The sequence below is a fragment of the Osmerus eperlanus genome, chromosome 3 (genome assembly GCF_963692335.1).
Source record: "Osmerus eperlanus chromosome 3, fOsmEpe2.1, whole genome shotgun sequence".
Classification (NCBI taxonomy): Eukaryota; Metazoa; Chordata; class Actinopteri; order Osmeriformes; family Osmeridae; genus Osmerus; species Osmerus eperlanus.
This window is the reverse complement of record NC_085020.1, coordinates 5,437,002-5,704,051: the sequence shown is the minus strand read 5'-3', so window position 1 is coordinate 5,704,051 and position 267,050 is coordinate 5,437,002. Positions and strand designations below refer to the sequence as shown.

The 267,050-nt window shown below is 45.4% G+C and overlaps 8 protein-coding genes across 11 annotated transcripts in view; 5 read left to right on the top strand and 3 right to left on the bottom strand.

Annotated features, from left to right (window-relative positions):
• The window catches only part of pard3bb (par-3 family cell polarity regulator beta b), a 59,397-nt gene extending 50,771 nt beyond the window's left edge, over positions 1–8,626 (bottom strand). Inside the window, exons 1-2 of the mRNA XM_062456228.1 lie at positions 8,538–8,626; positions 8,281–8,306 (exon numbers count right to left, since the gene is read on the bottom strand). Coding sequence (XP_062312212.1) covers positions 8,281–8,306; positions 8,538–8,626 — 115 coding nt within the window. The remainder of the gene's footprint in view (positions 1–8,280; positions 8,307–8,537) is intronic.
• A 5,957-nt stretch (positions 8,627–14,583) lies between these two features.
• Positions 14,584–20,209, bottom strand: LOC134017286 (carboxypeptidase O-like). The gene is made up of 9 exons (XM_062456753.1): positions 19,025–20,209; positions 18,483–18,546; positions 18,187–18,288; positions 17,516–17,626; positions 17,280–17,396; positions 16,907–17,000; positions 16,526–16,728; positions 16,346–16,430; positions 14,584–15,994 (listed from the first exon to the last, which is right to left on the bottom strand). The coding sequence occupies exons 1-9, from the start codon at positions 19,090–19,092 to the stop codon at positions 15,693–15,695; spliced, it is 1,146 nt and encodes a 381-aa protein (XP_062312737.1). The 5' UTR covers positions 19,093–20,209; the 3' UTR covers positions 14,584–15,692.
• Positions 19,458–22,326, top strand: LOC134017287 (melanoregulin-like). Its single transcript, XM_062456755.1, has 5 exons — positions 19,458–19,740; positions 19,940–20,120; positions 21,152–21,242; positions 21,523–21,683; positions 21,970–22,326. The coding sequence occupies exons 1-5, from the start codon at positions 19,664–19,666 to the stop codon at positions 22,045–22,047; spliced, it is 588 nt and encodes a 195-aa protein (XP_062312739.1). The 5' UTR covers positions 19,458–19,663; the 3' UTR covers positions 22,048–22,326.
• A 17,398-nt stretch (positions 22,327–39,724) lies between these two features.
• On the top strand, positions 39,725–62,886 carry fn1a (fibronectin 1a). Its single transcript, XM_062456752.1, has 46 exons — positions 39,725–40,013; positions 40,255–40,380; positions 40,669–40,806; positions 40,961–41,092; positions 41,216–41,353; positions 42,092–42,250; positions 42,496–42,693; positions 42,869–43,048; positions 43,430–43,606; positions 45,005–45,160; positions 45,412–45,540; positions 45,640–45,783; positions 47,631–47,921; positions 48,060–48,236; positions 48,355–48,483; positions 48,571–48,660; positions 48,831–49,025; positions 50,095–50,373; positions 50,825–51,088; positions 51,456–51,550; positions 51,903–52,071; positions 52,206–52,292; positions 52,446–52,637; positions 53,116–53,388; positions 53,787–53,978; positions 54,095–54,184; positions 54,306–54,572; positions 54,735–54,851; positions 55,030–55,194; positions 55,326–55,481; positions 55,624–55,737; positions 55,853–56,122; positions 56,301–56,488; positions 57,503–57,590; positions 57,767–57,946; positions 58,048–58,137; positions 58,270–58,461; positions 58,549–58,638; positions 59,000–59,096; positions 59,187–59,559; positions 59,838–59,976; positions 60,163–60,324; positions 60,970–61,095; positions 61,250–61,356; positions 61,457–61,576; positions 61,663–62,886. Exons 1-46 carry the CDS (start codon positions 39,881–39,883, stop codon positions 61,729–61,731), a joined length of 7,443 nt encoding a protein of 2,480 aa, XP_062312736.1. The 5' UTR covers positions 39,725–39,880; the 3' UTR covers positions 61,732–62,886.
• cfap65 (cilia and flagella associated protein 65) lies at positions 62,427–73,604 on the bottom strand. The gene is made up of 33 exons (XM_062456227.1): positions 73,584–73,604; positions 73,317–73,498; positions 73,060–73,162; positions 72,714–72,880; positions 72,347–72,546; positions 72,022–72,146; positions 71,267–71,489; positions 70,923–71,191; positions 70,562–70,759; positions 70,227–70,468; positions 69,978–70,134; positions 69,704–69,841; positions 69,344–69,583; positions 69,021–69,245; positions 68,795–68,941; positions 68,556–68,721; positions 68,275–68,403; positions 67,918–68,131; positions 67,465–67,593; positions 67,201–67,377; positions 67,051–67,117; positions 66,850–66,960; positions 66,563–66,754; positions 66,167–66,325; positions 65,861–65,995; positions 65,467–65,583; positions 65,058–65,201; positions 64,919–64,969; positions 64,543–64,769; positions 64,164–64,289; positions 63,707–63,982; positions 63,461–63,595; positions 62,427–63,331 (listed from the first exon to the last, which is right to left on the bottom strand). Exons 1-33 carry the CDS (start codon positions 73,602–73,604, stop codon positions 63,142–63,144), a joined length of 5,382 nt encoding a protein of 1,793 aa, XP_062312211.1. The 3' UTR covers positions 62,427–63,141.
• A 1,211-nt stretch (positions 73,605–74,815) lies between these two features.
• sestd1 (SEC14 and spectrin domains 1) lies at positions 74,816–88,025 on the top strand. 2 transcript variants are annotated; one of them, XM_062456751.1, is made up of 18 exons: positions 74,816–75,101; positions 76,072–76,149; positions 77,041–77,149; positions 77,364–77,454; positions 77,942–78,055; positions 80,508–80,621; positions 80,735–80,829; positions 80,943–80,998; positions 81,889–82,103; positions 83,542–83,664; positions 84,222–84,416; positions 84,583–84,697; positions 84,838–85,000; positions 85,109–85,190; positions 85,320–85,442; positions 85,621–85,812; positions 85,949–86,085; positions 86,197–88,025. In XM_062456751.1, the coding sequence occupies exons 2-18, from the start codon at positions 76,095–76,097 to the stop codon at positions 86,408–86,410; spliced, it is 2,193 nt and encodes a 730-aa protein (XP_062312735.1). In that variant the 5' UTR covers positions 74,816–75,101; positions 76,072–76,094; the 3' UTR covers positions 86,411–88,025. The 2 variants fall into 2 exon arrangements, with proteins under 2 accessions (XP_062312735.1, XP_062312734.1); XM_062456750.1 differs by having other exon boundaries at positions 81,889–82,112.
• A 3,204-nt stretch (positions 88,026–91,229) lies between these two features.
• ccdc141 (coiled-coil domain containing 141) lies at positions 91,230–111,937 on the top strand. Of its 3 annotated transcripts, none has more exons than XM_062456747.1 (26): positions 91,230–91,842; positions 93,543–93,665; positions 94,933–95,127; positions 95,804–95,912; positions 96,920–97,179; positions 97,720–97,839; positions 99,584–99,796; positions 100,000–100,172; positions 100,381–100,522; positions 100,640–100,759; positions 100,845–101,036; positions 101,141–101,326; positions 101,433–101,612; positions 101,717–101,842; positions 102,013–102,201; positions 102,423–102,584; positions 102,733–102,882; positions 105,921–106,061; positions 106,258–106,455; positions 106,577–106,760; positions 106,936–107,048; positions 107,301–107,417; positions 107,538–108,083; positions 108,227–109,131; positions 109,698–109,863; positions 111,629–111,937. In XM_062456747.1, exons 1-26 carry the CDS (start codon positions 91,741–91,743, stop codon positions 111,740–111,742), a joined length of 5,226 nt encoding a protein of 1,741 aa, XP_062312731.1. In that variant the 5' UTR covers positions 91,230–91,740; the 3' UTR covers positions 111,743–111,937. The 3 variants fall into 3 exon arrangements, with proteins under 3 accessions (XP_062312731.1, XP_062312732.1, XP_062312733.1); XM_062456749.1 differs by having other exon boundaries at positions 91,231–91,842; positions 109,698–109,870; XM_062456748.1 differs by lacking the exon at positions 111,629–111,937 and having other exon boundaries at positions 109,698–110,862.
• A 752-nt stretch (positions 111,938–112,689) lies between these two features.
• On the top strand, positions 112,690–266,844 carry LOC134016980 (titin-like). The gene is made up of 214 exons (XM_062456226.1): positions 112,690–112,848; positions 114,618–114,721; positions 115,180–115,383; positions 115,515–115,802; positions 116,369–116,454; positions 116,538–116,758; positions 116,863–117,112; positions 119,789–119,854; positions 119,970–120,228; positions 120,333–120,399; positions 120,510–120,728; positions 120,838–120,980; positions 121,071–121,240; positions 121,364–121,594; positions 121,750–121,991; positions 122,075–122,295; positions 122,384–122,548; positions 122,792–122,960; positions 123,054–124,753; positions 124,871–125,152; positions 125,250–125,516; positions 125,664–125,936; positions 126,041–126,304; positions 126,421–126,681; positions 126,782–127,042; positions 127,135–127,398; positions 128,134–128,394; positions 128,468–128,728; positions 128,816–129,076; positions 129,168–129,309; positions 129,414–129,582; positions 129,666–129,897; positions 130,004–130,288; positions 130,388–130,513; positions 130,629–130,817; positions 131,951–131,995; positions 146,187–146,465; positions 146,648–147,211; positions 147,481–147,762; positions 147,855–148,133; positions 148,229–148,510; positions 148,617–148,895; positions 148,993–149,280; positions 149,383–149,661; positions 149,758–150,039; positions 150,151–150,429; positions 150,515–150,793; positions 150,892–151,170; positions 151,259–151,546; positions 151,684–151,962; positions 152,052–152,333; positions 152,443–152,721; positions 152,830–153,108; positions 153,218–153,496; positions 153,595–153,882; positions 153,976–154,254; positions 154,516–154,797; positions 154,958–155,236; positions 155,353–155,634; positions 155,720–155,998; positions 156,088–156,375; positions 156,483–156,761; positions 156,868–157,149; positions 157,258–157,536; positions 157,658–157,945; positions 158,067–158,354; positions 158,496–158,786; positions 159,014–159,301; positions 159,385–159,501; positions 159,589–159,874; positions 159,968–160,151; positions 160,349–160,432; positions 160,566–160,833; positions 160,952–160,987; positions 163,596–163,667; positions 164,021–164,095; positions 164,276–164,347; positions 176,218–176,262; positions 178,589–178,642; positions 179,108–179,500; positions 179,621–179,890; positions 180,003–180,278; positions 180,390–180,529; positions 180,679–180,805; positions 180,993–181,259; positions 181,396–181,662; positions 181,854–182,117; positions 182,594–182,733; positions 182,833–182,959; positions 183,049–183,315; positions 183,441–183,707; positions 183,835–184,101; positions 184,187–184,326; positions 184,431–184,557; positions 185,552–185,694; positions 187,033–187,156; positions 187,454–187,720; positions 187,827–187,924; positions 188,031–188,199; positions 188,284–188,550; positions 188,732–188,998; positions 189,123–189,401; positions 189,544–189,952; positions 190,050–190,174; positions 190,268–190,534; positions 190,731–191,000; positions 191,129–191,428; positions 191,521–191,823; positions 191,945–192,132; positions 192,227–192,341; positions 192,453–192,737; positions 192,823–192,974; positions 193,086–193,233; positions 193,367–193,544; positions 193,680–193,801; positions 193,897–194,184; positions 194,298–194,594; positions 194,715–194,901; positions 195,048–195,163; positions 195,272–195,571; positions 195,733–196,032; positions 196,142–196,247; positions 196,354–196,550; positions 196,681–196,986; positions 197,099–197,377; positions 197,486–197,785; positions 197,910–198,212; positions 198,410–198,943; positions 199,097–199,399; positions 199,528–199,827; positions 199,967–200,263; positions 200,375–200,659; positions 200,744–201,037; positions 201,144–201,443; positions 201,622–201,930; positions 202,098–202,300; positions 202,411–202,840; positions 202,956–203,264; positions 203,461–203,642; positions 203,748–203,877; positions 203,984–204,283; positions 204,393–204,710; positions 204,795–205,091; positions 205,253–205,552; positions 205,648–205,962; positions 206,168–206,382; positions 206,529–206,679; positions 206,836–207,117; positions 207,338–207,640; positions 207,736–208,038; positions 208,180–208,461; positions 208,599–208,898; positions 209,009–209,314; positions 209,403–209,711; positions 209,829–210,110; positions 210,223–210,522; positions 210,637–210,930; positions 211,065–214,022; positions 214,115–214,441; positions 214,561–214,845; positions 215,047–215,346; positions 215,503–215,805; positions 215,914–216,189; positions 216,352–216,651; positions 216,762–217,064; positions 217,166–217,465; positions 217,634–217,921; positions 218,052–218,354; positions 218,495–218,797; positions 218,920–219,225; positions 219,374–219,661; positions 219,757–220,047; positions 220,163–220,450; positions 220,623–221,210; positions 221,331–221,435; positions 221,545–221,742; positions 221,835–222,131; positions 222,644–223,231; positions 223,392–223,694; positions 223,822–240,933; positions 241,065–241,361; positions 241,466–242,053; positions 242,148–242,450; positions 242,756–243,049; positions 243,159–243,446; positions 243,611–243,910; positions 244,003–244,305; positions 244,417–244,722; positions 244,835–246,601; positions 246,720–247,013; positions 247,126–247,407; positions 247,522–247,821; positions 247,974–250,040; positions 250,132–250,434; positions 250,556–250,867; positions 250,964–251,254; positions 251,484–251,783; positions 251,882–252,187; positions 252,280–252,582; positions 252,975–253,256; positions 253,362–253,955; positions 254,098–254,388; positions 254,500–254,799; positions 254,936–255,238; positions 255,350–255,652; positions 255,757–256,341; positions 256,430–256,735; positions 256,857–257,156; positions 257,269–257,844; positions 257,927–258,232; positions 258,339–258,932; positions 259,037–264,946; positions 265,042–265,404; positions 265,511–266,844. The coding sequence occupies exons 2-214, from the start codon at positions 114,631–114,633 to the stop codon at positions 265,807–265,809; spliced, it is 85,890 nt and encodes a 28,629-aa protein (XP_062312210.1). The 5' UTR covers positions 112,690–112,848; positions 114,618–114,630; the 3' UTR covers positions 265,810–266,844.
• Positions 266,845–267,050: the final 206 nt, after the last annotated feature.

The window sequence follows — 267,050 nt, the reverse complement described above, 5'->3', positions numbered from 1 at the left end:
TGCTGAACCAGAGGCCTGGGAGGAGGAGAGCTATTCACGACCCCTATTACTCATCCTCCCCAGGAGCCAGATAAGAGGACAGTGGAGGACGGGCTCAACCTGCAGCTACTCTCACATCATCAAGACCCATCGGAGCATTGTGGAGAGCGTTGAGAGGTTGGGGATTGGTGGAGGATGGAAAAGCCAAACCCCAGACAATGCTAGGGTTTGGTTCTACACAAAGTGTACACAACACACACACAATACACTTGATGTTCTACGTACTTTACAGAATGCAGATCTAGATGATGTGTCTGATACGGGTCTTTGATTACAATGGAATAGTTTACTCTCAAAAGAAAACAAAGATGTCCCAGAATACGTAGTGTTTATTGTTTCTGTCTTTTTGCAGAGCAGGTTGGTACCTTGTAAAGAAGTGGGCGGCCCACAGGGAGTCCATCCAGACTTTCTCCTTCCGTTTGCCTGCAATCACACACCTGCCTGTCTCAGTCTGGGCAGCCGGCATACAGTCAGTCCCAGCCCACTGGGTCTTGCAGCTGTGTAAGTGTGTGTGTGTGTATATGTGAGCGTGTGTGTTTGTGTGTGTGTGTGTATCTGTGCGTGTGTGTCTACTGCAGAGCAGTACAAAATGAACCTAGCTGTCCAACAGCGCTGGACATCTGAGCACGCTCAGACAACCGTGGGACGCTGTGCACACGCCTACGTCGCCGCGGGAACAATGGACCCGGCCCTGCCTCTGACAGGCCCAGTGGGAAGGGGATTGCTCTGCTCCTGATTGGATGATTAGGGGCAGCGGGAGATCCAATCAGAGGCTTTCAGGAAGAGTGGTTTGTTTAAGTGGATTGGCAGCTGCTGCAGGGGGCGTCGGTCTGGACGACCCAGCAGGCAAACCCACATCTGGTCTCTATGTAACAGGCAAAGAGAGAGGTGCAGGGGGAGAAAGGGAGGAGGAGAGGGAGGGACAACAAATGGGGAAGGAGAGGCTAACAGGAGAGAGTGAAAGGAGGGGAGGGTGAAGGGGGGCGGGGTGGGGGGAGGGAATGGAATGGAACAGGCGACTTCTTTCCATCTGCCAAGAAAACGGAATAACCATGGCAACGGGAGAAAAGAAAAGCAGTGGTGTTTGTCTTGTTTCTGACAAATCCTCTGTTTTCTCACTTTACTTTTCTCTAAGTCAACATCTGTCGCTCCCCCTGTGGAGAGGAAGTGTGCTGCACTGTTTCCATCTTTAATGAGGAGTTTGACAGACAGACCCCCCCTCTCCTGAAGGAGGGGGGAGGGTTGTTCAGTGACTTGTGCACCACTGCACCATCCCAACAACCATACTGAACAAATGATCCCCATGTTTACTAACCAGTCAGCCCACCATGGGGGCCAAATGAATACCACTTTTCCTGTTGAGTGTTTTTTCATGAGAACAAACTACCGTGTAGGAGAGAAACGTGAGTACTTCTGCTGTTCATGTTTTGTGATGGCTGTACATCAACGTCTGTTGTTGATCATGTCTGTTACATGAACCTGGTCCTGTGTCTGTGTGTGTGTGTGTGTGTCAGCGGGGTATTGCGGTCCATAGCTAAAACAGCCAATACCAGAACTTTAATAACACATGACTGTGACTTTCTCCCCATGAATAACCATTCTCTGTAGACTTGAAACCACAGAACCCTGACCATTATCCAACACACTTCAGTACAACACATGACTTCAGAGAGACACACATACACAAATACACACACACACTTGTATAGTGTTACGAGACTTGGCAAGATTAAACACCTTTCAATGTGGTAGACGATTTAGCATTTATGTAGAAAAACAACAACTTGCTGAGCATTATAAAGACTTGGTGGAAAACTAACAAAAATTCGATGATAAAATCTAATTTATCATCTATGAAGTAGTTGGTTTTGAACTGAACATAATATTACAAGTGAAAGTATGTGTTTAAGATATATAAAGCTACAGTCTTCCTCTGAGAAATATTAACTCTGGTAATTGCTGATATGAAATTCATAGTGTGATCTCAGCCTCCTTCCTTCCTACCCAATCTAGCCTGCTACAAGTAAACAAAGCATGCCATGCATCTGGTATGGGGAATTGTTGCACGGTAAATATGTATTAGCCTTTAATGGTTTATTCATTGTTCTCATCAGACCAGATATTCACACCTCAAAGAGTAAGCATTGTAATTAAGGTGAGACAGTGTCCCCCCCCCACACACACACACACACTTACACTGATACACAAAACACACAAACTAACATACACACACACACGCACAAGTACACAACGTGCACAAACACACTGAAACCAACACAAACATATCTAAAGGTTGTCTTTTGCAATTCAAATGACACCACACAAACAGATACATTTCAGGCTCTAATTGAATGGTAAACATTGTTGTGCTTGAGATATGCTGTTGTTGCCATTGTTACACTGTCCCATCATCAGAATTATGTAATTTTGTAGTTAAGATGATGTTGTTGTTGCACTGTGTCTGGTAAAAATACAAACTATTCCTTGGCACTAACCTCTAAGACACTCTAATTGTGCACTTACGGTCCTTAATCATCTGCTCTATTTGCTATGTGCACTTTGTGTAGCTCTCTTTGGATAAACGTGTTTGCTCAGTGAACAAAATGTTCAACAACTCTCCATGTGTGTTCTGTCTGATAGGAGTCAGGTGAGTTGTCTTCTTCTGCACACCCCGTCAGGCAGGGCTGCGGTCAGGGGCTGAGCAGGAGAGATGACGCTGTACAGAGGGGCTGCCTGTGCAACAGTGCCACCAAGTGGTCGGGAAAGTATATGTCACACACGGCAGCGTGCACCCTTCTCATCCACCTTTTAAACTCTGTCAACACTTCTCTATTCAGTGGTGTGGAACCTCTCGTTGTGTACCAATCGTTGTACACAGGTCAGATATACACAGGTACCCCCCCCCCCCCCTGCCCAGGGTGACTCGAAACACCAAAGAGCCCAGAGAGAGATCAGAGAGCCCAGGATGAATTGAAAGACCAGAGAGACCAGGAACACTACAGAGAGAGAGACCAGGGAGAGCCGTTTCACCAGCCCGTCTGTGTCTCCCTGCTCTTATTGCATTTGCTGAAAGGCAGTCTGGGGTGCTGCCTCCTCCATCCATCAGAGCTGATTATGTAATTTTAGGGTAATTGCACTCCCTCTTCCACTCACCCCTCCTCTCCCAATCTTCTTGTGCGTTTCAATGTGCCTGTGTGTGTGTGTGTGTGTGCGTGTGTTTGTTTGTATTTGTGTTTGCCTCTGTGCATGTTGTTGGTTGAGCTGACTATATGTGTGCTGATATGAGTGTGTGTGTGTGTGTGTGTGCGCATGTGTGTGTCATCTCTACTCTGCACTAACCGGCAATAATAACTCTGTTTATCAGTGACAGAGAGCCGTATGCATATCCGCCCCTGTTCCTCAGCCAATCAAATTAGTGGCCCACCACAATAAATCACTGACAAACTGTTTATTAAACAAAAAGGCACAGATTGAATTATTAATGACAGAGATTAATTTGGGCCTGGGCGTGTGCTAGGGAGTACACCCCGGAGGCGCAGGGGGTTGTGGGTAATTTGACATATGACTTTTCTACGTGGCGTTGATGCAGCTCAGGGGCGGAGGTGATATAAAATAAACACCATCACTAACAAGCTCTTGTCAGCAAAGTTTCTTTATGTTCCTCTGGATTAGCATGAGGAAGTTCTCACAGCCATACACAGCCGGCCAATTAAGACCCTCCCCATTCCTCGTCAGACACTGGCGGTGCTCTCCTCCCTATTCTTCTCCGAGATGCCTCCTAGTCTCTGCATCTATCCATCCTTTCATCTATCTCTCCATCTCCCTTTTTTCGTTTGCTGCTGTTAAACCCATCCATCCTGGAGACAGTCAACCACCCGGTGGAGGAGGAAGCTGGGAGGTGCTGATGGGACAGCAGGAGTCCCTCCCCAACTACAATTCAACATCAGTGGAGGACAAAAAGAACAAGCGGACCCTGGAAAACCAGCTCCCAGTGTCTTGATGAGGAAGTAAGATGAATGTGTGTGGTGTTGCAGGTCTCCGGGGCTTTCTGAGGGGTAATGTGGGCGAGGACACCATCAGAACAACATAGATGTAGTAAAGTACTGCTGTGAGAGCTCTTCAACCACCTGGTCCTCCCGAGCAAGCCTGCTCCTCTTGCCCTACCATCTGGTCTCACTCACTCTTCTACACTGCTCCGTGTGTGTGTATGTGTGTGTGTGTGTGTGTGTGTGTGTGTGTGTGTGTGTGTGTGCGTGTGCCTGTGTGTTTCACAGCAGAAAAAAAGCCATTCTGACTGTGTGTGGACCATTCATCTTTTTGAGTGTTCTCTGCTAGGCTAAAACCCCTCCACCTCTGATCAGCAGGTTATTGTATTCGTTATGATTAACTTCACACATCTAACACTGTTGTTTTGCGCAGTGACACAACCATCTCTCTCCTGGGGTCTGAATGTTCCTACAGAAGGTTGGAGACTTTAAGGAGATGTTCTCAGGGTAAAAAGGAAGCAGTCTTAAAATAGATTTTCATCAACAAAGGCTGTAAACCCTAAAATGATAAAGCGTTACATATCAGAGAAAGTGTGTGTGTGTGTGTGTGTGAGAGAGAGAGAGAGATTGAGAGAGAGAGAGAGAGAGAGAGAGAGAGAGAGAGAGAGAGGCACAGTTCATGTACTCTCCAACTGTAGACTAAAGATCTGGCTCGTAACAGTTCCTCAAACTGTCTGGTATTCCTGATACACACACACACACACAATACACACACACACACACACAGAGACAAACACATTAAAGTACATAAACAGCCACATTCCATACACACTGTAAATCACGTACACTCTTGTGGAACTGGGCATGGGTGTAAAAAGGGTCAGTGGAAAGCACCAGAAAAGCCTCACATACTGTACTCACTTCCTCTTATCCTTTCTACCTCTCTTCCTTTCTCTCTCCCCCTCTCTCTCTTTCCACATCCTGTTTTCATATAAATCTAGTTCACACCCTCTGAATAGACCTCCAGTGTTTGTGTAAGGGTTTGTGGTCCATTAGAGCCTCCCACCACCCCTGCGTTCTTCTCCCATCGAGCGGCCCCAGTGAGGGGGCACGCCTGTGAAGAGGTCGGGGTCTGCTCACTGCTGGATGGAGGTGCCGTGACCACAGCACTCAGGAAGGGCTTGACACTGCACAGTGTACCCGTCCTGTGGACAACCACCACACACACACACACACACACACACAGAGCCACTCACTGTGTGTGAGTGCATGTGTGCATGTGTGCTTATATATGTGCGTATGTGTGTGTGCATCTGTGTATGAGCGTGTGTATGTGTGTTTGTGAGTCTTCCAATGTGGTCTGTAGCAACATATAAATCCCAGCCCTGGCAATGCTAAAGATGATGTGTCTCTGTGACCAGTCCAGTGCTCCACATTAGTGCCCATTACAAGTAATGAAGATTTCCAGTAATTTCTTTGGCCTGTTTGCTCTCACCGCTCTCAGTTTTATTTTTCATTATGAGAGATGAGAAACTTATTAAAAAGTTGACGTCTCTTCGACTTCGAAGATGAGAGCCAACCATGAGGATGTGGAGCTCTGCATTAATCTGGTTAGCTTGTTAGTTAGGAGAGGGATGAAGCTGTCTTCATGGGGATTATCAACTATAAACCTTCACTTCAAAGAAACAACTGTCCCCAGACACCAATCGCAGGTCTAGAGCGGGCACCCTGAAGACCAATCAAATGCCAGATTTGAGGATTAGACGAACGAAGAAGAGCACGGACAAGGGACTGGAAAATAGTCTCAGTTAAGACTTGTCCTAATTACCTGCTCACGGCCCTCATACTCCCCTTCCAACATCCACACCCACAAGGCTGGTGTCTTCTGACAACCCCCCAGAAACATTTGCAATCTACAAATCATCATGTCAGACCTTCTCCTCCCTTCTCAGCAGTATGGATCTGTCCAGATATGGGCGGCAGTTATTGCCCCACTCTGAACCAGTGCCTAATGAAGTCTCGTCAATATCCCTGAAGTCACACGGGCCTGACATGGGCTTTTACGTAATACAGCAGTAGTCAGCAGGAGAGGGGAGGAGAGGAGCATGTCTTGTCCAAGGGATGTACTATAAGCATGCTTGAAATTCAAGGGGACCTGCTTCAAACTTTAAGAAAAAGCTGCCATCTTCTCAAAAACTAATTTCACACTGCTTAACAACCTCCTTCTGGATACCTAGTGTGATCTAGCTGTTTTCTGCTGAGCACAGAAGTGGTGGAGTGAGAGAGGGAGAGAGAGAAAGAGAGAAGGTTGGGGCTGATGTCTTGATGCTAGTTTAATATACCACTGCACCACAGAAAGACAGGTATCTACAGCTGTTCTTCATCCTTTCTCCTTTGGAAGACAGAAAAAACATAGGCCTCCTTTTTATTCCCTCCCTCCATCCCTCTCCTCGCACTTCTCCAGACCCTCTTCTCACCCCTCCTCACTGAACAGTCCATTACTCTACCCACACAGAATGAATATGCAACATTCCTTCAAGTTGTTTACAGTACACGTACTGGTAAACACATAACTGTTAATAATGGAACACAAAACTCGTAGAAAAGTAAACAAATCATAAATAATCCAGAATATACTGGCACTGGCCCTTAAACACAAAGAGGGTATAGTTCAGCTGGGATTAGTTGATCTGTGAGAATGGACTGTTGCAAATCCATGAGCAATGGGAAGCCAGTACACACACACACACACACACAAAGAATGAGTTAAAGAAAGAGAGAGAGAGGGAGAGAAAGAGAGAGAGGGAAAAAGAAAAAAAAAGTTTCTCAATGACAGAACCTGGTGTTGAACATAGTAGACGGAATGTCACACAACTTTTCCATTTTGTTTACAATCCAGAGGCCTTGAAATGACAGATGAAAGAGGGTCTGCATCCAATCCAGAGCACACACACACGCTCACACACACTCACACACACACCCTCTGATGCCTCCGGGGCTGTCAGTAGTACAGACAGGAGGGGCTGCAGACTGCAGAAACACATGAACCCTCAGCACTTGTCAGTCAACAGGCAGGAACACGGAGATGCTGTCTGTGACCTGCAGCACCCCAAGGAGGTGTGTGTGAGTGTGTGTGTGTGTGTGGTGTGACAGCTCTGAGCATCACTTCAGAGCAAGCGGTGGCAGTCACGGAAAAGTCATTATTGAGCTGCTCAGGGTCTTAGAGGTGAGGGGCAAGCTGGGCGCCTTGGTCTACTGAGAGGACCTCTCACTTCCAGACACACACACACACTCGCGCCGACACACACACGTGGACCGACATGCAAACACAGAACACACGCGCACAGACAGACACAGGCGCAGGCACGTATCCATACATGCAGTGTCACTCATGGGGAGTCAGAAACCTCAAACCCCAGGTGTCTGTTCTGTTCTGTGCTGGATTACATTACATTTACATTTAGTCATTTAGCAGACGCTCTTATCCAGAGCGACTTACAGTAAGTACAGGGACATTCCCCCGAGGCAAGTAGGGTGAAGTGCCTTGCCCAAGGACACAACGTCATTTGGCACAGCCGGGAATCGAACCAGCGACCTTCGGATTACTAGCCCGATTCCCTAACCGCTCAGGCACCTGACTCCCCTATTTGACGGATTGACGGATAGAGAATGGAACCGGGAACCGGGAGAGTTCCTTTGGTGGCCGTGGTGTGAACTCTCTGTAGTAGAGGTGTAGTGTGTGTAGATGTCGCTGTGTGAATATCAATGGTTGTGAGCTGCAGCTGAAAACCTGGATGCTTCGACTTTTCATCCTTCATCCAAGGAATAGAAGAGCATGTTCTGATTTAAAGTGTGTGTGTGCTGGATGTGACCTATGCAGCTCTGAGAGGTTCATGAGTGTGTGTGTGAGAGACCAGTATCCCTCCTGGGGTCTTCACTGAGCCTGCCACTCGACACTTAATAAACACGATACCACACACAGACAAACACTGTAAAAACATGCAAGTACACATGCATATAAAAACAGCCCCACGTGCACACACGCACACACAAATAAACAGATGTAATATACAACAAAGGTAAAACAACTGTGGCTGTGCCCGCAGACTGGAAACAACTCTTTTTACAGGATGATGAAACACCTTCCTTTCTCCTTCATGTCATGTTTCCTTTTTTATTGCTTTCTAATTCCAGATTGTCGGGTGTGTGTGCCTCTCCGCTGGGTGGTGCTTCTCTCCCTGCTGCCTCTCATTACCGTCCTCTTTCTTCTTGGGCTCTGCGCTGGGATGAAGCACATGAGAAGAATTAAAACACAGTCATGAGCTGTTATCAAACCTGCATCTCTCTACTGTGATGGTGGGAGGGAGGGTGGATGGGAGTGTGTGTGTGTGTGTGTGCTTGCATTTGTGTGTGTGTGGACCTGTGCGTGTGCGTGTGTGTGGACGGTAGGTACTTGTGGGTGTAAAACACACTTTTTATGTAAGGTCAGTGAAGCCATCATCATCATCCTACCCACCCCCTCCGTCTGTGGCAGCAGGGGCAGCATGGTGGGTGTACTCGTGGAGGCAGCAGAGATGCAGGTCTCCGGTCTCTCTGGTCATTAGTTAGCGCTGCTACACCTCCATGCATACAGAGGGCCTGTTTAGACAGACCTTCCTTCTCTCTAGTATCTGACTGGCGGCTCATCTGTAAAGACCTGCGATGCTACTGTCAAGAACCAAGTATGGGGGCATGGATGGATGGGTGAGGGGTGGAGGGGGGAGGGGGAGGAGGGGTGAGGGGTGGAGGGGGGAGGGGGAGGAGGGGTGAGGGGTGGAGGGGGTCCTGGAAGTAGATGGATGACAATGATGGGACATGTTTGGTGACTGATGGCACCATGGGCTGGAGTTCAATTTGTTCCCAGTATTAAACCACACATGCACATACATACATACATACATGCATGCACACGCACGCACAAAAAAGTACAAACGCACACACACACACACACACAATCCGTCAAGCGAGCTCCCTCATTCAGAAGGAAACCCACACAGGAACCAAACAGCCATTTAGATGCACATCAACGGTCAACAACGCGCACACACACAGTCTCTCTCTCTCTCTCTCTCTCTCTCTCTCTCTCTCTCTCTCTCTCTCTCTCTCTCTCTCTCTCTCTCTCTCTCTCTCTCTCTCTCTCTCTCTCTCTCTCTCTCTCTCTCTCTCTCTCTCTCTCTCTCTCTCTCTCTCTCTCTCTCACTCCAACCATCATCTGTTTGTAGTTCTCTTGAATGCATATGCATGTCCACGCCGAGGTACGCCGCTGATGATGTCTGCTAATCACTGCCCAGAGACACAGAGGAGGGCTGGAGCAGAGCTGGATCATTAGAGAGGTGATGGACGTGAGGTGGTGGGCTGCGCCGTGTGGAACGTGGGGGTGGGTTTAGGCTTCGCTTCGTTGCCGCGGGAGCCACGCTGAAGCCTGTTTGTAATTCATGCAATAAAAACCTCACCAGTGATCTCGATACGGAACGTACACCTGTATCGCACTGCTCAGTGATATTTAAAGGTCTAATTAAGCCCTCCATCTCTCTTTTTTATTAACTCCTAATCGTATCACACTTGATAAAGTACGGATGCTGGCTGTAATCCAGACGAGAGCTAATTGTGAGAGCTAATAGACTGTAGTAGTGACGCGGGAACGAATAGAAATTTGACACGGGAAAATCAGGCTTTGGTTTCTGAAGGAGCCCCGTGACACCAGTGGATGTGTTTCTGTTGTATGGAGTTGGTGCCTCAACAGAATCTGTGGTGTGGCTCCAAATGGAGAGATCAGACAGTGTCTCTGTAGACACAAGCACACTGTGAGATCTGCATGGCCGTACTGGGGGTGGGGGTGGGGGCGGGAGGTGTCGGGGGAACGACATGAATATGGTAAGACCCCAGTCTGGGGTGCAATCTGCTGGGAGGATGCTACTCAGAGCAGCCAGGCTGGGGAGGGGAGAGGAGCTAGAGGGGAAGAGGGGAGGCATTGTGGTGTGTGTGTGTGTGTTCTTGTTTGTGTGTGTATGTGGTTGTGTGTCAGTGTGATGAGTTAGTGGGACGATAGATAGTCACTAATGCTGCAAGTGTGATGGCAGTCTCAAAGAATGAGAGTGTCTGTGAGAGAGAATGTGTGTCTATCTTTCTGTGAGAAACAGTGTGTGTGTGTGTGTGTGTGTGTGTGTGTGTGTGTGTGTGTGTGTGAGAGAGAGAGAGAGAGTTTCTGTAAGAAACTGTGTGTGTGAGAGATAAAGTGTGTGTGTGTGTTGGGTGGGGGGGGGGGGGGGGGCAGGAGTGTGAAGCTGCACTAATCAGCTGCCTCTCTATACACTCATAACTGCCTTCATTAGTAGAGCTGAGCTGTGGTTAACACATTCTCACTGACACACAGCTGTGCAGGGGGGGATAATGGGACTTTATATAGACTGTGTGTGTGGTGTGTGTACCCAAAGTATGTGGTGTGTGTATTCAGCGCATTTTCACATGTACTGTATGGTGTTATGTGAATACTATTTGTGTGTGTGTTAAAGTTCACCATGATACTGTACACTGTATTAGCCATCTTTTGCTGATGTGTCTCATTCATATGCAGTGTGAGTGGGTGGTCTGTACATATGGCAACCCTGCCTCAGGCGAAACCAGTCACATCATAAAATAAAACTCTCCCTCCCTCTTTCTCTCTCTCTGTCTCTCTCTCTCTCTCTCTATCCCTCTCTCTCTCTCACACACAATAATATCAGTAAGCCGCAGTCTCTCCTGACAAACAAGGTCAGGGGGGGGCCACTGAGAGAGAGGGTCTGACTGGCCTGTTGACTTCAGGGTGAGCTGTAACTCTTGAAAGAAAGTAAAATATTTCCTCTTGTGTCTCTGAAGACTGGTGCTGGATGCACTGCAAATATAAAAGCAAACAGTAAACTGAGAACCTGGCTTTTCCTCTCTCAAAATGCTACGACCGCTTTCACCACTAATCTTCTGGGTCAACATCACCATCTAGTGGCATCGAGTTTCAGATAGTTGTGAAAGAGAACCAGACTAGAGGAACATTGTAGTAGTAACATTGTAGAGTTTAAAGGTTATTACATTATTGCAGTAAGCTAACTAATAAAAATTAATAGTCTATGATATTTTCCTACACTCCTTCATTATAAATGCCTGAAATGTATTTCCAGAAACAGTAGTTTACCTTGTCCTCAGCACAGTGTACCAGACTGTGTACTGAACGTGATCAGGAAGTGACAACACATGTACCAGGAAATGTCTACATATCCCAATTGTAGTCTCTAAAAGAGGCTTGCTCAGTGCTGATCCACAAACACACCCCACTAGACACGGTCGACATCTCCCACCAGAGAATCTAGATCTATCTCCTCCAGCCCCTGGATGATCAAGGCTATCTGTTCTCCCACTGACAGATGAGCCAGTCAGGTGGTTGTCCTCCCTTCCTGCTGCTGAGCCAAGGGTAATATTTGGAGGGAGATATTTCATGGCGGCCCTGACAGTCAGCAGAGGGAGGGAGCGAGGCGGGGGCTGAGCGAGGCAGCTCTGATTGATTTACTGATGTTCTCCTGAGGTAAAGCTCAGGCCACGGGGAACTGCCTCGACGCACAGCGTTTCAGGTAACCGATGGAAGGCCGGCGTGGAAGTATCCGGCAACAGAGTGATCATCCGTCAGAGGGAGGGGTGGCGAGGGAAGGAGAGAGGTGAGGAGGGAAGAAGGAGGCAGGGAAGGAGACAGGACAGAGGCAGGGGCAATGAGGAGAAGACGGAGGGGGTAGATGGATGGAGACGAGCGAGGAGGTGGGAAAGAAGCGGGGTAGAAGGAGAAAGGCAGGGAGGGGCAGAGGGGAAAGGTGGGGAGGGGCAGAGGGGAAAGGCAGGGAGGGGCAGAGGGGAAAGGTGGGGAGGGGTGAGGACAGACTATGTAGGGAAGGAGGTAGAGGGCAGGGCATTCGCAGACTCTGAATTCTGCGGTGCCATGTCAACATGTTCTTGACAAAAATACAATTTACTGACAAAGTAATACATTTCAAACAGCTGTCCTCTCTACCTCTCTTGTTGCCCTCTGTGTACATCTTCCTTTTTCTCCCTCACTCTATGACTATTTCAACAACTCTTTCTCTCTTTAACCAGGCCTTGGGGAGTTCAAGGTCATGATTGTAATTGAAGAAACGAACAAGGAAAAACAACAAGGAGAGGAAGACACTAACGGGCTGAGTGGTTATCAGCGAACCAGACCATGGACTGCCAGCTTTAATCAGCTCAGCTCAGTCCTAAGAGAGTTCAGGTAATTCCTCTGTGCCCGCGCCAGGTCACCTTGTGAATGTCTGGATCATCATGCAGAGCCAGGCTGGGAGATAGGGTGGGTCTCCCAGAATTTGGACGGGGACAGACAGGCAGAGAGACAGGCAGAGAGACAGACAGACAGGCAGAGAGACAGGCAGGCAGAGAGACAGGCAGGCAGAGAGACAGACAGGCAGAGAGACAGGCAGGCAGAGAGACAGGCAGAGAGACAGACAGGCAGACAGACAGGCAGAGAGACAGACAGGCAGAGAGACAGGCAGGCAGAGAGACAGGCAGAGAGACAGACAGGCAGAGAGACAGGCAGGCAGAGAGACAGGCAGAGAGACAGACAGGCAGACAGACAGACAGACAGGCAGAGAGACAGGCAGGCAGAGAGACAGGCAGAGAGACAGACAGGCAGAGAGACAGGCAGGCAGAGAGACAGGCAGAGAGACAGACAGGCAGGCAGACAGACAGGCAGACAGACAGGCAGAGAGACAGACGGGCAGGCAGAGAGACAGGCAGAGAGACAGACAGGCAGAGAGACAGGCAGGCAGAGAGACAGGCAGAGAGACAGACATGCAGACAGACAGACAGGCAGAGAGACAGGCAGGCAGAGAGACAGGCAGGCAGAGAGACAGGCAGGCAGAGAGACAGACGGGCAGGCAGAGAGACAGGCAGGCAGAGAGACAGGCAGAGAGACAGACAGGCAGAGAGACAGGCAGGCAGAGAGACAGGCAGAGAGACAGACAGGCAGACAGACAGACAGGCAGAGAGACAGGCAGGCAGAGAGACAGGCAGAGAGACAGACAGGCAGACAGACAGGCAGGCAGAGAGACAGGCAGAGAGACAGACAGGCAGACAGACAGGCAGAGAGATAGACAGGCAGGCAGAGAGACAGGCAGAGAGACAGGCAGAGAGACAGGCAGACAGAGAGACAGGCAGAGAGACAGACAGGCAGACAGACAGACAGGCAGAGAGACAGGCAGGCAGAGAGACAGGCAGGCAGAGAGACAGGCAGAGAGACAGACAGGCAGAGAGACAGGCAGGCAGAGAGACAGACAGAGAGACAGACAGGCAGAGAGACAGACAGGCAGGCAGAGAGACAGGCAGGCAGGCAGAGAGACAGGCAGAGAGACAGACAGGCAGACAGACAGGCAGAGAGACAGACAGACAGGCAGAGAGAGAGACAGACAGGCAGAGAGACAGACAGAGAGACAGGCAGAGAGACAGACAGACAGGCAGGCAGGAAGGATGACAAGTAGACAGACACCGACAGATAGTCAGGAAGACAGACAGACAGATAGTCAGGAAGTCAGACAGTCAAGAAGATACATAGACAGACAGAAAAAGGTTATTTAACTGAATACCTCTTTAGCCACTGTCCGTGGCTTGAACAGAAGTAGCCTGTGTGAGTATGTGAGTGATGCATGGTACACAGCCTGGCTGCTTTGGTTTATGGATCCTGTTGATTTACGAGCCTGCGGGTCGGAGTAATGAATCTGGCAACCGGATCGCTCCGCTCCTCAACTTATGACTCCATAGCTTCTCGTTAGGAGCGAGTGCTGGGGTAATGATCTTAATCAATAGATGCTCAGAGCCTAGTGCGGTACGGGATGCAATCGATAAACACACACAAAGACACACACACACACGTGAGGATGAATATGTAAGTAGTGCTGAGATGAAGCATGGTGGTTTGTGACTTGCTCTAGCTGTCTTAAGATCCAAACCACCTCTGTTACAGTAGCATTGAACAGAATTGAAGACTTACGCAACATTCTCACCGAATCAAAAAGCTCCCCCCTAACATCCATATTGTAATACCACTGGGCTGCATTAGAAATCACTGTAAAGCCCTATGGAATGTTGGCATTGGGTCAACTACCAGGCTGGGCTCTCCTACCTGAACAAACACTGGCTCCAGCCTTTCCCCTTAGCTGACCACCAGGAACCGGTCAGCGCACAGCTGGATGTTTTAAAGGATTTGGAGGATGTGTGGAGTCATTATGGTCGTCTCGGCCATCCCAGCGGTTCCATACCTAGCTCAGTAGAAGCTGTGTTTACACAGCCAACGTTCGTGACACTGCATGGAGCCTGAAGACCATACCCTCCTGTTCCACATCACACACTATGAAAGAATCACATTACAATGCCCATGGAGATATTATTATATCTCTATACACGCTGTCAGCCATGTCACAGAGGAATTTCCATGAAACCAACTCATCATCTGAAAGGACTCAGAGACATTCCGTTCTGTTTGTCACGTTTAATTCAAGATCTTTCAAAATCTTGCCTTTTAGCGCCTCCACTGACTTCAGAAATACAGTTGCTGATAGTGTAGGCAAAGAAACAGTTAACATGTTGAGACAATCATAGTTCAAACGTTTCTAAATTTCCTTTTTCACTTTAATCAATTAACTGCAGAATATTACTCATCAAACTCTTTTAATCAGTTTTTGTAATTGGTGTGCTGTTCTGAGATTGAACAGTTTTACAGTCCAATATCTCTTTTACTTTATTCCAGCACTTAACAATCCAATCAAACAGCATACATTATTTCATCATCCAATAACCTGCGCTGTACTGACTTTAAACGGCACTACGCCCACTCCCATGTGAAAAACTCACATCTGATTGGAGCACTCACTCATCAACAAATTAAGCCATCACTGATAGGACCAGGGGGAGGGAAACAAGCCAGAAGAAAATAGGTCCAATTAATCACTGTGCCTTGGTATTGATTTCCCCCTCTCCAGAGTCTCACACCAGCTACAGCCAGGAGATACTTCAGCACAGACATGCAACTGTGTAATTATCAACCTCCATCTTAATGGAGAAGAATGTAATCTGCTGTTGGAGCTAAAGAGAGTCACATGAGTCTGAAAGATCTGGAGTGTTTGTCTTGGTGATTGAGGAGAGCTGAACCCAAGCCAAGCCCAGCAGCTCTGACATCTCCATCCAGCAGAACTTGACCAGAGTGGGCTGGAAGCTGGGGCGAAGCCAGATATGAGCCTGACCTTGGTCAGGAATAGTATTCGAAAGCCTTTGAATTACCTCGCATTTGTTTGATCAAGTTTGTCAAGAAAGGCTTGCCACATTAATCTAACAGAACTTCTGAATGTACTATATCTTTTTTTGTGCTTAAATCAGTATGATTGCTTCATTTCCTCCTTAAACAAGTATCTGCAAACTGTGTAAATTGAGGCTAAGGTGCTGTTGAACGATGAACAGATTACAATATTGGAATATTTACATCCTCTGCATCCTGACACAGAGATCCTGTGTGAGCTGCAGTCCATGGAGCACTGCTGCCCCCTGCTGGAAAACTAAGGCACGATTTGTCTGTGTTCGCTCTTCTTCCTAAACTAACACCCCAGTGGTGAAAGCCACCACTGCCAAACTGCTCCATAAGGTCATAGCGGTAACCATGGAGATGGGAGCTAGCCCGGCCGCAGTGTTAGGGAGGGTGGAGTTGCTGAAGGTTTTGTCATGGACGTAGGTGATCATGGAGCGTGCTCCTGCGAAGGCCTCTTCACACGCTGGCTGGATCTGGTCCTCAGGGAGTTTGTGGCCAAACTGACCCTTGTCCCTCAGCTCAAACGTGTAGGAGAAGGGGATGCCTACCAGGCTGGCCCAGTCCCTGGAGGAACCTGAGTTAGGGTCTGGAGAGAGAGGGGGTGGAAGAGAAAAAGATACAGTTCTGGGGACTGTAAGGGAGTCAGATGGTTGAGTGGTTAGGGAATCAGGCTATTAATCAGAAGGTTGCCGGTTTGATTCCCGGCCGTGCTAAATGATGTTGTGTCCTTGGGCAAGGCACTTCACCCTACTTGCCTCGGGGGGAATGTCCCTGTACTTACTGTAAGTCGCTCTGGATAAGAGCGTCTGCTAAATGACTAAAATGTATGTTTAATATGCACTGGTATGGCGAGAATAAAAGAGCAAGAGGCCAGTCCTAGTTGATATACACAGACAGGTAATGTTTGGTCGTGTATGACAGGTGTGACTCGTCTTACAGAGGACTTGAGGGGAGGTGCCCACTGTGTACTCCAAGCCATGGAGAGCCTTCATAGCCATCGCAGCATCTTCACCCACTTTGACCTGCAGAAATAACATATTACTGAGCCCTCAGCTACTGTCACCTACTGACAGAAAGGATCGGAATGAACTCCCTCAGCATTCCCCCTCCCCCTCACCAGTTCATCGTGGTTGGGGGCAGCTATCTGAGGGTGTCCATAGGGCAGTAGTAGCAGTTGTCCATGAGAGTGGATGGTGAGGAAGAGGAGGATCTGGTCAGTCCTGTTCCCTACGAAATCTGTCACAGCCTTGGCCTCCTTCTCTGAGACAGCTGCCTTGCCACAGTATGTCTGCTTGCAGCAGTCAAATGACACTCCTACCACTGGGGGGCAGAAGACAACATCAACATCAACAAAACTTATTTTTTTTTACTTTATTCTGGTACTTTGAGACATTACTGCACCATCAACTCTGAATGAAAATGGCCCGGGTCTGATCCAAGATGGAGGAGCTGAAGAAACAGTATGGCTGTTCTAAAGCCTCAGTCGACCTCAACTCACTTCCCCAGTTGGCGTAGAAGTTCCTGTTGAGGTCGACCCCGTAGCAGCTGCAGCCCTCTGGAGGGAGGGTCCTGGACTTCCTCCACAGGCGAGTCTGTGAGACAGAACCATCAGAACCATGTCTCAGATCAGTGTCTCTCACAGAGATCACACTGTCACACACTGATAGCACTTTGAGATTTTACCTAAATATAAAGTGCATCACAAATAAAATTATTATTATTATTATTATTTACGGACAAATGTATCAGTGTAGTGATGAAAAAATTGTGCTCTGATATTATTACGAGCTCGTGATTGAACCAGTGTTTCTGCTTTGATCAACCTACTTCCCTTTCATGACAAAGATACCTGGCATGAACACATGACTCACACTCTCATTGGTCCATGAATACATGTAGCCATCCACGTTCAGGACAGGAGTGACATAGATATCCAGGTTCAGGAGCATGTGACGAATCTTGTCCTCTGTTTTGTACCCCTGCAGAATCTGTTCAAAAGATTTATCAATGTTGTTGTTACAGAATATGTAAGGCTACTGTGTCTCAATTGTGTGTGTCTTTGAGTGACGTAATCTGTGTGTGTGTGTATACTTTGCATCCATCCAACCTCTTTGACGAACCACTGGCAGAAGGCAGGAGCAATCCATTCCCGAGCATGGATGCCACAGTCCATCCATATAGCCTTCTTCTCTCTGACCTCTGGGTTCCTCACTCCTATCTGGTACCACAGACAACACAGGCTAGGTAACCATGTAGCCTACATAACTATTACCTTCAACAGACAAATACAAACATGTTGTGGTGTACAACATAGGAGAAGGGAATTGCTAAATTACCTTACCAACCTCCATAATCTCTACCGTGGACATCATTTCTAATAATTAGTGTTCCTCCGGTAGGAGAGGTTTATGGTCAGGTTTATGAACAATATTTTTTCCTTTAATCTAGGCTACCTCCATCTGTCCATTCTCTGTGGGTGTGGTCTGACAAGGATGCCCTGTCTTTGCTACCCCGTCCCTCCCTGCCCTCTAACGTGATTTCTGGTTTCATTTAACTTTATGGCATTTCAATTAACCGGTGGACCAGGGAAGCACCAGGACTGGTGGGAAGCACCAGGGAAGCACCAGGACTGGTGGGAAGCACCAGGGAAGCACCAGGACTGGTGGGAAGCACCAGGACTGGTGGGAAGCACCAGGACTGGTGGGAAGCACCAGGGAAGCACCAGGACTGGTGGGAAGCACCAGGGAAGCCCTGAGAAGCACCAAAGCTAATGATCACCTTGAGGAGTGTGATGTTCCTTCCCTCGAAGGTGTGTCCGTAGACAGAGGAGGAGATGAGATCTGGGTTCTCCTTCACCATCTGGTCCATCCAAGAGGAGATCTGAGGAACACAAAGACATCTGACTGGATCCAACTGTACAGTTGTACATGATGAAGTATCATCATGAATCAACTAATAACTATGTTTATGACTCAAGTGGGACTATATGGGCTGAGTTGTCAAAACATTCCCAGCATTCATGTGCCAGTTTAACCATGAATAACTTGTACAGTTGATGTTTTGAATTTTCTTACCTCTGATATGGGATGGTACTTGGTGTAATTGTAATTCCATGGAGTATCTTGGTGCTCAACAACTCTATCAAATAGAGTAGATATATATGTATAAACATATTATTAAAGACAAGCAAAGGTAAGACTACATCATATTGTCAAATATCCATACAGCCAACCAGGTTAATTGTAAAAACAAAAAACAAAGAAAAGGGCAAAGAGCAAGGGACAAAGTGCACGATCATAAAAAAATGTCCTCTTTGGCATGTTGTTATCTATTTATTTTGCATAGTAAAAACATGAAACAGATACACATTACGTTTCATTCAGTTTTTGGAGATTGGCTCTTGACTGATTTCTGAAGAAGCCTCGAGCGACAAACTAATCGTTATATCCTCAGAATGGCCCGGCTAATGTCTACAAAGTTGGCCTGGAAGGAACAGTTTTGACTGGGTGCAAAGACTGTCCGTGGACGTTCATTTGATCCACAATTGTACCTGTAAATAAATACATACTCTACAAACGTAATACATTCTAGTAGGTAGGTCTACAGGTAAACTCACCTGTCTGAGGTGCCATACGGCATCAACTGTACGAACAGAGCGATGAGAAGTTTCCTGGAGTTCAACATTATTATGTCCTCTCTTTATATATCCCAACAATGACTGCTTGCTTTAGACTGGTATCAGATACAATTAAACGGGAAAAAACATCACCTGACCCACACATCCTTTTCTAATTGCTGACAGAGCAAAAGACAGTCGGACACAGTTCCTCATCTTCGCACAGACGCAGAGCGGGGTCGTAGTCCAACACGGACACGCCCTCTCTTAGCCCCCTTCCCACCAACTGTGTAGGTCCATAAACGGTCTCCAATTACGCACGAACCTTCGAGCACAATTAGCGGGTCGAGAAGGCCAAGCGCTGCATACTGCCCGCATGAATAAATGGTGTCATTCATTCACTGTCCATGTATCTCCTGTCTAACTGAGTCACGTGTTTCCTAATTCAACACCGCAGCCTTCTTCGGACAGATAAGGCGCAAATTGACAAAAGTAGTGACTGAGGCGGGCAGTTGACAATCTTAGTCTGAGTTTGATGGAAGGAATGAATGCAATCTTCGTAAAAATGCAACCACTGTCTGATCTTACTCTGGGATGATACAGCCAGGTAGTTAATGATTTTTTTTTAGGTAGGGCTAAATGGGAGCGTTGTACACTGTCTGTTGCTGTAGGCAGTATTTTCAACATGACGGAGACGAGAAGAATGCTATTTTACGGTAAGAACTCCACCAAGTTGTAGTTTTAGTTGCTGTTCCTCTGAATCCAGCCATTATATTATAGGACATGTAGTTGTTGGCCAATACTTGCGCTGCTACAGTGAACTCAGTAATTGAGTAAATAAAAAAATAAAACCCTACAACGTAATAATAAAATAACAAATCAGATTCTAAACTAAAAGCAGCATTGTATTTTCAGGGTGCAGGGTGGCAGGGCCAGTGAGTCCAGCGGGAGTGAGCCAAGCCCGGATTGTGTCTCTGGGGAACAGCAGGACTGGAACCCCTGGAAGAGCCCCCAGATGTCCACTGGACCAGTTGCTTCAGACAGGGAGCTGCAGGTGTTCCTCTCCATGAGGAACCAGGCAGATAAGGATACTGAGGTGAGTTGATGCAGGATGTATGCAGGACTTAAACAGGGACTGTTTGGTCGGTGTCCACTGCAACCAAAGAAACCCTCACATCGACTGAATTTATCTTCCCAAACACCAAAATGTAATTTTTGTAATCTATTTCTGGCAGTTTGAATGCTTACACAATAACAAAGTTATCAATCTCAAATAATGACAGAAATACATTTCTCTTCGCATGTCCCAAAATGACTAAATGTCCCAGTCAACAAACTGGTCAGAATCTCCTGAAAACACCAGTTCAGACTGGCTTTTGATTAGGTTTACATTAACATAACCCCATTCTCATGAGCATAAACTAGGATGCACGTATACACTCAATAACACACAAACACATACACCCAGACCACATGCTTCTTTATTAACTTATTCTCTGGTTTAAGCCAATCTAAGGTAACCTAATAGTGTTTGGTCACCTGACAGCTGTTATGAGAGCCATAGACTTTCATTCATTCATTTATTCAACCATAACTACACAACTCAATATATATCTTTATCTACAAAGGTAAAACCCATGTAGTAATCTTGCAAAAAATACTCAAATCGTTGTAAATCATAGCTGCATGTGAAATTATAGAAGATTAAATCATACTTAATTGTGGCACCATCAAGCTCCTCGAGTGCAGAAAGCCATAAGTTCTGGATGACAACAGCACACAACATTCCCAAGCACAAAATGACAGACATTAAATCTCAAATCCCATGGCACATTCACAACAAACACACCCTCAATTACCAAGCACCAGCGCATGACTGCACACATCAGCAGGAGGCAGAGCCAGGATCCTGCCCAGAGTTTCTGCTGAAGGACTCAGCCATCGAGGGAATCTCAGCCTGGGACAGGGACAGTATTGCGCAGAGAGCTGCCTGGGTCGAGATGTAGGTCAAGGTTTCATCTCTCTACCCAGTACCCTATCACCAGGCCTGGCCTCCTTCTAGTGCATCACATCTGTGGTTCTCTAGTTGTCTCTAACTGTCTGTTTGTATGTGTGTGTGTGTGTAAGGAGTGGGAGAAGCTAAACTATGACATCCACACTCTGAGGTGTGCCCGACGAGAGGTCAGCACCAGGTGGAGGAAGATCCTGCAGCAGCTTGGTGAGAGAGCTGTCTCACTTCCTCCCTCTACTGCAAAGCCACTCACACCCAGTCATACACATTACATTACACTTAGCAGACGCTCTTATCCAGAGCGACATACAGTAAGTACAGGGACATTCCCCCCCGAGGCAAGTAGGGTGAAGTGCCTTGCCCAAGGACACAACGTCATTTAGCACAGCCAGATTTGAACCGTCAACCTTCTGAGTAATAGCTCGATTCCCTAACCGCTCAGCCATCTGACTCCCTGTACACTGTCTCTGTGTATGTGTGAGTCCAGGCTACGAGCGGGAGGTGGAGTCGTTGCTGTGTGTGAATAAAACGAGCAGCATGAGTTCGAGGAGCCTGGTCCAGGCCAGAGAACTGCTCCACACCCTTATGGAGGACACCAGCCTGTTCCCACAGGGGGTGTCTCCCCAGGACAGATACCTCTTTGTCATGGTACATACGTACACACACTACTGACGCACCAGGGGTTTAATAGTTTAATAGGTGCATAAAGGAACGATTGTGTTCACCAAAAAGCGTCCTTGGATTATTTTATGAACAGAAGCAGGGATGGAAAAATAGGATAGACGTTACATTTTATAAATAGGTCACTTAGATACGTAATGTCTAAGCTTGATGAATCTCTTAGATCTGGGCTGGAGGGCACAGCAGAGAGGAGAACTTAATGATAGGTTCTTGTCATTTTCTTGACGTTTTGTGTTCTTTTTTTTCTCCTCAGGATAGATTGGTGTCTCTTGATAGTGCTGAAGACTTCATAACACTGGCCAAGCAGAAGTACCCAAAGAGAGAGGTGTGAATGGGGAGAGAGAGAGGGAGGGAGAGAGAGAGAGAGAGAGAGAGGGATAGAGCAAAGGAGAGAGAGATCTTGTGCATGTGAATGAGAGTGAGTGTACGTTTCATTGCTTCACAAAAAGGTTTTTTGTTAAAGTGCTTTTTTTTTTTTTACCTTAGTTGAGTTCTGTAGCACATCCCCAATCAACTTTGTATTTTTTTACTAAAAACTTTTATTTATCAAATAATATGTTTGAATTGCACATGTAACACATTAATTAGGATGAAATATAGTCCAATAAAATATGACATTACAATTTAACATAACGCTCCTCTTACTACTGTTCTTGTAATAATTGCCTTGTAGAGACATTTACAAAATGTCCAGCAGGGGGCAGCAAATACTACAACTCCAGATAGGAAAAAAACTAAACAATCCTGGAAACCTGTAGAGTTGCAATGATGTTAAGATGAGTAGGGCTTTGAGGGTTATGAACAGTCATGCACAGCATTCCTTCTCACCTATTTATGATCAAAGTACTAATAACTTTATTAAGTAGTGAGTTTAACTGTGTGTTACAGGTAGTATATATCTTATTCTAACACTGCTAGTGAGTGTGCTGCTCAGGGTGACCTACATATAGTTCTCTCCCTGGCCCAGTTCAGGGGGGCTGGAAACAGATGTGGAACCAAAAGAGGCGAGGCCAGGGGAGAGGGGGGAGTTTCATCAGGGGGGACCAGCTCCCTGGCAGGGCTTCCATGCATTGTGGAAAGCTGCTTGCTGCACCTTGTTCTCATTACCCCACTGTGTGTGTATATGTGTGTGTGTGTGTGTGTGAGGGGGGTGGTATACACGTGTGTGTGTGTACTTGGATGACATATCGTATGTGCAGGAGTACTGGAAGAGTTCATGACTGAGCGAGGGATCAGGCCCAAGTGTGTGATTGTGTGACCTGATGACGTCAGCTCCTTTCCATGAAACCTTAGCAGCTCCCCAGCACCTCTGCAGACAGCCCTGGCTTTTAGATCGTTTCAGTTTCACTGGGCTGATCTTCAGTCTGACTGCACCTTTCTGCTCTGACCCGGACTGGGGCCCAGTGCTGGGGTTGAGACTGATCTGGGGTCAGGGCACAAGACACGTATAAGACTTGGGCGTAATACAAGTCTTGATAAAATAAGCCTAGATGCACAAACGCTACAGTGTCAACTGAGTGCACCTTTGAGACAACGTCAATTGTGCCCTTTTAGCTACACAGATGTGCAATTCTGCCTTCACAAAGACACACAGGAAATCCAGTCAAAACAGGAATGGTTTATGTTCCATCACAGCCCTCACATTCTGCTTGCAGCATGGAGTATCCAGGCCTGGCCAGGCCAGTCTAGTCTGAGGTAAGCAGTTGATGAAGACACCAGACCAGAGACTTAGAGAGAGGAGAGACAAGTAGGGAAGTCAGGGGCAGAGATGGAGAGAAATACCATTAAACTAGAATAGGTCTTCCAGTTTGGGTCACAAAACCTCTACTTAGCCCTTTTCGGACCAATCAGAAAACTCTGGCCATGCCTACCAGCTTTTGGCAGGGGAACAGGATGAAGGCTGCGAAAAGGACAGCGGTCTGGGGTCACATGGCCTAACCCTTCCAACTGCTTGACTCCCTCTGGTCAAATATTTCACCAGAGAATATGAGGCGTGTTATCCACAGCTGCATGTCTTCTGGGGCTGGATACTCAAACACACTCACCACCCCACAGGCACAGAACTACAGTCAAAGAACTACAGTTGCCAGGTTAGAACGGACTATACTGTCGATTTAAACCGTAACAGATCGTGTGAGCCGTTTACTCAGCAAATGTCTGCGTATTTTCCAGATATTGCAGCCCTCATACGCACACGCTCGCATTCGCACGCACGCACACAGGCAATGGGGACTATGTGTGTATAGAAGATGGTTTTCTCATCATACAGGGGTCTTATGGGGTGTGTTGATGTGTCTGGCAGACTCTTGCCACTCCTGTCTGTAGGCCTCTCTCTACCCTCTGGTTCCTTTTATTCCCTCTCTGTCTCCCTCCCTGTCCTCTCTGTGGCTTCAGGCTAAATACTCTCCCTGCTTTCTCTCATCTCACCCCATTCTTGACCTCTATATCATGCATACAGACTTTCCATTATCTCAATGTTGCATCCTCACTCCCAGTGCTCCATGATTTTCTTCTAGTACCTTCTATGACCCTCCCCTTTTCCTCCCTCCCTCCCCCCCCATCCTCCCTCCCTCCCCTCGTCCTCTCTACAACCAGCAACTTATCTCCCTGCTTCACGTGACTATGCATGTGTGGTTGGAGCTGATCTGTTCCTGGTCAGGGTGTGTGTGTGTGCGGAGACTCTTACAATCCACTCAGCTCCCAGAGCCTTAGGCATGTCTTTAGCGCCGTGGTCAAGCATCGACCCCGAGACTGGCGTAATTCCCAGATGGGTCATGGGCCGTTCCTCCTGGGGTCTGAGCGCCGCCCCTCTGGGGGGGAGAGGTACTTCATCATCTGCTCTCCGTGTCTGTGGGGTGATTAAAGTGTCACTGAGGAGGGATGCATGACACCAGGACATCAGACAGCCTCATCCCTTTGGTATTTAGTGTAAACAGATTGTTGTAACGAGGGAGAGGAAGATCTAGAAGGTTCTGTGGTCTCCGTCTATGCCGTTTTCTTTCAGATGACAGACCTGTCTGAGGAGAATAGGACAAGGAAGCTACCAGAAAACCCTGTCCTCTTCTCCTCCTATTTCTTCTCACAACAATTGGCTGCAGGAGAGAAGCATTGACCGCTGATATAACTCGGTCACTGTTCAAGGTGGTCAATGGAGAGGGTTTCATTAGCATCCATATGGAGTTTGACAGAATCTTCCCCTCAAGTCTCTCAGTGAGATACACCCCAGGGATGGATGGATCCGTGTGTTTATGGTTGCAACACAACACTAGGCATGGAGGGAATGAAACTGGGGTTGTGGTTCCACACCAGGATGCAGGGATGGGGAATGGTGGAGATAAGTTAGCCGGTGGATGACAGTCTGTCATACCATTAAAGATACTTGGCTAGATTCCGAGCTAACTGCCATTAGATTCCTTGCTTTGCTTTCAGCTGTTGGGTTTGTGGATTAGAGGCATGTCTATCTTGCTTAGAAACAGTACAACTTATGGTGTAAACACACCCCTATAGACCTGAAATAGTAATTAACATATTTGAAAAGCTCCAGATGTAAATGTGTATTGGTAAACACATGCATGGCACACTGTCACACAAATGAGATGGTTAAACATCTGGAGTGTGTGACTGTGTGTGTGTGCATGCGCTCTGTGTGTGATTGTTTGATTGCTGGCCTCGTTGGGAAATCTTTAAGTAGTGAGACATGCTTTGAATTTCTTCTCCCTAGTCTATCGCTGTAGGGTGATTAAAGAGTTTCTCGCTACAGAACATCAGAACTAAACATCCCCCATCTCCCTGGCTGGCTAAACTCCCTCTTCTCCAAGCGCCCATAGCAGGGAAGGCCCCTGGTGTGGAGCTGCTGTTTCCAGAGACCCCCATCTCTCTTCTCTTTTCTCTTCTTGTTTCTCTTCTCCTGTGTGTGTGTGAGAGTGAGCACTAAGCACGTTCCTGCACGTCTGCGCGTTGTGTTTTCACAGTTGGCTAGACACAGTCGGAGACAAAGCCATGACAAGAGGGTGGGCTGGGAAAGAGAGAGGGGAGTACGCAGACTTTGTTTTGTTGTTTCGGAGGGGCTCTTCAGGAGAGCGGCAGACAGTGACTCACACCCCTGTATATCACCTGGTGACGTCTGGAGACGCTCACCTGTGTGTGGGCTCTCAATATACCAGCCAAACGAGCCGTCACGTGTGTACAGTTGTACACACCACACACCATCTGCTCCGACTGCTGGTGTTTTCCTGGATACACAGATACACATGGCTCATAAGCCAGGGTATTATTAGTGTAAACTGCTTCCATGTGTAGTAGATGAGGGACCTGAAACACACCGACAGGCTTCGACTCAGGGTTCTGAGTGTAAACATCTCGAGCAGGGGAGATTCAGGGCTGGGTCGATCTCTACAGCCACAGTACCACATGCTGGGGCTGGGATATATATATACACTGTACACCACCATCCCTACAAGAACATGCTGATGGAACAAGGTTCGGCAGTGTGTGTGTGTGTGTTTGTTTGTGTGTCCAGTTAAGTCCAGAGCCAGTGGGGTTTAGGGAGGAGGCGTCAGACACACAGACCATCCCAGGAATAGAACCCCAGGCTTCTGAACCTGTGAGCTCCACCTCTGAACCAGCCCCATGACATCACCTGTCACATGTCTTGTGAACGGAGGACAGCTCTAATTCTAGAAGAATCTGTACCTCATGTGGGCCGGCGGTGGAAAACGGACCAGTTTTCCAGATATGTATCTGCTACACAGTCTAAAAATTGGCTTTGCATTTGTCTCATTTGCTCAATTTGTCACTTATTTTATACATTAACCATGTTTCTTTCATACAATTGTCATTTTACATGTATAAAGTACTCCATTCAAAAGTGTTTACTTTATCACAACTAAAAGGTATGGGTGGCGACAGGGAAGCCCCCTGCAGGCGGCTGCGGTCCAGAGGTTGACATCTGTTGCGGAGGGGGTTTCTGCAGGGCATCAGGACGTGTTTCTGCCTCCGCGTGACTAACCATCCATTAATCCACTCTGGTAGGCCACACTACCATGGCTCTGACATCACCCAGCAACAGCTGCCACGCATACTCCCACATCTGGAGGTGTGTGAACGGAGGTGGCTCTCCCTCCCTCCCTCTGTCTCTTTCTCTCTCACACACACACACTCCATCTCTCTGCCTGTCTCTCTCCGCCCCCCTCCGCCTCTGTGTCATCCTCTGTGGAGGAGGAGATCTTGTGACTCAGTTCATATTTCATTCATCACTCTGCTCCTGGGCCCACCGTTCTATATGCTAGTTTATTATCCTCCACAGACAGCAATCAAGACTCCGTGATCTGATTTCATTATTCATCAAGGAAATTGGCTTTTCCTTTCCTTTCCTTGTGGCCTGCTGGCACCAGTATACTACAACAATATTTATGGGAATGACATCAGCCTGGCCTGCACCTTTTGAGGCACACACACTCTTGAATCGTGTGTGTGAACAACATACGTGTGTGTGGGATATGGCAGCTGTGGGTAACATCTGACACAGCAATCTGAAACCTTATTTCATACTGGCTTGAGGTGGAGACACATGGAGCAGGGGCATGCCCCAGTGTGGTCTGGGGGGTGACAGTGATGTTGGAAATGAGGGGTGGAGAGGATGAGTGTTAGTGGTTGTATGAAGGGAGCGGTGGATGAAGAAGAGGGAAAAGTTGGAGGGCTGAGACCACGCCTAGACCCAGGGAAAGATGAGGAGAGGAGGAGACTTTGGAAGTATATTGTTTTTTGTCATATTTATCCTCCCAGCAAGACCAGACCTAGACTCGAGAGGAATTTGTGGAGAGAAGACTAAGATAATCTGGGTGTGAGAGACTAGCTGCATGCTGTTTTTGGTCTCTCTATCAGGTATCTCTATTGGTCTCCCTGGTCTGAGTGCTAGCTGTGAGTTTGATGCCTCCTCAGCTGTTTCATGGGCATGACAGCTATTTGGCTCGTTTCTCTCACATATTCATACATATTAGTAAGTCGATCCTGCTATGTTCAAAGGAAACAGATCGTCTGCAATAGGCTTCAATCATGATCTCTTCCAATGACAACGTTAACGTCAGAAGTAATCATGTCTGTTCATGTCTGTACGCAAAGGGTAAGTAAGGCGAAGTTTGGCCCAGAAAAGCCTATGCAGATTTTACACAGTAACAGATAAACAGAAGTTTGTTTTTTTTGCGTCCCCCTCTAGAGAGAGCAAGAACAGAGGATAAAGGACAGTGTGCGTCACAGGGGGCCTCGACGGGTCAAACCCGGCCTCACCTCCAGCCCTCTCCCAGCACAGGCTGGATCTGTCTCCATATATGGCGTGTGTGTGTGCGCTTGTGTATGTGTGTGTGTGTGCGTGTGTGTGTGTGTGTGTAGAATGAGGGGGCGATAGAGACGGATGTTAAGCTCCCCCCCCCCCCGTTATCTCTCAGCCCAACGCCTACAAGGGAGAATGGAAAGTCGTGCTCTGTGGAAGAGGGGGTTTGAGGAAAAATCCAAACAAATTCTCAAATCACGAGCATGTCCTCTTGGTCTCATGGTGCTCCTAGGGAGTTGCAGGAGCCACATTTGTCTGGGTGAGGCACAGTATATATTGACCTAAGACATGGTCTGTTCAGACAGTGAGCCAGTCCTGGGAACTGAGGGGGCTAGGATAACATAGAGGGGATGTGGAGTTTGTTGTTACTGTGTATGATTCATATAAGCTAATCATGAACCAACCACAACCAATTGTCAAGGCCCAAACATTCTCAGCCTTGCATAAATGCTCTTGAGAATATATACTGTACGTGGAACACATATCAGAGATATTTACTTTTATAACCAGAAAAGACACAAAATAAGACCGTTAATACCATGCTATGAAACAATGTTTTGTTAAATAATAATGGGAAATTGCATACTGTACTTACTGTCAGAGCTCAATATGAAGTGGCAATGAGAGAGGACTTTGGTTTAGCAGCTAGGATTTGTCCTTCATGGTCCTTCATATCTGGGTTGTAGAGGCTGATGGGGAGATAGGGGAGTCTGTCAGACTTCCTTTGATAGTCTCCAGAGGGAAAGTTCTAAATGGTGGGTAGGGCCAAAAACCAAGAACAACAGTCTAGAAGAAAAGAGGCTTTCAGTTGGGTCTAGCAAGTTCTAGAAATTAGAATTATGTTTGGGATTTTACTCGTAGAACGCGAAATTACAAATGGGGTAATATCATGTGATGATTGTTCATGGATGTTCACACACACGTACACACTCACTGATTGATTCACACACACACACACACACACACACACACATACCTAAACTCGCACGCACACAAGGACACACACGGAAACACACACACACCACACACTCGACCCTAGCTAAGAACTAAAACAGACTTGATGTGTACAGTATATGAACACCATAACGCCCCAGAGCCCAGTGATGAGGTTCCATTTGATATGGCTGCCACAACCTTAAACACAAATGTTATGACTGCTGACAATGCCTGCATTGAGGGAGCCAGACCACATGGGAGTCTCATTGCTGCAGCGCTGACAGGTAAAATGACTATGCGGGAGAGCTGGTGACCTCTTCTGTCACTGCGAGTGACTTGACCTTTGCTCCCTGCTCATCATCACACTGAGTGACGGACACGCAGCGGCTGGATCTCAATAGTCTTTCTTGGACTCCTCTCTCCGTTTGTCTTGAATTCAGTGCATTCCGGCCGCTTAGAGTCTGGCCCTCAGAGAAGGAGAGAGGACACAAGGGTTAGAGGACTGTTGGACCTCAGCCATGGTCTTATACTGCTGTCCTTTCTCTCACACCAGCGAATCCACGAGAGGAAAGGTTTCTATGAAAGAAAGAAGAACAGAGTCCTCCTCCGTGAGCTCTCCATGTTCTTTGCACGTCTGTCTGTGTTATCTCAAGCGGTGACTCAACTCCTGAGTGGAGTGTGATTTGGAGGCAGAGTAATTATGTTCATTAGGGACCGTAGCGGTTCTTGTTGTGGTCCCAGGGGGGAGGGTAGTCCTTTATGTGTGTGTGTGTGTCTCTATGTGTGTGTGTGTGTCTCTATGTGTGTGTGTGTGTCTCTATGTGTGTGTGTGTGTCTCTATGTGTGTGTGTCTCTATGTGTGTGTGTGTGTCTCTATGTGTGTGTGTGTGTCTCTATGTGTGTGTGTCTCTATGTGTGTGTGTGTGTCTCTATGTGTGTGTGTGTGTCTCTATGTGTGTGTGTCTCTATGTGTGTGTGTGTGTCTCTATGTGTGTGTGTGTCTCTATGTGTGTGTGTGTGTCTGTGTGTGTGTGTGTGTGTGTCTCTATGTGTGTGTGTGTGTCTCTATGTGTGTGTGTGTGTCTCTATGTGTGTGTGTGTGTGTGTCTCTATGTGTGTGTGTGTGTCTCTATGTGTGTGTGTGTGTCTCTATGTGTGTGTGTGTGTGTCTCTATGTGTGTGTGTGTGTCTCTATGTGTGTGTGTGTGTCTCTGTGTGTGTGTCTCTATGTGTGTGTGTGTGTCTCTATGTGTGTGTCTCTATGTGTGTGTCTCTATGTGTGTGTCTCTATGTGTGTGTCTCTATGTGTGTGTGTGTGTCTCTATGTGTTTGTCTCTATGTGTGTGTGTGTGTCTCTATGTGTGTGTCTCTATGTGTGTGTCTCTATGTGTGTGTCTCTATGTGTGTGTGTGTGTCTATGTGTGTGTGTGTCTCTATGTGTGTGTGTGTGTCTCTATGTGTGTGTCTCTATGTGTGTGTCTCTATGTGTGTGTCTCTATGTGTGTGTGTGTGTCTATGTGTGTGTGTGTCTCTATGTGTGTGTGTGTGTCTCTATGTGTGTGTCTCTATGTGTGTGTCTCTATGTGTGTGTGTGTGTCTATGTGTGTGTGTGTCTCTATGTGTGTGTGTGTGTCTATGTGTGTGTGTGTCTCTATGTGTGTGTGTGTGTCTATGTGTGTGTGTGTCTCTATGTGTGTGTGTGTGTCTATGTGTGTGTGTGTCTCTATGTGTGTGTGTGTGTCTCTATGTGTGTGTCTCTATGTGTGTGTCTCTATGTGTGTGTCTCTATGTGTGTGTCTCTATGTGTGTGTGTGTGTCTCTATGTGTGTGTCTCTATGTGTGTGTGTGTGTCTCTATGTGTGTGTCTCTATGTGTGTGTCTCTATGTGTGTGTCTCTATGTGTGTGTGTGTGTCTATGTGTGTGTGTGTCTCTATGTGTGTGTGTGTGTCTCTATGTGTGTGTCTCTATGTGTGTGTCTCTATGTGTGTGTCTCTATGTGTGTGTGTGTGTCTATGTGTGTGTGTGTCTCTATGTGTGTGTGTGTGTCTCTATGTGTGTGTCTCTATGTGTGTGTCTCTATGTGTGTGTGTGTGTCTATGTGTGTGTGTGTCTCTATGTGTGTGTGTGTGTCTATGTGTGTGTGTGTCTCTATGTGTGTGTGTGTGTCTATGTGTGTGTGTGTCTCTATGTGTGTGTGTGTGTGTCTATGTGTGTGTGTGTCTCTATGTGTGTGTGTGTGTCTCTATGTGTGTGTGTGTGTGTGTCTCTATGTGTGTGTCTCTATGTGTGTGTGTGTGTCTCTATGTGTGTGTGTGTGTCTCTATGTGTGTGTGTGTGTCTCTATGTGTGTGTGACATATAGTTTCCTGCTGTAGTTACTCTCCAACAACAGCCTCACAGCTGACCGTGCATTGCGAAGTTTCCCTATCTATCTAACTATCTTAGCACCTCATCGTTCATCCCGGGGGATGGCAGACTGGGTATGATGAACAGAGCAGGGAGAGAATTGCATGCTGGGTGGAGGGTATGAAGAGATGTCTTCTCAATGGCAACATTGCTGGGTCTCATTGTAAAAAGACCAATAGGTTCTTCTGGGTTCTAATCCACTAGTGTCCTTAATATATATTCTTCTGTCATGATGAGAAGGTGACATGATGTCAAGTGGTTCTGATAGAGAAAGCCTGTTTTTGTTGGAGAACCCCAGTAATGGAAACATTTGGAAATACTTGGATGTCCTCTTTAGTTTTCAGTGGTATGTTTGAAGCATGGGAAAGACAAAAAGTAAATAAACAAATCCACAGAGTGACATTTTGTCTGGCACCTCAACTATCTGGTCATCAACAACCTTTGTGTCAGACTGAGACTGGCCCAGAGAATGACCCAGAGCTTGGGGCAGCAGAACAGCTGGGATGACCCCTGGATGGAGAGTCAAGTACAGTTGGTGGTCTACGGACTGATGTGTGTCACCAATGCTGTCCTGGTAAAAGAAGCAAACCATCCCAAATTGTTTATTTACAAGAGGAAGGGACCAGAGAGGAGGTCCCAGAGAGAGAGAGAGAGAGAGAGAGACAGAGAGAGAGACAGAGAGACAGAGACAGAGAGAGAGACAGAGAGACAGAGGCAGAGACAGAGACAGACAGAGAGAGAGAGAGAGAGAGAGAGAGAGAGAGAGAGAGAGAGAGAGAGAGAGAGAGAGAGAGAGAGAGAGAGAGAGAGAGAGAGAGAGGGAGAAGAAAGAAAGAAAGAAAGAAAGAAAAAAAGAAAGAGAAAGGGAGAGAGTCAGAGGGACAAATTAGGGCCTGGTTCTGCCTTTGACACTGACCAGGTCTGTTCTTTGCTGCCTAGAAACCATAATGGAGAGGTTTTTTATCTGGATTGCCAAAGAGCTGCCTATTGGAATTATGTTATTTTGAATGATGTTATAAATTATTTGGAGTATTACAGAAAAGTTCTCTCTCCCCTGAGGACCTGTGTTCAGGAGTCCCTCCCTCCTCTTATCCTCCAGTAGGGTGTATTATGTGGGCTTGTCTGGACTGGATAGCTGCCTCCCAGCCCTGCAGGTCTCTTTGCTGCAGTTTATGTGTTGTGAGAGAGAGGGAGTGACTAGAGACAGCGGACGACGGATATGAATTACATTTCCCAGATCAAACCAGGACACTCAAGTGGAGGGGGGTGAGAAGAGAGAGAGAGAGAGAGAGCTAGAAGGAAATTGAAAGAGAGAGGGTGACAGAGAGTAATGTGTTTGAGAAAGTAATGTGCTTTAATGACTAGATGTCAGTGGTGTGTGTATGCTGCACCCCTCCATCCTGGCACCCTGCTGGCACCATAGCCCTGCATTCCCAGGCCTGATAAGCTGTGGGAACCAGTGCAGCCGCTGTCATACACCCATGAAGACTGTCACATCCAACTTAATCACTTTGAAATTGATCCCGGGGCAGCTTTAGTGTTTCATGGCTGTCTGCAAGGTTGTAGTTGTGGAAGGGGATGAGCTCCTCCCAGATATGTTCCTCAGGCAACTGTGCCCTTGGGCCTCATGGCAGATATCATATACTGTACTGTATACACTGAACTCAGATCTGTCACTAGGAGAATTGTTATTCTAATAGGTGTTTTTAGACAAGCGTTAGCAGGGGTGTCTCTCTCTGATGGAGAGCAGGAATGCTCCTCGGAGGGGTACAGAGAAGCAAAACAAACACACCTCAGCATGTCTGATCACATTTCCTTTCGAAAACCATGGGGCTTTCAATATCCTGGGTAACTCAAGTACAGCTTGAGTTACACACTATTTGGTGGAGGAAAGTGAAGAGTAGGTGGAGGGAAGGAGTGAGGGAGGGAGGAGAGGAGGGGAAGGGAAAAGGAGAAGGGGGAAGGAAGGAAGGAGAGAGGCAGGAGAGGAGGGGAAAGAGGGAGAGAAGAGAGGAGGGTAGAGGTGTTCCTAAGTCACCACCCATACTCTGACATCTTCCCTTTACGAGGCCAGGAGGGATGTACCAGGAGGGATGTACCAGGAGGGATGCACCAGGAGGGATGTACCCAGCAGCCCAGTGGGTCGTGTCAGATCAATCACCACAGCTCTTTCATGTAATGTAGCGTGTTTGCCCTCAGACCTGTTCCTGTCTTGTCCTGCCCTGCTCGGATCTCATGTCCTCCGAGACAGAAGAGCCAGTGTCTAAAGACCCTGCAGCAGCTGACTGATCAAGGCTCTGTCTGCTGTGATGACTTTACTTGGTTAGTTGCAAAGACAGACAAAGACAAAGCGCACAGCTGTGGAGGATGAAACACACACATACACATTCAATATGTACACACACACTTACGCACACATACACAAAAACACATACATATACGCACAGAACTGTGCATTGTGAGGACTGATTGAGATCATCATTACTGTTAACCTGAACATGGCTCATCAGTTGACTGTAGAACCCCAGAGACTGTGTGGCTCTGACACATGATTGTGTAGCTAGACGAACATCCAGCTGTCCATGGCAGACCTAAACAGAGCAGAATACCCACAGTTGGATGGCCCATCCTGGGTAGTTAGACAAGCATGTGCCAGCTCTGTGGTGGTTGTTAGGTAACCAAGTCTCCTTGGAGTTCCAAGACAGCCGTGTCACGACACAGATGATGATGATGATGACTTTACCTGCAACTCTTTGGCCTGTCTTTTAGTCCAGTTGTATGGAACCATCTGGAAAATACCCAGACACACTTTTTCGTTCTCTCTCCCTATACCAGAATCCACAAGGTCAAGTTCATCTCATTGTATAATGCATCATGTGCATGTTATGTGAAATGTCGGTATTGTGAAAGGGTCTGTGGCAATGTGTGTTTGTGTGTGTTTGTGAGTGTTTGCATGAGCTTGCACTTGGATGTGTAATGCTTGTGTGTTTATGTGGCTGGGTCAAGTGGTGTGTGTGTGTGGGTGGGGAACTGTGAATTATGTGAATATTTTTGTTTTTGTCACTTCGTTTTATGTCAATTTGTGGGTTTCTGTCGAGATCTCACAGCCAACCTGCTTAAAATGGCAATTTACCTCTTTTTATTGGGGACTAACAAAACCCAAACCTTGGACACAACACAACAGCAGTATTTGTTAGTTCCTCTGAGAAAGCACTAAAATAACATAAACATGTTGTCTTGAGAGAGCAGGAGAAACAGAAGATGAAGAGTGGCCTCCATTAACTCATGTTGCAGAGGTGGATCAAGTATATGCTTTGGTGCTGAGGTGTCTGGAATTTGCAAGCTAAAATGTTACCATGGGAACTCAAATATTTCATCCAGGTATAATGGTAAAATCTTGAAACACTGTTTTATCCACCAATGGTCTGTGCAATGTGTCTTGCTGGTTCTAACCGTTCAAAAAGCCTTAAACTGTCTTAGGTTCCTGGTTTGAGTTTATCTAACCAATCAGACCTCACTGCCCCAGAGACAACATCAGACACAGGAAGTGAATGGAAAACACAAGCCAATGGGTGTAGTCATTCCACTCCTGTCTACAGGGCCTTAGATCAGGAGATTGCTCCATAAATACTGCAGTGATAAGGAAACCCATCATCCCAGTCTAAGACAACTGCCAAAGATTACACATGCCTCTACTGTGCATGTGTCTCTGTGTGTGTTGGTGTGTGTGTGTGTGTGTGTGTGTGTAGATATGATCTCAAGAGATACAATCTCCCAGTTGCCTTTTATCACCAGGGATTAGGGGTCTCCCTATCAGTTCATCAGGGGTTTTGTGGTACTGCCTGTGGAGGTGCCATAAAAACCCTCCTCCATTGCAGATCTCGTCATGCATGAGCATACATACATCTTGTAAATATTTAGTCCAACAGAGCGAAGGTCCTATGTTCTCCAATCAGGGAGGTGAGGAGTTCCTCCTTCCCCAGGTCCCCCAGCTACTCCATCTCCAACCTCGACTGAGGAGGTCTGCTCAGCGCCTCACCAAAGCTGCAGTTGTGCTCGGCTCCTCTCTGTGTGACTCATCCCAGAGAGGAGAGCCACTGTCTGCTCCACAGCAGTCACCACTCTGGAATTCTCCCCTTGTGTTATGGCGTAGCCATGGACACCATCCTCCCCCAATCCCTAAAATGAATTACTGCGTCGTATAGAAACGAGACTTTGATTACCGGCTTCTGAGAATTTGGGGCCTTTTTAAGTCATTGGAAAACCTTAAATCCCAGAAGGGCGCTTCACTGTTGTCATTTTCATTAAAAGACAGAGGAAAGGACATGTTGCTTTTTAAGTTGTGTTTTGCTCTGCAGTAGGTCGTGAAGAAATCTCACCGGTAACATTAATCCTTATTGCATGGCACTTTTATTTAAATGAGGCCGTAAACTGTCTGCAGGTCAAATGAGGGACGGGGAGGCTGCCTTCATCATTGTTGGGTCCATGTCCCTTTTTTGACCATCTCCACAATGGCCACTGTCATGTCTCCATGAATCTTCACAGTCCCCTGCCTCCATCCTGGAGACAGCTCAAATGTTTGGAAAGAGTGTAGCCTTTTCAGTTGCTAACTGCATTCATCAGGGCATCAGTCTTGAAAATGGAGAAAATTCATTGAGAATTCAAACGTTTGTGCTCTAACTGTGTCTGTGTGCTGTCCTACAGTATGCCTCAGAAGTTCAGATGGGCTGTAAGGAGTGATAGTTAACATGCCCAGTCCTTATCTAAGTTAACCCACAGTGAGCATTCCCTGGGTACCTCTGTTATCTGTGTGACCCCCACCCTGTACACTCCACCAACACTCACTTCACTCCCCCCCCCCCCCAACTGCCTTCCTTCCTTCCTTCCACCCCAGGTCCCTGGAGAGTGACGCTCCAGTGCATTATGGTCCGTCAGTGGAGATAAACCACATGTTGCAGTGTTGACATCAACTGTCTGTTTGTTTACAGGGGGATCGAGGGAGGAATCAAATGGATCTGAACATCCTGACTGAACAAATAAGGGTACCCAATAACCGTTCTGTCGGAGGTGGAATCAGAAATGTGTACTCCGCCCGCAGTTTGCTTTCACAAAGCAGCTGTTTAGTCTCCATGCCACTGGCTCAAACACTGTTATTATGTAACCTCTCTGTGTCTATTGAGTGGGAAATTAGAATCAGACTACATAGAGATTAGAATCGAGACACAAAACTACATCACACAGCCTCAAAAACGTAAACTTTATTGTTTGTCTTCATGGCGTTGCTTGCCTTTCTTTGCAGATTCCGTAGTGTGTGTTTAGCTGTTCAAAAGAGCCCCTCTGTCTGGACTAGAGAGGTAGAGATGGTGTGGCTGGAGAGACAGACAAGTTACCAGAAAGGATGACAAATTGGACTCCAGCACACTAGAGATGACTGATAACATGAAGTGTGAAGTTTGTCAACGCGCCGGCAACACAGGTAAGATCAATCTAAACCACTTTGTGATTTGTGACGGACATTCTCTCATCTTGGATGAGTACTGCACACATATTCATGCCGAGTCAGCATTTTCGCCTGTTCAGAAGCCTTCAGAAAGACACGGAAGGTTTTCTGGCAACTCCTCCATCTGGTGTTTACATTTACATTTTACATTTAGTCATTTAGCAGACGCTCTTATCCAGAGCGACTTACAGTAAGTACAGGGACATTCTCCCCCGAGGCAAGTAGGGTGAAGTGCCTTGCCCAAGGACACAACGTCAGTCGGCATGACCGGGAATCGAACTGGCAACCTTCGGATTACTAGCCCGATTCCCTCACCACTTAGCCACCTGACTCCCTGTTACAACACACAGTGTGGATCTGTGGGAGCGCTCCCAGGCTCAAACCCAGGGGCTGATATGGAGATACAGTTTCAGTTTGCGGGAGTTCACTTCACAGCAGTCTGGGGTAACCGGGGAAACCGGGTGGGCGAGGTCATCCAGCTGCAGCCCCTCGACGACTCTGCCTCGCTCTCTCCTGTCCTCGTACGCTTTCTCGTCCTACCGCGCCAAGCCTGCTCTTCTCTCGGATCCTCACCCCTTCCTTCTCGAAACTTTTCTCTCCATAACCCCTCTGTTTTTCCTTCCTTTTTGCCTTGTCCTCACTCCCTCTTCTCTTTCTACTTTCCTCTCTTCAAGGGAAATGAGGAACAAGGTCATGGTCTGGAGAAAGATGGAGAGATTGCTCAGAAATGACTCAGACTTCTTCGTCCAACCACACAATCGTCAAACGGCAGACTCCAGACTGTGGGTATGATCTTGCCATTAAGAAAAAGACAAAGGATGTTAGTTAATAAACCTCCCACACAAACCAACATTGCACCCTAGACCAGGATTTTTTCTCCAGAAGACCCATCCCAGTAGAATAAACCAGCATCTCTCCATTCCCCAGGCTCTCTGACATCACAGCCTCAAGACAACCTGCAGTACAGTAAGACCCTCACAGCCCGTAGCCTCCTCCACATCTCACTTCCAGTAAGCTCTGTGTTGTTGAACCATGTACCCCCTGACTCAGCTCCCAGCACCGGTCCTCGGCTCTGAGGTCTGCCAGCACTGCTCAAGTCTGGAGCTGATCAGTGTGTCATTGCCCACAGAGTCCTCTGATTCACTTTTAATGGAAGAACCTTGTTGGTCTAGGCAATTCAGGAAGCCTCTAGAATGTTGGCAAACTCCAACCAAAAACAAACCACAGAAAATACTTTGTCCACAACCTTGTGTGGGTTCAAACTTGGTGTTCCCCAGGGTTCCTCTGTAAACCTGAGGTATACATTACATTCAGTAAATAACTGACGCGATAACTGACGGTGGAGGTCTATTACATAATGATTGCGAGGGAAAGGTTGACTTAATTCCCCAGTGCTTGGAGTGTCGACTCCTTGACCTAACCACAACAGAACACAGGAAGAGATTTGCACATAATGCAGATTAGCACATAAACGCTCAGGGCAGAGGGGGAGGGGCAGGGGAATGGGGACCTCATGAGTAAAAAACATCCCAGCCACAGAAACTCCTGTCTCACTCTGACCACTGGATGTCTGCAGGATGTGTTGAATCCACGTATGAGTCATTTGACATTTCGTTCTAATTCCATAACATATAATTCACGGTTGTATACATTTGCATTTACCGTAGGTACAGCTTGTTAGCATTGCCACAGAGAAATCACCCAAAGGTCAACAGTTGAAGTCTCTCCTCTATAACATATCTTGGAGAGAGAGCTATCTGTCAGCAGTTTCTCTATCGTACAGAAACATCTGGAGTGTTAGGAAAGGTAGGAAAAAGACCCAACAAGGTTTATAGAATAAAAAGAGGTTGTACTTTTCTGACTGGAGGAGGCAGGTGTAGATCATCTATGGAGACAGGTCAGAGCTACAAAGTCAGTTTTTCTAGAAGCTTCTATCTCAGTCTAGTTGTTCCAGTAGAGCTGAGCTCTGTGCATATCCTTTTTGCAAGGTTGCACTGCTTCATGAAAACCACCCCTGGTCAATGAACCCTATGAAATGCCCATAAATAGTATGTGGGTCAGTGGGACTTGATGTTGAGGAGACTGAAAGGCCCATCGCTACATGATCTGTAGAGGAGTGGAAGTGGAGGAGCTGTTCTTCAGCCATTAGTTTTATCTCAGGACAGACAGATAGAGTTTCTACTCTGAGTTGGCCTAATTGGGAGCATATGTGAGTCCTGACGCCAGCCGAAGCTCCTTGTGTGTGTGTGTGTGTGTGTGTGTGTGTGTGTGTGTGTGTGTGTGTGTGTGTGTGTGTGTATGAGTGTGTTTAAGCAGTAGGAATCCGACCCTTGATTCTCCTTTATCAAGCCCAGAGCTTTTAACCTTAAAAACCAAATGTCTCCAGGCGTCTAAGGCAGTGCAAACTCAGATGTCAAGAGATGATATTTATACCACCTTCAATTATGTAGTTCTGAATCTCCATGATGAAGCATAGTTTATTAGAGACTATAAAGCTTGTGGATTCAAGCTCTCAATCATTTACTGGCTCTATCAATCTTAACTGCAATTAGGCAATAAAAAGATGATAAGTTCGTTTTTAATTGGCTATATATAACCGGTTTGTTTTATGTTGCAAACAAACTTTCGAAAATATCTATTTGACCAATTAATTTGAATGACGATCGATCAAATTTAGCAGATCTGAAGCCTAGTTCGACCTACACTAGTTTTCCTTTGTCTTTTTTTTGGATGTCTTGAATAATGTTGAGCGTGGGTCGCGCTTGTTGAGCCCTCCTCCTGCGGAATGCATGCCCAAATAAAACCGCTCCTGCGCTTTGAGATCTACTCTCATAGCGGCTGGGAGGCAGTCGGGGGCTTGTGACTTGGCTGCTTGGGAGAAGTTTGGAAAAGGGGGAAAACGGGAAGCCGCAGACTTGTGCACTTTCAGATTTTAAGGGAACGTCAACCCACAGTGGATTTTTGTCCTAATTTGTTTACTTCTGATATTTAAAAATGTCCGGTATCCCCTTTACGCGGGTGCTGGTGGTGCTTTGTATCGGCACCGCAGTGAACTGTATGCCGAAGGGGACAGGGAAAACCAGACGGCAGGTTGCCAATATACCTTCTGTATCGTCGGTGTCTCAAGGTGAGTCACCCCTTTCCTTTACAATGACAGAAATAACACTTTATTATTTCACTAACTAGCTCGAAAAAAAAAAGTTTTTCCGTGTCACCAGAAATAGCACAATATCGAATAATATTGAAGCAATTTTGTTGCAACATAGTTGCAAAATATGTTTTGGCATACCGTGGACTGTGAAATATATAGTCACAGAACATATTTGTGCGTGAGGCAATGTCATATCTAGCCTGCTCTCCCTCCCCAGACGGATGCATAGAGAATGGGCAGTTCTATGAGCTTAATGACCAGTGGGAGCGGTCCTATCTGGGCAATATGTTGATTTGCACTTGTCACGGTGTGGCAGGGATCAAGTGTAAATCGAAACCTGAAGGTGAGCTTGTATTTTCGTCTCTGTATTGTCCTGTACATGGTTAATGCAAGTCATTTTTGCTCTCACCACTTCTTACAAATGTTATCATTGTGTAAAGAGATAACAATGAATCAAGAATACATATCACATCGACTTACCAAAACCTCCTCCAGTTGTCCACCAGCATTTCTGCTTCGTTGTTTAAAAGTTTATATTGTAGAAAGTGTGTCTATGAGTGTGTCTTTGTATCTGTGTGTGTGTGTGTAAGCTGTGTTTTCTAATCCCCCACACGGAACTATGAAACCACAGCTGTGGAAACCTGCTATGACAAGATCAATGGCCAGTCATACACGGTGGGTGAGACGTACGAGAGACCCAAGGATGGGATGATCTGGGACTGTACGTGCATCGGCTCTGGCAGAGGGAAAATCAGCTGCACCATTGCTAGTGAGTGGGCCACCCGCAAACAACCACAACCTTTTCCAAACCTCTGTCATGCAGCTGTGGATAGCTTGTGGTCTGGTTGGGCGATGGGGGATTGTGTGTGTGTGTGTCTGTGTGTGTGTGTGTATGTTAATGCCTGTATCTGTCTGCCTGTCAGACCGCTGTCATGAGGGAGGCCAGTCCTATAAGATAGGAGACACCTGGAGGAGGCCTCATGAGACAGGCAACTATATGCTGGAGTGTGTCTGTCTGGGAAACGGCAAGGGGGAGTGGACCTGCAAACCTGTCTGTGAGTTTATCACTTGTCTGGAAACGATGTAGCTGGAAGTTGTCTCCTTACTGAACTGGGCTCATTAAAATCAACCGCTTTCCTCTTCTATCTCCTCTTCCTCTTTTCCTCCCCTTTCTGTAGCGGAACGTTGCTATGACAACACGGCGGGGACCTCCTACGTTGTTGGAGAGACATGGGAGAAGCCGTACCAGGGCTGGATGATGGTGGACTGCACCTGCTTAGGCGAAGGCAGTGGGCGCATCACCTGCACCTCCAGAAGTACGAACTACCTGTGACCTTTCACCCCTGACCTCAGAGCAGGACTCACCCTCTCTGACCCCATTCTGTCTGGCAGCCTTGTAGACAAGACCCGTTTCACAGCTGTTGTGAGAGTGTGGTCACTGTGATTAGCCATACTGTAGACCTAGTAATTTTCCATTTAGATGAGTTATTTTCTCTCTGCATTCTTCTTCTATGCTGCCTGCAAGCTCCAGCTGCCTCCCAGTGTTGTCACTCCCCAGAGAGGGCGGCAGCATAACTCGACTGGCACTAGGACCTTCTCACAGTGGTTATACAGCCCAAACCAAAGGAAAACTGTCGCTGGTGTCTGTTAAGGATTTAACTAGTCTGTGGTGGAAAAACAGACCAGTCATTCCAATCTGGAGTCATTATGCACTTCCTTAATGAAAGCTTATTATGAGACATTTGAGACTGAAAGCTTCCAGATTAAATCACCACTTTCAACCACTGCAGATCACTTTTATACCAGGGGTAGATCTAATCTGGGTTTGAATCTAGATTCAATTATTCAGGTCTTCTCTAAACACACAGGGGAAGAATATCTCATGTTCCTCACTTTGGACTTCAGAACCAAAATCTCCAGAGTAACGGGAAGACTCCAGGAAATCATTTTTAGATCCAGGAAATCATAGCTAGGTCCATGAAACCAGCATGTGTCAAACAGCTTTTAGCTTGTGAATTTGAGTGCTCCCCCCCTTTTTCTGTGCCCCCGCCCAGACCGCTGTAATGACCAGGACATGTTGGCGTCCTACCGTATTGGAGACAGCTGGACTAAAACTGATGACCGGGGGCATATGCTCCAGTGTCTGTGTACCGGGAACGGGCGAGGGGAGTGGAAGTGTGAGAGACACGCCTCGCTCCACACCACGGGTCTGGGTGAGGCACACACACACACACCACACACACACATTACTATCAGCATCACCAGTCTGAAAAGGATGACACATTGAGCGAGGGCCGGTGGTTCCTCTGTGATCTAATTACAAGTATCTGCTGACAGGTTCTATCTTGGGAATCTGTTGAGGGATTTTTTGGGGGACGTTAACCCAAAGTAAAATCAAACCGGTGCCTTTGCGTGTTTTGTTGTGTGAACCATGTTTGTGCAATGGTAAATGTCCTAGGCACAGGCTCGCGTGTGGTCACCAACATCCAACCAGCGGTGTTCCGGCCAGAGGGTCTCCCAGAGCTGGCCCAGGAGGGAGCCTGTCCGACGGACACGGGGGCAGCCTACTCCCTGGGCATGCGCTGGATCAGGAGCCAAGGCAGCAAGCAGATGCTGTGTACTTGCCTGGGCAACGGGGTCAGCTGTGAAGAGTGGGGTGAGGAATGGTTCTGAACACTTCTCTACTGTCTGACCTGTTGGGGCCAAACACTGCCACAACCAGTGTCCCTATATGTTTGAATGTGTTGTAATTTTTTCTGACAATCCTGAATGAGGTCTTACGTGTGTGTGTGTGTGTGTGTGCGTGTGTGTGTGTGTGCGGCTGTTTTCAGAGGGCCCGTCCCCAGTGTACGGAGGGAACTCTGACGGCCACCCCTGCGTGTTCCCCTTCGTGCACAAGGGAAAGACCCACTACTCCTGCGCAACTGACGGGCCTGACGGGCAGCTGTGGTGCTCCACCTCCTCCAACTACGACGCCGACGAGAAGTACTCCTTCTGTACAGAGAAGAGCGGTGGGTGGCTCAGTGTTCCAGAGTGGCTCAGTGTTCCAGTGTTCCAGTGTTCCAGGGTGGCTCAGTGTTCCAGGGTTCCAGGGTGGCTCAGTGTTCCAGGGTTCCAGGGTGTTCCAGGGTGGCTCAGTGTTCCAGGGTGGCTCAGTGTTCCAGGGTGGCTCAGTGTTCCAGGGTGGCTCAGTGTTCCAGGGTGGCTCAGTGTTCCATCCAGTTAACTGACTAAACATCATGTTAAGTAGAGGATCACTGCCAACCTGGCCTTCAGCTTAGCTCATCATCATTTGAAACACTATCGCTACTGGGTGTTGTTTTTTAATAAGAGAGAGTTGAAAGGTTGGTCCAGTGTAAAAACCTCTGTGGCCTCTCTGCATGTGTTCACAGTCATGGTGACAACCAGAGGTGGGAACTCCAACGGTGCCCTGTGCCAGTTCCCCTTCCTGTATAACGGTCACAACTACACAGACTGTACCGCCGACGGACGCCGCGATGGCATGATGTGGTGTGGAACCACCTACAACTATGATGGGGAGCAGCGCTTTGGCTTCTGCCCCATGGCTGGTGAGTAGGAAGAGAAAACCCTCAGAGGCCGACATGTAGAAATCTATTACGAGTTTAATTGCTGGACAGTTAGCCCTGAAATAATATACTGACAAATAACCTGCACTTTAAAACCAGGTGCTTGTCTCCTTCTCTGTATTATCTCATGATTCTAACAAGCTGAGACTTCAATGCTGTAATGGTGGGTCAGATTGGCACCACAGATAACTTCTGGGGGCTTGAGATAGGACCTCACACTCCTTATCAAAGCCTGTATGCGTGAGGATCAGGGTGGTGGGTGTGTGTCGTTTTAACGCCGGAGTGACAATGAGAATGGCATCTCCAGGGGATCCTTTTGTTTTTCATTAGCTGCTTAGAGAGGAAGAATTTAAATTGTAAGGACTGAAAGGAGAGACGGGTGTGAGATGATCTCCCCTTGTCCCTCCTTCTCCTCGGCTAATCAGATTATCATGGCACCTTCTCTTTTTGTCTCTCCATTTGTCTCCATTTGTCAACACTAAGTCTGTCTGGCAGAGGTCACAGGGAAAGCACAGCTGTTCACAATACTGACCAGTTACATGGCCTAAGTACAGTGTTTAACAGTGATTTGGTGAATGAGTAAATTACCATGGGAAAGGCCTCTGATTGGTCATAAAGAGGTAATGGTGATGACTGGTCTCACAGCTGGACTGGCCTGGGCCAGCAGCCAGATCTAATAGAACTGGTCTCAGATGGACAGACCCAGATACTAGACCCCCAGACCCAGATTCAAGTCCTGGACCTATACCTTGATTCTGACCCTATAGGCCCAGATGGTGGGCTCCTAGCCCCGCTTGGATTGGACTCAGTCCTCCAGATCCTGCCTTAACACTGACCCAGGCCCAGACCCATGTCCAGCCCAGAGCCAGAGAAAGCTACAGACAGAGGGTGGCTGCTGGCCAATGTCTGCCTGGCAGAGTAAGGTATGGCTGGGCTCCAGAACAGCTGCAGTCAGCCTCCTCAACTCCTCCACAGACGTGGATACTCCCCTCTTTACAGGCCTATCCTATCAGGACACATGCCTGCAAGCGCACACACTCGCACACACACACACACACACACAAACAAGTAACATGTAAACCTCTCATCTCCTTTTTAATTAATCCACCAATGCTCAGTGGGCCATGAGAATAATGTCTACATATGTCGCTCAGATGTAGGAACAGGAATACACACACACACCACACACACACACACACACAAACACATGTGTTTGTGTCTCTCAACCATGAGCAGTGAGTAGGAATCTCCTCAAATGGTGACTGCTTCACGATACTGGATTTCTCAGTGGTTTAGCAGTTGGGTCGAATGATAAAATGATAATCTGATCATCAAAGGAAATGCTTGTTTACATGTGGCTCCCCTGTTGTATTCTTCCAGCACACGAGGAGGTGTGCACGACCAGCGAAGGGGTGATGTACCGCGTGGGCGACCAGTGGGACAAACGCCATGACATCCTGGGTCACATGATGCGATGCACCTGCGTCGGGAATGGTCGAGGGGAATGGAGCTGCCTGGCCTATTCACAGCTCAAAGGTGAAGGGCCAAACCTGTCTAGACCACACATCTGACATAGCAGGAGGTCACTGAATGGCTCACAATGCTTCTCTGCATTGTACGTGTGTGTGTGTGTGTGTGTGTGTGTGTGCAGAATCAGGATTACAGTGTTTTATTTTGATATCGTTTCAGTCTTTGTTAACTCTCCGAGTTCTGTTAGCAGTGCGGTTGTATGCAATTCGTGTCTGTTTAGTGTTGTACACTGTGCTGATTGTGGCCCTCCCTCCTAGACCAGTGTATTGTAGACAGCTTGACCTACGAGGTGAACCAGACCTTCACCAAGCTCCATGAAGAAGGATACCTGATGAACTGCACCTGCTTTGGACAGGGTCGTGGGCGTTGGAAGTGCGACGCCATTGGTAGGCTCAAAAACGAATAGCTGAATTGGATTAATCACTGTACAACATTGGCTGGCATTAGAGATCCTGTAATGTTGTGATTTTCTTCCTTGAACCCAGATCAGTGCCAGGAGCCGGAGACTAGAACCTTCTACCAGATCGGCCAATCCTGGGACAAGCTTATCCATGGCATCCTCTACAAGTGCTATTGCTACGGCAACGGGATCGGAGAGCTGAGTTGCGAGCCGCAGCAGTCTTACCCAGGTGAGGACATGCCCATCTGCAGTTGGCCCATAAGTCGTGGCCTGATTATTATCCTGACGGGTTTACTTCCTGTCTGGTGATTCTAAGTGATATAAGTGATATGTGTTCCATTCATGGTTTGAAAAGCAATGATTTAGGAGCTGGTTTGGTGCTTGGTGCTCTCAAAGTGTAACTGGCATCCTCAGCTGTCTGCTCAACAAACAAACCCCATGTTTGTCTGTGCTATCTCGGGCCAACTACGGTTTGTGTATGTTTTTGATGGACTACACCAATCAGATGAAGCTACCACGGCTCAGAGCTGTTAAAGCTGCTCCTCCGGTCAGGCTTCCATCTGTTTGAGCTGGGTTCTCAACCTGGCTTTGAAGTGTAGCAGGAAGGGCTGGGTGGCTGGGGGGGGGGGGGAGTATTTCCTCCTCACCTCCTCCCCAGGCCTTTGTTCTCAGCCAGCCTGCAGAGCTTCATCCAGAATGGTTGAGACTTGTAATGCGTGTGGCGTTCCTGCAGCTAGCCTGTGGTGCTGCCTTGAGAGGTGACGACTGACATTCCTCTGCAGTGTTAGAATCCACTCCTACCTGGGCATCTTTAGAACCTCCCAGACTCCATGTCTAACGCTTAGACCAGCTTGCAAGCAAGCATGTTTACCTACTTGTTTCTGTGGCAATTTAAATGACCTGTTTTATAAACTTGTGTTATCGTCAAAGTACTGCAAACTTTGACGGAGGTGACACTTTATTTTCCTCCTTCGATTGCTGACCTCATTTCAAGTTAATTATATCTGGGGCCATTTGTTTTCACCAGCCTCCTTTATTAAGATGACAGCTGTCTGTGCTGTACACAGATGTACCTGTGTTCTCAGATAAACCTGTGAGTTATCAAAGTTAGAAAAAGATCGAAAGAATGGGTGAACAACTGCAGGCTTCCAGGCTTGCTTTGTTTGCAGGTTACGAGTGAAGTTCACATTATGTTTAAGTGGAGGGCACCCCTGTCCCAGTGCAATAACCTGCCTTAATAGCATCCAGCTGTGAACTAGCTGGGGGGGAGAGAAGGCCAGGCTGGGAGAGGAGGGGGTGCTGGGAATCAGAGCTGGAGAAGGCTGAGGGAGAGTAAGGAAAGTTGGAGTTTACAGGGAAACCCGGGTATGGTGGAGGAGGAGGAAGGTAGAGGAGAGTAGAGCAGACTTTCTAGGGACTAAACTCAGTGTAAGCCCCCTCCCAGTCTGGGAGCTCTGCAACTGTAATTGAGAGAAATTGGGACCAGATTTTGCAAAGGGTGTTTCGGGTTAACCGAGCTACAGTTTCAATAGCAGGGATTTTGTCCTGGTCCCTTTGTAATACGACATTGTTTGCATCTTAAAATCGTCGGATTACTCTATTACAGAGTGTTCTGTATTTGGCTGCTGCTTTGTGTAGTTTGCTGTCAGAGTTGACTAGCAGGGAGTTAGAGACTGTGTGGCTTTTCTCGTTGCGTGTTGAAGCTCAGCTAGGAATCTGACATGGATGTGCTAGTTTTCCTACTCAGACCCTGTCTAACAAAACTGCAAGACTCTAACATATGTTCTGTTGAACTGGGTCTGTGACATTGAAGGTAATCACGAAAACAAAAACTTGGATGAATAAATAATCAAAATTGAGTATTTTCTGCTGACATTTTGTAATATGTCACATTTGAATAACTTCGTGCTCTACTTATGAAAACAATCGTGCTCTACTTATGAGGTAATTTCCTCTTTGTATTCAGAAGGCCCTTTTATAGGAAGCTCCTTGTCTACAAAAATACAATGTCAAGATTTCTTGTACAATGCTTTTTTACAAATGAATATTTTGTCACAACCCTGAACTGTCTTCCAGGTGGTAACCGCCCTGTCCAGGTGATCATCACAGAGTCTGGCAACCAGCCCAACTCCCACCCCATCCAGTGGAACGCCCCTCAGTCCGCCCACATCACCCAGTACGTCCTCAAATGGCGACAGAAGGGCACCAGTAGTCCGTGGCGTGAGGTGAACATCCCCGGGCATCTCAACTCCCACACAATCTCTGGCCTGAGGCCTGGCATCACCTACGAGGGTCAGCTGATAAGCGTGCTGCGCTTTGGGCGCCGTGAGGTCACACGCTTCGACTTCACCACCAACTACGGCTCCTGTGAGTACGCAGTCTGCCAGACTGGTGCCTTACTCCCAACTGGACCGCTCGGTTCGGCTTTTTGGGTTCTGAAATGTGAGCTCTGCTAAACCTAATGGGGATGTGTATTTGGATCCAACTCTCCTCCCTTTCTCCCAGTGGCCACGTCAGAAGGAGAGACCACCCAGCCTCCTCCGATGGTGGATACCTCTGAGTCTGTGACAGAGATCACCTCCAGCAGCTTTGTCATTTCCTGGGTGTCGGCATCCGACACCGTGTCTGGCTTCAGGGTGGAGTATGAGCTCAGCGAGGAGGGCGGCCAGCCCACCGTCCTCGGTACGTAAACACCCGCAGCCGCACACCATGTTCCTCCCCTCCCGTCGGATGTCTTCCTGCGCTGTTGTTGTCCGACATGCTCAAGGAGATGTGTGTGTGTGTGTGTGTGTGCTTCCAGACCTGCCCCACACGGCCACGTCTGTCAACATCAACGAGCTGCTGCCGGGGAGGAAGTACACGGTCAACGTTTACGAGGTCACACCTGCCGGAGAGCCCAACCTCATCCTCACTACCTCGCAGACCACTGGTGAGTACCTGCACACACAAAACACACACACACACACTTGTAAACACACAGTACACACAGTACCTGTATGTCTCCCCTCTCTTCCAGCTCCTGATGCCCCTTCTGACCACGAGGTGGAGGATGTGGGAGAGTCCTCCATCATAATCAGCTGGGACAAGCCCCTGGCCCCCATCACTGGTAAGCACTCCCCTCCCAAACCCAGTTTCACCCAATCCCAGACCAACACATAACGCCTAACCTCTGTCTACCATCACTGAGTACCTAGGCCAGTGAGTACCATCACTGAGTACCTATGCCAGTGAACTTTAAGCTAAAGTAAGTGGCTTTACCTGTGTGTGTCTCCCTAGGCTACCGTGTGGTATACACCCCATCAGTAGAGGGCAGCAGTACAGAGCTGACCTTGCCCGACACCGCAACCTCTGTGACCCTGAGTGACCTTCGACCAGGGCTGCTCTACAACATCAGCATCTTTGCTGTAGAGGACAGTCTAGAGAGCGAGCCTATCTTCGTACAGGTCAACACAGCTGGAGACCCACTTCCAGGTAACTACAGCCCAGTCATATAAAGAGTCTCATATCTAACTCTACAGACATTGTAATGTCTAAATCCTTCCGTTTCGTTTGCCTGAATGGAGCTCAGAATCCTCATTCTGGACTCAGTTCTGCAATGGAAAGTAATCTGATGCGTTCACAGCTAAAATGCTCCCATTATGTGTCGACTGGAAAGAGTTATGCTAGGTTTCTCTTTCTGGCCAGTCAGGGCCAACCGAGCAGATGCTGGAAGCTAAAGGCATATGTGTGTTTCGTCTGTGTGTGTGTGTGTGTGTGTGTGTGTGGCCAAATAGGGTGATGATCGATTTGTGTGTAGCTTCTTTGGACAGACGAGTTGGACCCCTGCTGTTTCGGACTGTTAAACGCCCAATGACAAATCATTGAGGGCAAAAAAGAGAACTGCACTCTCTCTCTCTCTCTCTCTCTCTCTCTCTCTCACTCTGTTCTATCGTCTTTTCTCTTCCCCCTACCCTCCGCTCTTCCTTTTTCGCTCTCACCCTGTCTTTGTGTCTCCCTCCCTCCCTCCCCCCCCTCACCCTTTCCCTTCCTGTGGTGGAGGTTGGGAGGATGTTGTCTTGTTCCGGCCTTGCTCTGTCTCTCTCAAGCTGCCCAGGAATGTGATGACTCCATGACCTCAGGTTGTCCACTTGATCCAGGGTGTCGTCTCCTGGGTTTGATGTCTCAGTTTACTCAGATGGTTCTGCCATCGCTCCTCCCTCTGCCTCTGTGATCACTGTTATCTGTTTGAAAGCTGCTCAAACAGCATAGCAGAGGGAAAACACACTGCCGGTCCTTTTCTAGTGTGTTATTCTCCATGGTAGGGTGGTTTGCCAGTCTGTGTTATGAGGGTTCTCCTTGTCTAACTAAACGTTTTATTTTTATTTTATTGCTGTCAGCCATATGAAACTGGGCTTCAGAAAGCATCTAGGAGGAACCTTGGGAAAATAAGAGGGGGGGGGGGGTTGTCTCGAACACACATAAGGTTCAAAAACACAGCTTTCCATAAACCATTCATTTCAAACCGTGTTTGACATCTTCCCTGGTTCTCTTCTATCCTCAGAGGAGGTGAATTCCCCAACAGACCTGCAGTTCTTTGAGGTGACCGACGAGAAGATCACTTTGACCTGGACGGGACCCGCTGCTGAGGTGTCCGGCTACCGCGTCACCGTGGCCCCTGTGGATGAGGATGGGAAACCCCAGAGAGAGATGCAGCTGCCTACCACTCACAACGGCTACGCTGAGGTGACCCACCTGCAGCCTGGGACGGTCTACCGGTTCACCATCTACACCCTGAAGGGTTCGGAGGCCAGCCAGCCACTGGTGGGGGAGCAGGCTACCAGTGAGTACACAGACAACCTCACACACACACACACACATAAACACACACACACACACGTGGGCCTTACAGCAGGAGTGCTGTCTGAGGATCACATCTTTCTCTGACTAACACACACACACACACAGGGCTCTAAATTAACGATTAATTAAATCAATTTTTTTTGGCAGTTACATTACCCATGTGGGTCCCGTTATCGGCCGTTCAACCACTTTCAAAAGAGTAATGTGAAGTCATCTTGACATTCAGACATTGATTTGAGCCCCACGACTGTATGGATTACTATTGTGTTGCAAATAACCTAGACCCATGGTGTCAAAATGCTAAAAACACAACAATTTACATTTTGGGACAGGTCAAGTTGGGATGGTTAATTTTGCACCCCCCCCCCACACACACACACACACACACTGTAGCACAGTCACGAACCAGTGTGTTTCTGGTGTCTCTCCAGAGCCTGACTCCCCTGGCAACGTCCACTTCACTAACGTGACCGAGGACAGTGCTGTGATGGTGTGGTCCGCTCCCAGGGCCAGGGTGACGGGTTACCGTCTCTTCCTGACTGTGGAGGGCTCCAACCCCAAGCAGCTCCGCCTGCCTATCAGGCTGACCCAGTACACCCTGCTCAACCTGCGCCCCGACAGCCTGTACACCGCCACGCTGCACACCGAGCAGGACAACAGCCTCAGCGAGGGCGCCTTCGCCACCTTCTCCACCGGTGAGTATGAATGGGAGCGAGGGGTGGGTCTCGAAAGCTTGCAAGATGTTTCAATAGGTTTATTTTTAGGGTATAAAATAGTTATATATATATTATGAAAGTTTGTATATATTTGCTGTTATTCACTGCTCATTCTCACCACGTCTCCTATCGTTGGACAATCCCATCCCAGACAGGTCTTGGTGCCTCAAGCATGACCCAATGCTGCTCTTCCAGCACATTCTCAACTTAAACATAAACATGGCCATAAATGTCTGCTGGTGATTCATCACGTCTTCTCTTAAGCCCTCGGAGACTCCTGGGCTATTATCTGTTAAGATACCAACCCTGACCTTTGACCCTCCCTGTCTCCACCCCTCCACCCTAGCCCCACCCATGGGCAACGCCCCTCGGTTCAACACGGACGTGACTGACAGCTCCATCATCATCACCTGGAGCCCCGTACCCCGCATTGGATACAAGGTACAAGTCTTCGGAACACTCACACACACAGGAAGTGCAAACTATGATGTGCAACCCATTAACACAGGGATTTGATATCTGATCAGTCCAGAGCTTGGTTTGGAGACATCATCATTTGAGTCATCTCCCCTAGACCATTCCAGGGTTGTCTATTTAGGGATGAAGCTAGATTTAGAGTAGCACCTATAGGTCTAGCCCGACCCAGAACAGTGAATGCAGCCTCTAGTGTCATCTCTAAATTGTTCAGGTATGTCACACAACAGTTGAGATTTTTCTATGGCAAACATGCTGTTTGGAAAGACTTAACCTCTCAACTCTGCCCTCTGTGTGTGTGTGTGTGTCTCAACCCCAGTTGACAGTGAGGCCCAGTCAGGGTGGAGAGGCTCCCAGGGACGTGACCTCCAGCTCGGGCAGTATTTACATCTCTGGCCTGACGCCCGGCGTGGAGTACACCTACAGCGTCCAGCCAATGTTCAACGGCGAGGAGCAGGGCAACCCTGTCACACGTCGAGTCGTCACATGTAAGTGTCAGGCGAAGGGACAAGCCAGGCAGAATGATTTACATGCATTAGACACGGCACCTTTCAATACATAAAGAAACCGCATTGGAGGAAATACAATAATGATTTAACCAATCATCTTGCCTGCCCTCCAGCTTTGTCACCACCCACTGACCTGAACCTGGAGTCCTATCCGGACACAGGAGAGCTCCACGTCCAATGGAACGGAGCGTCAACGCCAGGTACACACCCCTGATCGCTGTTCTACTCTCGGAGCGAATATGGAACCTCAATCCTCATCTGTCATCCTCTAGTTTTAGATCTTTCTTCCAACTGCCGCTCCACTGTCCTCACATTCTCTCCCTCTCTAACGTGCCATCCAATCAACCAACCAGACATCACTGGCTACAGAGTGACATGCAACCCGACCAATGGGCAGCGCGGGAACTCACTGGAGGAGTTTGTGAAGGCGGACCAGAACTCGTGTACCCTGGAGAACCTGAGTCCGGGCGTGGAGTACAACGTCAGCGTGTTCACCGTCAAAGACAGCATGGAGAGTGTCCCAGTCTCCACCACCATCACCCAAGGTAGGCGTGGCCAGGGGCCGGCGCCTGTAACCTCTCACCTCTACGACATCGCTGACACCACAATCAGACCGGGGGGGAGGGGGGTGGGGTGGGTGGAGTTAGGGTTTAAGTCGTTTCCAGGGTAAAGTGGTCTGTAGGTGCTGGTCTGAGATCAGCTTCCCCTCCATTCATTTTTAACCGTAACCTGTGGAAGGGAAGCTGAAAGCTGAACCCCCCAGTCCTCCTGTCGCTTGCATCAGTCTCGTCTGATGTGAACAGTGATGATCCAAAAGCCTGTGATGATGGTGGAGCTGTCCTCTGTCAGTGTCATGGCGATCATGCTACCGCCGGCTCTCTCTGTCACTCAGTGTCTGTCTTTCGGGATGGTCGCTGCGTCAACTAACCGTCTCGATGTTATAGATGTGATACGTGAGAGAGAGTATCACATTTGACGACATCTCCTCTCGTCCTCCTCTCCCTGCTTCTCTAACCTGACTAGACGTGCCTCAGCTAACAGACCTCAGCTTCGTGGACGTGACCGACACCACCATTGGCCTGCGCTGGAGCCCGCTCAACTACACCGCCGTCACCGGTTACCGGATCACCGTGGTGGCGGCGGGCGATAGTGTGCCAATGTTCGAGGACAGGGTGGAGCCCACGTCGGGCTACTACACCATCTACGGCCTAGAGCCCGGCATCGGCTATGACATCAGCGTCATCACCTTGACAGAGAGTGGCGAGAGCGAGCCCACCACCCTCACTCAGCAGACTGGTGAATAAGCGAACCATATGAGCCTATGTGTGTGTGTGTGTGTGTGTGTGTGTGTGTTTGTGTGTGAGTGATGCGTCTGGGCCAGATGGTTGTGGTTAGGGGTGTGTTCTTGGGCCCCAGCTCATCTGTTTCTTCATCTTAGCATCACAAGCTGTGGTTTGTTTGATCTCCCCTTCCAAACCGCGTTTGTTCCCGCACTTTCAAGGTATCGTAAAACTGCGGTCCCACGAGCCAGTGCGCACGCTGTTCCTTTTTACCTTTTAAATCTCCTGAGCTCACACCGTCTTGGTTCTTTAAAAGAATCCCTCTCAGGATATACTGATATAGTCTCCATCCTTCTATTCCTTCCCAAATCCTCTTTCTCCTTCTCCTCTGCCTCTCTCTCTCCCCTCTCACAGCTGTCCCAGCCCCAACAGACCTGCTGTTTGGAGAGGTGGGTCCGAACACCCTGCAGTTTAGCTGGTCCAGGCCCGCTGTCCCTAACCCCGCCCATATCGGTGAGTACCTGGTCAGGTACCACCCCATCGACGAGGACGATGACACCACTGAGACCAGGGTGGAAGACAACACCAACAGCGTGGTCCTGAGGAGTAAGAGATTTCTCTCTCTCTCACACACACACACACACACATACCGTACACACACAAACCTATCCTTGAGGGCGGCTGTCCGGTCCTCTGATCTCTGTTGTGTGTTACCCCCGTAGACCTGATACCCAACACAGAGTACCTGGTGAGCGTGGTGTGTGTGTACGAGCAGCGTGAGAGCTCCCCACTCGTGGGAAATCAGAAAACCGGTAGGTTGCGCCACCTGTCATACAAACGTCATAAGCGCAACATGTCATTTATTGTTGCAGTATTTCATCTGTTGGCGCACAGTGCCGCGGCATGACCTGATGTCTCCCTCTGCTCCGCCAGCTCTGGACTCTCCCTCTGGTCTGCGCTTCTCCGAGATCCTGACCACCTCCTTCACCGTGCACTGGCACCCTCCAGAGGGCGCCATCACGGGCTACCGCCTGCGCTATCAGATGTCCAGCGGGGGCCGGGCCAAGGACGAGAGGCTGCCCCCCTCCAGGAACCACTTCACCCTGACCGGCCTGACCCCCGAGACAGAGTACCAGGTCAGCATCTACGCTGTCAGCGCACGCCTGGAGAGCAAGCCCCTCACCGGAGAGCAGAAAACCAGTAAGAACAGACTTACTTTCTCTCACCCTTGTCGTTATCCCAAACTCCCTTCTTACCATCCTCTCGTGTTTGTGCTGTTGTTGTCATGTGTTTTTGGCAACCGTGATCCAAAGCCTTTTCCATCTGTGTGTGTGTGTGTGTGTGTGTGTGTGTTCTCCCCAGTTTCTGATGCCCCTACAGACCTGGAGGTGGTCTCCTCCTCCCCCACCTCCATCACCATCCGCTGGGACGCCCCCTCAGTCACCGTCCGGTACTACAGGATCACCCATGGAGAGTCTGGTGAGCCGTTACCTTGAATACAACTCTCAGTTCCCACCTAAAGATAGACTTGGAGAGATCTCGCGTGCCTAGCTTGTTATCTATCATCGAGACCCACTGCATCGCAAGTATGTGAAAGTACTCCCAGACGCACAGTGTTAATGTTGCCATCCGCCCCCCCCCCCCCCCCCCCCCCCAGGAGGCAACAGCCCCACCAAGGAGTTCACGATCCCTGGCTCCCAGTCCACCGCGACCATACAGCACCTCCGGCCTGGGACTGAGTACACCGTCACTGTGTACGCCGTCACCGGCAGAGGAGACAGCCCTGCCTCCAGCACCCCCATCTACGTCACACACAAGACAGGTACTGAACACACATACACACAGACACACACTTTAAAACACACCCACTGTAACTATACACGCTGTGACTTCATTACTGGTCATCATGGTCTCTTAACTCTGCTATCTGTCCCACTTGTTTTGTCTCTGCAGACATTGAATCTCCGTCCGAGATGGAGGTGACGGATGTGAAAGACAGCTCCATCACAGTGCGCTGGAGCCCCGCCCAGGGGCCCATCCAGGGCTACAGGGTGACCGGCGTCCCCCGCAACGGACAGGGCCCCTCCTTTACTGAGGTGGTCGCCCCAGGTAAGGGCAACTCTTCGGTCAACAATTATTCATCTTTACTGGTTATATAACGTGCGGCTTGAGAAACTTGAGAAACCTGTTGGTGTTGGGCTGGTCCTTGTAGTTTACAGTTGTAGTTCATGGGTGCTATTCTTTTCTCCAGACCAGACAGAGATGACGTTCTCAGGACTGATGCCCACGGTGGAGTACATCGTGAGTGTGTACGCTCTGGGACAGGACGGAGAGAGCCCACCCCTGGTCGAGACCGTAGTTACCAGTGAGTATTTCATCTTGGAACTGAAAATGGACTCCATGTAGACCATGCTTTCCACTGCATGAAGCTGGAGGGAAATTAAACAGAGGCCCCCCCCCCTCCCCCCTCCCGTTTCCAGTGGTGGACCGTCCCAAGGACCTGACCTTCTCAGATGTTGACTCCACCTCCATGCGCATCGTGTGGGACAGCCCTGACGGCGTGGTGACCTCATACCGCGTCCTGTACTCCAGCTCCGAGGAGGGCGAGAGAGAGCTGCGCCCCGCTCCCCGCGGAGACGCCGAGTCGGCAGAAATACACGGCCTGCGACCTGGAAGCGAATACACGGTGAAGGTCATCGCCCTGCATGACCGCACAGCCAGCCCTGCCTTGGTGGGGACACAGGCCACAGGTAGATGGAAGTTTTCAGCTGGTTAGTCCAGATAGGTTTCCTGTTCCATGGCGTGGCATGTTCTATCATCTCTACATACTGCCTCTATCTCTGGAACCTTTCACCATACTACAGACCCTAGTGAAGATACTGAGGATGCAGCCCACCTCCTCCAACCTTGTGTTCCCTTCCTCTGCAGCGATCCCTGCTCCCACAGACCTGCAGTTCTCCCAGGTTGGCCCCACCTCCTTCAGTATCACCTGGACCACGCCCACCGCCAGTCTGACGGGGTACCGTGTGGTCGTCAACCCCAAGAGCAAGACCGGCCCCACCAAGGAGATCAATGTGGCACCTGACACTGCCCAGGTCCACATCCCCGGACTAATGGTAAACACTGACATAAGTGTGTGTGTGTGAGGGAGTGAAGGTGACCAGTGTTTTTAGAATAGCCTTCATGTCATTCAGAGCTGATGTCAGATTTTGTTTTACAAATGACTATGGCCTGTTTTATGTCCTTGAGGCTGAACCATAGACTTTTACCATTTGCTAAAAGGAAAAGTATTTTGGATGCGAATGCCTTTCCAGCAGCTGTTGCTACAGAGCTGTCTGTTTCCTGGCCGCTGCTTTATGACCCAGGCCGCCCTTAATGAGAGCCCTGCTTTCGCTGCAGCTGTCCAGCTATAGCCTTGGTTTCTGCTGTGGCTGGGCCTTCAACCGAGCAGCTCCCTCTCTATTGTGGTTTCTAACCAGGGCTGTGCTTCATTCCAAAACCAAACGTCCTCTGACTAGGCCTTGTCCACTTCTCTACACAGATGTGTTAGACTTGGTCATGCCAAAGCAGCTCACTGCAGGCTGCCCTGCATGAGGGTATGGTTTACATATGCCCACTCATCTCAGACTGTGCACAACAACAAAAGATGATGAGTGAGTAAGGGTGGACTGGAGAGACCGGGGGTCTGGATTGAAGCGCAGCCCTGTGGGTGTCCTCTGTAGTGGTTTTGAACCCAGTAGTCGACTTGAAGCCACGCGCTGTCTTCCAGCCTAGTCATTTACAGTGAGGGGGAAGATCACAGACTGGACCTGCAGCTGAGGACAGTGCAGAGAAGAAATCACTTCAGCGAAGAAGGAGTCAAGTGGCTGAGCGGTTAGAGAATCGGGCTAGTAATCAGAAGGTCGCTGGTTCGATTCCCGGCTGTGTCAAATGACGTTGTGTCCTTGGGCAAGGCACTTCACCCTACTTGCCTCGGGAGGAATGTCCCTGTACTTACTGGAAGTCGCTCTGGATAAGAGCGTCTGCTAAATGACTAAATGTAAATGTAAGGTGCTTATATGGCTAGCTCGGGTATTTGATTCCTCTCTACTAATCTACCTCTCTCTCTGTCTCTTGTTCTTTCTCTCTAGGTTGCAACTACCTATGAGGTGCAGGTCTATGCTCTGAAGAACTCTCTGACCAGCCGACCTGTCCAAGGGGAAGTCACCACACTGGACAGTGAGTTCCCCTTCCAACTCTCTCTCCCACTGGAGCCAGATCCGCTATTGGCCAAGTTCACCTTTCCATCGTCGAATGAACAATAGCCACGTCAGCCAGTCAGTAGTGATGCTGTGGGAATGTTTTCATCCTCTGCATCCACCTCTCTCCCTCCCATCTTCACCTGCACATGTCAGCCATCAGCCCTCCTCGTCGCGTGCGCATCGCAGACGTGAAGGACTCCTCCATCACCCTAACCTGGCGCTCCAAGACTGAGACCATCTCTGGCTTCCTGGTTGAGGCCACGCCCACCACCGGCAGCATGACCCCCATCCATAGGACCATCGCCCCAGATTCACGATTGTACAGCTTCACAGGTATGAGACTCTCTCTCTCTCTCTCTCTGTCTCTCACTCACACAGCAGGCTGTTCTCATGCTATCCCAGGTATCTATGTAACATATGTGTGTATCCTACAGGTTTGCAGCCTGGCACTACCTACAAGATCAACATCTACACTCTGAATGGCAATGGGCGCAGTTCCCCCTTCACCCTCACTGCCACCACAGGTACCACCTGAGTCTACCATGGCCCAAGCTCCCTTCGCCACCTGTACATAACCTTGCTCTCTGATCCAGTCCTCTGCCTGTAAGCTGTGACTAACTCAGGCTCCCCTTGTCTGTGGGTGTGTGTCCCTCCAGCCAAGCCGGTTGTGGTCCCTCCCACCAACATCCGCTTCACCTCGCTGACGCACAGCAGCGTGTCCTTCACCTGGGAGCCGTCCAGGAGCCCCGCGGTCAGCGGCTACTACGTCACCTACGAGGAGGCCGGGGGCGTTCCCCGGGAGCTCACCCCCCGCCCCCACTCCTCTCGCAGCTACGCCACCATCACGGGTATGCCAGCCACTCGATTGGTCACTTCACAGCCCCTGTAGAACACTCTGTGTGTCCGTCTCATCTTCGGTTGTTCTCCCTTCGTAGGTCTGAAACCAGGAACTGAGTACATCATCAAGATAGTGGCCCTGCAGAATGCCCTGAGGAGCACACCTCTAGTGGGCAAGGCTAGAACTCGTAAGCACAGTCAACAGCCCATACTTGCTATTGACAATAACCCCCAGTTTGGAAAGGACCGTTTGTAGGTCAATCTCAGTGTAACTGTGTGGTGTTGAGTCCTTGTCTGTTGTAACCATGGCTTATGCAGGCTATCTATTAATACCCAGTTGTAAGGTCAGCTCAGCTTCTGTGCTTTTTGTAAGACCTAACCAGCTGAGGGGTTGAGGAGGCGCTAGTTCTCGTGTTTACGGCTTCAACGTAGTTGCACAACTGTATTTGGCTTGATCAGGACTCTGCCGCCCTCTGCTGACTTAGTGCTGCTAATGCAGCTGCCCCCTAACCTGCTGCCTTGCCCCTGACGCCCGCCTTTCTCTGCCAGAGCCTGAATCTCAGCTGCTGATGCCACAGCTGCCCATGCCAAACAAACCCACCTCTGACATCCTGGATGTGCCCGAGGACGGCTTCAACGACAAGAAGTAAGACCCCCCTCGGACCCACATATTGAGCACAACTGCATGACTTTGTTCTTTTTTATAACGCCTGCTCCCTTGCACCTGCTCCGCTAGCAACTTCCGCGACAACAACCACGTGCAGCTGGTCGGTACAGGCGGCCAGGACGGCCTGGGCCAGCAGGGCCAACACATCTACACAGAGTACCAGAATCTGGGCCCCAACGGAGGCAGAGACTCCCAGCGGCCCCACCTCCGTGAGCCCTTGATCTACGTGCCTGTGCCAGGCCCGGACGGCCAGAGAGTGCCCCTGGTCCGCGTCAGCGAGGGACCCCTGCCCGGCCTGCCATTCGGTTTCCCCGACAACGAGACGGGCATGACGCAGGAGGCACAGACCCACACCACCATCGCCTGGCAACCTGTTCCACACAGCACAGAGTACCTGGTGTCGTGTAATCCCATAACCCACCTGGAGGAGAAGAGCATCCAGGTTGGTGCATGCCTTAATCCAAAAACTATCTGAAACTCCTAACCCCAACACATAATGTAATTATAACCCTAACACTAATTCTAATAACCCCCCTAAAAATAACAATTGAACTTGTGAGGACCAAGACAATTTAAAGAAAAAGTGACATTTTTGCAGTTTTTCTATTTTTTTATGGGATTTCTGCTCCATAGAAGAATAGTTAAACACACACACACACACACCCACACACACACATAGAATCCTTACTGGCCGTTTCCCCCCCCCCCCCCCCCCCTCAGATTCATCTGCCCGGCACGTCCACCAGCGCCACCCTGGTGGGTCTGACCTCCGGAGCGTCCTACAACGTGATCGTGGAGGCCGCCAGGGGCTCGCACAAGGAGAAGATCCTGGAAGAGGTGGTCACCGTCGGCAACGCTGGTAAAAAAAAAAAGACATTGACGCAACCCGCATTAGAAAAGGCGTTTTTTATAAACTGATCGCCCAGTTGCTCTCCGGTTTACCATTGTTGCCTTGTTCTCTCAGTCTCAGGGCTTACATAAAGTAACGTTTTTTAATGTGCAGATGATAATTGATCTCTTTCTCTTCCTCCCTCTCTCGGGTCAGTTCCCGGTGATGTGCTCTCCAACAGGGACGTGTGCTACGACACCTTCACCGCCACCTACCACGAGGTGGGCTCCGAGTGGGAGCGCATGTCTGAGACAGGCTTTAAACTCTGGTGCAGGTGTCTGGGGCTGGGCAGCGGCCATTTCAGGTGTGATTCATCCAGTGAGTGACTAAACCCATCCCAGCATGCTTTGCAACACTACATGTAATCAATCCTAGCATGGGCTGACCTGGTGTTAATTCGACTGCTATTAAACCCTTTTATCAGGTCCAATTATATAAAATACATGGTAATCGTTGATACCTTTTTTTGATGTATAGCACCATTAGAGTTAGATATAGCTGAGGTCTGCCCATGCTAGCTCCCATTCTCGGCGCCATATGTGAGAAAGGGTCACATGGCCGTAGAGGGGTTTGGCTCGCTGCCAGCTAAGCTTGAGTCTCAGGTTTGTATTGTCAGTCTGTAACCAGACGATACTAAACTCTGAGACTGCCATCATGAATGACTGCTGAGGTCATAAGTCAACAGCCTCACATGACTTGTGTGTGTGTGTGTGTGTGTGAATGAGTATGTGATGAATTTGGTCCAATCTAAGCCTTCAGTCCCAAGGAGTGGGATACCTGTGGTCTGTTCAAGAGGATGCAACAACACAGAATGTCCAGATAGCAGAAGTGTATATGGTGTTTCAGCGACATTGTGGATTGACCTGCCTGGAAAATACAGTACATCTGATGCCTTCTGACTAGTATTCTCCCAACTCTACCTTGCCCTGGCCACCCCCCCCCCCCCCCCCCCTTCCCGGACAGAATGGTGCCATGACAACGGAAACAACTACCGCATCGGGGAGAAGTGGGACCGCCATGCTGAGAACGGTCACATGATGAGCTGCACCTGCCTGGGCAACGGCAAGGGAGAGTTCAAGTGTGAACCACGTGAGTCTAACAAAGCACACGCACACACACATACATGCTATATCTATCTGTCTTATCTTACTGTATGTGTCTCACCTATCTCATCAGTCATTACGGTACATGTTAATAATGATTTGAGGTGTATAACCCCATGTTCTCCTGTCTGGTGCTGTAGATGAATCAACTTGTTACGACGATGGGAAGATGTACCAGGTGGGCAACCAGTGGCAGAAGGAATACCTGGGAGCCATCTGTACCTGCACCTGCTATGGAGGCCAACAGGTGGGCCAGGAACCTGTGTGTGTGTGTGGGCTGTGTGTGTTTGTACTGTGTGTGAGTGTGCTGGGTGTGTGTTTGTATTCATGTCTCTTACCCCTCTCAGGGCTGGCGCTGTGAGAACTGCCGGAGGCCAGGAGGCCAGACGGAGGTGGACGTAGACCTCCTCCAGCCCGTCCACTCCGACGCCTTCAACCGCTACAGAGAGAACGCCCTGCGCAAACTGGTGGGTTGGCTGGACCAATGACTTGTACGTCTCTCTTTTACCGGAGTGAAAACACCGTCTGATTCCGTTCCCGTTCTCTCCTCCAGAACATCCAGTGCCCTATCGAGTGTCTGAGACCAGAGCTGCTAGCAGATGCCCAGAGCCCCACAGAGTAGAGGGGAGAGGAGACATGGCCAGGAGAGAAGACTCCTCCTGGGGATATGACTTACCGCTTGTCAGCCCCCCCTACCCTGCCACATCCTGTGCATTCACCTATTAGTGCTCCAACTATGGCTGACCCTCCATAGTCTCAGCTAGCCTCCTCTCCATGTCTTCCTTTTTAATCAGTAACAGTGCTGGTGTATAAGACGTTTAATAAGTCTCCACAGTGCTGCTTTAGGCCACCATGTCTCTGCCGAGGGAGGAGGCGAGGAGACGAGGGAAGGAAGCTAGTTGAATGGATTCAAACGCAGCCTTTTCTTTACGACCCTTATCCTGCTGCTTCTTCCCCACCTCCACACCTTCCTGACGCCTCACGAAACGGCCTGGGCCTGCGGTCCCCACACCCACCACAGTCAGCCCCCACCCCCCATATCAATCTCCCTGGTCCTCACAAGCATTCCATGAGTTTGTTTATTTGACTGTTCAGATCGCTGATTTTATGTCATGTTTTTATGAACGCCCCTGGAGACATTCCAGTGAAAGTGCAGGTTAGCATGCCCCAGTGCCTTCCAGTAAGCTGTCCTCACTCTGAGGGTGAGGTGAGTTCTTCCTCTGATCGGAGATGTTACTCTAGAGTCAGGTGAGACTGTAAAAACTCTTGCCAGTTTGGATGGGACTATTCCAGTAAACTTCCCTTTTTAAAACCAAGCACTGTCTGCCATGCAAGCATTTGCATGATATTCCCACAACACCCTGCGGTTTCCTGGCTGCCTCCTCCTGTAAGTGCTGTAGCCAACTCGACCTGTCTGTGAGGCTAAATACAGACATGGCCCCAGGCTCAGCACACCATGTAAGCTGGTGTTGATTCTATGACCTAATTTGTCCTTCTCATTTTCATTTGTTGCTTCTTCTTTAGGGAAGGGCACACAGAAACACTGTAGTTAGTTACGATGGCTCGACAGTGCGATGCATTCATTCATACTATTCAGAGTTGGTGTTTTTTTAATGTTGAAAAAAAACTAGTTTTATTTATCCCTTTTATCCAGGCATTTTGTTTTAATGCTTTTTGGGGTGTACACTTTTTTTTATATATTGTAGGCGCTAAAGTCTTAACTACTGTGGACTAAATTCCTTTTTAATAAACTTTTACAAAAAAACATAAAACCTTCCGTTATCATCTGGCTTTTTGTCTTAATCTATTTGTGAGTTATGAATTGAATCCCATGAACATCCTTTATTGATTTAGTCCAGTAACGGCTGTAAACTATACAGAGATACATGCCGGCTAAGCTTAGAAGTGAATCGGAATGGATACAGTTTAAAGAGAAAGGATGAATTTACTGAATTCTTAGAAACATGTCTATTTTACTACATATCAAATGATTCATGTGAAAAGGTCATCCAGACTGGGGATGCAGTCTGTTTCAGTGGTGTAGCAGGTCAGTCTGTGTGGGGGGACTGTGGGATGGTGGGGGTAACAGGTTGTTCAGCAGGCTCAAGGGGGGGGTCAGGTGGGGCGCAGGACTGATGGCCTGGGGTTTTTTGGGTTCCCTGTTCGGCTCAGCATCAGCCACACCTTGGGAAAAAACCCTCCTGAATCCACAGCCGTTCTTCCTAGAAAACAACAACCATCCATATGTGAAGAAAGGTAATGACTACCGTTCAGCCATAAGGCATCTGCTACCAAGTTTACATGTTTTAAAATCCAGGGCGCCTAAGTCAATACTGGTGTTGAGAGCCCACCTGGCAGAGACCGGTGGCAGGGCGATGATGCGAGGGCATGCGGTGAGCACCAGCTCACCCCGGAAGGCCTCAGTCATCAGGTTCTGGATGGTGTTCAACAGAACCTCCTCCACAAGGTCACTGAACTTGGGAAACCTGGACGGCAGGGAGATGGAGCACAATGAACAAAAGCTTGAACGACGCGCTATCATCTTTCTGGAAACACGTAACACCAGTAAAACCAGGAAGGTTTGAGTCCCAGCTAACCTGCGTATGGCCTTTTGGACATCCAGCTGGTGAGTTGGAGGGGGATCTGGAAGCTCTGGGAGCTGCTCTGCCCCCCCTTGCAACCGCTGAGGAGGAGGAGGGCTGGAGGGAGGGTTTGGGGGGGCAGAGCCCCCAGCAGCAGTGGGATCCAGGGTGGAGGTCATGGAGGGAGAGGCTGTGGGGTTGGAGCTCTTTTTGATCTGGATAAAGTAGGGGACAGGTTCAGACACCGTGTTGACCAGAGACTGGTGGAAGGAGGGGTCTTCTTGTAAACTCCTGGAGAGATGGAGAAAGAGAGATGGAGAACGAGGTGGGGGAGGGTTAGCCAGTACAGGTCGGGTCCCCAGAAAAAAAGATGTGCCATGCATTGCATCCCTAGAAGTCAAGAAACGTCCCCTTAAAGAAGCGGTGATCTAGGTGATGGCTTTAGTTAGGGTGAAGGTGGGGGTCTAATTACCTCAGAATGGCGGGGAGGATAAATGTGAGGATCTCTCTCTCTGGACCGTGGATGAGTGGGGGCAGGTCTACAGAGGGGGCGCTACTGGGACTTGGCACTGAGAGATGGGCGCTGGGCTGGAACGACCTGGAGGAGACCGAATGTCAAAGTTCACCCAACTGTATCCAGGGTTACACCTGACTAGGAGCATGAGACAGTCTCTTCAATTGCTTCTGGTGAACTAAATCAAGCCCACCCATCAAGTATTTGAGGGTTTGACAACATCTTTTTCCACTCATGTCTAATTAGTATAAAGGTAGTTAAGACTTTTACTGAATGTTTAACTATGATTCTCTAAGCTGAGGAACTTAAACAGAGCTGATGGCGTGTTCCACTGTACCTGTACACATAATGAGTGTTGAGCAGCGAGGGGAAGAAGGTCTGGAACTCCAGCAGGGAGTGAGAGCGGGCCGTCACCCCCAGATGAAGCAGGGCCGCCTGGGGGGGCTCCGGCCGCCTCCACGCGCTGGCAGCCTCTCTCTGGGCCCGCCTCTCCGCCCGGGTGGGCCTGGCACAGGGCACTCCTACGAGGTAACTGCTGGTGCTGGCACGGATAGGGGGCAGGGTCTGGATGGGGAGATGGAGAGGAAGCCAGAGGAAGGAGAAACTGAGCGTGCTAATGTTCAGAGTTCAGAGAGTGACTGCTGGGAGAATAGGGTGACCTTATGTGAAACTGAACGCAACAATATCTACTTTGTCTAAATGTTTGACCTTACCTTGTATTTCCTGACTGCTGTGGCAGATCTCAGTGGAGCTTGTTCACCTTCCTGCGCCATGACAAGGCATTGGTGTTAGTAGTAGAAGAAATAAGGATTCATGAGATGATCATCATATAATTGTGAATAAGTGTCTGACCTGAAGTTTGCTGTGTGTGTGTCTCTGGGCTTGATCTTGCAGCTCCTTCTCTGTGAGGGTGAACTCATTCTTCTGCCTCTCTTTCTCCTCCTCCCACTGCTGCAAAGCATGCTGGTACCGGAGCACTTCTTCCTCCAGAGTCACCTGGTGATGATGAGGACGACAAGTTTAGTTTGAACTTGTTCTTGGTCCTCATAAATTCAAGTGCTATATCTATTTTCATGGGTTTTGGGTTTGGGTTTTAAATGTGTGGGAGTGGGGCAGGGGTTAGGGATAGTTTTAGGGTTAAGAGCTGGGGTAAGGTTTAGGGTTCAGGATACGTTTTTGGGTTAAGGTTAGGGAAAACAGGATTTTGAATGAAACAGAAACAGATACCCACACAAACGTGTGTGTGTGTGTGTGTGCTGACCTCACAGTTGAGGTCTATCTGGTAGAATTTGGGGCTGCAGGAGGTCTGCAGAGTAAGGATGCACAGCGCGCTCTCCTCTGGAGCCAGAGTGCCACACTCTGGCTGGATCTGCACCGCCTGCACACACATCCACACAGTCAGTCACCTCGAGAAACACAGCTCACCAAACATTTACATTTAGTCATTTAGCAGACGCTCTTATCCAGAGCGACTTACAGTAAGTACAAGGACATTCCCCCAAGGCAAGTAGGGTGAAGTGCCTTGCCCAAGGACACAACATAAATTGCACGACCAGGAATCGAACCGGCAACCTTCGGATTAATAGCCCGATTCCCTAACCGCTCAGCCATCTGACTCCCAGGGAAGAGACAGACAAAGGCCCAGACAGCTGTACCTGCTGGTCGGCCAGGTTCCAGCTGTAATAGACCGTGTCAGTGCGGGAGACGTTGGTGAGAAAGAGGATCCGGGTGGATCTGGTACACACCGGGACGTCCCCGAGAGACACCCGCTCCTCCGACAGGAACACCACCTGTGTGCACACACACACAGGCACACATCAACACACATACACTCTCATGTGCACGTGTACCCATACACACACACACACCAACCACTTGGTGAATCGTGATGAAAGAACAGACCCATGTGACAACATCAAAATCAAAACACTACATTTCCCAAAAGGCTTTGTGTGACCTACCTGGCCAGGTAAGGGCACTCTCTGAGTACTGGGAACTGACGGGTAGGTTTCGTGGAGTTGTAGAGGAACCGAGTCTCCCAGGAGTTGTTTATCAAACCCACAACCTTCAAACGTCATAAGTACAGAGTCTCCATTCAGGACATGGATAGGGATATCCACCTGAAAACACACACACACACACACACACAGAAGATGCTGCCTGGTTAAGCTGGGTGGACCGCACCTGTATGGACTGTCCAAACCGTATTCTCTATTTCACATCACTGATACTGTACACAGACTATATATTACATCTAGACACCGAATCTCTTCTGCTTCAGCTCTACCAGCCAGGTAGGGGAGGGCGGGAGGGTGAGGAGCGGCTGGATGTGGGCTGGAGGGGAGGTTAGAACTCACGCTGTATGCCTTGGCCTCCAGAGGGGAGAAGACCCACTCTATCTGGGCGGAGCTCCCAGGCAGCACCTCTCCCTGGGGGTTGAGACACTGCAGGACCAGGTGGTCAAAGTTCTCAGCAGTCAGCTTCTCCAGGGCCTTTGTGTCCAGCTGGTACCTGGCGGAGACGGCCCCTCCGTTATACAGCTCATACACCTGGGGGGGGGGGGGGGACACAGGGACCAGGGTGAGAGGATGGACATCCCAAAGGCACGGGTCAAAATACATCCATCCATCCTTGGGTGTCTGACCTGTATGGGGGGGCTAAAGCTTCCGATGGCCACAGGGGAGAAGACGTGTTTGCTGGAGGTGAAGTGGAGATAGTGTCTGTCTCTCTCCACCGTCACTCCCATGAAGTTCAACTACAGCCGATGCACACAAAGAAAAACAACAGCTGTGAACCGTGTCCACTTGACCTGATCATGGGTTGTTCCTAAGGGCTGAGGGCTCACCAGGATCTCCCTGCCGTGGGACAGCTTGAAGAGGACAGGAAGGCGGTCGGTCCCAGCAAAGTCATGCCTGAGGACAGATAGAACATGACTCCCACAACATCTTCTGCACGTTGGCATCTAACGGTCACTCGCTTAAACCCCCAAACTGACCGATAGCTGAACTGCACTGCCTTCTGCTGGCCAGGCAGCAGTCTGCCAGTGCGAGGACTGACACTGAACAGCCTGTTGTCCTGGACCTTCATTTGGTGGAGCTCTGACGGGCTGAAATCCACAGTGTCAGCCCAGTACTCCAGCTCTATCTGCTGGTCCTCTGGGAACAGGAATGACCTGCGGGGGAGAAGAAGAGAGAGTCTTAATAACATTCCATCCAGGTGGGGTTTCCAGTATGAGTGTGAGTTAGGCAGTGGGTCTCACCAGTCTACAGGGACGCTGCCTGTGTTTTCAAACATGAGCAGCATGCACGAGGGTTCAGAGCCCAGCGGTGCCGCGCCAAAGTTAAAATCCAACATGGCCGCCGTGAAGACGGATGGACAGCGTCGCAGACTGCAGGGTCAGAACAACTTCGTCATACATAAAAATACATTTATCGAAGCCCCTCTTTCTCTCCAAGGAACCTGATCGCGATACCGCCCGACGCGTCTAGTTACATTTTACATTTAGCAGACGCTCTTACCCAGAGCGACTTACAGTAAGTACAAGGACATTCCCCCGAGCCAAGTAGGGTGAAGTGCCTTGCTCAAGGACACAACGTCATTTTGCACGGCCAGGAATCAAACCGGCAACCTTCTGATTAATAGCCCGATTCCCTAACCACTCAGCCATTTGACCCCCATACAATTACATGGGTGGAGTGTCGCTGGTCCTGACCTGTGTCGGGTGGGCAGGCGGTAGGTGAGCTCGGAGCGCGCAGGGTCGCGGCTCAGGTGGGCGTTGAGGGCGTCCAGGGAGAAGAGGCTCCACAGCTGCAGCTTGCTGAGCCGCTCCGCACTGCCGCTGCTGCGCATGTCACTCACCTCCAGGATGGGGAACACGGCCTCCCCTCGAACCTCACACACCGCCTGGGGCTCCGCTAGCACACGCTCTGGGGTGAGGGGGGGTGAGGGAGGGTGAGGGGGGAGAGAGGGGAGCGAGGGGAGAGAGGGGAGAGAGGGGGATAGAGATGGTTCGGACCGAGGGGAGAATGTAACCCAGACAGAGAGACACAGGTGATGGGTCAAGCTTCACCTTTGGAGCTGAGGATCTGGGAGCTGATAGTCCAGGAGTACTGGGCCCGCCTGGCAGGCCTCACTGTGGCCCGCACCAGCAGTCTGGACCTGGCTGCTATGGTACCCTTCTCTGAGTCCAGCTCCAGGGCTGGAAAATGATATAAATAAATAAAACCCATCTATCTGGTATGTGGATATGCTGTAGTATTGGAGAGTATTGACATTAGGTCTGACATCTAGTTTAATGACAGTGAAGTAACAGCTGGTATGAAACATGCAGCCTTCTAGCTGTGGTGGTACCGTTGTGTTCAGAAGAAGTGTTGTGGGCTGGACCAGGGTCCAGCTGGTTCTGTTTTACACTCAGAGAGAAGCTGACAGCACAGGTTCCGTTGTTGACCAGGGGAATCTCAAAGGACCTGTAGCCCCCCACCAACACCTCCCCCAGTTCCAGCACTCGATTTTCAACCTGGGCAGAAGAAAAATACAAATTAGAACATACACACGCACCCACACGCACCAAAGCGATAAAAGAGCCTCACCTGAATCGAGCCCTCGGAGGCCGTCCCTACAATCTTAAGAGGGAGGCGGCACTTCCTGCAATCCGGCATCTGGGTTGGCCAGAAGGTGAGGCTGGGCTTGAGGTTGTACCCCATCTCCTCCATGGGAGTGAAGGACCACATCTGCACCTACAAGAGCCAGGCTAGTTCACCTACAGTGTCATCCAAACAGCTAGCAGATCAACCACCACCTGTCTCTGTGTCTCACCGAGCTCTCGTTGGGCTGCAGGACCCCTGAGTCTGGTTTGACAGCGATGACCTGCTGGTCCGATCCGGAGATCATCCACTTGAACTGCAGAGGCAGCCTGCTGAAGTTCCTGATCCGGTAGAGGCGCTGGGAACAGGAGTCCACTGCGGTGGGCTTGAAGAACAGACTCCCGTCTCCCTCCAAACACACACGTGGCTTCTCCACCAGGCTCACCACACTCAGCTCCTACACACACACACACACGCACACTTAACATATATGCATAAATGGATCACTTGTACGATGAATAACAAAAGTGTGTGTGTGTGTGGATGTGTGTGTACCTGAGTGTGTTTGGGGTCTGCATTCAGCCGCAGGGTTAGGGGCAGCTCTGGGGGATTGTCCTCAGAAGGGGTGGTCCTGAGTGCGAGGATGTGGTGCTGTCCAGGGTGGACCAGTCCGCAGGAGGGAAACACACACACAGACGGGCTCTGCTCCGGGTCCAGGATGTAGATCAGGGGAAGGGCACCGGTGTTCTGGAGCAGGACGGTGCGGTAGAACTCCATGCTCAGGCCGGGGAACACCTTGAAAGGGAGGGATGGGTAGAAACACACACACACAGAGAAACACACTGCAATATGTACCCGGGCCGTTGTGGAGTGTGGTGGTGGGTTTTCGGACGTGTGTGTTATGCTTTTCCTGACCACTTGGGGGGGCTGCAGGGAGAGCCGGGGGACAAAGTGCTCTCTGCCAGGCAGGAAGGAGTGACCTATGACCCTGACAGTCAGACACCAGGAGGGGCAGATGGTGCTGTCCTCCACATGGCGATGGTCACTCAACACCTGGCAAGAAAGTAGACTCTGCCTTTAAGGAACACAGAGATGTTTCAAAAGGGATCGATTTTGTCGTAGTGGACTAATCTGTAGCCCTTTAACTTCCCATTATCTGACCATTAGAAACAGGCTCTACAAATCTTACCTTGTACAGAGAAAAACACTCCAGCTGGCCGCCATGGAAGGTGTTGTGTTGCTTGGGTGTGTAGGTGACCCTGAAAGACGTTGACTTCAGGGGCCCCAAGTCACATGATGATGGTGTAACAGAGAAGGGTGAGTCTGCAGCAGGGGTCCACAACACGCTGGAAAACAGAACACAACTTCATTCCTTTTTTGACCTTGGTGTGGTTGTGACTGAGCCTAGCACGTGGGGCACCACGGCAGGGTGTAGTACCTGAGCTTGCCCTTGGTGTGGTTGGTGATGGCGACGGGCAGGGAGGTGGAGCCGGGGTGGAACATCAGTTTAGGAGGCTCTAAGGTCACATGGCTTCCGGGCCCCTCCCCACTTCCTCCTTCATGACGTTTACCCCCTGAGCAGCTTTGGTAGTACTCCTCCATGGGGATTTTCGCTGTGAAAGCCCTGGCTGGCACTGCCACACTGACTGTCTCCGGACCAGCAGGCTCCATGGCTAGGTCCTGCAGAAGAGGCTAAGGGCTAAGTTATTCCTGGCATATGACTTTATGGTTAGGCGTTGGGCAGAATCAAGTTACCCCTCCCCACAAATGTACCTCAGGTAGGACCAGCGCCCCTTGTTGGTCCACATGGAGCTTGCCCTCTGCCAGCATGGCACTGAGCATGTCTGGGGGGTACTGGGTGAGGCCACGGGCCAGGTGATGCTGGTACACAACCAGGTGTTTGGGTTTGAAGATGGCAGGCTTGAGCTGCTCAGAGTGGCAGGTGCCAATCAGGTCCAGAAACAGAGGCTCCTGTCCCGAGAGAGATCCACAGGATGACAGCATCAATGGCCATCCTCAGAACTAGCACAGATGATATCAGAACAGTTCTTATCATGGCTGAAGCAGAATGTGGAGAGGGTGACCCATATGAGCTCCACAGAGAGAGAACGAGGGCGAGAGGGTGAACGCTGACCCTGTGCAGCAGCAGGCAGGCCACCCTCCTGTGGTGGGCGATGGGGTGGGTCGGGCGGTACAGCAGCTTCAGGCTCACACGCTTGTAGGGGGGCAGGGTACCCCCTGCTGGCTGGAGGGAGAACACGCTGTGGCCCTCCCCGTCCAGGTCGAACTGATAGTGTGCTTCGACGGAGGAGGTGTTCACCAGGTCCACTGACCGCAGAGACTCCTCCCCTTGCTCCACGCAGCCAAAGTCCAGTACAGATGAGGACAGACACACCTGTGGGCCTGCAGGAGAGCAAAAAGACAAGGTGAATCAGGGGAGGGGTGCTTATCCATGCTGGAGTGACATACGGTGCCTACCTATGCAGCTGCCAGTGAGTTTGAGGAGGGTCTTGTTGAGACCCCCTGGGCAGGTGAGGGAGAGGTAGTCCACACAGCTGGTGTCCACAGACACGGGGCAGAAGGACACAGGTACTCTGACGGCAGAGCGCGCAGCCACCTCGCCCTTCTCCACCAAACACTGGAACACTGAGTGAGACAGAGGAGGACGCTTGAACCTGGACAGACTGAAGGATGCCCTCATCTGGGAGGAGAGGAAGACAGACACAGACAGAATGGTTGATATGCAGATTTTCTATGTACATGAAGCTTGGGTCTTCGTGAGGTCAAGAGGTCATACAGTGAGGCCCCTCACTGAGCAAAATACAGTCATGGAACACACTCGGGCCAGACTCTGAGGAGACAGTAGGGAGCGAAACATGCACAAATAGGGCTTATGTGAGTTACGACTTGTTCACCTGTTTTTGTCTGTTCTACTGTATCACTTTGCTGATCGGTGAGACCTTTTAAGGAAGCGAGTCTGTGCATTCTATGTTTGAACATGTCCAGCTAATGTATATAAGCACGTCTTGAGAGACAGAGTTTTCACTCATGCTAATCACTCTGTTGTGGACTGATGGTGTGATCAGACGTCGTGCTAATAAACCAAGTCAACCCTTTTCCTTGTCGTGCATCCTTGGCCTGCCTTCTGACAGACTTCTCATCCTTACAATGATCAAAGTGAGAAATAGGTCTATCTGTGTATATATCACAGGCAAGAGAGTGTGTTGGCTCACTGAAGACTTGTTGAGGATCTCGAAGTGCTTCTCCACAGAGGCTTTGACGGCCACACTGCCAAAGTCCAGCACTTTACAGCCCTCCTCCTGGCCAGGGGCACTGATCTCCAGGAATGGGTATTTAGCTGAAGAAAACACAAGCACAAAACACCGTCAAGGCAATGCTTTAACAGATCACCAGTCCATGTAGATCTCTGCTGTCCACTATATAGGCAGCGGATGTCAGAGCGTGTGCGGCATGTAGCATGAGTATATTTTTGGGAAACTTTCCTGTTCCTTATACAGTGAATGATGGACAGAATGACGCCACAAAGCTGCCACTCACATATGCCCTGTAGGAGCACAGTGCAGGTGGTCTCCCCGTCATCCCCGAACGCACAGCTGGCCTCTCTCTGGTACACCAGCGCCTCCTGTGGCCGGAAGACCACAGTCACACGGCACTCCTGTCCAGGCCCCAGTACTCCTCGGTCTGGGGACAGCTGGAAAGGAGTGGTCACCTCCCACTGGAATCCTGTCTGCAGCTTACTGAAAGGGACACACACACACACACACAAACCAGGGACCATGGTAGAGAGGGGCACAGTAAGGCACACATAAAATGTACTTACACATAAACAAGAACCCATATTTTTAACATGATTCGTCTCCTATCTTAGACAGCCCAAGCAGTCACTGGTGGGACTGTCTGTTACCTGGCATTGCGGAACAGGAAGGTTGACTGAGAGGAGTGGTGCACAGCACAGGGAGGCAGCAGGACGGAGTCAGGTATCTCCAGGGTGTGGCGAGGGATGGTGGCACGCAGACACACCTGGAATAACCCATTCTTACTCTGGAACTCAATACTGTCCTGGTACTCACACTGCCACCAATGAGAGGACAAGATCAAGAATGAGCAGAAATGAATGATTTAGTTGATAAATAGTTCCATGGATTTCATTGTCGATTGTAGATTTCACTATGGGGATCTTAGTGACACAAAGTGCTCCCTAAGCATCCCTATGCATTCCCCCACTCTGCCCAGGGGGAGTAGATACGTACCCTGTCGAGCGGGTGGAATGTGACAGGCAGGGAGTAGGACATTCCTGGACTGAGGACGATTAGCTGAGGGAAGAGGGTGGTGAAGAACTGGGACACAGGAGGTCTGAGGAAAACATTAATTTAAGCTTTGTGTTTTAATGGTAGTCAATTGGTACTTCATCCACTTAATGTTGCTGCTGACTTTAACATATAAAGGGTTTGTTTATTAGAACTGTGCACTCTGTCTCATAATTGTTGCCTTCCACCACCAGACTCACCTGAAGTGTAGCTTCTGCAACTTGCTGTGGACGTTCTTCAGGAAAAGGGTTTTGGTGAACTCCCCACCCAGATCCCAGTTCTCCCAGGTGAGCTCTTCCAAGGTCTCCACCCCCAGGAAACAGCTTCTCTGGGAGGATGCCTTCCTCTGCAGCTGTCCTGACCGCTGGAGCACTGGACCCACCTTTGGAACAGACAGAGATCACAGCAATTTATGGCCCTATTTTAACCCTGGTATTATCCTCACCATGTACCAACTAACTAGGTACTATACTGTATCTAGATATCATAACAAATAATGCAACATGGACCAAGAGAACTGCAGATTTACTCAACTTTACAACTGTATCATTGACACATTACCTGAGCATTTTTACCACAAGTGGTTGTCCAGTGAGTACCCGAGTCCAGGGTGTTCCCTGGAACATTAGCTATCATGTCTAGTAGGGACACAGTGGAATGGACCCAGAGAAATGCAGTCGACAGGGGACAGGAAAGAGTCAGACAAGAGAAGAACCCAAAACAATGTCAGGTGAGAAGGATAGAGACTGGATAAAGCCTAACATTTAACATGTCACTCTCGTTGAAGTATTTATCCAGGTAGAATCTAAGTTGTTAGTAGCTACCTAGAAACGAGAAGGCTGCCAGGCTACTACAGTAGCTACAGTAAGGCTACAGTAAATGTAGTCTATAGCTCTAGCTTGCAGTGGGATAAACTTGTACTAGTTTACCTTATCTAAGTAGCTCTAGTTATCTATATCTAAAGGTATGACACATCCTTATGTAATCTTACAAACCACATACTTACCTCATTCAATTGAAATACGCTACAATAACACACACTTTAACATTCATGAAAGTCGAATGCATTCAGTGGTTTTGTTGTATCTAGATAGCCAACTAGATAGCTACGCTAGTCATCCATGCTCCAGTTTTCATAGCAGGATAGAATTGTTTCGGTATCCATAGCAACGACGCCAAACGAATGAAGATCTTCAGGCTACAACTAGGCCTACTATTATACATTATTGCTGATAAAAGAGCGCAGAAAATAATACAATGAAACTGAATGTAATACTAATAGTAATAATACTAATATTTAGTGTACGTGATTAGAATCCGTGATTAGTCTTAGAATCCTGATCACTAGGAGTCACTAAAAGGCATCATAAAGTTGAACTTTTAACACATAGTAGCCTACTAAAAGGCCTACCTAACACTTTTCTACAGTGCGCTATGACTGTATGACACAATGCAGCATTTATGTGTACTATTAATCACTCAATAAAAATTGCGTATTCCCTTTTAATGTCACAACATTAGTCACATATATTCAAAGCATTACTGTATCTCCAAAACACACAGATATCGCATTAAAGCTTATATCACTGTATAATAGGCTTTTATTCATTTGAGTGCCTGGCATACGAGAAACCATAGGCTACTGCAGCTACCCAACCTGGCAACCGGGAGTGGCCTCTCTTACTGTGGTCCAGCCCCCAGAATCAAACCATTTTGATACTACTAAGTAGCCTACTACTGAAGCAAGCTGGTTGATTCAAAAGCGATGTGCTCCTTTGGAAACTTGCTATGATAACATATACGTGATTTCCCGTTTCGCATAGCTGATGGTACAGATGTGATGGACTGCTTTCTACAGGAAATCGGTGAAACTCGGTCAGACTGATAAACAATCGGGATTGCCGCGAGGACAGCTGCGTTTCAACTCCAGTTCTACATCTTTCCCGATCGGATAATGACACAGAAATTGTTCTCTTCTGTCTGAGGTAAGGTTTTAAATTCTACATTTTCGCTGGCTGTCATATATGGTATTTACTCGAGTATACTATCCTAATGAAATAAGGGAGATATGTCATTCAATAACACAAATATAGGTCATTGTGTCTGCTTGCTGCAACAGTGTAGCGGGCTGGAGTCTCCCCCTCCCTCCTTACTGGCTATGTTGCCAGTTTTACAGAAAACCTCATGGTACTCTGCCACACCGTACCTCTCCATTTACATGGGGGATGTTAATAATGTGTGACTTTAGGATTCACTGCTCATATTTGTGATGGGGTATGAAGTATAACATATGAGGTTGTTCAATACGGGTCATTTAAAAGACATCGGCACGCTGCTTTTTCCGGGCCCGATTTGGGTGCTCCTCTGTAGGCTTTTGTCTCGTGTCATATCCGATCGGATGATTCAGACGGATCCACTCAGTATAGTGGTCCAGTTTGGCTCTTGATGAAGGACATAGAGGAAGCCAAAATGTGTGTAATTGTGTGTTGTCCAGAATTCCTCCTTAGCAAACCGTGTGATCCTGGACAACATGTCAATGAAAATGTGTATCAGATTGTTTTAGACCCCAGGAATCACGGGAGTGGACATTATGGACATTAGAGTTGGGACTTGGGATTTATGGCTGCAGCAGTGTAATCAGCTAATGGTTTTGAAATGGTTCCTCCCACTCCTGGCAAGTTACACCATATTTAGCCCCAAGGAACACCTTAGCCTTCAAGCAGGATGGATATTCAGTGGGGTTATGAGGAACCCCAAGTTTCAGTTTGGCAAAACATAGGCTACACTCATCACTGTGCATACCCATTCTAGGAAGTTGATTGGTTAAGTGTGCAGATCTTTTGCATTTACAAAAAGGTAAAACACCATGGTGTTTAATCGACAATGACCATTTGTGTTTTGTGTGTTGAAGAGACTGGCTTGATTTGAGCCCTTATAATGTAATGCTTGTTTCAGTTTGCAGGGTGGAAGGAGCCACCATGGAGGCCACAAACATCCTGCCCATTCTGAAGAAGAGACTGGCCTTTCTGTCAGGTAAGACCTAATACTGCAAGAGCTTTACAGTGTCACATGAGTATTAACTGGTTACTAATGCCTGCTGCTTCAATCCAAAAGCAGAGTAGTAGGCTACAGATTAGCCACACAAGAGTGTAGCCCACTATGAGAGGGGAAGAGCTCAGAACCCTTGTTTAGTGTACTCTGAACTTGCCGTAAAGATAACCCTTCAATAAAGTTACTCCAATACTTGGTTTTGGAGTAGACATTTTCTTCTTTACCCGCATTCCTCTTTAGTGCTCCACCTCAGAGCTGTTTTTGTGGGTGTGTTTTACAAGAGGGGAGAGGGAGAGAAACTAAGAGAGCGAGAGAAACTGAGAGAGGCCATCATTACTGTTGTTTACTAGATCTGGCCGTAGTTTCTCTGTCTGTTAACTAGGGGAAGCTTGGCTGGGTTGGGATAGGAGACAGGGGCCTGGGGAAATAGAGCTGGGGCTGGGGTTAAAGCTGAGCTGTGGCTGAAGCTTTTAGCCTGCCAGTCCAAATCATATAAAGATGGCACTCTCATGCGTAGTCAGCTGCCAATGAAAGATATACAAGTATTAGAGTCATCATAAATGCTAGCCCTCCTGGCACTATTGAGTTTGACTATCCATAGACCTCAGCAACTAGAGGTTTTTGTGATTTTGGCCAGTGAAGAGCCTAGCACGCCAAGTTTCTGATGACTCTCTCTCTCTCTGCCGGGCCAAGCTGACTGGTATTTTCCTCTCTAGTCAGCCCCACACTCGCACGCTTTTCGATATTCTCTGCTGACCTTTTCTCAGCACGTTTAACACAACACAACTTCTTGACACTGAACACAACTGTTTAATTATCGCGTGCGTGTCTTCCTGTTTGTTTGAAGGTTATTTTGTGTGTGCTTGTGTTCAGGGGGCAAGGACAGGAGGAGTGGGCTGATTCTCACCATCCCACTATGTACAGAACAGACCAGCATGGAGGAGCTCAGCTCTACACTGGACTATCTTCTCAGCATCCCCAGGTTAACACACACACAAACTCACTCACACAATACGCCCCCAGACCTTCAAAGTAGACTATTACCATCATCACCCTGAGGTCGGCCTCCGTCAATGACTCCCAACACCCACCTTTACTGTTGCAGGATACATTAGAAGCAGTTACTTTCCCAGCGTGTCAGTCTAATCATCTCCTATGCCCTGTGTCCATCTCCCCCCTCCTCTCCGTCTCCTTAGTGACAAATGCAAGGCCAGAGGCTTCACTGTCATTGTGGATGGACGCAAGTCACAGTGGAATATTGTCAAGACAGTTGTGCTCATGCTGCAGGTATGACCAGAATGACTAACACTTCCAATCTGCTACCCTTTTCCCCAAAGCGTGTGTTGGTCTTCTTCTACCGGGTGGTTCCTCCGCAGGTAGATGAGCCTTATCAGACATGATGCTGTGTCATGTTGATGGAGGCTCGTGAGATGTCGTACCTGTTATTCTGTGCAGTGGCCGTGGCCAGACAGACGATAGACTGAGAGAGACGCAGCCACAAAACCATCTATGTGCTGTGTGGTCTGCCCTCACGTTCTGATTGGCAGAGAGCTGTTAATGTACTGCAGGTGGATTGGTCCCCTGGGGCTACTGGTGTTCAAACATCTGTTCCACCCCTCACTAATTAATCATTATGCTCATGAATATTCAGAGCGATCATTAGAGGGGTGTGTTTGACAGGGGAGATGGGTCATTCCTGTCCTTGTAAGGCATGTGGAAGTTTGAAAGCCTAGTGGGCCCTTGTAAACAACAGCTCCATGTTGCCTTGTTGTAGAACGTGATCCCAGCAGAGGTGTCACTGGTGTGTGTGGTGAAGCCGGATGAATTCTGGGACAAGAAGGTCACCCACTTCTGTTTCTGGAAGGAGAAGGACAGACTGGGCTTCGAGGTGAGTACCTGTGTGTGTGTGTGTGTTTGTGTCTCAATGTCGAAGGCCTTAGCACCATCAGCAGCCTATTCATCAGCCATTGCCTGCCGCTGTGTATAGCCCAGAGGAGCTGCCCGTATAGATCTGACCATTAATGAAGCTGTCTGTCATCTGCAACTAAGGCATACCCTAAAGTTGGCCCCAGGCCAGCGTGGTATTAGTATACCCCTAGTCCTTGTGTGTGGTGGTTTAGGCTGTATCCTGAGGGGCTGATGGATGGTATTGTCTTTGGGATAGATTTAGAGTAGTTATTAAATATTCATAGGTGCTGCTCCATATGGCCTGTGGGTTCCTGCTGGAGGATTTTCTCAGGTTTCTTTCAGCCTTCTCTTCAAATGAGGGATGGAGTGGAGAGAGGAAAAAGGAGAGGAGCAGAGACAGTGAGAGAAGGATGAGATAGGTGAAGGGGACAGAGAGATACAAGTAGGACAGAGAATAAGGATTGGAATGAAAAGTGCAGAGTTTGTTTCTGACCTTGTGTCTGCAACATGTTCTCTTTCGGCATGGACTAATATGGTCATGTTGCTTGGCAACAGCAGTCAGCAGTTCATGTCACTGTAAGGACAGTCTCTTTCAACAGCGTCATCCACAACGGTGTGTGTTTTTGTGTTTATGCATGCTTGGGTGAGTCCTATGTAGTTCAGTAGAGGTCTATACTAGTTGCAGTTCAACAGTATGAGTGTTGATTTGGGCCAAGAGTACCCTCCAGCCTCCCCTGATCTCCAGCACTGAAACAGATGGCTCCACTGAAGAAGAGGAGGAGGAACATAATGAGTTGGAGAAAGGAAGGATGAAGGCAGAGGAGAGAAGACCAATGGAGAAACAGAGGAGAGAGGCAGGTAGAGAAGAGCAGAGTAGGAGAGGAGAGAGCAAAGGTGTAGGAGAGGAGAAGGCAGAGACAAAGGAGGCGTAGGAAACGAGAACAGAGGAGAACAGGAGAACAGAGGAGGGGAGGGGGAGGAGTAGGAGGGCAGGGGGGAGGAGTAGGAGGGGAGGGGGAGGAGTGGAGGGGGAGGAGTAGGAGGGGAGGAGTAGGAGGGGAGGGGGAGGAGTGGAGGGGGAGGAGTAGGAGGGGAGCGGGAGGAGTAGGAGACGGGATGAGAGCAGAGGAGAGAGGCTGAATATCGACTATGGCGATGAACGAGATTAGGAGAGATACTGGCTCATTGTGTTCGACCTACTTTCATGCCTGTGAGGAGCTTCTAGTCATCAGACGGCACCCTTCCGGAGGCATCTTCAGTATCTCTCTACTGATGGCTGAGCTGGGCTGTACCAGCACCAGTTCACCCTCCAGGCTGGCAGGGCATGACTGCTGCAGCATATGGACATGAACGCCTGCCAGATAGGTATAGCCTCTCTGCCTGCCTGGCTGCCAGTCACCTCTGTCTCCAGTCTGATGACACACACACACTCCCAGTGATGGCCTGATCTCGTAGAGGACAAAGAAACTCTTCTAGTAGAGAGAGAGCAGAATCACCGCTGGGATGGTCAACAATGCCTCTGTAGTTCTGACACCGAGGCCGCAGCTCAATACTCGAGAGTAGCTTCTTGCAGTTCACTATATCGACTGAAGGGCTGTGTTTTGATACTCTTGAGTACCTGCTTTTCTCGGCCTCCTCCTGTGACCCTGCCGCCCATACGCTCCAGCGAGGCTGCTGGTTTAGTTTGAGGCTAGCGTCCTACAGCTAACCTTGCAGCGTTCAGAGAACACTTGGCAAGCGTTCAACAGCTATGCTGTCAGCCAGTGATGTGTTGCAGAGAGTCGGGTGTGTTCAGGATTAGTGTGTTTTATGCTGAGCTATAAGAGTATGTCATTATGTGAGCTTGACATTGATTAAAGACAAGATTTCCAGATTAGGTCACTCTGCTGACGGTTGGATTTGGGGACAGAAAAGATTCACTCGTTTTGGCTTAATCTCTCATTTGATCGCTTTATGCTGGCAATCTCACTACAGCTCTCTCTTTAATCTGGGCCCAGAGTGTTTACGGGTGGCCAGCAAATGATCACACACACATATTACACAACTAGATTTGAACACCAGGAAGGCAGAAATCGTCACAGCTTCAGGAAAAGACCTGGCATCGATGAGAGGTGATGCCTCTCTTTCAGCTGACACCCTTTTTCTCCTCGTCCCTGGTCCCTCCCCTGTCTGTCTCTTCGGATGTTTGCGGAATGTGGTGTGTGTGTGTGTGTGTGTGTGTGCATGCACGACCCTAGAACCCAAGTGGCAGCTGTTCTGGGGTGTGTGTGTGTGTGCAGCTGTTGGCTCCATACCCCATGGTGCAGAATGAACAGAACTCCGACTAGGCTGTGCAAGGCCTCAGGAAGGATGAGGCTGAAAAACGAACAGCTTGCATAGGGGACTAGCTGCTCAGGATGACCCCTTTTAACCCTTCCCCCTCTGTGTTCCAGGTGATCCTGGTGTCGGCCAATAAGCTGACACGCTACATTGAGCAGTGTCAGTTGACTGATGAGTTTGGAGGCAGTCTGGTGTACGACCATGTGGACTGGGTCAACAAGAGACTGGTGAGATTCCCCCCTGACCAGAACATATTAATAATGAACGTACATGACAGGCTGACCTCTATCTCCCTCACGTGACCTTCTCAATGACTCACTAGCATGTGTTTCTGTCTCAGGTGTTTGAGAAGTTTACCAAGGAGTCCACCTCACTTCTGGATGAACTTTCTGTCATCAACGAGAGTGAGAAAGCCTGCCAGGTCGACAAAGACAGGTGAGACATATGTTTGAACCTTCTCTACATCCTCCAGACATTTCTATCATAAGAAAAGTTTGGTGTATCAAGATGTTGGACGTTAACATGCTTTACATGTGATTTACTCACAGACCTCCAGATTGTAACTTCCTACCATCATTTGATCCTGAAACAGTTCTGCAGACTGGTAATATATCCTTTATGCTCCTTCCAAATCCAGATGCTTTTTTCTACACAGTTCTGAGCAGTTTGATTACCCAAGATGCACAGTGGTACAATATCAAACATTGCGATTAGCAGTGCCTGCAGTAAAGCCCTGTTTTCAATCTGCTAACCTCTTTAGTAAGAAACGTCTGTGCGGGCTTTAAAAGCTAGCAATATCCTTACTGGCAGGTTAGCAGTTAAGAGACAAGCAGGCTAACTATTGATTGGTGGGGAAACATTGTCGTTTGCTTCAGCCGAGTGAAGATTAAAGAAGAGTGTCACTAGAGCTGTTTTACGACAGTGAAAATATTTAGCCAGTCTCTGGTTAGACAGGCCAGAGCAGCAGGGGCAATAAAAGGACCTTTGTGTCAGAGGCTGCTGGCTCTCTCTCAGTCTCCCCTCTGTAGGAGTCTCTCTCTCTCTTCCTTGCTCTCTTCTCACTCTCCCTCCTTTCCTTTCACCCTCTTTCCTCTTGTGGACTCTGCGCCGTGCATAATGAATACTCACATGGCTTTGTTTTCTAGCTATGTTAGTGTTTGTCTCTTTCACTCTTGAAAAAACTGAGAGTGAGAGGGGGAGGGAGGGAGAGGAAGGGTGTTTGTTGTCTGTTCGCAGGAAGCAGACATGAAGGTTTTTCAAAACCCTGTTTTGTTGTGTAAAGAGCCTGAAGAGATCTAGCAGGTACTAGAAGGAAGAAGTTAAAACCACAGCCCGACTCAGATAACTCAGGATCGTATTCAGGATTCATTTCATGCATTTCATGAGGAACCTTTTCTGACACGCCCAGAGAAGTGCACACTTCCACTCTGGTCTCTGTCCTTTATCCAATGCTACTTAAATCATTTCCTCATTATGATCATTTCCTCCTCCCAGGTCACGAGCTGCTGTCGGAGCTGCAGCAGCGCCGCTTCAACGGGTCGGAGGGCGGCGGAGGAGGCGGTCCGGCCTGGTCTCCCATGGACGAGGAGCTGCTGGCCCAGCCCCAGGTCATGAAGCTGCTGGACTCCCTGAGGGAGCAGTACACCCGCTACCAGGAAGTCTGCCGTCAGCGCAGCAAACGCAACCAGCTCGAGGAGATCCAGACCAAGGTCATGCAGGTATACACACACACACACACACAGTATATCAACACTTTCGATATGTACAGTACCCCACACACACACACACACAGTATATTAACACTTTCAATATATACAGTACCCTACACACACACACCATGGTCATGAAGGTATGCACACACACATTTGAACACACATCATAGGTACACAATAGGTACTGTTCCATACACGCGCACACACACACACACACCAAGGTCATGTTTATACATACATACGCACACACACACACCTCACCACAAACACACACAAATAGCACACTATTATGTACAGTTCTGTTGTCGCACACGCAAACGCCAAGGCCATGCATGTACAAACGCAGCCACCAACACACTGCAAACAGAACACACACACACACACTGAAGATGGGAGAGCGCTGCAGGCTGCGTAGACGGAGGGAGAGGGAGACTAAGATGGTGATCTGACAGAGTTGAGGAGTCCAGATTAGGACAGATAGTCTAGATCTCTCATGATTACTGAGATGTAGCGGGGTGCTAAGGAGCAAGTTACCATGACAACGGAGATGTTGAACGGCAGCCTGAGGGATTAAGTTGTCTTGGCGGTGTGTGTGGTTGGCGGTGTGTGTGGTTGGCGGTGTGTGTGGTTGGCGGTGTGTGTGGTTGGCGGTGTGTGTGGTTGGCGGTGTGTGTGGTTGGCCTAGTTCTCATCTATGGGAGAGGGGGGGGGGGGGGAGACCGGCTCGAGGAAAGGGGTGATTGTTAGCTTGAAGGCTGCAAGCAATGGGGGTTGTATGTGTTGGGGGAGCAGGGGGTGGGGGTGGGGGGGGCTAGTTGAAGGATGATGCTGAGGAAGCGTCTCTGTTGATCAACACAGAGGTTTTTCCTCACCTTGTCAGTCCTCTCAGCCCAGTCCAGGGTTGCTGCTCCCCTCTGTGCTGGTGTGGACGCTGCTCTAGCCGGTGGGGTAGCCAGGCAGCCCCTGCTCTGGTCTGGACGGGGTGGGTGACCGGGGTGGGTGACCCACTCAGCCTTCTCATGTCGCTGGCTGGTTGGAGCTCTTATCGTGTCAGAGGGTCTGTCAGCCTGAGGACCTGACAGTGGGTCACTTTCTCACTCACACACACACACACACACACACACGCGCATTTAGATGTAGCAGTCAACTGCTGCATGTTTAACAATGTATACCAAACACAAAGTACAAAAGGGACTTGTTCCACATTCCAAGAATGTGTTTCAATGACAGTATTTTCTACCCGGTATCCTGTCCAATCAGGGCCCTGTATCCCCAGGAAGTATGCTGCTGGCAGACCACTACCCTCCCATCTCCCCACCAGGTCTCTGATTGGAGTTAGTGGGTCACTGTATTAATTGTGTGCGTGTCTGTGTGTCTGTGAATGTGTGTACACATTTGTGTCTGTGTGTGTGTGTGTGTGTGTGTCCCTCTGCAGGTGGTGAACTGGCTGGAGGGCCCAGGGCTGGAGCAGCTGAGGACTCACTGGGCCATAGGAGACTCCATCAGAGCCTCCCAGGCTCTCCAGCAGAAACACGAGGAGATCGAGAGCCAGCACAGCGTGAGGACACACACACACACTGACACTAATATAGACACACACACACACATATACACTAATATAGACATTTACATTTAGTCATTTAGCAGACGCTCTTATCCAGAGCGACTTACAGTAAGTACAGGGACATTCTCCCCGAGGCAAGTAGGGTGAAGTGCCTTGCCCAAGGACACAACGTCATTGGGCATCGGCATGACCGGGAATCGAACTGGCAACCTTCCGATTACTAGCCCGCTTCCCTCACCGCTCAGCCACCTGACGCCCCAGACACACACATATACACACAGACACTAATATAGACACACACATATACACACACACTAATGTAGACACACACAGACAGACACTAATATAGACACGCATGTTTCCCTTGTCTTTCTACCTCTGTCTGTCGTGTCTGCTGTAGAGTACAGAGCTCTGCAGAGCTTGGTAATGAGGTGAGCGAATGTCAGTCTGATAACAGTGGTGGACCCCCCCCAAAAAAGTATTCACCTGCTGGTGCAGGTCTGAGTATTGCTAGGCGGTTAACGGGCCCTCTCACCCCCCGTGTGTCGCAGGAGTGGTTCGCCGTGTACGTGGAGCTGAACCAGCAGATCGCCGCCCTGCTGAGCGCGGGCGACGAGGAGGACCTGGCGGAGCTGAAGGGCCTGCAGCAGCAGCTGAGTGACGTCTGCTACCGGCAGGCCAGCCAGCTGGAGGCCCGGCAGAACGTCCTGCAGTCGGCCCACGACTTCCACGGCACGGCGCAGGATGTACGGCCCCTCTTATGCGTTACCCGTCCGTCTGTTGTCTCGCGTGTTTGTGTCAGCGGAGCGTTTGGGATTGGATTTTCTGAATAGGGGTTTCTGTTACTATTTAGGAGGGTTCGGTTGTTGTCGGTGTACTGATGTTTGTTTCCTTTCTCCTGTCCCCTGATAGCTGTCCCAGCAGCTGGACGGCCTGCTGGGCATGCTCTGTGCAGACGTAGCGCCGGCTGACGGCGCGGCCATCCAGCAGACGCTCAAACACCTGGAGGAGAAGCTGAAGACCGTCGGTGAGCTGTGCTGCACACACACTTACACAAAGACAGACACACACACACACACACACAGCCGTGACGTCATCACAGTCACACCCACATACCCATACGCTCACTGCTCCATGCTGAGGGCTGTTCTTCCTCCCTTCCCCCAGAGGGCGCCCTGCAGGTGCTGAGAGAGAAGGGCCAGGCGCTGATGGACCAGATGTCTACCCAGACTACCTGGTCGTACGGCAAGGAGGACGTCCCTGTGGAGAACAAGGAGAACATCGACCACATCCAGAGTGTCATGGAGGACATGCAGCTCCGCAAGCAGAGGTGGGAGCCAGGAGATCACTAGTATCTCCAGGAAGGGATGGGTGGATGTGTTAGGAATTCACAAACGGCCTCGGTGTCAGTTTCACCCGTGTGACTCTCGCTCCTCAGGTGTGAGGACATGGTAGATGTCAGGAGACTGAAGATGCTTCAGATGGTCCAGCTGTTCAAGTGTGAGGAGGATGCCTCTCAGGTCAGTACGGAAATTCTCTGTCTCCCTTCCCCCCCCCCCCCCCCTCGCTCTGTCTCTCTACGCTGGTGTGTTCTGTGTGGTCTCGGTTGTTGCGTGAAGCCCGTCTCCTCTCTCTGTCCCATCCCCCAGGCGGTGGAGTGGCTCGGGGAGCTGCTGGACGCCCTCCTGAAGACCCACATCAGGCTGGGGGAGGACGCCCAGGACACCAGGGTCCTGCTGGAGAAACACAAGAAGTTTGTGGACGTGGCTCAGGTAGGTCAGGGGTCAGGAGTCAGGGTTTGACCTCGATACCCAGTTTTCCATTTCACTCTCTCTCTCTCTCTCTCTCTCTCTCTCAACAATCTTTGACGTTTCTCCCTCTGTTTGTGTGTCTGTTTCGCGTGTGCGCGTTTGTGTGTGGACACGCGCGCGTGTGTGTGTGTTTCCCCAGAGTACGTACGACTATGGCCGGCAGCTCCTCCAGGCCACAGTGGTGCTGTGCCAGTCCCTGCGCTGCACCACGCGCTCCTCCGGAGACACGCTGCCACGCCTCAACCGGGTGTGGAAGCAGTTCACCGTCACCTCCGAGGAGAGGCTGCTCCGCCTGGAGATGGCTGCCAACTTCTACACCGCCGCAGAAAAGGCACGCACCACCCAAACTCACACCCGCGCGCAAAAAAACGTGCACGTCTAGTAAAGGTGTGTTATTTTCCTGTTTCAGCGTGTTGTGATTGTGGGTTGGTAATCTGTGTGTGTGTGTTCGTGTGTGTGTGTAACAGGTCCTGAGGGAGGACAGCGAGGAGCAGGTGGAGACAGAGCCACAGGTGGAGGTAGAGCTGGAGGTCTATGAGGAGGTGGAGACCGTGGGGAAAGGTCTTCTGGACAGACTGACCGTACCGGTCATCTTCCCAGACGGGTATGACTGGACACACACACCTACACACATCCATGCACACCCAGTCATACAGTCACTCAGACTAAGTTGATGAGGTGCTGATCACATAGTGTTGTCCCTGTTCTGCTGTAGGAGTGAGCAGTACTTTGGCAGTCCTGGAGACATGGCCTCATCCGCCGACACCATCCGTGACAAGATGAAGCTGGTGGAGGAGAGGAGGCTGCAGCTGCAGCATGGGGAGGAGCTAGACCATGAGGGGGAGGAGCTAGACCATGAGGAGGAGGAGCTGCATGAGAGTGAGCCGTTGCAGGAAGAGGACCTGGAAATACTTCCCCAGTACAGCTAATGGAGCAGCTATATTATCCTCCAGGACAACTAGAAGATCACCTATAACATTCTCCCGGAACAGAAAGTGGAGCAACAACAATATAACATCTACAAGGCAACTGGAAGAGCACCTATAAAATCCCTCCAGGACAGCTAGTAGAGCACCTATAACATCCTTCCCATGATAGCTAGTAGAGCACCTATAACAACCTCTGCTGGATAGCTAAAAGAGCACCCACACCCTCTCCCCGGGACAGCTAGTAGAGCACCTATAACATCCTTCCTAAGACAGCTAGTAGAGCACCTCTATAATCATCCCAGGACAGTTAGTAATCATACATTTAATTGCTTTTGGTCATGCTGGGAAAACCCCTGATGACTCAGATCCAGCCACACACACACATTCAACCACCCCCCCACCCCACACACACACACACACACACCTTACGTGCTCCTGTGTGCCTATCAGTGTGTTTGCTGCTACATTCTTTCCGCCTCAGTGTTCCTCTGCCTTGCCAAGCCAGATAACCTTACAGTTAAAGATAGACCTCCAGCCAACCTCGCCCGCAGTCAGGCTGGACTGGCAGCACCTCTTCCCCTTAAAGCTTTACCTTGGTTCCATCTCAGCCTCTCCTTGTTTCCTTGTACCCTCTCCTCCTTCCCACTCCCAAGATGGAAGTGGGACGAGATGACCCAAAGCACCTTCCTTCAGATGGTCCCCTCTGGTCTACTGAGGATGGGTCGGAGAGAGAACAAGGAATCGTGAAGAGACTTCAGAGCAGCTTTATAACCGTCTTTTTGGGGAGCTACCATCCTGTAGGTTTTCACTGCAAAACCCCACCAGACAGTAGCTCTGCAGGAGGAGGATTGGAGTGCTTTGCTTCAGAGGTTCGACCCTGTCTCTGTCTTGACGGGTGAACCAAGCATCTATGGTGCTACTAACTAAACCTCCAGAATGTACAGCAGATGTCGGCCATCTTTCTTCTGGTATATCTGTATACATGCTCTTGTAGAGTCTTTGGTTGACTATAAGACTTTTGTATCCTGAGTTGCTTTGTTTTTATTTCCAACATCCTAAGTGTCTGGGAAAAAAAGGTTGACTGAAAAGAAGAAGATTAAAAAAAAAAAAAGGTTAACAAAGAAACGCGTGCCAATATGAACCCTTTTTTTTTCTTGCGCTTGGCCCAGTGTCTAACTGACTGTTTCTTGAGGGACTGGGTGTGTGACAGATGCGTCTCCAGTCAACCAACTGTTCCTACCTTCCTAGACTGCTTTTACAGGTGAGGACATCAAGGTCCAATGTACAGACAGAACTGTGTTCAAGCCAGGAGGGCACTAGTGGATTTAGACCTGGTTCCAGATATCCACATGTGAAATGGAAGTACGCTGTTTCTCATTACAAACTCATTTCATAATTGTGATTCTTAGTATCCGCGTTTAAGATACATATGGCTTTTGCGGCTCAAGGCATGCTATTGAAATATTAATTCTATATTTATTTTGTTTTGTATGTTGGTATTCTACATACCAGTGGAGTTTTATCATGCTTCTGCCATATTAAGTTTGCTAATCTGATCGTGTACAGAACGTCATTGACAACTGTGTCATACGAAATAAACAAGCAAACTTTTGAACATTGTCTTGGTGTCTTTGAAGTGGTTGTGTGTAACAGAATGTCATTGCTCAATGGAGCAGTAATGGAGGCTGTTTGTTTTTCAGCATGGTTTGCAATACGCAGAAGCTTGATTCAACCACTAGGGGACGCCAACCCCCATGTAATAATGTGCTTATTTTTCAGAAACTTTTCACTTAAGCAACGTATTAGGATGGGATTTGAACCTGCAACCTCTAAATCTGCAGTCAGGTGATCTTCCACGAAGCTATAGGCCTACCTATACTAGGGCTTCCTTCCCAGCAGATTGTCTTTGGTATGGAGATCATTACTGAATGTGCAAAGTATAATTAATATACATAGTATATACACCCATCATCATTGTGCTGACAATACATTTCACATCTTTACCGAGTTATCCGGTAGCTCATTTGAGGAGAACTTGGTGTCCACATACAATATTTATTGTCATTGAGGTGACCCTTTTAGGCTTGTTAGCTCCATGAGAGGACATTCAGCACTCTGTCTGGCGGAGCTTGGCCAGTTAGATAACCAGTGTGACTGGGATCATTATTGGCAGCTCCTCTGGATGAACAGACTAGAACAGTGTCAGTGCTGTCTGGGAAGGTACACGTTTACTTTAACATTGATTTTGTTTTTAAAGGACATATGCACGTAACAGTTGTGTCTGCTCTGTGTAACTGAATACTCATTCGAAGTTGACTGGATATGATGTGCGTTATTATAATTGGAGACAAATGTTTTGCAAGAATAGAAACCTTTCCGCTGTTTTGTTTACAGATTTCAAAGTTCATTTAGCAGCTCATATTTAGAGATATTCTGTTTACATTGTATGCTGACTGAAGGCAAGTTAGACACCATAGCTGCTGTTGATGTTGATGGTGACAGCAGACTGATGGAGAAGCTAAATATAGCCTTGTTTGATTGGTCGTAAGTGTAAGAGATAAATATAGCTTTCTGTGATTGGGTGGGGGCACGCTGAAAGACAGTTGCTGGTTTATCCATAGAGCAAACAGTGACAATTTTGCATGCCTTTTGTAGTTCCTGTTAATCAGGAACGACCAGCAATTCTCAAATAAATGAAGTCTTGCTTACTGCATATAGTACCTTGGGGTAGGTGAAGCTGAGTGGTAGTGAATTTGACTGCAGATCAAGAGGTGAAAACTCTTGGTTTTGAAGATATATTTTTGGCCTTTTCCCCCACTATATTGGACAGAGAGACCGGCAATGTAGGGGAAAGAGAGAGCTGAAGACATGCAAATATGACCCGAAAATAAAACCAGCCAAAATACAACCCGTGCCACTGCATTACGGCTTCAGCTGTAATGCAGCTGTTCATATGGTACGCGCCCTACCCAGCTAGCCACCAGGGCACCCCAGAACACGTTACATGTGAGATCAACTCAAGTCTGGATGAGTCGGATGTCGTCAGGGTGCCTTAGCCTGTCTCTCTATCAAGAGAGCCCGGCAGATGGCCCAGTGCTGTAAGGGCCTCCCAGGGAATCTCCCAGAGGCACGTTTGCTATACTTCACAGAGCTTTCTACTCTCTCAGCTGTTCAGACAACCTGCAGCTGTCTCGGCCCTCCTCAGACCCGGACTGGGGGTGGAGGGGGAGAGAGAGAGAGAGGAGGTATTTACATGCCTTGTCGTCATGGTACTGTATGATTAGAGAACAGGCAGTGTGTCATGACTGTCGCTATGTCCAGAGGCCAGCGTGGTTTTCATGTTTTTGGTGATGAGGTTTGGCAGACACAAACGTAAAGACATTCAACAGTGTGAACAGTGGTTCTTTTCAACCCTTGGCAAAGCTGTTCCCCCCAGTTCTTCCCTTCCTCTACATTAGCATAGACAGCCCACATTGCTTCAACCTTGGACTGACCTTTAAGAAATTCCACCATAACACAGTCTTTAACACTGAATTCAAGCAAGCAACACATCCTTTATGTAAAGTAACTCACTTATACGACACATTACAGGCATCCACAGAGGTCGTTTGTGAAATATTAAACTTTTGACTAGAAAGAGTAGATACCAAATGTGCAACACTGCAGTACTGTGAGGTCTAAAGCTGTGCTGAGTAGAATTGGGGGACATCCACTCTATACCAGTGTAGGCAGGAACTGACCTAGGTGAACCGGTATGCTGAGACTGAAAACCTAGACACACTCAAGGCACACTGCTGTGGTCTTACATACTCTACCTTCCATTCCTTATACATATAGACATACTCCACTCCTCTGTGTTCAGTGACATAGTCTGATGATTTTCTGGCTTGTGTATTATAGCATAATCTTCCTGAAGCATCACGTGGTGTGTGGTAGAGGAGGCCGGAAGAAGAGGTCTGTGAGCGTTTCCCTGAGTTCTGATGCTTCAGAACATTCCCTATCTCTTCCTTCCATTGTGCTGTGCTCAGGGAATCAGGACTGACATCCACCCCTCAGCGCTCCAGGCTCTGGAGCCCTTTCCTTGATAGATTAGAAAAACCACCACCACCACCACCACCAAGGATAACCACAACTGATCTGTGGAATCACATGTTGCACAAATTAATAGCTACACATGCTGAGTTTTAGTTGCTAAAAATGTATTTATGGATGACTCAACTGTCGGAGTATTGCGTGCATGATAAGTAGATTTTCCAGGCTCAGTATATTGAGTGTTAACAGCCAGCTTGCTAGCCAGTCAACCGGTCAGCCAACCATTTGTCCAGACGGCCGTCAGCCAGCCGGCCGGCCAGAGAGCCAGAGTCTGATCTACACTTCGTATCTAAACAGAAGAGCAGCATACCATGGTGACGGGTGCTTGACGCGAAGGAGGAGAAGAGAGGGGATGGCGGAAGAACAAACGTCTTTGTACGCTGGACCTGGGGACACTGCTGAGCTGAGAGTGTGAAACTTCAGAGCGAAGAGAGGGAGGGAGAGATAACGAGAGGTTTATCTCTGACTGCGAGGAGTCTGCCAGACTGATAGAAATCTATTCATCCCTTTGAAGAGAAACAACTTGGTTTTCTCAATCATTCTCTGGGACAAAAGGGAACCCATGGATGGCTCTGTGGCTGGTTGAGTTTGTGACAAGAGTGGGAGGGAGGAGAACAAGAGGAAAGGAGTGACTCAAACAGAAACACCAGACTGGAAGACAGAAGAACGAACTGGGAAAGAGCAAGAGGGTGGAGGACAGGCAGTGGGATGAAGGGAGGGATTGAGGGAGGGCACTAAGAGAGACCAGAGAGAGCCACCAAACTCGGGGTGTGTCAGATGTCTCTCTTTGCCGACAGTGGGAGCAGCGTGTGATAATCCTGGTGGACGGGTCTATTTTTACCGCTGTGTTCTGCCCTGTCGACTGCTGCTCTGTGTCCTCCAGAGCCCAGGCAAGCTAGAGGACTCGAGAGAGGACACCTCCACACGCACACATACACACACACATACAAACACAGGTGCTGTCTGGATTATAGACTCAACCTGTTGGTCCAGAGAACTGAGGTTCGCTCTGGGACATCTTCAGAGGAATACTGGACAGTTTGGAGCACAAGTAAAAGACTGAGTACCCAGGAACAGAAGAAAAAGAGGGACAACAAAAGGAGAGGAGAGCGGGAAACGAAGAGAGAGAGGGAGAGCTGAGGCAGTGAGGGGAGAGTGCTTCGGAGGCATTAAGGAAGAGAGGAGCAGTTATAACTCTGCGTTAAACTGTATGAGGTGTGGAACTGACAGAGTAGACCATGTCCAGCGAAGGTGACAGTGGAGGTCAGCCTTCCTCGACCACTATCAGCACCATTGCAGTCCAGGCTGGGGATTCCCAGATCATCATCACTCTCCTCAAGGTACAATGCTTGTTCTAACTTTCACAGTAGTTTGAGGTAACATCACTTGGTCTGTGAGTTTACATGCATTGTTGTTAATTCCGGGGCTCCACAACGGTCCAAATGTCCATTTTAGCTTGTTGCCAGTTTTTGAATCGTGTTTTCCATAGAAATAGTTCAGAGAGTGTCTTTTTCCATTCAAGATTAAACAGGCGGCTTGACACAAATCACCATAGCGACAAGGGTCTCCACAACAACAATAAACCACCACAACATGTTTGCATTAGGTGATATCGATCTGTCTGTTTTTGTCTGGCTGTGACCTCTCTGTATCAGATTGATTGCTCCCAAAGTGCTTTGCTCTGTCGAGAGAGAGAGAGAGAGAGAGAGAGAGAGAGAGAGAGAGAGAGAGAGAGAGAGAGAGAGAGAGAGAGAGAGAGAGAGAGAGAGAGAGAGAGAGAGAGAGAGAGAGAGAGAGAGAGAGAGAGAGAGAGAGAGAGAGAGAGAGAGAGAGAGAGAGAGAGAGAGAGAGAGAGAGAGAGAGAGAGAGACCGGTGTGTCCATGATGTCACAGACATGGGAAGCTGCAGTACTCTGCTGTTCAGCTGTGCTGCTGAGATGTCAATGCTGTCCTGTGTTTGTCCAGCAGGCTCTCTTTGACATAACTCCCACGTCCCTCACAAATACAGGCTTATCTCTCACAGCGCGAGATCAGCTCTCACATTCCATCATGATAGCTATATTCTTCGGGACAAAGCACCACTCAAACAGTGGGACGTTGACACACGAGGGCATTATTTATTTATTTATTTAAGCATTTTAATGATATTTATACATTGAGGAAGTATAAAATACACATGAAAAGGTGTTTGCTGAGGTTCTGGGTTATTGATTTACACTCAGAAGGTGGGTTGTTTTGGGGGAAAGGGGATTATGGAACAGTGGTAGAGGAATGGCGGGGATGCAAGTGTGTTGACCAGTTTAGGCTGTGTGGTGGTCAGGGGGCGTTGTGGTAGTGAGGGGGGGAAGTGTGGTGGTCAGGGGGCGTTGTGGTAGTGAGGGGGGGAAGTGTGGTGGTCAGGGGGCGTTGTGGTAGTGAGGGGGGGAAGTGTGGTGGTCAGGGGGCGTTGTGGTAGTGAGGGGGGAAGTGTGGTGGTCAGGGGGCGTTGTGGTAGTGAGGGGGGGAAGTGTGGTGGTCAGGGGGCGTTGTGGTAGTGAGGGGGGGAAGTGTGGTGGTCAGGGGGCGTTGTGGTAGTGAGGGGGGGAAGTGTGGTGGTCAGGGGGCGTTGTGGTAGTGAGGGGGGGAAGTGTGGTGGTCAGGGGGCGGTGCATTCCAAGGCCCTGTAAAGTGAGTGTCAGTGCAGTAATCTGAGGTATGCTGTCATTAAAGGGCACAACGTGCCTGGTGAATCAGCTACACACACACAGGCATGTACACAGCAAGCAGCAGGTCAGAGTATGCTTCATGTATGTGCTTCGCCAGTGTGAGAGCGTGACATTGTCCCCAAGGTGTCTTCCACACAGCCAGCAGACCAACACGGAACAGGAACCCTACGGTACCTAGATGCATGCTCTGTATACACACCGTGAAATACAAACAGCCATGTGGCTGTTCACAGGTATACTGTTACAACCTTCTTAGCTCCGACTCTGTACATAAACATGGCCTTGGCATGTGTGTGTGTGTGCGTGTGTGTGTATGTGTGTGTGTGTGTGTGTAGAGTGGGCCGCTACTGCAGCTTCAGTTAACCGAGGCCCAGCCAGACCTGCTGGAGATGGGCAGCAACCAAGAAGAAACCAAGAAACTCATGGAGGAGCACGACCAGCTCCTGACCAAACTCAAGGTACCGGCTTGGCAACGGACCCACATTCTGACTGACTGGACATCCATGACTACCACTCATACCACTCATGACTCATATCACTCCATGACTACCACTCACTGTCTAAGCACTAATGTTTCAATTAAGGTTTTTTCATAATCTTGACATTGTTCCTCACCCCGAGGTAGAACATAACCTGTCACTAGGACATCATTAGGACTGCTCTGCTCTGAGTTAAGATGGAGGTTGAGTGCTGTTTGTTGGATTTTCACTGGAGCTTTGTCAGCAGCAGCTATCACCTTGATTTATAACATTTCCACTGAACAGACTGTCTTTCCACGGCCCATTTTAGCCCCGGCAGTACAACTAAAATGGGCCGTGGAAAGACAGTCTGTTCACGCTGGAAATGTTATAATCAAGTGATAGCTGTCGCTGACAAAGCTCTCAGTCTGAAATCCAACAACAGCACTGAACCTCCATCTTATCACAGCAGCAGAGCATAGTCCATATGTGAGTCCTAGTGACAGGTCTATGTTTCTGGAGTGAGGGTTGTGGGGTTCTTTTTCCTCTGAAACACAAAGAAAATAAGGATTAGATTATCCAACCAATAGGCGTGGAATCTGTAACCATCATAAGAAAGTCAGATTTAGGCCCTAGAACACTCTAATTACAGAGTTCTACTACTGACGAATCCCAAACAGATTGTGGCACATATGAAAGCCTGCGTAAGTAAACTTGGACATGGCTGAATGTTGTTTAAAGCAATGCAGTAAAAAGCCCCTGCTCAAATGAAATAACCATGTCAGGATGAGTAATGATGTTTTGTAAATCAACACTTCCCCCTGGACAGAGAGTGAAGGAAACTGGAATCATGGCTTCTGTCAGAGATAGAAGTAGAGTGAGGTGATGCTTGTGTCGGTCAGAAATAGAAGGAAAGTAGCTATGCCAAACTAAGAGTGTGTGTGTCCCCATAGAAGCTTAACAGTGTGTCTGTCCCCATATCATCTTAAAAGTGTGTCTTTCTCTCAGAACTTAAGTGTGCTTATCCTGTCAGAAACGTTTGTGTGTGTCTGTCCCGTAAGAAAAACATTGTGTGTCTGTCCCGTAAGAAAAACATTGTGTGTCTGTCCCGTAAGAAAAACATTGTGTGTGTCTGTCCCGTTAGAAAAACATTGTGTGTGTCTGTCCCGTTAGAAAAACATTGTGTGTGTCTGTCCCGTTAGAAAAACATTGTGTGTGTGTCCTGTTAGAAAAAACATTGTGTGTGTGTGTGTGTCTGTCCTGTTAGAAACACGAGGGAGGAGTGTGGGCTCTGCTGGAGGAAGCAGACAAAACCGCGGAGGAGAAGAGGAGGGATGAGGGGGAGGTGTATGAGGCCATGGCCGACACGCTGAGCCAGGCATGGAGCAGCCTCATCTCCCTGCTGGAGAGGCGCAGGACACTCCTGCAGTTGTCCTCCGAGTTTTTTGACCGTGCGCTGGAGGTGAGACGGTCAATGTCTTCTCGACCGGTCTGCTTCACGGTCTGTTTTAGTACCTTGTTTTACCTCAATGTACAGGTAACACCATCCTGACACCATCCCACCAAATGGGTTTTTAGGCTACTGTACAGTATAAAAAATGAGATCAATTCCCACACGGAAAGTGATTTGTCATGGCTGTATTGGTTTTGGGAAGTTTTGATTTCATGAAAGCAGCACTGCACAGTGTTACAGTATCTTCCTGTTTTGAAAGCTACATCTGTTTCCCCTGTAAACCAATTCAAAACAACACAAAACCATTCAAAGGGAACACAGCATGATCCTTCCGTATTGTTAGCAATAGTGTATTCAAGCTGGAAAAACATTTTAATTCCATTTAACAATAAACATGACAGAACAGTAAATACATGCTGTGTATGCTAACAGATAAACAATGGTTCTCTAAATTGTATCCATGGCTGATGCTGGTCTACCTGAGAACTAAAACTGACTATTTCTCTGTGATCCATTGATGATGCCTGCCTATATTTCTTTCTTTCTTTCTTTCTTTCTTTCTTTCTTTCTTTCTTTGGATCCCTTCACAAAGTGTTCGCTAGTAACTCAAAGAACAACCAACAACCATTTCAAATCCCACTTTGTCAATAAAACAAAAAGGCTAAGCAAGCGACTTGTCTCCCAGTTTGCCATCAGGATCGACGAGGCGGAGGAGTTCCAGAGCCGAGGCCAGGAGCTGGAGGACACAGAGAGTCTGAGGGAGCTGCTGCAGACACACAGCGTCATGAAGAGAGGTGAGGAGGACCTCTCAGAGCCCCAAGGCATCCTGGGATAGTGAGGAGGAGTGACGGCATAGTACCAGCTCCAGATGTCTGTCACATGCTCAGTCTGGTCACCTCTGGCCTTCCACCTTCAGAGACTCAGTTTTCTTCTAGGTGATGATCTCAGTCACCCGGCCTAATGTAGATCTCTATCACATCCATGGCTCGAAATTAACAGTTTTTAGTAGAGTCTTCATGAAGTACTTATCAATAATGCAAACGTATTTTGACCAATGTCAAAATGTTAAAATGCAAAAACACAATTGTTTAATTTTACAAAGTTTAGTTTGGGACAGCACTGAGAGAGTGAGGGAAAAAAGTTAGCTGCGAGCCCTGATCAAAGCACTTCATAAATATCAGTCAGAATACAATAGAGCAGTTACTCATCCTCATTCTTTCTCTTTATGACCTTTTTATTATCAAAACAAAGTCACTGTGGCTGTCAGTTTCAGCTGGATTGTGGATTTAATGTCCCCATGGCTTTGAGTTCCACATTACAGCGTGTGTGTGGACAGGATGAGTGTCCCATCATAGGAGTGGGTGGAGAGGGATACGTCAGCTCGACAAAAGCTTTCCTTCATCGGTGGTTTGTGTTGCTCAGGGACATGGGGAGCTTCATGTCTGATGATGTCAAACATTGTATAAACAAACCCTTCCCTTTCCCCGTATCAGGGTTCATAGATATGACTTCATGGTGTGGGAAAGACTGCACCCTATATGTTATAACCTTACAAATGTAACACTCAGAGGATATGCTTTGGATGAGACAAAATCTATCTGGTAATGATATAAATATGTTGCAAGCTCAGCAGCGTTGTACAACATGTTTATCAGACACAACCCCTTCAAATCAAATCAAAATGTATTCGTATAGCCCTGTTTACAAGCAATGTTACAGAGGGCTTCAAAATACGGCCATAGAACTGCCCCTCAACCAACCTAAACCCTCAACCTAAACCCCTTCTTCGTGCCTACGACAGGTTTGTTGGAGAGGTCCCTGCTCGTCATGACCAAACGTGAGGAGCTGATGTCGTGCCTGCGGGAGCTGCAGCAGCTGGAGGAGCTGCGAGGCTGCGGCGCTGGAGGGCTGCAGGGGTGGAGCAGCAGCTGCAGCAGGGTGGAGAGCCTGGTGGAGATTCTGCAGGACAGGCGCAGGCAGGTGGACCTCAGCATGAATCAGCAGCAGCTTCACCTGCAGCTCATCCTGCGCCTCTTCCAGTGGGAACGACAGGAACAGGAAGTGAGTCGCTGGGACAGGAAGTGCTACTCTTATGAGATGGGATCTGGTTTTGCTAGGCTTGATGTTGTGACAACACAAAGGTAAATCATGAAAGGAATGCATTCAGGTCTGTTACTATGGCTACACATGAATGAAGGCTTTTCAAGCTGAGATATGGGCTGGAATATTCTAAAATGGCTCATGTGTACAGGCCTCATGATAAAGATGTCCTGAGGATGTCCTCTTAGATGAATGCCAAACATTTCTTCTATCCAGCTGATCATATGACATCATGTGTTGAAATAAAATACATATGCCTTTGGCTTTGCTCTTTAGACATGCCAAGTGTTTGATACTCTATCCACCGGTTCTGGAGTTGCCTTCTATTTCTGTGCGTGCCTCTAGATGCTGTGTAACGCTGACGTTAAAAGCATGCATCTCAGACAATCACCTCACATCATGTGCCGTGTCCTTTTCTCCCTAGATCTCTTCAAATGTATTATGTTTCTAAATCATCATTGGGTTTGAATGAATCTTGATGTTGATGCTTCCTGGCTCCAGGTGACAGAGTGGTTCAGGAGCCAGGCAGAGGTGTACCTGGAGAGAGATGCACTGGGCTCCAGTCTGTCCGAGAGCCAAGGGCTGCTTCAGGACTACAGAGACTTTGAGGCCAAAGCCAAGGTACCATGGCTCAGATATTGTATGTCATCATGTGTCATGATGGCTCCTCATGAAGGATTCCTTTAACCTGTTTACGCTCCTGTTTCGCCCGCGAGACAAAAATGCTGCCTCCCCCTTCCTCAGTTACGACGCACTAAATTCTAAAAAATATATTTTTTAGACGCTACACATGTTATACATCGTTGGAAAGCTACGATTCTTGTGCTTCCATTGAAATAAACCAATTCAAGATCAAGTCGCAATAGCAAGCAAAGTCAACGTCTTTTTCCGGTGAACATTCCTTCAACAATGCCAAAGAAAAAAGTTGTACTCACCCTAAGTTGTTCAAATAGGTCCAGGTGTGCAAATCATGCCATCAAAACTTGATCTGCGTAAGTCCCAAGGGTTCAAAGTATCTAACCATGTAAAGTAATTCGTCCAAATACAATGTTTTACGTTCATGAATAGCCATTATCCTTTGTTTCATTATGCAAGTTAGCCGACGGAAGAAACAACTTGTTCACATAAAAGTGTTATTTTCTCCGATTTATCAACGGAGTATTTACAAAATGAAGGTCTCAAAATGTCCGTTGAACCCTCCCCTTTTGATTGACACCTTGTTCGACCCAATAGGAGCTTCCATGCCCCGTTGACAGCCCTCTAAAGCCAACTAGGTCTGTGCGTCCTGCCCCCCCCCCGCCCCCCCCCCCCCACACTCGTTCTAAACAAATTTCTCGAACTGGCTTCGACTGGCTCTGAAATTAGCTCGTTAGCCTTGTAGCTGACAGCTAGCTGAAAATGCCAATACCTCATTTGTATGCGTCTGTGGAGCCTTCAAAATAACAGTCGATTGCGCAATATGGTTGACAGAATCAGTGTTCTTTGTGCGCCAATCCTTGGAATCAGATAAAGCACTCCAATGTGTTCATGCTTCAGTTTTTGTGTTTCAGTATTACTAATTAGGGATTTAGCTATTATATATGATATTTCTAAGTACCAGAGATGGGCCAGAGATAACAATTATGAAAAATAATACCTTTTTATTTGACCTTGACCTTGGTTACAAAGGGTCATTTTGGAGTCTCCAAAAGACCCTTTTAGAAAATTCCTGGATGTACTCTTATAAAAACATGTGTCAAATATGAATATATTGTGGTATTATGTTTGACTTTTGATTTGAATTGGGTAAGGCTTCAACCTGTGGTCCAATTTAGTCTTCCAGATAATACCTACCACCTCTAGGCCTCTTCAGGCCTCTGTTTTCAAAACAAAATCTAGGCGGAAATAGAAATTTTCACTTTCCTTGTGTTCAAGCTTCTATTACTCAACACTAGAAGGACTGACAGGGGTCCTGACAACAGGGGACATAACTTCAGAGTGTCAGCTTTCAAAAGAGATCCTTTACATGCATGTACTCCAAATGGTTCAAGAACAGCTTCCAATTTACTTTGGGTATGCTGTTTAGGCGTTTTCAGGCAAATTTAACAGGAACATGAAAAGGTTAATGGAGCAGGAAGTCTCCAGTCCTCTATGCAAGATAACATCATATACGATGTTCAGATCTGTGTCTGTTAACTGTCCCAGTACAATTTATCACCACCCTGAACTTCAATGTCATAGATGTCAACTTAGATTACTATAGAAGTGTGGTGGCATCCCTTGCAACTTCAGTTCAGTGATAAAAATATGTGATTTACTGCCCTGTCCTGCTGGCTCACACATTACTCCCTCCGGTATCTCTGTCCACCTTCCCTCTGCGATGCAGGAGTGGAGCCTCCTGGTGGAGAGGATGCTGGCTCAGGCCTCAGAGCTGCAGACAGAGGAGATGCAGCTGCACCCTGAGGAATGTCCTGAGGCAGGGCAGGTGTGTGAGAGGAGCGGGACTCTGAAGAGCCTCCAAGACAAGCTCTGGAGCCTGATGATGGGCCGTCAGGCTCAGCTACAGGAAAGCAACACCTTCTTTGACAGTGCCAATAAGGTAGAGCCCAACTGGATGCCAGTCAGCACTGCCCTCTGGTGGCTTGAGTTGTCATTCTGCCTGTTTTTAGTTAAAGTTTAACTTTACCTCAGAAAAAGCACACAGCACAATATATTTTAATAATCTTTGCATTTGTTTGATAGATACACACATACTATTTCACCTTGCCAATTCAGCATACTTACCTCCCCATGCCTCCTCAGGCGTTTGAGGTCCTTGGAGGCATTGAGAGTCAGATCAAGAACCTGAAGACCCAGACGATGAGTTTACCAGAGCTGGCGAAGAAGCATGAGGAGCTGCTGAGGACCATAAAGGATTCTTCCATGGAGCCGATCCAGAGAGGACAGCTCATGTTGCAGAAGAGCCACCTACACAGGTCAGTGTGTAGCATTGGTTAGTTAGGTCGGTTTGGATTGTGGTGGTCATTTCCATTTCCTTTCTTTCAAAGCTTTTCACAAGCCATAACTTGCCACATTAAAATGTTTTAATTTATAATATATCTCAAAGTTGCTTCATTCCAGAGGTGGGATATGTACCATTGAGGACCAGACCTCGTTCTAATCCTCCATGCTTCTTCTTCATAGTGACCAGATGGCAGGGGTGCAGAGGATGCTGGGATACGTCCGCGAACGAGTCAAGAGTTTGAGTCGGGAGTGCCATGCCCACAGAGCCCTGGCTGATAAAAGGCAGCAGTTAGTGTCCTCATGTGAGGACCTGATAGACAAGGTACCGTTGACAAGACAGAATGTGTGTGTATGTGTTTGTATGTGTGGTTCGTTGGCTGAGGACCAGTTGCAGCGCTTCACGTGTCAGTAACATGGTGTGTTTTTGTGTCCTGTTCAGATCTCTGTGTGGATAAAGGGCTGCAGCAATGTTCTATCAAGCAACACCGAACCTGGAGAGCAGCTGTCTCAGTCTGAGGACCTCCTCAACAAACACCTGGAGCTCTCGGAGCAGACACGGGTAACTATACATTTACATGGACTGAAGGACGAGTGGCTCATCCAGCTCCACTTCCTGTCCTGCTCAGTGATGTGCTCTCCCTCAGGAGACGGCAGCTGATGCAGAGAACATGTCTGAGCTCCTGCAGGAGCTCAGGGACCTGGAGTGTCCCGAGGCAACCGAGCTCTCCAACAAAGCCAGTCTGCTGGAGGAGGAGCTGAAGACCGTCACAAGGAACATTAGCCAGCGCATCGAGAGCATACGACCATACGTGGGCTTCCTCAGGATTGCCGAGGAGGTCAGTTTGTGTGACAACAAAAGTGTTGTCAAGGCTTTTTTTGAATAATACTCGCATATGTTTTTTTTAATGGGGAAGTAACCTCATTGGTGTTTTGTGTGCAGGTGGAGGAGCAGATGCAAGGCCTGAGAGAATCCTACAACAGGAAGCCAGAAGAAGAAGAGAATGAGGAAGGTGGAGGAGGTGGTGTGGGGGTGAAAGAGCAGGCTGATGCCCGCTGGCAGAGCATGCTACAGAGGTTCCTCACCATGCAAGACCAGGGCAACAACTATATCAACTCTTCCAACATGGTTAGTAACAGAAAATCCAAATACAGCTCATCCAGCTTGGTAAGAGCGATATCAAATACAAAGTGATAGTTTCTCTATTTGCTTTTCTGCTTTTGCCCGGTTTTAGGTGAGCGAGAAGCTGAACCTGAATGTACGAGCGGCCATTGTGGTGGTGGAGAAGACCATGGAGGATCTGAACAAGAGGAAAGGGGACCTGTCAGACCTGTGGACCTCTTGGCAGCTGCATGTCAGTCACATCAAGTCTGTCAAGAAGCAATGGAAGAAGTTTAAAGAACAGTTGAAAAAGGTGCTCTGGAGTTGAATCTCATCTCTCACATTCTCTGTCTCAGTTTGCTTTGTGTCAGGAATATAACTAAATGTGTTCATGTTTTGTGCTGTCATTTATTCCAGACGCTTAATGACCTGAGGTCAGTGGAAGAGGTCCTGGTTCCGACCACCAAGATAGACCTGGGCTCAGACCTACAGACAGTCTCCAAACTACTGGAGAACTTCAATCTGGCCAAGCCTCAGTTTATGGTAAGAAGAGATTGACTCCATCTTGTGGCCAAAGTGACTCCATCCTCCCACTTGACAAAGCAGCATATTAATAGGACTGATCCCTTGTGATGGACTCCTTATACAGTACAAGACATCTGTTGTGGTAGCAACCAAAAATATCTGTTACACACTCTACTTTGCTGCCGTAGCAACTGAACGCTGAGGTAGAGTACATGGTGAAGACGTCGGAGCTTCTGGCCCTCAAGGGAGTTCCTGTCAGGGAGAAGAGTGAGCGAGTCACAGAGCTCCTCCAGCTGCACCACAGGATCAAAGAGAAGATCAGAGAGTACGAGGCGCTCCTCAACATGGCCGTCAAGTTCCACCAGCTCCACAACGAGGTATCAGACCACGGATGTTATCTATCCCCGGCCTGGTGTTTATCCACATCCTACAAAGCCTCCCTTGATTCATGTCTTCCCCCAGGGAGCTTGTTCAACTGTGTTTTTAAGAGATAGAGGATGGAAGCAAGACATTCTCCTGGCCCATGCCAAACTTGGGACCGAGCTAGCGTGATAGACGTTAACGACAGGAAGGGTAATGGTTTGTGTATACGGTCTAGCTGGAGAAGTTGCTGTCGTGTGAGCCGGTGCGAGCCTTCAGTGAGACGAGTCAGGCCCGGACACAGCTGAGCCAGCACCAGGAGAGGCAGAGCCACGTCCGACACCTCCACAAGCTGGCCCTCTCCCTGGGAACGGACATCAGCACCTCCGTACAGCAGTCGGTAAGTTAGTCCCCGCCTGCCTGCCTGCCTGCCTGCCTGCCTTTCAGACGCCATGTCTCTGCCTGTTTCAACGCCATGACTCCGAACAGGCTGTCGATGAAACTGTAGCGTGCGTCGCAGTCACATGACTTCCTCCGGGGTTCCACAGCAGGCCACGGGGTTCTGTGTGCGTCGCCTGGCGGAACGTCTGGAGCGCCTGGAGAGAGGCTGTGCCTCCTGGATCGCCCAGGCCCACCGCTGCGAGGAGAGTCTCACCAGCAATGTCCACTACTGCGTCTTCAAGGAGGAGATCACGGAGGTGAGGTCTTTAGGCTCGGCTGTTGTGACTCGCTATATAAGTTCTCCTTCTGTTGTGTGACCCCAGCAACTAGCAGTTCAACTACCATCCCAACATTATGGTCTCTAATTAAAGATTAATGAAAGGCAGTTCTGTTACAATAACAGTAGGATAACACTATTACAGATCACAAAGGGACATCTGTTTCGACGAACCAGCACTTCAATTATCGCATTAGTAGTGGAATCAACTGTGCCAGTGTGAAAGCTGGGGGTAAGGACAGGGGACTTCCAGAGTTCAAATCTCCTAGGCGGGGTTCTCAATAGTCTCTAAAGTGTGCTACTTTCCTGTTCTGTTTCCTATCAGTGTAGGTGAGGCTAGCGAGAAGAGATAGGAGAAGGAAGCAGGAGATCTCCCTGTCCAACTCCCACCTCACCCCTCAGCATACCATGGCTGTCTCTGGACTATATTAAACTTAGGGACACTGAGCTTTGTCTCCAGAGAAAATCTATTGATAGTAACATTCTCTTCCTCCCTTCCTCCCCCCACTTCCACCATCCTTCTCTCCTTTCCTAACTGCCATGTGGCTAATGTCACTCCAGAGGGGGCAGATTTATCAGCTGTTTTAAGGAAGACCCACATTCCAAACATGTTAGCTATCCACCGGAGGACATGAATTAGTAGGTCCACCTTAAAAACAATACACGCAGTGTTCCTTTCGTAAAGTTGTTGAGCAAAGTCGATACAAATACATTTGATACAAATAATTAACTTTGATACAAATAATTAACTGAACTCAACTTTGATTCTGCATGAGGCACTCTTTATTAATGCATGGGAAATTACTACAGAATTTTAGATCAGAATACTGAATATTACCACCGATCAGTTGTGATCTGCTCTGCCTTCTACTGAATGGTGACAGTTCAGTGTAGTTCATCCACAGTTCACTCTTGACTTGTCACACTTTCCATTGACCTAGGTCAGAATTGTATTTCCTTATAGCTAATCATATATTGGACTAAAGATGGTCTATAAGATACAGTTTATTATTCTAGAAGACGTGTTAGGAAGAGGATGCTGTCCAGTAATGACATTATTTGAGAAGCTTGGGGGGGTTGTTGTACTTCCATATGGCCACTAGAGGGCACTACTATCTCCCACTGCCTCCTTGAGGGAGGGAGTTCCCCTAAACATGTCACGGTGCAAACATCGTCTCGGACACAACCAGGAATGTACATGACTGTATTTGAACTGCTCTTATAAAGCTGATTCAGGTTGACATTGTTTCCATTAAGAAGGACACTACACCACTGAGCCAGACATGCCCCGATACTAACCAGACTGCATTTAATCTCTATTAAAACTTATTGGACAGTCCAGAAGTAAATATACTCATATATTTTACCTAGTACAAAGTTTATGAATAAACCGATAAAATGTGGACTAAATGCTAATGCACCATAATCAGACTATAAGACTATAATCTACTGCATTGCATACTTTAATATGAAGTTTGTTTGTAGTAAGATGCTAAACAATACTTTTCTTAAGAGACATTTTACCACTTTGCTGTGTCACAGCTCCCAACATGTTTGGGATATTGTATCAGTGACCACCACCCTTTCATAAATATGTATGAGTAAACAGGCTGGTATGCTGTGAGCAGGGGCAGCCAGCTGCTGCCGCTCATCAGCAAGTGAGAAAACCATCAGCTCCCCAGTACAGCGTGTGGTTCCTGGTGGTGGATGTTACCTGCAGGATACATCTTTTAGGTCTGTCTTCAGGCAGGACTCTGCTGTTTCTATTTCTTTCAATTGAATACTACTCAAAAAACTGCTTAGTTTAATAATGGCGAACACAACAACTGTATAGATGTAGACTATTGGACTCCGAGGTTCATCACAGCTTGCATAGTGTATTAATCATTATGGTGACACAGTCACCTGTCATCACTATATAAACTGTTGTGCTCTCTTTGACAAACCAATCATAGACCTCTCCACCTGCTGTGAGTTCAAGCTAATTATGTTTACAAAGAATTGACCAAGGGTTTTGGTTGGTGTGAGCTTCTAGAGAGAACTTCTGTAAGTGGTGGAAATGTTCAGGCCTGAAAAAAACCCATCAAACTGTGGCTTGTTCCTTCCTCTGAGACAACTGTAGAGGGTCTGAAATCTGAAGCTCTATAAAGCTTTGGCTTTTCACTCTCTTTCCGCTGCTACTGTAGGCTACTCCCCCTTTCCCCCTTCTCTCTATCGCTCTTTCTCTCCTCTTTCTTTCTCTCTCTCTCTCTCTCTCTCTCTCTCTCTCTCTCTCTCTCTCTCTCTCTCTCTCTCTCTCTCTCTCTCTCTCTCTCTCTCTCTCTCTCTCTCTCTCTCTCTCTCTCTCTCTCTTTCTCTCTCTCTACCTGAGTCAGGAACATAAACAAACTCTCACCATGTACCATGTGACATTACTGACCCAAGGGTCCATGAGCCTGGCCCTAGGCTCTCTATCCAGGGCCACAGGTACCCTGCTCCAGACCTCAGACCTGGAGCTTTGAGATGCAGCTGTCCTTGGCTGACACATGAGCCAGCCATTTGGACATCAGACACCATTGCTGAAGCCTGCCAGGCGGGACGGAAATGGCCCTGCAGTATAAATCACGTCTCCAGCATCAGCCATTAAGCTGAAATAATCCCCTCAGCACCAAGTCAGGGGGAACATAGACCCAGCCTTCCGTTACCCCAGCTACACTTATATCTGTGCTGCTGCACAAGTTATAGATAGGGAAAGTATTTAGTCCAAGCTACAAAATGTATGTATTCCACTTTTGTATGTTCCACTTTATTCAGAAGTAAGAAGGTAGCAAGAAGGGGTGGTTCTTATACAATGGCCGGAGAAGCAGGTGCCACAGGTGCATTATGGTATTTGTAGTCTAATCTCAGGCCACTGGGGTGTGGAGTGTGCTATTTCTAGAGGCCTGGGATTCACCAGAGTGCAGATGCTTCACATTTACACAGACTGAACCAGTCCTCTGAGTTGTCTTAATGTTTACCATTATTTTAACATCCTTTTAGTTAAGAGAATCATTTAAGGACCTGAAGAAGAAGTTAAACAACCTGAAATTCAACTACATGAAGAAAAATGAAAAGGCCAGGAACCTGAAAGCAGTGAAGAACCAAATACAGCAAATTGACGTTTATGTTGAGAAGCTACAGGTGAGATTCATGTAGTGCACTCTAACCCCAAAATTAGCTTCCTTCCAGTTGACTTCGGTGTATTATCTCCAGTAGACCTCCTCTAAAACGCAACTGTGTACCCTCAACCCTCACTCAACTATTTCATACAATTCCCCAACACTAGAGCTGAATGTTTCCTCCTAGCTCAGGTGTATCTCTCTTGTTTCACATGAAGGTGTTGAAGCGTCGTATTCAGGTGTTCACGACAAAGGTGTCGTCCAGCTCAGAGCGCCACCTAGTGGGCAGCAGCCCCAGGGAGGTGGAGGATGCCGTCAACGAGCTCCAGAGGCAGCTGGGAGACTTTGATCGCAGCGTGGAGGAGTACAGACAGAACCTGGAGATGAGTGTGAAGCTGCAGCAAGCCATGGAAGAGGTGAAAGGCACATGGACATGCACACACACACATGAACACACACACTCACACACACACACTGGATGGCTGTGTTGCCACTACGAACGGGTCATTGTCACTATTCTTACTCTATTTGCTGCAGTATCAGTTCTGGTGTGACGAAGCCAGTGCCACCATTGTGCGGGTGGGAAAATACTCTTCCCAGTGCCAAACCAGGGAGGCTGTGGCCACCCTCTACAAACAGTTTGAGAAGTTTGTCTGGCCAACTGTCCCTCAGCAAGAGGAGAGGATCACCCAGATCACTGAACTGGCTATCAAGCTGCACGGTGAGGCACTAGACTGTTGAGATCAAAACAGAACAGACTGTTGGAAACCAGAAAAGATCAAGACTTGGCCAAAATGAGACCAAGTTGTGCTTGAGTATATAACAGCTAGACAGAGTATTGGGATTCGGCCTTAGTCTGAGACCTAGTCAGTACATATCTCTTGTGTTTGTCGTAGGTGCTGAGGAGGGCAAGAGGTACATGGAGAAAACGGTCACCAAACACAATGAGATAGTGGAGTCTATCAAAGAGCTGTGTAACGGACTGATGGACCTGGAGGCCAAACTACAGGTTGGAGCGCCCCCCAATAGACATGCATACACACACACAAACACACACACACACCAGTTACAGTCAGAGTGCGAATTATACAATGACAATCGAGGGGGTCAACTTCGTCTCTAGGGCGTGTATCGACCCCCCCGACCTGTTGTTTTTACCTCTTTTGGGGGAGGTCCAAGTCTTAATTAGGGGGGTCAGACCCCCCCAAACCCCCCCGTAATTCGCACCCTGGTTACAGTATGAGCTGTGTTGTGTTGGCAGACGGAAGCTGTATATCAGCTGACAAAGGACAAGCAGGATGTGACAGAACTGCAGGACAGAACCTCCAACCAGCTAGCAGAGAAAACAGAAAACCAACTCCTTGACTGTCTGGATGTGGTAAGATCTCAACATTATGTACTGTGTTTGAAAGTAAACGTCTCAATAATGGAAACCATGAATCTTTTTATTAATATCCCCTGGATAGTATCCATTTCTAATCTCCTACATTTTGAACAGTCGGAGCAGAAAGAAACTGGACACACTCCTGAACTCACCACAGGGGCTGATGGGAAAGAGATCCCAATCAAGATTCTGACCAGTAAGAATCCTCCTCTGAAGAAGACAGGAAGCCAGGACCTCCCAGACAAGCAGACAGAAGGCGCCAGACACACAGTCCCAGAGAGACAGACCGTGGTGTCAGAGAGCAGCTCGTTCACCCAGGAGGAGTACTCACAGACCAGCCGAGTGGAAACCTTCACCAACAGGTCCACGGTGGAGAGGAAAGAGGAGCGCCACTCCTCCTTCTCCTGCACTCACACCTTCAACCTGTCTTGTTCTCCACACACACTGACGGAGAGAGACAGGAAGGCCCACGCTCTACACCAGTCGGGGCCTGGTGCTCAAGTTAGGGCCACTTCTCCTCCCCTGGCCCCTTCCTCTGGCCACAGCTTCTCCGACATCCAGAAAGAGTTCCAAAAGAAGGAGAGACGGGGACTAGGGCTGAAGAATGCTCAGGAGCTAACCCATAACTTTACCGGCTACCACACATCCTCTGATCCTCAGGTCAGTATTAAGATTGGTTTAACATAGCAATGTCCAGATCAATATACAATCAATCCATGATGGCATCTAACATTCATCCCTCTCCCCCTCTCTTTACCATCTCTTCTTTCTTGCGGTCTCTTCTTTAACCCCCTCACTCCCAGGATGCAGCTGGAGGACTGGCAGAGGCAGAAGCTCTCACAGAAGAGTCACTCTCCAATGACGAGTATGAGTGCACGTCACCTGATGACATTTCCCTGCCCCCTCTATCAGAAACCCCGGAGTCCAATATTGTCCAGTTAGAGAATGACCTGGATGACGGCTGCTGTGTAAGCTCCTCCCATAGCATCCACATCAACCAGTGTAACCAGTACAGCCAGCAGAGCCAGACCCAGCCTGAACCCAGCTGCCAGGCTCAGCCCGGTCCGGCGGAGAGCAATCCCTCCCCCACAGCGGGCCTGGGAAGCAGGTTCAGAGCTGAGTCTTCCTCCTTCATCCAGAGCCCACTGACTGTCCCTGCTCCCAGCTTGGTCTCCACCACCCTCTCTAGCATCCTCAAGACCAAGACCACTCATCCCAGCCCAGGACCCAGCCTACCCCAGGGCACTGCTGACTCCAGCAGTTTCCCCACAGGAAGCTCCAGTCACAACCAGGGTCTCCAACCCAAATGTGGCCTGCCTGGTGCCAGCCTCCCTCCAGACCCAGCCAGCCTACCCTTGGGCACATCCAGGCAGTTTCACCAGACCCTCTACTCGCTGCATGAGAGCGTCACTGAGATCCAGGAGTGTGTGCATGACCCCTGCGTGCCCCGCGGAGCCGCAGCCTCGGTCCGGCCCTGTAACACGCATGCCCCCCCTTCTTCACTAACCACAGAGCAGGACCCAGACGTGTGCCGGCCCATGGCCATCAGAGAGGAGATCAGACTGCCCTCCGCCAGCAGAGCCATGGGCAGCCTGGCAGCACAGGGGCCCTGCCTCACCAGACCCCTGGCTAGTGCCACCGTAGTGGAGGGGTCGCCTGTGACTCTGGAGGTGGAGGTCACTGGATACCCTGAGCCTACACTCACATGGTGGGTAGCCCATAATAAACTACTGCCATAAGCACATAAGTCTGTAGCCCCAAAAATCGATAGGCTTAAAACACAATCTTTACAATAGCTTCAAAAGTGGAATTTACCAGTGTAAGATTTAGAACCGATTTGCACCATTATGAATAATCCTTAATGATTATTGTCTGTTCTGTAAGTCATCTGACAGTGGATGACTTGGGACAGTTCTGTAGATCTAGACCAAATGGATCTGTCGGGTGGGGAGGAGAGGAGTCGTAGACAGATGATAAGACACATTTACAAAATGCATGCAGTGTTCCGAAACCTCTCCATTTCATAACATGTATTCTGTGCCATTTTACTTAATAACTTGCTGTTTTTGGTGTGACTAATAACAATTTTTGAGTTCTTTTTTTACTTATCATCATGTTAACACGTTTTGTCCCATAATCGATAAGAGTATTGAATAGTCCAGTACCCAGAAGTTGTTTTGATGTGGCTTAAACCCAGCCTCTGAACTGAGCTGATTTAGAATAAACTGTATCTCCTGTGATAGTGTGATGTGATGGATGACCCTCTTGCCTCAGGTTGAAGAACGGCGAGAGCCTGGCCAGTGGCGACCACATACAGCTGGCCCACAAGGAGGGCAAGCACACCCTGTTCATTGAGAGGGTGAAGGAGGGGGACGCTGGGGTCTATGAGATCCAGACCTCAAGCTCCAGCGGCTCAGTGTCTTCTAGCGCCGCTCTGCAGGTGACAGGTAACAGTTGCCCCGACCTCTTCACCTCCCTCCAGCTGGACTGGCACACCTGTTTCGGCACGCTGTGCATCCTCCTGTGGCTGCTCTACCTGTTGGTGCTGTGAGGGGGTAACACCACCCATCCCTGCCAGAACACTTATCTCCACCCAACCACACTCAATTCCACCTCTTTCCACTCTGACTCACTCTGATGGACAGCAGTGTTGGCACACAGAACACTGAGTCACTCTGACAACCTCACCTGGGAGATCACCCATGCATTGGAATGAGGCCACTTTCCTGATTAACACCACCTGTGAGGCTGTTAGGCTGTGAGGCTGCTAATTTCCTGTTGGTAAATATAAAGTCCCGGGTCAATGGTAGGTTAAAAACACAGGCCATGGTTGTGAATATAGCACTCAGAGAGAAACACTTTCTATTAAAGTGCTTCATGAAATAACGCCCAAATAAATGCCCAAACCCTATTGGACAGTAAACCGCTTTCTATGATAAACATTTCAGTACTTGATCACAGTCAATTGTTGATGTTTATTTCCTGAACACGGCTCTTTAATAGGAAGTGTCCCCAGTTAAAACCATAGTCTAGATAAATGTAATCTCTGACGCTGTCATAGTACATATGTATTAACCCTCACATTACTCATGTGTCTCAGTTATTTATTATTAAACTATAGACATTATATTTTAAACACAGTTGGTATTTTAGTATATGGAACTTTATTATACATAATTATCGCCATCAAGTCTGCTTCATGCAATATGTGATGGATGGAAAGTGCATTGCATACAAGACAACGTGATCAGCTGTCAACCAAGAGTCAAGGTTATAGGGAGCTGCAGGATACAGTCATGTCGTCTTGTAACTCAGTGCACTGCTTGTTATAGTTCCACTCCTGAAAGTTGTTTAAACTCTGAGATACATAGGCTTGCATTATAATACTGGTCAGGTCTTCTTATCGAATCATGATGTCAAATAAAGTTACATTGATGAGTCTCAGAATGTATGGTTTTCTTGCTTGCTTTCATTGTACAGCCTTTTGTTATCATTTAGTGAACTGTTTACCGAGTTAGGTGTATGTGTTTGCTTTCAAGGCCATTTGAACGCGAATGAGCTAACATCAGTCTGGTGATGATTAGGTAGCGGTGATGTGTTGGGCAATGGGAAGGTTAGGGAGGGGCTGTGTCCGCGATCTCATCTTACACTCTGTTGCTAACCTAACCCCCTGCTGGGCTACGTAAATGGGTGTTCCAATCTAAACCCCCCTCTAGAGTGAGTCAATGGTTCTTCCAAACAGACCCCCCTCTGCAATGATAAAATGGCTTCCTCCAGGGTTGGTCTGAAGGGCCATGACCAGAGAAGTGACAATAGACAGATTGACACAGAGAGATTCTGTATGATAGCATCCAACATTCCTAATGATTAAATATGCCTAGAATTAGCCTAAATCTAGCTCCATCCTGAAGGAAAATCTTAATCAGAAAAGGACTGGAGGACGTGGAAGAAGGCGTTGATGGAGGGATTTTAAATAGCCTCAGTGATGCATGTTCGGTGGTCATATTTATAGCTATTCCCTTACAGCATTGCAAAGCAGTTGAACATAACATTTACATTTTACATCTTTGGTCTCTAGTCACAGTGAACTTGTATATATGAGAACTACACATTAAGTTTTAACCGCCCACAGAAATAGGAGAACAACCATATCTTAACATGCTGTCTGGTACTAATTATAAGCTTCTCTCCTACGCTCAAAACAGCCAAAGACAGTCCTGGAGCTATTGAGGCAGAATCAACACTTGAAGATGGAGATCTACCAGCAGCACACTGAAGTTGGAGATAAATTGCTTTGGATAGAAGCGTCTGCTAAATGAATACCTTATGTATGTGGGCCGAGGCAGCAGAGTTGGTATTACATAGCACAGAGAATGCTTGTGTCTCTAACAGCAATGGGGGATTAGCTAAGGTCTAGGCACATTGCACTGCCCATTTGCTTTTGTTTGCTTATTTTCACATTTTGTCTTTGTAAAATTGTACTAATGATGTACAAATAAATGAATACTTCTGAAGTAAAATCTCCTTGATAGTTTTTATTGTTCCTTGATATTATAAATGTTCAATCACCCTTCTCCTGGCTGTAAAAGATAATTATGCTGTACAAATGGATGATCAAAATCATAAAATTAAATAAAAATACATATCAATATGCAAAGGTCAACGTGAGAACAGGCGCTGGGCCTACAGTAGAGGAATACATTTTGGAAAATACACTGGGAAAAAATGAGACACCACAGTGGTCTTTCAATTCTTTCCAGAGCTGTACGTTAAACATACACAACAACACATCTTCTCCGCCATTCCTCCATTGACATCATCTGTCCCAGACTGGCTGCTGAGGCGATGGGGGGTAGACACAGGCTTGAGTGACAGCAACAGCCTCTTCCTTCCTGGTCTTTCTTGAAATGACTGGCTCATCCAGTATCCAAGACAGATTCTTAAACAGTGGCAGTAAATCAAATGGTTACAACAATAGTTCTTCTTCAGTAAGAATTTCAGGTGAAACTGTTTGCTGTTTGCATCCCACAGCAGCAGCACCCCTGTGTCTGGACAATGTAAAGTGAGTGACAGGTGTGAGCTTGCATAAAATGGCTCCCAACTCCCAGAATGCCTCTGGGGGGGTAGACCAATGAGGGGGGCAGATGACCTGGTGATGCTGGGGTCCAGGGGTATAAAAAGTAACACAACCATATTGTCACTTCTGAGCAGTTGGAGCATTCCCAGCCTTGCCTCGGGTGTAGGGATTGTTTCGGAAAAGCAAAACTACACGTTCAGAGTGTAGTTTTGTTTTTTTGGAGTTACTTTGAGGCTCAACTGTTCTCACATTGGATTTCTGTCAACATTTCAGGATAAGGAATTGTTACTGAAGACATCAAACTTCTGGGCTTAGTCCCATCAATCTTAGGCACCCTTGTGGATACAAGTAAGTCACTCTACTTTATAACACTGTGACCCTTTACCTATGCTGTGTTCCTTTATGGAAATCATCCTTAATTGAAATATTTATTTGATTAGATCTGGATCACAGTTCTTATATAACACACCTAGTGTTTCATACCTAACTGGGAAACATCGTCACATTAATCCTATAAAGAAACATCTAACTGTAAGGCTTTTTTAAGATAAAGTTAATTGAGACCCAGTGTTTTCTATTTTCAAGGTTATTATAGGGTGGCGTGGAGCAGACCATCCAAGAATAGCCCATGATAGCATTAGCTTGGTGTCCCAGCTGGGTCTCTATGTCTTTTTAAGGGAATCAGCAGCAGGGCTATCAGTTGCACCTCCAGCTATGTGCCACATGGTGGCTGTCAGTCAAGTTGGGGGGGGGCAGAGTATTTTTAGAAGCTGCCATTTGAGTTACATAGCAAACAGTTTTATCGGAAGTTTACGGTATGGATATGTTTCATCAATTGTTATGATTTATACGATGTGCAAGTTGAATAGTGGTTGTCACCTGTCAATGTGTTCGCATCAGTCTTGGTCACAGTTACAGTATTAGTTGTTACTGTGTGGAAGGAAGACTAAGTGATTTTTTCCACTGAGGTCAAGTTCTCCAAAGCTGTTGAATAGTCAAAGTTGGCTGTGAAGAGGAGATGATTTTGGTTATGTTTCATCATGTCTTCAAATGATTGCTGTTTGGTCTATCCACTCTATCAATGCATCAGATCCATTTAATGTGCTCAAGGAGGGACCAATCACATTTTCTACCAGTAATGTTGTGTAGTATGTGATGATGATGATCAAGTGGGTTAATGCATCTGGTTGTTGTTGATATTGATGACTGCTTCACCAGAAAGGAGGAGGGCCTACTGTAGCTAGGGTCTTGAACAAAGGCTGATCCATGGAGCTTACGCATGTGTTTATTGATGTTATAACATCCTAGTAATCTGGATATTAGAAATTGGATGAATGATTATTCATCTAATAGACGTTTGATTTTTTAAATTATTATAAATAAATGTATTAGAGTAGCATACATATTGCTTCTTACTAGGGTCCGAGATAATGCTGTTGGTTGCATAATACAGTATGGCTGCCAGGCCTAAATATTAAAGTTTGTTGACAGTTAATTTACAAGAATGTATCATTATTATTACCATTTATTATCAAGTAATAATATATTACGTGATAATACATCGCAAGTTAATTAGATCATGAGTAAGCAGGTTTGTTAGGTGTTACTGCCACAGGGACAGCTGGTGGGTGTGTGAGAGTGTGAATCCTGGCTGATACTACAGCCAGGCAGACCTCATAGGTGGACATCCAGTTGTCTCTGGCCTGTCTGTGAGCTGTCAGTTGGGGCTGAGACCCTGTGCTTGGCCTAACACCCAGACCACATGGAGCCTCCCATAGCTCAAGTAACAGGCTGCTGTAAACCAGGAGCTGCTACAAGAAAAGCTCTGATTAGATCCCCCACTGGCTATAAATAAAGTGGTGAGCTCCATAGAGGATGCTCTCTACGGACTGTTGAAACTAGGAAATTGATGTTCCATAGGGATCTTGTGCTTGTGTTGCTTGGTGAATGATTTAAGAATGTATGCCATAGTAGGATGCTCATGCATAGCCATAGAATAGCATGATGATAAATTAACACATGACAACAGATTGAGGTGAATTAATATTTGTTTGCGATTGGTGAGGTATATGTGTGTTGGTCAGTGTGGTGATTTTGTGTTCTGTTGTGTCTCTTAGGGTGCCTACCAAAATGTCTACACAGGCGCCAACATTTACACAGCCGTTACAAAGCGTTGTGGCACTTGAGGGTAGTGCTGCAACGTTTGAGGCTCAAGTTAGTGGTAAGGAAAACTCACATGTCCTGCATTGCACACTACTGTATAAATATCTAGTATGTTACAAAACCTCATGTAAATCCCTGCATGCGGCCTTTGCAGCCTTTGCGGCCTAATCTAGCTCTTTCCTAACTCTGTAAAATGTGATCTTGCTGTATCTATTAATTGGTGTAATGAAACCAATATAAACATCTCAAAAGTGCAATCTCCCATTACCTTGTGAGCCAAACTAAATCAAATGCACACCTAGAATTACATCTAAAGTTAGATATATGAAGCTACAGTCCATACTTAGCCTGTAGAAGAACATGCACTCATATTGACTAATATGAACAGAAATGATGGAAAAAAAACCTCTTTGGTGTAGAACAGACCACTGTTTTGTTGCTGTATATAATTCTTACTGCCATCATGTTAGATGTACCAGTATGCTGTGCTGATGATGTTGCTGACTCCATCTGTAGGTTCTCCAGTTCCTGAGGTGAGCTGGTTCCGTGATGGCCAGGTTCTTACTGCTGCGGCTCTGCCCGGCGTTCAGATCTCGTTCAGCGATGGCCGCGCTGTTCTGACGATCCCTGCTGTGACAGCCGCACACAGTGGAAGATTTTCTGTGAGAGCTACCAATGGAGCTGGACAAGCCACTAGCACCGCTGAACTCCTTGTTACAGGTAAGAGAATAGTATTAAAACAGTTTTCTCCAGCAGCCCTTTAGACACTGGGCATTATCTTGGAACATCGTGCTATTCATATCTAAGCATTGTCTTTGTAGTGGATTCTAAATGCGATCTCCTTCACACAGCGGAGACTGCGCCACCCAACTTTATTCAGAGACTTCAGAGTATGACCGTGAGACAAGGAAGCCAAGTGAGATTGGATGTTCGTGTGACCGGAATCCCTACACCTGTGATTAAGTTCTACAGAGAAGGAGCTGAGATACAAAGCTCCGCTGACTTTCAGATTGTTCAAGAAGGAGACCGTTACAGTTTATTGATTGCTGAAGCTTTCCCAGAGGATTCTGGAACCTACTCCGTAAATGCTTCAAACAGCAGTGGGCGGGCTACCTCCACTGCTGAACTACTAGTCCAGGGTAAGGGGTTGATACGCCTGTGTTTGTGTGTGTTTGTGTTTAGCCTAAATCAGGCCTTGAAGGGAGTGTATGTGGCCATGCATAGCCTACTGTTAATGTATATGCCAATTCTGAATTAGACAGAGACAGATAGATAGGTATTTTTGTTCACTTGAGTGAATAATTGTTGTTTTACATGTGCTTGGAGACTATATGCCGGTGTGTATTTGTATTTGGGCATATACCGTAGTTGTCTGTTTTGTAACAGAGATGTCTACCAGGATTGGATAGATTAAATTCTGAATCAATTGTTGAATTTCAAATGTAATTAGCTTCAGATAGAATTCAGGCTTGCTTGAGATTGATTAAATTCAAGTAATATTGTGTAGTAAAAAGGTATTTGACTACAAACAAATGTTCCCTGATGGCCCTGGAGCTTTGTGATTGTGGTTCTATAACCCTGTGCACACTGAAGACATTTTCAATGATGTGCACTTCCTCTTCTTCAGATCTTATGCTATTCAGTTCTAAGTGTATAAAAGGAGTCTGATCATTTGATGCTAAGCGAATGTATTTTACCTGCCCAGGTGAAGAAGCCGTACCTGCCAAGAAGACAAAAACAGTTGTGTCATCCACCCAGGTCTCTCAGACTCGCCAGACCAGGGTTGAGAAGGTAAGAGAATACTCCATCTACTTTGAGACAAAACCCTCACATGACACAAAACGTTAATTACGTTTTTCCAACTTTTTCCTTAGAAAACGGAGGCTCGTTTTGCGTCCTCCTCCATGATGTCGATGCAGGTCGAGGGGGGTGTTATGACCCAGCAGTTGGCACACAAGACCCCCCCTCGTGTGCCACCAAAGCCAACTTCAAAGTCCCCACCTCAATCATCCCAGGTGGCCAAGGTCGCAGGAGGTCGTCACCAGTCTCCATCACCTGTCAGACATGTGAAGGGACCCACTCCCACCCCTGTCAGGTAACACATCATAATCATAAATGACCAGTTATGGCATAGATTCTGTAGTCCTTTTATAGACCAAGTCTTCACATGTAACTAAACATCTGTGTGTGTTTCCCCAGGCCCGTATCCCCATCCTCCAGACTGTCTGTCTCCCCCATCAGACCTGTGAAGTCACCATTGACCACACGTAAGCAGATGGCCCTGGGAGCAGATGTCCCGCCCCCCTGGAAGCAGGGAGGCTTCGAGTCCAGCTACACCATGACTGCTGGAGCCACCCGCGTCCAGACCTCTGCCTCCTCTGTTCACATGGAGCAGCACTGGGAGGGCTCATATGGAGTTCAGCAGCAGGTGTCTGGCCAAGTTAGAGAGGTAAGAAAAGTCACACTTGGACTACAATAATCATCTTTGGGGGACAGAGACATCTAGTGGTTGGTCTGTGTACTGTGCATGATGAGTGAACAGGAAGTACCTGCATTGTTGAGAAAAGTTTGCTTGAATTAGAGATCCATCCAAAATGTGGATGGGTTGTTGATTCTAACATGCCTTGTGGGATAGTTTACCGTTAATACAACCACTGTACAGTCAATGAGCAAAGTGACAACCGGACCCATAATCTCACTAATGTATGCCAGGAGGTGCATGTCCAGGATGATAAGAGCATGGCGGTAGCAACAGTGGTTGCAGCCGTGGACCAGGCACGCAGCCGCACACAGCCACCTGGCCCAGAAGAGCCGGCCAGTACAGAGAAACACATCTCGACTGCTACACACACCTCGACAGCCAGCGCTGCTGTCCTCTTACTGCCCACAGGGGAGCAGGTAGAGAAGAAACAATGTCACTTCTTAACCATCTGTTATCCAATGACCCCACATGCCCCCCCTTCATCATCGCAGACCACCGTAGAAGAATAACCGGCGTTATTTCAAAATAACAATTATACTTCCCAGATACAGATTAAGATCAATGTATCTTCATCAGGATTATATCTGTATCCATCCAGTTGACCATTCTGTCTGACTCAGCCACCGTCTTTCACTTCTTAGTTGCCTACGGTTTGTCTTCCTTTCATGTTCACTTGGTGTCTACGTCGCCTAGCTAACCATACATACTCTTGACCCTGGTCCTGTCATATAGATCGAAGCAGGCTTGCCTTGTGAACGAGATGTCAGAGACACACCTGACACGGTGGTGCAACACACAGATGTGGAGGTCTCTACAGTCGTGTGTGTGATGACTGAGGAGCAGGTAGCTGCAGAGGGCAGATCTATATGTTAACTCCAGAATGACCACGATCCCTCTCTCAAACCCACTCTTCCCCTGCACCTGCATCACACTGAAATTCCCTCACAAATCCCGACTTTTTACCTCCTCACCTTAGGCCAAGAATGGTTCTATGTGGGGACTATTATACCATCAGCTGCATGTTCCCTGTTTAAATCAGTGCACCCGGGCACAATTAACATGTCTTTATGGTTTGTTGATTGTGGTTTGATCATCAAAGACCTGTTATTCTTTACATGCTGTCTTGCAGTGTTTCAGTCACCACACAGGTTGTGAATCTTGCCTTGCTGGTGCAGTATCAGTACACTGCCATGGATGGTCTGAGATCTATGTGCTGTCTGACACCCGCTGCTTGTTGTCTCCAGGGTGAGGGGGGGAAAAAGGCTGAGGCAGTGGCTACAGTACTGGCTGCTGTCGACCAAGCACGTGTTCGGAAGCCTGTGCATGCAGAAGGTGGTCATGCTGAAGAGGAAACTATAGAAACAGATTTGAAACAGCAGCAAATGCTGGCCACAGAGCAATATGTGGCCATGAAAAGCCAAGCTGATGTAATGCCCACTGCCTCACAAACCTCTGGGGAACAGAGCATTCATGTCTCTCAGGTTTGAAATCTTTGATCGAATGTTGAGAACTTTTTCTATTGTTTGAATGTGTTGTTCTCATCCAATCTAAACTTTGTTGATTACTTTAGATGCAAAGAAGTGCAGAAACAACTATTACAACTCATATGGATACTGCCCTTGCACCATCACCCATTCCACATTTCACAGTTTCAAAAGTTACTGTTCCTAAACCTGACCATAGCTCTGAGGTAAGAATAGACAAATAGGTAGATGGTTATTTGTTACTGTTCCCCCATCATTCGTCATGCAGTCTTAACACACAACCATCTTAACATACAGTCTGCACTTTGGTAACATATTCGTGACGACGATGAACAAAACATTCCTCTTCATGTCAGACCAATCCATCAACCCTGTCTTTGGGAAATCTCAGTGTCTTTTGCTGTCAGTATAATTCAACGTTATTCTTAATAGACTAATTCTCCCTCTTCATCCGTGACAATGACCATGTACAGCCATCTTGTCACTTATCTCGGAGATCATCCTTGATATTTTTAATGAAAGCAGTGTTTTCATGATACTTTGCACTGGTTTCTGATCATAATGATATTCTCCCATGGTTGGTCAGGTTTCAAAGGCAGGCTCTGCTATTGCCACACTGCAGAAAGAGCTATCTTCTACCTCTGCGCAAAAGATCATCAAGCCAGTCAAGGCTCCATCTCCGTCTCGTAAGACTGTGGAGACAAGGATGACGCCAGCGCCAACCCCGTCTCCGTTTAAAGAAACCCCTGAAAGATACGAGGCGCATTTCGACACTCAGTTACAGAAGCAGATAGGGCCTGCATTTGCAGAGGGCATTGAACAAAAGCATGAGGATTGGGAACAGCAGGTTTGTGGTCTGTCGCGATCTCATCACAACAATAACAGTGTGCAGAGTTTCACGGCGTGCTGTTGGTTAAAACCGTCTCTTCACCATAACTCCACCATCTTCTTTTCCTTCCAGACACCACTTGCCTCATAAAGAAAATCCATCTATCTTTCATCTCTTGCCATTTCTGTCCTCTCGGCCTGTTGAACTGATAATGTTTTTCCTTCTAGAATGCAACTTTCTTTCACCGTCCCCATCTTATAACAATTCGCGATTAGAATATATATGAATCTGTTTGTGATTTTTGTCTTCATCTACGTTGTTTTAATACAGGCTGTTGAGGCCACCATGATCACGTCACCTGCTCGGGAGCCAGTTGTACCACCTACTCTTGTTGCTGTGAGTATTGTGTGGTGGCTTACAGAGTCTCATAACTGTGCTGACTGTGTTTGCAAAGGAAGTCCTTTTCTCATCTTTTGAAACATCAGTAAGTGAATTCTGTTTTAATTTTCAGGCTTTGAAGAATTTGACTGTGACAGAGGGTGAATCTGTGACTCTGGAGTGCCAGATCAGTGGTCACCCTGCCCCTGTCATCATGTGGTTTAGAGAGGACTACAGAATCGAGAGTTCCATTGACTTCCAGATAACCTATGAGGGTGGATTTGCTCGTCTGGTAATCCGTGAGGCCTTTGCTGAGGACAGCGGTCGCTTTACCTGCACTGCCACCAGCGAGGCTGGAACAATCAGCACATCCAGCTACCTACTTGTTAAAGGTGAACACTAACTGTGACTATGGATCTAGAGCCTTGTTTGGTGGTTTGTTGACATCTTCATGAAAAAGGCATCAGTCCTTAACCAGTAATTGTCTTTCTTATAGTGTCAGAAGAAATTGAGAGCAGAGAAGAGACAACAGTCACTGAATTTGGAACTACACAAGAGAAACAGTGAGTTGAAAGATATAATAACTGAATTCATTGATCTGGAATTTTCTGATATGTTGATAGAAAACATGAAGTGATCCATGTGTCCCTTAATATCTCAAATATCTCTTTAGCTTTACGGTTGAAGCAAAGGAGGAGACCATGTCGGAGGTGAGTGGCGTTGCAGAGTCTGTGGAAACTGCAGCTGCTGTTGCTCCCTTCTTCATCAAGAAACCTACTGTACAAAAGTTGGAGGAAGGAGGATGTGTTGTCTTTGAGTGCCAGATTGGAGGTAGTCCAAAGCCCCACATTTTCTGGAAGAAGAGTGGGGTACCTCTTACAACTGGATACAGGTACTTGGTACACATTGTCACATTTTATTTGCAGTGAAAAATGAGTTTTCTACCTATGACCTATGTGGGGATTTTGTCAATCACCATGTACTCTGTATCAATTGATTAGATATAAAGTTGCCTACAAAAAGGAGACTGGAGAGTGCAGGTTGGAGATCTCTATGACATTTGCTGATGATGCGGGAGAGTACGCCATCTTTGTCAAGAACCAGCTTGGAGAAGCCTCAGCCTCAGCCAGTCTGCTTGAGGAAGGTCAGTAAAATTTGAAAAAAGTTGAATGCAGCAACTTCTATCTAAAAGGGGATCAGTAACTTGATGATCATACAAAATGTTTGTTTACAGAGGAATATGAAGCCTACATGAAGACACAGGAAGTGACATACAAGACTGAAGTGACTACAATGGTACAGGAGCCCAAAGTGGGAGATGTGCCCCCCGTTGTTGTGAGCGAATATGGGATGGAGCAGAGGGGCATGCAGACCCAGATGATGCAAACATATGTCTCCGAGCAGGTATTCAGATCAGGAGTAACACCGTGTCACTGTGATGTGAAGTCAGTTATGTTGACTTGTTGTTGGTGGCTATCAAAATACCAAACTGTTCTTATAGTTATATGTTGTAAATGTGTTTTTCAGGAATTACAAATATCTTCCTTTGAGGAGAGGATAATCCATGAGATTGAAATCCGTATCCTGAAGATTACATACCAGGAAATTTTGATTGAGGATGGCGAGCAGATGGTTATGAATGTGTCAGAACAGCAGGCTGTACAGTCATCCTTTGACACTCCAGTCAAAAGCTACAGGATTATGGAAGGAATGGGAGTCACTTTCCACTGCAAAATGGCAGGAAAGCCATTGCCCAAGGTACTTTGTTCCCAGGCATAAAGTGGAGGCAGGAGTTTTGAAACCTCTGTACTCTGATTGGTTTTATGTATCCATATGAACTCAACAACACTGACTTCTGTAGAATATAGTGTATGTTGAACCTCATCATGCCTGTCTGCTTTTTCCCTAAAAAGATTGCATGGTACAAAGATGGAAAGCGTATCCGTCATGGCGGCCGTTACCAGATGGAGGTTCTCCAGGATGGCCGAGCCAGTCTACGTCTCCCTGTGGTGCTGCCTGAAGATGAGGGTGTTTACACAGCATTTGCCAGCAACATGAAGGGCAATTCTGTGAGCTCTGGGAAACTGTATGTGGAGTCCTCTTCAGTAGGGGGACCTCAGAGATATACACCCCAGCCAGCAATGCAGAGAATTAGGTATGACCAAATGGAAAACGTTTTACATTTCACATAAAGAATAATTTAGAACCACCACTGATCTTCATTATTTCCTCTTTTAGGTCCACATCCCCACGGTCTTTGAGCCGCTCTCCTGGTCGCTCTCCTAGTCGCTCTCCTGCTCGCAGGCTTGATGAAACAGATGAGAGTCAGTTGGAAAGGCTGTACAAGCCTGTCTTTGTCCTGAAGCCTTCCTCATTCAAGTGTGCTGAGGGGCAAACTGCAAGATTTGACCTGAAAGTTGTTGGTAGACCAATGCCTGACACATATTGGTTCCACAATGGTAAATGACTTCATTTAACCAATAACATTTGCTATTTGCAAGATATATTATTCATATTCTAATCATTTATCAAACGTTTTGTTTTCAGGACAACAAGTGGTCAATGACTACACCCACAAGATAGTTGTTAAGGAGGATGGAACTCAGTCGTTGATTGTGGTTCCAGCAATGCCCCATGACTCTGGAGAATGGACAGTTGTCGCACAGAACAGAGCTGGAAAGACCACTGTTTCCATGACTCTTACTGTTGAAGGTAATGTGTGTTTAAAATAATAATAGTACATTTAGAATTTAAGGTGTTTTTTTCAGACAGTGAGTTACTGTAAAGTAATACTTCAGTAGCCTGATTTAGGACAGTTAAATGAGTCAGCAGATGAGCACAAAAGACCTGAACATTTACATCCCAATTTCTAATTCCTCTATATGTGCACACAATATAAGAAACTTGGTTTGCTTTGAATGTTTTAATTAATTCCACTGACTTTGCCATTCACAGCGAAAGAAAACTTGATCCGACCCCAGTTTATTGAGAAGCTGAAGAACATCAGTGTAAGACAAGGCACTCTGGTTGAGTTGGCTGTCAAAGCCATCGGAAACCCCCTGCCTGACATTGTTTGGCTGAAAAATAGTGACATAATTTCCCCACAGAAGCACCCACATATCAAGTATGTATTTAATCTATTTCCAGAAATATGTTCCTATCATTGATGTTGTGATTTATTATTTATCAGAAGGATTGACACAAATGTCTGTTTCAGGATTGAAGGGTCAAAAGGAGAAGCCAAATTCCATATCCCTTCAACATCAGGCTCTGATAGTGCCTGGTACACAGCCACAGCCATCAACAAAGCTGGAAGAGATACCACTCGCTGCAGGGTCAATGTTGAGGTGGACTTTGCTGAACCCCAACCAGAGAGAAGGCTTATTATTCCCAAGGGAACCTACAAGGCCAAGGATATTGCTGCTCCAGAGTTGGAACCCTTGCATCTCCGTTATGGTCAAGATCAGTGGGAGGAGGGTGACCTTTATGACAAAGAGAAACAACAGAAGCCCCACTTTAAGAAGAAGCTGACTTCGGTCAGGCTCAAGCGTTTTGGTCCCGTCCATTTTGAATGCAGACTTACCCCTATTGGAGACCCCACAATGGTGGTTGAATGGTTGCATGATGGCAAACCCCTGGCAGCTGCAAACAGGTTGCGCATGGTCAATGAATTTGGCTACTGCAGTCTTGATTATGAAGTTGCTTATGCCAGAGACAGTGGTGTCATCACTTGTAGAGCAACTAACAAGTTTGGAGTTGACCAGACCTCAGCTACCCTGATTGTCAAAGATGAGAAGGGCCTTGATGAGGAAAGTCATCTACCTGAGGGTAGGAAGGGAGGACAAAGAATCGAGGACATGGAACGTATGGCTCATGAAGGAGGTCCTTCTGGAGTTAGTATAGATGAAGGATCAGAGAAGACAAAGCCAGAGATTGTTCTTCTTCCTGAGCCTGCCAGAGTTCTGGAAGGTGACATCGCAAGATTCCGCTGCAGAGTGACTGGTTATCCAATGCCAAAGGTTAACTGGTACCTTAATGGTCAGCTCATTCGCAAGAGCAAGAGAATGAGACTACGCTATGATGGCATTTACTACCTAGAGATTGTAGATATCAAGTCATACGATTCAGGAGAAGTGAGAGTGGTAGCAGAGAACCCCATTGGTACAGCTGAACACACCGTTAAGCTTGAGATCACACAGAAAGAGGACTTCAGATCTGTCCTTCGTCGTGTCCCAGAACATAAAGCTCCAGAGGTCCCCAGCTCTGAACAAGGCAGAGTTTCCTTTGACGTTGTGAAGGTCGACAGACCCAGTGATAGCACACAGTCCAAGGAGGTTGTAAAACTGAGGAAGACAGAGAGAGTGATCCATGAAAAATCCACAGAGGAGACAGATGAGTTGAAATGCAAATTCAAGCGCAGAACAGAGGAGGGTTACTATGAGGCCATCACTGCTGTGGAGCTCAAGTCTCGCAGGAAGGATGAGTCTTACGAGGACATGCTCAGGAAGAGGAAGGAGGAACTTCTTCATCACATGAAAGAGAAGTCTGAGGCTGAGAAAAAGAAGAAGGAGGAAGAGGGGAAACTCACCATCCCCATCATTAAACCAGAGAGGATTCAGCTCTCTCCCAGCATGGAAGCTCCTAAGATCTTGGAGCGCATTGCAAGCCAGACAGTTTCCCTGATGGAGGAGGTTCGTTTCAGAACCAGGGTGGTTGGTAAACCAGAACCCGAGTGCCAGTGGTTCAAGAATGGTATTTTGCTTGAGAAAACTGATCGCATCTACTGGTACTGGCCTGAGGATCATGTATGTGAATTGGTGATACGCAATGTGTCAGCTGACGATTCTGCTAGCATCATGGTCAAAGCCGTCAACATTGCAGGGGAAACTTCAAGCCACGCATTCCTTTTGGTGCAAGGTATTTGAATGATTTCTAAATAGTTAATGTATTGAATGCCCAGGGTCATTAAGTCAAAATAAAAGCATCTTTATTAAACATGATATTTTAGTTGATTACTTCTGCATTTAATTTCAGGCAAGCAAGTTGTTAACTTTACTCAAGAATTGGAAGATGTTAGTGCCAAAGAGAAGGACACCATGGTTACATTTGAATGTGAGACCAATGAGCCTTTTGTCAAAGTCAAATGGATGAAAAACAACGTGGACATTTTCTCTGGAGACAAATACAGGATGCACTCAGACAGAAAGGTTCACTTCCTGTCTGTGCTAATCATCGAAGTGAAGGATGATTCAGAATACAGTTGTGCCGTTGTTGAGGACACCAGCATCAGAACCACGGCCAGACTCTATGTTGAAGGTTTGAAGATTTATCAAACAATAGTATTTGAAAAACATATTTGATTTAATAGGCACCTGTCATTTTTTGAATAATAACCAACTATTTCAATACACAGGGGCCGCTTTGGACATGGTGAAAACATTGGATAACATTGAGGTACCAGAGACCTACTCTGGGGAGTTTGAATGTGAGCTGTCAAGAGAAGATGCTGAAGGTACCTGGTTCTTTGAGAAAAAGGAGATCACTCCCAGCAGCAAATATGTTATCTCCTCTCGTCGTGGAAGACATTCACTATCTGTGAAAGACGTGAAGAAAGAAGATCAAGGCAAATACACATTTGTTGTTGGTGAATTTAAGACAAGTGCTTCCCTGAAGATGAAATGTGAGTACCTTTTTTGATGATCTGCCTGTTTGTTAAATTCCCTACATAATAGTCTTTAGTGAATGAGGAGGAGGGTGGGGGGGGCACTGAAACCAGGACATTAAAATAACTTTTATATTCCCTTCTTCTCATATTTGTCTTTTTTAGTGCGTCCTGTGACACTGATGCAGCCACTTACTGACCTTACCATCTGTGAGGGTGACATTGCGCAGTTAGAAGTGAGGTTCTCTCAAGAAAACGTTGAGGGGACATGGATGAAGAATGGTCAAGCCATTTCTGCCTCAGATCGCATCCATATTGTAATTGACAAGCTGGTCCACAAGCTTCTGGTTGAGAATGTAAGCAGAGACGACACAGGAGTCTACTCATTTGTTGTCCCTGCCCAGGATATCTCCACCTCAGGAAAACTGACTGTTCAAAGTAAACAACATTGTATATTTCACAATATCACTGTAATATTATGAAATTGTCTTATTGTAAATGATATGTTGTTTAACTTTATACCCACTCTCTGTATCTCCCAGCCATTGATATTTTGGTACCACTCAGTGATGTCACATCAGTTGAGGGAACCAAGGCTGTTATGGAGGCTAAGATCTCTGCTGCAGATGTCAGCTCTGTGAAGTGGTACCAAAATGACAAGCTCATTATGCCCAGTGAGAGGATCCAGATGGTTGCAAAGGGAACCAAACAGCGCCTGGTGTTTAACAGGTCTTTCGCTTCAGATGAAGGAAACTACAAGCTGGTTGTGGGCAGAGCTGACACAAGCTGCAAATTCACTGTCCAAAGTAAGATTTTTTTTTAAGTGATTAGTTGCCACTGTTTACCAAAACCTTCTTTAAGTAATTCACTGGCATAGGAATTAACATTTTAGTTTGTGTTCTAATATAACTTATTCCAACAGAAATTCAAATCGTGAAGCACATGGAAGATAGAGTGTGCACCGAGACTCAGAATGTCACCTTTGAGGTTGAAGTTTCTCATCCTGGCATTGATGCCGTCTGGACCTTCAAGAAGCAGCCCCTCAAAGCTGGTGCAAAATACAAGATGGAGGCAAAGGGCAAGCGGTATGCCTTGACTGTCATCAATGTCATGAAGGATGAGGAGGGAGAATACGCTTTTGCAGCTGGTGAAAAGACATCCAGCGCAAAGCTTACCGTGTCAGGTATGTGTCACAATTGCTTCACGCCCTTCATATAGCTTACATATATTGTTTACTTTAATATCTCCATATGATTTAAATCATACTCTTATCCTTTGACTAGGTGGGGCGATTAACAGGCCACTTCAGGATGTGACAGTAGCCGAGTCACAGACAGCTGAGCTGGAGTGTGAGGTGGCCAATGCGAGCACCGAGGGCAAGTGGCTGAAGGATGGACAGCCTGTGGACTTTGGCGACAATATCAGGAGTGAAACACTTGGTGCTGTCAGGCGTCTTGTTATTGTCATAACCAGACCCCAGGATATCGGTGAATACACCTACCAGGTTGCCAATTCAAAGACAACCGCCAACCTCAGAGTTGAAGGTATGTACCATCTGAGGCTGGATCTGAACTTGGTTTGATGTTATTAATCTAAATTGATTTTTGTAAGCTAATGTCAATCATTTATTTAATAGCTGTGAAAATCAAGAAAACCCTGAAGAACCAGACAGTCACTGAAACACAGGAGGCAGTGTTTAGTCTGGAGCTGACCCATGAGAATGTTAAAGGCTCACAGTGGATCAAGAATGGCGTTGAGCTCCGCACCAGTGAGAAATATGAGGTTACTGTTGAAGGCATGGTCCACACCTTAAAAATCAAGAACTGCACAACTCACGACGAGTCGGTTTATGGATTCAAACTTGGAAAGCTGTCTGCTAGTGCCAGATTGAATGTTGAAAGTAAGTACACAAGTGCTATTATTGTATGATGATTCAATCGTGGAAGAAATATATGTGGCAGCCTGCGGAAACCCGTCGGATGTCGCGGCCGCTCATTGTTGGCTATAAGCCATAAAAGATCGAAAATCGTTTTCTGTCAAAATTTAGATTTTTTATGTTTTGTATAGTTAACAACCTAAACTTCATTGTAATGTACAAAAAGTTGATGATTGCTTATGAAAAACAGTTAATTTCAACGGTTTTTGGACATGTCAGCTAGCAAGATTTTCAAGCCATTTCAAATCAAATGCTAAGTTTGCCTGCTCTTTTGAGTGCTGCAGCAGCCCCAAACAACCCCCAAACAACTGATCAATGAAGTCAGGTTGTTAAACTTAAAAATAACTTGCTGAGAAGTTATTAATGTAGCCTAGGCCTATAATTAAACTGATATTTACATTCACAACGTGATTACGAACAAAATAATTTCCTTTCCATATTCGAAACAGAATCACTTTCTGACACGGGTCAACTTTATAATGATGGATGGATTTTCAGTTGTGATAAAGATATCTGAGTGATTTAAACAGATTTGTATTCAGGAGAGTTTGTAGTTTCCAAATATGTATAATACCCCAAAAGTCAAATTTTCACCATGTGAAGGGTTTCCGCAGGCCGCCACACATATGTTCCAACATTCGCAAACCATATCATGTATTTTCATGCATTCTCTGACCTGTTGCTCTCCTAACTACTCAGCCATTAAGATTGTGAAGAAGCCAAAGGATGTTACTTCACTGCTGGATGACACAGCCTCTTTTGAACTGAGCCTGTCCCACGATAACATTCCTGTGAAATGGATGTTCAACAACGTAGAGCTGAAATCAAGTGAAAAGTGCAAGATACTGTCTGAGAGGAAGGCTCACAAGCTGGTCATCCAGAATGTGAACACTCAAAACGCTGGAGAGTACACTGCAGTGTTTGGCCATCTCCAGTGCAGCGCACATCTCCATGTTGAGGGTATGTATGAAAGACAAAATATGATTCTTATTTATATTATTCAGTTTGAATTACACAATGGTGCTTTTTCCAGCTCTGCGTGTCACCAAACCACTGAAGAGTGTTGAAGTCCCAGAGACACACGTTGCCACTTTTGAGTGTGAAGTTTCACATTTCAATGTCCCAGCCACCTGGCTGAAAAACGGAGTTGAAATTGAAATGAGTGATAAATTCAGGATTGTGGTCCAGGGAAAACTTCACCAGCTCAAGATCATGAATACCAGCAGACAAGACTCTGCAGAGTACACCTTTGTATGTGGAAATGACAGGGTCTCTGCAACACTGACTGTTAGTGGTGAGTAAAACATTTGTCATTATTCAATACATTTCAAATTATTTTGTGTACCGGTACATGTACAATAACTTAGTTCTTTGTCCATAGCTATTTTGATCACCTCCATGCTGAAAGACCTCAATGCCCAAGAGAGAGACACCATCACCTTTGAAGTAAATGTAAATTATGAGGACATCACCTACAAGTGGCTCAAGAATGGTATTGAGATTCCGTCAACAGACAAGTGCCAGACCCGTTCAAAACAGCTTACGCACTCCCTCACAATCCGGAATGTTCATTTTGGTGATACCGGAGAGTATAAATTTGTTGCTGGCTCTGCAGCTACATCCGCAAACCTTTATGTTGAAGGTAAATAATGTTTTTAAGAACATGTTTTCCCAGTATCTAGATTATCCTGTGGATTACATAATCGGAAAACATCTTTGCATTTGTATTCCAGCTCGTGTGATTGAATTCACCAAGCATATTAAAGATATCAAGATAACAGAGAAGAAGAAGGCCATCTTTGAATGTGAAGTTTCTGAGCCCAACATCCAAGTGATGTGGATGAAAGACGGACAGGAGCTGGAAGTATCTGAGAGGTGCATACAGTTCATCTAATATATTCTCCATGAATTCATTTAAGAAATACATTTTGTTCAGCAGAACACATTCTTAATGTCTTCTGTGACTTCTATTGTTGCAGATACAAAGTCTCCACTGAGAAGTTTCTGCACCGCTTGATGATCCAGACTGTCCGCCTGTCTGATGCTGGGGAGTATTCTGTGGTCGCTGGTGCAAGTGTGTCAAAAGCTCACCTGACTGTGGAGGGACGGGATGTCAGGATCTCAGAGCCAGCCGAGAAAGAAATCACCGTAAGCAATGATTTCGAAACATTTCTGAATACCTCAAGACATTCCGATTTGGACATATTAAAATATGACTGTTCCTTTTGCAGGTTGTTGAGAAACAACGAACAACGTTTGAGTTTGAAGTCAATGAGGATGACGTAGAAGGCCGTTGGCTTAGGAACGGTGTTGAGATCAAGTTTGAAGTTGAAGAGAGGTTCAGTTACGTTTCCATCAGAAAGGTCCACCGCATGACCATCACTGAAACCTTCCGAACGGATGCAGGGGAGTATACCTTCATCGCTGGGAAGAACAGGAGTGTTGTCACCCTCCATGTAAACAGTAAGTAGAGCATTAGTATTCAATAAAAAACACTATTTATTATGTGAATAGTCTACCTTAAAAAGTTCCTTCTCATTTTAATCAAACCTTCCTTTGTTTAATTTAGTCCCTGAGCCACCAAAGATCATCCGCCACATGCAACCCCTGTCTGTGGGGTCAGGCAAACCTGCTCGCTTTTCTGTAGAGGTGACTGGCATCCCACAGCCTCAAGTTACTTGGTACAAGAACTCCCAGGCTCTCTCCGCTGGGTTCAAGTGCAAGTTCCTGCATGAAGGAAACGAGCACACACTGTTACTGATTGAGGTGTTCCCAGAAGATGCATCTGTCTACAACTGTGAAGTTAAGAATGCTGCTGGCATGGTCACAAGCTCAGCTGCACTTAACGTGGAAGGTAAACTGAGTCAGTTTTGCTCAGTTTTCAGTTTTGATGTGAAATATAGGAATCCTTGCAGAAGTGTCAAGATCCAAAACATGCATTGTTTGTGTACAGTTTCAGAGGTGGTTTCCCCTGACACTGGAGCACCCATGACCCCTCCTGTGGTGGTGTCACCTATCAGCAATGCCTCTACCAAGGAGGGAGAGTCCGCCAGGTTCCAATGCCGTGTCTCTGGAGAAGGTACATGACCTTTGATTAACATATCATGTCAAAAACAAGATGATGTGTTCACAAATTCACAAAGTTATTGCTTTGAACATGTACTAACATGGCACCAATTCTATTCCATTTCCAGATGTGAAGATCAGCTGGTTCTGTGGCGAGAAGGAGGTCAAACAGTCTGACTTCTTTAGGATGTCTCAGTTTGGTGACACCTGCCAACTAGAGATAGCCAAGGTTTATCCAGAGGATGAGGGGCAGTACAGTTGTGTTGCCAGAAACTCGGCAGGGATGGTGTCTTGCTCCGCAACTTTGAAACTTGATGGTGAGTTGTATGTACTTTGTATTTTATGCACACATGTTTTTGATGGAACTATTGTATAATTTCCAGGTTTATTTTCTTCTGTTTTTTTCAATGTGAACACAAGGACATACAATGCTAAAAAGCCAATGAACATGCTTCCTTTCAGGGAAAAGACAAACTGTGGATAGCACATCTGCATCTCAGCAGCATGTCTCAACAAGCCTGACCACTCTTAAGAAACCCCCTATTGGTCAAAAACCTAATTTCATTCATCCAATAGAGAGCTGTTCTGTGCCACATGGGGAAGTGGCTAGGTTTCATGCTTGTGTATCTGGCGTGCCTAAAACAGAGATAAGCTGGTTTCACAACCAGAACCCAATCAGGCCCACAACAAACACTGTCTTTCATTTTGATGAATTGACAAACACTGCCACTCTAATTATAGTTGACACTTTCTCTGAGCATGCCGGACAATACACGTGCAAAGCAACCAATAGTGCTGGAACAGCTGTGTGCACAGCTACCCTTGAAGTAAACAAAGGTAACTTTATATTCAGCTGAAAATAGTTTGTGGTGGAAAATCACTCTGTAAATAATCTATTAATATTCACAAATACCTTCTCTTTCCTCAAGCCAAGTCTTACATGACACCAACATACGTACAGCCTTTTTCTTGAACTAACCTCACAACTTCAGAGAAAAGGAGCACTATTAATCTGATGTCTCTTAAGCTGCTGTTGGGGACTTTCTCCTCTTTCACTCTATTATTCGTGTTACTTGTCCATCAGTTTCTGAACCCACTCTCTGTTCATCCTGGTTGTTCCCCCCACAGGCAACTTTCTGGACTTTCTGCATGCTGTATACTGTCTCCACTCTCCTACTCCTTGTCAACCCCTTTGTTGTGTTTATAATGCATCACTGCTTTTAATGTCATTTTTGTCATATGTGTCATCACAGTCGAAACATCATAGTGTAACTTAAGTTTTTGTTCTAGGTCTGTGTAGTAATTGTTTTGTACAGTAGAAATACTATTTGATGGGAGGGATGTTAGTATTTGTTCGTTTTAATATACCATCAAAAGGCTAAACAATATGGAATGAACATTGTTACCTATCAGCTGACAAATGACATTAAATGTTTTGTCTCCTTATCAGTATCAAGGGAAGCGATTGAAGCCAAGATTGAGGAAGAAGTCAAAGGTAAGATCGCTTCATACTTATTTTTAAATGCCATGTTCTCCCTCCCCTAAGATGAATGTATCCCAGCATATTGTTTGTTAAATGGTTTCAGAATGTCGACACCGCATGTAAATTGATAATATCTTATAGAAAACGTGTCATCGTCGTCATTTTCAGTTATTGACTTTAATGTCCAATATATTGAGGTGCTTACAATAAGCACAGATAAAAAATGCTTGTTGTCAGATGTTTTGGGGAAATGGGGTTTGCATCTATCAATTGTATTTGTCCGCATGAAGATTATCACTGGACTGTCTCCAAGAGAGGTGCAGGATGTATATCTTTTAAAGTTTCCAGCCAACAGGAAATTGATCTTTAAAAGATATGGAAATAGCCACATCTTTTAATTGCTTTTTAAATTTCTTGCATCTGGAACTTTTTCCTCCTGCAAATATTTCTTAGACTGGCTTGCAGATAGTGGTATGTGATTAATGTTGTTTGCTTTCAAAATAACATGATTATACATGTAAACTATATTAGTTCGAATAAACGCCTTCTCATACAATTCTAGAGCCTCTTTTACCACATTTACGTATTTGTATCATTGGAGAGCCATGTTTCTCATCAATGTCTGCATAATTTACCCCAAATAAAAGGATTAGAAAGGGCGTTTATTCATCTGTCTGCAAGTCAGGTAAGAAATATTTTAGCATACATATACAGTAAGTCAAACAAAACCAAAAGGTTAAATCAAAAGCAGATCAGTTTATTTTGGATACCACATTTATGGTCTTTAAGAAACTTATGTTTTGAAGAAGTGTCCACAGAAGAAGGAACAAAACATCCAGCATTTGTCGTGTCAGAATCTTAAAAAAAGAATCAAGTCTTGCGTTTATTCGAACAAATATGGTGAGTGAAATTGTTTTTTATGGCTTAGTGACTTGCTGCATGTATTTAATATTACCATTAATATTCATTTCAAATATTTTATTTTGTTTTAAACAACAGGGCATTTTATTTAAAAAAAGCTATCTCCTTTCTCTTTCAGAGTTATTTTTTAATGAAAAATCTGAATATATGGACAACAAGAGACAGCTGAGGGGAGCCTTCTCCGACACTGAGGACTGCCTGGATCACGGTCTGGTCTCTGCCAACCGCTGCTCCAGTCGAACGTCCTCCATCAGCTCCTGGACTGAAAACATCAAACCTTCTTTTACCAAGAAGCTCAAGTTTCAGTCTGTTCTTGAGGGGGACCCAGCAGCTTTCAAATGCAAACTGGTAGCATGCCCACCCCCAACAATCTTGTGGTTTCATAACAATAGGCAGATCCAGAAAGAGCGCCGTCGTAGAATATGCACTGACAGTAGAATGCACATGCACACAACAAGTTTGATCATTGATGGTATAAATGATAAAGACTCTGGCAGTTACAAAGTAATGGCAATTAACTCGGAGGGGTCCGCTGAATCCACAGCATCCCTTTTGGTTTCACTGAGGGAGGAACAGTCTGCTAATTATTTGAGTTTCGTGCGAAGATCAGCTCAAACTCACGAGAGTATTGACACAATGGTAGAGCAAAGAAGAGATAGAAAATTTAGGGTAGATCTAAGATGTGTTGGTTCTCCATTTGATAAGATGTCTAAAGTCCATCAAGGTAGATCCAAATCTAAAGATTCCCTGGTAAGAACTGTCTACTTCAGGACAGCCTCACCCTCCAAAGCACCAGAGCGTCAAACTCTGGAAACAGCTTCTGAGTGTGCCCGGTCTCCTCCTCCCATGTTTGAGAGGCCGGAGAGATTTAATGACCGACTCAGTGACATATACTGTGACAGGCGCACTGGGGCCAGGTTCAGTGACAAATTTAGTGACAGGTGCAGTGACAGATATAGTGAGAGGTTTAGTGACACAGAGAGTCTGCATGGCGAGGTCAAGGCCAAGCTCAGCATGCTACAAAAAGCTGTCAAAAAAAAGAAGAGGCTCTCTATCTCCACCATGTCATCTTCTGAATTTGATCTGGAGTCTGTGGCCAGCGAATCTGCTTCCAGCTATACTGACTATGCTGATAGACAGAAGGTCAAGTCTACCTTAACTGACCTGCAGCGTATCAGAGCCTTTGAACAGGGAGATAGAAAGAACGATAGAGCAGAATTTCAAGGTCGTTCGAACAGAATGTCTGGATTGGCTGGACAAAGAGGAGAACCTTCAAGGCCTCGTCATGAGAGGCATTCATTTGAACCTCAGTCTAGAGCCAGGGCCATTCAGATATTAAAAGGTGAGGTGACAGAGAAAGAAAAAGGTGAAAGGTTCCCTGAAACACTTGGGGAAGAAGGTACCGTGGCTTACAGGAAAAAACAGAAGGAGGCAGAGTTTAAAAATAGAGACGAGGACTTAGAAAACCTCAATCGGCACCATGGAGATCTGACAACTAAGATGGATGTGTCCTCTGAAACGACATATACTGAAAGTGTGAGCATCACTGCAGAACTGGAGTCGTCATTAGGTGCATCTCCAAGATCCAAGCCAAAGAGGACAGTAAAGGAAAGATTCCTTGGTGAGGCAATTGCACAAAAGGAAGAAGTGAGAGGTGATCAATCAGATGAACAATTAGAACACGATTGCTCAGCAGAGCCTCCTTTTGAGAAAACTTTGGATGAAGAACGGATGGAGGTTGAGGATAAACTCCTGGCGCTGCGCATTAGAAAATGGCAGAAGGGAATGCAGATGGAGCAAGAAGAGGAGTTTCAGCCGGAAGTGGATTTGCCCGAGGTCAAGGATTCACAGTTCATGCAACCTGAGGGTCACACTTATGTCAAAGAGGTAGATAAGAAAACTACACAAGAAACAGAAGCTCCGTCATTCCATAAATCACCCCGATTCAAGGCCAAAGAGAAACATGTTGGTGACAGGAGAACTCGGGAGGAACATGAGCTTCATTTGTCCCGGGAGAATATTTGTGAGCTCAAGACTGAGGGTGAGCAGTTTGCAAGTGAGGAGGAGGCCCTGACTCAACGAATCATGAAATGGCAACAAGACGTCCTGACTGAGCAAGTGGTTAATCCTGAATCTGAGTGGGTGGAGGAAGAATATTCATGCTATCATGGACAGAAAACGATTGATTCAAAGAGTGGTGCAGAAGGGGTTGCCACAGAATCTACTGCACAGCCCGAGTCAGTGAGACAAAGAAAAACATCCCCAGAGAAGACAGCAAAGGAAAAGTTCTTGACTCAGGATGTACCTTCTGAGAGCCTAGAGTGGGACCCTCATCAGCATATACCCACAGAGGGACGTGAAACCAGGCTACAGACTGACAGTGAGTACTTTGTGAGTGAGGAGGAAGCCATGGCTCAGCGTATCTTAAAGTGGCAACAGGATGTTCTCACTGAGCAAGAGGAGGTAGTGGAACTAGAGTCGAATTGGGCTGTGGCTGAAAATTCGGAACAATTACAACAACAGCAACGCAAACCCGCTGATGTCAGCATGTCAAATGATCCCTCCTTTGCCCTTCCCCCTCCTCAGTTCAAGGATGGAAAGTCTTCACCTGGAAGAAAACCTTCACCCACACTTCATTCACCCATTCATCATTCACCTACCGGTCTAACCTCTAGAAACCAGAAAGTTCCCTCCTATGAACTGCCCTCGCCTCAGAGAAGGAGTGCTCATGAATTGTCCAGTGAATCTTCACATGTGAGGAAAAGTTCACCTACCAGTGGACCTTATGGTGTTAGTTTACCCCATGAAGACTCCTCTTATGATCTTCCATCTCCCCGTGAGTCCTCACCTGTCAGAAAACGGTCACCAAGTCATCGTGCCTTCCAGGACCTTACTGAAAGGAACAGGACTTCGGAGGAATATTCTGTGTCAGCAGATCAAAGCAGTAGCAAATGGCAGCAAACTGATATTAGAGAGAGAGGGGCCATTGGAGGACCTGATAGGAGAGTTCCTGGGGATGTGATGGGTGTGAGGGCAGCCGAGGGGGGACATGAACGAACTGTACAGAAGGATGTCAGGGTAAAAGAACCTGAAAAGTCTCTGGGAGGGTCTGCACCTGTTATTGTTAGAGAAATCTCGTCTCTGAGAGTCAAAATAGGTGAGATGTCTGAATTCATATGTCATTTCCAGGGGGACCCACATCCAACAGTCACCTGGTTTAAAGATAACCAACCAATAGCTCATAACCCAGATTATGATATTCTAACTAAATCCAATGAGTCCAAGCTGACCATATACTATCCAACTACAGAACAGGAAGGTAAATTTGACTGCATCATAATAAACAAATTTGGAAAATCGCTATGCACTGCCACACTGGTGATATTAGATGGGGATCAGCTGAGACAATTGCCAGTGGCCTCACAGGAAGTGATAGTCACAGAGGATATGGATATAACTGAGGAACACATGGAGAGGATGATTGATGAGGAGCTAGAATCCTTCATGGATGTTCATACGGATGGGAAGTCAACCTTGCAGGTCCCGCGAGCAGTAGTGCACAAGCCTCAAACCTCAGACTCATCCTTGTACTCCTCACCGGTGGAGATTACAATCACTGCTCCCACACCCATCCCAGAAGCACTGGCTGACACCGGAGAACGATTTGAGCCTATTGACAAAGCCTCAGAGACTTCTACTGATGATGGGAGCTCTCAGGCTGTGAAACACAAATTTACCTTCTCTTATGATACAGTAGGTGAGGTCCCTCAGATGGCCAGTGAGATGAAGAATATCAGCTTCCCAGAGGGCCATTCAGCTGTGCTAGAATGCTCTTTGCGAGGAGAACCTTCCCCACAGATCACTTGGTATCATAATGACTCATGCTTGAACCAGATCACTGGCAAGTACAGATTCGAGGAGCATGACAAAGGTTACAGATTATACATTGACAACTTCTCTTATGCTGATGCTGGAACGTATACATGTACTGCTACTAACCAGATGGGAGAAGTTGAGAGCATTTTGGAAGTGTCCTGCCAGGCTGAGGTGCCTGTGACTAAGTTAACAGATGAAATGGCAGTCGAGGGTGAACATGTCAAACCACCCAGCATACCTGTTGATTTGAAGCAGCCTCTTCTCAGTCATACTGGTGATCTTGCTGATCCCACAGCCTCACAGAACATCCCTAAGGCTGCTGGTCCCACTATTTCCCCAGAGAATGAGTCCAAAGTATCAAGACCAAAGCCAAGATTTTCAAAAGAAGCCCCAATTATAACTGGTTGTGGCCTTCAAGCATCAGCTGCAGTAGTAAAAGTATCTCAGATCAAGCAGGCGTTTGAAGCTTCATCTTCATCAGTCACTGCCTCTCCTGAGGAGTCGAGAAAGACCGAGTCATATTTCCCTGAGGAGGACATTCCTGAGGTAGCAATACACCCTGATCAATATGAAGAGCTAGTGGCTAAAGATTTTGTGGAGGACATTAGACTCTTACCCAATAAAGTAACTATTTCCGTAGAGAGCGGTGACACACAGATTAAGACAAAAGCGAAGTCAGTTTCCCCCAAGGTTCCTCAAGAACCCTTTCAGACTATATGTACACTGGAGAAAGATACTGAAAGGAGTATGTTTTCAGACAAATATGAGGGTGACAGTGCTTTAACCCATGGTGATATGAAACAATTTGTGTCTCTCTCAGAGTTGGGCGAGGGAAAGCAAACCCCACAGTTGGTTAGACCAGAGCCTGTACGGCCTGGTCAATTTAGTCACTCATCTGAAAGTGTGGAAACTGTTTCAGGGGATCAAAGTATTAAAGACAAGACCATAAGGACATTTGACAGAACCAGCAGCTTTATTCCTTTTGAGAGAGTACCTGTGGCTAAGTCTTCAGCCAATGAAGTTGTTAAACCAAAGAGAAATTCAGAATCATTAATAGCTCAAGACAATCAGGATTTAGAAACCATGTCTTCTACTGTCACATGTGATGTGACAGAGATAATTGGTGACATATCCACTTCAGCACCTTCACAGAGCGGGGTTGGAGTAAGTGTGTGTGGGCTGCAGAGTGAAATCACAGAAGTCACAGAGGACATAGAATCACATGCTGAGGGCGATGAGGTGCCTGTGGAGTCAAAGCCAGTTTGTGTCAACCGCACAGTAGAGGGTCCTACGAAGTTTGCTCTTACTGATTCTGTCACAGAGCAAGTTCCCCAAGAGGCAAGTGCAACAGTCAGGCAGGATGTTGGAGTGATGGAAGCAACCATTCAGGATGCTGGAGTGATTGAAGCAGCCATTCTGGATGCTGGAGTGATTGAAGCAACCATTCAGGATGCTGGAGTGATTGAAGCTGCCATTCAGGATGCTGGAGTGATTGAAGCAGCCAGTCAGGATTCTGTGGCAGCTGCAGCCAGTCAGGATGCTGGAGCGACTAAAGTAACCAGTCAGGATTCGGTTGTAGCAGCAGCCAATCAGGATGCCAAGGTCTTGGCAACAGCCAGACAGGGTGTAGAGGTGACAGCAGCAGCCAGTCAGGGTGCTGCCGGTGTGAGCTTACTGGAAGTGGAGGAGGTGACTTTCAGTGCTGTGTACGACTATTACAACCCTCCAGCCGAGTGGGGCAGACCTCTGTCGCCAGAGTCTGAGATGTCCATTGAGATGGGTAGCACGTTCAGTGATGAAATAACAGAGGCTGAGAGGTTCTATACCCCAGCGTCATCCACTGAGATTTCACAGATTCACAAATCTCCAGAATCTTTCCACACACCCAACATGGACAGTCCTGGTGGCTATACGACCCCCGCAGAGTATCCCTTTTATCCTGTAGAACCTAAAAGGCCCTCCATCGATTCCTTAGATTCCAGTGAGATGTTCTTCTCACCGGCTAAATTCCTCGGGTCTCCAGATGATGAGGGAATAGAGACGACCCCGCCTGCGTTTACTTTGGATGAGGGAAGCTTCCTGACAGAAGGCCGTGGCTCTCTCGGCATAGGAACCCTTCAAGAGAAGGTGCAGGGAATCCCCCCTGCTTTTCTGAAACCTCTCGTCAAAAAGAAAGTTTTTGAAAACGACTCCTTATTCTTTTTTGCAGAGGTGTTTGGGTTGCCCTCTCCTGAGGTTAAATGGTTCCGGAATAAAAATCAGCTTGTTGCAGATGAAAGGATTAAAATGGAAAGGGATGGAGACAACATCACACTTGAAATTCTCAGTGTAACCAAGGCTGATCAAGGAGAGTATATCTGTGAAGCTATCAACTATGTTGGAGAGGCTAGAAGCGTTGCACTAGTTGTAGTTATTTCTCAGGAGGCCAGGTATATGCCAGCACCCCCAGCCGTCACCCACCAGCATGTGATAGAGTTTGATGTGGAGGAGGATGATTCTTCAAGGTCTCCATCCCCACAAGAGATCCTGCTAGAGGTGGAGCTTGATGAAAACGAAGTGAAAGAATTTGAAAGGCAGGTGAAAATAATCACCATCCCTGAATACGCAGCTGACAATAAAAGCATGATTATATCTCTGGACGTTCTTCCCAGTATGTATGAGGAGAGCGGCGTTGACTTTGTCACGCAGGAGAGCGATGATTTGAAAATAGATTTTGAGGTGACTGAAATGCCCCCGCGCTTCATAAACCCCATCTGTGACATGGAGACTCCTGAGAGTACCACCGTCATGTTCGAGTGCTCTCTGATGGGGATTCCATCTCCCATAGTCTCATGGTTCAGAGGTAATAAAAAAATACCTCACGATGATAAGAAATACTTCCACTCATCTGATGGGGATAATCATTTCCTGAAGATCTGGAAAGTCACCACTCATGACAGTGGGGTGTACACCTGCAGAGCCATCAACATAGTTGGGGAGACTCTCTGCAGGGCCTCTCTGCTGGTGTTGAACCCTAAAGCCTTCTCAGGGAAGGCCAGAGGCAGGGAGTTGACTGCAGTGTCTTTAGGCAGTGCCAAAGTTCAGCCGCAGAAATTTGACCTTGTTGTCGGGAATTCATTGTTCGATGGTGAGCAGGCTTCAGAGATAGAACTGGAGTTTGAGTTTGAACAGGAGGCTGATGAGTCCCAGAAGGCAGTGAGGCTTGTTGCCATGACAGACAATGAGATGAGTGAGCAAGGAGAAAAGTATGTCAGCATAAACTTTGATGTGTTTGCAGAACCCGCTAAAGACGATAAGATTGAATTTAAAGGCAAATCATCAGACATTTGTAGTTTTCAATTTCAAATTACTGAAACACCTCCAAAATGCATAATCCCCCTAACTAATGTGACCGCAGCATTAGGGACCCCTGTGATTCTCCAGTGTTTGGTCAGTGGGAAACCTCACCCAACAGCTGAATGGTACAAAGATGGTGACCCAGTGAAAGACACAAGGTACATGATTCAAGAGAAGGCATCTGGACATTTCAATCTGATTATAACTAACGTGAACCAGAGTGATGCTGGGGAATATAAGTGCCTTATCCAGAATCTTGCTGGGTGTACTGAAACAACTGCTTTATTGAAAGTGTTCTAAAGGGGAAAAGATCATGAAAGCATGGATGTTTATCCCCCAAAAACTAGGAAAGTAACTTTTTAAAAGATCTGTACTATTTGTGCTAATATTCTTGATAAATGTGAACATTGTGTGATATTTCATGCAGATATATTTACTGGTTTATTTATTGTATGTTGTTAATTCTTCACACACGGAAGGGCCATTGTAGAAATGGGTTTCTTGTTTGATTAGGTAAATGACTGCAGTCTGGTTTCTAGTAAATGTGTACTTTACAGAGAAGTTTAAATGTTATACCATTTGCACTGTAGAATGTACTGACTATAAAAAGCACTGTATAACAACGTCCACAACAGATTATATTAATATATGAATTCTACATATGGTGTACCGTTAAAATAATGTGGCCTGATCCATTTGAAACTGATCACAGAACACTATCCTTAACATAAATTAAATTATATTAATAGCCTTAATCTGACTAACAGATGGGGGTGTAATCTATAACTCTACTATATTAATTGATCTGGCACAGCCATCTTCATATTTCTTAAAACGGTTTACAGATGCTTCAATATCAGTTAACTGTATATGCAAAATTTAGTCTCAGTCCTTCTCACATCTCATTGTACCATGAAGGACATTCACATTGGTTTAGGATTTTGGTCTATCTTTCAAATTGGTACTGCTATAGTGGCTAGGTAGAGGTGTTTAGTTAATACATGTAATGGGAGAGTCACACTAAATTCTATTTGTTGGAATGTTTTAGCATGAACATGTCTTTAAAATAATTAAGTATTACTCAGAAAAAAAAATTATAATTAGCTTATCATGCTTGTCTTTGTTAAAGAGTTTGACATAGTTTATTTATTTTGTTCTGTATTTTTAATAAGGTAACCCAGACAAGAGTATGGTGAATTAAACTTAAAATTAGAATATAAATCAAAAATTCATCTGTGAAATTACCTTTTTGAAAATGCTATATATAAATGATGTGTTGTAAATATATGTGTCACTGTTAGTAGGAAGTTGCATAAAAAATGAATGGAGTAGTTTGATTGTTGTACACAATTGGTCAACACTCCATATTCACAAAACAGATAAGAAAATGCCAATATTGGAATGAGAAAGCAATTCATGATTTATATGTACAGAATTCACTTCAGTTTGTCTCAAACAGTGTTTATATAACTGAATAAAAATTTAAATTAAACTCATGCATACTTTTTATATTTTATAATGTACATGCATTTACATGTTTAATGTCATTTTCTTACAGCGGATTCCGAGAATAATTCAACAGCTCTGATCAACTCAGATAATTTTGTTACTGACATTCTTATGAACTGAATTATTTTTTGTACGCAGAACGTTCTAGCTTGACTGTCACCACCATGGAAGAGGAACAAGAGACTTACCACACTGGCCTCCAGTTACCTGAAAAAACTAAAACACTTGAACTCAAACCAGAATCTAAACGTTACTCTAGTACTTTAGAAAAGAAAAAAGAAAAGCCAGTTTTCATCACCCAACTCTCACCAGCAGCGGTCACTGATGGAGAGACGGCTACATTTACTGTCACAGTATCTGGCTTCCCAAGGCCTAATGTTCAGTGGTTTCACAATGGCCGTGTCATAACTAATTCATCAGTCTACAAAATGATTCAAGAACAAGAGGAGTACACTTTAATAATTACTGAGGTAAAAACTGAGTATGAAGGGGAGTATTCTTGTACAGCCAGTAATAGATTTGGACAGACTACTTGTACCACTTACCTGGAGGTGAAAAAGAGTGATATTAGCACAGCAGAGAAATGGATTGAAAAGATGTTCAAAGTAACAGGACAGCCTCCTGCATTCACTGTTCAGATTCAACCTGTGAGGTGCACTGAAGGAGGTGAGGCTTTGTTTAAGTACAATGTCACAGGGGATCCAATTCCAGATGTGCATTGGTTAAGAGGTGCTTTTCGTATTCAGCCTAGCAAATATTGCATCATGGAGAACAACCGTGATGGGTCAGGCTTCATCAACATGAAGAGCGTTAAACAGGAGGACAGTGGGGTCTATACATGCAAGGCTTCCAACCCATTTGGGGAAGCCTCTTGTAGTGCTGAGTTAGTAGTATTCAAAGAGCCTGTCTCTGTAACTCGACAGGAACAACACATGGTAGTTCAGAAACAAAAAGGTTATAAAGTATCCATGACTGAACAAGCTACAGAATCCCGCTTGTACATGGTCAACCTTCCAGGAGATGCCGGGGCAAGTCTTCAGGCAGGGCATCAGATGGTGTATACCATTGGTACTGAGGACAGACAGGTTGTTTCAAGTGAGCAGGTGGGCACGCTTGGAGAGGTGGACATCTCTGCTGCTTCTCTTCATAGAGAGCAGGTCACCCACCAAGCTGCTGTGCTGCAGTCTCATGAAGTAGAAGAAAGAGTATCTGTAGCTCCCACACATCCACTCCAAGTTGCAGCTGTTCCTATAAAACAACTTAAAATGGCTGCTTTTTCATCTGCAGTTCAAGAGAGACAAGATCTGACAGAGCAACACTGTGATCGTATTAAAAGTCCTGAGGTTGTAGAGCTCCAGTCTGCCAGGGAGAGAAAGTCAAAGGTAATGTCTGCCATAGCAGAGGAGGTGACCACTTTGTCTACGGTTAGCACTGAACCCTTGAGTGACAGGAAGGCAGCTCATGTGCAGCCAATGTCTGAGCCCAAGCATCTAGTCAGTGGTTATCAGGTTGAATCCCAGCTACCAATCTCCAAAGAGGAGTCACAAGACATCCCGAAGCCACAGGAAGAAACCAGTTACAAAGTCAAAGAAGGGATTAAGATACTGTATTCTGCCACATCATCCGAAAAACGTTTAATTCCTGAAGGTCACACAACTGATCTTTCCTCCTCTGACTCAGCTATACAGTCTGCAATAACCAAAGAATTATCCAAACCTGTCATTGCCTCAGTTAGTGAGACTAAACATACACTATCTAAAGAAGATCGATTTTCCATGCAGCGGCCAGATAAAGAGACTGCTCGTCTTTGCAAGGATGTTGTTGTTAAATCTGCTCTTACAGCAGAGGAAAAGCAGGCACTACGTGCTGAGCACACAGAGCAGCTGCAAAGTCTGGACAGTGCAATCTCAATTCCATCTCAGGTGGAGGGTGAGCAGGTGTTACATCTGCAGGTGATCACCGACCAGGATGTACTTCCAACAGAGGAGAGGTTCACTAGTGAGAGACCCGCAGTTGAGCAAGCTGGTGCTAGGAAAAGCCCCACATTCTTACACACAGTGACCCAAGATGAACAGATCTCTGTCATTTGTGAGGATACATCTGAGTTTTCAGCAAAGGAAGACACAATGTCTATTCAGCCTCAAAAAGAGCCCCACACCCCGTTACATCTCCAGTCAGTCGAGCCAGTGACTACATTACCCAAAGAGGGTGTGATTACCATAGAAAAGCCAGACCAGCAGATGGCAGCACAGAGACAGGAAAAGGCCAGAAAACATGCTGCGACATCTGAAGATAGAAGAGCACTTACTGCTGATTATCACAAAGATCTTGACATTTCAGTGACAGGCCTTCAGTCAGAGCTTAAAGCAGAGCCCAAACCTCAGAACATTCTTCAGGTCTCCTCCAAGCCCATGCAACTACCAAAAGAAACACCATTTACCAGTGATATGAAACAGCAGCGTGCACTAGTCCAGAAAGAGGAACGCTGGAATGTCATGCATGTCACTAGTGTGGCAGCTAATCAAGCATTACAGGAGGGACATACTGAGAGTCTAAAGGCTGTGGACAAATGTACATGTCAAACTGGTGTAGAGCCTAAAGTGCCAACAGAACCAGTGCAGGTGGAGGAAAAGGAGATCTCAACTGAGAGTAGTGCCCCTCTGGAGGCTGCAGAGCAGGACTTTGCAGTCCAAATTCAGGAAGGCCAGTCAGTTAGACAGTCAATAGTAATGGATGAGAAACGTATCATGACTGGTGAACTTTCTCAAGAAATAACCAAATCAGAGTCAACCAGTGTCCGTGTGACAAACCAGCCCAAACTGTCTCTAATGGTGTCCGAGTCTGGAGAGAGTAGACCCCTTCCAAAGGAGATGACATTTGTTATTCAGATTCCCAAAGCATCAAGTTTGAACATTAGACGTCAGTTGAAAGATGCACTGCAGTCTGCTGTGGCTCGTGACCAGCCACTGTTACTTGCAGACGTTGTGCAGAGTTTAGAGGCTGTTGAAGTACAAGAAGTGAAAGTTCAGAAAGAACCCAAACGTGCCATGTTCACATACCTCATTGCAACACCAGGTGCTCCCATGGAGATCACTCTGGCTTTTGAAGGTGAATACCCTCAGACTGCTGATCTGAGGACTGAACTCAAGGCAGCTTTCCACTCCATTGTTTATCAGGAGCAGCATGTTCTTACTTCCGAGCAGCCTGGCACCATGCAAATTGATAGGCCCCAGAGAGTTCAGGTCAGTAGCGTTCGCTCCAAAGAGATGATGTCATCTGTGGTTGAGACGGTCAGAGTTGCAGAGAGCGCGGTCGATTTTGCAACTCCCAAGTCTCAGTCTGCCGCACTCAAGACTGAGTCGAAATCCGCAGTTGAAATCCAAACAGCCGAGCAACAAATAATATTACAGGAGTCAAAGGCAGTGCAAATCAAACAAGCTGAGAGTGCTCAAGTGGGGAAGATGTCCACTGAATCCCGTACTGAGTTTCAGCAGTCAGTTCAGGTGGCCAAAAGGGAAGCCAGTTCTGTGATGGTAAAAGGCCGGGAGAGAGATGTAGGTGCTGCAGACATTACCACTGATCTGCCTGTCACATCCATTCCAACCGAACAATATGTAGAAATGCACATGCAGAGAGAACACAGGGAGGAGTTTTACTCAGAGGAAGTCACTGTCTCCAGACAACAACATATTGAAGGCTATCCAATTATTGAAACCACACTTAAGGATATTTGCACAGAGGAGGGCAGTAAGGTTACTTTCAGTGTGACCATAAAGTGTGTTAAAAAGGTGAACTGGCTTTTCAATGGACAATTGGTGAAATCTGGCAAAGAGTTCAAGTGTTCCAAAGACCATGACACGTACACGTTAGTAATCAACAAAGTTATCAAGGAGAAACATCAAGGAGAATATGTCTGTGAGGCTGAGAATGAAGCCGGCAAGACCACCACATCTGGAAGACTCACAGTAGTCTCAAGAGGTTGGATATTGGGAGTACTATACTGTCATTATCCATTACTTCACACAATTAACTAACTTCAATCTAAAATATGAATATTCACCTTATGGAACCAAACTAATAATTCACTTCTCATATTGACCCCCACCCCCCTAAAAAAAAAAGGGGTTCTGGTCACATATTGTCAAAATCATTTTTTTCTCACATTTTCACTTCAAAACACAACTAAATAAATGTCATCTTTCTCAGTATCATCCCTATATCATATTCACATGTATCAGCATTCCAGGGTGTGTCCACCAGTCACTTGCATGTCCATGAAAAATGTTGTCACAAAAGAAATGTCACATTTCACTCTTTGGTCCATTTCGCCCTCAGTGCTGACATCTTTGCATGCTTTCAGGGGCCACTTGTCATGGGCTCATTCTTTCATTCTTTTCTCCTTCGTCTAACTCTCACACCATTTCTTCACAGTCACTCCTGGAATGTTTCCCACAATTGTGCTGAATTCCACTCTCACTGTTCCTGATCCATTGACTCATTCATCCACATTTTACATTACTCTCTGATTGTTCACTGACTTTTTTTAATTTTCTTTCCCCAGTGCCACCTGTTTTCAGGTACAAAATCCTGCCCATGGATATCAATGTTGGCAACAGTGCCAAGTTTGAATGTGAAACTGAAGATGCACCCAACGTGACCTTCAAGTGGTTCAAGTCTGCCACTGAGATCAAGCAGAGTGAGAAGTACAGGATCCTTAGTCGGCATCATTCTTCTTCACTGGAGATCTTGAACCCAACCAAAGCAGACAGTAGTGAATACACCTGCAAGGCATCCAACCAGCATGGCAGTGACAGCTGTTCCACCTCTCTGACAGTAACGGGTAAGTTCCTTTACAGTTTAATGTACAGTACTGTTTTATGAATATGACCTGTGTTCCTATGAGTTGAAAGGCTATTTAGGTTAGAATGGCATGTACGTCTAATTGAATATATGCTGCACATCTTCTGTATAAAGCATTCTTTTCCTATTACATCTTTCTTATGTTTTGCCTACTTTCTATAGAAATGTACCCACCAGTATTTATTAAAAAACCTGATCCAATGACTTTATATGTGGGCAAGCAAGCTGCTTTCCAATGCACAGTCACTGGCTCCACACCTATGGATGTTGTCTGGCACAAAGACAACATTGCCATCACTTCTGGAGCAAACTATAATGTAACAAGTGACAAGAACAAACATTCTCTTCAAATCAAAAGTCTTCAGTTAGAAGACCAGGGGGTTTACCTGTGTAAAGCATCCAACAGTGTTGGCACTGCTACATGCAGCACAGAGCTGATTGTTATCAAGAAGCCCAGCTTTATAAAGACCTTTGAGTCAGTGTCTGCAGCTGTTGGCAATCTATTACGTCTTGAGTGCCAAGTGGATGAGGACACTGGAGTGACCATCACCTGGACAAAGGATGGCAAAAAAATGCATCAAACAATGGAAAGTAAACTTTCTTTTGAAGAAAAGGTCATTGTTCTTGAAATTTCTAAGGCAAAACTGAAAGATTCAGGGAGATATGTCTGTACAGCTTCAAACGATGCTGGGACTTCAGATTGCTCTGCTGTGTTGACAGTGCAAGGTAAGATCTTTGATTATGGTTTCCTTGCGTAACACCATGCCTCTTGCATCATGGAACTCTTAACTGTTTACTGTATTTCAGGGACCAAGGACCTGAGTAGCCAGTGTAATGTGTTATATATTGAATGAACAATATCTTGAATTCAAAAATATTGCATATGCATAATCTGTGTGCAGCAGTACTCTTCTTGTCCTTTCTTCTTGTACTCTTGTCTCCTCTGATGGTTATTTTGAAAATATTACTATCTTATTATGAAATACTCTTTACAGAGCCTCCTACCTTTGTGAAGAAAATGGAGTCTAAGATTACATGGAAGCAGGGCATTGCTGCACGATTACAGTGCACAGTCAAAGGATCCCCTGAACTTCACTCAAGCTGGTTTTTAAATGACAAGGAACTCAGCGATGGAGAGAAATATAAAATCTCTTTCAAGAATGGTCTTGCTATTTTAGAAATAATCAATCTTCTTGTGTCAGACAGTGGAAACTACACCTTTGAGGTGTCTAATGACTCGGGTAGTGAAAGCTGCAGCACGCAAATATCTGTTAAAGGTTTGCCACTCTTAAATTTTGCTTTAACAGTTTATTGTGTGAATATCCAGTGACGGACAAGTATGCAATCTAATTTACACTGTTATTCTCAGAGCCCCCTTCCATCCGTAAAGAACTACAAATGGTCGAGGCAGTGAAGGGTACTGCAGCTCTAATGGAATGTGAAGTTGTTGGAACAGCTCCTTTTGAAATCACCTGGTTCAAAAACAAGAAACAACTAACCACAGATAAAAAGTACAGGGTAGTCTCTCAGGAATCTATGGCCCGTTTGGAAATCTGCTCATTTGAAAGTGCAGATGTTGGGGATTACCAATGTGTTGTATCTAATGATGTTGGTAAAATTTCCTCCAAGGCCCTAGCAAAACTGAAAGGTTAGTATTTTGGTTATAGCACAGGAAAAATCTTAACAGTGTCAGCAAAGATTTTACAGACGACTTTAATTGTTTTGTTGTTATGTTTTGATCAGAACAACCAACATTCTCAAAGAGGATTGACAGTACTACAGCAATTTTGGGCACTGCTGTAAAACTGCAGGGCACCATAAAAGGCTCGACCCCCATCACAGTCAAATGGATGAAGGACTCTGAAATACTGAGAGATGATGATCCTAACTTAAAAATGTTTTTTGAGAACAATGTTGCTAGTTTATCAATAGCAACCGTTGTAATTAGTCATGGTGGCAAATATACCTGCCAAGCAGAGAATGAAGCAGGACTACAGAAATGTGAAGCTACTTTAACCGTTCAAGGTTAGATAATTATTAGGTTTAAGTTTGTGCAGATATACAGAATTATTCATTCCGATTTATTTGTCTCCTCAATCCTGAATCTCTACTTCTTCTTTCTATATCTCAGAACCAGCTAGAATCTTAGAGAAAGCTGAGTCCATTAGTGTGACAGTGGGGGATTCAGCAACCTTGGAGTGCACTATTGCAGGAAGTCCAGACCTCAAAGTCAAATGGTTCAAAGATGGAAAGGAAGTCACAGGTGGTCGAAAATATAAGATGACTCTTAAGGACAATGTTGCTGTTTTAAAGATTCTTGCAGCAGAAAAAGGAGACAGTTCTGAATACAAAATGGAAGTGTCCAATCGAGTTGGAAAAGACGAGTGCTCTTGTTCTATCACTGTTCTAGGTTTGATATTGATCACTTCTGTTTTTTTTTTTGTTGTTTCCAGGAAACTGTCCCAGAATAACTTGCGACTAATGTAACACTTTCCCCTCAACAACAGATCGGATCATGCCTCCGTCTTTCACTAAGTCTCTAAAAAGAGTTGATGGAAGCATTGGTAACAATGTCTCAATGGACTGTAAAGTATCTGGGTCTCAGCCCATGACCATATCTTGGTTCAAAGATGACAAGGAAATTAAGAGCGGACAGAAATATCAACCTGAGTTTAAAGACAGTTCAGCTGTACTGAAAGTCATTCAGCTGGAGAAAGATGATGCTGGAGTGTACAAATGCCTGGCAACAAATGCTGCTGGTTTTAAAGACAGCAGTGGAACTTTATACGTCAAAGGTTCAAATACTATTGCCTTTTAGATCTCTGTCTCTCCTCAATTTACTTTCTTGACAAGTGATAACATGCTCATACAAATCTTTTATTCTTACCAACTTCTAGAACCTCCGGTCTTCACATTGAAACCTAATTCTCAAGATGTCATACCAGGATCTGCTGTCATCTTGAAGGCAGCTTTCTCTGGAACAGCTCCTTTTACTGTTAAATGGTTCAGAGAGGACAAAGAGGTATCATCTGGAGGCTCATGTTTTATCAAGAAAGACGCCTTGTCAAGCATCTTGGAGCTTCACTCAGTAAAACCTACTGACTCTGCTACCTACACTTGCCAAGTAATGAATGATGCTGGGAAGGTGTCATGCACCGCAGTCCTGTTCGTCAAAGGTGCCCTATCTTTTCATATGTAGTGTTGTTTTTTGTACAGCAGCAATGTTTGTTTCATGTGTTGTCTTATAACCATTGTTCAATTCTTTCCTTTAGAGCCACCAGTGTTTGTCATGAAGCTTGAGTCTTCAAAACTTGTAACCAGTGGCAGTGCTGTAGTTATGGAGTGCAAAGCTACTGGCAGCCCTGAAATCACTTTTAAGTGGTTTAAGAACGAAATCGAGATCAGTTCTAATCAGAAATACAAAACGAGTGTAAAGAACTTAGTTGTCTCATTGGAGATAGTCAACTGCACTGTTGAGGATAGTGGAGACTATGTTTGTGTGGCGTCAAGTGATGCTGGTAGTGACCGCTGCAGCAGCACAGTGACAGTCAAAGGTTTGTAATATCTTTTAGCTCCTTGTGTTTTCCTGGAAGTTTTCTTTCTTCATATCATGCACTTGTACTTAGCTTGGTGAACTTTCATGTTGACATAATTTTTTCTTGTAGAACCTCCTGTGTTTTTGAGGACTTTTGAACACAAAGATGTTATCAAAGGGTCAGATGTGATGATGGAAGGACAGGTGTCGGGCTCTGCTCCTTTCAGTGTATCTTTTTACAAAAGTGCCAAGTTGATCAGAAATGATAAAAGGCACAAGATCAGTGTAACAGGTGACATACTTGCCCTCCAAATACTTACAGTTGATGCTTTGGATACTGGAACGTATCAATGCACTGTGGAAAATGAAGTTGGGAAAACTTCTTGTGATTATAGTGTAACCCTAAAAGGTTGGTATTTAAACTTGAGTTAAATGTATTGTACTGTAGGATCTTTATTTAAAATTATTCACACAGTTTTGTGCTTCTCTTCTAGAACCTCCGTCATTTGTGCAAAAGTTAGAGAACACAGTTTCTCAAGTAGGCAGTGAGATTTCTCTTCAGTGTGGGCTGAAGGGATCTGAACCAATGACGGTGTCATGGCATAAGGATGACCACGAGGTCAGAGAGGCTGAACACATGCAGATATCCTATAAAGACAGGACTGCACTGCTGCACATCACAAACGTACAAGCCAAATATGGAGGAAAATATACATGTCAGGCACAGAATCTAGCTGGTTGTCAGAAATGCTCAGCTGTCTTGACAGTCAAAGGTTGGTTGTCATGACAGAGGCAATCTAATCCAATTGTATTTGTTATATGCCTGAACTTGATCAGATATAAACATTTTTGAATGTTTTGTTGATCACAGAACCAGCTACAATCACTGAGGAAGCCAAGTCCATCAGTGTTACATTGGGGGATCCAGCTACTCTAGAATGCAGGTTCTCTGGAACCAAAGTCATCAAAGCCAAATGGCTGAAGGATGGGAAAGAGCTAACATCAGGTCAAAGATACAAAGTCCAAAACACAGATACAAGCTCCATTCTGAAGATTCTAGCCACAGCGAAAAGTGATAGTGGGGACTACATATTTGAGGTTTCAAATGACGTTGGACATAGTTCTTGTGAGGCTACAGTCACAGTTCTCGGTCAGTTTATCAAAAATCTTTCAAATGTTATTATGTTTCACCATGTTGTCTTCAACAATATATTGATTGTTATTTTTATTCATGCTAGATCAAATACTTAAGCCCTCGTTCACAAGAAAACTGAAGAAAACAGAAAGCATCAAAGGATCATTTGCCCACTTGGAATGCCTTGTGTCAGGGTCTTTGCCCATAACTGTACATTGGTTCAAAGATGAGAAAGAGATCAAGATTGATGACAAACACAAATGTACCTTCTTTGAAAATAACGCTTTTCTCGAAATTACTCGTCTCGATAGTGAGGACAGTGGCAGTTATACCTGCATTGCTAAAAACAAAGCAGGAAGTGACCAGTGTTCTGGTGCCTTGATTGTGAAAGGTACTTTCGATATTTCCTATTTAGCAATACACATTATGAGCATAATGTAGTTCTACTGAGGAAATAAAGTTTATCATTACACAGTCTGCAGATTAGTGGAAGTTCAATCATATAGATTTCTTCCCTTTCATCAACAGAACCACCATCTATCTTTGAAAAACCTGAATCAATGGACGTTGTGCCTGGATCAAAGGTCCAGTTTAATGTCCTTGTGTCTGGTACTCCACCCATGACCATAAAATGGTTTAAGGATAAAAAAGAAATTATGTCAAGCTCTGACTGTTCTGTAATTAAGGACCACACCTCAAGTTCACTGGAACTGTTCTTTGCCAAAACATCAGACTCTGGAGACTATGTCTGTGAAATTAAGAATGATGTTGGCTCTGCTGTTTGCCAGGCAACTCTCTTTGTCAAAGGTATTTATTATTCTTTGGCTTTATTTTGGTACTGTTCATACAAATTTGACTGCTGTCCTTCATTGTCATTCCTTTCCTTTATTCTATAGAGCCTCCAAAATTCACTCGCACTCCAGATAGACTGTCTGTGGTGAAGCCAGGGCAGAGTAAGATGTTTGAGTGCCAAGTGACAGGAACACCAGAGATAGACATCTACTGGTTTAGAGATGGGAATGAAATCAACCCTAGTGACAAATACAAGATGTCTTATGTCAACTCCTTGGTAACTCTAGACATATGCAATGCCGATATGAAAGACAGTGGAATGTACTACTGTGAGGCACGCAATGAGGCTGGTAGTGAAAGCTGTAATATGGAATTGAGAGTTAAAGGTTAGTGTGATCAGTATATGTTCTGAATTCAATTGTTGTTTCAAAACACTTTTGAGAACATGGATTTCCTGAATATATTTTGATTAATTCTCTGCTCTTTCCATCTCAGAGCCACCATCCTTTGTAAAAATGTTAGTACCCTCAGATGTTGTAAAGGGCTCAAATGCATTTTTTGAGTGCCAAATCATTGGGACTGCTCCATTAGAAATTACATGGCACAAGGATCTGAAGGAAATCAAATCCAGCACAAAGTACAGTTTTTCACAAGTTGATGACATACTGAGACTTGAGGTGCAAAAATGTGATGTCATAGATGTAGGTGAATACCAGTGCACTGTTGCTAATGAGGTGGGAAGCTGTTCTTGTAAGACTACACTGAACATTAAAGGTTTGTGTTTTTAACCTGCTTACAAAAAGAACATATTTAACCTTAAAAGACTTTTGTTTGCTGTGATAGTTGATAACTGAATTAATTGTTTGATTGATTTGATGATAGAACCACCATCATTTGTGGAGAAGATCCAGAGTGTTGCCACTGTGTTGGGCCAACTAGCTAAATTCCAGTGTATTGTGGCTGGCTCACCAACCTTGTCCGTGCAATGGCAAAAGGATGAGAATTGGATCTTGGAAGATCCTAAGATTGAAAGGATGTTTGAAAATAATGTGGCAACTTTAAAGATTCCTGTTTGCGAAGCCTGTCACAGTGGGAAATATACCTGCCAGGTCCTAAATGAAGCTGGACAAGACAAGTGCTTTGCAAGCCTGACTGTGCAAGGTTTGTCTTAATAGGATGTTGAATAATTCAGGATTCTTAAAGGATGTAGGATTGTGTGAATTGTAAAAGAACATCCTGTTAGATAACGTATCTCATTTGTGCTTTTTAGAGCCCCCACAGATAACGGAGAAACCAGAGATGATAAAGGTGACCATTGGGGATCCAGTCAGTTTAGAGTGTAAAGTGACCGGCTCCCCTGAGCTCAGGGTTAAATGGATGAAAGATGGCAAAGAGCTTCAGTCCAAACCACAACAGAAGCTTAGCTTTGAGAACAATGTCAGTTGCCTTAAAATTCAATCTGCACAGATGGAAAATGGAGGGGATTATGTCTTTGAGGTGGCTAACCACATTGACACCTGCCACTGCAAACTCAAACTGGTTGTACTAGGTTAGTGCACATATTGACCAATCACAATAGTTTTGGTGTTGCAGTGGAGATGAGCTGAATATAATTATGATTATTTATACTATTGTTTTGTTAAACAGAACAAGTGATCCCCCCAAGCTTCATCAAGCCTTTGATGGCCATGCAGGAAATACTGGGTTCGTTTGTTCAAGTTGGATGCAAAATATCAGGATCACTTCCTATATCTGTGGAATGGCAGAAAGATGGGAACATAATTTCTAGTGGTGGACGACACAAGCTTCTTCAGGAGGACAATTCTGTATCTCTGGAGATGGAGCAGCTAGACAGAGCTGATGCAGGCACCTACTCTTGCAAACTAACTAACAAAGCAGGGAGTTGTGAATGCAGTGGAGCCTTAAGGGTCAAAGGTTAGGAGAACTCCCATGTCATTGGTCTCTTAATATTTCTCTAGCGGTCCCAGATGACAGCTCATTAACCTGGTAACCCTGTTGTTTCCTTAGAGCCTCCCAGCTTTGTGCTGTCGCCTGAATCTCAGGCTGCTCTCCCGAACACAAATGTACGCTTTAAGAGCACATTTAAAGGAACACCTCCCTTCACAGTGAAATGGTTCAAGGATGACACTGAACTCATGACTGGACCGTCATGTTTTACTGGACTGGAAGGCCTGTCATGCTTCTTAGATCTTTACTCAGTGGGAGTTTTACAAAGTGGAGTTTACTCTTGTCAAATTAGCAATGATGCTGGCTCGGCAAGATGTAGTGCTGATTTAACAGTGAAAGGTTTGGAAAAAAAAATCTTTTTTTCACTCTTGCCCCATCAACTCCATCTTTTTTCACAGCTTCTTCATTTTCACGGCATTGATATTTACATTGCTCCCTTGTCAAGAATTGCTGATGTGTCTTCCAATTGCTTTCCAACCCACGTCTTGCCTTCCATCTCTAACAGATCATCCATTTATACAGCTCATCACTACCCTGTAATCATTCACTAACTGCTCATGTGCTTCAATCAGTTAACATGCTTATATTTTGACCTTGCAGAACCCCCTGAGTTTGTCCTGAAACTCCCACCCACTAAGTTCGTGAAGCAGTCCGAGCCCCTCCGTCTCGAGTGCAAGGTCACCGGTTCTCCACCCCTCCGAATGACCTGGTTCAAAAACGACAATAAGATAACAGATGGTGGTAACTACAAAACGTCATTTGTCGAGTCAATGGCGGTCCTTCAGCTCCTTACAACACGATTTGATGATAATGGAGTCTACACCTGCGAAGCTCAGAATGATGCTGGAAGTGTTAGTTGCAGCACCACTCTTACTGTCAAAGGTCAGCCACGGAACGACTTCCTGCATCTTAATATTTACCATGTTGTTTTGGACCTGAGTATCTCAAAAAGCGTGTTTTTCCTCAAAAGGAAATAGTTTTTGTACAGTTTGCTGAATGTAACCAACAGTTCAACCTAAGTGATTCTCACATCTTTTTTTAGATCCCCCATCTTTCCTCAAAGTCCCACAACCTATTGAAGGAATGAAGGGCAAGGATGTCAGTATGTCATGTGAAATTAATGGCACTGCACCCTTTGAGATTAACTGGTACAAGGACAAAAAGCCTCTAAAAGAGAGCAGAAAGTACAAGATGGTGAATGAGGATAGCTCTGCTACTCTTCATGTCATTGGATTAGAGGACTCAGATGCTGGTGAATACGAGTGCAAGGCAGCAAACAGTGTAGGAAGTGAAACCTGCCGAACTACAGTTAGACTCAGAGGTCAGTGAGATTGTGGAGATCCTTGGGCAATTTCCTTAATGATCTGAATACCAGCATTATTGACTTTGTTCCAATTATATTTCCTTTACCTCTGTAAATGTTTGTCCTTTCTTCAGAGCCACCTGCATTTGTGAAGAAGTTATCTAACATGACAGTCATATCTGGCAAGGAGGTGACTCTGGTGGCCACTGTCAAAGGCTCTCAGCCAATGACTGTGTCTTGGGTTCAAGACAAGGATCACATACTCAGAGACGGTGACAACCGGAAAATAACCTTTGAGAATAACCAGGCCACTCTTAAAGTTTTCCAAGCAGACTCTACCACAGCTGGGAAATACACCTGCCAACTCAAAAATGATGCTGGCATTGTGGAATGTTTTGCTAACTTGACTGTCCTAGGTTTGTAACATTCAAATTTTTCTTTGCAGTCTTTAGTTTGTCAGTCGCTCAGGTTGTAAGACCGTGCTCATCTCTGTATTTTCAGAGCCTGCAAAGGTAGTGGACAGACCAGAGTCTCTTAGTGTCACCGCAGGTGATATTGCTGCCCTAGAGGTCACAGTATGTGGGACACCAGAGCTAAAACCAAAATGGTTCAAGAACGGTGTTGAGCTCTCATCTGGCAAGAAGTACAAAATCTCCTTCTCCAAGATGATCTCCAGCCTGCAGGTTCTGTCAGCGGAGAGAATTGACACAGGAGAATACACGTTTGAAGTTGAAAACGAGGTTGGCAGAGACCTGAGCAAAATCAACCTCACTGTTCTAGGTTGGTGGCTTCTCTATATATGTGGTATGGTTTAACATAAGTATTTTTTTGTCTAATTCTCTGGTTACTAATCATATTCTTTCAAACAGATAAGACCATACCTCCCACATTCACACGGAAACTGAAGGATTCTAATACAATTGTTGGGAAACCTGGTGAGATGGAATGCAAAGTGTCAGGTTCTCAACCTTTCACCATTACCTGGTACCACGATGGGGAGGAAGTCAGGAGTGGACCAAACTATGAGATTGCATTCACTGACAACAATTGCACACTCAAAGTGCCCACTCTTAAGTTGTCCGACTCTGGAGTGTATAAGTGCAAAGCTGTGAACAAAGCAGGAGCAAATGAGACCTCTGCGTCTTTCATTGTGAAAGGTCAGTAAGAATGCAGTCTGCATGTTCTCACCTGGGCTTTATCATGACCTTTACCTGGTGAACTGTTGATAGTGTGCAACCTTTAAGAAATTTATTTTTATGTTTAGAGCCTCCCTCTTTCGTGGTGCAACCTCAGCCAATGGAAGCAATGCCCGGAACAAATGTTACTTTCTCAGCCATTGTTAAAGGAAGTGCCCCCCTGAAACTCAAATGGTTCAGGGGCAGCAAAGAAATTGTGTCTGGAAGGGACTTTATGATTGCTTTACGGGACAATAAAGCCACTCTGGAGTTGTTCAAAATCGATAAATCCCACGCTGGAGAGTATACATGTCAGATCATTAATGATGCTGGGAAGGAGAGCTGTCCGGTTCACTTGTCTGTTAAAGGTTCGTCAATAGACAGTGTTGTAGAAAACAGTAGATGTTTCCCATTTCCTATTTCCATTAACCAACCAGTATGTGATTTAACTAATTTCTGTGTTGTTTTGCTTAGAATCGGCACGCTTCGTTAAAAAGCTGAAGGACCTCTCTGTTGAGAAAGGGAAACCCCTGGTTCTTGAATGCACTTATACTGGAAGCCCAAAGATTTCAGTTAACTGGTCTAAGGATGGTCAACAGATTTTTGCCTCTTATAAGTTCAACATCACCACTACAGAGAGCTCATGTATCCTGGAATGTTTGAACACGGATGACAAAGAGGCAGGAGGCCGATACTCTTGTGAAGTATCCAATGATGCTGGAAAGGATAACTGCCATGCACAAGTGTCAATTCTGGGTTAGTTTACATTCAAATATGTGGTAAAAGAACTGGGCTGTCCTATGTCTTATGCTGTAACTTTATACAAACCTTGACTGACTCATACGTACATGTCTGTCACTTCAGAACCACCCTATTTTATTGAAAAGTTGGAGCCCATGGAAGTGACTGCAGGTGATGCAGTCTGTTTGAAATGCCAGGTTGGAGGAACACCTGAAATCAAAGTGTCTTGGTTTAAAGCTGATGGAAAAGTGAGATCCACTGCAACCTGCAAAATTGAATATTCCAAAGGCACTGCCTGTTTGAAGCTAAGCAAAGCAACTAAGTCGGATATCGGCGAATACACCTGCAAGGCAGAGAACACAATAGGCTCTGCCTCTTCAAGCTGCAGACTCAATGTTCAAGGTGATGCTCCTCTTTTATGTAGGATTCTTATCTCTGAGCTTATGCCATGACCCATAATATGACAAATGTTTTGCAGCGCACTACCTAAACTATATTGAAATGTTAAACCATCTTATTCCAGAGGCCAAAACACCACCTTCCTTCCCAAAGAAAATCACGAGTCTTCAGCAGACTGAGGGTCAAGCAGTCAGGTTTGAATGCCGTGTGGCTGGGTCTTCTCCCATCGAAGTCTCTTGGCTCAAAGACGGTGAACCTCTGAGAAACCAAAATGAATTCTCCACATCTTACGATGATAACACAGCTGCCCTGCAAATCCACAAGGGAGAGATGAGGCACTCTGGAGAGTACACTTGTGTTGCTACCAACAGTGTTGGAACAGCTTCCTGTAGAGCCAAACTCACTCTTCAAGGTCTGTCTGGGTTTTCAATAAGTGACATTTTGCTTGTAGAGAATGCGCTATATGAATGAGCTAGTTCATGTTATAACTTGAATTTCTGTTCTGTTGCCCTGCTCTTTTTCTGACCTTTTAGAACCAAGATACCCCCCTGTGTTTGACAGAAAGCTCCCACCCCAGGATGTATCAGTAGGGGGCAGTGTTGAGCTTGAATGCCACATGACGGGGTCAATGCCAATAAAAGTCACTTGGTCAAAGGATCATAAAGATATTCGATCTGGGGGAAATTATAAGATGTCCTGCGAGAATAATACCCCCCATCTTACTATTCTGAAGGCTGATAAATCTGACACTGGACGCTACTTTTGCCAGGCCTCTAATGATATTGGCAAGGACTCTTGTTCCGCAGACATTTCTGTGAAAGGTACTAGGCATGTGGCCAGCAGTTTTTCCATCATGGCCATCTCTTTTATTTAAGACAGCAATATGTCTACTTTAGTTTCTTTTGTGATGTACTTTTTCACATATCCTTCTATTTACTAAAATTGTACCTTTACATTTTCAGAGCGTAAAATCCCTCCCACCTTCACCAAATTGCCAGCAGAAAACATTGAAGACACAGAGGGCAAAGTGGTGAAGATAGAGGGTCGTTTATCTGGATCTCAGCCCATGACTATCACCTGGTATAAAGATAACAGTGAAATCCACAGCTCTGATAAGTATGACATTTCCTTCAAGAGCAATGTGGCTGTGCTGTGTATCAAGAACTCCCAGGTCTCTGACAATGGCAGATACAGCTGCAAAGCTACCAATGAAGCTGGAACTGCCTCCTGTCCAGCCTCAGTTGCCATTTCTGGTAGGTTGCTGAAATTATTTATATGAATTTACTGTGAATTGTTCTATGTTCACATATTTAAAAGGTGAGAATCGAGACTGAGTATCTCCTGCCATATCACTGTTGCACCAATATGACATAGTTGCCACAAACACATTTCTACTTACAGAATGCCTTAAATGGGGCTCCTTCATCTTGATGAAAGCTATACTTTATGTATTCTCCATGTGTCATCTCTCCTCATTCAGAGCACAGGAAACCTCCAGTATTTGATGTCCCTCTAAAGCCAGTGACTGTGAATGAGGGAGAGAAGTTGAGCCTTAGATGTCATGTTCGTGGATCTCCTCCCATTAAGATTCAGTGGATGAGGGACAGGAAGGAACTACAGTCCTCCACTAACACTAAAATCACATTCACTGATGGCACTGCCTGTTTGGATATCAATCAAACGTCTAGAACGGATGCAGGGGACTATCTCTGCAAGGCTACCAATGATGCTGGTAGTGAATTCTGCAAGTCTAAAGTGACAGTGAAAGGTAATATGTTCATAAAAGGCCATTCTTTCTTTTTGTGCTTTTTTTTTTTTACCTCTATAGACTTACTGTTTGTGTTATTGCAGAGAGAGCTGGAGGAGCATCTCCACCTTCTGAGACAACCCCTGCAGCTACCACACCTACTAAGAAACTGGACAATCTGTTTTTCATCGAGGAGCCAAGAACTGCCCATGTTTCTGAGAGTAAGTGGGGAAAAAAATGGAGGCCAACTTCAAGTCCATCTTTAATTATCTAGTGATAACTTCATAATTTGTTGTGGTCTTTTCTAGAGGGCACTGCAACGTTTATTGCCAAAGTCGGAGGTGATCCCATTCCAAATGTGAAATGGATGAAGGGCAAGTGGAGGCAGATCACTCATGGAGGTCGCATCACTATTGAGCAGAAGGGCCAGGAGGCCAAGTTTGAAATAAGAGAAGTGACCAAATCTGACTCTGGGCAGTACAGATGTGTTGCCACCAACAAACACGGAGAAATAGAATGCAACACTGACTTGAATGTTGACGAAAGGAAAGACTCTGCTGGTATGGAAGGAGATTTCAGAGCAAAACTGAAGAAGTAAGTGAATGTTATTTATGTTAGGAAGTCATAGATTTATTTTTAATTGCAAATGAAGTGACATTCTCCTATTATCATATGTGTTTTCTTTAGGACTCCTTCCAAACAGAAGAGTCCACAGGAGAGTAAAGACATAGACATTGTGGAGTTGCTCAGAAATGTCGACCCTAAGGAGTACGAGAAATATGCCCGTATGTATGGCATCACTGACTACCGTGGCCTCCTTCAGGCCATTGAGCAACTGAAGAGGGAGAAAGCTGAAGAAAGTGGGAGACCGGTAAATCTGTTAAAGATGGCTTCATAGCATATCAAACCAATGACAAATAACCGTATGACTGTATGAACAGAAAACATCAATAACAACAAATCCTGTTCAAATTGTGGACAACTGCTGTGGAGTAAATGTGTTGTATGCACACATACATATATACATGTACATCAGGTTAAAGAGGTCTGTGATTATGTGTAATTTAGGAAGCAGATCGAGGAGATAGAGATTCTGATGAAGACATGGCCAAACTAGTGGCTGATCTACAGAAAAGAATGGAGCGTACTGAGGTAGGCCTAATAGTAACTATTGTATTACGATCAGACCACACTGATATGTTCTTATGGCACTGTTTTGGAACCCTGCACCAAAATACCTTGTAATTGAATTTCATGTTAAAGCCGACTTTTTCTTTGCCTATAGCCTGTCACTGTGATAAACGACATAGCAGATCAGACCGTGGTCACAAATAAGGAGGCGGTGTTTGAGTGTGAGGTCAAGATCAACTACCCTGAGATTTCCTTGTCCTGGTACAAGGCAACACAGAAGCTTGACAGTAATGACCAATATGACATCAGCATTGTTGGTGACCGCCACATTCTGAAGATCAAGAAGTGTCAGTCCAAGGACCAGGGAAACTACCGTGTGGTTTGTGGCCCACACATCTCCAGTGCCAAGCTGACAGTGATGGGTGGGTATCTATGGACTTATTTGTTTATATATTGGACAAATAATATGTATCAAAAGTATAGATGGATAACATGGATTGTTGTTAAAAGGCATTCACATTTATTCTTTATATCTTTCAGAAGCTGAGGTTGAAAAGCACCTTCAGGAAGCTGCGGGTAAGGAAGGACAAACATGCACACTGACTTGCCAGTTCTCTATCCCCAATGTTAAAACACAATGGTTTAAGAATGGGAAGCTTTTAGAACCAAAGGGCAGGTTCTTGTTTGAAGTGAAAGATAAGATTCAGAGACTGTGCATCAAAGACCTGAGACCAGAGGACCAAGGACGTTATACCTGCAAATATGACAACCTAGAGTCAACAACAGATCTATGGGTGGAAGGTTTGTATATCTTAAATAAGATAGAACTGGTCATTACTAACCTCTTTGAACTTCATCACAAAACCATTTCCTTTAAACAGATCTTTTTTGCTCTCTATATATTTTTCATTCTTCTTATAACCATAATGTTCATGCCTTTACAAAGTGAGGCTTTAACCTCAAACTCTTTTTTTCTTTCATCCATCCTTTGAATTCATCATGAATTGACAAACATATTTGAACTAATCTGGTACATATAATAAACTCATTTAATGTATCATACATTTACATATTATTCTACTTTTATCCAACATTTATATTGTCAAGAACATGACGCTTATCATTCACTTGTTATTTGTTTTAGCTGAACAAATTCATTTCACCAAACGTATTCACAACGTTGAAGTGAATGAACGTCAGTCTGCCACCTTTGAATGTGAGGTGTCCTTCGACAAAGCTATCGTTACGTGGTATAAAGAGACTTGGGAGCTTAAAGAGTGCCCAAAGTATAACTTCAGAAGTGAAGGGCGACGACACTTTATGATCATCCGAAATGTAACCTCTGAGGACGAAGGTGTGTAGCATTGCGTCAAACAAAACTGTTCCAAACTTTAATCATCCCGTAGATCAAAACAAAATGAATGGACATTAAACAATCTTCATTACTAATCCTTTAGGAGTTTACTCAGTGATTGTGAGATTGGAGCCCAGAGGGGAAGCTAAAAGTACAGCTGAGCTTTACCTTTCAGGCAAAGGTCGGTAAAGTTAAAATCAAACTGGCAAGTTTTCTAGCTGTGTGCAACTTAAAAAAAAAAAATTCAGTGCTTAATACTCAGCCTTCCCTTTTCACAGAAATTGAATTAGGAAGGGTACCTTATGGTAAGTACATCATTTAGTATATGATTTAAGACTGAATTTCCTAAACCCAATTAGCAGACACATTTGTAGTAAACTGACATTCACACAACCTACAAATGTGTAGATATTTATATCCCCAATATTTAAAAAAAAATTCAACATTCTTTAGATGTCCCAGATTCATCAGTACAAGGCCCTGAAGTGCCTTCCTCTATTACATATGAAGGTAAGAGTGGGGCAAAAGATAGGCATTGAATTCAATGAACAATACTATGTAGCCCTCCTTCATGAACACTCAATGCTTTAATGTCTCTTTAAAGAATCCTCTGAATATTATCATTATGAAGAGGAGGTGGAGATGAGAGGTAGGCTTTTGTGATATTCTTGCTCTTTTATGATTGCTTTCCATCACCATCACCTCCTGGTAACCCTCATTACAAAACTAACTAATGTCCAACAGCCATTTGCAGATTCACATCATGGTTATACTGTAGCAGGTTTTTTACAATTAAGATTTTATTTGGAAAGTCAATCTGTACATGATAATATAGCAACATCTATATGTAGAGACTCAAGGGAATAAGAACACATTTAATTACAGTAAGGCCTCGTTGGCCTCTTCTCTTTATAGGATACTGCATCTACAAACAGCATCTATAGATAATGTACAAGGGACTATCCAAATAACATTCTACAACAAATTAACAAGCTTCATGTTTGTTTACGACTAAATACTGTTGTTTATGTCTGTATGTGTTTGTACACGTCGTCTAAATTAATTGTTTAAATCTTTGTCTAAAACTTAGTTTTGACATGATTCTTTGTATCATCAATATTGGACATACTCCATTCTGTCTAAACAACTCATTGATGCCTCAGTAGAATTGAATACCTTTGTGTCTGTTTTAAGAATCCTCTGAATACTATTATGAAGAAAAGATGGAAAAAAGAGGTATACTGCATTGCATTTTCAGTCTATTAATCGATCAAGTGTTTCCATCACTATTTTTTCTATGATCATCTTCACAATATAATTTACTAATGGCCATTTTGTGCTGTTACATCAGATTCATATGTGTCACCACGAGCAGCATAACCAACTACACAGTTTAACACCATTTCCACCTGTGTTGCGGTTTGTGTGTTCATATTGTTTTGTGTTTGGTCACACTCTAAAATCTTCAACCTCTTATCATTAAAAAGCAATAGTCTAATGTGTTTCCTTTTGATTCAATGATTAACACAGGAAAATATCTTTAATTAAGTATCTCATGTTTCTTGTCATTGTAACCTTGAATGTCCAGATTTGTTACCACCTGCATTGAAACTATTCTTTGAAAATGTTTACTTATTGACTTGATCTTGAGTGTAAACTCTGAGTTTGTTATTTGTGAGTGTCATTATGTCATACATGCTTTATATCTTCCCTTCATTTCTTCTAACAGTATTTGTTTTCTTTGTTTGATTTCTGATTGTCACTTCTCTCCATAGCAACAGTATTGTCCCTAACTAAGCCTTGTGTCTAATAAAGATGTTCTCTCTGTAGTCCCTAGAGTCCCTGTGGATGAATCTGTCCAGAAAACCACAATAGGGATGAGGCAGCAAGTCCCACCCAAAGGTATCAAACATATTTACCTCTTCTGCCTTATAGCATAGCATTTATTGTGTGAAATCATAATCTTGCTTATCTGCCATTTACTAAACTCTTTCCCCGTTTTGTACAAGTCTAACTTGCTGATTTGCTGTCTGATTTGCTGTAATTGTAATGTCCAAATTCTTTCCATGTGTGTATATAACTTTGATTTGTCTGTCACACATGCTCCTTTATTCTTGGCTCTTACATGTTGTAGTGGCTTTTTGATCTTCCTGTCTCTTAATGACATGTGTTTAACACCTGCTAACAAATTGTGTTGGTTGTAGTCTAAACTTTTATATGGCTATATGAGGTTAACACAATAAGTGTCTTTCAAGATCATGAAGCACCCAAGAAACCAGAGGACAAACATACTAAACCATCTATACAGGATACACCAAAACCAATCACAGGTATCTGAACTCAGCTGATAATAATTGTGTTTTGTCTTGTTGAAACGTATTATTTATGAAGATTAATTATAAGCCTTCTTCTGTCTCCTTGTTATCTCGAGTATTGTTCTTATTTGTGTCTATTTGCCCTTTCTGAATCCATCAATTCACACATTTTACTTATATTTTAACTATTTGAAGCCAAAAAAACAGTAGAGGAGAAGATCTCTACGGTATTGGCTCCTGAGAAAAAGGAACACCCCTCTCCTAAAGGTACAGTTGTACAGCAATGTGCCCATCTAATAACCTTATTGTGTGTGTGGTGTACTGTTTGTCTTTAAAGTGTTTAGTCAGCTTGGGTCTAACTTTGTGTGATTGTTTTGTATTAACCCTGATTTGATCTTGTTATTCTTTTATGGTAGGTCTTTTATGTATTCCTGTATGTACTTCATGAGTGTCAACTTTACAAAAGGTCTCATCTTTGTGTCTTGGTATATGTGATTCCTAAATTCACTTTCAAAACCTTATAAAGAATCAGAGCAAGCTAAGAAACTGGTTCCAAAACCTGGTGCCGTTCCACCTGCCCCAGGAGACAAACTAGAAAAGGTCCCAGTAAAGAAAGGTATATTGTTTTCCACGTCATACTGAAATCCCAGTAATTTCTTACATGTTTTTTGTGTTGTTCCTTAAAACAATTTAACGTTCTGTCTTGAGGATTACAATATCTTAATACACTGACTATATGACCCTTACAGTCTTTTTAGGACTTCTGTGCCTGTCTGTTTAAGTTGTTGTTTGATTTTGTTGTTTCAATTGTCTTTTATTGTTGTCTCAATCTTGCCCATATAGAGGTTCTACTTTCTTAATGGCCCAAATGCTTTCCAGCTATTGTCCTTGCTAACTTCAATGTCTTTATTATCTGAAGATGTTCCTCAACCTGAGCCCAAACCAGAGGCTAAAATGGCACCTGGAATTAAGGCTGAACCTGAACCCATGCATAAACCAGGGATCAAAACTGAGCCTGAAGCCAAGCCTGCTCCTGTAAAGAAACCAGGGTCTCCCTCAGCCAAAGGTATTTTCTGTCTAGTCTGTGCTTTGTGTACAGTGTTTACTACTTAAATTTGCTTTCACTTGACCTCTCTTTGTGTCTGTGTTTATGTTCAGCTTAGCTTCTATTGTGGAAGCGAATCTTTAATGTGCGTTATTTAATGTACTTTACATGTAGTATTATCTTGGTTTGCCAAATATTAAACCAACTTGCATGTTACTTTAAGTCCCTGAGGGGTTCAAAAAACCTGAGACTTCAAAAGCAGAATCAGCGTTCACAAAAACAGAACCAGCCACGATTGAACCAACATTTACAAAGCCAGAACCATCTGTTTCAAAACCAGAACCAGCCATTAAGAAACCAGAGCCAGTCATCTCAAAACCAGAACCAGCCATCAAGAAACCAGAACCAGTCATCAAGAAACCAGAACCAGTCATCAAGAAACCAGAACCAGTCATCTCAGAACCAGAACCAGCAATCAAGAGACCAGAACCAGTCTTCAAGAAACCAGAACCAGTCATCTCAGAACCAGAACCAGCAATCAAGAGACCAGAACCAGCCATCAAGAAACCAGAACCAGCCATCAAGAAACCAGAATCAGTCATCAAAAAACCAGAACCAGTCATCAAGAAACCAGAATCAGCAATTAAGAGACCAGAACCAGCCATCAAGAAACCAGAACCAGAAATCAAGAAACCCGAGATCCCAGTTAGCAAGCCAGTGCAAGAAGTCTCAAAACCAGAATCCAAAGTCTCAAAACCAGAGCCTGAAATTAAGAAACCAGAACCTAAAGTCAAGACACCTGAGCTGGCAGTTAGAAAGCCAGTACCAGAAGTCTTAAAACCTGAAGTAGTAGATTCAAAACCAGCTGAGTCAGCAAAGACCAAGCCTCAACCAGAAATCTCCAAACCAGAGCCAGAAGAAAGAAAAAGAAAGGAGGTTATCTCTCAGAAAGGTACAGTAAAACAGACTCTCACAAGAGAGGCTTCTTCAGGCTTTTAAAATCTTTGTGCAGTGCTTTTTACCACGCTTGATCATCCAAAGTCTTGAGAGTCTTGTGTCTCTTACGCTTGTGTCTTTAACGCTTGTGTCACTAAATGTGCTTGTTGTGTTCAGTGCAGAACACTTGATCAGTCACGTCTCAACCTTGCTTTAGTACCATCTTTAACTTTCTTGATTATCCTATATCTTTTTTAGCATACCCATGCCAATATATGCTAACTTAAGTTTGCTTAACTTTTTACTCATGTTTGTCTGTGAGTTGGATTCTTGCTCTAACAACAAACAGTCTTTTGTTACCAAATCAGCGTATTCGTAAATGAATACATTATTGTTGTAAACATGTCTGTAAAACTGTCTTGTTACTGGATGTGTGGGGATCTATTTAGATTCTTCAATTTTTTCTTTGTGTTTATTCTGTCTGTTTTTGTCCCTATGATACAACACATACACTGATAACATGCATGTTCTTTTAAAGTGCCAGAAGCACCAACAAAGCAGGGGAAACCTGCACTGCCTTCAGATACTATCCAACCCGAAATGCATGAAGAAGATGTAGCACCACAGAAGAAACTTACAGCAGCTAAAGGTACACATGTTTTCTTTAAAGCCATGTTTTGTATAGGATGTCATTGGTACTCTTTAAACTCAGGTAAAAATCACTTCCAAGACTCCCTTTGAAACTTTCAAAATAACTGGTTGTTGTCTGTGTTCACGTTTGATATGTTTGTCAAAGTATTGTTCTTTGTGGCACAGGTTACTCTCTTTGATGTGGTGTCTTGAATGTGTTTGTTGTTGTTGTACTCTCTTGGCACTCGATAGAGTGTGATTTGTATGATGTCTTGGTCTTACATTAACTCACTTGAACATCTTTATATACCTTACCTTTTAATCTTTTAACAAACTCAAATGATCTTTTAAGTAGAAAAAATAACACTGGAGCCAACAAAAGCTGCAAGGAAAACTGAATCAGGAATTGTCACTCCAAAAGAGGCTTCTACACAAAAAGGTACAGTAGTGTATTGGGGATGAGTGATAGTGTTTTCTTCTTGCAGTTTAACTATTAAGTCAGAAAATAGTTTTATATTGTTAGCACAGAGACAGGATACAATGCTCTCTATTCAATTCCTTCGTATCTGCAGTAGGGGCTTATTTGTCATGATAGGAGCTGTCTGAAAGCGCTTGTGGCATTCCGTATTACAATGTCTTATAGTGTCTCTTATACTTACTTAAAGTGATGGAGCATGAATCCAAACATATACCTGCAGAGAAGGTGCCTCAGACCAAGCCTGAGAGGATGCCTGAAACAGCACCTGAGAGGGTGTTTGAGGAAATATCCCAGACAATTGATGTAAGGTTGCCTGAAAAGGTAGCTGAGAGAGTGCCTGAAAGTCTACCAGAAAAGGTAGCTGACAGGGTGCCTGAAAGGTTCTCTGAAAAGGTAGCGGAGAAGGTGCCTGGTAGGTTGCCTGAAAAAGTAGCTGAGAAGGTTCCTGATAGGTTGCCTGAGAAAGGAGCGGAGAAGGTACCTGATAGGTTACCTGAAAAGGTTCCTGAGAAAATACCTGAAAAACTGCCTCGGAGGGAAACAGAGGAAATACGTGAGATGGTCCTGAAAACGGTGACTGAAAAGACACCTGAGAAGATTGCTGAGAAAGTACCCGATAAAGCCGTTCAGAAAGTGACAGATCGGATACACGAAAAGTCATCAGAGAAGACAAAAACGGCACAAAAAAGTGACAAGTCATTGGAGAAGACACATAAAAAAATGGAAGAGAAACTACCTGACGCACAACCAAAGGTGCAGCAGAGGTTAGCTGAGTCTGAACCTAAAAAAGAGATTGAGGAAACTCTTGGCAAAGGTATGCTTGAAGCAAACTCAAGCTCTTTCTTAACTTTTCTTCTAATGCTGTGTGCCAGTTGGGTGTATATGTACAATAACACATACATATCAGTGGTCCAGACGTAACACTCCATCCACAGATGTTACTACACAAGCGTTTGAGTACATTGTAATAGTGCTTTTAGGAGTTTGTCAACTTGTGTTTGTATTTTCAATGTGTATATGTCACTGTTGTATGTCAGAGCTCTTAGTAAAACTAAAATCAGTCTTAGATTATATGTCAATTATTCTTTAAAGAACCAGATGTTTTGAAGACTCCAAAGATAACTCCTGTCCTTCCAACCACCGAAACAGAAGACAAGCTACACAGAGAAAGAAGTCCAAAAGACAGAGGTATCACTGCACATTTCTTAAAAAAATCAATATAACCATTATATTTATACATTGCTAAATCAAAAATCATACTGTAACTATAATTCACAACAAGTGAATTATTTACTCACAAACTACTCTCTTATGTTTTGTCAAAAATCCATGTTTGTCTTTGTTTCGTCATAATTCTTGGCATCGTTGTATGATGCAAACTCTTGAAACCATCTTAAATCTTGAAGTCGCTGCTAGTCTTCACATCGTTGCGGAAATAGTGTCTTCTGACACTCAGAAGATTAAAGAGATGTCATATATTACAGAACAAATAATTCCTTCAGAGAAAGTCTTTCAACAAGAGGACATTGTGAAAGAACATGCACTTGAAAGTGAAGAGGGGTTACTTGACACATACTACCCAACTATGTCCCAACTGGCAAAAAAAACACTTGAGAAAACAAAACATGATCTTACACATGAGATATCTGCTGAAGTTCCCAGAGGGTTTGAACCCACAGTTGATACTGCACAGAAAATGAAAGGACAAGATGAAAAGCAGCTCAATGTAGAAACAGTTTTACCTACAAAACTAGATAGACCTGCTCTGATGGAAACTATGTTGGAAGAACATTCTAGAAAGAATGAAGAATTAACTTTGAAGAAAGATATTTCTCAACATGCAAAAATGAAAATAGAGGAAAAGGGGAAAGTAATCATAACTACGGTGAAACAAGAGACAATGGAAGCAGATCTTATAGACGAATCACAGAGAATAGACATGTCAAAACTAAAAGCTGCAACAAAGGGCTTTGTTTCAAAGAAAGTGCAAACACATAAAGCTAAAGGACAGCAGTCATTGAAAACTGAAGAAACACATGCAAACAAAGAAGCTATTCAAAAAGGAAAAACAAACAAGCAATCACAAAGAGAAGAGAGAAAACAATTGACAAAATCTAATGAAGTTCTGGAACTTGAACCTAAAAAATCTGAATTCAGAATTCAAGAATTGTCTGTAATTCGAGTGATTTCACCTGTAGAGACTGAACAGGCATTAGCTAAAACTGAAGACATAATTCAGACAGTGAAGGGCATTCAGTCCACAAAGGTTGCAGTTAAAGACAAACCTAGCAAAGTACATACTTACAAAGGAAAGAAAGGTGAATCAGAGTCTTCTAAAGAATTAAAAATATCTGATGAAATGGTCAGGGAAGACACAGCAAGACAAGTTGAAACTTGTGAGTCCAAGGAAATTGCGTCAAAGAAAGTAAAATCTTCCATAATGAAAGGACTGGAAATATCCGTACCAGAAGAGCTAAATTATACAGTTACAGATAGTCGATCAAAGAAAGATACTCAAAAGGCAATTCCTTATCATGACAAAACATTAGAAGTGAAACAAGAGCAACGTATTGCAAGAAAGGAGTCAACATATCCACAAATAGATGTTCTGTATGAAGAATCAGTAACAGACAAAGTTAAAGTATCACACATTACCAAAAGATATGAAACATCTGATAAAAGTGCAGAATCTGTAATTACAAAGGAAGTTTCTAATTTTGAAGTAATTTCTCTTGTTGAGAGGGGACAGGCATTGGCTAAAACTGAAGACATGATTCAGACAGTGAAGGGTATTCAGTCCACAACGGTTGCAGTTAAAGACAAACCTAGCAAAGTGCACCCTTCTAAAGGAAAGAAAGGTGAATCACAGTCTTCGAAACAATTACAGATATCTGATAAAATGGTCAAGGAAAAGACAGCAAGTCAAGATGAAACTTGTGTGTCAGAGGGAATTGTGTCAAAGAAAGTAGAATCTCCCAAAATAAAAAGACCTGACATATCCACATCTGAAGAGATAATTGATACCCTTAAAGATAGTCGATCAAAGAAAGATGCTGAGAAGGCAATTTCCTATCACGAGAAAACATTACATGGAAAACAAGAACAGGAGAGTGTTGAAAGACAGAAGTCAACATTGCCACAAATAGATGTCCTGTATAAAGAATCAGTAACCGACAAACATCGAGATAAAGTATCACATGTTCCCAAAAGGTTTGACACATTTGAGGAAAGTGCAGAATCTACATTTCCAGAAGATGTTTCTAAACTTAAAGTAATTTCTCCTGTAGAGAGAGGACAGGCATTAGCTAATACTGAAGACATGATTCAGACAGTGAAGGGCAGTCAGTCCACAATGGTTGCAGTTAAAGACAAACCTAGCAGAGTACGTCCTTCCAAAGGAAAGAAAGGTGAATCCGAGTCTTCTAAACAATTAAAAATATCTGATGAAATGGTCAAGGAAAAGACAGCAAGTCAAGATGAAACGTGTTTGTCAGAGGGAATTGTGTCAAAGAAAGTAGAATCTCCCAAAATGAAAAGACTTGAAATATCCACATCTGAAGAAATAATTGATACAGTTAAAGATAGTCAATCAAAGAAAGATGCTGAGAAGGCAATTGAGAAAACATTACACAGAAAACAAGAACAGGAAAGTGTTACAAGAAAGAAGTCAACCTTGCCTGAAATAGATGTCATGTATCAAGGACCAGTAACAGACAGAGACCTAAATAAAGTAGCCGATGTTCCTAAAACATATACAACATCTGAGAAAAGAGCAGAGTTACCATTTACAGAAGACGTTTCTAAAATTAAAGCAATTTCTCCTGTAGAGAGGGGACAGGCATTGGCTAAAACTGAAGACATGATTCAGACAGTGAAGGGCATTCAGTCCACAACGGTTGCAGTTAAAGAAAAACCGAGCAGAGTATGTCCTTCCAAAGGAAAGAAAGGTGAATCCGAGTCTTCTAAACAATTAAAAATATCTGATGAAATGGTCAAGGAAAAGACAGCAAGTCAAGATGAAACTTGTGTGTCAGAGGGAATTGTGTCAAAGAAAGTAGAATCTCCCAAAATAAAAAGACCTGACATATCCACATCTGAAGAGATAATTGATACCCTTAAAGATAGTCGATCAAAGAAAGATGCTGAGAAGGCAATTTCCTATCACGAGAAAACATTACATGGAAAACAAGAACAGGAGAGTGTTGAAAGACAGAAGTCAACATTGCCACAAATAGATGTCCTGTATAAAGAATCAGTAACCGACACACATCGAGATAAAGTATCACATGTTCCCAAAAGGTATGACACATTTGAGGAAAGTGCAGAATCTACATTTCCAGAAGATGTTTCTAAACTTAAAGTAATTTCTCCTGTAGAGAGAGGACAGGCATTAGCTAATACTGAAGACATGATTCAGACAGTGAAGGGCAGTCAGTCCACAATGGTTGCAGTTAAAGACAAACCTAGCAGAGTACGTCCTTCCAAAGGAAAGAAAGGTGAATCCGAGTCTTCTAAACAATTAAAAATATCTGATGAAATGGTCAAGGAAAAGACAGCAAGTCAAGATGAAACGTGTTTGTCAGAGGGAATTGTGTCAAAGAAAGTAGAATCTCCCAAAATGAAAAGACTTGAAACATCCACATCTGAAGAAATAATTGATACAGTTAAAGATAGTCAATCAAAGAAAGATGCTGAGAAGGCAATTGAGAAAACATTACACAGAAAACAAGAACAGGAAAGTGTTCCTGGAAAGAAGTCAACCTTGCCTGAAATAGATGGCATGTATCAAGGACCAGTAACAGACAAAGACCTAAATAAAGTAGCCGATGTTCCTAAAACATATACAACATCTGAGAAAAGAGCAGAGTTACCATTTAGAGAAGAAGTTTCTAAAATTAAAGCAATTTCTCCTGTAGAGAGGGGACAGGCATTGGCTAAAACTGAAGACATGATTCAGACAGTGAAGGGCATTCAGTCCACAACGGTTGCAGTTAAAGAAAAACCGAGCAGAGTACGTCCTTCCAAAGGAAAGAAAGGTGAATCCGAGTCTTCTAAACAATTACAAATATCTGATGAAATGGTCAAGGAAAAGACAGCAAGTCAAGATGAAACTTGTGTGTCAGAGGGAATTGTGTCAAAGAAAGTAGAATCTCCCGAAATGAAAAGACCTGAAATATCCATATCTGAAGAGATAATTGATACAGTTAAAGATAGTCAATCAAAAAAAGATGCTGAGAAGTCAATTTCTTATCATGAGAAAACATTACATGTAAAACAAGAACAGGAAAGTGTTGAAAGACAGAAGTCAACATTGCCACAAATAGATGTCCTGTATAAAGAATCAGTAACCGACAAACATCTAGATAAAGTATCACACGTTCCCAAAAGCTTTGAAACATTTGAGAAAAGTGCAGAATCTACATTTCCAGAAGACATTTCTAAAATCAAAGTAATTTCTCCTGTAGAGAGAGGACAGGCATTGGCTAAAACTGAAGACATGATTCAGACAGTGAAGGGCATTCAGTCCACAACGGTTGCAGTTAAAGACAAACCTAGCAGAGTACATCCTTCCAAAGGAAAGAAAGGTGAATCTGAGTCTTCTAAACAATTAAAAATATCTGATGAAAGGGTCAAGGAAAAGACAGCAAGTCAAGATGAAACGTGTTTGTCAGAGGGAATTGTGTCAAAGAAAGTAGAATCTCCCAAAATGAAAAGACTTGAAATATCCACATCTGAAGAGTTAATTGATACAGTTAAAGATAGTCAATCAAAGAAAGATGCTGAGAAGGCAATTGAGAAAACATTACACAGAAAACAAGAACAGGAAAGTGTTACAAGAAAGAAGTCAACCTTGCCTGAAATAGATGTAATGTATCAAGGACCAGTAACAGACAAAGACCTAAATAAAGTAGCCGATGTTCCTAAAACATATACAACATCTGAGAAAAGAGCAGAGTTACCATTTACAGAAGAAGTTTCTAAAATTAAAGCAATTTCTCCTGTAGAGAGGGGACAGGCATTGGCTAAAACTGAAGACATGATTCAGACAGTGAAGGGCATTCAGTCCACAACGGTTGCAGTTAAAGACAAACCTAGCAAAGTGCACCCTTCTAAAGGAAAGAAAGGTGAATCACAGTCTTCGAAACAATTAAAGATATCTGATAAAATCGTCAAGGAAAAGACAGCAAGTCAAGATGAAACTGAGATAATTGATACAGTTAAAGATAGTCAATCAAAGAAAGATGCTGAGAAGGCAATTTCCTATTATGAGAAAACATTACATGGAAAACAAGAACAGGAGAGTGTTGAAAGACAGAAGTCAACATTGCCACAAATAGATGTCCTGTATAAAAAATCAGTAACCGACAAACATCTAGATAAAGTATCACATGTTCCCAAAAGATTTGAAACATTTGAGGAAAGTGCAGAATCTACATTTCCAGAAGACGTTTCTAAAATTGAAGTAATTTCTCCTGTAGAGAGGGGACAGGCATTAGCTAAAACTGAAGACATGATTCAGACAGTGAAGGGTATTCAGTCCACAAAGGTTGGAGTCAAATACAAACGTAGCAGGGGGAGTCCTTCCAAAAGGGAACAGCAACAAGAACCTTTAACAAAAGAGGATTCAGTTGCTCCTGGAAGAGTGATCCAACATGAAAAATCATTCATAGACAAAGATGTAGACCAATTGTCAGGCACTAAAAAAGTCTGTCCAACGTCTGAAGAAATCGGGGAAACTTCAACAATGGATGATAACATTTCTCAAAAGAAAGCGAAAACCCCAACAATTACAGCACATAAATCATTTAAATCCCAAAAGATAATTGATACGGTTGAAGAGAAAAAGATGGACTTTGAATCAGACATTCTCAAAATGCAGAACAAACTTGAAGAGCCCACTATAAGGGAATCTTTACTGGTCACTGAAGCATCTCAAAATACCCCTGAAGAAGACTCCTTGGATATGCCTCTACAGAAAGATGATGGTGAAAATAGACAAGAAAAAGTGAGTCTTCAACCGAAACACATTCGATCAACAAAAACACAGCCTTCAAAACTTACAGATGAAAAGAAAGACATGGAACAGCACTCCCTAAAGCCATCTTCCAGAGGTATAAAAACAATCTTGCGTATTTCTTCATATTTTTATTTTAAGAGTGCCTCCATTTCACTTCACGCATTGTTTGGATAAAACATCACTTTTTCTCAACCGGAAGTATCCTCATTGCCCGTTATGTCTGCTTCATTCTATGTTAGTTACATGTTGTTCACAATGTCACGTCTTGCACATGGGAACCGTCCAAACCCATTGTGTATTTCTAATGATCCTTCTTACTATTGTGTGTTTATCACGTTCACTTCACAAGTTATTCACACAATATTCTTATTTCAAAGTTCACAATATTTCTTCTTATAAATTTATTCAATTAAAGAAGATATTATCCCCCAAAAAGGTAGATGAAGGACAAGATCTTCAATCATCAGTCATCCAAATCTTGCGCTTGTCTGTTTTGTCTGTCTACATTATATATGTTATGTTTATATGTTTTCTGTTGATGTATTGTTTACATTGCTCAGGGGTTGCCCCCGTCTGTGGTGTTGTTTGATTTTCACTATGGTGTAATTTTGTTTCAAGTACCTATAAAGGAGCAGGAGTCACCTTCACAGCCCATACAGCCAAAGGCAAAGACAGCTAGTCCACTTGAAGGTATTGTTTTGTACTGTTCATTGTGTGTGTCATATGTTCTTGGTCTTGTCTTGTTAATTCATTGATAAATGTTTCTTGAGAAAATCCTAATCTTGAACTTTGATCTTGAAGCACCATATACTGAACGATATGATACAGAAGAGTACAGGAAAGAAATCCAAGTTCAAGAGTTGGAAGAAACAAAGAAAGGTATTCTTTTGGCAAAATTCAGAGTATTCTGAAAAATTACTTACTAACGTCTTTTAAAAAGGGCCATTCATCAATTCATCCACCATATAACTTTTATGTTATTTGCCATTAGACGTATTTGTTAAACATTATCATGCATTTATCATTCAGTTCTATTTCATCTTTGCAATTAAAGTGAGCAAGCCAGTCTTGAAAGTTCAAGAAGACATTAGGAAGTATGCTGAGCAAGAGCAATCTAGGTCTGAAGAGGAAATGATCGATTCACAAGGAGATACTAAAACAGGTATTGTGTTTTCTATGTTATCTGTCAAAAATCTGAATATAAAAGGACAAACTAACCTCTTGTGAAAATTCTAATTACATATCAAACACTTTTTGCTTTGTTCAAACTCTTTTCTTCGTTTATTTGCTTAATTGTCTTTGTTTATGGTAACCACTGCATTGAAAGCTTAATAAGTGATGTGAGAAAGCCACTGTTTCAGGAAACACAAACAATGCATGAATATCAAGACAATTTAACAATTATAAATGGAACAATCACTCCATAAAGGTTGATAAAACCAGAGATCAGACTGGAGTAAAACCAGTTGTTTCACCTGTAAACTGTTTTGTTTCTCTTAACTAACCTCTTCTTGTCAGTAATCCACATGATACTGTATTCTTTATGCATGTGATACAGTCCAGGTAGGTGTGATCCTTGACCTTCTTCACTTCATTAGCATGCTCTGGTATTGTCTGAGCCTTACTTAAACATCCTTAGAAAATCATAGAGAGTATATCTTCTCTTGAACTTCGTCTTATTCTTAAGAATATTTATTAATACCAGTTTAAAAACCATTGAAAAATAACAATGTTATAGAAAACTGCAGCTTATTACATGTTGGGTACATGTCTTGATGTGATCTTCATATCATAGTGATAAAAATACAGTTAACAGTGGACTAAAGTATTGGGCTTTTCCAAATCTTTTTTTATCGATTTTTATATCTTTGCAATGTGATGCTTGATCAGTACATTTAAACTTTTCTCTATGGATGTGGTGTGGGATAGAGAGGTTTGTAATAGTGAAGTATGTGTCTGGATCTCCTATTCCAATCTGTGAGAGTATGTGAGTGCCTCTACTAAATTGTATACTTTAATTTCTGTAATAGATGAAACCAAGGGACCTGTTACAGCACCTGGAGGAGCCAAGAAAGGTAGGATGAATACTAATATTTTCCTTCAATCTTTATTTATCCAATGTACTTTATGTAAATTGTGTTTGTCTATGTTCTGGATTGTTTTGTTATTTGTTTGTCTTGTTCTTTGATTTAATTTTAAATTGTCATATTAAATAGGTATAGTTAAAAAGGTTTACATTGCACAATCTTTTTACATGTTATGTTAAAATGTTTACATTGCACAATCTTTTTACATGTTATGTTATGAGTAATGTGAAACCTTACTTGCCTGCAACATCAGTTCTCCGACAAAAAGGTAAAATTCCTGTTGAGGAAGAAACATTTGAGATGCCAACGCTGAAGAAAACATCCAGAATGTCAAGAGAGATGGAGGAAGAACAGGACACTGTGTCACTGAAGAAAGTACCTGGTTTCCCCTCTGAAGATTTACCACAAGAAACCAAGCCTCCTCAGAAACTGACCATGACAACTGTTTATGACGTAGAAGAAAGAGTGTATGAAGAAGCTGAGATGTTAACAGCTAGACATTATGAAATTGAACAACCCACTCGGAAAGAGAAAACCATCAAGAAACCTGATGTGGTACCTAGTAAGGACAAAACGGTTGAATTGAAAGATTCTAAACAAGACACATACACTCCTCGAAAGGGCACACCCAAAGATGAGAAAGTAGAAGATAAAATGGCTCTAAAGAAAACTCCTAAAGATAGGAAGGAAGAGGCTGTTCCACAACCTAGCCAAGCTCTAAAGAAAGTGTCAAAATTGCCTTCCGATGAGAAAGAACAAGAAACTGTGAAATTAAAACCATTTAAAACACCTACAAAACCTGGAGTCGCTGAAATGGTAAAGGACAAAAAGGACAAGGAATTTATTGATACTCAGTGGGATAAGACCCCTAGAGAAAGGGAGACTAAAGAACCTGCCGATCATGAGAAAGTTAAAATTGTTCCAACAGATAAAGAGGAACAGTCAATGGCAAATAAGCCTGTGGATAAAGCCAGAAAAAGTCCAGAAAAAGATTTGAGTTCTGACAAACTGCAGCCAAAAGGGAAAAGAATTCCCACCCCTGAAGAGGATAAGGAGAGCATTAAATTGAAGCCGTTTTCAAAGACCTCTAAAGGTGATGACGAGGATGAGAAAACCCCATCAAAGCCAGAGGAGCGGAAGCCAACAATACCTGGCAAGGTGCTCAGTAGAACCCCAAAAGATGAAACTCCAGTAGAGGCAAGTGTTAAGAAATATGACTCTCCGGAAGCACAAGACAAGGAACCTAAGAAGGTGAAAAAGGCTGAACCAACCCCTGATGAGAAACCAAGCCCGACAAAGCCCTTGCCTGTCAAGAAGGTAGACAAAAGTCCTGAAGAGGGAAAACCCATGCAACTGAAAAAGGCCGGAATTCCCAGCATTGCTTCTGAGGAAAAAGAAGGTAAAGCCTTAAAGCCTGTGGAGCACCTCAAAAAAGGCCTGGAGTTGAAAAAGACTCCCTCACCCAAGGTTGAGAAACCAAAAACTAAAGCAGTTGAGTCAATTCCGGCAGAAAAGAGGCCAAGTGGAGATATCAGCAAAAGAATACCCAAACAGGTTTCACCAAAAGACTCATTTGAGGCAGTCACTCTTAAAAAGGTCCCAAAGAAACCATCACCACAAGAGGAGAAAACTGCACCAGTAGAACCAGAGAAGACTGGTAAAGCAAAAATTCCGATGATGAAAGAGCTTTCACCTCAAGCAGTGCAGTTGAGAAAAATATCTACTCAACTGGAGGAGGAGGTGGATGAGGAAGATCCTGAGGTGGAGGAAGAAGAGGAGGATGAAGCATGGGGATGGGAGCTTGTTCCAAGTGAGAGTTATGGTTCAGAAGACTGGGAAGGAGAGGAGTATGAGGAGGGCGCTGTAGAGACCACGGGTATGACCAGAAGAGGTGAGAGGATGGCTGCAGAGATTGACCATTGATGCGTCCGCAACCTCCTTCATCCCTGAATAATCTCCATTCATTTTCATTTTAACGTCTTCATGTTTGGAGTGTTCATGTTACCAGAATTTGTCTTTAATGTCCCTTCCATTCAGTTTTGTGTTTGTAACGTTTGTCGTCTTTTTGTTGATTGTCTTCTTTTGTTTTTCATCTTATTGTCGTCTCTCATTTTGACGTCTTTGTTATCTGTTTGTCAAACCATAAAAAGTGCAACATTTTACTCCATGCTGTAATTCTTCACTAGTCTTTTTTGTGTATGTTCTCCATATCATGTCATGTTCTGAACACCTTCCTTAATATTTTATTATCTTTCAACTCTCAGAACTCTGTCATATGAACATACCAGATACTAATTCACAATGTTTCATTCAGATGGAAAACCCGCTGAAGAAGCAGCAGGGAGGGGTAGAGGTAGAGGTCTAAAAGGTAAGACTGGCATTTTGTTAGGATGCTGGTGGAACTTATCTTTTTCCCAGTCTTTGAAAATATGTTGAAGGAGAGAGATTTTCAAGTTTTATTATAGGTTTTTCTCTTTGCATATCTGTATGACAGACAAGCAATTTCTTGTAAAATCATGTAAACGTGAAACAATGACATGTGTTCCTATTTCTATGGAACTTTCCAAACTTTCAAATTCACTTTTTTAATGAAAGCATGGTTTTAATTTAAAACATGCTTTCAAATAAAGTCCTAAATTCATTCACCACACTAATACTGCGGTATTTTTATATTTTATTAAGAATATTTCAGGTAATATAAGTTTGTTGAAATATCTATAACAGATGACCCTTTATTGTGTCATATTTGTGCTGTAAAGATTTGTCCAAAATATATTACATCTAAAAAACTAACTGAGTGGAGTAAATGTATGCTATTTTATCTGAATATTAGCCAAGCAGACTCCATCCCCTGGTGAAGGAGGCAGGGGAAGAGGAATGAGACCTGGTGGAGACAAACCACCAGAGGAACCCTTTGGAGGATTCAAGCTCAAAGCTGTTCCCCTTAAGTTCATTAAAAAACTCCAGGACATAGTGTTGAAGGAAGCTGAATCTATTGGCTCAGCAGCTGTGTTTGAGTGTGAGGTTTCACCCTCTACTGCAATAACAACATGGATGAAAGATGGAAGCAACCTAAGAGAGAGCCCAAAACACAAATTCACCTCTGATGGCAAAGATCGCAAACTGAACATCATTGATGTCCAACTCTCTGACACTGGCGAATATACTTGTATCGCCAAGAATGCCGGCAAAGAAATTACATGTACAGCCAAACTCATTGTTGAGGGTAAGCATTAAATTACTATATTGACATATGTGGTATATATGTATGAATATCCATGAGAAAATATCATACTTTTGCCTTTGTTAATCTGATAACATCCTTATTGTAAATGCCTTTGGGTAGAGCTGCCTGTGAAGTTCATTAAGACCTTGGAAGAAGAGACTTCAGTCCTTAAGGGACAGCCTCTATACCTGACCTGTGAGTTGAACAAAGAGAGAGATGTTGTATGGAAGAAGAACGGTCAGCCCCTCAAGAAAATCGCAGGGAAGATGGCTATCAATGTCATTGGAATGCAACATGCAATTACACTCCAGGACTCAGGGGAAGAAGATGCTGGTAACTACACATGTGAGTGCGAGGACATCAAGACAGAAACAGAAGTCAAAGTAATTGGTAAGTAGAGGTCTAATATATATACATAAACCTAAATAGGTATTCACATGCTTTATAAACACACCACTTAATTTGTGTTGCACAATATAATGATTCCTGGTTTTGTGTACAGAAATCATCAGAGACTGGTTGGTGAAACCACTGAGAGACCAGCATGTGAAACCTAAGGCCACAGCCACATTCAAGTGTGAACTCTTCAAAGACACACCCAACTGGAAGTGGTTCAAAGGGGATCAAGAGATTTCCAATGATCCCACTGACAAAACAGAGGTCAAGAAAGACGGAAAAGAAGTGACTCTTACCATCAAGAACTCACAGCCTGATGATGTAGGAGAATATGCCATGGAAGTTGAAGGACGTAGATATGCTGCTAAACTAACACTTGGAGGTATGTTGCACTTGAACACATTTCCAGAAGAGCAAAAACTGGCAATTATTTCAGACACAAAAATATTGAAATACATATTTAGGACTATGAGTAATTAAACTACTTTTCCAGAACGTGAGGCTGAGATCTTGAAGCCTCTCTCCAGCATTGAGGTGGTTGAGAAAGAAAACGCATCCTTTGAAACTGAGATTTCTGAAGAGGACGTGGCCGGAGAATGGAAACTTAAAGGGCAAATCCTGACCAGATCACCAGTAAGACATTTAAAATGCAATTTAGCCTTTTTATGTTCCTGTATATTCCTGTATCTTGTTAATAATTTAAAAAAGGAATATAAGGGCAGAATGTTCTTGACATGGACAGAAGTATCACTCTGGTTTAAAACAAATATATCATTTTTCAGACTTGTGACATTAAAGCTGAGGGCATGAAACGTTTCCTCACTCTGAAAAATGTGGAAGTTGATCAGTCCGGTGAAGTATCTTATCAGGCTCTGAATGCTATCACCAGCGCTATGCTCACAGTCAAAGGTAAGTAATTAAGTAGAGATTACCACATAAATATGTTCTGAGCTTCTTTGCTGCAGTGATCTACATACAATACAAACTATATCACATACATTTTTGTTTGGAAACGAAAGGATATTTATGTTTGGTATCATCCTCAAATCAATAAGAAAATGTCTATAGATATTTAATAATTATTCATACCTCCCAGAAATCGAAATGGACTTCACAGTCCCCTTGAAGGACGTGTCTGTACCTGAAAAGAAACAGGCTAAATTTCAGTGTGCCATCACAAGGGATGTGCCAAAGGTCATGTGGCTAAGGGGTTCTGACATCATTTCACAAGATCAAAAATATGAGATAATTGATGATGGGAAAAAACATATGTTGGTCATTAACAACTGTGAATTTGATGATGAGGCACAATATACTATTCAAGTTTTGGGCAAAAGTTCAACAGCTAAGCTCACTGTCGAGGGTAAGTTTGTGTCTTTCAAAATCATCTGATCATCACAAGTAATTAACTGCTTGATTATCTCTCCGACGTGAGATGCCATGGTTGGTTGTTTTTTCTATTTCCTAACTGGAAGTCTACATGCCCTACTAATATATAGGTATGAGGCTTAAATTTGTCTCACCACTAAAGGACCAAACTGTGAAGGAAGGTCAAACTGCTCAGTTTGATGTTGAGCTTTCTCATGAGAATGTACCAGTGACATGGTACAGAAATGAAATAAAACTGCATCCAAGCAGAACAATTGTCACCCAAGTTGATGGAAAGAAACACATATTAATAATGAGGGAGTTGACACTAGATGATACATGCCAGATTAAGGCAGAGGCTAAAGGATTTCCCTCAATGGCAAACTTGACGGTGATAGGTAACAACTACAATTTCTTTTTTTTGTTATGTTCTACAACATTATTCTATATTGGGTTTGAACAGCATATTTGTATGCATTGTTCTTCTGTACATTGCCACATAGGGAGCATCCATACAGTAGTTTAGGTCCTGTATTGTGTGTAAGTGTACTTACATCTAGTCAATCAAAACCAATGTAATATTTTTCAGAGGGTGACGCATACTTCGTAGTGAAGTTGCAAGACTATACCGCTGTGGAGAAAGACGAGGTCACTCTGGACTGTGAACTCAGCAAAGACGTCCCTGTGATGTGGTACCACAAAGAGACAGAGATCAAAGCCTCCAAGATGGTGACCATAAAGGCTGAAGGGAAACGCAGAGTGCTGTCCATTAAGAAAGTGGAGGAAAAAGATAGAGGGCAATATGTATGTGACTGTGGAACTGACAAGACCATGGCAAACATCAATATTGAAGGTACAGTCAACAAGTATTAATATGCATGCACCCCACTCCAACATATTCACCATACCAATCAACACCAATGCAAGCCAATGTTGAGATAGCCTGCCATGCCTGTTGTTGGTAGCCTACAGTAGATGTGTTTTGTAGAAACTTACCCCATTTATGTTGGTAGTCGACGGGTCAGTGTGTCCAGCAAATTGCACACAACAGGTTACTAGCCAGCTACATTCCCAACAGTACGTATTTAGCTCTAGTAAGTGGGTCTGAGCTGGAAACTTCACATTGCTTGCTACTTAAATTCGGAATCGTAGATTATAAACTTGAACATGATGCCATAACAACCTATTACGAATTGATTTGCTTTTTGATAAATTCATTGCTAGCTTTTCGTTCTTTCATTTAAATTCTGCCAATATAAACATATACTTTGGGTGAATTCTATCTGTCTGACCCTGTCTATTTTCAAATATTTCCTATGCAAATTTCAGCTCGTGATATTAAGGTGGTTCGCCCCATGTATGGTGTTGAGCTCTTTGACGGTGAGACGGCTCGTTTTGAAGTGGAGATTTCTGAAGATGATATCCATGGCCAGTGGAAGTTAAATGGAGAACCCCTTACTACCTCTCCTGTACGTTTCGGTTCCATAAATGTCCATTTAACAATTTGTAAATAGAGCGCATGGTTAACAACATTGTTAACCTTAATTGTTTTGTATAACTTTTTACAGGATGTCGAAATGATTGAGGATGGTGCAAAGCATACTTTGACTTTGTACAACTGCAAGGTATCCCAGACAGGTGAAGTGGGATACCAGGGGGCTAATGCTAAGTGTTCTGCTAACCTAAAAGTTAAAGGTGAGTTTCTCCCGCATTTAGTAAAAACATCTACATCATTCTACTTTTGGGCAAGATGTTATGCAAATGTATTTGCTTGTAAATTACAGAGCTTCCGATTACCTTTATTATCCCGCTGAGTGACGTTAACGTGTATGAGAAGGACGAGGCAAGGTTTGAGTGTGAGGTGTCAAGGGAACCCAAGACCTTCCGTTGGCTCAAGGGATCTCAGGAACTACAGTCTGATGACAAGTATGAGATTACAAAAGATGGAAAAAGGTTCACGATGGTGGTGAAATCTGCCGCCTATGACGATGAAGCCAAGTATGTGTTTGAGGCAGAGGACAAGAGAACAACTGGAAAACTAATTATCCAAGGTATCCCACAATTGATATTAATTGTATATATAAATATACTGTATATTCAAACAAGCAATATAAACCTTTTTAAAGGTTGAATATGCCAGTGAATATTGTATTACATGTGAAACTTTTTTTTCTAGGCATCCGCCTTGAGTTTGTCAAGCCCATTAAGGATGTCACAGTGAAGGAGCGTGAGACAGCAGAGTTCAGTATTGAACTTTCACATGACAAGATCCAGGTCACTTGGTACAAGAACGATGTGCGTTTGCATCCCAGCAAAGTGGTGCACATGTCAGATGATGGCAAGTTCCACACCCTGGCCTTCAAGGAAGTGTCCATTGATGATACATCTCTGATCAAAGTGGAGGCCATGGGAAAGACATCAGAGGCCATGCTGACTGTTCTAGGTTGGTGAACAGTTTACTACTGTGGATCCCAAGAAATACAATGGCTGGAATTTTTTGATTATGAAATTACACAAAGCTCATTATGATGTATGTATGTATGTATGTATGTATGTATGTTCTTTAACAGAGGGAGAGGCCTATTTCACAACCAAGTTGCAAGACTACACTGCAGTAGAGAAGGATGAAGTGACACTGGTTTGTGAACTGAGCAAGGCTTCCGCTCAAGTGAGATGGTTCAAAGATGGACAGGAGATTGTTCCCTCCAAAAATGTGTTAATCAAGGCCGATGGAAAGGGGCGTTTTCTTACTGTTAAGAAAGCAGAGAAAGGCAACATTGGAGAATACTCATGTGACTGTGGAACTGACAAAACTACTGCCAGGCTGAACATTGAGGGTAAGATAACTTGACACACACACTTTTAGAATAATAATATAATTTCTTATATTTACACTAACTGTTGATGTTTTTTTCTCTGCAGAGCGTGACATCAAGATAGTCCGTCCCCTGTACAGTGTGGAAGTGACAGAGACTGAGACTGCTCGCTTTGAGACAGAGATCTCTGAGGAGGATGTGCATGGTCACTGGAAGCTCAAAGGAGAAACCCTTCACCAGTCTCCTGTAAGATTATTACAGTGCCAAAAGTTTTAATTAAATGATATTAATATATTTAAAACGTCAAAAGAAACACAAAGCAAAGTTCAATTGTGTGCATCCTTCTCCAGGACTGTGAGAAAAAGGAGGAAGGAACAAAGCATATTCTGATCCTGTACAACGTTCGTAAGGATCAGGCAGGAGGAGTTGATTTTCAGGCAGCCAATGCTAAATCCAGTGCTCAGCTCAGAGTTAAAGGTGAGATTAAATGTAACACACAGTAAGTAAGTAAGTAAGTAAGTAAGACTTTATTTATGTAGCACATTTCATACAAGAATTGTAGCTCAAGGTGCTTTACATAAAATCAATAAAAACAATAATACAAGTGATAAACAATTCAAACAAAAATAAAAATCCCAATAAGATCTCTGTTCAAGAGAGAAAACAACTTTAAAAAGTAGGAAAACCCTTTTGAGATAAAATTACACAGTCACACGTACCATATTTTATGGATGCTGTAAATTGTCAGTGTTGATAAACCACTCTTGGCGATACAGTATATTTATGAGGGGTTATGAGCAGTACATTTGTTAATGTGTGTTTTGATATATGAACTGTTGGCTGATTAATAAATCAGCTAGTTAATCACGACAGTTGCCTCATTTAACAGCCCATAAAAAAATGTGTCAGGGATATCTAAAGATGTGTGTCAAAATTGTTGAGACTTGTTAATCCAGTCACACTTTCTGTGTTCCAACAACTGTATGTGAAACAAAAACATCGCTGCTGTTACGACATGCAACCAGCTGCAATGATATAAGCATTTTTTTTGTTGGGTAACATGCAGCTCGACATTCTCCTTTTCCTGGACAATTCCATGGTGTTGATTGACAGGGACAGATTGCTCAGCCTGGTTGGTTTGGCAGGGGTGGGCTCATGGCCAATCAGGTGTTGTGGCTATTTTAGAAGGCACATACCTTATCTAGAGTGAACGGCTAGTGATTGGCAGAGCTACAACATACCTCCCCCCAAAGGTTTTCTGCAGACCATATACATCTCAAGGAAACTTGGTATGCAAATTAGTTATCCCCCCCAACAGCAAGTCCCAGAGCTCTAGTCCACAGTTGTCCTGAGGGCTCATAGGCTTCAGTGGCCTACCGTCAGCTCAACCAAAAATGAGGATTAGCCATTGAGGATTTACCTTCCATTGGGATTTGGGGGTGACTAATCATGTCTTCTCCTCAATCTAAAGCACGGGTGATCGGCCTATTGAGGCCTCTCAAGGATGTTACTGTTACTGCTGGGGAGACTGCAACATTCGACTGTGAACTGTCATATGAAGGCATTGCCGTGGAATGGTTCCTAGGGGGTACAAAGTTGGAACCAAGTGACAGAGTAAGTTTAAAACACCACCTTGGTTATTTACATCACATCACTGATGCTCCCTGATGACAAGTGCTTCATGCCAACTTCCCAATATTATTCAAATGAATTATAATGCAACTGTCAACAAAGCTGATCAAATATTTTACTTCCTGGATTTCAAGGCATATACCCGTACCTGAAATTCAAACTTTAACATAGTTCTATATTTTATTTATAATTTATTTATACTGGAGTATAACTTTAATTCTAATGCCATAATGCCATAATTTAATTCTGGCCATAATGCATTATGGCCAGACTGTCATTGCTTATTAATATTTGGTATCGTGAATGTTGTGCATATTGACGCTTTTTAGATGTATTAGACAACTCCAGTACATGTTTTCTTCATATAAGGGCCTGTAGAGATCAGGATTCCAGTAGAGCATTTGATCTGGGTTTTGAGATAACGCAGAAGGCTTTTCTGCCCTGCAAGCGTTCTTCTGGTTATTTTTAACTGCTTCAAGTGTGTGAGTCCTATGGCAGGTGGCAAGAGGGGCTATTGCTATTTGACAGTTTTAATTTGACATAAGAACATGTTGTATGTAATACGTTTTTCCCGTAGAAATCGTAATAGTGATGCTAGGCCCTCCATAGAGTTTGATTATTTATTTAATTCCTAGTCCTCTGAAATGGCTGTCAGAGTATGTGCTTGGTTTATGGTGTTGCGCAAGGTGTTTTATTACCTGCAGCTACATGGTCTTGCCTGAGGAATACTGTGACATTATTGCCAGTTTCATTATTATTAAATAAAAATCCATGATAAGTAATCGTGTTAAATTCAGTTCCATTAACTGGGAAGGTTTTTGATCATTTAAATATTATTAAAAATGATTTAAGACAATAGGAGATTAAATGTATTGGACACTGGTGTGTGCTTTCTATAAGAGGCAATTTATATAGATGGACCAAACACACTCAACAAAAGTTAAAATCACTGCCTGTCCAATAACGTATGTTATACTGTATGTACCCATTGGTTATGTAATCTTGTAGCCTTCTAGCTAATTAGCAACAGTATCCATCCACAGGATCAACGACTGGTCCCAATGGGGATACTTGTCAATGCTTATTTCAATTGCAACAGTATTAGTCACATGAAGGCCTAGTACAGTTTTTAACAATTTAAAGAAAACATATTGTGGAGTCTTACACCTCCTACTCTTTGAGGAGAGAGGAGTCGGGTGGCAGGGAGTTAAATTGGTCTCTTGTCACCAGCTGCCTGTGTTCATTAGATGGAGTATATAGCCCTGACACCACTCTGGCTGTCATGGCTTCCTGATTTATCAATCTGCTTGATCTGCACAGGTGGTCTTCAGGTCTGAGGGCAGAACTCACACTCTGACTCTCAGAGATGTGAAGATGACAGAGGCTGGTGAGGTACAACTCATTGCTAAAGACTTCCAGACACAGGGCAAACTGATTGTAAACGGTAGGTTCTGGGTGATGTACTGCTACTATTTATACGAAACTGTGAAACTAGGTGCTCAATCCACAGGTTCAAATGATGGCTTTCTGATAACTGCTAATTGATTACTATTATTAAATGTTGTGTCAAATAGTTTTAAGGTTTAAGCTTATTCAACTGACAAACATGATGGAAACATACAGATATGTTAATAGCAATGATGTTACTCATGCTTCCTCGTGATTACAGCACGATTTGTGACAAAACACCTTTGGGCCTTTTAGTTGTGTATGAGTCATTGATACCTGTGTTGTTAAACAGAGCCACCAGTTGAGTTCACCAAACCTCTGAAGGACCAGACAGTAGAAGAGGAGGCCACTGCTACTCTGGAATGTGAAGTTTCCAGAGAAAAGGCTGAAGTCAAATGGTTCAGAGATGGACAGGAGATCCGCAAAACTAAGAAACATGAAATGGTTGCTGATGGCCGCAAGAGAAAACTGATCATTCAAGGCTGCACACTTGATGATTCTAAGACATATTCCTGTGACGCAGGGGAATTCAAAACATCTGCTTTCCTGAATGTTGAACGTGAGTACAAGAAGCTAAAGTATAAATACACAATATAATATTTTGAGCACTGATTCAATAAAAGCAACATGGATGATGTATCAAAACTGTGACATTGTCTTCACAGCTCCACATGTTGAGTTCAGTAAGCCGCTCCGTGATGTTGAGGTCAAAGAGAAGGAATCTGCGAGATTTGAATGTGAAGTTTCACGTGAAAATGCCAAGGTAAATTGATATGTGCACATGATTTAGAGTACACAGAGGTAATACAACATCAATTTACGGTACATACATTTGTGGAATTTTTGTCTGGCCTTTTGTCTTGAAACAGGTCCGCTGGTTTAAGGATGGCAGTGAAATCAGAAAAGGGAAAAAGTATGAAATAATTGCAACAGGTCGCCAACATATCCTCATCATCAACAAGTCAGTCTTTGATGATGAAGCTGAGTATGAATGCGATGCAAAGACCTCCAAATCCTCTGGCATGCTGACAGTTGTCGGTAAGACTAGCTGACAGTCATTGGTAAAATATTCATATTGCTACCTTGGAACTCTCCATTGACTATAACCTATTCTCCTTGCAGAGGAGGAGGCTAGGTTCTCAAAGAACCTGTCTAACGTGGAAGGAACAGAGACAGACAGCGTGAAAATGATCTGTGAAGTATCAAAGCCCAGTGCTGAAGTCACCTGGTACAAGGGTGACAAGGAGCTGCCTGAGGGAGGAAGATATGACCAGATTGTGGATGGAAAGAAGAGAATTCTTATCATCCAGGATCTCAAAATGGACGATGCTGGAGAGTACAACTGCAGACTGAGCAACGCTAAAACGTCTGCTACACTGAAAATCAATGGTAAGACAGTTATAATGCAGGACATTTACTGCAGTACCTCAATTTGCTAGAAGCATTGCAAAGCCTATGAAACACTATTAAATAACATAAAACCTAAATGTCTGTGCTCCTACTAAGAGGCAAGTGAGGGTATACACCAAAACTTGAACTAAAGCCATGCTTATTGTTTCAATTCCTTTAGAACTTGCTGCCGAGTTCATTGCCAAACCTCAGAATCAGGAGGTGGTTGAGGGAGAAAAGGCTGAGTTTGTCTGCTCGGTCTCCAAGGACACCTTTGAAGTCAAATGGCTGAAGGATAACAAGCAGCTAGAAGCTGGTGATAAGTACCAGATGATCTCTGATGGAAAGAGAAGAACTCTGGTTATAAAGAACTGTGATCCGAAGGATGAAGGAGGCTACGCTGTGATGATTGGCACTACAAGAGCTTCAGCTGACCTGTTTGTTCTCGGTTTGTGACTCATACTATTGTCCTCTTCAGTTTTTATAAAACATTTTCTATCTTGTTTGTTTTAGTGTAACATTGAAAAAGGATATACTGACTTGTAACATTTCTTTGAAATCCGTTCTTACAGAGAAACTTAGGATCATTACACCACTCAAAGACACAGAAGCAAAAGAAGGACAAGAGATTGTCTTGAATTGTGAAGTGAACACAGAAGGAGCCAAAGCCAAGTGGTTGAAAAATGACGAGACTATGTTTGAGAGCAGCACGTTTGTCATGGTGCAGAAAGACAATGTCTTTTCTCTGAGGATCAAGGATGGTCAGAAGACAGATGAAGCTAACTACACTATCACACTAACAAACCAGCGTAATGAACATGCTAAGAGTTCTGCAAAACTCACTGTCAAAGGTAAGCATAATCTATTTGTAATTACATTGACAGTTTATTTTTTATTTTTTTATGGATGAATAGGTGAATGAATTTAGGAAATGGTCTTCATGTCAATTCATGACTAATCCCTTTGTGAAATGTATCTACTGTTTGTCCACAGAGGAGAGTCTGAAAATTGTTACTCCTCTGGAAGATGTTGACACACAAGAGAAGAAGACAATTACCTTCTCCTGCAAGGTGAACAGACCAAATGTCACTGTCAAGTGGATGAAGGCTGGCCAGGAGATTACCATGAGCAAGCGCATCCTGTACAGGGTAGACAAAGACAAACACACGCTGACCATCAAGGACTGTATTCTGGCCGATGAGGGTGAATACACCGCAGTTGCCGGTGATGACAAATGCACCGCTGAGCTTATCATCAGTGAGGCACCCACAGACTTTTCCACACAACTTAAAGACCAGACCATTACTGAGTTTGAGGATGCTGAGTTCACCTGCAAGATCACCAAGGAGAAAGCAGATGTCAAATGGTACAGGAATGGACGTGAAATTAGAGAAGGACCAAGGTAAGTTAAGAGTTCAAGGTTACATCAATTGGATACAGGGTTTCAACTCAATCTGAGAGGATGTACTGAAATATCATATGTTTTATTTTTTACCTAGATATACGTTCAGTAAGGAGGGAAAGATCTGCAAACTGCAAATCAAGGAGTGCAGACCAGATGATGAGTGTGAATATGCTTGTGGAGTTGACGAGAAACGATCCAGGGCTAAGCTCTTCGTTGAAGGCAAGCCTGTTTAATCCATGACATTCTTGATGTTTTGTGGGAATTTCTTTGCGCAAATCCAATTCTTGCTAAATTTGATATTCTTTATTCCAGAGACGACTGTTGAGATTGTGAGACCACCCAAGGATGTGTATGAGCCTCCAGGTTCAGATGTTGTCTATGAAGTTGAGTTGAACAAAGACAAAGTTGAGGTCAAATGGTTGAGGAACAACATGACTATTGTCCAGGGAGACAAATACCAGATGATGAGTGAAGGAAAAGTCCACAGACTGCAGGTGTGTGAGATTAGACCCCGTGACCAGGGAGAGTACAGAATCATCGTCAAGGACAAGGATGCCAAAGCCAAGCTGGAACTGGCAGGTATGCTGTTAAACCCTTCACATTTACTCTGATATGATTAACTGCCATGTTTGCTGCTGAAATGGCTTGAAGTCTTGAAGTACTGGGTTGAAGAACATTTAAGTGTTTTCTACACAATAACGACATTCAAGTAAATCCTAACTGATTATACGTTTTTAATCATGTTCCTCATGTCTGTTGTGCTGTTATCCCACAGCCGTTCCAAAGATTAAGACCACCGACCAGAGCTTTGTGACAGACGCTGGAAAGCCCATTGTGATGGCTGTTCCTTACAGTGCCTATCCCAAAGCTGAGGCAAACTGGCTGTACAACACTCTAAGTATGCCCAAGGACAACATTCACACAGCCACAGACAAAACTGAGTACAGACTGAAGGACCCTAAGAAGTCCGATGAGGGACGTTACAAGGTGGTCATCAAGAACAAACATGGAGAGGGAGAAGCATTCATCAACCTCAGTGTCATTGGTAAGTTCTTAGTGAACACACCTCAGAGGGGATTATGAAACACCCTAACTGGGAGGCTGTCAAAATGTGGGTCTCGTAAAAGTTGAATCAGATTTATGTGTAGTAACTTCCTCGATTGTGTTCCTCAGACATTCCTGGCCCAGTCAAAAACCTGCAAGTGGTTGACACTGCAGACGGTGAGGTCAGCCTGGCCTGGGAGGAGCCGGAGAGCGATGGTGGCAGCAAGGTCATTGCTTACGTGGTGGAAAGGCGTGATGTAAAGCGCAAGACCTGGACACTGGCCACAGACCGCTCTGAAGCTCCAGAGTACTGTGTAACTGGGCTCCAGAAGGACTCCATGTATTTGTTCCGTGTCTGCGCTCGTAACAGAGTTGGCAGTGGACCCAATGTAGAGACAGACAAACCTGTACAACCGAAGAATAAGTTTGGTGAGCAAAATATGTAATAATAGTAATGTAAGCTACTTAACAATTAAAAATTAAATTAACTAGAGATGTCATTACCTTTGCTTGTGTTATAGACGTTCCTGATGCACCTCAGAATGTAAAGGTTGGAAATGTTAGCAAATTTGGAGCAACTGTGTCCTGGGAACCTCCTCGGTCTAATGGAGGATCAGAGATAACCTCCTACATCATCGAGCTTCGTGATAGAACGTCTGTGAGCTGGTCTGCCGCATTGGTCACCAAACCCGAGGACCGCAGCGCCATCCTTAATGATGTCATTGAGAACAAAGAATACATCTTCAGGGTCAAAGCTGAGAACAAAGCTGGAATTGGCAAGCCAAGCGCTGCCACCAACCCAGTCAAAATCATGGACCCCATCGGTATGTGTCCGATTCTAAATCTCAATGTGTTTTGTACAGTAGATCTATTTGTTATATTGAATGTGACCAAAATGCAATATGTGAAATGACAATTAATTTGTGTTTTGGTGTTTGTCTACAGAGAGGCCCAGCCCCCCTATGAACCTGGTCCACTCAGAACAGAACAAGAACTCAGTCCAGCTGACCTGGGAGACTCCCCTGAAAAATGGAGGCAGCATGATCACAGGCTATATCATTGAGAGGTGTGAGGATGGAACAAACAAGTGGCTGAGATGCAACGCTCGGCTCTGCCAGGACCTTTGCTATAAGGTAGGGATTATTTAGATCTCCAATTTTAGCCTTAGAGATCTGTTTAACCTACATATTGTGTCATTAAAATCCATGATATTCTTTCTCTGCATAGATCTCTGGTCTGAAGTATGGTCTGAAGTACAACTACAGAGTATTTGCTGAGAACGCAGCTGGAATGTCGGATTCCTCTAACATTGTTGGACCTTTACTGGCTGATGATCCCCACTGTGAGATCCACTACATACTATACTATTGTTTTATGAATGGTTTATTTGAATTGGGTCACATAATATTGGTAAGTGTTTACCGTACCTAATTATTTCCCATCTTCATTCCAGTTGCCCCCACTTTTGATCTTGGTGCCTTTAAGGATGGCCTGGAGGTCATCGTTCCTCACCCTCTCACTATCCGTGTCCCTATCTCTGGATATCCCATACCCACTGCTAAGTGGACCTTTGGAGATAAGCAGATGACTGCCGGGGATCGTGTATCCATGGTTACAAAGAGTACCTTCACAGAACTGCTAGTTACCCCCAGTGTGCGTCCAGACAAGGGCACATACACCCTGCACCTGGAGAACGACGTGTCTTCCGTCTCAGGAGACATTGAGGTCACTGTTATTGGTAAGTGATCCGTGCCCAAATAATTCCCACTCGACCAACAGCAATGCCTCTGTTCCCTCGTAAACTAATTTCTCTGTCCACTCAGCATCTCCAAGTGCGCCCAAGGACTTTAAGGTTGCAGAAGTTACCAGGCAACACGTGCACCTGATGTGGGAGGCACCAGAGCATGACGGAGGAAGCCCTCTGACTGGCTACCAGATAGAAAAGCGTGATGTGTCCCGCAAGACCTGGGTGAAGGTATGGAGGGGAAAAAAGGGCCTTCAGAGTTCTATATAAAGATATGTATTGAAACAGACTTGAATCCTGTAACACACTGACTTCTAATAAAGTCCTTTATGTCTCTCCCAGGTGATAACTGGCGTTCAGGACCAGGAGTTCACTGTGACTGATGTTGTTGAGGGGAAGGAGTATCTTTTCAGGGTTACTGCCTGCAATAAATGTGGCCCAGGAGAGCCTGCTTACATTGACGAGCCAGTCAATGTGTCCTCTCCCGCCAGTAAGTATTCATGTACCGTAGCACTTTAAAGTACACACCCTGTCCATTAGATCAACACTGTTCATCAGTTTCGGACAGCTTTTGTTGATTTGTGTGCATCTTGCTAATACATCTTTTCCTTGTTTATTCCTAGCTGTGCCAGACCCCCCTGAGAACCTGAGATGGAGGGACAAGTCTGCTCATGGCATCTTCCTGACCTGGGAGCCCCCTAAATATGATGGTGGCACGGGTATCAGAGGCTACAACGTAGACAGATGCCAGCGTGGCACAGAAAAGTGGGAGCCCTGTGGCGATCTTGTAGCAGAACTCAAGTACGTACAGACTTTTAGACGTTTTGAAGTCACACATGTAAACTTTATTTTATAACAATGGGAGAATTGTTATGAGTTTTTTTTTTAAGAACTAAGAGTTAAGACACACGTCTTCTGTTTCCACTGATCCTCTAGGTTGGAGGTAACTGGTCTGACTGAGGGACAGTGGTATTCCTATCGTGTTAGAGCTTTGAACAGACTAGGAGCCAGCAGACCCTGCAAGGCCACAGATGAAATCCTGGCTGTGGATCCAAAAGGTAAGCTGACTACTGAAAACCCATTATTTGTTAAATGGACCAATGTGTATAGCTATTTGTACAGCCATCTGACTGTGGTTCACTGTGCTTTACAGAGGCTCCAGAGATTCTGCTTGATGTGAAGCTACTTGCTGGACTGACTGTCAAGGCTGGAGCTAGAATTGAGCTTCCAGCTGATGTGCTTGGAAAGCCAGTACCTAAAGTGAAATGGACCAAGGCTGACCTGGCCCTGAAGACAGATGACAGAGTGTCTATTGTTGACAAGCCTGGTCACTCTATGGTGACTGTTGCAAAGACAGTGAGAGAGGACACAGCCACCTACATCATTGAAGCAGTCAACAGCAGTGGTCGTGCAGCTGCAACTGTGGATGTCAATATTCTTGGTACAGGATACTTTAAAAATGACTTCACTATCAAAATCATATGTTCTATGTGATCTTTTCACCATGGCAGAATGCGAATATGTCATCAGCGAATGTTTTTCATCATTCAACAGATAAGCCAGGTCCTCCTGCTGCCTTTGACATTTCTGAGATCACCAATGAGTCCTGCTTCCTTGCATGGAACCCTCCCAGAGATGACGGGGGCTCAAAGGTCACCAACTACATTGTGGAGAGGCGAGCTGCAGACAGCCAGATCTGGCACAAGCTTTCTTCCACTGTCAAACAGACCACCTACAAGGCCGTCAACCTGGTGGCCTTTAAGGAGTATGTTTTCAGGGTGTTTGCAGAGAATCAGTTTGGAATTGGCGCAGCAGCTGAACATGCTCCAATCATCGCTAGATATGCCTTTGGTAGGTTCTCTGCCTGATATAAGAAATAACATGACATAAATCATCAATGATAATAAATCACAAGTTTGTTTGGGAAATTTGTTTTTGGTGTTAACCTGTGTGTGACCTATCTTGTTCCAGACACCCCTGGGGCCCCCACTAAGCTCGAGCCCTCTGACATTGCCAAGGACTCCCTGACTCTCACCTGGTATGAGCCAGAGGAGGACGGTGGTAGTCCTATCACTGGCTACTGGGTGGAGAGGTTAGAACCTGACACTGACAGATGGATGAGATGCAACAAACTTCCCATTAGGGACACTACCTTCAGGTAGGTTTGCCAAGAGCACATATACCGTAGTTTGTGAAATAATGACAATATTTTTCAAGCTACACTTGTACATTTTAAAGTTGGATTGGGCTGTAGAAGCAGATCAATCCTGACATTTTTTTATACTTTCCCCCCGTACTTTGTAGAGTGAAAGGCTTGCCTACAAGGAAGAAGTACAAGTTCAGAGTCCTGGCTGAGAATCTGGCTGGACCTGGAAAGCCTAGCAAGGAAACAGATCTGATCCTAGTCAAAGATCCAATTGGTAAAACATCCATACAACTTAATTAGACTAATATTTACTTGCATGTAACAATGAATACAAACACAACATTATGACATAAAATTATTTCCACCTTCTCCTGTCTTCCAGACCCTCCATGGGCTCCTGGTAAGCCAACGGTCAAGGATGTGGCCAAAACCTCAGCCTTTTTGATGTGGACCAAGCCTGAGCATGACGGAGGGGCTAAGATTGAGTCCTACATTATTGAAATGCTGAAGAGTGGAACGGTGGATTGGATCCGTGTTGCTGAAGACATCAATATTCTGGAGCACTTCCTGAAAGGCCTGATGGAAAAGCAGGAGTACTCCTTCCGGGTCAGGGCTGTCAATGCGGCTGGAGAGAGTGAACCTAGCGAGCCTAGCGACCCCGTACTTTGCAAAGAGAGGCTCAGTAAGTCACCTACTTTTACTGTGTGTCACTTTGGTAGTTTATCAAACGCTGGGTCTCGCACTGCATCAACGATTATCATATTGGACCAGATTATTCTGTCCAGTGAGGTCCCAATGCCTGTTTTAGTTTACTTGACATGACCCTGTTTATAACCCTTCTAGACCCACCAACTCCCCCTCGCTGGCTGGAGGTGGTAACAATCACCAGGAATAGCGCTGAGCTGAAGTGGACTGCTCCAGAAAGAGATGGAGGGTCTCCTGTCACCAACTACGTAATTGAGAAGAGGGATGTCAGACGTAAAGGCTGGCAGGCAGTAGACACCACTGTAAAGGAGACCAAGTACACTGTGACTCCTCTAAACGAGGGCTCCCTGTACGTATTCCGTGTGGCTGCTGAGAACGCTGTTGGACAAAGTGGATTCTGTGAAATGGAGGACTCCATTTTGGCTAAGGACACTTTCAGTAAGTTCATAATCTCTATGTAGCAGCATACTTAGGATAATGCCTTTAGAGGTATGCGTTCAGGAGATGCAGCTGTTTTAAAGGCATGGCACCGATTCTTCTCCCCTAGCTACTCCTGGGCCACCCTATAATGTGGCAGTGCTGAGTGTGTCCAAGAGACACGTTGATCTTCAGTGGGAGGCTCCACAGAATGACGGTGGAAGACCCATACTGAGGTATGATGGATTCAAATTATTAGGAAACATGAAGTCATAATTGTCCCACTTGTGTGCATCAAAACGTTGCTTTACACAAGCTTGAGATGCATAATGTCTCCATCAGGTATTCCCTTGAGAAGAAAGAGAAGTTGGGAACCCGCTGGGTGAAGTGTGGCAAGACCGCCGGACCTGACTGCAAGTACAGGGTAACTGACGTCATTGAGGGAACTGAGGTTCAATTCCAAATCCGGGCTGAAAACGAGGCTGGTGCTGGACATCCCAGTGAACCTACTGAGATCCTTACAGTTGAAGATCCTACAGGTGTGTTTTTGAGAAATGGTCTTTAATGAATGAAGTTGATAAAACTACCATTGAAAGTTCTATTCACAGTGAAGCAGCCCACTTGGCCACGTTTGTTGATATTAACGGTATCACTCTGTTCAAACCTCAGGTCCTCCCTCTCCTCCCATTGAGCTTCATGTGACTGGAGCCAGCCGAGACTACATTTCCATTGCCTGGAAGGCCCCTGAAAGGACAGGCGGAGCCTCTATCTCTGGCTATCATATTGAGATGTGCGAGGCTGGCACCGAAAAGTGGATGAGGGTCAACTCTAGACCCGTCAAAGAAATGAAGTTCCGGGTAGAAGAGGGTATCGTTCCAGAGAAACAGTACGTCATAAGGGTCCGGGCCATCAACTCTGTTGGCATCAGTGAGCCCTCTGACATATCGGAGAATGTCTTTGCCAAGGACTCTGACTGTGAGTAAACCTGAAATATCTCATGATCATCTGATGCGTTCATGTTAATATGAATCTTGTTATGTAATTGACATGTGGCATACTGACGTGTGTGCTTTATTGTTACTCTCAGGCAACCCAACTCTGGAGTTCCAGACCCTGGATCTGGTGGTTGTGGAAGGTGAGAAGATGCATCTGCCAGTTCCCTTCAGAGCTGTGCCCCAGCCCAAGATCACTTGGCACAAAGATGGCAAGGAGATGAAGGCTGATGAGAGACTGACGTTCAGGTCAGAGTACACATCCTGCCACATGGAGATTGATAGCTGTCTGCACGCTGATGCTGGCCAGTACAAGGTCACCTTGGAGAACAATCTTGGAACCTGCAGTGGGACCATGAATGTTAAAGTCATTGGTAAGTGACTTTGACAAAGTTACATCAGGTCCATCGTATATATGTCTTATAATAACTCTTTCCTCCCCGCAATGCTAAACTTTAAATAAATGAACTTCTGTTTCACAGGCCTTCCTGCTCCATGCAAAGAGATTATTGCCACTGACATCACTAAGAACTCCTGCAAGGTGTCCTGGGACCCTCCAGACTATGATGGAGGAAGCCCCATCCTCCACTATGTGCTACAGCGCAGGGAAGCTGGCAGGAGGACCTACGTCAACATGATGTCCGGAGAAAACAAGGTCAGCTGGCCCGTGAAAGACCTCATCCCCAACGGAGAGTACTACTTCCGGGTCAAAGCTGTCAACAAGATTGGTGGAGGAGAGTATATTGAGCTGCGAAACCCTGTTATCGCAGAGGATCAGAAACGTGAGTAAAATAGATATTTCTTTGTCTCTATTTCTCTATCATTTTCATACTCTCTTTGTTATCTCTCTGTAATTTTGCAAGTTGCTGGTATTCTTTTGTGATTGCATTTTCTGTGATTTCTCAGAACGCCCTGACCCACCTGTTGACGTTGAAACACACAACCCCACTGCCAAGACCATCACACTGACCTGGAAGCCTCCAATGTATGACGGTGGCTGTAAGATCATGGGTTACATCCTGGAGAAGATGATGAAGGGAGAAGATAAATTTGAGAGGTGTAACGACTTCCTGGTCCCCGTGCTGTCGTACACAGTCAGGGGTCTGCGTGATGGAAAGCAGTACCAGTTCCGTGTGATAGCAGAGAACGCAGCTGGAGTCAGTGACCCATCTCGTAGCACTCCCATGGTGAAGGCCTCTGATGCCGTTGGTAAGAATACACTTCACCAACAAATATACAGACGGTACCATTTGCAACACACATCTGAAATATATCTACCTCAATCAAAACAAAGCACCATTTAGAAATTGAAAGCTGCAATAGGTAACATTATAAAGTTATTGTACCTTGAAGTGCTATGGCACGCATGTATTTTATCCTAAGATGTGGTTGTTTTATCCTCCCAGAACCACCCAAGGTGTTCCTGAGTGGTAATCTGCAGTCTGGCCTGAATATCAAGAGAGGTTGTGAGATCCGCCTGGATGCCTGTATCTCTGGCTCCCCCGCCCCCTCCGTCACCTGGCTGTGGAATGATAAAATCATCAGACCTGAAGCCCTCAGGAAGAGACTGGAGAAACCCATTGTCAAGAAGGTAGATACAGAGAAAGAAAAGAAAGAAAAGGAGGCCAAGGAAAAGGAGGTGAAGAAAGAGGAGGGTAAAGAGGAGAAGAAAGAAGAGAAGGCAGAGGAGAAGGCAGAGGAGAAGGCAGAGGAGAAGGCGGAGGAGAAAAAAGAGGAGAAAAAAGAAGAGCAGCTTGCTCTTGAGTCCGAGGAGCCAGATTACCCAACCCTCAATGAGCGTTTGACCATTGATGACCGTAAAAGGGGAGAGTCATGTGCTATCGTCAGGGAGACAATAAGAGGTGACCATGGTGTCTACACCATCAAGGTGGAGAATGATCATGGTGTGGCCTCTGCCACCTGTGAAGTCAACGTACTAGGTGAGATACCCACTATTTTATACTGCTGTGTATTACTGGGGTATACACATTTACAATTCAAAATTCAAACAATATTTTTATTTCTTAACTTTAAATTATTATTTTAAAAAGTTGTCAATCGTTAAAAAAAAAATGTCATCCATCCATTACTAGATACACCTGGACCTGCTGTCAACTTCAGGTTTGAGGAAGTGAGAAAGAACACAGTTATCTGCAAGTGGAATCGCCCTCTTGATGATGGTGGTAGTGAGATCCTAAACTACACCCTGGAGAAAAAAGACAACTCCAAGATGGAGATTGGCTGGGTTACTGTGACCTCAACACTTAGGGGGTGTAAGTACCTTGTGACAAAGCTGATTGAAAAGAAGGAGTACATCTTCCGCGTCACAGCCGAGAACAAGTTTGGTGCCGGACCACCCTGCGTCTCTGCGCCACTCATCGCAAAGAATCCATTCGGTAATGTGATTTCGATATGCGTTCTACTAGTCATAATGACTACAATTCCAGAATGTGTTTGTGGTTTCGTGTTTGTCATTTCTTGAAATCATCTGCTTAATATTTTTAATGAACAATATCTACCTCAGAACCCCCCGAGGCTCCTGAGAAGCCTGAAATAGAGGACATCACTGCTACCTCCATGCTGGTGACCTGGACCGCACCCAAGGACAACGGCAGCCCCATCCTGGGCTACTGGGTGGAAAGGAGGGAAATCAACAGCAGCCACTGGACCAGGGTGAACCGCAACATCATAGAAGACATGGAGCTCAACGTGGAAGGTCTGCTGGAGGGTCTCACCTACATCTTTAGAGTTGCTGCTGAGAACCAGGCTGGCCCCGGGAAGTTCAGTGTCCCTTCGGAACCCAAGACGGCACAGGAGCCAATCTGTAAGTCAGACAAACTTCTATCATCCAAACCTAACCCCATACACCTGAATATAATCTTTGAATGTCACTTGGACTGAAACGTGAAAGAGATTCTGGTAGCATTCCAATGTGTGAATCCTAATTCTGTTTTTCCCAACAGTGCCTCCTGGACCACCCTTCCCCAGAGTGGTTGACACCACAGAGTCTTCTATCGATGTGGAATGGGATCCTCCTACTTACAATGGTGGAGGGGAGATCCTGGGCTACCACGTTGACAAGACGATGGCTGGCTCCAAGGACTGGTCCCGCTCCACTGAGAGGCCCTGGAAGAACCGAACCTTTACGGTCTTTGGGGTCCGAGAGGGCGCCAAGTACATTGTCAGGGTGATTGCCTGTAATGCTGCTGGAGAGGGAACACCTGGGGTGACAGAGGCTGTCTTCGTCAGGGACCCTCAAGGTAGGCTACTCGGCTCAGGCGACCTCAGATAACACAGATTGGATGTCCAGTTCTGAATATGGATGCAGTCTTAACAAAGACAGATGGCTGACAAATTGTTTTGTCTTGCAGAAATCCCAGTGGTGGAGTTAGACCTTACAGTGAAGAATGGTGTTGTGATCAGAGCTGGAGAGACACTGTCTCTGCCTGCCCATGTGACTGGCAGACCTCCTCCAGACATCAAATGGACCAAAGATGACGGAGCTCCAGAGAAAGAGCGCGTTGAGGTGGAGAACGTTGGAAAGGAGAGCATTCTTCGCATCAAGAACGTCCAGAGGAAGGACGTTGGCAAATACCAGATCACTGCCTCCAATCCCAGTGGAACAAAGTCTGCCTGGACCAGGGTTGAAGTGATGGGTGAGTATCTTGGGAAACCTACCTCCATTTCTTATTAAAACGTAAATTAACCATGTGCTAAAACATTCTCCCCTCTCTTCATAGATGTACCTGGGCCTGTACTGGACCTGAAGCCAGTGGTTGTGACTCGTAAATTGATGATGTTGAATTGGTCCGACCCTGATGATGATGGTGGCAGTGATTTGACTGGTTTCATTATTGAGAGGAAGGACGCAAAGATGCACACATGGAGGCAGCCAATTGAGACCCCCTCATCTAAGTGTGAGATTGTGGGCATCGTTGAGGGACAGGATTACATGTTCCGCGTTGTTGCTAAGAACAAGTTTGGCTGTGGACCACCTGTGGACCTGGGCCCGATTAAAGCAATTGATCCTCAAGGTAAGGCCAATGTCAGCCCATTTATTACAGACCTGATTATCTTTACATGTTATAGTACGGGAAGACTGGACAGGTGGATGTAATGGTGTTACCCTGTTTTCCACAGGTCCACCAACCGCCCCTGAGAGGTTCCACTACACAGAGAGAACCAAGTCCTCCCTCAGTCTGGCCTGGAGACCTCCCCGTAATGACGGTGGTAGTCCAATCATTGGCTACTGGGTTGAGAAGAAGAGGCAGGATGCTGCGGCATTCGAGCTTTGCAACAAAGAGATGTGCACTGCTCTCACCATGGAAGTAGAGGGTCTCGAAGAGCTGCTTTTGTATGAGTTCCGAGCCAAGGCTGTCAACCTGATCGGAGAGAGTGAGGCCTCCATCACAATGACGGTTGTGATTCAGGATGATGAAGGTATGTCCTCTACACGCCTTGATCTGTTTTTGACTGTCCTTTGGGACAAACAGGAGTATCAACAGAAGTATCAGTCAAGTCAAACCCCTTTACATCTTGATTGGACCTGGCAAAGACGTGTTTAAGTCTTAAACATCATGCACTGTGATTTCTCACCGAGTTTCTCTTCTCATTTTAGTGGCCCCCGTTGTGACAATGTTGAAGGTCTTCAAGGGTGACATCATCACAGTTAAGAAGGGAGAGCCTATTGAGATCCCAGCTGAGGCTACTGGTCTCCCTCCGCCCAAGGTGGAATGGTCCAAGGATGAGGTCATCATTGCGGAGCCCACTGAGACACTTCTGATGGAGACAAAGGAAGTGAACAGGATGAAGGTTGACACCAAACTCAGCATTCCTGTTGCTGCCAGGAAGGACAAGGGAACCTATACCATAACAGCTTCCAATCGCTTGGGAAATGCTAGTCATACCATCACCGTCATGGTGCTTGGTGAGTACTATATTTTTTATTTTGGCATTTAGTGACCATAAAACCATAAAGAGTTGAGAAACTCAAGTTTTCATTTTTGAAATATTTATTGTTAAAACGACCCTTGCTTAGGCCACAGCTGTATGGTTATCAGGAGGCTAATGATGATTGTTCTCTGTTGTTTTTAGATCGCCCTCTGCCACCTAGGAACTTAGAAGTCTCCAACATCAGGGCTGAGTCCTGTTACCTCCACTGGGAGGCGCCATTGGACAATGGTGGCAGTGAGCTGACAAACTACATTGTGGAGAAGAAGGACATCAACACAGAGAACCCAGAAGAGAGCTCTGACTGGGTGGAGGTCACAAACAGCATCATAGAGAAAAGATTTGGGGTTCGTTATCTTTCATAATTGTCTCTAATTCTGGATTCACTTGTTTATAAATGTGACCCAAATCACTGGATCTTTAATAAATATGAACTGTCATCATGTTCTTCATACAGGTGTGGAACCTTATAACAGGCAATTCCTACCAGTTCCGCGTCAGAGCAGAGAACCGTTATGGGAAGAGTGATGCCTGTGAATCAGAGGAGGTCCTGATCAAGGATCCCTTCGGTCTGCCAGGTCCCCCAGAAAAGCCCACCATTGCAGAGTACTCCAAGACCTCCATGGTGGTGACCTGGGAACCGCCTCTGGACAACGGAGGCTCTCTCATCAGTGGCTACTGGCTGGAGAAGAGGGAAAAGGGCTCCTCTTACTGGGCACGTGTCAATAAGTCACCTGTGACCAAGAGAGGCCTGAAGGGCTGGGAGTTCCAGGTGACTCGTCTAAATGAGGGCCTGGAGTATGAGTTCCGTGTCATGGCCTGCAACTCTTCCGGTGTTGGACCCCCAAGTGGACCCTCAGACTCGGCCTTCGCAGTAGATCCTATAAGTAAGTGGGGACATCTCTCTATAAAAGGCCCACTGAAATTACAACAAAACAGGACTTATATTGTGCCTTTAAAGGATGTTGTTTGTATTTACCAGGCATATATTGTGTCCCCCAGCTCCTCCTGGCATGCCGGCTGCTCCAGTAGTGGCAGACAAGACAAAGCACAGTGTGACCCTGTCCTGGACTCCACCTGAGAAGGACGGAGGCAACCCTATCAAGGGCTACATTATTGAAGCTCAAGATGAGGGGACAACAGAGTGGTCCAGACTCACTGATCCAGAAAACCCACACCCCACCACAGAATTCACTGTGCCAGGCCTGAAGGAGCTGAAACTCTACCGCTTCAGAATCATTGCTGTCAATGACATTGGAGAGTCAGATCCAAGCCCCAAGACCACTGAGATCCTGGTGGAGGAGGTTCACGGTAAGCCACACTGGCTTACTTTAAAACTGTTTTGGAAATGTTGGCAATAGTGATTAGTAAATTAACATACAATCATCACACTGCAAATGATGTAGAACCATGTTTATTTCCATCTTTATCTTCTGTAAGGAGGATATCTGACAAGATGGAACTGTATTATTTTAAAGTTCTGACTTTTTAAAATTCCTTTTTTCAGTGGAGCCTAAGATCTTTGTGGAAGTGAGCGCTCATGACCTGCTATGTATCCGGGCTGGTGCTCCCTTCAAAATCCCAGCTGTCATCAAGGGACGACCTGTTCCTAAGGTGACCTGGGAGTTTGAGGGACCAGCCAAGACCGAGAAGAAGAATCGCCTCCACATACTCCCTGTGGACTCAGAGGTGAGATCAGGGATAAACATCTGAAGCCACTGTAGCATATACAAAATGTATCTTGTTCTAGTAGTTTAATTTCCGCAACTAATGAGTTTCTTCCCTCTCTTTCAGATTGAGTCTACTGACACCACCTCAGTCATCACTGTCCCAGAGAGCAAGAGGAACCACTCTGGCAGGTTCACCATCACAGCCAAGAACAAAGCCGGACAGAAACACGTCAATGTCAGAGTCAACGTCCTTGGTACGTTATTCCACGATTTACTACATTAGGATTCTTCACTTCTTTTCTTCTTGTCAGTCAGTCAGTCAGTTACAGAAATGTAAACGTCTCTTCATCCTGTGTATAGACGTACCTGGACCTCCTAAGGTGCTGAGAGTGACAGACATTGCCAGGGCAACCATGAGGCTGATCTGGAAGCTGCCAGATAATGATGGTGGTGAGAGAATAAAGAGCTACTTCATTGAGAAGAAGACCTTGACCAGCAAAGCCTGGACCACAGTTAACCCTGCGTGTGCCAGCCAGGCCTTTGTGGTGCCAGACTTGCTGGAGGGACAGGATTACCTGTTCCGCGTGCGGGCTGAGAACCGCCTGGGCTTCGGACCCTTCACTGTGACCACTGAGCCTGCCAGGGCCAGAGACCCCATCTGTAAGTCGCACAGATTTGAATCATTCAGATAAACACTCAGCCTTGTTTCAAACAAAACCTGGCTTTAAGTGCTTATCAGTAACAAGAAACCATGCGTCTTTCATTTCAGACCCCCCTGACCCTCCAACCCATGTCAAGGTCAACCTTGTGACCAAGAACACCGTGACACTGACCTGGGTTCCTCCCAAGAACAATGGTGGTGCTCCTGTCAAACATTACATCATTGAGCGCCTGAGCTGGGACACCAGTGGCAAGGAGAAGGAGACGTGGAAACAATGCAACAAACGTGATGTGGAGGAACTGACCTTCATTGTAGAGGACCTGAAGGAAGGTGGCGAGTATGAGTTCAGAGTCAAGGCTGTGAACGAGGCAGGCCTTAGCAGGCCCTCTGCCACAGCTGGACCACTCGCCATCAAGGACCAGACATGTAAGTGACAGTTTTTGAATCTGACATTGGAGCTCATACATTTCAGTGTCAGACTCCTGACTTTTTATGTTCTCCATTTTCTAGGTGCTCCATCTATCGAGTTAAGAGAGGCCCTGGACGGAGAGGAGGGATGTGATGTCAGCCTTGTAGCCAAAATCCAGGGTTGTCCCTTCCCAACTCTAACCTGGCAGAAGGCCGCCCTGGATAAGCCAGAGGAGAAGACTGCTGTTCACTATGATCAGCACGTCAACAAGTTGGTGTCTAACGACAAGTGTACACTGCTGATCCAGCAGTCAAGGAGAGATGACAGTTCCCTCTACACCATCACTGCCAGCAACAGCCTGGGCACAGCCAGCAAGGATATTAAACTCACTGTTCTTGGTAAGTATGCTGCCTTCAGAACATAGCTAATGTTTATGATACTAAAATAATATGACTGTGTCTGGTGACTAAACAGTGTAATTTTATGACATACTAATATATTTATTTTGATGAAGATTACATTATAACTATTGTCTGTATTTTTTTTTCTTTTTTTGCAGGGCGGCCTGGACAACCTGTTGGACCTATCAAGTTCACTGAGGTGTTTGCAGAGAGGATTGGGTTGTCATGGAACCCACCCAAGGATGACGGCGGCTCCAAAGTGACAAACTATGTTGTTGAGAAGCGTGAGGAGAGCAGGAAGTCATGGGTTCATGTCTCCAACGACCCTAAAGAGTGTGCCTACATCGTCCAGAGGCTAACAGAGGGACACGAGTATGAGTTCCGCATTATGGCTCAGAACAAATTTGGAGTTGGACCTCCACTGATGAGCGAGCCTGAGAAAGCCAGGAATCTTTTCAGTAAGTTAAATGTGTTCACAGAGTGTACAGCTTGTCTTACATGAATTACTTTATCAAACCAACGCGTTTATTTGCCAATCTTCCCCTCTGTGCAGCTGTCCCTGGCCAGTGTGAGAAACCCACTGTCACAGACGTATGCCTGGAGTCCATGATCGTCAACTGGGAGGAGCCAGAGTATGACGGGGGATCATCTGTGACAGGCTTTTGGCTGGAAAAGAAAGAGACCGCAAGCAAGCGCTGGACCAAAGTGAACCGTGACCAAATCAGGAGCTCGCCTCTCGGTGTCAACCACGAAGTGACTGGTCTTCTGGAAGGAGCACTCTACCAGTTCAGAGTCATTGCCATCAATGCAGCAGGGTGTGGCCTGCCCAGTGTGCCCTCTGACCCTATCCTCTGCAGAGACCCCATTGGTAGGTCAAATGCAGTGTATATAGGATACTTTATACAATGTGCTGTCTTGGTACATGATGCATTATCTAGGCATTTATAGATTGATGAATGTGAGAATAGCACAGGATATATTTCTTAACAAAAACTATTTTTCTCTCATCATTGTGTGAAAGATGATTTTTGGCCCTCTGACATGACATTCTGTCATTTTGATTCTGGTTATAGCTCCCCCTGGACCTCCAACACCCAAGGTGACAGACTGGACCAAGTCCACCGTAGATCTGGAATGGATTCCACCTCTGATCGATGGTGGATCTAAGATCACTGGTTACTTTGTTGAGTTCAAAGAAGAAAAGAAAGAGGGAGAGAAAGAAAAAGAGATTAAGGCAATGTTGGATGATGGAGAGGAGAAAGAAGTGGAAGTAGAAGAGTGGGAAAAGGTAAACACACCCTATTAAACTATCCCTCTCTAAAGCAAGCGACCTACGATTGTTCAGTAATTTGATTACTCATGCAAATCTCAGGAAGTAGTGCACAGAAATACTGAAATGCGCATTTAACTGACTGACTGTCTTTCCTACTCTAGGCCAAAGATAAGGAGATTAGAGGAACCAAGTTTGTGGTGAGTGGGCTGAAGGAGCTGGGTCTGTACCGGTTCCGAGTGAGAGCAGTGAATGCTGCAGGAGTTGGTGATCCTGGAGATGTTTCTGAAGTCATTGAGGTCAAAGACAGAACAAGTAAGTGACAGTTAAGGTACACAAACGGTAATCGTCCATTTTGCTACATTTTAAAAGTGTAGATCACACAAACACCTTTACAGTATTACATGTTCCATTAGTCACCTATAGTATAGATATACAGTCTAACCTCCTTACCATCTCCTTTTAATTTAGTTCCCCCAGAGGTAGACCTGGACGCCACAGTAAAGGAGAAGATTGTGGTCCATGCTGGTGGAACGATTCGTATCATTGCCTATGTGTCTGGCAAGCCGGTTCCAGAGATCACTTGGAACCGTGATAACACGGATCTGCCTAAAGAGGCAGCTGTGGAGACCACATCCATCAGCTCTGCGTTGGTCATTAAGAACTGCAGGAGACACCACCAGGGCATCTACACACTGACTGCAAAGAATGAAGGAGGCGAAAGGAAAAAGGCTGTTATTGTGGAAGTGTTGGGTAAGTGGACACAGTATATATATTTTATTTTTTTATAGACTGTAGTATGTAAACAGTACATGTTTGATGTATCCTGATAGGATAATGTTAAGTGTGAAAGAAGAGTTTAACTACCTTTTTAAATTTATGTTTAATACCACGAGACAGAATGAAAGTATGTTGATCAGTGATAAATAATTGGCTGAATTATACTTAACTCATGTTACTATTTGTCTCCTAGATGTTCCTGGCCCAGTGGGTCTGCCCTTCTGTGGAGAAAATCTCACCACTGACTCTTGCAAGCTGACGTGGTCTTCCCCTGCGGACGACGGTGGCTCTGCCATCACCAACTACATAATTGAGAAGAGAGAGTCAGACCGTATGGGCTATACCTCTGTCTCCTACACTGTTACCCGCCACAATGCTGTGGTCCAGGGTCTGCTGGATCTTAAAGGCTACTTCTTCAGAATTGCTGCTGAGAATATCATTGGAATGGGTCCTTTCATCGAAACAGACAAAATGGTCCTCATTAAAGATCCCATCTGTGAGTTCCTCAACCATTACGCAATAGGTGTATTTCCTGTGAAATTTAATATGGATCATTTGTTCAACGGTGTCAATGTTGTGTTTGTTCACCAGCGGTCCCTGAGCGTCCTGAGGATCTGGAAGTCACATCTATCAAGAAGGACTCCATTAGCGTTGCCTGGAGACCGCCCAAGTACGATGGTGGTGCTGAGGTCACCAGCTACGTGCTGGAGGCTCGTCTGATCGGAAAGGACAACTTTTCACGCATTTCAGAGGACCCGCTGATGGACAGAAAGTTCGCCTACGTGGGGTTGAAGGAAGCCTCCACCCATGAGTTCCGCGTTAGCGCAGTGAACCAGGTTGGTCAGGGCAAGCCCTCCTTCTGCACCAAGCCCATCACTTGCAAGGACGAACTTGGTAAGTTGCAATGGACAACTGTGTTACACTTATAATATACTGAATAATAGAAGTTAAAACATCCTTACAATTATAAATGTGAAATATTTCGGAAATGTAAAATCCACAACAACAATTGACCATGTCTTTGTCCCTCACCAGAACCTCCAACTCTGGACCTCGACTTCAGAGACAAAACTATTGTGCGTGTTGGAGATGCTTGCACTCTTCAGGGTCGTTACACAGGCAAGCCAGCACCCACCATCACCTGGACCAAGAACGATGAGGAGCTAAAGGCTGAGGATGACGTCTCCCTCACCAACACCACAAGGACCTTGTGCCTGACCATCGGCAAGGCTAAGCGTGAACACAGTGGCAAGTACACTGTAGCTGTGGAGAACATCACTGGAATACGCAAGGGATTCTGCAACGTCACAGTTGTTGGTAAGTCACTAAAGCTGGCAGGGTTCAGGTATTTGATATGCCTATTTGGGTCTCTACTTTCCTTAATCTTGATTACTCGAGAATGAACATCACATTTGAGATATGGGTGGTTGATTAGTCCTTCCTTGGTTCCTCAGATCGGCCCCAGCCTCCAGAGGGCCCGGTCGTGTTTGACGAGGTATACAGGAACTACATGGTGATCTCCTGGAACCCTCCTCTGGATGACGGCGGCTGTCCTATCTCCACCTACATTGTGGAAAAGAGAGACACCAACAGAGACCTGTGGATGCCTGTTACATCATCATGTACCAGGACCTCTTGTAAGGTTCCCAAGCTGATTGAGGGACGAGATTACATCATCAGGATCTGCGCTCAAAACATCTACGGCATCAGCAACCCACTGCTGTCTGCTGAGACAAAGGCTAAGGATGTCTTCAGTAAGTTAGCAGATTTCATAAGAGTGGACATGGGGAGATATTTGATATTAGTTTTTTTATTTTAACCACCAAAATAACCATCTGTTTTCTTTCAATTTTCCCCATCTCAGAGGTTCCAGATGCTCCTACACAGCCTGTAGTGAAGGAGATGTTCAAGGACACTGCCTTGCTGACCTGGATCCCCCCTGCAGTTGATGGTGGCAAGCCCATCACCAACTATGTCGTTGAGAGGAAGGAGACAATGTCCACTAGGTGGATACGTGCTGGCAAGGACCGCATATTCCCCACACCAGAGTACTGGGTGCCAGACCTCCTCCCGGGATGTGAATATGAGTTCCGTGTCATGGCAGAAAACGTTGTTGGAGTTGGCGATCCTAGCCCTTCGTCTAAACCTATCTTCGCTAAAGATCCAATTGGTAAGTGACATTTTAGACTCCTTAATTTCACGCAGAATTTTCCCGTTTGAAAAATTCTAAACAGTCTTATTGTTTCATCACTCCACAGTGATTCCAAGCCCACCAGTGCTCCCTGAGGCCATAGACAATACCAAGGAGTCTGTCACTTTGTCCTGGCAACCTCCTAAGGACTGCGGCAGGGGAAAGATCTTCGGTTACTTGTTGGAGTTCCAGAAAGCTGGAGATGAGGATTGGCAAAAAGTTAACCAAACTCCAGATTCCTGCCAGGAGACCAAGTTCAAGGTGATCAACCTGGAAGATGGGTCCCTGTACCGCTTCAGAGTGACGGCTGTGAATGCAGCTGGAGAGTCTGAAGCAGCATACGTCAAAGAGCCAGTCAGAGCAATGGACAGGCTTGGTGAGTCATTTTGTTTTTCATATTTATATCATAACATGGGTTCTTTTATGGTATCTGTCATAATAGTATTTCGTATTCACTAGTGGAGCATTTTGTTAAAATTCGCATCCTTTGCAGAACCCCCGGAGCTCCTCCTTGATGCTGGTATGGCCCGTGAGATCAAGGCCATGGCAGGAACCCACATCAGCCTGATTGCTGGCATCAAGGGTATCCCCTTCCCCAAGGTCACCTGGAAGAAGAATGAGGCAGACGTGCCTCCCAGGTCTGAGATTGAGGTCAACCAGACAGGAACCAAGCTGCAGATGCGTTACTGCAACCGTGATGACTGTGGTGACTACACCCTAACTGTTGAAAACGCAGCTGGCTCCAAGACTGCCACCTGCACCGTGCTTGTCCTGGGTAAGCCTCTGACTGACTCGATGAGAAAGAGATTCCAGGGAGATCTGGACCTACAATTTCAACAAGCATAACAATTATTTTTTAATAAAAAAATGTCTTTGCACTCCTTTAGACAAACCTGGCCCTATCCAGCACCTGAGGATCTCTGAGGTGAGGAGCGACTCTGCCTACATCTCCTGGAAGGACCCAGAAGACAATGGTGGAGCTCGAATCACCAACTTTGTGGTGGAGAAGAAGGATGCAGCAGCCCCACAGTGGGTGCCTGTGTGCTCCTCCTCGAAGAAGCGCAGCATGATGGCCAAACATCTGATGGAGGGCACCTCCTATTTCTTCCGTGTGGCCGCTGAGAATCAGTTTGGCAGGAGTGAATACATTGAAACCACCAAAGCTGTCAAGGCCATGAACCCTCTCTGTGAGTATCGGAGCATACAGGCCAAAATGTATTGTAAGGTAAATGACCAGTGTAATATCCCTTCTGTATTTTCATATAACCAACTTGAACTATGTTGTGTTTGTGTCTCCTCAGTCCCACCTGGACCACCAAAGGACTTGCATCATGTTGATGTGGACAAGACAGAGGTGTGGTTGGTTTGGAACTGGCCAGATCGCAATGGTGGAAGCGACATCTCAGGCTTCCTGGTTGAGTACCAAGAGGAAGGAGAGAGAGACTGGATTATCTTCAAGAATGTCAGCATCCCTGAGAGTCATGTGACTGGTTTAGAGGAAGGAAAGACCTACAGGTTCCGTGTTAGAGCAGAGAATGCCGTCGGCTTGAGCAGGCCTGACACCACTCTACCCGTCCTCTGCCAGGAGAAACTGGGTAAGATATACTGTTCAAAACACATGTGATTTGATGAATTAGTCCTGTTATATGCTTTTACAGAGTTTGAAATAGCATCGTAATGTCATATAACTGTCTTGTGTGTCTAAAATTGGTATGTCTATATTTTACAGTGGCTCCTATTGTTGAGATGGATGCCAAGCTTATTGAGGGCATTATTGTGAAGGCAGGAACCACAATCAGACTCCCAGCCATAATGAGAGGTATTCCGGTACCTACTGCCAAATGGTCAATTGATGGAACAGAGATCACCACAGAGGGCAACATCAAGGTTGACACTGACAACTTCTCCACTGTCCTGAGTGTCAATGAATGCACTAGAAACCACACTGGCATCTATCTCCTGACTGTGTCCAACCCAGCTGGTACCAAGACCCTCGCTCCGAATGTGACTGTTTTGGATGTGCCTGCTGCTCCCATTGGACCAGTTAACATCCTGGAGGTAACCCCTGATTCCATGGAGATTGACTGGCGTCCACCTAAGGATGATGGTGGAAGTCCTGTCATAAATTACATTGTTGAGAAGAGAGAGTCTAAGAAGGAGACGTGGGGAGGTGTGAGCTCTGGCAGCACAGCCACCCAGCTTAAGATAACCCGTCTGCAGAAGGGGGTTGAGTATGTGGTGCGTATCCGTGCAGAAAACAAGATAGGGATTGGTGCACCTCTTGAGAGTGCACCAACTGTTGCACAGCACTCGTTTGAGGCACCTGCACATCCAGGCAAACCAAACACATCAGACATAGCAGAGGATGCTGTGACTGTGGGTTGGACCATGCCACTATGTGATGGTGGTAGTCCCATCAGTGGATACATCATCGAGCGTCGACACAAGGGTGGAAAATGGATCCGTGTCAACAAGACTCCATGCAAGGATCTTAGATACAGAGTACTGGGGCTCTTCGAGGGAAATGAATATGAGTTCAGAGTTTTCGCTGAAAACATTACTGGTTACAGTGGACCGTCTCCTTCCTCAGACCCATGCAAACCATGTCGTCCAATCACAGTCCCTGGACCTCCAGTTAACCCTAGAGTCAAGGACTACAGCAAGTCAAATGCAGAGCTGGTTTGGATTAAGCCAAACAAAGACGGAGGCAGTCCCATCCTGGGCTACATTGTTGAAATACAGAAAGCTGGTGCACCTGAGTGGGAGAAAGTGAACAAGGATGATAACATTAAACTGTGTGCCTACACAGTGAAAGGTCTGGAAGAGGGCCTAGAATATAGATTCCGTGTCAGGGCCTGCAACATGATAGGAGATGGAGAATCAAGAGACATCCCTGAATCCGTTGTTGCACAGGATATTCTCATCCCTCCAGAGATTGAAATGGATGCTACATGCCGTGACCGTCTGACTGTCCGTGTCGGACACAACATTAACATTATTGGCTATGTGAAAGCCAGACCTGACCCTGAGATCACCTGGAAGAAGGGCGAGACTGTGCTGGAGACGGAGAAGCGCACAACTGTTATTCTCAACTTACCTGTTGTTCAACTGAAAATCAAAGAGGCAACTAGGGGAGACCACGGCAAATACATTCTGAGGGCCAACAACTATAGTGGTGAGGCCGAAGCTACAATCACTGTGAATGTTCTGGACAGGCCTGGACACTGTCAGAACCTAAAGTCAACATATGTGACCAAATCATCTTGCATGGTAAACTGGGATAACCCTGAGGACAATGGAGGCTCGGAGATCACCAATTACATTGTTGAATGTCGTGAACCCAGCCAGAGGTTGTGGTCCATGATCTCCTCAGATTGCTCAAACCGCATGGTTAAAGCCAAACTTTTGGAGGGCCATGAGTATTTGTTCCGTGTTTGTGCTGCAAACAAATGTGGCCTCGGACCAACCACTGAGACAAAAATACCAATCCTCGCTATTGACCCCATTGAGAAGCCTGGCGAGCCAGAGAACTTCCACATTACTGACATCGGAAAGAACCATGTTTTCCTGAAATGGAGAAAACCCGACTATGATGGAGGTAGCCCCAACATTTCATACAACCTGGAATTTAAGACTAAAGATGCCGAACAATGGGAAGAATTGAACCCTGATCTTCTCACTAGCACATTTTTCATGGCTGACAAATGCACAGAAAAACAGATTTATCAGTTCAGAGTGCAGACTTGCAATGAGGGTGGAGAGAGCGCCTGGGTAAAGACTGGAGATGTTCTTGTGAAGGAGGATATTCAGAAACCCGTGCTTGACATGAAGATGGTTGGCACTCTTGTGGTGAAGGCTGGTGATTCCATCAGGTTTGAAGCAGGCCTGAGAGGAAAGCCTCAGCCTGAGGTGAAATGGGCAAAAGACAGGTCCACAGGAGACAACCCCAGGATCACCATAGAAACTGGCGCAGACTACTCCAAATTCCTTATGATCAAAGCTAAGCGCTCAGATACTGGAAAGTATGTGGCCACTGCTACCAACTCTGCAGGAACATTCACTGCATATGCTTCTGTCAATGTTCTTGACATCCCTGGAGCCGTGAGGGATCTGAAGGTATCAGGTATCTCTGTAGACAAGTGCAGAGTGGTCTGGGATCCCCCAGAGGATGACGGCGGATGTGAGGTCGACAGCTACATTCTGGAGAAATGTGAGACCAGGAGAATGGTCTGGTCCACCTACTCTGCCTCAGTCGTCACCAACTACTGCAACGTCACTCGCCTGGTGGAAGGAAACGAGTACATCTTCAGAGTGAGAGCAGAGAACAAGATGGGAACCGGTCCAGCTATTGAGAGCAAAAACGTCACTGCCAGGACTCAGTTCAACAGGCCTGGTCCCCCCGAGGCACCTGAGGTCACCAAGATTGGCAAGGAGGAGATGACTGTGGTTTGGGCTCCTCCTGAGAATGACGGTGGCAAGTCCATCACAGGCTACATCCTGGAGAGGAAAGAGAAAAGAGCTGTTAAGTGGGTCCCAGTTACCAAGAGTCCCATCTCTGAGAGACGCTTGAAAGTGACCAAATTGATCCCTAATCATGAGTACCAGTTCCGTGTCAAAGCAGAAAATGAGGTTGGACTGGGAGATCCAAGCAAACCATGCAGACCAGTGGCAGCCAAAGATCCAATTGGTATGTTTTCAAAATACTGTATATGTTGTATTCATTATTCATAGGTATACAAATTGTACAACAACATTTTTTTCCCCCTTTTTTCAATCCAGAACCCCCTGGTCCTCCTGGCAGTCTGAAGGTTGCAGACAGCACCAGGACGTCCATTACCTTGGGCTGGGTCAAGCCTATGTACGACGGTGGAGCTCCCATCATTGGCTACATGGTTGAGATGAGAATCAAGAGTGAAATTGACCCTGAAAAGCCAGATGAAGGATGGAAGAAGTGCAATACTGGTGGGCAGCTGGTGCTTACCGAGTTTTCCATTCAGAGTCTGGATGAAAAGAAGGAATACGAGTTCAGAGTTTCTGCTCAGAACCAGGTCGGTATGGGCCGTCCTGCTACGCTAAAGGAAGCTGCTTCTCCCAAAGAGGTTCTGGGTAAGACATGGTTTCAGTTGATTGTATTTGATCTTGCAGAATCTCCATTGTTATGTTTGAATTATTGTATATCATTTTAAACTAATCTGATTCCTGCGCCTCCTGTTTCTTACCTGCAGAGGCCCCAGAAATCGACCTAGATGCCAGTCTGAGGAAGGGCTTCTCTGTTAGGGCAGGCTGTCCAATCAGACTGTTTGCCACAATCAGAGGCAGACCTTCCCCCAAGGTGACCTGGAAAAAGATTGGGGTCGACAACGTCGTGAGAAGAGGTCATGTGGACCAGATTGATACCATGTCCTTCCTTGTCATCCCTGAGAGCACACGGGATGACTCTGGCAGATACTCTCTGACTCTGTCTAACTCTGCTGGGGAGAAGGCCGTATTTGTCCGTGTGAAAGTACTTGGTAAGTTACTGATCAATTGGTTTCCTAAAAGCAATAGGCTTTTCAATGAATGATGTGAATGAAAACTTGTTTTAGTCCTTACAGTGTCAAAACATATACAGGGAATATTGCACATTGAATTTGTTCAGCTATGGAGGAGGTGTTCCTTTTCTTTTGCTGTTAGTTGGATTCTTTATTGACAAAACCTAATCTAATACACAGATACCCCTGGTCCTGTTGGAGGCCTGGAGGGTACTGATGTCACCAAGACGTCTTGTCAACTGGCCTGGTTACCCCCTGATAATGATGGTGGCAGCCCCATTCTGAATTACATGGTTGAGAAACGTGAAGTTGACAGGAAGACATGGACGAATATCATCAATGACCTGAGGAAAACAAGTTTCAAAATCACCAGTCTCACACCAGGCATTGAATACTACTTCCGAGTTATGGCTGTGAATAAGTATGGCATTGGCGTTCCACAAGACTCTCCCAAGTCTTATCTGGCAGTTGATCCTATCAGTAAGTGTTATATCATATCTTGCATTCCCACAAATGCAGGAGATGTTGTCACCTTCTGTCCCTCAAACAAACAATACTAAACAAATAGTAATAGCCTGTAGTTTCATTTAGTTTTCCTCGTTTTTCTCTTGCTTCACACACCTATGATTGTTACAGGTGAGCCTGACCCACCCAAGAAGATGGATGTGTTGGACATTACCAAGAACAGTGCCACTCTGGGCTGGCTGAAGCCTCTAAGAGATGGAGGAGCCAAGATTAATGGATACGTTGTAGACTACCAAGAGGACGGCCAGCCTGAAGATAAATGGACACCATACTCTGTGGTCAAAGATATGACAATTGTGGTGGTTGGACTGAAGGAAAGCACAAAATACAAATTCAGGGTCGCAGCCAGAAACTCAGTTGGGGTCAGTCTTGCCAGAGAGGCTGAGGGAATCTTTGAGATCAAGGAACAGCTGTGTAAGTAACTTGTTTCCATTAAAATAGTTCACTGAATAACAATAATAAAAAAAAAGAAATGTCATAACTGTTGATTGAATACAAACTTTTTTTTCTTATTGTTTTTAGTGCCCCCGAAGATCATCATGCCAGATATCATCACAGCACGTGCAGGAACAAAAATGGTGATCGAAGCCATAGTGTCTGGAAAACCTCCACCATTCTGTAAATGGAAACAAGGAAATGAGGATGTGCTGACATCTGACCGCCTGTCTGTGCAAAAAACCACAACCACCTGTATGCTGATGATCAAGAATATCACCAGGCAGGACAGTGGTTACTACAGTCTGTCTGCTGAAAACAGCACAGCCAGGATCAACCAGATCCTTAGAGTGGTCGTCATGGGTATGTTTAATTTAAAAAGCTGTCACTCATATCAAAATTAAGGGTGTTCTGACCAAATAAGCACATTTCCAGATAACAGAGAATTATTGAATTGTACTTATCCTTCTTCACTGTTAAAGTGATACCCATTAAGGAACTGTGTTATACTATTCCCTCTACCAGACATTCCTGGGCCACCTGAAGGTCCTATTGAGATTAGTGAGTGCGACATCGATGCCTGCACCCTCCTGTGGAACGCCCCTGCAGAGGATGGTGGCACCAACATTACCAACTACATTATAGAGAAGTGTGATGTATCCAGAGGAGATTGGTTGACTGTTTCTGCTTCCTGCACTAAGACCAGTTTCAGGGTGACCAAGCTCACCCCTGGAAAGGAGTACAGCTTCAGAGTCCGTGCTGAGAACAGGTTTGGCATCTCTGAGCCTATCTACTCAGAGAAGTGGATCGCCAGATATTCCTTTGGTGAGTCTTAATAAATTATAATAAATTATGTCACAAAGACATAAAACTGGAAGAGCATGCACATTATATTTAGATTATGGTGCTAATTTGACTGCATTTTCCTATTCCAGACCCTCCAAGTGAGCCAAGGAATCTCACCATCAAAAAGATCAACAAAGACTTTGTGATCTTGAACTGGGAGAAGCCATCAAGTGACGGTGGCAGCCCCTTGACTGGCTACTGCATCGAGCGCAAGGAAAGGAACAGCCTGCTGTGGGTGAAGGCTAACGAGTCAGTAATCCGTTCTTTGGAGTACACCTGCTTCGGCCTGATCGAGGGTCTGGAGTACACCTTCAGAGTGTCAGCTCTGAACCAAGCTGGCCAGGGCAAACCTTGCAAACAGTCAGAGTTTATCACCGCAAGAACTGCAGTTGGTAAGTCCACACTAGTAAAAAAAATGTACAATACTAATGAAAAATGCTACAAGTTGCAGTTATCAGACGGTGACTGAGAGCCATATTTTGTTCTCGTTTAGATGCACCTGGCAAGCCCGAGGCCATGGATGTTACCAACAACTCAGTCTCTTTGGTCTGGAGTCGTCCCAGACATGATGGAGGCAGCAAACTGATTGGTTACTATGTTGAGTTCATGAAAATCCCAGGGGAAACATGGACTCGCTGCAATGCCAACTGCCAGAATGTCCAGAAGGAGGACTATGTGGTGACAGGGCTGGAGGAAGGAATGCAGTACCAGTTTAGAATCTTTGCCAAGACTGCCATCAACATAAGTTCACCCTCTGAACTCTCAGACCTCATCCCTGTGTTTGCTGAAAATGGTAAAGCATACAAACTCCCAAATGATCTCGGGCTTTGAAAAAATTATATTTATATATTTTTTCTCTAGGACTGTGCATGCTCCTTTTACTTCGACATTCAAATATTCAACTACAATGTTTGTGGTGATGGGACAGTGTGATATCATGGTATTGGTTTTGTTTGTTCAGTTCCACCTAGAATTGACAGTGGCATCAACATGAAGAACTTAATTGTGGTGAAAGCTGGAGCCAATGTCTGTCTGGATGCTGAGGTGTTTGGTAAGCCCCCACCCAAGGTCAGCTGGCAGAGGGATGGTGCCCCCCTGGCCATAGTAGAGGGCATGAAAAGGACCCAGAAGAGACATGTGCACCTCCTGGAGCTTTTCTGTGTCAGCCGAAAGGAGTCTGGAGACTACACTATCCATGCTGAAAATATTAACGGATCCAAGTTTGCAAGCATTAAGCTAAAAGTTCTCGGTAGGTAAAACTAGTAAACATATGCCATATTTAGATGAAAGATTATATTTAAATGAACTAAAAATCTCTATATTTCTGACTTGTGTTATTTATTATAATTAGTAACAACAAATCAATCTATTTTCCTCAGACAAACCAGGCCCTCCTGCCTCAATTAAGATCGGCAAGGTGTTTGCTGACCGTGTCAAACTGAGGTGGGAACCCCCAGTGGCAGATGGTGGGTCAGAGATCACCAACTATATCGTTGAGAAACGAGAGACCAGCAGAGCAAACTGGGCCCTGGTGTCCTCCAACATCCACGGCCAGCTCACAGACTGCACCGTAGAGAAACTTATAGAAGGTCACGAGTACCAGTTCCGTGTGAGTGCTGAGAACCAGTATGGCATTGGAGACCCAATCATGACTGACCCTGTCATGTCCAAGAACCCATATGGTAGGTTCCAACTGATCCGTATTTGTACAGTTATAACAATGTTATAATAATATAATATTGTAAATATTATACAATATAATAATGTTACAATTAATTAAGTAATAAAAAAAAAATCTTCCTTTATGTGTGTTTAAATATAGATGTCCCTGGACCTTGCGATCCTCCAGTCATCACCAATATCACTAGGGACCACATGACTGTGAGTTGGAAGGCTCCTGCTGATGATGGTCGTGCTACTATATTGGGTTACATGCTGGAGAAGCGTGAGTCTACTGAACTTACCTGGGCTAAGGTTAACCGCAAACCAGCGATTGACAGGACTATCAAGGCTGGTGGTCTGACAGAGGGTTCAGAGTACGAATTCAGAGTCATCGCCATAAACAAAGCCGGTCTTGGAAAACCCAGTGATGCATCCAATGCTGCCCTTGCGGTGGATCCTGTATGTAAGTAAAATCCAGTGAATAATGACTTTGGCTCTCATTCAGGAATTTAAAGTTAATAGAGTTAATCATCTACCTCAGATAATTCAACATTTTAATGTTACTCTTGTCTTGAAACTATGCAGACCCTCCTGGACCCCCTGCCTTCCCCAAGGTGGTTGACACAACCCACAGCTCTATCAGCCTGAGCTGGACAAAGCCCGCCTATGACGGGGGCTGTGAAATCATTGGCTACCTGGTGGAGTGTAAGAGAGTTGAGGCTGAAGACTGGAACAAGTGCAACGTTCCCCAGAAACTCAAGGAAACCAAGTTACTGGTTACGGGTCTCATGGATAGTACTGAGTACCAGTTCCGTGTAACAGCCGTGAACAAGATTGGTTACAGTGAGCCCAGCGACGTCCCCGGCAACCACACGCCTAAGGATATCCTAAGTATGTAATGAATACGAAACATATTATTTTAATATGATTCACTAATATTGTACGTTGTTTTTTTCTGCAAGTGCCAGAAAATGGCCTGAAAAGTGCTCCTCGTCATCCATAATGTTGAGAGATTTCAATTTTGTGTTGTGCTTCTTAGTTGCTCCTGAGGCAGAACTTGATGCAGATCTTCGCAAAGCACTGGTCCTCCGTGCTGGTGTCACCATGAGACTTTACGTTCCTCTGAGGGGACGTCCTGCTCCCAAGGTCACCTGGTCCAAGGTGGATGCCAACCTGAAGGATAGACAGGGACTTATGATCAAGACCTCTGAATGGGATACTATGATGTACATTGAAGATATAAACAGATATGACGCTGGAAAATATGTTCTGGCACTGGAGAACAGCAGTGGATCAAAGTCTTACACTATTGTTGTGAAGGTTCTAGGTATGATTTTCTGGTGGCTTCAGAAATTATGAGATAAACCCACCACTAGATCAAGCTACTATAATCCAGAATCTCACTTTATGTCTTTTTTACAGATTCACCTGGACCACCCCTTAATCTGATTGTAAAGGAGACCTCCAGGAGTCATGCCTGCATCACCTGGGATGCCCCTCAGATTGACGGAGGAAGCCCAGTAAAGAGCTATGTTGTTGAGAAACGTTTAGCAGAGAGAAAGGCATGGACTTGTGTTGCTGCAGAAAGCCCCAAGTCCTCCTTCAGGATCACCAATCTTGAGGCAGGTCAAGCCTACTGTTTCAGAGTTCTGGCTGAGAATGCTTATGGCATTGGAGATGGTTGTGAGACTGCAGGCATGGTCAGAGCCTCAGGTAAGAGTTTTTTTTTGCAGTATAAATTTGTGTGTTTTCAAAGACCTGCTTGATGACATACCTTTAAGTGGACATCATTGAGCAATAATAAGTGTATATGATATCCGTGCTACAGAACAACCTGGGCCAGTGATGGACTTCAAGCCACACCTCATCACTAAAAACTCCTGCACCCTGGGTTGGAAGAGACCTGTCAGTGACGGAGGAAGTCATGTCACTGCCTACGTATTGGAGGTGAATGAGGGAGAGGACAAGTGGAAGCAGCTCATAAAGTCCAAGACCCCCACACATAGTGTGACTGATTTGGAGGAAGGGAAGGAGTACACCTATAGAGTCAAGGCAGTCAATGAATCTGGAGAGGGCCCACCCACCGATATTGTGGTGCTGGCTAAAGACCAGATAGGTAAGTGCTATAAGACAAGGATTTTGCATTTTTTCATAATTGAATTTTGTCCTGTCTAGTACGAAATAAGAATGTTGAAATATGCTTTATATCAATTTAAACATTGGACATAAATATTTGCTTTGATAGCATTGAGGATAGCATTGATTAACCTGCACTACCTTATTTTTAGTTCTGCCGGACTGTGACTTGAGCGCCTTGCCTGACCTGTGTTATGTGGCAAAGGAGGGGAGCACCATCCGTATCCACATCCCTGTCATTGGAAAGCCCACTCCCTCCGTCCTGTGGAAGAAGGGTGACCTCACCTTAGGTGATAGTGGCAGGATGTCTGTGGAGACATCTGGTGGCATAACCACCCTGCTCATCCGTGATTGCCAGAGAGGAGATGCTGAACAGTACACCATCAATGTGAGGAACAGTGGAGGAGTCAAAGATTGTAAGATTAAACTCAAGGTGGTGGGAAAACCAGGAATACCAACAGGACCAGTCAAATTTGATGAGATCACTGCTGATGGCATCAATCTGGAGTGGGGTCCACCAAAGGATGATGGCGGTTCGGAGGTATCCAACTACATCGTGGAAAAGAGGAGGACCACAGACAGCAAGTGGGCTACTGTTGCCTCAGCTATCCAGAAAAACGCCATGAGAGTCACCAGACTTCATGATGGCATTGAGTACATCTTCAGAGTATTTGCAGAGAACAAATATGGAATTGGAGAGTGTCTCAGATCTGACCCAGTGATCGCTCAGCATCCATTTAGTAAGCTTTTAGATATATTTAGAAACAAATGACCCCTGATAAACTATGATAAAAATTAATTAATGATGATAAAATACACTGATACTGATCACTCATTTGAATAACTTCCCTCTATACTAGATGTGCCTGAAGCTCCAGCTCCTCCTGAGATTGCAAGCATTCGTCACGAGTCAGCCATTCTGACCTGGGAGGATCCTAAAGACACTGGAGGCTCCCCTATTACTGGTAAACACATACAGTAGAAACCATGTTATTGTTGTTGTGTAGCAGTAGTCCTAGCAGTATTTACCATAGTACTGTAAGACACACCTAAACTGCTCTGTGTTGTCTGCAGGATATCATGTTGAATTCAAGGAAAGGAACAGTTTGATGTGGAAGAGAGCCTCGAAGACCCCACTGAGGGCGAAGGATTTCAGAGTGACTGGCTTGATTGAGGGACTAGAGTATGAATTTAGAGTGATGGCCATGAATATGGCTGGGCTAGGAAAGGCAAGCAGGACCACTGAACCCATGGTTGCTCTGGATCCCATTGGTAAGTCCCAATTTACTGATCACATCAACAAAAAGATATTGTCACAAGTGTCTTGATATATTATCTATCATCAATCTGATTTCCACTTGTAGATCCTCCTGGCAAACCTGATGTGATAAACGTGACAAGAAGCAGTGTAACACTAATGTGGACTCCCCCCAAGTATGATGGAGGACATAAGCTGACTGGTTACATTGTGGAGAAACTGGAGGCGGGAGAGAAGGCCTGGATGAAGGCCAACCATGTCAACATTCAGGGCTGTGCTTTCACTGCAACAGATCTCATAGAGGGCTCAAGCTTGGAATTCAGAATAAGAGCAAAGAATGCAGCTGGTGCTATCAGCGCTCCCTCTGAGCAGACTGACACCTTGGTGTGCAAGGACGAATATGGTAAATTGAAAAAGTATTTTACCTGGCATGCATAGAATTATTGCCCATGAACCACTTGCTTGTAGTTTGGCCTATATATAAAACGCAAGGGCTTGGTGATTAACAGAGCTTGATTAGATCCCTTCTTATAACACTTGTCAAATAAAACTATCGCTACAAAAATAACTTGTAATGACATTTCAACAGCATACATTCTGCATGGATTTATTAAATTAACCCTTGTGTTATCTTCGGGTCATTCTGACCCATCAGTCATTGTGACCCACCGTCGTATTGCGACAAATTTACCGTATACAAAAACAAAGTGAAGCATTTTCTTTTAACCGTTGGGCTGTCTCAGACCCCCCACATTGCAAAGGTTAAAAGAAAATAATTTTTATTTGTTTTTGTATTGGGTAAAATTGGGTAAACACAACGATGGTTCATTATGAACCTTTGGGTCATATGACCCGAAGGCAGCACAATCTTAAGGACATGGGAACTCATTTATTTTCTGTATTTACAACTCACAGAGCCACCAACTATCACCATTGACCCTGAGATGAAGGAAGGCGTGTCTGTCAGAGCCGGTGGCACCATTGTGGTATGTGCTGCCAGCATCCTCGGAAAACCTCCACCCACCACTGTGTGGTCCAAGGCTGGAAGAGAGTTTAAGAATTCAGATACAGTCCAGATCACCAGTACTCCTACATCTTCCACACTGGCTATTAAGTATGCCAGCAGGAAGAACACTGGAGAGTACACCATCACAGCCAGCAACCCCTTCGGTATTAAGGAAGAACATATTAAGGTCAAGGTTTTGGATATTCCTGGACCTCCAGGCCCCATTGAAGCCAGCAGCGTTTCTTCTGAGAAGTGTACATTGACCTGGTTGCCACCAGATGAGGATGGCGGTTGCACCATCAAGTCTTACAGTCTTGAGAAGAGAGAGACAAGTCGTCTACTTTGGACAAAACTGGCTGAAAACATAATGGACTGCAGATATGTTGCAAGCAAGCTGATTAAGGGCAATGAGTACATCTTCCGTGTGTCAGCTGTGAATCAGTATGGCACTGGTGATAGTTCTCTGTCCGGCCCAGTCAAAATGGTTGATAGCTTTGGTAAGTTGGAATATGTTGTCTATAGGGTTTGTGTTATAACTCTTGACTTCAAGTTAAAGCCTGACATGTTACTTGCCATCATCATTTAACACTATTCACACAAATATGACACTATTTAAATCAATGTTTCTTACTGAGATGTGCTTGTCTGTTCCTCTAGGCCCACCAGGCCCACCCTCAACACCAGAAGTCGACAATGTGAGCAGGAATGCTGTTACCATTTCATGGAAGAGACCAGTAGTGGATGGCGGAAGTGACATTAGAGGTTACAGTGTAGAAAGGAAAGAGAGAAAGGGTATGAGATGGGTGAGAGCTTGTAAGAAGACCGTCTCTGATCTCCGCTACAAGATCCAAGGCCTAAGTGAGGGAGTTGAGTATGAGTTCAGAGTGACAGCAGAGAACAAAGCTGGCTTCGGAGTGCCCAGTGAGCCATGTCAGCCTGTAATGACCAAGGACATTGTCTGTAAGTAAAAAGCTGTCTATTCTATTATAACATTTTATATACGTATTTGTTTATTATGCAACATGTTGGCAAGTGATTATTACATCAAATTTCATGGATTTCTAAATACTGTGCTCTGTGATTTTAGATCCACCTGGACCTCCCTCCAATCCAAGAATTTCTGATACAACTAGGACAACAGCCACCTTTAACTGGGGTAAACCTCACTATGATGGAGGCCTGGCTGTGGATGGATACATTGTTGAGCACAAGAAAGCTGGACATGATGACTGGGAAACAGATACAACCTCTCTGTTGAGAATCACAGAATTTGTGATACCTAACCTTCAGAAGGGTGGCAAATACCACTTCAGAGTCAGAGCAGTGAACTCAGAAGGAGTTGGGGAGCCAGCTGAGGTAGAGGAAGTCGTTGAACTGATAGACCGTGAGACAATTCCAGACTTTGAGCTTGATGCTGAGCTGAGAAGAACCCTTGTTGTCAGATGCCGTGGGTCCATTCGTATATTTGTACCAATTAAAGGCCGTCCAACTCCTGAGGTCACCTGGTCAAAGGACGACATTCCTCTCAAGGGCCGTGCTCATATTGATACAACAGAGTCATACACTCTTGTGGTCATTCCTGATTGTACCAGATATGATGCTGGAAAATATAACTTGACGTTGGAGAATGTTGCTGGAAAGAAGACTGGATTTGTTAATGTACGAGTACTGGATTCTCCAGGACCTCCAGTAAACCTGAAACCAAGAGAGATTACTAAAAGTAGCATCACACTTCAGTGGGAAATCCCCATTATTGATGGTGGATCTAAGATCCTTAACTACATCATTGAGAAGAGAGATGCCACAAAGAAGGCTTACACAGCACTCACCACAACTTGGCAGAAATGCTCCTACAAAATTCCAGACCTGGTAGAAGGTGCTGAATATTACTTCCGCGTCTCTGCTGAGAATGAACTTGGAGTTGGTGAGCCTGCAGAAACCCCAGAGCCAATCAGAGCTTCCCAAGCCCCGACTGCCCCTGAAAATCTTTATGTCACAGATGTAGCCCAGGACTCGGCCAGCCTTGCATGGACAAAGCCAAACCATGATGGTGGCAGCAGGATAACAGGATACGTTATTGAAGCACAGAAAAAGGACACAGATCAGTGGGTGCATGTGACAACTATCAAGGCTCTTGACTATGTAGTAACAGAGCTGACTGAAAATGCCGAATACGTATTCCGCATCATGGCAGTGAATAGCTCCGGCAGAAGTGACCCACGTGAGAGTAGACCTGCTATTATCAAAGAACAAACTGCTGCACCTTCATTTGACCTGCGTGGAGTCTACCAACAGATAGTCATTGCCAAGGCTGGTGATAATGTTAAAGTGGAGATTCCTGTTCTGGGTCGCCCAAGGCCTGCGGTTACATGGAAGAAGGCGGATCAGGACCATGACCTCAAACAGACACAGAGAATAAACACTGAAACAACATCAACCTCAACTATCATCAACATTGGTGAAATCAAGAGGAAGGATGGAGGTCAGTACTCTATGACTGGGAAGAATATCATTGGAACAGTGACAGAGACCATTACTATCCAAGTGCATGATATTCCAGGCCCCCCCACTGGGCCGGTCAAAATTGAGGAAGTTTCTTGTGACTACATTCTGATGTCCTGGGAGGGCCCTGAAAACGATGGAGGCGTACCTATTAACAATTACATAGTTGAGATGAGGGAGACAACTGGCACATCTTGGATGGAGTTGGCAGCTACAGTCATCCGTACAACATTCAAGGCAGCTCGCCTCACAACTGGAGTTCAGTATCAGTTCCGTGTCAAGGCCCAGAACAGGTATGGCATCGGCCCCTGTATAACCTCAGAGGCAGTGGTGGCAGCATATCCATTCGATGTACCAGGACAACCAGGTATTCCTCAAATCACTGCATTCAACAAGGATGCCATGACCCTCAGCTGGAATGAGCCATCTTCTGATGGAGGCAGCCCAATTTTGGGATATCACATTGAACGAAAAGAGAAGAATAGTATCCTGTGGCAGAAGGTCAACAAAGCTATTGTAGTAGGAAACATTTTCAAATCAACTGGCCTAGTGGATGGAATTGCATATGAATACCGTGTTATCGCTGAAAACATAGCTGGCATGAGCAAAGCCAGCAAATCATCTGAAACAACATTTGCTTTGGATCCTGTTGACCCACCAGGCCAACCAGTGGCATTAAATGTAACAAGACATGAGGTGACTGTTCAATGGACAAAGCCTGAAGGGGATGGTGGATTCTCAATCACTGGGTACATAGTGGAGAGAAGAGAACTACCCGATGGACGTTGGCTCAAGGCCAATTTCAGCAATATCCTTGAGACAATATTCACTGTCAGTGGTCTCACAGAGGATTCTTCCTATGAATTCCGCATTTTTGCACGAAATTCAGCAGGAGCAGTCAGTAACCCATCTATACCTTCAGAGCCTGTCATATGCAGAGATGATATTGAAGAGCCAAAGATTGAAGTTGATTCTTCCTTCAGCAGTGGAGTAGTAGTCAAAGCAGGAGATGTCTTTAAACTTGATGCCAGTGTCACAGGAAGACCACTGCCATTGTTGGTATGGACCAAAGAGGGCAAGGAACTTGAAGACACTGGAAAGTTAGAGATCAAATCATCCGACTTCGCTACAACCCTAGTCAACAAGGATTCTCTGAGAAGAGATGGAGGTGCTTTCACATTAACTGCCAGTAATCCCGGTGGATTTGCAAAGTTTGTGTTCAACGTTAAAGTTCTCGACAGACCTGGACCCCCCGATGGCCCTCTTGCTGTTACAGATGTCACTTCAGAAAAGTGCATTCTTTCATGGCTGCCTCCTTCTCATGATGGTGGTGGTAAGATTGAGCACTACATTATTGAAAAACGTGAGACTAGCAGGCTGGCATGGACCAACGTTGCATCAGACTTACAAGTTAACAGATTCAAGGTCTTAAAGCTGCTTAAGGGTAATGAGTACATCTTCAGAGTGATGGCTGTCAATAAATATGGAGTTGGAGAGCCTCTTGAGTCTGAACCAGTTGTCTCCACGAATCCATATGTTCCAGCTGATGCGCCACAAACTCCTGAAGTGACAACAATCACCAAGGACTCTATGGTTGTCTGTTGGGGACACCCAGAGAACAATGGTGGAAGCAATATCTCCAATTATGTAATTGAGAGAAGAGACAAAACAGGTCTGCGCTGGGTAAAATGCAACAAGAGAACTGTGACTGACCTGAGATTCAAAGTGTCTGGCCTCACACCAGGACATGAGTATGAATTTAGAATTATTGCAGAAACGTCTGCAGGACTTGGTGCGCCAAGTGCCTCAAGTCCATTCTACAAAGCTATCGACACAATCTTCCAGCCTGGACCCCCTGGAAATCCAAGGATCTTGGATACAACAAAATCCTCCATTACACTTGCATGGAACAAGCCCGTATATGATGGTGGCTCTGACATTACTGGATATGTTGTGGAGACCTGCCTCCCAGAAGAGGATGAATGGACCATTGTCACTCCTAAGAAGGGCCTTACAGCGACCTCATTTACAATCACTAACTTGAAAGAGAATCAAGAATACAAAATAAACATTGCAGCTGTTAATTGTGAGGGTATTGGAGAGCCAGCGACAGTGCCTGGATCACCCAAAGCAGAAGACAGGCTAGTTGCACCTGAGATTGATCTTGGTGCAGAACTCCGCAAAGTGGTCTGCATCAGGGCCTGCAGCACATTGAGGTTGTTTGTGCCTCTCAAGGGACGACCAGCACCTGATGTGAAGTGGTCCAGAGAAAATGGAGAGCCTCTGACAAAGGCAACCATTGATACCACCTCATCATTTACCTCTGTTCTCATTGAGAATGTGGACAGATTTGATGGTGGAAAGTATTTGTTGACAGTTGAAAACAGCTCAGGCAGCAAAACAGCATACGTGAATGTCCGAGTTCTGGATACACCCGGAGCACCACAGAACCTCATCATCAAAGAGATTACCAGAGACTCAGTGTCTCTTTTGTGGGATGCACCACTTATTGATGGAGGCTCCAGAATCCGTAATTACATTGTGGAGAAACGTGAGTCTGCCAGGAAAGCATACTCTACAGTTTGCGCTAGCTGCCACAAATCCAGCTGGAAAATTGGTGATCTGGAAGAGGGAAAGAACTACTTCTTCAGAATTCTGGCTGAGAATGAATATGGTGTAGGCCTCCCAGCAGAGACAATTGAGTCAATCAAAGTGTCAGAGAAGCCACTTCCACCGGGCAAAGTTTCTCTCGGCGATGTCACAAGCCACAGTGTTACTCTGTCTTGGGAAAAACCAGACCATGATGGAGGAAGCAGAATTTCAGGATACATTGTTGAGATGCAGGGCAAAGGAAGTGAGAAATGGACACAGTGCATGGTTGTTAAAGTCACTGAGGCCACTGTTGCTGGACTGACACAGGGTGAAGAATACTTGTTCCGTGTCTCTGCAACTAATGAGAAGGGAGTTAGTGATCCTCGTCAGCTCAGCATGCCTGTAGTAGCCAAAGACCTTATTATTGTTCCCACATTCAAGCTGTTGTTCTCCACTTATAGTGTGTTGGCTGGTGATGACCTTAAGATTGATGTGCCTTATTCGGCTCGTCCCAAAGCAACTGTGGCATGGCTCAAAGAAGGTGTTGCACTCAAAGAAACAACTAGAGTAAATGCAGCAACCACTGATAATCACCTCTATTTAGTTATCAAGGAGGCCAGCAGAGAAGATGTGGGCAATTATACCATCAAACTCTCAAACACAGCTGGCGAGGCAACAACAGACATTGGAGTAGTTGTTCTTGATAAGCCTGGGCCACCAACAGGCCCCATTAAGTTAGATGAGGTCACAGCTGACAGTGTCATTCTAACCTGGCAGCCACCAGAGTATGATGGTGGATGCACAATTAATAACTATATTGTGGAAAAGAGAGACACATCCACCACAAACTGGCAGATTGTGTCAGCAACAGTTGCAAGAACCACCATCAAGGCTGCCCGCCTTAAGACTGGATGTGAATATCAGTTCAGGATTGCTGCTGAGAACAGATATGGAAAGAGCTCTCTGCTCGTCTCAGAGAATATCTTTGCTCAGTATCCATTTGACCTTCCAAGCACCCCCGGCACCCCAATTGTAGTGGCTTCTACTAAAGAGAGCATGGTCATTGAATGGACTAAGCCTGGTAGTGATGGTGGAAGCAAGATCTTGGGATATCACCTTGAGAGCAAAGAAAGGAACAGTATCCTTTGGATGAAACAAAATAAGCAACTGATCCCAGAGACACGGTTCAAAGCTGTTGGTCTTGAAGAGGGTATTGAATATGAGTTTAGAGTTTATGCTGAGAATATTGTTGGAATCGGAAAACCCAGCAAGCTGTCAGAGATTCAAGTGGCAAGAGATCCATGTGACAGTCCAGGAAGGCCTGAGGCTGTCATTGTCACAAGAAATCAAATCACTCTCAAATGGACAAAACCTGAATCTGATGGTGGAAGCAAAGTGACTGGATATATTGTTGAAAAGAAAGAGCTTCCTGAGGGTCGCTGGATGAAGGCCAGTTTCGCCAATGTTATGGAAACTAAGTTTGTTGTAACTGGTTTAGTTGAGGAGCAAGAATATGAGTTCCGTGTCATTGCCAGAAATGCTGCTGGGGTCTCTAGCAAACCCTCTGAGAGCACAGGAGCCATCACTGCAAAGGATGAGGTGGATCCTCCCAAAATAGACATTGATGCTAAATGTTCACAGACAGTTGTTGTCAATGCAGGAGAAGCCTTCCAGCTCAATGCAAGTATTCATGGAAAACCAGTTCCTTCAGTCCACTGGATGAAGGGTGGCGAGGAAATAACAAATGCAGCTCGTCTTGAGATAAAGAACACTGAATTTACAGCTAATTTGAGTGTTAAAGAAGCAATCCGTGTTGATGGAGGTCAGTATGTACTTTTACTGAGAAATGTTGGTGGAGAGAAATCTGTCAACATCAATGTCAAAGTTCTAGACAGACCTGGTCCCCCTGAGGGCCCTATCTCTATCTACGGTGTCACAAGTGAAAAGTGCTGCATTTCCTGGAAACCACCCCAACAAGATGGAGGCAGTGATGTTTCTCATTACATTGTTGAGAGGAGAGAGACAAGCAGATTGGTCTGGACTGTAGTTGAACCCAAAGTACAAACCCTAAATTTGAAGATCACCAAACTTGTTCCTGGTAATGAATACATCTTTAGAGTCATTCCTGTGAACAAATATGGAATTGGTGAACCTCTCGAGTCTGAGGCAGTGATTTCCAGAAATCAATTTGTAGCACCGGGCCCTCCAACTGAGGTTGACATCTCTACCATAACTAAAGATTCAATGGTAATAACCTGGGAAAGGCCCACAGAGGATGGTGGCAATCCCATCAGTGGATTCGTTGTTGAAAAACGAGACAAAGACGGTGTTAGATGGACAAGATGCAACAAGCGCACAGTGTGTGAGTTGCGCTTCAGAGTAACTGGTCTCCTTGAAAATCACAGTTATGAATACAAAGTTTCTGCTGAAAATGCTGCTGGAGTTGGAACACCAAGTGCACCAACAATATACTATAAGGCTCTGGATCCCACCTTTAAACCAGGGCCTCCGAATAATCCCAAGATAACAGACACATACAGGACATCTGTTGATCTGTCCTGGGCCAAGCCTATTTATGATGGTGATTGTGAGATTCAAGGATACATTGTTGAGGCCTGCGATGTAGCAGCTGGTGACTGGGTAATGTGTACTCCCCCATCAGGCATCAAGGAGACCACATTTAAAGTAACCAAACTTCTGGAGAAGCATGTGTACCAGTTCAGAGTATGTGCCATCAACAAAGTTGGTGTTGGGGAGCAGGCAGATTTCACAGGAAAAATCCTTCTGGAGCAAAAACTGGAGGCACCAGATCTAGATCTTGACGCTGATCTCCGAAAGATGATCAACATCAGAGCTGCAAGCACTCTCAGACTTTTTGTTCCAGTAAAGGGACGCCCAGCTCCTGAACTCAAGTGGGGCAAGACTGATGGGGACATAAAGGAAACAGCCCAGATTGACAATACAGGCAGCTATGCCTCACTCATGATTGAAAATGTTGATAGGTTCGATAGCGGCAAGTACACTCTTACTGCAGAGAATGGCAGTGGAGTAAAGTCTGTCTTCCTTAGTGTCAGAGTTTTGGATTCACCTAGTGCACCTGCCAATTTCACTGTGAAGGAGATCACTAAAAGCTCTATAACTCTAACATGGGAACCCCCAACACTGGATGGTGGCTCAAAGATCAAGCACTACATTTTAGAAAAACGAGAGAGCACAAGGAAAGTGTATTCCCCTGTCACCATTTGTAACAGGATGTCATGGAGGATTGAACCACTTCCAGAGGGTGGTATCTATTTCTTCAGAGTCTTGGCAGAGAACGAATGGGGCGTTGGGTTGCCTGCAGAGACCCCTGAGCCATTGAAAATCTCAGAAGTGCCTCAACCCCCTGGTAAAGTCAGTGTTGTTGATGTCACACGCAACAGTGTCGCCCTATGCTGGGAGAAACCCAATCACGATGGAGGCAGCAGAATCAGCTCTTACGAGGTTGAAATGCAGGCCAAGGGCAGTGAGACATGGACTGTCTGTGCTCAGGTAAAATCACTTGAAACTGTTGTCACTAATCTGGCTGAAGGGGAGGAGTACACATTTAGGGTCAGTGCTGTCAATTCCAAGGGCAAGAGTGACCCAAGACTTTTGGCCAATCCAGTGGTGGCTAAGGACCTTGCTATTGAACCTGCTATTAGACCTAAAATAAGCAACTATAGTGTACAGGTTGGGTATGACCTGAAGATTGAAGTGCCTATTGCTGGTCACCCTAAACCCGTTATTACATGGACAAAAGATGGTGTTGCCTTGAAACAAACCACAAGAGTTAATGTCATTGACAGTGCACACCACACAACTCTCTCAATTAAAGAGGCAACACGAGACGATGGTGGTATGTATGGCATTAATGTGGCTAATGCTCTTGGACAGAAAGATGCAACCATTGAAGTTATCACCCTTGATAAACCTGGGCCGCCTACAGGCCCAATCAAGATGGAAGAAGTCAGTGCGGAAAGCATCACACTTGTCTGGGAACCTCCAACATACACAGGTGGCTGTCCGATTTCAAATTATGTTGTTGAGAAGAGAGATACAACCACTACAAACTGGGTTGTAGTTTCTGCCACTGTAGCCAGAACTACATTGAAAGTTTCCAATTTGAAAACTGGTGCTGAATACCAATTCAGGATCTGTGCTGAAAACAGATATGGCAAGAGCTATGCCATTGACTCAGAGCCGGTCCTTGCCCAGTATCCCTTCAAAGAGCCAGGTCCACCAGGCACACCCTTTATATCCTCCTACACTAAGGATTACATGGTTGTGGAATGGCACAAACCCCTGTCTGACGGAGGCAGTGTTATTCTCGGCTACCACCTTGAGAGAAAAGAAAAGAACAGCATCCTCTGGACAAAGATCAATAAATCTCTGATCCAAGATCCAAGATACAAATCTACACCTTTGGAGGAGGGAATTGAGTATGAGTACAGAGTGGCTGCAGAGAATATTGTTGGCATTGGCAAATGTAGCAAACTCTCTGAGGGGTGTGTGGCACGTGACCCCTGTGATCCTCCGGGCACACCAGAAGCTATCATTGTATCCAGGCACTCCGTCAAACTGAGATGGACTAGGCCACAGTATGATGGTGGAAGTCTGATCACTGGATACGTTGTTGAGAAACGCGATCTCCCAGAAGGAAAGTGGATGAAGGCTAGTTTCACAAATATCCTTGAAACAGAATTTACAGTTCTTGGCTTGACTGAAGACTGTATGTATGATTTCAGAGTCATTGCTAGGAATGGAGCTGGAGCTATCAGTAAGCCCTCTGAGAGCACTGGTTCCATCACAGCAAAGGATGAGGTTGAGACACCAAAATGTGAAGTTGATTCCATGTACAACCAAGTGATTGTTGTCAATGCTGGGGAAACATTTACACTTGAGGCAAGTGTCGAAGGAAAGCCGATACCCACTGCTCAGTGGTTCAAAAGTGATGCTGAAATTGAAAACTCCGCAAGATTGGAGATCAAGAACACTGATTTCAAGGCAGTGGTTGTTGTTAAGGATGCTATTAGAGTAGATGGTGGCCAATACACATTGCTTCTGACAAATGTCGCTGGTAAAAAATCAGTATCATTCAACGTGAAAGTGCTGGACAGACCAGGACCCTCTGAAGGACCCCTCACCATTGGCAATGTCACATGTGAGAAATGTTCTCTTTCTTGGCTTCCACCCAGACACGATGGTGGTGCTAGTATTTCCCATTATATCATTCAAAAGAGAGAGACCAGTCGTTTGGCTTGGACTTTGGTTTCTGGTGATTGTGGAGCAACAATGTTTAAAGTCACCAAGCTTCTTAAAGGAAATGAATACATCTTCCGTGTCATGGCAGTCAACAAATTTGGTGATGGTGAACCTCTGGAGTCAGCCCCAGTCATAATGAGAAATCAATTTGTTCCTCCTGGTGCTCCTCAAGAGCTGGAGATCACGAATGTTGCTCGAGATTCCATGACTGTATGCTGGACCCGTCCAGAGGCGGATGGAGGAAGCGAAATTGCTGGCTACATTGTAGAGAAGAGAGACAGAGCAGGAGTCAGATGGACTAAATGCAACAAACGCAGAGTTACAGATCTCCGTTTCAGAGTAACTGGTCTGACAGAGGATCATGAGTATGAATTCAGACTCTCAGCAGAAAATGCTGCAGGAGTTGGCCAACCAAGTCCAGCCACTCCTTATATTAAAGCCTGTGATCCAACATTTGAACCCGGCCCCCCCACTAACGCCCATGCGGTTGACACTACAAAGAACTCCATATCACTTGCCTGGGGCAGGCCCATCTATGATGGTGGCTGTGATATTCAGGGTTATGCTGTGGAGATATGCAAAGCTGATGAGGAGGAATGGACTATATGCACCCCACCAACTGGATTGAATGCAACTAAATTTGAAATTACCAAACTTATTGAACATCAGGAGTATAAGATACGAGTATGTGCCATGAATAAGTTAGGTGTGGGTGAGCCTGCAGAGGTTCAAGGAACAGTAAAACCAGCTGATACAATTGTTCCCCCAGAGATTGAGCTGGATTCAGAGTTGAGGAAAGGAGTCGTTGTACGTGCAGGAGGATCGATGAGAATAAATATTCCATTCAGAGGACGCCCTGTCCCAGAAATTAATTGGTCTAAGGATGAGGGTGACCTACCTAGTAAAACTCAAATTGAGAGGGGTGCAGATTACACACAATTGTCAATTGATATCTGTGACAGAAACGATGCAGGAAAATACATTCTGGCCCTGGAAAACAGTGCTGGTTCAAAAGCCGCTTTTGTCTCTGTTAGAGTGCTTGACACACCAGGAGCGCCACTGAACTTTACAGTAAAAGAAATCAAGAGGGAGTCTGTCATTCTTACTTGGGAGGCCCCACTGATTGATGGTGGAGCAAGGATTAAGAACTATATTGTGGATAAGCGTGAATCAACCAGGAAAGCCTACTCCAATGTCAATAACAAGTGCACAAAGACCAGTTTCCGTGTGGGAGGTCTCACTGAGGGAGCTATCTACTACTTTAGGGTCATGGCTGAGAATGAGTTTGGAGTTGGTCTGCCAGCTGAAACACTGGATGCAGTGAAGACGTCAGAGGCACCTCTGCCTGTGGGAAAGATCACTCTAACTGATGTAACCAAGACCACTGCTTCCTTCTCATGGGAGAAACCAGACCATGATGGTGGCAGCCGAATCATAGGATACTACATTGAGATGCAGCCCACAGGATCAGAAGAATGGATGGTAGCGACAACCACAAAGACTTGTGAAGGAACCGTCACAGGCCTCAGTTCAGGGCAGGAATACCTCTTCAGAGTGTCTGCCTTCAACGACAAGGGAAAGAGTGATCCCAGGCCACTAGCGGCCCCTGTCACAGCCAAAGATGTTACTATTGAGCCCCAGTTCAAAATGGCTGCCAACACATACAGTGTGCAATGTGGGGAAGATCTGAAGATAGAAATACCCGTAATAGGTCGCCCTGCACCAAAGATAGCATGGGCTAAGGATGGACAAGCAATTAAAGAGACAACCAGACTTAATGTCTTAAGCACAGCATCAGCAACATCTCTTCGTATCAAAGAGTCTAACAAAGAAGATTCCGGCAAGTACTCCATCACAGCAACCAGCAGTGCTGGTACAGCCACAGCGGACATTTCTATTGTGATTCTTGATAAACCAGGTCCACCCAAAGGGCCTGTGAATATTGATGAAGTTAGCTCTAACTTTGTAACATTGTCCTGGGAAACACCTGAGTACACCGGAGGTTGTCAGATCAACAATTACGTTGTTGAGAAGCGTGACACCACAACCACAACATGGCAGATAGTGTCTGCCACTGTGGCAAGAACAACCATCAAAGTTTGTAGACTGAAGACTGGTGTTGAATATCAGTTCAGAGTGTCTGCAGAGAACAGATATGGAAAGAGTCCATCATTGGATTCTGCAACTGTCGTTGCTCAGTATCCTTTCAGTGAGCCGGCTGCACCTGGTACTCCATTTGTCTCATCAGTTACAAAAGACTACATGGTTGTGGAGTGGAAACCACCAGCCAACAACGGAGGTAGTCCTGTCTTGGGCTACCACCTTGAACGCAAAGAGAAAAACAGTCTCCTCTGGACAAAGTTGAACACACTTCTTATCCCTGATGCTCGATTTAAAACATCTGAACTTGAAGAGGGCATTGAATATGAATTTAGAGTATATGCTGAAAATATTGCTGGCTTGAGTCCATCGAGCAAGGTTTCACAATGCTGTGTGGCTAGAGATCCCTGTGACCCACCTGGCACCCCTGAGGCTATTGTCATCACCAGGAACCATGTCACCCTGCAGTGGACAAGGCCCCAGTATGACGGTGGAAGCGCCATAACAGGCTATATTGTTGAGAGGAAAAAGCATCCTGACAACCGTTGGATGAAGGCTAGCTTCACAAACATAATTGAAACACAGTTCACTTACTCTGGCATGACTGAAGACAAGGTGTATGAGTTCAGAGTCATTGCTAGGAATGCAGCTGGTATTTTCAGCGCGCCTTCTGAGAGCACTGGAGAGATTACTGCTAAAGATGAAATTGAAGCCCCGGATGCAACAATGGATCCTAAATTCAAGGATGTAACTGTTGTTCATGCGAGTGAGACGTTCATTATTGATGCTGATTACTCTGGAAAACCTCTACCTGATATAATGTGGCTGAAGGATGGAAAAGAGATAGACAATGCTACCCCAAGAATGGAAGTCAAAACAAGCCTCACACGTACAGTGCTGACAGTTAAGGACTGCATCAGGGTAGATGGTGGACACTTTGTCTTGAGCCTCACCAATGTTGGTGGAAAAAAGTTGATACCAGTTACTGTTAAAGTACTGGATAGGCCTGGTCCTCCCGATGGCCCTCTGAAGGTAACTGGTGTCACTGCAGAGAAATGCTATCTACATTGGAGTCACCCCTTACATGATGGTGGTGCAAGTGTTTCTCATTACATCATTGAGAAGAGAGAAACCAGCCGACTTTCATGGACAGTAGTTGAACCCCAAATCCAAGCTGTCAGCTACAAAGTAACCAAACTCCTGCCTGGCAATGAATACATTTTCAGAGTCACTGCAGTGAATAAGTATGGCATTGGAGAGCCTCTGGAATCTGACCCTGTAATTGCACGCAATCCTTTCAAGGCACCCAGTGCTCCCTCCACACCAGAGCCAAGCTTTATAACACGTGACTCAATTGTGCTCGTTTGGGAACGCCCAGAGAATAATGGTGGTTCAGAGATTGATGGCTATGTCTTGGAGAAACGTGACAAACAGGGAGTTAGATGGACTAAATGCAACAAGAAGAGACTAAATGACCTTCGGTTCAGAGTCACCGGACTCACAGAAGGCCACTCTTATGAGTTTAGAGTATCTGCTGAGAATGCAGGTGGTGTGGGGGTACCCAGTAAAACAACAGAGTACATCACTGCCTGTGATGCCACATATCCACCTGGTCCTCCTAACAACCCCAAAGTGACAGACACCTCTAGTACCAGTGTGTCACTCTCGTGGTCGAGGCCCATCTATGATGGTGGAGCAGCCATCACCGGATACGTAGTGGAGGTGAAAGAGGCATCGGTAGAAGATGAATGGCTTGTGAGCACACCACACACTGGTGTTCAAGCCACACATTTCACAGTGAAAAAACTAAAGGAAAATGCTGAATATAATTTCCGCGTCTGTGCTGTTAACATTGAGGGAGTTGGAGAGCATGTGGACTTGCCAGGAACTGTGATTGCAGCTGAAAGACTTGATCCCCCTGAGATTGAGTTGGATTCTGACCTAAGGAAAATGGTTTCAGTTCGTGCCAGTGCAACCCTCCGTCTGTTTGTCCCAATCAAAGGAAAACCTGAGCCTGAAGTCAAATGGTCAAAGGCTGAAGGATCTATCAGTGAGCGAGCCCAAATAGAGGTGACCAGCTCTTACACAATGCTCGTCATTGATAATGTCAACAGATCCCACACGGGCAAGTATGTGTTGACCCTGGAAAACATCAAAGGTTCAAAGTCAGCATTCATTAATGTCAGAGTGTTGGATTCACCTAGTGCACCTACCAACTTTGTGGTCAAGGATGTGAAGAGAGACTCTGTTGCCATCTCCTGGGAACCCCCACTCATTGATGGTGGAGCCAAGATCACACATTACATTGTGGAAAAGAGGGAAACTGCTAGATTGGCATTTACAAGTGTTTCTAACAACTGCGTAAGAAATTCATATAAGATTGATGACCTTGTAGAGGGTGGTGTCTACTTCTTCCGTGTTCTGGCCGTCAATGAGCTGGGTGTAGGACTGCCTGTTGAAACAGCAGAGCCTATTAAGGTTTCTCAGGCCCCTTTACCTCCTGGCAAAATTACTCTAGTAGATGTAACTCGCCACACTGTGAGTCTTTCATGGGATAAACCTGACCATGATGGTGGCAGCAAGATCCAATGCTACATCGTAGAGATGCAACTTAAAGGTGAAGATAAATGGACTGTGTGCACTGAGATGAAAGCACTGGAGGCAACTGTCGAAGGCCTCACCTCAGGAGACGAATACTCATTTAGGGTCATTGCTGTAAATGACAAGGGAAGGAGTGATCCCAAACCCCTAGCAACACCTGTTGTGGTGAAGGACATTACAATCGAACCAGTGATTAACCTGTTATTCAACACATACAGTGTTAAGGCAGGAGATGACCTGAAGATTGATGTTCCATTTAGAGGCAGACCTGATCCTGAAGTTTCATGGAAAAAAGATGGTCATTCTTTGAAGCAGACCACCAGGGTGAATGTTTTGACATCTAAAACGTCATCCAAGATTACTATCAAAGATGCAACCCGGGAAGATTTTGGAAAATATGAGATCACTTTAACCAACTCAATTGGCACAAAATCTGCCAGAATAGCTGTTATAATCTTGGACAAACCTGGCCCACCAAGTGGAATAAAGGTAGACGAAGTTAGTGCTGACTTTATTTTACTTTCATGGGAGCCTCCAACCTACGATGGTGGATGTCAAATTAATAACTATGTTGTGGAGAAGAGAGACACAACTTCCACAACATGGCAGATTGTCTCAGCTACAGTTGCCAGAACATCAATTAAGGTTTGCCGCTTGACACAGGGCACTGAATATCAGTTCCGTATTGCAGCAGAGAATCGCTTTGGTAAGAGCCATGCCATTGATTCTGCACCTATAGTGGCCCAGTATCCATTTGAGCCACCTGGCCCTCCAGTAAACATTCATGTTTCCCATGCCACAAAGTCTGGCATGCTGGTTGAGTGGAATAAACCAGCCAGTGATGGTGGAAGTCCCATAATTGGTTATCACCTTGAGTGTAAAGACCAAAGCAGTATTCTGTGGACCAAGATCAACAGAGGTCTCATTGCGGAAAATCAGTTCAAAGCGACAGGCATTGAGGAAGGCCTGTTGTATCAGTACCGTGTATATGCTGAGAACATTGCCGGAATTGGACCCAGCACAAAGCCATCGGAGCCTGTAGCGGCAAGAGACCCATGTAATCCTCCATGCAACCTCACAGTAACTAATATTACCAGAACATCAGTATCACTTTCATGGGAAAGGCCAGAGTTTGACGGTGGAGCCAAAATTACAGGTTACATTGTTGAGCGCAAAGAGCTTCCTGATGGTCGTTGGCTGAAGTGCAATTTTGCTAATCTCCAAGAGACATACTTTGATGTTACTGGCTTGACGGAGGATGTACAATATGACTTCCATGTCATTGCCAAGAATGCAGCTGAGCTCCTTAGTGTACCATCAGAGGGCACAGGGGCAGTCACTGTCAAAGATGATGTGGATCCCCCCACTGTCATCCTTGAGGACAAATATAGACAATTGGTGGTCGTCAAAGCTGGAGAAATTTTGAGTATTGAGGCAGATCTCACTGGCCGTCCACATCCTGTTGTGTCATGGACAAAGGATGGAAAAGAGATTGATGCCAAAGCAAGAGTGGAAATTATATCCACAAACACCCACACCACATTACTTGTCAGAGATAGCATCAGAAGAGACTCTGGCCAGTACGTTTTGACTCTACAGAATGTGGCTGGAACCAGGTCCATGGCTGTGAATTGCAAAGTTTTGGACCGTCCTGGGCCTTCATCTGGACCTTTGGCAGTGTCCGGCCTCACAGCTGAAAAATGTACCATTACCTGGGGACCACCCCAAGAAAACGGTGGGGCTGAAATCATGCACTACATTGTTGAGAAACGTGAAACCAGTCGCCTGGCCTGGACTTTAGTATATGGTGACATGAAGGCCACCACATGCAAGGTCACTAAACTGTTGAGAGGAAATGAGTACATTTTCAGAGTGAGGGGAATAAATAAGTATGGTGATGGTGAGCCCCTGGAGAGTGATCCCGTTACAGCTAGGGATCCCTTCACCATCCCTGTTGCACCAACAGATGTCCAGGTGACCAGTGTGACAGGCGAAGCGATGACCATCTGCTGGGAAAGGCCTGTCTCTGATGGAGGAAGCAGCATCTATGGCTATGTGATTGAAAAACGAGAGAAGACTGGACTTCGTTGGGTGCGTGTGAACAAAAAGCCTGTTTATGACCTTAGGGTCAAAGCATCCAACCTGCGTCAGGGGAGTGAATATGAGTACAGAGTCTATGCTGAAAACGCAGCAGGACTAAGTGCCCCAAGCATACCGTGCCCACTGACCAAAGCAGAGGACCCACTGTTCCTGCCATCCCCACCAGCTAAACCCAAGGTGATCGACTCAACCAAGTCCACTGTCACTCTGACATGGAACAAGCCCCTGTTTGATGGTGGTGCTGCTGTGAAAGGTTACCGTGTTGAATACAGGAATACCATGGAAGAGGACTGGAATGTTGGTGTTCAGAACACAAAGAACACTGAATTCACAGTTGTGAAGCTTACACCTGGAGCAGAGTATGTGTTTGTTGTTAAATCCATAAACAAGATTGGGGTCAGTGAACCCAGCCCTCCCACTGATCCTCAGGTAGCAAAAGAAAGAGAGGACGAGCCAGTATTTGACATCAGCAATGATATGCGGAAGACACTTATGGTCAAGGATGGCAGTTCATTCACCATGAAGATACCATTCAAGGGGAAGCCGGTTCCTAATGTCATGTGGAACAAGGCAGATGTGGACCTAAGAGTGAGGGCAATCATCGATACTACAGATACATTCACATCTATTACAGTGGAAAAAGCAACTCGTGATGACTCTGGAAAATACACAGTGACATTGCAGAACACCGCTGGAACAGCCACACTGACACTGAATGTTAGGGTTCTGGACTCCCCTGGCCCACCATCTCATGTTGAGATCAAGGAGGTCACCAAGACATCTGCAACAGTCACCTGGGACACCCCCGAGAATGAGGGTGGCGGAGCTGTCAAGAACTACCTTGTTGACCTGCGTGAGGCAAGCAAAAAGGGATGGACCAGAATCACAGATACATGCCACCGACTGACTTACAAGCTGTCAGACCTTGTAGAGGGAGGCGTCTACTACTTCAGAATCATTGGTGAAAATGAATATGGAATTGGTGTACCCGCTGAGACTAAAGAGGGAACCAAGATTACAGGTATAGTAAAGTTATCCAAAATGGATTTAATGATTAATTGACTAAAATGTCTATTGGATTATTCAGATGCAAAATTCATTGGGATTAAAGTCACAATATTTATTATGTTCAACCTTTCACCCTTTTTTCAGAAAAACCAAGTCCACCACCTAGTATGGGTGTCACTGATGTCACCAAGGACAGTGTGTCACTGTTGTGGAGCAAGCCAGAGCAAGATGGTGGCAGCAGAATCACCAGTTACCAGGTGGATGCTCTGGAAAAGGGGGAGACAAAATGGGTGACATGTGGCGTGACCAAGACTACCCACCTTGTTGTCTCTGGCCTGAGGGAGAACGCTGAATACTTTTTCAGAGTCCGTGCTGAGAACCATGCTGGATTCAGTGAATCTAAGGACATGATTTTGCCTGTGATGGTTAAAGATCAGTTTGGTAAGTTTAAGTAACATTTCGAATGTTTTTATTTGTACAAATGAGATTATGTACTAAACATTTGTAAACCATAATCTAATTGCATTTTCTTGTTCTTTTCACAGAATCACCTGAATTAATCATGAAGAACATCCCTCATAATACTGTCTACGTTAGAGCTGGATCCAACTTGAAGGTTGACGTCCCCATGACTGGCAAACCTCTGCCCAAGGTGTCTCTGTCTAAGAACAATGTGGTTCTGAAGTCCACAATGAGGTTCAACTCTGAGATCACCCCTGATAGTATTAAAATCACACTCCGTGATAGTATTGCTGGAGACTCTGGAAGATATGACATTACTGCCTCCAATGCCAGTGGTACCACCAAATCTTTTGTCAACATTGTGGTCCTGGATAGACCCAGTGCCCCAGTTGGACCAGTTGAGATGTATGATGTAACAGAAGACAGCGTGAGCCTGAAGTGGCTGCCTCCCTCATACGACGGAGGCAGCCCCATCACCAACTACATCATCCTCAAACGACAGACAACCACAGCAAACTGGACCGAGGTCTCCTCCGCTGTAGCAAGATGTACCATGAAGATCATGAAGCTCACTACCGGAAAGGAGTACCAGTTCAGAATAAAGGCTGAAAATCGCTATGGAACTAGCGAGCACATTGACTCTCCAACTGTCACTGTGAGCCTACCTTACAGTAAGTTTCCTATGTTATCAAGCACATTTTAAGACTGCAGCTAACCATGCTTGAGTGAATGATGTTCTTAATGGCCTTTCCTGTGATTTTTTAGCCATCCCCGAAGCTCCATCTGCACCAGTTGTGACAGCGGTTACCAAGGAGAGTATCACGGTGACCTGGAAGGAGCCTGCCTCTGATGGAGGCAGCCACGTCTTTGGCTACCATCTGCAGATGAAGGACAGAAACAGCATTCTGTGGCAGAAAGTCAACAAGACTGTTATCCGTGCCTGTCACTACAAAGTGATAAATATCAGCCCGGGTCTCATCTATGAATTCAAAATAGCTGCTGAAAATGCAGCTGGATTGAGTGCCATCAGCAAGATATCTGACGCAGTACTGGCCATCGATGCCTGTGGTGAGTGTTGAAACTTTGTTAACCATGGTCTATTTAGATATTTTTTCTGATCCTTATTTGACACACCTTTACATTTTACATTTAGTCATTTAGCAGACGCTCTTATCAGGGCCTCGGGGTAATGTCCCTGTACAGTAAGTACAGGGACACTACCCCGAGGCAAGTAGGGTGAAGTGCCTTGCCCAAGGACACAACATCACTTTGCACGGTCGGGAATCGAACCGGCAACCTTCTGAGTAATAACCCGCTCAGCCATCTGACACCTTCACAATTACTTAAATGTGTTTGTTTTTTGCGTTTTTTAGAGCCTCCAAACAATGTCCGCATTACTGATATCACCAAGAATACCATCACCCTGGCATGGCAGAAGCCTTCTGATGGTGGCAGCAAGATCACAGGCTACTTCATTGAGAAGAGAGACGATCCAAAAGGAAGATGGACAAAGGCTCATCTGACCAACATCACAAACAAACATTACACTGTGACAGGCTTAACTCAAGATGAATCTTATGAGTTTAGAGTAATGGCAAAGAACGCTGTTGGATCAGTCAGCAACCCATCCATCGTTGCAGGTCCAGCCACTTGTGTGGACACATTCGGTAGGTTGTATTGTATTGTATTGTATTGTATTGTATTGCATTGCATTGTATTGCATTCTGTTGCATATGTAACTACATTTGAATTCATTATGTTGTTGATTTCTCACAGGTGCACCTGAGATTGAAATCCCACAGGAGTATCTGGAAGTAGTGAAACACAAGGCTGGATCTATTGTCGAACTTACATTTGGTATCATTGCTAAGCCGGCACCTACCATTGAGTGGTTTAAGGATGGAAAGGAGCTTAAGTCAGGGGCTCAGCAGACAATCACGCACACTGCTGACTCTACAAGTATCACCATCAGGGACACCACCCGACTCAACACAGGAGCATATGAGATCAAGGTCAAGAACTCTCTGGGCTCAGCCTTTGCCTCTGTCAGACTGCAAATTCTTGGTATGTCTTACTTTTTCATTTTTATACACTAAAACAGATGTTTCTGTGTCTAAATCTACATATAATTTGTATATTCACGTGCACATACAGTATCATGAGACAATACATTTGGATTTATGTGATTAAACTAAGACAGAGATTTCGATTTGTTTTGACATTATCAGATAAGCCTGGACCTCCTGCTGGAGAGATTCAGTTCAAGAAGATCACAGCTGATAATGTCACCATCATGTGGGCCCCACCTGACGACGAGGGTGGAGCCTTAGTTACTCACTACATCATAGAGAAGCGTGAGACCAGTAGGATTATGTGGTCCATCATATCTGAGAAACTGGAAGAATGTATTGTCAATGTCCAGAGATTGATCCAAGGCAACGAATACATCTTCAGAGTCAGAGGCATCAACAAATATGGAGTTGGTGATCCACTGGAGTCTGAGCCAGTGGTTGCCAAGAATGCATTTGGTAAGGAAAAAGAACAGCAATATACAACCCTGATAAATGGTTGCCAGTTATAAGATATCAATAAATTCACTGCTGAATATGCTTCTCCACAGTTCCTCCCAGTGAGCCCTCTAAGCCCACCGTCAGTATGATTACCAAATCCACAATGACAGTAATCTGGGAGAGGCCTGCTCTTGATGGAGGAAGTGACCTTGATGGCTACTACCTGGAAAAGCGTGAAAAGAAGAGCCTGCAGTGGTTTAAGGTGGTCAAAGACACCATCCGTGACACCAGGCAAAAAGTCACCAATCTTACAGAAGGAAATGAATATCAATATCGTGTCTGTGCTATCAACAAGGCTGGAGCTGGAAAATACTCACTGTGTTCTGAACTCTACAAGGCCTATGATCCAATTGGTATGTAAACTCTAAATAGTCGTATTGTATAGTAGCAGTAATTCACATTTGTTCTAATTGGTGTTGATCACATAACATTTCGTTCATTCATTATCCTCTTCCTCATTGCAGATCCACCAAGTGAGCCAACTAAACTAAGAGTGGTTGACTCCACTAAAACCTCCATCACCCTGGGCTGGGTGAAGCCTGTGTATGACGGAGGCAGTGAGATCACCAGCTATATCGTAGAGCAGATGAACACAGAAGACAGGGAATGGGTTGTGATCAGCTCTAACGGTGAAGTACGGACAACAGAGTATGTCGTGTCACATCTGAAACCAGGAACCTACTACTTCTTCCGTGTCTCTGCTGTCAATTGTGTTGGGGCAGGAGAAAACATTCAGATGTACCAGCCTGTACAACCCAAAGATATTCTTGGTTTGTATTTGTAGATTTACACTTACAGTACATTGACATTTTAAATCTAAATATTGGTGAAACATCCCTATTTCTGTATATTTAACAAATATTGGAACATTCTCTCCAACAGAGGAAGCAGACCTTGACTTGGATGTTTCCATGACCACCCAGTACACAGCTAAAGCAGGAAGAGATGTGGAGATTAGGATCCCTCTGAAGGGCAGACCTGCTCCTAACGTCACCTGGAGGAAGGGAGACAAGAACCTTTCCAGTGATGCCAGGTACACTATCAACAACACAGAGTATTCAACCCTTCTCATCATTCCTAAGATCACACGCGATGACTGCGGCAAATATCTACTGGAGATTGAGAATGGTGTTGGTGAGCCCAAGATCATCATTGTGTCTGTGAAGGTGCTTGACACACCATCCACCTGCCAAAAGCTGATTATCAAGAATGTCACCAGAAGCAAACTCACTCTCAGCTGGGAAGCTCCTCTGATAGACGGTGGTTCCCCTGTTACCAAATACATTGTTGAGAAGAAAGATTCCACCATGAAGGCATACACTGTTGTGACAACAGAGTGCACCAATACAACATACAAAATTGATGGTCTGTCTGAGGAGATTGCCTACTTCTTCCGTGTGTCTGCTGAGAATGAGCATGGAGTTGGTGACACATGTGAGTCTACAGAGCCTGTCAGAGCAACCGAAACCCCCGGTCCAGTAAAGGAGTTGGTCATGACAGACTCTACCAAGACATCTGTGATTCTGAAGTGGACCAAGCCTGATCATGATGGTGGCAGCCACATCTCAGACTATATCATTGAGAAGAAGCTAAAGGAAGAGACCACATGGACCCTGGGTGGAACAAGCAAGCGTTGCACATATGAAGTTTCAAACCTTAAGGAAAATGCTGTGATGGACTTCAGAGTATTCGCCAAAAATGAGAAAGGAAACAGCGACTTCTCCCTGATTGGACCTATCACAGTGAAGGACTTTATTATCCCACCTGAGGCCAACATGATTGATTATCCAAATGGTGATCTCAGTGTTCGCCTTGGCCAAAATATCCACATTGAGCTTCCATTCAAGGGCAAGCCAAAACCTGCCATTAGCTGGATGAAGGACAATGTACCATTGAAGGAAAGTGAGAAGATTCGCTTCCGCACAACTGATAACAAAACTGCAATGACAATCAGAAGCTCCAAGAAGGAGAATGCCGGCATGTACACACTGGTGCTGGACAATAAACAGATCAAGAACTTCTTTGATGTTAAAGTGCTCATTCTTGCACCACCCTCTGTACCTGTTGGTCCTATTCGATTTGATGAGATCAAAGCACAGGGCATTATCATATCATGGGGTGAACCACAGGATGACGGAGGTGGAGAGATCACCTGCTACAGCGTAGAGAAAAGAGAGACCTCCCATGCTAACTGGAAGATGGTCTGCTCCAGTGTTGTAAGGACCACATTCAAGATCCCCAACCTTGTCAAAGGAACAGAGTACCAGTTCAGAGTGCGTGCTGAGAACAAATATGGAGTAAGCGAGGCATTGAATTCAACAGAAGTTGTGGCCCAGCACCAGTACAAGGCCCCAGGTTCCCCAGGAAAGCCTCTGGCATACAATGTCACCAGTGATGGCATGACCATTCAGTGGGAAGCACCTGGTTTTGATGGTGGCTCACCAATCTCTGGCTATCACGTGGAGAAGAAGGACAGAAATAGCTTGTTGTGGACCAAAGTGAATTCCAGCATCATTTCTGCAAGAGACTACAGAATCATTGGTTTGATTGAGGGTTTGGAGTACTCATTTAGAGTCTATGCTGAGAATAATGCTGGCCTGAGTCCTGTCAGTGAGCAGAGCAAGCATGCGCTTGCCATCTCTCCAGTTGGTGAGTACACCAATATTTACAGTGTGTCAACCTCAATATTTAATTATGAACATACTTACTATAATATACATTCACTATACATTCACATTGGAAAGTTGACGTTTCCTTCCCTCTACAGACCCCCCTGGAACTCCTAACTGTATCGATTGCACAAGAGACTCCGTGACTCTCAAATGGGGCATACCCAAGAGAGATGGAGGCAGTAAGATTGTGGGTTACAGCGTGGAGAGACGCCAAGGCAGAGCCCGTTGGCTGAGGTGCAACTTCACTGACATCTGTGAATTACAGTTCACCGTCACTGGACTCTCTGCCGGTGACCGCTTTGAGTTTAGGGTGATCGCCAGGAATGCTGTTGGAACTGTCAGTCCACCTTCCCAGTCCTCAGGCTACATCATGACCAAGGATGAGAGTGGTGAGAAACCAGTGGAGAAAAAAACAGTTTTATTACTCTGCCATGAAAATGTTAGGTTATTGTATGTGATTGTGATATGCATTTCTGAATCTGTATATTTTTCTATTTATAGTTACTCCTGACATTGAGTTTGATGCTGACCAGGCCGTAACCCTCAAGGCTGGTGAGAACATCAAACTAAAGTGCAGCATCACCGGACGCCCCGTACCTCAGGTCATATGGTACAAGGACGGTATAGAGATTGATAAGAAGATGATGATGGACATTAAAACAACCATCGGATGCAGCTCACTCTTCGCCCGCGACGTAGACCGTAGTCACCGTGGCATCTACGCAGTGGAGGCCAGGAACAGCTCAGGAACTAAGAGAGCAGAAGTTAATATCAGAGTACAAGGTTGGTCACACAGTAAAATATTCAAGAGTTGCATCTATACCTATTATAAGACTTCAAGTATATTTATTCACTAAGATAGTTATGTTAACCATTAACATTTTCTGTTTTTTTTAGACACCCCTGGGCCTCCTGAGGGTCCCATCCGTTTCACAGGCATCACTGCAGAGAAGTGTACAGTTTGGTGGAACCCTCCAGAGAACGATGGCTGCTCTGCCATCACTCACTACATAGTAGAGAAGAGAGAGACCTCCAGGATCTCCTGGGCAATGGTGACCAGCAAGTGTGAAGCCTGCTCCTTCAACGTCACCAAACTGATCAAGGGCAATGAGTATCAGTTCCGTATCTCTGCCGTCAACAAGTTTGGTGATGGCAGACCTCTGGACTCTGATGCAGTCGTTGCACAGATGCAATTCAGTAAGTTCTGAAGACAAATTGTGTGCATAGCTTTGATATTTTACCATTTCAAAATGTTCTCTGCAGTTATCAGTACATTTAATTTATTGAACAATAAATGTAATAAATAAAACAATAAATAATGAACATGTATTTTTGCTTTTGTTCCTCAGCTGTGCCAGAAGCCCCAGGTACACCAGATGCCACACATATTACAGGCAATAGCATCACAACGTGCTGGACTAGGCCCAGGTCAGATGGAGGTAACGAGATCAAACACTACATCCTGGAGAGACGTGAGAAGAAGAGTCTGATGTGGGTGAAGGTGTCCTCCAAGAGACCCATCACTGAGCTCCGACACAGAGTCACCCACCTGACCGAGGGATATGAGTATGAGTTCCGTGTGATGGCTGAGAATGGAGCTGGAATAGGACCTGCCAGCAGCACATCCAGGCTTTTCAAGTGCAGAGAGCCAACAAGCACACCAAGTGCCCCCTCCGTGGTCAAAGTTATTGACTCCACCAAGTCCTCTGTCACCGTGGATTGGATCAAGCCTGTGTTTGATGGTGGCATGGAGGTTATTGGTTACAACATTGAGATGTGCAAGGCTAGTCTGGAGGAATGGCACAAAATCAACACAGAGATATGCATCAATAACGTCTACACAGCTAAAGGTCTGGTTGCTGGTGAGATGTACAAGTTCCGTGTTAGTGCAGTGAATGGAACAGGACAGGGAGAAGCCTGTACAATTACCAATCCAGTGCAAGCTGTGGACAGACTGACGTCTCCAGAAATTGACATTGATGCTAGCTTCAAACAGAACCACATTGTGAAGAATGGAGGCACTGTCACTCTCCATATTCCTTTCCGTGGCAAACCTATTCCTCTGGCTACCTGGACCAAGGCTGATGGTGAGGTGCCAGTGATGGCAGATATCAACACTACTGACTCATTTAGCACCTTGACTATTGAAGGCTGCACCAGATACGAGGCTGGAAAATACACCTTGTCTCTAGAAAACAACAGTGGGCGGAAGTCTATTACCTTCACTGTGAAGGTTTTGGATACTCCTGGACCACCAGGTAAAATCTCCTTCAAGGACGTGACCAGAGGAGCAATGACCCTCATGTGGGACGCTCCCAGCAATGACGGTGGAGCTCGCATTCATCACTACATTGTGGATATGCGTGAGGCCAGCCGCCTCAGTTGGCAAGAAGTTAGCACTAAGTGCTCACGTCAAATAATTAGAGCAACCAACATGGAGATAGGTATTCCATATGTCTTCAGAGTTATTGCAGTTAACCAGTATGGTCAGGGTGAGCCACAGGAGATGACGGAGCCTGTCATTGCTACGGAGGAACCTGCTCCACCCAAGAGGCTGGATGTCATCGACACAAGCAACTCCACAGCTTCTCTGGCCTGGCTAAAGCCTGAACATGATGGTGGCAGTCGAGTCAGAGGCTACATTGTGGAGCTTAGGGCCAAGGGTTCTGACCGCTGGTTAATGGGTGGTGAGACAAAGTCTCTGAAAATGGTTCTGGAAGGCTTAATTGAAAACACAGAGTACAATTTCCGTGTCAAAGCCAAGAACGATGCTGGCATCAGTGAGGCAAGAGATGCCTTTGGTTCTGTTGTCATCAAGGAGCCCCGCATCGAGCCTACTGCTGACCTCAGCAGCATCAACAACCAACTCATCACATGCAAGACCAGTGACAAGTTCATCATTGATATTCCTATCAGTGGCAGACCAGCTCCAAAGGTAACATGGAAACTGGAAGAGATGAAGTTGAAGGAGACTGACAGGGTGTCTATCAAGTCCAACCATGAGAAGACGACCCTGGTTGTAAAAGACAGCAAGAGAGGAGATAGTGGAAAGTATTACCTAATTCTGGAGAATGCGGCAGGAGTAAAAACCTTCACTGTGACAGTTGTGGTGTTTGGTAGACCCAGTGCACCAACTGGCCCTGTGGAAATCTCCTCCGTCTCATCTGAGTCCTGCACCCTGGCATGGGCAGACCCCGCAGACGATGGCGGCACTGAAATAACTAACTACATTGTTGAGAAGCGCGAGTCTGGATCGACATCCTGGCAGGTTGTGAACTCCAGTGTCAAGCGCACCACAATAAAAGTCACCCGCCTGACCAAATACATGGAGTACACCTTCCGTGTGTGTGCTGAGAACAAGTTTGGCGTGAGCAAGTCCATTGAGACTACACCTGTGATTATTGAACATCCATTTGGTAAGTTGTATTATGTGTTAAATTAATTGACAGATTATGAAAATGTTAAGAACACAACAGTAACAATTGTTTCCATTGTTTGTCTTAATAGTTCCCCCAAGTCCTCCAACACGCCCAGATGTGCTGTTTGTCTCTGCTTCTGCCATTGGCATCAAGTGGGACCTGCCATACCATGATGGAGGCAGTGGAATAACAGGATACTGGATAGAGAAGAAAGAGAGAAACACCATCCTGTGGGTGAGGGAGAACAAGATCCCATGTGTTGACGCCCAATACAAAGTATCCAGCCTTATTGAGGGCTTGGAGTACCAGTTCAGAGTTTACGCAATGAATATTGCTGGTCTGAGCAAAGCCAGTGAAGCCTCCAGGCCAGTGGTGGCACTGAATCCTGTGGGTGAGTACAACACCTGTCAGAGACTTTAATGGGTCAAGTGTAATGGTTTAACACTTCCTCCACCTCCACTGGTCCATGTCGTCCCTTACCTTAACTGTCTTGTCCTTCTGTCTATGTTCAGATCCTCCTGGCAAACCAGAGGTGACAGATATCACCAGATCCTCAGTGACAATCGCCTGGTCTGTACCTGAAAATGATGGTGGCAGCAAGATTGTTGGCTACGTTGTTGAGCGCAAGCCTTACAGCACAGATGAATATGATGACACACGCTGGTTGAAATGCAACTACACCACAATCACAGACACAAATTTCACTGTGGGTAATCTGGGAGAAGATGAAGTGTATGAGTTCCGTGTTATTGCCAGAAATGGAGCTGGTGTACACAGTGCTCCATCAGAGTCCACAGGACCCATTACCTGCAAGGATGAGTACAGTAAGTCACAACAATACGTAACTATTCAATTAATTTCAACATGAATAATTATGAAAATAAAACAGACTCTGACATTCTCTTAATTTTGTGTTACAGCCCCTCCAAAAGCTGAACTTGACAAAACACTGGTTGGAGAGACAGTCACTATTCGTGCTGGGTCAGACCTGGTTTTGGATGGGGCAGTGGGAGGTAAACCAGAGCCTAAAGTGTTCTGGTCCAAGGGTGAAAAGGTTCTAGAACTGGGAGAGAAATATTCTCTGACCTATACCAGCTCTAGAGCCATGGCCATCATCAAGAGCTGTGACAGGAATGACACTGGCAGGTACATCCTCACTGTGAAAAATGCCAGCGGCACCAAGACAGCAGCGGTCAATGTTAAAGTACTAGGTAAGCAAAACAAAGAACATGAAAGTACACACTTACAAAATACGCTCAGGCTTTCATCACAAATAATGTAAATTATACAACTTTTTAATTGTTTCCATATCAGAAAATACCTCACCTCCCAACACATGCTTCCATAATAATTCCACACATAATAATTCATTCTTGTTTGTCCTGTTTGCAGAAGAATCAAACCAATTACAAATACCTATGTATCTGCCTTCTATTCCAGATACGCCTGGGCCTCCTGCTGACAAGGTTATCATCAGCAGAGTCACAGAGGAGAAGTGTAGTGTATCCTGGAAGATTCCGTTAGAGGATGGTGGAGACTTAGTCTCTCACTACATTGTAGAGAGACGCGAGACCAGCCGCCTCAACTGGGTCATTATGGAGACAGAATGTAAAACCTTGGCATGTGTCAGCAGTAAACTCATCAAGAATAATGAGTACGTCTTCCGTGTCAGAGGAGTCAACAAGTATGGACCTGGAGTACCTCTGGAGTCTGACCCTGTTATTGCAAGAAACGCATACAGTAAGGGTTTTTCCTGCCCAAACACTATCATGTGTTTACTTTGATTTTTTTTTGTTGTATACTTTATTGACCACTGCATATCATAAAATCTATTTCAGCTATTACTTCACCTCCTGGAGCACCAGAGATCACGGCTGTTGGAAAGGAACATGTCATTATTGAATGGATGAAGCCAGAGAGTGATGGTGGGAGTGAGATCAAGAACTACCTTGTTGACAAACGTGAGACGAGCAGTCTCAGGTGGACCAGAGTGAACAAGACCTTTACCATTTATGACACACGTCTGAAGATCTCCGGATTGCTGGAGGGCAGCGACTACCAGTTCCGTGTCACAGCCGTGAATGCTGCTGGAAACAGTCAGCCCAGCGACGCCTCCCAATATGTTCTCTGCAAAGATCCAACCTGTAAGCATCATATTAGGATATTCATGGTTCATTCATAAAGATGAAACCTAACAATTTTCAACAAAAATGTGAATTTGCTTCTTTTTTTCTAGACACTCCTGCTCCACCTTCCATACCACGGGTGACAGACAGCACTAAACACAGCATCACCCTTGCCTGGACCAGGCCTATGTATGATGGTGGTTCTGATGTGACTGGTTATGTAGTTGAGATTCTGGAGGAGGGAACAGAGCAGTGGTATAGAGCTCACCAAAAGGTTCTGAAGACTACTGACTATGTTGCCACTGGTCTGGCCAGCAACAAGAAGTACAGCTTCCGTGTGGCAGCTGTTAACAACAAGGGCACTGGTGAATTCAGTGAAGCAAGTGTGGAAACCGAGCCTGTGGAGAAAGTTGGTAAGTTTGCATGGTTAACTGTATTGATATAAAATAACCAAATATATAACCAATATAAATAACCAAATGGGGACCCATATCGACCGGCTAGCTCTTGACAGTGACACTCGTCAGGAATTTCACGAAAATGTGGATGTAGAACTTGACAAATAAAAAAGGTTGTCACAACATTGTACTTTAATATGTAGATACACATCTAACATTATGGGACAGGTCAAGTTCAGTTTGGGACGATTCATTTTGCACTTCGGGACAGTACTGTGACAGTGAGGAAATATTGCTTATTGTTAAGCCATTGACCATAGACAGTTCCAGATTGTCAGTAGCAGGTTTATATCTTGATAGGCAAATGATGATGATGATGATGATGATGATGAACCTTTGTCCAACAGAAATCCCAGATCTTGAACTGGGTGATGACCTGAAGAAGACTGTGTGTCTGCGGGCTGGTGGCACTCTGAGGCTGTTTGTGACAGTGAGTGGGAGACCCACGCCAATCATCACCTGGAGGAAGAAGGGAGTGGACCTTCAGAGCAGAGGCTTCATTGACACCACTGACAGCTACACATCTCTGGTAGTTGAGAAGGTCCATCGTTATGATGCTGGAAAATACGTTGTTGAGGCAGAGAACCCATCTGGCAAGAGGACAGCAACTGTTCTCGTCAAGATTTATGGTAAATTGTGTGGAGGCTAAATATAATACACTGTAATTATGTGATAAAATAATTGTATAATTTAATATGGAATTAGGGTCAGTTAACATGGTGTGTGTTTTTCAGACACTCCTGGACCACCTGGGGCCGTTAAAGTGAAAGATTATACCAAGGAGTCTGTGGTAATTACTTGGGATGTACCTAGTGTTGATGGCGGAGCTCCTATCAACAACTACATCATTGAGAAACGAGAAGCTTCAATGAAATCGTACAAGACAGTTACAACAGAATGTAGGAAAACATTGTTCAGAATCACCGGTCTGGAAGAGGGAGTTCACTACTTCTTCCGAGTATTACCAGAGAACATCTATGGTATCGGAGAAGGTTGTGAGATTCCTGAGTCTGTCCTGCTCTGTGAAGTTCCCTCAATTCCTCAAGATATGGAAATTGTGGATGTGACAAAGACCTCAGTAATTCTGAAGTGGGAGAAGCCTCTTTCTGATGGTGGCAGCCGAGTGACAGGCTACGTCATTGAGGCCTGCAAGGTTGGATCAGACAGATGGAGTGCTGTGTCAACTGTGAAGTCATCAGTGTCCCAGCATGCTGTCACTTCCCTGACAGAGAATGAGCAGTATCTATTCAGAATCAGAGCCACCAACAGCAGGGGAGTCAGCGAGGCTAGAGAGATCATGAGTCCTATCACTGTTCAGGAACAGAAAGGTATGCCATGTCAGAATTATAATTACAAGTACAATAACAACCTTAATATGAATTCCTGCCTAAATGCCCATAACAATCATGTTTTTGTAAAGCATAAAAAATTCCACAAAGTATGAAAACTTTTTTGTATTCCCCCCCACAGTGGCACCCAAGATTGATCTGGCTGGAATTCCACAGAAGATTGTCAATGTCCCAGCAGGCAAACCAATTGACCTCAACCTGCCCATTAAGGGTAAACCTTTGCCTGTCTGCTCATGGTTCTTTGCTGGTGTTAAGATGAAGGATAGTCTTGACCGTGTAAAGATTGAAAGCACAGCAAAATACACAAGACTAATTGTCCGTGAGACCACAATTGATGACACGGGTGATTACACTCTGGAAGTAAAGAATGCAACAGGAATTGCCAGAGAGGTTATCAAAATCATTATCCTTGGTAAGTGTTTTTGTCTCTTTGCCTATGTTTGTATAAGCTCAACATATTTTTTTATAATACTCTTGTGTATTACAATATAACATTTTCAACCATTCAAATTTATCTCTCTAGACAAACCCGGAATACCCATTGGACCGATGAAAATTGAAGAGGTTGATGGCAGCTCTGTGACTGTTAGCTGGGAACCACCAGAGAAGGATGGCGGTGCTAACGTTAGCGGCTATGTGGTTGAGCAGCGTGATGCACACCGTCCTGGCTGGTTGTCTGTGTCCGAGTCTGTAACCAGGCCCACTTTCAAATTCACAAGACTGTCAGAAGGAACTGAATACGTGTTCCGTGTTGCTGCTACAAACCGCTTCGGCATTGGTGGATTCATGCAGTCAGAAGTTGTGGAGTGCAAGAGTGTGAAGAGTACGTTGACATTCAGCCCAAAACTATCCCAGAATTGTGAGAATAATTTTAGGATTGCATTTTATTTGGATATAATTGTTTAACATCTCTATCTTCTTTTCTCTCCCCCTTTGTTTCCTATTCCTTCTCTTTACAGCCATACCCGGACCACCCAGCACACCAGACATTGTTGATGTGTCTCATGAAGGCATGACCATAACATGGCAGCCTCCAGAGGATAACGGTGGCTCCACTCTGGCCGGATACATCATCGAGCGAAAGGAGGTCAGGTCTGACAGATGGATGCGCATCAACAAGAACCCAGTAACAATGACCCGATACAGATCTACAGGTCTGATCGAAGGCCTGGAGTATGAATACAGAGTCATAGCCATTAACTCCAGGGGTGAAGGAAAACCAAGCTTGGGCTCCAAACCTGCTATCGCCATGGATCCCGTTGGTAAGCAATTGAGAATTATTTAAATTTGACACGTTTTAGACAGTTGTACAGACCACTGTCACTTTCTATTCCGCCTATTTCTAATTATTTATTTTTTTCCTGTGTGAGCAGAGCCCCCGACTGCACCCATGCATCCTCGAGTGACCGACAGCACCAGGACCTCTGTGTCTCTGGCCTGGCTTCCTCCTGAAGATGAGGGTGGATCCATTGTCACTGGCTACTTGATTGAGATGCAGAAAGTGGACCAGGTGGAATGGACTAAGTGCAACACGACACCTACAAAGATCTGTGAATACACACTGACACATATGCCCCAGGGAGCCGAGTACAAATTCCGTGTCATGGCCTGCAATGCTGGAGGATCAGGAGAACCAGCTGAAATACCAGGGGTGGTCAAGGTTACAGAAATGCTTGGTAAGGAAAGATGTATTCAAAACATAACAATGAATACATGTGTAGTATTGCATTATTCAATGTATTGATAATTCTTGTTTCTAACTTTTAATATTTTCTTTCAGACTATCCTGACTATGAGCTGGATAGCAAGTATGAGGAAGGCTATGTGGTCAGACAGGGTGGAGTTATCAGACTGTCTGTGCCAATCAAGGGTAAACCAGTTCCTACCTGTAAGTGGACCAAGGAAGGCCGAGATATTTCTCACAGAGCCATGATTGTCTCCACTGATGAAATCACTGAGCTGGTGATCAAGGAGGCCCACAAAGAGGATACCGGCACCTATGACCTGATTCTGGAAAATAAATGCGGCAAGAAGGTTGTCTACATCAAGGTGAAGGTAATTGGACGCCCAGATGCCCCAGAAGGTCCTCTCGAGTTTGATGATATCCAGGCTCGTTCTGTCAGAGTTAGCTGGAGACCTCCCTCAGACGATGGTGGCTCAGATGTCTTGGGATACATTGTTGAGAGACGCGAGGTTCCTAAGGCAGCTTGGTGCACTGTGGACTCCAGGGTCATTGAGACATCTCTGGTGGTCAAAGGACTAAAGGAGAATGTTGAGTACCACTTCAAGATATCAGCGGAGAACCAGTTTGGTGTCAGCAGATCCCTAAAATCTGATGAGTCTGTCATACCAAAGACTCCTCTATGTGAGTATTGGTCATGGTTCACACAAACAAATACATAATTCTTGTGTTGAACAATTCCTCCTCTAACTTTGTGTGTTTATATCTACAGGTCCTCCAGAACCACCAAGCAACCCACCAGAAATTATGGATGTCACCAAGAGCACCATCTCTCTGTCCTGGTCCAGGCCCAAGGATGATGGTGGCTCCCGTGTCACAGGCTACTTTGTTGAGAGAAGAGAGGTGTCCACTGAGAAGTGGGTGCGTCACAACAAGACACACATCACCACCACCATGTACACTGTAACCGGACTCATCCCTGATGCTGAATACAAGTTCAGGGTAGTCGCTCAGAATGACGTTGGTAAGAGTGAGGCTGGACCCGAATCCGATTCAGTTGTCTGCAAAGATCCATTCGGTGAGTTATCATGACCTTTACTAAAACTCAGCATAACTATAATTATACACAATGGATGTAATGAAAGATGACAAAATTACATTGCAGAGTGTCTGTAATAGTTACGCCTATTGTTTCACAGACAAACCAAGTCAACCTGGCGAGATTGACATAATCTCAGTTGCCAAGGACTGCATCACTATCCACTGGTTGCGTCCAGAGTGTGATGGTGGAAAGGAGATCCTGGGCTACTGGATAGAGTTCAGAGAGGCCGGTGAAAGTGCCTGGAAGAAATGCAACAAAGAACGTTCTAAGGACAGACAGTTTACCATGGGTGGTCTTATGGAGGCCACAGAATATGAGTTCCGTATTATTGCTCAGAATGAGACTGGAATGAGCAGGCCCCGCAGAACTGCCATGGGCATTAAGACAAAACTGAGCGGTATGTAAAAACATTGTGTTCAAATTATTTATGAGAGATAAACATAAACAAATGTATATATCTCCAACTCTCTAATAATCATGCTCATAATATGATTGTTTTTTTTTTATAGTTGGAGAGGCTCCATGTCTGAAGGAGGAAATAAAAGACGTCACCACAAAACTAGGTGAATCTGGAACTTTGGTGTGCCAGATCATTGGCAGACCTCTGCCAGAGATCAAATGGTACCGGTATGGCAAGGAGCTGATCCAGAGCCGCAAATACAAGATGAGTTCTGATGGTCGCAACCATTCTTTGACCGTGGCCACAGATGAACAGGAAGATGAGGGTCTGTACACTTGCAGAGCTGTAAATGAGGCCGGGGAGGTTGAGACCAGCGGAAAACTTTTCCTACATGCCGCTCCTCAGTTCCACCCCGGCTTCCCTCTGAAAGAGAAGTACTATGCTGGCTGTGGAACCAGCCTCCGTCTCCATGTAGTCTACATCGGCCGTCCTATTCCACAGATTATGTGGTTCTATGACAAGAAGCCTTTAAATCCATCTGAGAATGTCATCATTGAGAATACAGAGAGCTACTCTCATCTGGTTGTTCGGAATGTTCAACGTAAGACCAATGCTGGCCGGTACAAGGTGCAAATGAGCAACAAATTCGGCACTGTTGACACCTTCCTTCGTGTTGAAATTCAAGGTAAATACATTTTCCTACAATCCTTGCAAGAATATTATAGTTTGTTATATCTTAAATTAATCCCCCCTTTTTTTATTTACAGATAAACCTACTATCCCAGAGGGGCCCATTGTTGTGGATGCACTGTTGAAGAGCTCTATAATCATCAGCTGGAAGCCTCCAAAGGATGATGGTGGCTCAATGATCACAAACTATATTGTAGAGAAACGTGAAGCAAAGGAGGGAGAGCAGTGGCACCTGGTGTCATCCTCTGTCTCAGGAACAACTTGCCGCGTTCCCAACCTGAATGAGAGTGCTGGATATTACTTCCGTGTTTCAGCTCAGAACCAATATGGTGTCAGTGCTTCTCTGGAGATTCCATCCGTTCTCATCATTAAGAGTCCATTTGGTGAGTAGGATGACACGTACAGTTACAGGAAGAGAACAAGTTCACTAAAATAATCAGGAAAGGGAAGAAGAGTGCATTTCATTAACACTACTGTCTGTATTTTCAGAAAAACCCGGAATCCCACAGCAGCCCGTTGTTACTGGTGTCACAAAGGATTCCTGCATTGTGTCTTGGAAACCACCAAGCAGTGATGGAGGTGCCAAGATTAAGAACTACTTCCTGGACAAACGTGAGAAGAGGCAGAACAAATGGATTTCAGTGTGCACTGAAGAGATCCACGAGACCACCTACAATGTCACAGGCCTAATTGAGGGCTTTGAGTATGAGTTCCGTGTCAAGTGTGAGAATATTGGTGGTGAGAGTGATTGGAGTGAAATATCCGAGGCCATCATTCCCAAATCGGAACACGCTCCACGACCTCCTGTGTTCAGAGACGAGCTGAGAGACATGACCGTGAAGTACAAGGCCAATGCTACATTTGTATGCAAGGTTGTTGGACATCCAAAACCTCTGATCAAATGGTACAGGCGTGGCAAAGAAATTCAGCCTGATGGACAGAAGATCAAAGCACAAGAATTCAAGGGAGGCTATTACCAACTTGTCATTACTGCTGCTGATGAAAACGATGCAACAGTGTATCAAATTAGAGCAACAAACCAAGAAGGATCCATCTCTACAACTGTTAACTTGGATGTGGAGGGTATGCATTTTCACTTTACAGTGTGTTCATTGGCATTTAACTTGGCATTTTTGTATTGGTTGCCCAATTTCATTTATATGTATATCCCTTTTATGTTCCAACAGTTCCTGCAAAGATTCACTTGCCCGAATATCTCCAGGGCATGGGTGCAGTACATGCAGTCCGTGGTGATGTGGTTACTGTAAAGATCCCTATCACTGGCAAACCTGAACCAGCAATCACCTGGCAGAAGGGGCAAGAAATCCTCTCCAACTCTGCCTACTATCAAGTCATCACCACCCGATCCTTCACTTCACTTGTTTTCCAGAAGGGAGTCCAAAGAAAGGATACTGGTTATTACATTATAACGGCAAAGAACAGATTTGGCACTGACAAGCAAACTATTGAGGTTGACGTGGCAGATGTGCCAGATGCTCCCAAGGGTATCAAAATCAGTGACATCTCCCGTGATTCAATCACTTTAACCTGGGACCCTCCAGCCAATGATGGTGGTAGCCCTATCATCAACTACATTGTGGAGAAATGCCCCACTACAGCTGACCGCTGGATCCGTGCAGCCCACACCACTGAGACTCAGTATACCATGATTAATGTCTTTGGAAAGACAAAGTACCAGTTCCGTGTGATTGCAGAGAACCAGTTTGGGGTCAGTGAGCCAACTGCACCAACTGAGGCAGTTACCACAAAGGAAGATAAGTCTGTTATCAGAAACTATGATGAGGAAGTTGATGAAGAAAGAGAAATCACTAAGGGGGAGGCCCCACAACATAAGATCAAGACCTTGGCATCCATGTACACAATCTCTGAAGAGCTGGCTAGAGGGCAGTTTGGTATTGTCCACCGCTGTGTTGAAATCAGTACCAAAAAGACATACATGGCCAAGTTAATCAAAGTAAAGGGCACAGATCAGGAGCTGGTATACAGGGAAATTGAGACCCTTAACCTAGGTAGACACAAGAACCTAATGTATCTACATGAGTACTTTGAGAGCTTGGATGAGATGGTCTTGATCTACGAGTTCATGTCAGGAGTCGATATCTTTGAACGTCTTGGCACAGCCAACTTTGAACTTACAGAACAGGAGATTGTTAGGTACATGAGACAGGTGTGTCAAGGCATTAAGTTCCTGCACAGTCAGCACTATGGTCATTTTGATATCAGACCTGAAAATATTGTCTACTCCACGAGAAGGAGCACAAATGTTAAGATTATTGAAATGGGCCAAGCAAGACTACTTACCCCAGGAGACAACATCAGAATCCAGTTCACTTCTCCAGAGTACTGCGCTCCTGAAGTCCACCGCCACGATCTGGTGAGCTCAAGAACCGACATGTGGTCAGTTGGCGTACTGGCATATGTGCTCCTCAGTGGCCTCAATCCATTTGCTGCAGAGTCCACTACCAAAATGATTGAAAATATCTCAAATGTTGAGTATATCTTCGACACAGAGGCTTTCAAGGACACCAGTCAGGAAGCAATGGACTTTGTAGACAGGCTTTTGATCAAGGATAGAAAGGTGCGTATGACAGCTTCTGAAGCTTTGGAGCATCCTTGGCTGAAGATGAAGCTGGAAAATGTTAGCACAAAGATCATTAAAACACTGAGACATAGAAGGTATTACCAGACAGTGGTAAAGAAGGAGTGGAACACCATTGTATCAGCTGCACGTGTAGCCTACGGTGGGGCTTTCAGAAGCCAGAGAGGAGTGTCTTTTGCCAGGGTGAAGATTGCATACCCCACCCAGGGTGTTCGTGCAGGCTCAGTCATGCATGGAACTGCTGAGGAAGGCGGACATGTACGATTCACTTGCAGCATTGATAACTATGACAAGACCACACAGGTGGGCTGGTACTTTGGTTCACGACAACTGCATCCAAGTCCCAAATATGAAATTACTTACAGCAATGGACTTGCCAGCATTTATGTGAAGGACATCGAAGCATCTGATGATGGTGTCTACAGGTGCAAAGTTGTTAATGAGGACAGTGAAGCTAGTTCCTGTGGAGAACTCTTTGTTGAAACTGTCAGGTCATACCGCGAATACTTCTTAGGACGCACTGTCAAGAAACTGAGGGGAAAGCTTGACAAGACAAAACTGTTGCAGAGACCTCCTGAGTTCACTCTGCCTCTTTACAACCGTGCAGCTTACATTGGTGAGGATGTGCGTTTTGGTGTCACCATCACTGTGCATCCAGAACCCCATGTCACATGGCTGAAGGCAGGCCAGAGAATCAAACCAGGTGATGATGACAGGAAGTACACCTTCACTAGCGACAAGGGTCTCTATCAGCTGATGATCCACAACCTGGACCTTGAGGATGATGCTGAGTACACTGTCATGGCTCACAACAAGTTTGGTGAGGACAGCTGCACAGCTCGTCTCACAGTAACTCCTCACCCAGTGACGGAGGAGACCATGAGGCCTATGTTCAAACGTCTGTTGGCTAACGTGGAGTGTGGTGAAGGAAACAGTGTTCGCTTTGAACTCAGAGTTTCAGCTATACCTGCACCCACTCTCAAGTGGGAGAAGGATGGTCAGCCTCTGCAGTTTGGACCACAGATTTCAGTTGTTCAAGAGGATTTAGACTATCATGTTCTGCACATCAGAGAAACTCTTATTGAAGACTCTGGAGTCTACAAGGTTACTGCAACAAATGCTGCTGGATCTGCGAGCTGCCAAGCCACACTAAAGGTGGACCGCCTCACATACACAAGGAGAGAATATAAGAGTGAAGAGGAGAAACAGAGGTATGTGCAGAAACAGATTGACAAGACAATGAAGATGGCCCAGCACATCGCAACTACCGAAGAACACGTAGGACTCAACCCTTCGGCCCAAGAGGCCTTGAAACATGCTGCAGATATCTACAAGCCTGCAGTGAGCACCAAACATATCCAGGGTGAGTTTGACATTGCGAAGGAAACACAGGTCAAAAAGACAATTGTGGAGGAGAGGACAATCCGAATGCCCTATGAGATCCCTGAACCTCGTGTCCATGATGCTACAGCTTTGGATGAGGATATGTTGATCAAACACTTTGTGCCTCTCTCTGATATGAAGTGGTACAGGAAGCTCAGAGACCAGTACGAGATGCCTGAGAAAATGGATAAGATTGTCCAAAAGAGACAAAAACGCATCCGTCTCTCCAGATGGGAGCAGTTCTATGTAATGCCCCTTCCTAGAATTACTGACCAGTACAGGCCAAGATGGCGTATTCCAAAGCTCACACAGGATGACTTGGAAACTGTCAGACCAGCCAGGCGCTCACCTTCCCCTGAGTCTGAGGCTTCATTCAGATCAAGAAGACGTTCTCTGGGTGACATGAGCGATGAGGAGCTTCTAAAGCCCATTGATGACTACATGTCCCTGAAAAGATCTGAGGAGGAGAAGATGAGACTGGAGGATGAGCTGGAGCTTGGCTACTCTGCCTCCCCACCTAGCGGCAGCCCTGTTCGCTTTGAGTTATCTTCCTTGCGACGCCCATCACCACGACATGTGGAGCATGTTTCCAGAAAAGAGAGAGAAATAAAAGTAGTTGAGGGTGCCAAGACAACAGAAGTCCGCTCTCTCTCCCACTACATGAGAAGGAGGAGATCCCTCTCTCCCACATACATTGAGCTGATGCGTCCTGTGTCTGAACTAATAAGACCTCCCCGTGCACGTCCTCCAATGGAGTTTGAGGGTGAAGTTGTAGAGAGAAGGTCCCCGACTCCTGAAAGGACACGCCCACGCTCTCCCAGTCCTGTCTCTGACGAGAGATCCTCTAGGTCGTCCTCCAGGTTTGAGAGGTCAGCCAGATTTGACATCATGTCTAGATATGAGTCCAGAAAAGCTGCCCTGAAGTCAGAGAAGAAGTATCAAGTTGTGAGCCAGACACCTTTCAGCCTGGACCATACCCCTCGTATAACTGTTAGGATGCGTTCTCATCGTGTGCCATGTGGTCAGGACACCAAGTTTACTCTGAATGTCCAAGCTAAACCTCAAGCTGAGATTACATGGTTCCACAATGGACAACAGATTCTGGAAAGCAGCAAATACCAGTTCACCAACATGAGTGGAGTGCTGTCCATCCAAATCTTTGAATGTCAGGCCGAGGATAGTGGCACATATCGTGTTGTTTGTGCTAATGCTAAGGGTGAGGCTTCAGACTATGGCACCCTGGATGTGTCTGGAGGGGAATTCACAACTTACTCATCACGACGTAAAGATGAAGAGGCTCCAAAACCATTTGTCCCTGATATCACTAAGACAGATCATTATCACACATCATTTTTCAAGGTAGCTTCCTCCTCAAAAACACACTTGGAGGTGCAAGAAACCAAATCTAAGCTGACTGAGACACGTGAGGTTGTTTCACATGACAGATACTCAGCTACGTCTGACAGATACTCCTCAGCTGAAAGATATGCCTCCTCTATCAAATACGCTTCAACAGAATACTTGTCATCATCTTATTCATCAGCATCGTCTGAGAGGTTTTCTGAGAGAAAAGCAGCTGAGGCCAAAGCCAAGACTCTGAAGTCCACTGCTGCCGATGAGGTGGCTGTTCGCAAAGTGAAGGCTACTCTGCCTGCAAGAATACTCACTAAACCCCAGTCTGTTACAGTTGCAGAGGGAGAGTCTGCTAGGTTCACTTGTGACATTGATGGCGAACCAGCACCAAGTGTGACATGGATGCATGAGGGTCAAACTATTGTCTCCTCTTCCCGTCACCTAGTGACCACAACTCAATACAAGTCCACCTTTGAGATTTCCTCTGTTCAGTCTTCTGATGAGGGCAACTACATTCTGTTGGTCGAGAACTCTGAAGGAAGACAGGAAGCTCGATTCACTGTTACCATTCACAGGCCTGCTCCTAAAGAGGAGGTTACTGTGAAGTCCCCAGAGCCATCCATTAAATCCCCTGAACCATCAGTAAAATCACCAGAACCTTCAGTAAAATCACCTGAACCGTCAGTAAAATCACCTGAACCGTCAGTGAAATCACCTGAACCGTCAGTGAAATCACCTGAACCGTCAGTGAAATCTCCTGAACCGTCAGTGAAATCACCTGAACCATCAGTGAAATCACCTGTACCATCAGTGAAATCTCCTGAACCGTCAGTGAAATCACCTGTACCATCAGTGAAATCTCCTGTACCATCAGTGAAATCTCCTGAACCAAGGGTCAAATCCCCAGAGCCAGAAGGAATCAAATCTCCAAGGAGTGTCAAGTCACCTGAACCCATAACTTCACCCCCCCGAGTAAAATCTCCTGAGCCAATCACCTCTCCTCAAAGAATGAAATCTCCTGAGCCAATCACCTCTCCTCAAAGAATGAAATCTCCTCTCACAGTTAAGTCGCCAGAGCCAATCACCTCTCCAAAGAGGATGAAGTCCCCTCCCCCAATCAAGTCTCCTGAACCGATCACCTCGCTTCAACGGATGAAATCTCCCCCCACTGTCAAGTCCCCAGAGCCAATCACCTCACCTCCCAGGGTAAAGTCCCCTCCTACTGTCAAGTCCCCAGAGCCAATTGCTTCACCTCCCAGGGTGAAATCTCCACCACCTGTTAAGTCCCCAGAGCCAATTACTTCACCTCCCAGAATGAAATCCCCTCCCACGGTCAAGTCCCCAGAACCAATCACTTCTCCAAAAAGAGTGAGGTCTCCCCCAACTGTCAAATCTCCAACTCCTTCAAAGGCACCCAAGATCGTAAAAGAAGTCACTGCAGAGGCTTACGAGAACAAAGTGAAAATATATTGTGTGGCTGAAAGCAGTGTGCTAGAAGTTGTCTGGTATATGAATGGAAAGAAACTGACACAGAGCAGCCACTATGAGTTCTGTAGTTCTGCCGATGGAACCTGCTATCTCTACATCACTGACCTCTCAGATAGTGACCAGGGTGAATACACCTGTGAAGTCACCACTGAAGGAGGGGTCTCCAAGTCTTCCTTCTCTTTTGTTGGCCAAGTGTTTCAGTCCATCCGCACCAAAGTAACATCTTATGTGGAGCAGCAAATGGCCATCAGAGGTAAGGAGAATTTTTTTTTCATAGATAAAAAAAAAAAAAATTAACGTTAACGGTTTTGTCTCATGGTCAAAATGTTGCTTTCCTATATATTTCAGGATCAATGAAAACACAAGAACTACAAATGACAAGTCAAAGGGAGGCAACAGCGATGGCCTCCCTTATGAAATCAGAACAGATGATGAAGAAAGAAATCCACGGAGAGTCCAAAATGGTTATGATGGAGCAAAGCATGATGGAACATGAGAGCTTCTCCTCCCAGGCTGTCCAAATGTCTTCCTCCATGCAGGAGACCTCCTTCAGTAGCTCCAGCTTAGCTGAGGTCAAGTTTGAAACAATGTCAATGTCCAGTATGTCCTCCTTAACCTCAGAGACATACGCTATGAGCTCCAGCAGCCTGACCGAGATGTCCAGCCATGTTGAGGGATCCTCAATGAGAGCCATTAGCCACAGCAGTCAAGGTAAGATTTTTTTAAGGCTACACTGAAAACATTTTGTCAGTTCATATGCAGTGCTGTCAATTTTATGTATTGCATGGTTTGTCTAAACATGTCATGTTTTATGTAGGTTCTGCACCAAGAATTGAGGCTCTCCCAGAAGACATCAGCATTGAGGCAGGAAAGGTCCTGACTGTTGCCTGCGCCTTCTCTGGAGACCCAACACCTCACATAGAGTGGTCCCGCTCAGGAAGAACCCTGCCAGGCGAGCAAGAGAGTGGCAGGTTCCATATTGAAACAATGGATGACCTCACCACACTTATCATCACCGGTGTAAGACAGGACGATGCTGGGGCATACACCCTTAAACTGTCAAATGAGCTTGGATCTGACACAGCAACAGTTAACATTAGCATTCGATCAATGTAAAAACAGCCAATTTAATTTCTATCCTCCCCTTTCCCTCCTTCAATGCCTTTTTATTTATTAATTGAACAAAATAATCTTACTCGATAAAGACCTGGATTTCTGTTCTTGTAAATATGAACTATTTTTATACCAAACTTGACATTCATTTATGCCAAACTAGACTAAAGTCTAAAGTTGTTATAAAATGTGCCATATTGGATAATTATGACTTAGGATTTTTGATCCATTTTTCTGTGACATGTACATAATGTATATAGCCGAATTTAACGGTTATGGGAAATGTATGAATTGTTATTTATGACAATATTAACTGAAACAAATGAAACTGATGTTTAAAAGGAGAAAGTTTCACATGAAACGAATACCCTGTTAAACCTGAAACTAAACTCTGTGCCTCAACAATAAGTTGAAGTCTTAAGATTGCCTCAACAGGTAGAGAGGCTCCCTGTTGAAGTTTACAAAATCAGAGAGACAATATTATACACTGTATGTTTCTATGTGCAGTGATATTACAGTACTCCTATGAATTGTAACATGATCATAAGACCCTGAGTGCTGTTTGCATATTACCCTCATGGAAGCAGCATAAACTGGTCTTGTGATCTGACTGACTATGTCATACCACCATTTTAATGACATGCTCACAGTGCGAGCGGCCTGCACTCAGTGAGCTAAAATGTTTTTTTTGTGCTCTATTTCTGGCTAACGACTGTTTGAATACACTTTCAGAAGTAACATCACCTGGCCATTCACAAAGAAAGTCCATTCTGCGCTTGTTTGCAGAGGTAGAGCCATCTCTTGGAGGACTGCAGTGTGTTTGTGTGATAGCTTTAGAATTTCACCGTCAGTTGCATGGGCAAACATCAAGCAAGCGTACCGCAGTGACACCATCCACTGTGTTAAGTGAAGAAAAATAATTGTTTGCCCTGCACTTTGGTTTGATTGAAATTAGAATTGTAGCTATATCTATTTACGCAACCTCCTTGAGTTTTATTCATTATTGATTTAATAAAGCATGATATCAGCACCACAAAATGTCTGTGTTTTTAATGATTTGTCTGATTTATTTCTTGTAATGCTATTCATAAGACTTGTCGAGAAGGTTTGGAAGAGACTCAAACTGGGTAAGAGAAATGTGAAAATCACATGATTTGACGCTGAACTTGCACTAGGCCCTACCTTAGCCTAGAGAACAAATAATGCATGAATCATTCAAAACATTCAAGCGTTGGGTGGTTCCA

Coding starts and splice junctions, on each gene's coding strand:
- LOC134017286 (XM_062456753.1), bottom strand. CDS start 19,092: ATGTTGAACTCCAGGAAACTTCTCATCGCTCTGTTCGTACAGTTGATG. Junction 18,289..18,482: donor AGTACCATCCCATATCAGAG/GTAAGAAAATTC, acceptor TGTGTTCCTCAG/ATCTCCTCTTGGATGGACCA. Junction 17,627..18,186: donor GGAACATCACACTCCTCAAG/GTGATCATTAGC, acceptor CTGTGGTACCAG/ATAGGAGTGAGGAACCCAGA.
- LOC134017287 (XM_062456755.1), top strand. CDS start 19,664: ATGGGAGCGTTGTACACTGTCTGTTGCTGTAGGCAGTATTTTCAACAT. Junction 20,121..21,151: donor AGGCAGATAAGGATACTGAG/GTGAGTTGATGC, acceptor TGTGTGTGTAAG/GAGTGGGAGAAGCTAAACTA. Junction 21,243..21,522: donor GAAGATCCTGCAGCAGCTTG/GTGAGAGAGCTG, acceptor GTGTGAGTCCAG/GCTACGAGCGGGAGGTGGAG.
- fn1a (XM_062456752.1), top strand. CDS start 39,881: ATGTCCGGTATCCCCTTTACGCGGGTGCTGGTGGTGCTTTGTATCGGC. Junction 40,807..40,960: donor AATCAGCTGCACCATTGCTA/GTGAGTGGGCCA, acceptor TCTGCCTGTCAG/ACCGCTGTCATGAGGGAGGC. Junction 58,639..58,999: donor AGTGGGCAAGGCTAGAACTC/GTAAGCACAGTC, acceptor TTTCTCTGCCAG/AGCCTGAATCTCAGCTGCTG.
- cfap65 (XM_062456227.1), bottom strand. CDS start 73,604: ATGATATCTAGATACAGTATA. Junction 68,404..68,555: donor CACTTCTTCTGAACACAACG/GTACCACCACAG, acceptor ATCATTTTCCAG/CCCTGGAGCTGGACTCAGAG. Junction 65,584..65,860: donor GGAACCTGGCCGACCAGCAG/GTACAGCTGTCT, acceptor ATGTGTGTGCAG/GCGGTGCAGATCCAGCCAGA.
- sestd1 (XM_062456750.1), top strand. CDS start 76,095: ATGGAGGCCACAAACATCCTGCCCATTCTGAAGAAGAGACTGGCCTTT. Junction 83,665..84,221: donor AGATCGAGAGCCAGCACAGC/GTGAGGACACAC, acceptor CGTGTGTCGCAG/GAGTGGTTCGCCGTGTACGT. Junction 86,086..86,196: donor CCGGTCATCTTCCCAGACGG/GTATGACTGGAC, acceptor GTTCTGCTGTAG/GAGTGAGCAGTACTTTGGCA.
- ccdc141 (XM_062456747.1), top strand. CDS start 91,741: ATGTCCAGCGAAGGTGACAGTGGAGGTCAGCCTTCCTCGACCACTATC. Junction 93,666..94,932: donor AGCTCCTGACCAAACTCAAG/GTACCGGCTTGG, acceptor CTGTCCTGTTAG/AAACACGAGGGAGGAGTGTG. Junction 106,761..106,935: donor ACTGGCTATCAAGCTGCACG/GTGAGGCACTAG, acceptor TGTTTGTCGTAG/GTGCTGAGGAGGGCAAGAGG.
- LOC134016980 (XM_062456226.1), top strand. CDS start 114,631: ATGTCTACACAGGCGCCAACATTTACACAGCCGTTACAAAGCGTTGTG. Junction 193,234..193,366: donor CAATGTGTCCTCTCCCGCCA/GTAAGTATTCAT, acceptor GTTTATTCCTAG/CTGTGCCAGACCCCCCTGAG. Junction 197,378..197,485: donor CATGAATGTTAAAGTCATTG/GTAAGTGACTTT, acceptor TCTGTTTCACAG/GCCTTCCTGCTCCATGCAAA.